General features: G+C 42.5%; 2 protein-coding genes across 2 annotated transcripts; one reads left to right on the top strand and one right to left on the bottom strand.

Moving 5' to 3' along the window:
* Positions 1-99,810: 99,810 nt before the first annotated feature.
* On the top strand, positions 99,811-153,701 carry MKLN1 (muskelin 1). Its single transcript, XM_056573193.1, has 18 exons — positions 99,811-100,459; positions 111,134-111,203; positions 112,324-112,466; positions 114,475-114,563; positions 115,033-115,142; positions 117,403-117,595; positions 121,425-121,502; positions 127,520-127,585; positions 137,048-137,160; positions 138,389-138,601; positions 138,694-138,915; positions 139,126-139,255; positions 142,120-142,267; positions 143,159-143,273; positions 143,483-143,622; positions 143,745-143,847; positions 146,443-146,497; positions 150,695-153,701. Exons 1-18 carry the CDS (start codon positions 100,386-100,388, stop codon positions 150,814-150,816), a joined length of 2,184 nt encoding a protein of 727 aa, XP_056429168.1. The 5' UTR covers positions 99,811-100,385; the 3' UTR covers positions 150,817-153,701.
* Positions 153,702-174,714: 21,013 nt separating this feature from the next.
* On the bottom strand, positions 174,715-253,353 carry PODXL (podocalyxin like). The gene is made up of 8 exons (XM_056573192.1): positions 252,981-253,353; positions 215,850-216,287; positions 207,256-207,527; positions 195,037-195,102; positions 186,122-186,278; positions 184,126-184,175; positions 181,260-181,418; positions 174,715-177,639 (listed from the first exon to the last, which is right to left on the bottom strand). The coding sequence occupies exons 1-8, from the start codon at positions 253,021-253,023 to the stop codon at positions 177,448-177,450; spliced, it is 1,377 nt and encodes a 458-aa protein (XP_056429167.1). The 5' UTR covers positions 253,024-253,353; the 3' UTR covers positions 174,715-177,447.
* Positions 253,354-288,358: the final 35,005 nt, after the last annotated feature.

The following is a 288,358-nucleotide window of genomic DNA, read 5'->3' as shown; positions in this document are numbered from 1 at the left end:
CATAGCAGCAACATTTCTGTCCTGCCATAGGACCATTTTCAAGCTTGAAAATGGTCCTATGGTAGGACAGAAACGTTGCTGCTATGTGAGCCAATAAACCACCACTTTTTTTCACGTATTTGAGGAGTGCTGCGCTTTTCTACATTTATATTACATGGACTTTGATCGGGTCTAGGGCGCTGGCACCCGCTGCTGTATTGGATAAGTAGTGCTGCAGATTTTCTTCATTTATATATATATATATATCGTTTGGATATTCATAAATATGATTACCTTATATGAAGATTTACAATATTCAATTACCAAATTTTCATACTAAGTGCGGAATATAAGGAATGGGGGGGGGGGGGATAGGTATTATTATCCATAATTGTGTGTAAATTGGATTGAGTTTTTTTTTTTTGATCCATAAATAGTTTTTTGGATCCATGACTGGTCGATTCTAATCTTTTCTTCTGTCTTCTTTATAGGTTAATCCTTCACAAGGGATTTCCATGTTTCCTGAATGCCATATTCAACATGTAGGTAAGTTAAATTATTGGTTAGTGCTTAAGGAGTTTCTTTCCAGGGGAGTTGTTTACATAGGTCAAAGGGTCTGTATATCCGTATATATCATAATTTTATGATAATTTTTGTGTTATATTAGTTTTAATTATTATTCCCATTTGCTACAAGAATGATGTAAAATTAAATCCTTCATTGAGGCCATTTGGGGATCTACAGTTTAATTTGTAGATCCATCTTGCCTTTTCTCTTAGTAACAGATTGTCAATATCGCCTCTCCTAGGGCCCAATTTAATTTGTGTAATACCCCAAAATTTTAGGGATTCCAATCTTCCTTCATGATGATTTCTAATATGTCTAGAGATGGGGGGTATCCCCCTGTGTCCTTATCGTGCTAAGGTGTTTACCTATTCGTCTCTTGAGTTGCTGTGTTGTTTTCCCAATATATAGTAGATGGCATTCGCATTCAGCTGCATAGATTATGTTATGGCTACTACAGTTTATAAACTCCCTAATTTGTTGCTTTCTTCCTCAAAATGATTTTCTTGTGAGCAAATCCTTCTAGCTCAAACATATTGCCCTACTGGGATACTCTTTCATAGTGAACTAGGGTGCCAACTATCCCAATGTAGTAGGCTATTAGTAGCCGTGGGTTTTCGGTATATCGTAGTTTGTATCCTGTTGTTTCCATCTATAAAGATGGTGAGATCAAGGAATTCGAAATTTTGCCCCCATGTGGTCCCCATTGCTGTACCTTTAATCTGATGATAAATGGTACTTTGAAAGAGAAAATAGTTGTGGGTCAACAAAAAATCATGTAATTAAAGTACAAATGAATTGTGTTCTGTGAATACTCTACTTTTTGTGTTGAAATAGTTACTTGCGGCATGTAGACCCAAATTGTGTTTAATGTTGCTGTATAACCCCTCAACATCCAAACTCATAAGTGTAGTCTTAGTGGTGTCTGTGAGATCACTAATTTTTTTCGACTGTATCCTTAGTGTCTTTTAAATGTGACGGTAGTGTGGGAACAAAGGGTGCTAAAATTTTATCAACGTAAATACTAATATTCTGTGTGATATTATTACTTTTTTTTTATTTAATCCTCAACATAAGAAGACCTAGTAAATAAGGGAGTTTATAAACTGTAGTAGCCATAACATAATCTATGCAGCTGAATGCAAATGCCATCTACTATCTGTTGGGAAAACAACACAGCAACTCAAGAGACAAATAGGTAAACACCTTAGCATGGTAAGAACACAGGGGGATACCCCCATCTCTAGACATATTAGAAATCATCATGAAGGAAGATTGGAATCCCTAAAATTTGGGGGTATTACACAAATTAAATTGGGCCCTACAAGAGGGGATATCGACCATCTGTTACTAAGAGAAGAGGCAAGATGGATCTACAGATTGAACTGTAGATCCCCAAATGGCCTCAATGAAGAATTAAATTTTACAGCATTCTTGTAGCAAATGGGAATAATAATTAAAACTAATAAGAAAAGGTTTAGTCTAAAGGGGCGACACGCCTTCTTTACCGTGAGGACTGTGAATTTATGGAACGGTCTACCTCAGGAACTGGTCACAGCAGGAACAATTAACAGCTTTAAAACAGGGTTAGATACATTCCTGGAACAAAATAACATTAAAGCTTATGCAGAATTATAAAACTACATCCCTTTCCCTTATCCCCTTACACCCTTCCCTTCAATTCCCTGGTTGGACTTGATGGACGTATGTCTTTTTTCAACCATACTAACTATGTAATATAACACAAAAATTATCATCAAATTTGCATATATACGGATATACAGACCCTTTGACCTATGTAAACAACTCCCCTGGAAAGAAACCCCTTAAGCACTGACCAATAATAGAACTTACCTACATGTTGAATATGGCATCCAGGAAACGTGGAAATCCCTTGTGAAGGATTAACCTATAAAGAAGACAGAAGAAAAGATTAGAATCGACCAGTCATGGATCCAAAAAACTATTTATGGATCCAAAAAAATTCAATCCAATTTACACACAATTATGGATAATAATATCTATCCCCTTACCATATCAACAATCTCAAGGTTACAAGTCCATCTCCAGAGATCTAGATTTGCCTTTGTCCAAATTGTACAACATTATCAAGAAGTTTGCAACCCATGGCACTGTATAATCTCCCTGGGCATGGATGAAAGAGAAAAATTGATGAAAGGTGTCAACGAAGAATAGTCCGGATGGTCGATAAGCAGCCCCAAACAAGTTCCAAAGATATTCAAGCTGTCCTGCAGGCTCAGGGAGCATCAGTGTCAGCGCGAACTATCCGTCAAAATTTAAATGAAATGAAACGCTATGGCAGGAGACCGAGGAGGACCTCACTGCTGACACAGAGACATAAAAAAAAAAATCAAGACTACATTTTACTTGAGTAAGCCAAAATGAGATCAAGATAGAGATTTTTGGTGAGGCCTACAAAGAAAAGAGCACAGTACCTACAGTGAAATATGGTGGAGGTTTAATGACATTTTGGGGTTGTTTTGCTGCCTCTGGCACTGGGTGCCTTGAATGTGTGCAAGGCATCATGATATCTGAGGATTACCAACGGATTTTGGGTCGCATTGTACAGCCCAGTGTCAGAAAGCTGGGTTTGCGTCCGAGATCTTGGGTCTTCCAGCAGGACAATGACCCCAAACATCCGTCAAAAAGCACCCAGAAATGGATGGCAACAAAGGCTGGAGAGTTCTGAAGTGGTCAGCAATGAGTCCAGATCTAAATCCCATTGATAACCTGTGGAGATCTTAAAAATGCTGTTGGGAAAAGGCGCCCTTCCAATAAGAGAGACCTGGAGCAGTTTGCAAAGGAAGAGTGGTCGTACAGAAGCTTATTGATGGTTATAGGAAGCGACGGATTTCAGTTATTTTTTCCAAAGGGTGTACAACCAAATATTAAGTTAAGGGTGCCTATAATACTGTCCAGCCCATTTTTAGAGTTTGGTTTTAGATTATGTCCAATTTGCTTTTTTCCCCTCCCTTTTTAGTTTCAATACAAACAAAGGGAATAAACATGTGTATAGCAAAACATGTGTTACTGGAATCCTTTTCTGTGAGAAATACATTTTCTAGAAAAATTTCAGGGATGCCAACATTTACGGCCATGTCTGATTATATTATAATTGGGACATCATTTCACGTACCACTGACATTAAAGCCTCTCCAGTCATGGCTTATAGAAAAGGTCGTAGTCTTAAAGATAGTCTAGTTAGTTCCGATGTTGGCAGCTTTAGAAAAAAGGAGGAACGTACGTGGTTGGGCCCTAGAAAAGGGAAAATGCATGGAATGTAGTAATTGTAACAGCATGATCAAGGGTGACACCTTCTGTCACCCTTCGACCGGACGTACCTACAAGATTAAGGACAGATATACCTGTAGATCATCATATGTGGTATATATGTTACAATGCCCATGCGGTTTGTATTATATTGGGGAAACCATAAATGAGTGTAGGATCAGTTTGAATGGTCATAAATCATTGATTAGGACAGGCAGGGTTGATCTGCCTATACCGAAACATTTTAAAGAGTTTGGTCACAATATCAGCCAATTGCGTTTTCGGATTATAGATCATGTCCTTGTATTACGTAGAGGAGGGGATCGGGAAAAGTTACTGAAACAAAAAGAGTTAAAGGGGTTCTCCCTTGTTTATACTGTTTTTTGTTATTATGTTTGTGTGTTATGTGTGTATAAGTATGTGTTTTTTTATGTGTCTTATGATTATGTATATATGTATTTTCTTAGCTTTTGTGAAGATCCGGAAGCTGGCCCCTTTTTCTTCCAGCGGCTTGCTGTGTAACCTCGGCCTCCGCCATGTTGTGTTCGGTAAGTGGGATGTCGGGGGGTGTGTTCTTGCTTCTGTCCTTCCTATCTTCTGACGTCTGAGGCGAATCTTTTCTTCCTGTTTCTTCCGTGGCTCAGCGACGAATCTGCGGCCTCTTCTGGCGCATGCGCAGGTATTTTTTTTTTTTTTTACCAATAAAGTTTTTTTTGTCTAATTGACAAACTGTTTGCGCTTGCGCGAAGCTACGCTATTAGCATAAACCTAATGTACGCTATGCTGTTAGCGTAGCACTTGCGTACTCGCGCATGCGCAGACAGTTTGTCAATTAGACAAAAAAAACTTTATTGGTAAAAAAAATAAATAAACTACCTGCGCATGCACTGGAAGAGGCCGCAGATTCGTCGCTGAGCCACGGAAGAAACAGGAAGAAAAGCTCTGCCTCGGACGTCAGAAGATAGGAAGGACAGAAGCAAGAACACACCCCCCGACATCCCACTTACCAAACACAACATGGCGGAGGCCGAGATTACACAGCAAGCCGCTGGAAGAAAAAGGGGCCAGCTTCCGGATCTTCACAAAAGGTAAGAAAATACATATATACATAATCACAACACATATAAAAAAACACTTACTTATACACACATAAAACACAAAGATAATAACAAAAAACAGTATAAACAAGGGAGAACCCCTTTAAATGGATTTATCTATTAAATACATTACTACCTGGTGGCCTGAATATTGACTTTAGTTTGAAGCCTTACATGTGAATTATATTTTCTTTGTTTCTTTTTACTTTTTTTTTCTTCTTTTTTTCTTTTTTCCCCCCTTTTCTTTCTTTACTTTACTTTTCTCATCCCTTTGTTATTTGTCTTTTGGTTTTGGCCTGCTTTTCTTTTCTGTTTCCTTTTTTCTTTTTGTTCTTCTTTTTTCTCCACTTGGTTTTGCTTGTTCTCCCTTTTCTCCTTTTTTTTCTTCCCTTCCCCTCTTTCCTTTCCCCCTTCTCCCCTTCCTTCCCCCTCTTTTACCCTTCCCCTTCCCCTACTTATTTTCTTTTTTCTTTTTTACATCCTGCACCGTAAATTTCTCTTCTTTATACATCAGATATGTGCTAGGATCGGCTATTAGTGTTTTTAATTCTATTTCTCCCTTTTATATTTTTATATTCTAGATCATTCACAAGATGTTACAACTATATTATGTAAGAAGAGGAGGGAATGATCTACATGGCATCATCTTAATTGAGATATTCTTTACATATGCTCCATGATATTTATAAACATATTTTTGTCAATATTGTTTTTTTGTACTTTTATATTATATTGTATCTTTGTACTTTCATATTACATCATATGTCGCTATGTTATTTATATATTATTGTCCCCCGTACTCCATTAGGTCCGATCAGTGTTGATAACCTGGAGCCCTATGCGCTACGCCGGAAATTGGCACATGCGCGTTGAGCTGGGAACACACGATCCTGTTTTGTACTGGGAGTAGAGAGCGTATCGCTCCAAAGTTTTGGCGCAGGTGCAATAGAAAGCGTCTGTGGTTACCATAGCGTCCTGGTGTCGTGGTTCCACGCAAGCGTACAGTGGCGGCGGAACTCACGACACGGGAACGGTGGGAGGTGCGATTTTGCGCAGCCGCAGTACATTTGTATACAAACATATAGATGCATGGTGGGACAGAACGATCGTAAGTACCTGTATAACAGTTAACGACAATCAACAGAGCTTGATATGATTATGATGCCATTTACGCTCCCTCCTGTTCATTTAGTATCTACTATATGGTCACATTAGTGGGAATATGCACTTTATTATAGAAGACATTGTTTGTTGTGATGATGTCATATATGGGAACTAATCACCGTTTAGGGGTTGGATGCAATCATTAAGCACAATGTATCACAGATGATTGTGAACCTATCATAAGTTTTGAATTTTGTATGATATGTATGCTTGACAAAGGCAGTTTGCCGAAACGTTGCACCGCTATCACTTTTTTGGTGTGAATAAACTTGGAAGCCTTTTACGTTATCCTAGACCTCAGATTTTTTGTGCTGTGGTTGGAATTGCATATATATATATATATATATATATATATATATATATATCTTGTAAATTTGAGTAGCTGTTTTTTGCAGTATCTTGTTACATAGTTACATAGTTAGTACGGTCGAAAAAAGACATATGTCCATCAAGTTCAACCAGGGAATTAAGGGGTAGGGGTGTGGCGCGATATTGGGGAAGGGATGGGATTTTATATTTCTTCAAAAGCATTAATGTTATTTTGTTCCAGGAATGTATCTAATCCTGTTTTAAAGCTGTTAATTGTTCCTGCTGTGACCAGTTCCTGAGGTAGACCATTCCATAAATTCACAGTCCTCACGGTAAAGAAGGCGTGTCGCCCCTTGAGACTAAACTTTTTCTTCTCCATACGGAGGGAGTGCCCCCTCGTCCTTTGGGGGGGGTTTAACCTGGAACAGTTTTTCTCCATATTTTTTGTATGGGCCATTAATATACTTATATACGTTTATCATATCCCCCCTTAAACGTCTCTTCTCAAGACTAAACAATTGTAACTCCTTTAATCGCTCCTCATAGCTAAGATGATCCATGCCCTATATTAGTTTAGTCGCGCGTCTCTGCACCCTTTCCAACTTCGCAGTGTCCCTTTTATGGACAGGTGCCCAAAACTGAACAGCATATTCCAGGTGAGGCCGTACCAATGCTTTATAAAGGGGGAGTATTATGTCCCTGTCCCTTGAGTCCATGCCTCTTTTGATACATGACAATATCCTGCCGGCATTGGAAGCTTTGTAATACCTTTTTTATTGGACTAACAGAATTTTGTAGAGACAAGCTTTCGGGATTCCTCCCTTTATCAAGTCCAAAGCAAATCTAAGCTCACAAGCAGAAGACACAGGTTACATCTCACAAATATGCAGGGGTTAAGACAATAGATGTGGAGAATTCACACTAAGATGGGCCATAAATTGTCCTGCTATAGGAACATAGACTAAATAGATAAGGATGAGAAAAAGGGAGAGAGAGGATGGAGCAGGGGAGAGACTGTAATTAAGCAGGAAAAAGTGAGATGCAAAAGAGAATACAGTACAGCACAGGTTATAAGAAATGTTGATAATGAGATAAAAAGCTGAAATCCACATTGAGTTCCCTGTTGTTGGAATAAAAAAACAGTATCATTTTAGCTTCAAATGTCTTTCTCTCTTGTGTGTTCTTGAAATTCCCTTTCAGTATCCTGATTGTAAGGTCATGTATGGAGTGGTCTGTTTGGGTAAAATGATGTTGAACTGGGGTGCAGTAGTCATTTTCTTTATGGCGGTTTATGGAACGTCCGTGTAAATTCATCCATTCATTGAGTTTCCTGGCCGGTTTCACCAATGTAGCATCCGGTGTCACACTTGGTGTATTGTATCATGTAGACCACATTTGGGGATGTGCAGGTGCATAGTCCCCTAATGTTATATGTCTTGTTGTGGTGGGTGGCTTCCATCTTGGTGCAGATATGTTGACAGAGTTTACAGCGAGGTTTGGTGCAGGGTTTTTGTCCCTTTGTCTGTCTGTTTTTTCTGTAGGTAATTTTCGGCTGACCGGCTTTCATTTAAAATTGTGTGGTTGTCTGAAGGCCAAGATGGGAGGTTCAGGGAAGATTTATTTTAGCATCTCATCTTCTGCCAATATCGTCTGCAGGTCCTTGATAATTTTGCATTTTTCTTCAAGGGCCGGATTGTATGTGGCTACCAGTGGTATGGTGGTATCTCTCGGTATTGTAGCTGGTGTTCCTGTGGTGTTTGAAGGGCGGAGTGTAATTTCCTATTGATTATCCTTGGTTTGTATCCTTTTTTATTTCTCACTGTGAATTCTTCACATCTATTGTCTTAACCCCTGCATATTTGTGAGATGTAACCTGTGTCTTCTGCTTGTGAGCTTAGATTTGCTTTGCACTTGATAAAGGGAGGAATCCCGAAAGCTTTTCTCTACAAAATTCTACAATAAAAATGGTATTACAAGATATTGCAACATTTTTTTATTTGCATCAATGTATGTATTTGTCATATATTTTTTTCGCTCACACATCAGACAGATGAATAAAGAACAAGAAATAGGAGGGAAATACCTTAATTAAGTAATGAAACCACGGCCAATTAAGGTCAAACCACTTGACCTACATTCCTTGATGTAGGAGTTTGAACTCCCATCCATGTCTTGCTGCATATGCAGAGACATTGGAATTACAAGAAGAGTTTTGCAGTAATTTGTCATTTAAAACCAGCTCATACTGTATAATTACAATGACATCGTCCTTCACAATTACATTTAATACATACATACATACATAATTGTCGAGGCCATCTGCCTCCGCAAATTACAATTTGAAGTATCTTTGCTTTCTGATAGAACCTCTGTAAATGTATGGATTTTTGGTAATTAGGGAAACTTAGCCTTTTTTTACCTACTCTATTACACATATTACTTATGTCCCTGTCCTCGTCTAGTCTCTGACCCCCGCAATTATTCATGGAAGCACATCTAAATGCCTGAAAAAATATAATAAATGGGTCTAAAAAATAGTAAAGTGAAAATTAAATAAAATGATGATTTATAACAAATACTAGAAAAAAAATTATGAAATGCACTCATTCATATTTAATATTGAGCGCTCCCTGCCCGCTCCCAAAATAATTGAAAGACAAAAATAAAAATGTTAATGTTAATTTTTAAACAGGGATCAATTTATGTGGGTGGGCAGGGACCCTAAAAATGTAGCTGACAATCATAAAAATGTAGAAAGGGGCCATTTAAATGTAAAAATAATATATTTTTTTTATAATAAATGTTTTTCATTTTTACATTATTTAGGTAGTACTACTACTCCCAGCATGGAACAGACTGTTCCATGATGGGAGCTGTAGTACCTGTACTAATACACAGATCCAATGCACCCAATGCAATTGTCCTTTCTATTGAAGAGATGGAGCGGCTTTCTCCTGCGCTCGTATCACTGTACTATACTCTGGCTGGCCAGTGATGTGAATAGAATTCACATTACTTATTCATATTTCCAGCAGAGAGCTGTGATTCGCCAGATGGTTCCAGCGAATCCCAGCTCTCTGCGGGAAATATTAATAATAGGTGTATATACAGCATATACTCATATTACAGTGGGACCAGAGAAAATTGGCCATCTGCCCGCATCTATACAGGATGATCGCATTGGGTGTCAAAAGTGACACTCGCTGTGATCTTTCCTTACCTGCAGGTACTACTGCTCCAAACATGGAGCACACTCTGCTCCATTCTGGGAGCTGTAGTACCTGCATTAATAGACAATTCGAAACAGGTGTCAGAAGTAACACCAACTGCGATCTGTCTATTAATGAAGGTACTACAGCTCCCAGCATAGAGCAGAGTGTGCTCCATGTTGGGAGCAGTAGTACCTGCTGTTAAAGACAGATAACAGCGGGGGTTACTTCTGACACCCGCTGCGATCATCCTATCTATTGCAGAGATGTGAGTGCAGGTGAAAGCTGCTCGCATCTATACATTATACTAGATGGGTGTCGCTAAGGAAGAAATTCGTTATTTCGAGTCGAAGTTCGGATTCAGTCCGAATCAAATTTTTCATGAAATTCGAAATGAATTCGACTTCGTCCGATTCGATATGCTCATCTCTAATCTGTATCTCACATACAAATACATACTACAACTAAATTGATGAAGGGAGTAAACTGCAGTACCTGAGGACTGTCTTGAAGACGCATTTGGTAATTTTCTGGATCAGGCTTTGTTTGCGCATTGTATTGTTTTTGTGGTATTTTTTATGCATGATTAAAAAAAATTGTGGTATAGGCACAAATGGGGGAGATTTATCCAAACAAAGAAGAAAAGTTGACCAGCTGCCCATAGCAACCAATCAGGTTGCTTATTTTATTTTTTAGAGGCCGTTTCAAAAATCACAGAAGCAATCTGATTGGTTGCTATTGGCAACTGGTAAGCTTTTCCTCTGCACAGGTTTTGATAAATCTCCCCCAAAGTTTTTGCTGGTATGGTGGCACATACAGATGGGCCGCATATGTCATCAGGGGGCTGGCTTGTCAGATGAGATGATTAGAGGCCAAGCAGTTATGATTAGCTGATTTGCGAGACATTGTTTCAAGCCACACAGAAAGCCAGGAAAGGTTCAAGACTACAGATGAATGCTGAACCTCTGGGGCGTGAAAATACAATAAAAAAATAAATAAAAAAATAAAAAAAGGAATGTTACACCCCTTACACAAGTACATTTACAATATTATAACATGGCATCAGGGGCACATTACTTAAAAAGTGAAAAAACCTGGAATACCCTTTTAACATCAACTACGCTCTCTACAGCTGAGGAATGACTGTATGATTTTAAATAATCAGAGAATAGAAAATAAAAAGCAAATTTTGATAGTATTGTAACACCGGCGGTTGGTAGCTGCCAGCGTGCAGCGCATTCTGTGGCTTACTTCCACCAAACTGAATGCATGGCTCCTCCTCTTCGCTGCAGGTCCCGGACTTTTTCCTCTGCACTGTCTCAGGCGGCGATAGTGTCTGGTACACCCAGTAAGGGTTGCAGGAGGACTCTTTATAAGGGTCCATGTGCATCCCTGATTCTGCTTCCCCTCCAATCACTGACTGGTATCACCTATATAAGGGATCTCTGCCCTCCTTTCAGTGTTTGAGCAACATTGCAGCTTGTCTATTCATGAAGGTTCTGCTGCTGTTTTCATCTGCTTTTCAGCAATGCATTCAGCAGTGGGCTGACCTCAGACTGTGACCTCCTGTCCCCTGCATTACTGTGTTTAGTTGGTACACTAAAAAATCCAAACCAGCAGTTTCACTACAGAACAAGTCCATAAAAGCTATCCCATTATGAGCTGAGAAAAGGCAGTGGACTGGCCTCGAACATTGACTTTCTATCACCTGTATTACTGTGCCCAGTTGGTGCACTACAAATCCCAGCACTCTGACTGCAGAACAAGCTAAGACCAGCTTCTGCATCCTGGAGCGGGATAAAGGATGAAAACCAGAGGAACACTTCGATTCGGCTCCCAAGTTTGGCCCAAAGCCAAACCGATAAGTGGCACAGCGGGTACACACCCGTTGGGGCAATCCAAGTATAAACATAAATTAATTAATCAAAATTGTATATAATCTGTTTATTAAAAAATCTTAGTTTAAAATGTTTCCTTTGTGCTTTCATCCAAGACACATAATTACAGGTATAGTTGAAAAATCCATTCATCTGCTGCCACCTAAAGTATATAAAGTATAACTACTACTGTTTACCTTTTATCCTGTATGTACAAAGACCTACATGTATTAAGGCTTTAGGTACATTGTGAGTATAGTGGAATTAACTCACTGTACTTAAGCCTCAAAACATGTGTAAAGCAATGCCTAAGAGCTCTAAAAGTTCGGTATAACACTGGTAGGGTCACCTAGAAATGTATTTAAGTAGTTTTAAGGCTAACAGTGCCTCAGAACAGTGAAGAAATAATAGCTTTTATTACAATTAAAAAGTTGAAAAAAATAAAACAAAACAAAAATACTCCCTTCTGGGAGTTGCCACAGGATTGATGTCTCAAAATGGTGAAGAAGAACTAGCTTTTGTATGAAAAGAAAAAAAAAAACATAAAAAAATAAATAAAAGTAATTCCATTTTTATGGGGTCAGGGGTTGTCTAAAAATTCTTCCCTTTAAGGGAGTTACAACAGGATTGGTGTTCAAAATAGTGAAGAAGGTAGCTTTTTGGATCACGACTTGTGTTTGTGTAGACCTGACTGTTAGTAGCAGCAACAGCAAGTGTAGTGGACTGGTGGTAGCTTAGTAACCATCAGAAATCAGGAAGTAATGGACTACTGCTAGTGGTAGCCAGTGGACAGCAGGCAGTGGTGTACTAATGATACTTGTAGTCAGGCCTTGTAATGCCGCTCTATGTACTTATGCACAGCTGTAATACCTAAACTCGGACCTTGGCTATGTCTTATCTTTTTGCAAAGAAGGTGCTGTGCCTGGTTTTCTGCATCTGGTAACATATAAAAGAATTTTCACATGGCAGGATACCGTAAGAGATAAGTACACTAACATCCGTCTGTGTCCCTTCTCCGGAAGGCTTTTTTCTTTAGCATGCAGATGCAGCAGCGTCGCCGTTACCTACTCCTTTGCTGATCAGACCAACAGGTCTGCTGACATCATTCTCATCATCAAACTCATCATCGTCCCCACCACTCCTCTCAGTATAAATTTTTGATGTCTGATCATGGGCTCCTTGTTCCCCCTCAGCATAGCCACCATGATGCCTTACAATCTCACCACCGTCATCCCACTAGTGTTCGGCAACTGCTTCCACCACCTCTGCAACACACTTGAAAGGCTGACTGTTCACACACACCTTGTCCAGAAGAAGCGTCCGCTGGCGAAGCAAAACTAGTTGCTTTCAGAGGTGTGCCCCGCGTCTGGGAGCGGCTGCGCTCGCTCCCCGCTTTGGAATAATTTTCCGTTTGTCACTTCACTTCTTTGGAATAAAGATCTAATTGGGATTTGAAGAAAGCTCGGGTGAGTGCAACTTATTTATTCTTTAATTTGCTACGAGTTCACACTGATTGCCTCTTTTGGTCTGAACCTACGAGCATATCCCAAACAGCTAAATCCAGTGTTACAGTTCACTCTGCTGGGAACAGCGTTTATATAGTAGTGCCTGATTAGCCTTTGCTACTACTCTATTGCATCTACATAGATGTATTCACTGTACCCCACTGACAGCGGCTCCGTGTACAAGGTAGGGCTGGCACATAAGCCTGGTTTTTCCCTATTGGAAGTGTTTTGTGCACTACTGGGAGTGTTTTTTTCCCCTATTGGGAGTGTTTTGTCCCCTAGTGTGTCTACATCCAATATTGGGAGTGTCTCCTATTCGGTGGGTGCAAATATATTAAGTCTCATGGGACTCTGCCGGAGAATAAAAAACCATCCACTATTGGGAGGTGTCCGCTAAGGGAGATTTCACTGTATTATTATTTTTACTTCCTAAACTAGTTCAATAGAAATCCCCATTTCCAGTAGAAGCTTCAAAGTAACTTTTAAAATGAGGAAAATAACTGTAGTTCAAATTTTTTACTGTTTTTTATAATAAAAAAAAAAAATAATAACTTCTTCATGAATACAATAGCTGAAAACAATGGAAGTAATCTTATTTGTAGTTCCGATGATCATTAATCACTATACTATGTAAACATTTATGATGTAAGACTCTTTTCTTCATTGCTCTTGCTTTGAAAGGTGTGCAATTTTTCAGGCTGTAAGCCCAGAATATTGTGACATTAGGAACAGCAAAGCATTGTTTACCAGAAACAGTCAGATGAGGAATACTACTTGTGTCCAATAGATTTTCATAACCATAGGTTCGTGTCACAACTTGCCGATGTCCGCTGCTATCAGCAGGTGACTTATGACGGACATGTAATTTAAATGGTTAAATGCCATGATCAATAGGGATCACAGCATTTAAAAATCAAATACCGGTAATCCCTTGTATCTAGGGGACCCATCGCAAACTCTGCAATGTTATCACATGCTGTTGATGGGTTGTTGTGGAAGAACAAGGACTTACCCATTCTTCCCGGCGCTCTGCAGATCAGCGATTGCTTGTGCAATAGCTTTACATTGATCTATGTAAGCCATCTACAAATAGCTTATGATAGGCCCCCTGGAGGGCAAAAAAAATTGGAAAAAAAAAAGCTAAAAACATGTTTTTAAAAATATTAACCCCACCCCCACACCAATAAAACATTTAATCACCCTCCTATTTCTATATAAAACACTGTAAAACAAAATTATAAATAAAAAAAAAGATGGCAAAATAAAGTTATAGGAGTCAGAACATAGCACTGAACAAACTTTTATTTTTCCTTTTTTAGGTTCTTTTTTTTTTCATTTTTTTTTACCATAAAACGAAACAAACATTATCCAAATTTGGTATAATTGGAAATGTAGTGCCCCGTCTAATAAAGATAGCATGTCCGATTCATTGTATTGTGAATTCCGAAAAAAATATTTCCCCACAAAATTGTGCAATTCCATATTTTTTTCAATTTTGCCTTACATATATATTTTTTCTGACTATGTACAGTGACCCCCCGACCTACGATGGCCCCGACATATGATCAGATCGACATACGACACTTTTTTATGTCGGGGCCATCGCATTAAGTGCTATCTGGCAGCGCCAAATGCTTAAGCTGTTTCCGGATAGCAGCTTAATGTTTCCCGTGTGGTGCGGTAAATATTACTTACCCCTCCACGATGCTCCGGGGTGCCCTCCGGGTCCAGCGCTGGTCTTCCGGTGTCTTCTCGGCCCTCTCCGACGTCAATACGCTGCTGCGCACGTCATCCAATAGGAATGGCGTATGCAGCGGCGTAATGACGTCGCTACACAGGCCCAGTAAGGCCTTGCGGAAGAAAGCAGAGGACCGGAGAAGACAGCAGAGGACCGGAGAAGACAGCGGAGGACCGGAGAAGACAGCGGAGAGCCCAGTGGAGGCCCGGGGACACCATCTCGAGCGGCGGTGACAGGTGAGTACAGCTTCCTATACTTTACATTGCACGAATCCCTCAACATACGATGGATTCGAAAAACGATGGCTCGTTTGGAACGAATTACCATCGTATGTTGAGGGACCACTGTAATACATTATATGATAAAATGCAGTGGGGATCAAAAGTTTGGGCACCCCAGGTAAAAAATGTTATTAATGTGCATAAAGAAGCCAAGGAAAGATGGAAAAATCTCCAAAAGGCATCAAATTACAGGTTACACATTCTTATAATATGTCAACAAAAGTTCGATTTTATTTCCCTCATTTACACTTTCAAAATAACAGAAAACAAAAAAATGGCGTCTGCAAAAGTTTGGGCACCCTGCAGAATTTATAACATGCACTGCCCTCTTTGCAAAGCTGAGACCTGCCAGTGTCATGGATTGTTCTCAATCATCATCTGGGAAGACCAGGTGATGTCAGTCTCAAAGGTTTTAAATGCCCAGACTCATCTGACCTTGCCCCAACAATCAGCACCATGGGTTCTTCTTAGCAGTTGTCTAGAAATCTGAAACTGAAAATAGTTGACACTCACAAAGCTGGAGAAGGCTATAAGAAGATAGCAAAACATTTTCAGATGTCAATATCCTCTGTTCGGAATGTAATTAAGAAATGACAGTCATCAGGAACAGTGGAAGTTAAAGGGGTTCTCTGGTGCTTACACATCTTTTCCCCTATCCAAAGGATAGGGGATAAGATGCCTGATCGCGGGAGTCCCGCCGCTGGGGACCCCTGGGATCATACACAGGGCACCCCATTTGTAATCAGTCCCCAGAGCGTGTTCTCTCCGGGACTGATTACAGGCGACCGCCGGGCCGGTGGCGTGTGATGTCACGCCTCCGCCCTGTGTGACGTCACGCTCCGCCCCTCAATGCAAGCCTACGGGGCGGGACAGCTATCACGCCCCCTCCCGTAGGCTTGCATTGAGGGGCGGAGCATGACGTCACACGGGGGCGGAGCATGACGTCACACGGGGGCGGAGGCGTGACGTCACACGCCGCTGGCCCGGTGGTCACCTGTAATCAGTCCCGGAGTGAACACACTCCGGGGACTGATTACAAACGGGGTGCCGCATGCATGATCACGGGGGTCCCCATCCTTTGGATAGGGGAAAAGATGTGTAAGCACCGGAGAACCCCTTTTAAAGCAAGATCTGGAAGACCAATAAAAATATCAGACAGAACAGCTTGCAGGATTGTGAGAAAAACAATTCAAAACCCACGTTTGACTGCACAATCCCTCCAGAAAGATCTGGCAGACACTGGAGTTGTGGTACAATATTCCACTATAAAGAGATACTTGTACAAATATGGTCTTCATGGAAGAGTCATCAGAAGAAAACCTTTTCTACATCCTCACAACAAAAATCAGCGTTTGAACTTTGCAAATGAACTTATAAACAAGCCTGATGCATTTTGGAAACAAGTTCTGTGGACCGATGAGGTTAAAATTGAACATAATTGAAAATCTATGGATAGACCTTAAAAGAGCAGTGCATGACAGACAGCCCAGAAATCTCAAAGAACTGGAAGACTTTTGTAAGGAAGAATTGGCAAAGATAACTCAAACAAGAATTAAAAGACTCTTGGCTGGCTACAAAAAGCATTTACAAGCTGTGATACTTGCCAAAGGGGGCAGTACAAAATATTAACTTTGCAGGGTGCCCAAACTTTTGCAGACACCATTTTTTTGTTTTCTGTTATTTTGAAAGTGTAAATGATGGAAATAAAATTGAACTTTTGTTGACATATAAGAATGTCTAATCTGTAATTTGATGCCTTTTGGAGATTTTTCCATCTTTCCTTGTCTTCTTTATGCACATTAATACAAATGTTTACCTGGGGTGCCCAAACTTTTGATCCCCACTGTAAAGTGTGCAAATGAAAAGTACAACACAAAAAAGGAGCACCAATACATCTTTGTCAGTGGAAAAGAAAAAATGGCTCTTAGAATGTGAGGAGGAAAAAAAAGTAAGACAAAAATAACTGATAAATAGCACTGACTGGTAGCCTATTAGGACATGCCTCTGGTATAGCCTAATAGGCAGACTACAATAGCAGAAATTGAGGCCTTTGGTAAGCCACCGGCTGCCATGATAACCATCGGCACTCTACTGACAAACACTTTAGAAGCTGCGGTCCCACTGTCAGTCACTAATTGATAAATGCATCTAAAAAGGGATAAACTGCCAGGACTGGGGTTAGCTTTGATCCTGGCATTTGCTGAGCTCTTGTCATGATTTTGTCTTTCAAACATCTGCTGCTGCAAATTAAATACAGAGCAGCAGTGGTGACATCCTGCTCCCCAGGATTGTCCTATACAAGAAAATCAGAATCATGAATGATAAAAAAAAAAAAAAAAACAATCAAATCAAATTAATTTGAAATTATATATCTCTATCTATCTATACATACACAGTCACAGAAAAATGAAGTATTTCTCACAGAAAAGGAATGCAGTAACACATGTTTTGCTATACACATGTTTACACACTAAACTGTCACACTAAACTCCAAAAATGTCCTGGACAAAATTATTGGCACCCTTAACTTAATATTTGGTTGCACACCTTTTAGAAAAAATAACTGAAATCAGTCGCTTCCTATAACCATCAATAAGCTTCTTACACCTCTCAGCCGGAATGTTGGACCACTCTTCCTTTGCAAACTGCTCCAGGTCTCTCTTATTGGAAGGGCGCCTTTTCCCAACAGCAATTTTAAGATCTCTCCACAGGTGTTCAATGGGATTTAGATCTGGACTCATTGCTGGCCACTTCAGAACTCTCCAACACTTTGGGGGACATTTACTAATCTAGTCTATTCTGGGTATGCTGATAGACCAGCGTATGTGGTAGTCTCCTGTCTATTGTGCTCCTAATTTATCAAAGGTCTCACAGCCCTTGATAAATTCTGTGCTCAGACTTCAGGGTCTACAGCTTAAACTGCATTTAGACCTGCTCCAACATGGTCTGACATTTCAGCGTATTTTGGGCAGATGCGACTTGTCGCACAAAAGTTGCACTTGATAAATTCAGCACCAATGCATTTTCCAATGCATTTCCGTCTAAAATAGACTTGCATGCATCATGTTCTAAAAATCCTCTACAGCAAAAGTCGCAGAAAAGTCGCACATATTTAGACTGCGACTTTCTCTGCGACAAATTTAGACAGGAAAAACCAGTCTAAATTGTTTGATAAATCTCCCCCTTTGTCTTTATTATGGTGCAGGCATATTCTCCTATGGCCAGACGCCAAGGGAAACGGCAAGGTGCGTGAACAGCTGCTTTTGCGCCAGGAACCAGCGCTTCTTCAGACCACGCTCCCACGTCACCTGAGGGCAGGTAAGTACAGCTTCTCCATCACGTGACGGCGGGTGGGCGTTTACAAAAACAGGGAATAAAAACAATTTAAATCTAGTACAAAAGACACCATAAATGGATTGTTAAAACTTTGCTGTGCAAGAATATAAATTTACATGTATTAAATCAGAGAAAGTTTGTTAAACAAATACACTCATATCTAGCCTGTCATTCAATCCCAGGCTTCACTGGGCATTAGTTCTGAGAATCCATCTGCCTTCTTTTTGCAGGAGAGTTCTTTTAATATCCCTGCCATTCGTTGCGATAATCCTTTCTATGCCTAGAAATTTCATGGATTTTGGATCCCCATCGTGCTCCTCTCGTATATGAGAAATGAGCCTTGGGGAACCTTTGCCAGTTTTTATAGAATTTACGTGCTCCCTGAATCTAATATTGACCGCACGCGTAGTGCAAGCAATATAGAATCGGTGGCAATCGCAAAGAATGGCATACACCACATTTCTGGTAAGACAGCAGATGAATTCTCTACAGATTGTATCTATACCCCCCAGAGTGACCATTTTATATGTGCAGCAAAAGCCGCACCAGTAACAGTGGCCACATTTAAAGGTACCTTTCGGTGTTTTCTTTTTTAACCAATTGGTGCCGGGGGAAGAATCAGAAAAGGAACTCTTTACTAGTATATTTTACAGAAATAGGATCAATTCCCGGGAGATAGACTTCCAAGTGCAGGCTAGGGACCTATACAAACAGCTACAGCAAAGAGGTTACCCCGACTCCATTCTGGATGTAGCATTAATGAAAGCAAATAAAGTGCAAAGAAAACAATTGTTAGGCTTGGGAAAAAAGCCCCCTAAAAGCCACACCAACAATAACAATAAAAAACGTAATAACATCTCTTTTTCCTTTAACTTCAGCCCCATGGCCCAAAAAATCAAAAAAGCCATTTTCAGCAATTGGTCACTGTTACAAAGTGACCCAGACCTTCAAGATGTGACAAGTAACAGACCCTTCGTGACTTTCAAGAAATGTAAAAATCTGCAAAATATACTAGTAAAGAGTTCCTTTTCTGATTCTTCCCCCGGCACCAATTGGTTAAAAAAGGAAACACCGAAAGGTACTTTTAAATGTGGCCACTGTAACTGGTGCGGCTTTTGCTGCACATATAAAATGGTCACTCTGGGGGGTATAGATTCAATCTGTAGAGAATTCATCTGCTGTCCTACCAGAAATGTGGTGTATGCCATTCTTTGCGATTGCCACCGATTCTATATTGCTTGCACTACGCGTGCGGTCAATATTAGATTCAGGGAGCACATCAATTCTATAAAAACTGGCAAAGGTTCCCCAAGGCTCATTTCTCATATACGAGAGGAGCACGATGGGGATCCAAAATCCATGAAATTTCTAGGCATAGAAAGGATTATCGCAACGAATGGCAGGGATATTAAAAGAACTCTCCTGCAAAAAGAAGGCAGATGGATTCTCAGAACTAATGCCCAGTGAAGCCTGGGATTGAATGACAGGCTAGATATGAGTGTATTTGTTTAACAAACTTTCTCTGATTTAATACATGTAAATTTATATTCTTGCACAGCAAAGTTTTATCAATCCATTTATGGTGTCTTTTGTACTAGATTTAAATAGTTATTATTCCCTGTTTTTGTAAACGCTCACGCGCCGTCACGTGATGGAGAAGGTGTACTTACCTGCCCTCAAGTGACGTGGGGGGCGTGGTCTGAAGAAGCGCTGGTTCCCGGCGCAAAAGCAGCTGTTCATGCACCTTGCCGTTCCCCTTAGTGTCTGGCCATAGGAGAATATGCCTGTACCATAATAAAGACAAAGTCTTCACCTGCATGAGACTCCGACTCGTAAGTGCTCCCTCATTTTCTATTTCTCTTTTGGCTTGCATCTTTTTTTACGTATGTTTGGGGTCATTGTCCTGCAGGAAGACCCAAGATCTCAGACACAAACCCAGCTTTCTGACACTGGGCTATACAGTGCGACCCAAAATCCATTGGTAATCCCCAGATTTCATGATGCCTTGCAGACATTCAAGGCACCCAGTGCGAGAGGCAGCAAAACAACCCCAAAACATCATTGAACCGCCACCATATTGCACTGTAGGTACTGTGTTCTTTTCTTTGTAGGCTTCATTCCATTTTCAGTAAACAGTAGAATGATGTGCTTTACCAAAAAAGCTCTCCCGGTCTCATCTGTCCACAAGACGTTTTCCCAGAAGGATTTTGGCTTACTCAAGTTCATTTTGGCAAAGTGTAGTCTTGCTTTTTTATGTCTGTGTGTCAGCAGTGGGGTCCTCCTGGGTCTCCTGCCATAGTGTTACATTTCATTTAAATGTCTACGGATACTTCGCACTGACACTGATGCTTCCTGAGCCTGCAGGACAGCTTGAATATCTTCGGAACTTGTTTGGGGCTGCTTATCCACCACCTGGACTATCCTGGATTGACACCTTTCATCAATTTTTCTCTTCAGTCCAGTCCACTCCCAGGGAGATTAGCTACAGTGTCATAGGATGCAAACTTCTTGATAATGTTGCGCACTGTGGACAAAGGCAAACCTAGATCTCTGGAGATGGACTAGTAACCTTGAGATTGTTGATATTTTTCCACAATTTTGGTTCTCAAGTCCTCAGACAGTTCTCTTCTCCTCTTTCTGTTGTCCATGCTTAATGTGGCACACACAGACACACAATGAAAAGACTAAGTGAACTTCTCTCCTTTTTTCTGCTTTCAGGTGTGATTTTTATATTGCCCACACCTGTTACTTGCCCCAGGTGAGTTTAAAGGAGTATCACATGCTTGAAACAATCTTATTTTTCCACAATTTTGAAAGGGTGCCAATAATTTTGTCCAGCCCATTTTTGGAGTTTGGTGTGACATTATGTCCAAATTGCTTTTTCTCCTTCCTTATTTGGTTTAGTTCCAATACACACAAAGGGAATAAACATGTGTATAGCAACATGTGTGTTACTGCAATCCTTTTGTGTGAGAAATACTTCATTTTCTTGAAAAATTTCTGGAGTGCCAACATTTACGGCCAGGACTGTACATATATACATACACACACACAAACACACACACATACAGTATGTACAGTGACCCCCGACTTATGATGGCCCCGACATATGATCATTTCAACATATGATGGCCTCTCAGAGCCCATCGTATGTTGAAGGCAGCATCGACATATGATGCTGCTGTGTGTCGGGGCCATCGTACAAACAGCTATCTGACAGCGCTGACAACTTCAGCAACTGACAGATAGTTGTTTAATGTCCCCGTGTGTCCCGTTCTGCCTCCTGTTACTCACATGCTGTCCTGCTAACATGCTGTCCAGGCTTCCACTGTGAGCTCCGTGTAAGCCCCGCCCCCCCAGTGCAGCCATAGCCAATAGCCTGCAGCATCTTGCTGCAGGCATCCAATGAGCTGCTGGCTGTCCTCCCCTTCATTTCCTATAGAGCTGTAGTCGGCAGGATCGTAATGGAGGACATTCTGTCCCTCCTGAAGGTATTTAAAGAACTGTACAGTACTGTATGCGATGTCACACATCACGTACAATACATATACACACTATACACCCCATACATCAATGTTTCCCTATCAGTGTGCCTCCAGCTGTTGCAAAACTATAACTCCCAGCATGCCCAGACAGTCAGTGGCTGTACATGCATGCTGGGAGTTGTAGTTGTGCAACAGCTGGAGGCACCCTGGTTTGTTAAACACTCCCCATACACTCCACATACAATGGTCATCCCAGAACCAATTAGCAGTTTCCCATAGAGATATGTATTCAACATACAATGGTTTCAAGGCCCCAGAACCAATTACCATTTTTACATAGACATATGTACTCGACATATGATGGTTTCAACATATGATGGTTCTCCTGGAACCAATTAATATCATATGTTGAGGGACCACTGTATATGGCTCAGGCTAGGATATTACTCAAAGTTTTACATTCCCCTTTGTTTGGTAATGAGTATTTGGTTCAATCAACAGCCATGCAGTTAGGAGCAATGGTTTAGTCCTCTGCAATATTTATTTTACTGAATGGAGGACACATCCCATTAAAAGGTTTTGTTTCCATTCTTTTCTACATTTCTGTTTTAATGCCTTAGTTTGACTGGCGAGTTTTATTCAAGTTACAAAAACAACTTTGCTATAGCAACACCCTGGGCTCAGTATAATATCTATTTTTATTTTATGTCTTTCGGAAGATTTTTAGACATACATGTTTTTCTTCTTTGAATTAGATCATGTTATGATATGCATTTATACCTTACGGTCCCACCCTATTGATCCAGCAGAGACACTGGAGAGAGTATGTGCAAAGGTTAAAGCCACCAGACTTCTGGGTACCTGTTGCTAGTCCCAGCAAGTTGCGAAATTAACCCTTTTGTAAATATGTTCTACTCAAGCCTCCTTTAGAAAGGTGAGCTCATATTTATGGATCAAAGACCAGAGTGGAATTAATTAAACATTTAGTCTGAAAAAAGGTGCTAAGTACAAAAATACAGAAACAAATGACATACAAGTTACAAAAAGATAAGAAGAGCAAGAAGACTGTTCAGGAAACAGTCTTGTTGAAGTCTTCATGTGCTGTGCTACACCTGTCTGTTGCGTCAAGCAGCAAGGGTGAGCTGATGTGAACTCTGTTTGTATAGGTTATAAATAGATAATAAGGAGTACAACATGACAGTTCGGGAAACTAACGAATAAACACAAAAAAGTCCTTACATATGAGTATCGGTGCATAGAAGTCCCTGTGAGAGATCTTTGACCAGTTGGTAAAAAGAGATTTCTTGTTGTTGTTTCCAAAATGTAAGATGTAACAGAGTTATAACCAAGTTATAATAAAATATATTATATAGCTTAATTCAGAGGGTCCAACTTTCAGGCCTTGGGCATAACACCTTTCTTTTAAAATTTAAGTTACAAAATTTAGAAAAACATTTGGGTAAATAATCACCTTCAAGCCAGAATTTCTTCCATGTCTACATAGTGAAACAGTAGCTTTTTACCTCATAAAACCTCACTGATTTATTTTCATGGAATTTACACTTAGATGCTCTCTAGTTCCCATGCCAACACAGAGAAGTTTATTGAGAAAAGTCATAAGAACCATGCATTTTTATTGGTCACACAGAAAAGGAAAAAAGAAGGACAAAAATTCAACAAAAAATGTACTAATGCTATTTTTCATATACTCAGGTAGAATACCTTTTCTACGACTAGAAGACAATTGGCAGGAAATAGGAGTAGCAGAACTGAAGTCGTAGAAGTACAGAACTGAATATGTAGAAGTACCTGAGTGGTAGAACACTGGAATAAGGAGATGAAAAGTCAGAATACAACAGCCAATGTCAGACAGAAAACAAACCAGAATTGGAGTCAAGCATCAAACCAAAAGATGGTCATCTAAGCTAAGCTAAGAGTTGTCATTTAAAGACACAGAAACTGAACAGACCTAAAGTATAAACCAGAATCAGTATCAGTATATTAAATGTGTAAGGGACAAGGTGTAAGGGTGTATTTTTTTAGTGCAGCAACAATTAATCAAAGTTATCGATAAAAATCAATAACAGAAAGCGTAGTCGATTTCCATTATTGATTAATCATGCTCCAATTGTTGAGCAAAAAGTGAGTTAGAAATGATAGAATGCCAGCTCATGATCCTTTATAGCAGTCCACAAGTATGGCTTGGGAAGAAGACAGCACCGGAAGCAGACCGCAATAACTAGATACCTCTGGCACACAACAGAAGCCAGGTCACGTGGACATACAGACTCCATAAGGAAGCCAGAGACCATGACACATGCAGAATACAAGCTGACACATGCCGTAGGAATCCTGCAGGACCTGTCCATCTGTCCTCCTCTTCACTGCTGTTAGAGCTGCACTTAAAGGGTTACTCCGCCCCTAGAAATCTTACCCCTAACCAGCAGCTAGACCCCCGCGATCTCCGTGCGTGACAGCTGTGGACACGTAAATGTTCAGAACACCAGGGATCGCGGGGAGTCCCAGCGGCTTGACCCTTTGTGATTAGACATCTTTTCCCCTATCCTTTGGATAGGGGAAAAGATGTCTAGGAGCGGAGTACCCCTGTAATGGTATGAGGGAATCAGAAGTGAGAGATAAGAGATGATAATGCAGTAGGTCAGGAGAGTCCACTCTAGGCTGTATCACAGTGCGCACCACACTTAGTATTACATTACATTGAATATACAATAGGTGCTGCTGCTTTTTTATAGGTCTGCCCGGTTTTCCTACCTAATCCTTGTGGGGGAGGAAAAGCAAGGAGGAAGCTTTTGTCCTCATATGCTGTCCTCAAATCATGACCTCATATCCCATCCTCATATTCTGACCTCACATCCCGTCCTAATATCTCGAACTCATATCCCGTCCTCATATCCAGACCTCATATCCCATTCTGATATCTGTCCCCATATCCCAACCTCATATCCCATCTTTATATCCTGTCCCCATATCAGACCTACTCCCAGTATTGCCAGACAGCCACTGAGTGTCCAGGCATGCTGGGAGTTTTACAACAGCTGGAGGCACCCTGTTTGGGAATCACTGGCGTAGAATACCCCTATGTCCACCCCTATGCAAGTCCCTAATTTAGGCCTCAAATGCGCATGGCGCTCTCACTTTGGAGCCCTGTCGTATTTCAAGGCAACAGTTTAGGGTCACATATGGGGTATCGCCGTACTCGGAAGAAATTGTGTTACAAATTTTGGGGGGTATTTTCTACTATTACCCTTTTTCTAAATTTAAAATTTTTGGGAAACCAAGCATTTTAAGTAAAATTATTATTATTTTTTTTACATATGCAAAAGTCGTGAAACACCTGTGGGAAATTAAGGTTCACATTACCCCTTGTTACGTTCCCCGAGGGGTCTAGTTTCCAAAATGGTATGCCATGTGTTTGTTTTTTTGCTGTTCTGGCACCATAGGGGCTTCCTAAATGTGGCATGCCCCCAGAGCAAAATTTGCTTTAAAAAAGCCAAATGTGACTACTCCTCTTCTGAGACCTGTAGTGCGCCAGCAGAGCACTTTTCACCCCCCATATGGGGTGTTTTCTGAATCGGGAGAAATCGAGCTTCAAATTTTGGGGGGTATTTTCTGCTATTACCCTTTTTAAAAATGTTAATTTTTTTGGGAAAACAAGCATTTTAGGAAAACAAATTTTTTTTTTTTACATATGCAAAAGTCGTGAAACACCTGTAGGGTATTAAGGTTCACTTTACCACTTTTTACATTCCCCGAGGGGTCTAGTTTCCAAAATGGTATGCCATGTGTTTTTTTTTTTTTTTTTTTGCTGTTCTGGCACCATAGGGGCTTCCTAAATGTGGCATGCCCCCAGAGCAAAATTTGCTTCCAAAAAGCCAAATGGGACTCCTTCTCTTCTGAGACCTGTAGTACGCCAGCAGAGCACTTTTCACCCCCATATGGGGTGTTTTCTGAATCGGGAGAAATTGGGCTTCAAATTTTGGGAGTTATTTTCTGCTATTACCCTTTTTAAAAATGTAAAATTTTGGGAAACCAAGCATTTTAGGTAAAAAAAATTTTAATTTTTTTTACATATGCAAAAGTCGTGAATCACCTGTGGGGTATTAAGGTTCACTTTACCCCTTGTTATGTTCCCTGAGGGGTCTAGTTTCCAAAATGGTATGCCCTGTGTTTTTTTTTTGCTGTTCTGGCACCATAGGGGCTTCCTAAAGGTGACAGGCCCCCCAAAAACCATTTGTCGCTTCTTCCCTTCTGAGCCCTCTACTGCGCCCGCCGAACAATTAACATAGACATATGAGGTATGTGCTTACTCGAGAGAAATTAGGTTTCAAATACAAGTTAGAATTTTCTCTTTTTTTACCCCTTGCAAAAATGCAAAAATTGGGTCTACAAGAACATGCGAGTGTAAAAAATGAAGATTTAGAATTTTCTCCTTCACTTTGCTGCTATTCCTGTGAAACACCTAAAGGGTTAAAACACTTACTGAATATCATGTTGAATACTTTGGGGGTGCAGTTTTTATAATGGGGTAATTTGTGGGGTATTTCTAATATGAAGACCCTTCAAATCCACTTCAAAACTGAACTGGTCACTGAAAAATTGTGAGTTTGAAAATTTTGTGAAAAATTTGAAAATTGCTGCTGAACTTTGAAGCCCTCTGGTGTTTTCCAAAAGTAAAAACTCCTAAATTTTATGATGCAAACATAAAGTAGATATATTGTATTTGTGAATAAAAATAAAATGTATTTGGAATATCCATTTTCCTTACAAGGAGAGAGTTTCAAAGTTAGAAAAATGCAAACTTTCAATTTTTTCATCAAATTTTGGAATTTTTCACCAAGAAAGGATGCAATTTATTCAAAAAATTAAGAACTTTGTTAAAGTAAAATATGTCACGAAAAAACTATCTCAAAATCAGAATGGTAAGTAAAAGCATTCCAGAGTTATTAATGTTTAAAGTGACAGTGGTCAGATGTTCAAAAAAAACGCTCTGGTCCTAAGGTGTAAAATGGCTGGGTCCTTAAGGGGTTAAACTATTCAGCGTCATACCAATTTCAGAAATCTAATTTAGTCCAGTTACATTAATCTGTTACTCATATGCTGTCATTCATTCGCTTATCACCCAGATGACACTCACACTATTTCCAGTAACTTGAGACTGTGATTTTTATAAGAACTGTGTTGCTCATAGCTTCATATGAATTATGGGAACTCACAAATATATTGTCTGACTTAGTGTGTGTTTAGCAGGTTAACAGTTTAATCAATCTTAAGTATTAAGCCTAGTACTAAGGCTGGAGCTTCAGCTTCAATTTTTACTTTACATTATTGCATTTCTGAATAGTTGTGAGAAACTCAAATCTTCTTGTTTCCATTTACTTGGTGCATATTTTCATTTCCAATAAATTTAGGTTGGTTCAATTTAGCAACTGTAACCAGACTCCCCTGCAATTGTCTCGACTCCCCAGACTGTATAACTTACAGCTGTACTCTGTTGCCAAAAGCAAAGCTAATATTGCAGTGATTTACGGTCATTGTACAAAGCTAAGTATCATGTACGTCATTAGCTTCATTCCCAAAGGGCAAGGAAATCACAAATATGCTACTTCCTATGAAGGCTATTTAAAATATATTTGACACAGATGCTACAACAATGCTGACACATGAAAGAAACTAGTATTTCAAGCAAAGAGAAAAAAAATGAAAGACAAACAACAACAACAACGTCAGTATATAATAATAACGGACTGTTTCACAAGTCAGCAATTTTAAAGTAACACATACAAATAATACTTTGTCCTTTTTCTAAGTAAAACAAATCTAGCAAACTAGTTTTTATTTTACTGACAAGGGAGCTTTTGGAATAGCTGAAGATCAAAGAACAAGAGAATGTTAAAACAAAAAAATGTGATGTTACTCAGTACCTAATCCTGATCATGCACATATATTTTTATGTGTCTAGGACCTATATACCCAGAGAAAAAAGCATTTATCTGCTGCTGAGTAACTTTTTCATTTTGCTGGCTGAAGGGGGCGTGTCTATCCCTCACAGTGATGACTCATCTGCTCCGAGTCTTGGGAGGGAGCATGGGCAGTCAGCCAATCACTCCTCTCTACTCTTTAACCCTTTACTTTCTGGGTGTATGTGCATTCCTATACAGGTATGGGTATGTGCAGAGCATTGCACCCTTGTCAGTAGTACAGACTAGGGTGCAATGCTCTGCACATAACCCCCCCCCCCCCCCCCCCCCCACAATGTGAATAGCAGTGTGTGTGTATGAACATTCCTATACAGGTGGAGGTATGTGCAGACTGCAGAGCACTGCACCCCAGTGTCTGTAAAAGACCCTAGGGTGCAATGCTCTGCTGTCTGCACATAACCCTCATGTGTGTATGTAAATTCTTACACAGGTGGGGGTATGAGCAGACTGCAGAGCATTGCACCCTAGGGTCTGTGGAAGACATTATGGTGCAATGCTCTGCAGTGCACTTAGCCCCATGTGCAGAGGTCCTGGCTGGGAGGATTGCTGAGATGCAGACACTTACAGACCCAGTCGGGGCCGCAGCACGAGCAGTACATGTACAATCACAATCCTCCAGGGCAGCCTACCCGGGCTCCACAAAATGGCAAGGGGGGGGGGCGATGGCAGGGTGAGGAGACCTAGGAGGGGCACAATCTGTGATTATGACAATTTTACACACAAAAAAGGGGTAAAGACCATGATAAATGTTCCTCTCAGTCCCTGAATAGACATGGCTTTGCAGTGGTGGTGCAGTTGATGGATAGTAAGGAGTAGGAGCCAGGTTGGGATAGTGACAGAAAGGAGCTGGATACAATAGGTAATGGGAGAATCCCAGGCTGTGGACATCTCTTTTATACGATATTTATGTATATTCTGCTATTAAAGAAGGGGACACCTACACCTAGCTATATTGTACCCCAAATATCATTTACCCACCACCACATTTTGCACCAGAAACCAGTTTCTGCAATCAACATTGAACTTCCATTTCATGCGGACAGCACTGACTCCCGTTACCATCATTGGCCGCAGACTTTACCTAACAGGACAGATATCAAGTACACTCCAACGGAGGGAGCAAGCGGACTGTCTCAGTATACACATCTACACATCAGGTTAGTGGTGCACAGCAGAGAGTAACTATACTGTGCTTATTCATAACTTAATACAGGATAGACAGACATTGAATAAGGATCATCTGCGGCGCACATCGCCTAAACTATTTCCTTTGTGGTTGGTGCTCAATCGTATAGCGAGCCTACCTAACTGAACCTCTTACTAAACACCTACTACATCCTGTAACCTATCTATGCATTTAGAGTTATGCCATATACTGCCGAGTAGGAGTACACCTGAAAAATAGAGGGCATACCCTGATGTGTAATGATAGTCATGGAGTGAAAATGATATTGAGGGAGGGTTGGGTGGGACGTGACAAACCCGCGGCGTCTGAGGGAGGTACTGCCGCGGGTTCTTATAGGGAATCCGCTCCCCTCCCACAAACACAGGATAATTAAAGGGGTATTCCAGGCAAAACCTTTTTTATATATATATATATCAACTGGCTCCGGAAAGTTAAACAGATTTGTAAATTACTTCTATTAAAAAATCTTAATCCTTCCAATATTTATTAGCTTCTGAATTTTCTGTCTAAATGCTCAATGATGATGTCACGTCCCGGGAGCTGTGCATGATGGGAGAATATCCCCATAGGAACTGCACAGCTCCCTGGACGTGAGTCATCAGAGAGCAGTTAGACAGAAAACAACAACTCAACTTCAGAGGCTAATAACTATTGGAAGGATTAAGATTTTTTTATAGAAGTAATTTACAAATCTGTTTAACTTTCTGGAGCCAGTTGATATATACAAAAAAAGGTTTTGGCCTGGAATTCCCCTTTAATTAGTCTTCATACTTGTGATCGGTGCTCATTCGTATAGCGAGCCTACCTAACTGAACCTCTTACTAAACTCCTATTCCCTACTACATCCTATAATCTATCTATGCAATTAGAGTTATGCCATATACTGCAGCGTAGAAGTACACCTGAAAAATAGAGGACAAAACTCATAATCAGAACAAAGCGCTATTAACACGTGTAACAACCACGTCACCAATGACTGAAATGCATCAGAACAGTGCACGTAGCACTAACTTCCCAGCACCCCAATTTCCTAACCATGTATGCTGGCACACCATGTAGGTAGGGGGATAAAGAGGGGATATGGAGCGATACCAGGGGCCGGAATGACTGGGAGAAACGGGGAAAACAAGCAGACTATGTGGAATTTAAATAACGAATCGCAATGAGAATAAAAGAAAGAATGATAAGGAAAAATCCGGTAAAAGTTTAACTTTTGATGAAAAATAAGCTCAAGGAATAATATTATTACAGAAAAAGAGAGGAAAATTATGAGGGAAAATAAGAATAGGAAAAGGAAAAAGAATTATGAGGAAAAATAAGATTTTAAGAATATATGAAAGGAAAAATGACAAATTAATTAATTAAATAACTAACCAATTAAATAATCAATGGAAACAAATAATAAAGAAATTGAAATACATTTTTTGTGAGAGAAAAATACTGTACTTATCTAATCACTCTGCTGAGCAGCAAAGAAGGGAGATACCTGTGTGTTGGACACCTTTATCATCTGTGCAGTCTGATTGGCTAATGTCACGGGACTTAATACTAGGTTGCACCCTAGGTTGCATAGTCATATACCCTTTGTTATGTTATAAAAAAGTATTTTTTCTGTTAATACTTCCAATACATACTAGCTGCTGAGTTTCAGTAAAGAAGTTAATTAGTATAAAATGAAGCATCTTGTCTTGCCATAAAATTAAGAAATATTTCTGCCTTTCTCTCCGGGGCCTGGCTGTCTGTTAGCTAGGCTCTCTCTCTGTGGCTGTACAATCCTCTGTGCACCCACTCTTTTGCAGTGGTATAGAAGCACAGCACTTCAGAAGGGGTCCTGTGAACCATTGACTGAAAAAAAAATTATAGTGATTGAGTAGTGGAAAAGTGTACTGTCTGCACTTATCAGTGATGGTTTGCCATAGTTGGGAATAAGGCCCCTTATGTTTTTATGTGGTAAAGTTTCCCCTCCCTCTTGCCAAAAAGCCTCCAGATCCAGAAAAATGTTTTGGCCTAGCAAATGTTACATAAACAAGACTGACATTTCAGAAGAAGTGAGGAGCACATGTTTGTAGTCATGTGCTTTTATCGAGCCATTTTTGTCAGGAAGTTCATGATTTTACCTACTTGACAAATTAAATTTCTTTTCAATGACAGCAGGGACTATTTGGCTAGGTGGACACTAAAACCTATGGGTATGATAAAGGCCCCCAAAATACTCTTGCACATGATTTTGGCAGCAGCTCAAAAAAACAATCCTTCAAAAAATGGATAGACCCCATTGTTCCCTCGTGTAAACTCTTTCTAGACAAATTGTATTTTCTGTTTTGTATTGATTACGTCAAATTCAGCCTCCACAAAGAAAAGTAAGTGGAATAATTTAGAATATGGACAATCTACATTTCTACTTTACCTTCTAGCACACAATTGCCCATTATAGTAGGGTCACACAAAGTGTATACGCAACGTATTTCATGCAGAGCAAAATCCCCTGTACAGCAGGAAATATGTTGTCACGATGCCGGCTGGCGGGTAGTGGATCCTCTGTGCCAGAGAGGGATTGGCGTGGACCGTGCTAGTGGATCGGTTCTAAGTCACTACTGGTTTTCACCAGAGCCCGCCGCAAAGCGGGATGGTCTTGCTGCGGCGGTAGTGACCAGGTCGTATCCACTAGCAACGGCTCAACCTCTCTGGCTGCTGAAGCTAGGCGCGGTACAAGGGAGTAGACAGAAGCAAGGTCGGACGTAGCAGAAGGTCGGGGCAGGCAGCAAGGATCGTAGTCAGGGGCAACGGCAGGAGGTCTGGAACACAGGCTAGGAACATACAAGGAACGCTTTCACTGGCACAATGGCAACAAGATCCGGCAGGGAAGTGCAGGGGAAGTGAGGTGATATAGGGAAGTGCACAGGTGAAGACACTAATTGGAATCACTGCGCCAATCAGCGGCGCAGTGGCCCTTTAAATCGCAAAGACCCGGCGCGCGCGCGCCCTAGGGAGCGGGGCCGCGCGCGCCGGGACAGGACCGAGGGAGAGCGAGTCAGGTACGGGAGCCGGGGTGCGCATCGCGAGCGGGCGCTACCCGCATCGCGAATCGCATCCCGGCTGGAAGCAGAATCGCAGCGCCCCGGGTCAGTGGATCTGACCGGAGCGCTGCAGCGGAGAGAGTGTAGCGAGCGCTCCGGGGAGGAGCGGGGACCCGGAGCGCTCGGCGTAACAGTACCCCCCCCCTTGGGTCTCCCCCTCTTTTTAGGGCCTGAGAACCTGAGGAGCAGACTTTTATCTAGGATGTTGTCCTCAGGTTCCCAGGATCTCTCTTCAGGACCACAACCCTCCCAGTCCACTAGAAAAAAAGTTTTCCCTCTGACCTTTTTAGAGGCTAAGATCTCTTTGACAGAGAAGATGTCCGAGGAGCCGGAAACAGGAGTGGGAGGAACAGATTTGGGAGAAAAACGGTTGAGGATGAGTGGTTTAAGAAGAGAGACGTGAAAGGCATTAGGGATACGAAGAGAAGGAGGAAGAAGAAGTTTGTAAGAGACAGGATTAATTTGACACAAAATTTTGAAAGGACCAAGATAGCGTGGGCCCAACTTGTAGCTAGGGACACGGAAGCGGACATATTTAGCGGAGAGCCATACCTTGTCTCCAGGGGAAAAAACGGGAGGAGCTCTTCTTTTCTTATCCGCGAACCTCTTCATGCGTGATGAAGCCTGTAGGAGAGAATTTTGGGTCTCCCTCCATATAATGGAAAGGTCACGAGAAATTTCATCCACAGCGGGCAGACCAGAGGGCAAGGGGGTAGGGAGGGGGGGAAGAGGGTGACGGCCGTACACCACGAAAAATGGGGATTTGGAGGAAGATTCAGAGACTCTGAAGTTATACGAGAATTCGGCCCATGGAAGGAGATCTGCCCAGTCATCCTGGCGGGAGGAAACAAAATGTCGCAAATAATCACCCAAGACTTGGTTAATTCTTTCTACTTGTCCATTGGACTGGGGATGATATGCAGAAGAAAAATTTAATTTAATCTTGAGTTGTTTACAGAGAGCCCTCCAGAATTTAGACACGAATTGGACGCCTCTATCCGAGACGATCTGCGTAGGCAATCCGTGAAGACGAAAAATGTGTACAAAAAATTGTTTAGCCAACTGAGGCGCTGAAGGAAGACCAGGAAGAGGGATGAAATGTGCCATTTTGGAGAATCGATCAACGACCACCCAAATAACAGTGTTGCCACGGGAAGGGGGTAAATCAGTAATAAAATCCATACCAATCAGAGACCAAGGCTGTTCGGGGACAGGCAGGGGATGAAGAAAACCAGCGGGCTTCTGGCGAGGAGTCTTATCCCGGGCACAGATAGTGCAGGCTCGCACAAAGTCCACAACATCCGTCTCCAGAGTCGGCCACCAATAGAAGCGGGAGATGAGTTGCACAGATTTCTTGATGCCCACATGACCAGCGAGATGGGAGGAGTGACCCCATTTGAGGATTCCGAGGCGTTGGCGTGGAGAAACAAAGGTCTTTCCTGGAGGAGTTTGCCTGATGGAGGCTGGAGAAGTGGAGATCAGGCAGTCAGGTGGAATGATGTGTTGCGGAGAGAGTTCAACTTCTGAGGCATCCGAGGAACGAGAGAGAGCATCGGCCCTAATGTTCTTATCGGCAGGACGAAAGTGAATCTCAAAATTAAATCGGGCAAAGAACAGAGACCACCGGGCCTGGCGAGGATTCAGCCGTTGGGCAGACTGGAGGTAGGAGAGGTTCTTGTGGTCGGTGTAAATAATAACTGGAAATCTTGATCCCTCCAGCAGATGCCTCCATTCCTCAAGTGCTAATTTAATGGCTAGAAGCTCTCGATCCCCGATGGAGTAGTTCCTCTCCGCCGGAGAGAAGGTCCTAGAAAAAAAACCACAAGTGACAGCATGCCCGGAAGAATTTTTTTGTAAAAGAACAGCTCCAGCTCCCACTGAGGAGGCATCAACCTCCAATAGGAAGGGTTTGGAAGGGTCAGGTCTGGAGAGCACGGGAGCCGAAGAAAAGGCAGACTTGAGTCGTTTAAAGGCGTCTTCCGCTTGAGGAGGCCACGACTTGGGATCGGCATTTTTTTTGGTTAAAGCCACGATAGGAGCCACAACGGTAGAAAAATGTGGAATAAATTGCCTGTAATAATTGGCGAACCCCAAAAAGCGTTGGATAGCACGGAGTCCGGAGGGGCGTGGCCAATCTAAGACGGCAGAGAGTTTGTCTGGATCCATTTGTAGTCCCTGGCCAGAGACCAAATATCCTAGAAAAGGAAGAGATTGGCATTCAAACAGACATTTCTCAATTTTGGCATAGAGTTGATTGTCACGAAGTCTCTGAAGAACCATACGGACATGCTGGCGGTGTTCTTCTAGATTGGCAGAGAAAATTAGGATATCGTCCAGATATACAACAACACAGGAGTATAGCAGATCACGAAAAATTTCATTGACAAAGTCTTGGAAGACAGCAGGGGCGTTGCACAGGCCAAAGGGCATGACCAGATACTCAAAGTGTCCATCTCTGGTGTTAAACGCCGTTTTCCACTCATCCCCCTCTCTGATGCGGATGAGGTTATAGGCGCCTCTTAAGTCCAATTTAGTAAAGATGTGGGCACCTTGGAGGCGATCAAAGAGTTCAGAGATGAGGGGTAGGGGGTAGCGGTTCTTAACCGTGATTTTATTAAGACCGCGGTAGTCAATGCAAGGACGTAGGGAGCCATCTTTTTTGGACACAAAGAAAAATCCAGCTCCGGCAGGAGAGGAGGATTTACGGATAAAGCCCTTTTTTAAATTTTCCTGGACATACTCAGACATGGCAAGAGTCTCTGGGGCAGAGAGAGGATAAATTCTGCCCCGGGGTGGAGTAGTACCCGGGAGGAGGTCGATAGGGCAATCATAAGGCCTGTGAGGAGGTAGAGTCTCAGCTTGTTTTTTGCAGAAAACATCCGCGAAGTCCATATAGGCCTTAGGGAGACCGGTTACTGAGGGAACCACAGAGTCACGGCAAGGGTTACTGGGAACCGGTCTTAGACAGTCCTTGGAACAAGAGGGCCCCCAACTCTTGATCTCCCCAGTGGACCAATCCAGGGTTGGGGAATGGAGTTGAAGCCAGGGAAGTCCAAGGAGAATTTCCGAGGTGCAATTGGGGAGGACCAAAAGTTCAATCCTCTCGTGATGAGATCCGATGCTCATTAGAAGGGGCTCCGTGCGGAAGCGTATGGTACAGTCCAATCTTTCATTGTTTACACAATTGATGTAAAGGGGTCTGGCGAGACTGGTCACTGGGATGTTGAACCTGTTGACGAGAGAGGCCAAAATAAAATTTCCTGCAGATCCAGAGTCCAAGAAGGCCACGGTAGAGAAGGAGAAGGCAGAGGCAGACATCCGCACAGGCACAGTAAGACGTGGAGAAGCAGAGTAGACATCAAGGACTGTCTCACCTTTGTGCGGAGTCAGCGTACGTCTTTCCAGGCGGGGAGGACGGATAGGACAATCCCTCAGGAAGTGTTCGGTACTAGCACAGTACAGGCAGAGGTTCTCCATGCGGCGTCGTGTCCTCTCTTGAGGTGTCAGGCGAGACCGGTCGACCTGCATAGCCTCCACGGCGGGAGGCACAGGAACAGATTGCAGGGGACCAGAGGAGAGAGGAGCCGAGGAGAAGAAACGCCTCGTGCGAACAGAGTCCATATCTTGGCGGAGCTCCTGACGCCTTTCGGAAAAACGCATGTCAATGCGAGTGGCTAGGTGAATAAGTTCATGTAGATTAGCAGGAATTTCTCGTGCGGCCAGAACATCTTTAATGTTGCTGGATAGGCCTTTTTTAAAGGTCGCGCAGAGGGCCTCATTATTCCAGGACAATTCTGAAGCAAGAGTACGGAATTGTACGGCATACTCGCCAACGGAAGAATTACCCTGGACCAGGTTCAACAGGGCAGTCTCAGCAGAAGAGGCTCGGGCAGGTTCCTCAAAGACACTTCGGATTTCCGAGAAGAAGGAGTGTACAGAGGCAGTGACGGGGTCATTGCGGTCCCAGAGCGGTGTGGCCCATGACAGGGCTTTTCCGGACAGAAGGCTGACTACGAAAGCCACCTTAGACCTTTCAGTGGGAAGCAGGTCCGACATCATCTCCAGATGCAGGGAACATTGGGAAAGAAAGCCACGGCAAAACTTAGAGTCCCCATCAAATTTATCCGGCAAGGATAGGCGTAGCCCAGGAGCGGCCACTCGCTGCGGAGGAGGTGCAGGAGCTGGCGGAGGAGATGACTGCTGAAGCTGTGGTAGTAACTGTTGTAGCATAACGGTCAGTTGAGACAGCTGTTGGCCTTGTTGCGCTATCTGTTGTGACTGCTGGGCGACCACCGTGGTGAGGTCAGCGACAACTGGCAGAGGAACTTCAGCGGGATCCATGGCCGGATCTACTGTCACGATGCCGGCTGGCGGGTAGTGGATCCTCTGTGCCAGAGAGGGATTGGCGTGGACCGTGCTAGTGGATCGGTTCTAAGTCACTACTGGTTTTCACCAGAGCCCGCCGCAAAGCGGGATGGTCTTGCTGCGGCGGTAGTGACCAGGTCGTATCCACTAGCAACGGCTCAACCTCTCTGGCTGCTGAAGCTAGGCGCGGTACAAGGGAGTAGACAGAAGCAAGGTCGGACGTAGCAGAAGGTCGGGGCAGGCAGCAAGGATCGTAGTCAGGGGCAACGGCAGGAGGTCTGGAACACAGGCTAGGAACATACAAGGAACGCTTTCACTGGCACAATGGCAACAAGATCCGGCAGGGAAGTGCAGGGGAAGTGAGGTGATATAGGGAAGTGCACAGGTGAAGACACTAATTGGAATCACTGCGCCAATCAGCGGCGCAGTGGCCCTTTAAATCGCAAAGACCCGGCGCGCGCGCGCCCTAGGGAGCGGGGCCGCGCGCGCCGGGACAGGACCGAGGGAGAGCGAGTCAGGTACGGGAGCCGGGGTGCGCATCGCGAGCGGGCGCTACCCGCATCGCGAATCGCATCCCGGCTGGAAGCAGAATCGCAGCGCCCCGGGTCAGTGGATCTGACCGGAGCGCTGCAGCGGAGAGAGTGTAGCGAGCGCTCCGGGGAGGAGCGGGGACCCGGAGCGCTCGGCGTAACATATGTTGTGTATTCTATGAGATGGCGGCAGCCCTGTGAGCGCAGTGAGGTTTGAAGACAGGCCCGCATGCCACAGTCATGTTGGTAAGCTGGGCCCGCCTCCGAACCTCGCTGCATACACAGGACTGTCACCAGTAGCCCTGTGTGTCTGCTCATAGGAGAATACGCAGCTTGTATTCTGCAGTGCACCAGACTTTGCACAGCATGAAATACACTGCGTATACACTATGGGGGAGATGAAAAGCTGCCCAGAGGAAAAGTTGCTGAGTTGCCAATAGCAACCAGATTACTTCTTTCATTTTTGAAAAGGCCTCTGAAAAATTAAAGAAGCAATCAGATTGGTTGCTATGGGCAACTCAGCAACTTTTTCTCTGGACAGGTTTAATTAAATATCCCCCTATGTGTAACCCTACACTTAAGGTACATACCTCCTTTTCTTGACTTTCCCCCTCTTTCCTTCCCCTTTTATGAGTTGTATATTCCCAGGTCACGTCAAAAAACATACCTATTTTTGGATAGCATTCTGACTATTATGTACAGCATTAGAAATTTTTCCGTGTTTTGCTGATTTATGTACTTTATTTTCTTTTCTAGTATGTCTACCGAAAAGCCAGATATCTGGCTTTCCTTTCTTCGTTTATCACACTGCCTGGGAATTATTCTCCCTTTCACTTACTGTGTTAGGATTTATTGTTTACCAAAAATGTTCACTTAAAACAACATACAAAATAAAAAGGTGTATGGCATAAAACCTGTCCATTTCCTGCATGCACAGTGCAAATTGTGATAAAGAGCTGAAGTTAGTAGTTAGCCATGTGAAAAGCTGTGAGACAGTGTGAAGTCAACACTGTCTGTAAGCTGGTTTGGAGACAACGCTAGCCTTTATGTTGCCCATAGCAAACCACTCAGAGTTCAGCTTTCATTTTACCAGAGCGATTCGAGGAATGAAAACTGATCTGATTAGTTGCAGTAGCTGGTTGAGTTTTTTTTTTTTTTTTTTTATCTCATACAGTTTTGATAAATCTGATTATATTGTAAAGACTATTTGAGAGTGTTCTGGAACATCCAAGAAACAGCTCCTATTTGATTTACCTCCATGACTTTTTTTGAGAGTTGTAACCCCCAAGTGTATTGTTAAACGATAACCGTTTGTCTTAAAATGCAACAAAAAGCTTAGGGTGCTATGATTAACCCCTTAAGGACCCAGCCATTTTACACCTTAGGACCCGGCCATTTTTTGCACATCTGACCACTGTCATTTTAAACATTAATAACTCTGGAATGCTTTTAGTTATCATTCTGGTTCCTAGATTGTTTTTTCGTGACATATTCTACTTTAACATAGTGGTAACATTTTTTGGTAACTTGCATCCTTTCTTGGTGAAAAATCCCAAAATTTGATGAAAAATTTGAAAATTTAGCATTTTTCTAACTTTGAAGCTATCTGCTTGTAAGGAAAATGGATATTCCCCCAAAAAAAATTTTATTCACATATACAATATGTCCACTTTATGTTTGCATCATAAAATTGACAAGTTTTTATATTGGAAGACACCAGAGGGCTTCAAAGTTCAGCAGCAATTTTCCAATTTTTCACAAAATTTCCAAAATCACAATTTTTTCAGGGACCAGTTCAGGTTTGAAGTGGATTTGAAGGGTCTTCATGTTAGAAATACCCCACAAATGACCCCATTATAAAAACTGCACCCCCCAAAGTATTCAAAATGACATTTAGTCAGCATTTTAACCCTTTAGGTGTTTCACAGGAATAGCAGCAAAGTGAAGGAGAAAATTCACAATCTTCATTTTTTACACTCGCATGTTCTTGTAGACCCAATTTTTTAATTTTTATAAGGGGTAAAAGGAGAAAATGTATACTTATATTTGTAGCCCAATTTCTCTCGAGTAAGCACATACCTCATATGTCTATGTTAAGTGTTCGGCGGGTGCAGTAGAGGGCTCAGAAGCGAAGGAGCGACAAGGGGATTTTGGAGAGTACGTTTTTCTGAAATGGTTTTTGGGAGGCATATTGCATTTAGGAAGCCCCTATGGTGCCAGAACAGGAAAAAAAAAAACACATGGCATACCATTTTGGAAACTAGACCCCTTGAGGAACATAACAAGGAATAAAGTGAGCCTTAATACCCCACATGTGTTTCACGACTTTTGCATACGTAAAAAAATATATAAATATATTTATATATAAATATGTAAAAATAAAAAAATAAAAATTCACTAAAATGTGTTTCCCCCCAAATTCACATTTTTGCAAGGGTTAATAGCAGAAAATACCCCCCAAAATTTGTAACCCCATCTCTTCTGAGTATGGAGGTACCCCATAAGTTGACCTGAAGTGCACTACGGCGAACTACAATGCTCAGAAGAGAAGGAGTCATATTTGGCTTGAGAGCAAATTTTGCTTGGGGGCATGCCGCATTTAGGAAGCCCCTATGGTGCCAGGACAGCAAAAAATACCCACATGGCCTACCATTTTGGAAACTAGACCCCTTGAGGAACGTAATAAGGAATAAAGTGAGCCTTAATACCCCACAGGGGTTTCACGACTTTTGCATACGTAAAAAAATATTTTTTCTTCACTAAAATGTGTGTTTCCCCCCAAAATTTCACATTTTTGCAAGGGTTAATAGCAGAAAATACCCCCCCCCCCCAAATTTGTAACCCCTTCTCTTCTGAGTATGGAGGTACCCCATAAGTTGACCTGAAGCGCACTACGGGCAAACTACAATGCTCAGAAGAAAAGGAGTCATGTTTGGCTTTTTGAGAGCAAATTTTGCTCGGGGGGCATGTTGCATTTAGGAAGCCCCTTTGGTGCCAGGACAGCAAAATAACCCCCACATGGCATACCATTTTGGAAACTAGACCCCTTGAGGAACGTAACAAGGGGTACAGTGAGCATTTACCCCCACTGGTGTCTGTCAGATCTTTGGAACAATGGGCTGTACAAAACTTTTAATTTGCACAGCCCACTGTTCCAAAGATCCGTCAGACACCTGTGGGGTGTAAATTCTCACTGCACCCCTCATTATATTCCGTGAGGGGTGTAGTTTCCGAAATGGGGTCACATGTGGTTTTTTTTTTTTTGCGTTTGTCAAAACCGCTGTAACAATCAGCCACCCCTGTGCAAATCACCTCAAATGTACATAGTGCACTCTCCCTTCTGGGCCTTGTTGTGCGCCCCCAGAGCACTTTGCGCCCACATATGGGGTATCTCCGTAGTCGGGAGAAACTGCATTACAAATTTTGGGTGGCTTTTTTCCCCTTTTACCTCTTGTCAAAATGAAAAGTATAGGGCAACACCAGCATGTTGGTGTAAAAAATTTATTTTTTTACACTAACATGCTGGTGTAGACCCCAACTTCACCTTTTCCTAAGGGGTGAAAGGAGAAAAAGCCCCCCAAAATTTGTCAGGCAATTTCTCCCGAGTATGGCAATACCCCATATGTGACCCTAAACTGTTGCCTTGAAATACTACAGGGCTCCAAAGTGAGAGCGCCATGCGCATTTGAGGCCTGAATTAGGGATTTGCATAGGGGTGGACATAGGGATATTCTACGCCAGTGATTCCCAAACAGGTTGCCTCCAGCTGTTGCAAAACTCCCAGCATGCTTGGACCGTCAACGGCTGTCCGGCAATACTGGGAGTTGTTGTTTTGCAACAGCTGGAGGCTCTATTTTGAAAACAGTGGCGTACCAGCAGTTTTTCATTTTTATTGGGGAGGGGAGGGGGGCTGTGTAGGGGTATGTGTATATGTAGTGTTTTTTACTTTTTATTTTATTTTGTGTTAGTGTAGTGTAGTGTTTTTAGGGTACAGTCACACGGGTGGGGGACTACTGCAAGTTTCCCGCTGCGAGTTTGAGCTGCCGCGCAAAATTTACTGCATCGCAAACTTGCAGCCTGATACTCATTGTAAGCCCCTGCCCATGTGAATGTACCCTGTACATTCACAGGGGGGGGAATCTCCAGCTGTTGCAAAACTACAACTCCCAGCATGCACAGTCTATCAGTGCATGCTGGTAGTTATAGTTTTGCAACAGCTGGAGGCACACGGGTTGGGAAACACTGAGTTAGGAAACAGACAATGTTTCCCAACCAGTGTGCCTCCAGTTGTTGCAAAACCACTACTCCCAAACATTCTCAGGCATGCTGGAAGTAGTAGTTCGGCAACATCTTTAGAGCCAGATGTTGCCAAACTACAACTCCCAGCATGCTTGGAGTTGTAGGTTTGCAACATCTGGAGGATTACAGTTTGCAGACCACTAATACAGTGGTTCCCAATCTGTGCCCTTCCAGATGTTGCAAAACTACAACTCCCAGTATGCCAAAACTGTCCAGGCATGCTGGGAGTTGTAGTTCTGCAACATTTGAAGGGCCAGATGTTACAGAACTACAACTCTCAGCATGCCTGCACAGTAAGGGCATGCTGAGGATGTGTAGTTTTGCAACATCTGGAAGGGCACAGTGGTCCCAAAACTGCGGACCTCCAGATGTTGCAAAACTGCAACTCCCAGCATTCACAGACGCCAAGGGCTGTCTGGGCATGCTGGGAGTTGTAGTATACAGGGTCCCAATACAGCAATGCATGTCGCTTTACGGCGACGTGCATTGCTGTAAAGGGCCCGACCGCGGCTGAAGATCCACTCACCTGTCGCCGCCACCGTCTTCATCGCCGGGATACGGGTCTTCAGGGACTAGGTAAGTACCGGGGCCGGGCCCCAGCACTCCCCCGTCCCCCGCCTTATCCTCTGGTCTTCCTCCCGTCCTCTCCGGACTTCCAGGGGCCGGGCAGGGCGGGAGTAATCGCCCCCCCCCCCCCCCTGCGATTGGTCGGTTAGCTAACCGACGGATCGCAGGGGATAGGAGGAGGGGGCAGGTTTGCCACCTCGCTCCTAGCCTCCAGCATGGTCTTGGCTGTCCGTGACAACCGGGATCATGCAAAATTACCGGGCGGTCGGGTCCCAGAGACCCGATCAGCCCGGTATCGCCGCAGATCGCAGGGGCGATTTCCCTCGCGTTTGCCCTGGATCCCTGCTGAAGGATTTCAGCAGGGATCCGCTTCGGATCTCCACTTGGGGAGCGGTGGAGACCAGGAAAAGACCATGACATATGCATGCGTCATGGGTCCTTAAGACCCAGGGTGTGATGACGTATGCATACGTCATGAGTCCTTAAGGGGTTAAACACCTTTTTAGAGTTTCTTGATATGCCTTCCCGTTCCTTAGAGTAACTAGGGCACCCTAAGCTATTTAATCTTAAATGGGTACTCCGGCGCTTAGACATCAGACATATAAAATGCCTGATCGCGACGGTCCCCCCGCTGGGGACAGCCGTGATCTTGCACGCAGCACCCCGCTATAATCAGTCCCCGGAGCATGTTCGCTCCTGGTCCGATTACTGTCGATCACGGGGCCGGAGCATTGTGACGTCAATGCAAGCTTATGGGAGGGGGCGTGACAGCTGTGAATGGGTGGACGGAAAACCCATTGACTTGCATGTACATTTTAGTAAGCAGACATTTTCTGTCTGCAATTTCAAAGAGGGATTGCAGGCTGAAATTCCGTAGTGTGAACCTAGCCTAAGAGATTCTTATGATACATATAGATGTTGACTGGATAAGAAGAACCCTCCAATAGATGTCGCCACTCTTCTAAGGCAAGCTTAACCCCTTAAGGACCAAGCCCATTTTCACCTTAAGGACCAGGCCAATTTTATTTTTGCATTTTCATTTTTTCCTCCTCGCCTTCTAAAATCCATAACTCTTTCCTATTTCCATCTACGGACCCATATAAGGGCTTGTTTTTTGCGTGACCAATTGTACTTTGAAATGATTTTACCATAAAATGTACGGCGAACCCAAAAAAGTTTTTTTTAGGGAGGAAATTTAAATGAGAACCACAATTTTGCACATTTTGGAGGGTTTCATTTTCACACTGTACAATTTACGGTAAAAATGACATGTGTTCTTTATTCTGTGGGTCAATACAATTAAATTGATACCCATGGCTAGATACTTTTATGCTTAAAAAAATCAAAAACTTTTTGTACAAAATCAGTAATATAAAATCGCCCCCTTTTTGACCACCTATAACTTTTTAATTTTTCAGTATATAGGGCAGTGTGAGGGCTCATTTTTTTTGCGCCGTCATCTGAACTTTTTATCGATACCACATTTGCATATATAAAAGTTTTATATCATTTTTCTTAATTTTTTTTTATAAAATGTGACAAAAAAGCAGCATTTTTGGACTTTTAAAAAATATTTTCGTTTATGCCGTTCACCGTACGGGATCATTAACATTATGTTTTGATAGGTCGGACATTTACGCACGTGGCGATACCAAATATTTTTATAAAAATAAATTTTACACTTTTGGGGGGTAAAATGGGAAAAACTGACAACTTTTATTGGGGGAGGGGATTTTTCACTTTTTTTTACTTTTTATTTTTACATTTTTAAACTTTTTTTTTAACACTTTTTATGTCCCCATAGGGGACTATCTATAGCAATCTTTTGATTGCTAATACTGTTCAGTGCTATGCATTGGACATAGCACTGGTCAGTATTATCGGTTATCTCCTGCTCTGGTCTGCACGATCACAGACCAGAGCAGGAGACACCGGGAGACGGATGGAGGCAGGTGAGGGGACCTCCGTCCACCATTACAGATGATCGGATCGCCGCGGCAGCGATGCGGGCGATCCAATCATCTATTTTATTATGTGCATTGCCGCAGATGCCATGATATGTACAGATCACGGCATCTGAGGGGTTAATGGCGGACATCCGTGTGTTGGCGGATGTCGGCCATCCCCGGCTGCTATCAGCCGTGTATGACCTGCCATGTATGACGGGAGCACCGCTCCGATGCTCGCGGTCATACACAGGACGTAATTGTACGTCTTAGTGCGGGAAGTACCGCCAAACCAGGACATACATTTACGTCCGTGGTCGTTAACCCCTTAAGGACCAAGGACGTACCGGTACGTCCTTGGTCCTGCTCTCCTGATATAACGCGGGGTTACACAGTAACCCCGGATCATATCATGGCGGGCCCGGCGTCATAGTGAAGCCGGGACCCGCCTCTAATAGCGCGCAGCGCCGATCGCGGCACCGTGCGCTATTAAACCTTTAGCCGCACGCTCAGCTGAGCCGCGCAGCTAAAAGCGAAAGTGAAAGTTGCCGGCTAGCTCAGTGGGCTGTTCGGGATAGACGCGGCGAAATTGCGGCATCCTGAACAGCTAACAGGACTACCTGCCTCCTCGCTGTCCGATCGCCGAATGACTGCTCAGTGCCTGAGATCCAGGCATGAGCAGTCATGCGGCAGAATTGTCGATCACTGGTTTCCTATGAGAAACCAGTAATCAATGATGAAGATCAGTGTGTGCAGTGTTATAGGTCCCTATGGGACCTATAACACTGCAAAAAAAAGTGGGGGGAAAAAAGTGAATAAAGATCATTTAACTCCTCCCCTATTAAAAGTTTGAGTCACCCCCCTTTTCCAATAAAAAAAAAAAAAACTGTGTAAATAAAAATTAAAACATATATGGTATCACCGCATGCGGAAATGTCCGAATTATAAAAATATATCATTAATTAAACCGCTCGGTCAATGGCGTGCGCGCAAAAAAATTCCAAAGTCCAAAATAGTGCATTTTGGGTCACTTTTTATATAATTTACGTCCTATCAATGCAAAAATGGTACCGTTATAAACTTCAGATCATGGCGCAAAAAATTAGCCCTCATACCGCCCCATACACGGAAAAATAAAAAGTTATAGGGGTCAGAAGATGACAATTTTAAACGTATACATTTTCCTGCATGTAGTTATGATTTTTTCCAGAAGTCTGACAAAATCAAACCTATATAAGTAGGGTATCATTTTAATCATATGGACCTACAGAATAAAGATAAGGTGTCATTTTTGCCGAAAAATTTACTACATAGAAACAGAAGCCCCCAAAATTTACAAAACTGCGTTTTTTTTTTCAATTTTGTCGCACAATGATTTTTTTTTCCGTTTCACTGTAGATTTTTGGCTGTTGTCATTACAAAGTAGAATTGGTGGCACAAAAAATAAACCATCATATGGATTATTAGGTGCAAAATTGAAAGAGTTATGATTTTTTAAAGGCAAGGAGCAAAAAACGAAAATGCAAAAACGGAAACCCCCCCGGTTCTTAAGGGGTTAAAGGGGTACTCCGATGGAAAACTTTTTTTTTTTATTAACTGGTGCCAGAAAGTTTAACAGATTTGTAAATGACTTCTGTATGCTACAGAGGAAATGCTTTTCTTTTTGAATTTCTTTTTTGTCTTGCCACAGTGCTCTCTGCTGACACCTCTGTCTGTGTCAGGAACTGTCCAGAGCAGCATAGGTTTGCTATGGGGATTTTCTTTTGCTCTGGACAATTCCTGATATGGGCATCAGGTGTCAGCAGAGAGCACTGTGGACAAGACAAAAAATAAATTCAAAAAGAAAAGAATTTCCTCTGTAGCATACAGCTGCTAATTAATACTGGAAGGGTAAATATTTTTTTAATAGAAGTCATTTACAAATCTGTTTAACTTTCTGGCACCAGTTGATAAAAAAAAAAAAAGGTTTTCCACCGAAGTACCCCTTTAATAACGAGGGGTTCCCAATCTCCGATAGAGTAGTTCCTTTCTGCAGGCAAAAAAAGTCTTGGAGAAAAAAACACAGGTAACAGTTTTGCCCTTGGAGGTTTTTTTGAGTCAAGATGTCACCAACTCCTATGGATGAAGCATCTACCTCCAAAAAGAGGGTTTCTCAGGAGCAGGTCTTGAGAGGACAGGAGCTGAGGCAAATGCAGATTGGCACAACGTAGACGATCAAAGAGTTCAGAGATCAAAAGATAGAGGATAGCGATTCTTGATCGTGATGTTGTTTAATCGCCAGTAATCTATACAAGGTCGCAGAGAACCATCCCGACAAAGAAGAATCCAACACCAGCAGGATAAAACCCTTTGGTGGGTTCTCTTGGATATATTTAGCCATAGCTTGTGTCTCTGGGACTGACAAAGGATAAATTCTTCCCCGGGGATGGGTATTCCCAGGCGGTAGATCAATAGGACAGTCATAAGAACGATATGGAAGAGACTCGGCCTGCTTTTTGAAGAACACATCTGAATAATCCTGATAAGGAAGAGGCAGGCTCGGCATAGAAGGAGGTGAAGGGAGTCTTAGGCTGGGTAGACTCAAGACAGTGGTTTTGGCAAAAAGGTCCCCAGTGAGTGACCTCACCAGATTTCAAGTCAAGACGCGGAGTGTGACGTTCAAGTCAAGGAAGACAAAGAAGAAGCTCCAAAGTACACTGAGGAAGCACGTAGAACTCAATCCCGTCCTTATATAAGACTCCTACTTGCACGATGAGAGGTTCAGTTTGGAAAAGCACCATACAATTAAAGGTTTTCTCCATTGACAGAAGAGATATACAAAGGCTTAGCAAAAAGGAACCTGAATCCAAAAAGGCTGAGGCGAAGAAAGATGTCTTAGAAGAGGTATACACTTGGACCAGCAAGGTCAAACGAGAAGAAGAGGTAGTATTCACACCCAGGGACGCCTCTCCTACATGCCCTAGGTGCCAGCGTTTCCCGGACGCTGTGGACATAAACTAACAGCCTTTGAGAAAGTGCTCCGGACCGGCACAATAGAGGCATTACCTCTCACTGCGTCAACTGATTTTTTTCTGCTGTGTTCGATCCACCTGCATAGCCTCTTCGGCAGAAGGCAATGGAGACGACAAAGGAGGATGTTGGAAAGCGAATGCCAGATGGGGAAATAGCAGTGTTTTGACAGGTTCCCTCTCCAAACGAAGTTCTTCCTGCCTCTCGGCAAAATGCACATCAATCCGAGTGGCCAAAATGATTAGTTCACTTAGGGTTCTCGTGCAGCTAGAGCGTCCTTGATTCTACTAGAAAGTCCTTTTTTGAATGTAGCACACAATGCCTCGTCATTCCAGGCCAATTTGGAAGCTAAGGTGTGGAATTGAACAGCGTAATCGCCAACTGAAGAGTCCCCTTGGCGGACGATCAGTAAAGCAGTTTCGGCAGCGGAAATCCGTGCAGGTTCTTCAAAAACATTGCAGAATTAAGAGAGAAAGGGCTGCAGGTTAGAAGGCACCAGATCATTATGATCCCAAAGAGAAGTAGCCCAGGCCAGGGCTTTTCCAGACAGCAGACTGAGCACAAACGCCACTTTAGCTCGCTCCGTTGGGAACTGAACCACCATAAGTTCCAAATGCATAGAGCACTGGGTCAACCACTACACAACTTGTGATCTCCTTCATACTTCGTAGACAAGGATAAACAAAGCTTAGATCCGGAAGAAACTGCAAAGAGTGAAGGAGCCTCTGGAAAAGGTTGCGGCGGCTGCTGCTGTTGTTGCTGATGAACGGAAAGAAGCTTTTGCATCATAGCAGACAACTGATTCAGCTGAGCTAACTGTTGCGACTGTTGAGCCATGATGGTGGAAAGATCCGTAACATCAGGCAGAGGCACCCCAGTGGGATCCATGGCCGGATCTTACTGTAACGGCAGTAGAGCAGTGAATCCGCAGAAGATGTGTGGATAACGGTGTGGCCCATACCAGGGAGAGTAATCTAAGGTATCACTGGTTTTCACCAGAGCCCGCCGCAAAGCGGGATGGGCTTGCTGCGGCAGGCGGCACCCATGTTGCTACCCCTGATACGACTTGTCCGACTTGTTACGTGGCACAGGTAAGATGAGGCAAACTCATAGTCCAGACAGGCAAGAGGTCAGGGCAGGTGGCACAGGAGCCTGGTCAGGAGCGAAGCTAGGAGGTCAGAGGGCAGGCGGCACAGGAGAAAGGTCAGGTCACAGAGCAAGAGGTCCGGAACACTGTTAGACAACACACAACTGGAAAGATTTCTCTAAGGCTAGTGAGCACAAAGATCCGGCAAGGACAGAAAGGAAGTGTGGGGTTAAATTGACACAGGAACAGACAAGGACCAATCGATGGTACTGTGGCCCTTTAAATCTGAGGAAGCCGACACACGTGCCCTAGGGGGCCGGGGCACATGCACCGACAGCAGGGAAAAGTGGAGGAGACAGAGATTCGGAGAGGAGAGCCCAGCATTCGCATGCGGGAGTGTCCCACAATGCGAACGGCGGCAGAAGCAGCACAGGAGGACGGGGTCGGAGCGAGATCGCAGCCCGCACATCTGGCTGCAGCGCAACTTGTGACACTGACATTGGCAGAGGTGCCAGCAGAGAGAACTGTGGTGACACAGAAAAGAAATTCAAAAAGAAAAAAGAACTTCCTCTGTAGTATACAGCAGCTGATAAGTACTGGAAGTACTCGCTTTTTCTTTTCCTTGCCTGTGGAGAGGTAAACCACTACTCAAACGTGAGGGAGACTCTCTTTGCAGACCTTTTAGACATATATTTGCCTTAAAGTTAAAACTAAAACAAATAAAGCCAAACACACAGAAACCAGCTCCTCAGAAGCAGGGTGGATGTAATCTGAAAGAGATGGTAGAAAATGATCTGGGTGCAGATCTGCGCAAAATTTATCATGGTCACTGCGAATATGATAAATTTGGAGCAGCACCACAAAAAAAACAAAAAATAAATAAAAATCTAGACAAACAACAAAAATGATCTTGCCATGACCATTATTGATAAATAACCCCCATTGTACTTTATATAAGTGGTGCAAAATTTTTGTTGACACATGAAGCATTTTTTTTTTTTGAGAAACCCCAAAATATTGTGAAAAACTGGAACATTTCTGGCTTTTTTCCCCCTTTTTATTTTTATGGTGTTCACTGTGAGGTAGAAGTGATCCATATTCTATGGATCGGTATGATTATGGCGATATACATTATACTAATTTTTTCGTCCGATGCCATTGAGTGAGGGATCATTTTTTGTACTTTGTGGACAAGCTGTACTTTTTATTGGTATTGTTTTTGCGATACATGCTACCTTTTGATCTTTTTTATTCCGCAATTTGTACCAAAATTGGCAAATTATGTGTTTTTTTTTAATCTCACTGTGCGGGATAATTTACATTATAACTTTATAGTACACGTCATTACGAACATGGCAATACCTAGTATGTATACGATATGTATTTTTTTATATTATAATACAGGGCTTTTATTGGGAAAGGGGTATTTTTATAAAAAAAAAAAATTACACTTCATACTTTTATTGAAGAACCTTTTATTATTTTATTCTTCATTTTTTACAGGTTATACTATGCTGCAATACATTTGTAATGCAGCACAGTATGACCTGATGAGCCGTACACACTAAAGCCTGTGCGATCCCGCCTGTGGCTGGATCTCGCAGGCTTCTGTAGCTAGCAGACAGGAGGCCATCAGCTGGCCTCCTGCTGCCATAGCAACCAACGGCGACCTGTGATTGTATTGCGCCGCTGCCATTTGTGAACACCCTCCCCCTGGTGACACCATAGATACAGTGATCAGAATTGATCACAGCATCTATGGGGTTAACGCAGCCGGGACCAGTACGATTGCGGCCCTGGCAGCTGTGGCGGGACTCCGACTGCGATTGAAAGCTGGGTCCCGCGGCTGATCTCCTGAGCTGCACACGGCAGAGCAGGAAATCAGCAGGATGTATGCATACGTCCCAGCGTGCGAACATGTCGGGTGCTGGGACATATGCATACGTCCTATAGCGGGTAGGGGTTAAGGCTAGGTTTCCACACAGGTTTTTTTACTGGCGTTTTGTGCAAAACTGCCACTGCCGTATTTGAGCCAAAGTCAGAAGTGGATCCAGTAGGAAGGAGGAGTATAAATCCTTCCTTTATATTTCCTATTCCTTTTAAAAGGGATACTCCAATGAAAAAAATAAAAAATAAAAAAAATAAATCAACTGGTGCCAGAAAGTTAAACAAATTTGAAAATTACTTCTATTTAAAAATCTTAATCCTTCCAGTACTTATCAGCTTATCTTTTTCTTTTTAATTTTTTTTTTACCACATTGCTTTCTGCTGACACCTCTGTCCATGTCAGAAACTGTGCAGAGTAGGAACAAATCCTCTTCTGCTCTGGACAGTTCTTATCATGGACAGAGGTGTCAGCAGAGAGCACTGTGGTCAGTCAGAAAATAACTGTACAACTTCCTCTGGAGCATACAGCAGCTGATAAGTACTGGAAGGATTAAGATTTTTAAATAGAAGTAATTTACAAATCTGTAACTTTGTGGCACCAGTTTTTTTTTTTTTTTTATAAATTTTTACCACTGGAGTACCCCTTTAACCTGTTGGGTATGGAGGCCGCCCCCGTGTCCTGGTACTTAACCCCTTAAGGACCCGGGGTTTTTTCGTTTTTGCATTTTCATTTTTTCCTCCTTACCTTTAAAAAATCATAACTCTCAATTTTGGCTTATTTTTTGCACCACCAATTCTACTTTGTAATGAAGTCAGTCATTTTACCCAAATATCTACGGCGAAACAGAAAAACAAATCATTGTGAGACAAAATTGGAAAAAAAAACGCCATTTCGTAATTTTTGGGGGATTCAGTTTCTACACAGTACATTGTTCGGTAAAAATGACACCTTCTCTTTATTCTGTAGGTCCATACGATTAAAACGATACCCTATTTATGTAGGTTTGATTTTGTCGTACTTCTGGAAAAAATCATAACTACATGCAGGAAAAATGTATACGTTTAAAATTGTCATCTTCTGACCCCTATAACTTTTTTTAATAAAATAATGTAATCAAAAATAAACAGAAACATATGTGCTATTGCCATGTGCGTAAATGTCCCACCTTTTTAAATATAAGGTAGTTAAACCGCACGGGCGATGGCATACAGGTATTAAAATACCAAGGTCCAAAATTGTGCATTTTTTGGTCACTTCATATATCATTAAAAAATGTATAAATAGCGATCAAAAAGTCCCTTAAAAAAAAAAATTATACAGATAAAAAGTACAGACCATGGCGCCAAAAAATTGCCCTCATATAGCCTTGTTTGCGGATAGACAAAAAGGTTATAGGGGTCAGAAGATGACAGTTTGAAAAATACTCATTTCTGTGCATTTAGTAAAATAAAATAAAATTACATTAATTGGGTATCCTTATAACTGTAAGGACCTACACAATAAAGATAAGGTAGCCCCCAAAAGTTGAAAAAGTTTCTTTTTTTCTATTTCACCCCACAAATGTTTTTTTTCCCCGCAGATTGTTATAAAATAAGTGATGTCATTACAAAGTACAATTGGTGACGCCCCCTACTGTAGGCTTGCATTGAGGGGCGGAGCGTAACGTCATACGGGGGCGGAGGTGTGACGTCACACGCCGCCGGCCCTGTAGTCGCCCGTAATCAGACCCGGAGCAAACACGCTCCGGGGACTGATTACAAACGGGGTGCCGCATGCATGATCCCGGGGGTCCCCAGCGGCGGGACTCCCGCAATCAGGCATCTTATCCCCTATCCTTTGGATAGGGGATAAGATGTGTAAGCACCGGAGTACCCCTTTAAGGCCAAAATGGGCTTTGGGCTAAGTCCTTAAGGGGTTAAAGGATATATGCAATTCTGTGATAACAAATAACTTCACCTGACTAACATTTCTAAATTAGCCAATTGTGTTTAGAAGGATTGTTTACATTTTTCAAAAATGATTCACAATCTCTTCCTGGGCTATGTAAACTTATGAGCATATAGTATACTATTGATAAATATTATTCAGAGCAAAATTTGGGCAGGCAGTGGAATGTTTTTGTTTATCTTATCATTGTTTATGTAGGTGATATGTATCAAATTAACCTCTACATCGATACTGGGACTCAAGATTTTCCAGCAGAACATTGCTCAGAGCATTATACTGCCCTCACATCTTTGTCTTCTTACTGTAGTATGCCATATATGCCTTATGTGAGTGACACACAAGCCACAGGATTCATCAAATTAATTCCATTGATCTGTAGTCTAGTTGTGATGATCACATGCACATTGTAACTGCCTTTGGTGATCGAAAACTTTGGTATGGGTCCAGTGACCCTCAACTTACAATGGCCTCAACATACAATAGTTTCAACATACAATGGTCTTTTTTGGAACATTGTAACTTGAAACCAGACTCAACATACAATGCTACAGACAGACCAGATCTGTGATATGTGTCAATGGCTGGAAGAACTGACCAATTAGAATGGGCATTCACTGGTAAAACCCCTGTATTACTGAAGTGTATGCACTGACTGGCTGCCTGGTAGCGCCCCCTACAGAACACAGAGGTATTACATGTTCTGTACTACAGCAAACAGAACAGATCCTCCAATGTGGTGACGGGATAGAGAGCGCAAGACACCCAGGTGATGGGAAGTGAGGCTTATTCACCCATGATGAAGCAATCTATCTGTGAAACACGTTGCATCATGGGTGAATAAACCTCACTTCCCATCACCTGGGTGTCTTGCGCTCTCTATCCTGTCGCCACATTGGAGGATCTGTTCTGTTTGCTGTTTGACGTGGAGTAGCTGCAGATGTCCCATCTTCCATGCTTTTATCCATCGTTACACTTGGTCGAGTGTAACTCTATGCGGTAAGCGCTTTTCTGCATTTAGCCCTTACCCTTTACCCACGGTATTACACTACGTCTATCTCTTCATTTTATGTTCTGTACTACATGTTACTTTTTAGGAAATTTTTTAGGACCCTGAAGAAGCTCCTGTCCTCTACATAGACAGTGAACTGTACTTTGTTATGACACTGTTATGGACCACTGTACTTTGTTATGACACTAGTCTGTGGGTCTGATTTTCTGAGGTATTGGACCATGGGGCACAGGCATGTAGCTCTGTGGGAGAGCCAGAGATACCCGAATACTTTATCTCCAGCTCTCCCTTTTAAACTTACCTAACTATGCCTTTAAGGACCTTGCTGTGTGCATAGTCCCGATGGACAAGAAATGTCTAGGTATGCTGAAGCATGAAGATTTATCTTTACAGGAGCTAAAGAGTCTAGACCAGGGGTCTGCAACCTTTAAGACAAAAAGAACCACTTGGACCCGTTTCCGAAGAAAAAAAAACTGGGAGCCGCAAAACCAATGCAACATTTAAAACAAATATAACACTGCATATATTGTTTCTTACCTTAATGCGATATATACAGGATCGTGCAGTCAGCTGTCAATCTGAAGAAAAAAAGGACTTTCAATTAACAATGTAAAATATATTTTTGCTGGGGTGGGCTTTTTTTGGGCCCAGGCCTGGGGTGGGCTTTTTTTGGGCCCAGGCCTGGGGTGGGCTTTTTTGGGGCCCAGGCCTGGGGTGGGCTTTTTTGGGGCCCAGGCCTGGGGAGAGGGGGGTTAATGCATTGGGGAGAGGGGGGTTAATGCTGCCGTGGGGTGAGGGGTTAAGGCTACCGCTGCCATTGGGTGAGGGGTAACTTAACCCCTCACCCCATGGCAGCGGCAGCGTTAACCTCTCACCCCGCGGCAGCGATAATGCTGCCGCTGCCATGGGGTGAGGGGTTAAGTTACCCCTCACCCCATGGCAGCGGCAGTGTTAACCTCTCACCCCACGGCTGCGATAACGCTGCCATGGGATGAGGGGTTAAGTTACCCCTCACCCCATGGCAGCGGTTGCGTTAACCCCTCACCCCGTGGCAGCATTAACACTGCCGCGGGGTGAGGGGTTAACGCCCTGCTGTCAAGTGAGTAATGTACTTTACATACTCACCAGCTCCTCGCGTGGTGTCTTCCTCTCCCGGCGGCGCTCCTCGACTGAGGCGCAGGCCGGCAACGTCACTGTCAAGAAGAGACTCCGCTCCGATGGCACCAGGGCAGGTAAGTAAATAGACGACGCCGTGATGGCAGCTCAAGGGCTCAGATCATTCCGGGACACTGCATTGTCCCGGAATGAGGGTGACCGAGACCCGGGACAGACTCGCGGAGCCGCGGCAAAGGAGTAAAAGAGCCGCAGGTTGCCGACCCCTGGTCTGGACCAACTCCTGAAAAAAAATCCCCAATCCCATTATCCCTACTCCATCAAACTTTACATTTTAATTCAGCCAGGCTGGTACTATTCTTCTGGCATTCACTAAACCCAGACTTATCCATCAGACTGCCATATAGAGGTGTGATCCCATAGAACATAGTCCAGTAGAAGCTTGCTTACTCTATCCAATGATTGCCATTGGGCTCAGTGATTAAAAGCTTGCATGCTGCTGCTCAGGCATTGAAACCCATGTTTCCGGGGCACAATTTTTATCAGGTTTGGAACTCTGAAGTTATTGAGTCATTAGAGTGTTGCCAACTAAGAAAGACTTTTTATGAGCTGACTTGTTCCAGCCATGACATCCAATTAAAGTACTGACATATTCAAAATGACACATTCTTTCACAAATGATCAGCTGCGGATCTAAAGTTGTTAAATCTGCAATTATGGATCCACAGTTGTAGATTTTACAAGGCAATTCTTATGTATTTTTCACTGCTTTGTTAAATCCACAACTGCAGACATGCAACCTGGTGTGTGTGAATACACCCCAAAAGGCTGAATGCGTTGGCAGCTGCTTCCTTTTATTTACCTGTGGTAATGGGAAAGGATGAATTACCTAAATTCAATGATCATAAAAGGTGTATATTTCTGTATGGACAAACATATACCACCCATACACACATCCTTTTTTTTTCAAATAAAAACAGTTTTAACTAAAACCCAGTTGAAAAAAATATATATATATTTATTCATACTGGGTCATTCAAATTAGGTAATCACATAAAACAGATGTTGTAATGCATTTTTTTGTGAAATGTCATGAATGTTTATGTATTGCTGAGCAACGCTTTGTTCCGCTATTTATCTTAAGATTATGCATGATCTACCACGGATTCCTTTTTTTTAGACAACTCTTGTTTCAAAAAATGTATGCAGAATCATGGAGCTCATTATCCCTAAAATGCTAGACATATAAGTCAATAAAAGTTTGTCTGACAGCTATTACTCTCGACACCTCTGCTATGATGGCTTCTATCCAGTTATAATAAAAGGATGAGTAGTGGTTATTTAACATCCTTTGACATCACCTGTTAGGGAAGAGTCAAGAAACCCCCATACATATAAGACAGTTCAACAATAACTAACTTGCTTTATAGCCTGTATGAACAGAGTTTGCAGGAATCTATGACCTGCAAATTACATTTTCTCTGGAGAAAGGACAGCTAATTACAGAAAGTAATTTAATGCATACTATGCTTCAAGTGAGGTGGGGCCTCTCAGGTCAAGATTGGGTTGGGGCCTCTCAGGTCAAGATTGGGGTAGGGCCTCTCAGTTGAAGCTCTGCCCACTCAGGGTTGGATTTTCCAGTGGCGATGATTTGAGGCAATGGCGATCTATTCACTAGAGAGGTTACAGTTTTGAAATGAAAAAGGGACAAAACTATTCTGTACAGTAAGTTAACGTGCTGATGAATGCACTCACTCCTAAAATGTTTAAAAGAGATATCCAGTGGTGAAAAACGTATCCCCTATACTAAAGAGAGGGGATAAGTTTCAGATCGTGGGGGGGGGGGCAGACCGCTGGGGCCCCCACAATCTCCTGTACAGGGCTCCAACAGCCGCGGGAAGGGGGCGTGTTGACCACCGCACGAAGCTGCGGCGGACACGCCCCCTCAATACAACTCTATGGCAGAGCCGGAGCGCTGCCTTCGACAATCTCCGGCTCTGCCATAACGATGTATTGAGGGGGCGTGTTGGCCGCCGCTTCATGCGATGGTAGACACCCGCTATCTGCCCAGTGAGCCGGGGCCCCATACAGGAGATTGCGGAGGGCCCAAGCAGTTGGACCCCATTCGATCTGAAACTTATCCCCTATCTTTAGGATAGTGGCTAAGTTTTCCACCACTGGACTACCCCTTTAAAGATTCTAAAATAAAATGGTGTAACCATATCATGGCATACAGAAATTTACATCTTGACTGTAAAGCATACTAAGCAACCAAAAAAGTGCTCATAATAGCCTCTCAAGCGAAAGAGTCTAGGCTTTATTGTGCCTGCAGTAAAAACTATAAAAGGCAAACACAGCAAAAAGTTGAGCCAGCTCACCCTGCAAAGTAGTTCAGGGACCACTGCACGGATCCCGTATCCTTGATGTGAGGAACTGGAGACACATTAAAGAAAATATGCAACGGATCCAGCAGATGCAGATAAAACTTTTTCCCCTTTATTATAAATCCATACAATACAGACAAATGCTCATTAACCGGAACACTGATGCATTTCTGGCACCTAAGCACCCTTAGGTCATGCCCACCATAAATGGTATATTCTGGGAGCTATTATACTTTTGTATTTCAATACTATTATAATTTTGTACTTATACTATTAACAAGTGGGTTAGAGTGTAGTTCACATTATGCGGATTTAGTATTTTTAATAGTACCCGGGCTGTAAAAACTAAAACAAAAAAAAAACCACACACACACACCTTTAACTCACCTCCCTACGTTCCCCCGTTGTGCCAGTATCAGCTTGCTTCTTAGGCTGGGAACGTCACACTGCAGTCAGCTTATCGCCGTCTGCAGCGATGTCCCGCCTCGGCCGATGATAGGCATGTAAGGAGCCAGCCGGGCACTGTTGGATTTAAAAGTTTAGTGCCGCATTTCTCCTTTAATGCCAAGTGCTTTCTGTGTAATACTTGTTATATGCACTTTTAGGCAGGCCTGAACAGCCTCAAGTGGTATTGTAATGCTATCTCTATTACAACCAGTTACATTTTTGTGAGTACTATACGTTACAAAGGGAATAATTAGGAAGGTCATCGGGACATAATACTGACTGAGCCGTCTGACAAATTTGCTTGTGTACTCATAGGGACAACCATTAAGGTTCTGGGGTAACACCAAATAGGTCAGATAAAACCTTCTTATGTAAAGCCATCTGTATTTGATTATTCACAATGTAAGCCCAATATTAGAAATCTTGTGCAATCTTGGTCAGATTGGGCTGAGATTGAACATCCAGCAACGTGGACTAGGCACTCTCAATTGTCTAGTATACCAGGATAAAATTGTAGATCTCGTATTAGAAAACTTGTGCAATGTTACATTAGTGATGCTCCAATGGTGTCACTGTCTCTGTAACTACAACCTCGTGTGTGATAAAATTGCATGTACTGTTCCATACAGGTTCTTCATTGGGAGCATAAACACTTATTAAAGGGGTTGTCCGCTACCCTGCCTTTCGGAGCTCCGCTCGCAGCGTCCGGAAGTTCATTACTCCCGTGTTCGAGGCCTCCCCCTCGTGACATCATGCCCACCCCCTAGTGACCTCACGCCCGCCCCCTCAACAAAAGTCTATGGGAAGGGGGCGTGACAGCGGTTGCGCCCCCTTCCCATAGACTTTCGTTGAGGGGGAGGGCGTGACGTCACGAGGGGGCGGCCTCAAACACGGAAGCCCGCACACAGCGTTCAGAGTAATGAACTTCCGGATGCTGCGAGCGGAGCTCCAGAAGGCAGGGCAGCGAACAACCCCTTTAATGATTTTATAGCTCCTGTCACACACTTATAATTGAGAAGTTCAGCCTTTCTGACTACAATTATGTGGGGGAGATTCATCAAGACTTGTACAGAGGAAAAGTTAACCAGCTGCCCATAACAACCAGTCAGATTGCTTCTTTTATTTTTCAGAGGCCTTTTCAAAAATAAAAGCAGCGATTGGTTGCTATGGGCAACTGGTTAACTTTTCCTCTGCACAGGTTTTGGGGGAATAATTATTACATTGTCCTTCCAGCAGTAAGAGATAGTACTGGCTCTAGTTACCCATGTGATGCATGACAGGATTGATAGCACTGCACAGTTGGAAAGAAAGAAGGATGAAATCTGAAAGTCAAAAGGGTGGCTGATCTAAAGCAGACAGGAGACTGGACTACAAGGAAGTTAGCGCAATAAACATGGACAAAGTTTAGAATGCAAGAGACAGACAATCAGGTGAGAGGGTGCAAACTAAAAAATACTGGATTACTTCTGGAAAGTGGTTGTCCAGTTTAGAAAAATCTATTGTCATTTAAAGGGGTTCTCCGGTGCTTACACATCTTATCCCCGATCCAAAGGATAGGGGATAAGATGCCTGATCGCGGGAGTCCCGCCGCTGGGGACCCCCGTGATCATGCACGCGGCACCCTGTTTGTAATCAGTCCCCGGAACGTGTTCGCTCCGGGTCTGATTAAGGGCGACCACCAGGCCGGCGGCGTGTGACGTTACGCTCCGCCCCTCAATGCAAGCCCACGGGAGGGGGCATGACAGATATCACGCCCGCTCCGGTAGGCTTGCATTGAGGGGTGGATAGGGGATAAGAAGTGTAAAGCACCGGAGAACCCCTTTAAAAGGAAAACTGGCAGCCTGTTTACCCACACTAGGGGTCACTAGGGGTCCTGGGATATGTCCCCCAATAGATCCTCTACTGAATTCAGTGAATCATAGGGAGCGGGGCTTGGCTGCCTCAATTTATATATCCATTGTCCGTGACTCCACATCCTAATGAGGTTGAGTCAATGAATATGTAAATTGAGCCTGTGAAGTCCCGCCCCATGTGTGCGATTCAATGAATTTAGTAGACGATCTTCTGACACACATATATCAGGACCTACTGGACACAATTTAGTAAGTGACCCCTCGTTGAACTTCTGCTCACCCACACTATAATCCAGTTTATTGGGCTTAGTGTGGGTGAACAGGCTGAAAGTTTTCCTTTAACCTATTTGGGCGTATGATCACTGTGGAATTTCGACCTGGAGAAGTTCCGGTGCGGCAACGTCCTTTTAAAAGTCAAACCAGGAACCTTTTATCAAAGCTGAAGATAGCATTAAAAGAAATCAGAAATAAATTAGAACTGTGCCCTTATGGCACAGTTCTACAATATAGAGTAATGAGGAGGACACTGAACAATAAGATAGCCCGTCATATGGGCATTTGACTTAGAGGCATTAATTAAAAAACAGGCAATAAAATGAAGCAGTGAGTACACAACAGTGTAAGGTAGAAATAAGGAGCAGCAGTATCCTTTTATCTTTAGAGTAGGGTCATGTATTTCATGCAACGCAAAATACACTGCATATTCCCCTATTAGCAGACACACAGGGCTACCAGTAAGCATCCCTGTATGTACTGTGAGGTTTGGAGGCAGGCCCGCACATCACAGTCAAGTCGGCCGGCCTCCATACCTTACTGCACACACACAGGTAGTTCATAAAGAGACTATGCAGCCTATTTTTCGCTATGCAATGGATTTCACTTAGTAAGAAATACGCTGTGTGTGACCATACCCTTAAAAGGGGTACTCCGGCCCTAAAACATCTTATCCCGCAAACTCAATGCAAGTCTATGGGAGGGGTCGTGACAGCCGTCACGCCCCCTCCCATAGATTTGCATTGAGGGGGCTGGGTGTGATGTTACACAGGGGCGGAGTCGTGACGTCACAATAGTACGGCCCCATGGTCGTCACGCTTCACACTTGGAGCCTTCAGCACTGCTCACAAAGGTGGGTGCGGAATGACAGATTGCAGGGGTCCCCCGCGATCATACATTTTATCCATTATCCTTTGTATTCTGGCCAGGGAACTCCTTTAATGGGATTAGGCTGCACTTTGCCAAATTCTGGTAAAAACAGGCAGTGTCCTTAAGGGGTTAAAAAGTACAATGTAACACCCTTATTGTTCTTCTTGAACAACATCAATATTCCCATTTGCAGTGCAACTACCATTCCTTTGATAAGAACGCCATCACAGTACTCAAATTTGCAGTTCAAACATTAAGGCTAGGTTCAGACTACAAAATCTCCGGGCAGAAAATTTCCGCCTGGAGATTCCGAGTGCGGCCAGCGCTGACTGAATCAGTTGGCGCTAGGACCGCGCGGACACTGCAGTCTCCAATAGACTGCAATGTGTTCCGCGCGGATTTCCACCTGAAGAAAGAGCACCGCCATTCTTCATGCGGAAATTTCCAAGCAGATTTTCCGTTCACAAATTCCGCTTCACAAATTCCGAAGTGTGAATTTGTGAACGGAAACCCATTCACTACACAGTACATTTTAGCAAGCGGAATTTGCGCCTGCAATTTCAAAGCAGAATTGCAGGCGGAAATTCCGTAGTCTGAACCTAGCCTAATACCACCAAAGTGTCCTCATTTACAGTGCTTTCAAAATTCCCTACTTACAATGTCAATTTAGATTTCCTATTGCCAGTCAACCATACATAAATATGGTTATTGTAGGTCCTCTACGTGGGAGATTCCTCCTCTGCCTTCTTGGACTTCAGCAGGATCAGGAGATGGATAGAAATCTGCAGTTTTGCAGAGACCTTGATTAATGTATGAATGTGTGAACCCTGCCTCTGCCCGAGCTCCCTGCAGTGGGCTGAAGTTGCACTTTTCTATTTGACATCAATACAGCTAAATAATGTTCAGTTGGAAGCTTCACTTGTGCCTTACACTGGGTTGTGGGACTCTTCAGGATTCTTCTCACAGTTTGGAATGGTCTTTATTACTTTAGCTTGTAATATATGAGATTTAGCCGCATCTTTCTCACTGTACGATACATAGGCAAGATGTCACAGGCCATGTACTAACCAGAGCAACTGCCTGCAAAAATAGTGATTCCTACAATTAAGACCATTAAAACCAAATATGGGAAAATAGAAGGATAAACAAGCAGTTAGTTAGTAAACTGATCACCAATTATTATTCTCTCATCAGCGTTCAAGATCTCATTAGCAGATAATATGGAACAAGTTTCTACACAGTAGGACTTGTAATGAGAATATGTCTAAAAATAGCAACTTCAATAGATCTATGAGGACTGTAATCAAAAAGAAATATTATCTAGCTGTAATAACATAAGTACGCAAGTGTCCATTTCAGTATATGGAATTTCAAAGCTCCTTATGGATCTAGATACTCTCAACAGAGGCCCAGATTTAGGAAGAGTGGAGTGTAGTTTTCTTAGTGGGTTTTGATTTCAGACAGGTATTTTTCCCTACGTTTTGCACTATTCCTAGGTTTTGCTTTTTTTTTTTTACAACTGCTCTAAGCTGTGGGGTTTTCCGGAGCTCAAATCCACATTTTCTAAGAAACATTAGTAAATAGATTAGGATTTTTTTTTAAAATGTGGGCGACACGCCTCTTTTTGGTGGTCACCCCCCCTTTCCAGATGAGCACAACCCTTTTCCAGGTTTTGTAAGTAAAAAGAGAGTTGGACAGGTTTTTTTTGGTCGCAGATTCTGACACAGACACAATTTGTGGCGCAATGTGCCAAATTCTGGCAAACTGCACCACATTTTGTTGCACAACCCGACAAAACAAGTCGGGTTTACAATAGTAAATCCAGGCCAGTAAGCTTTAGGTTCAAATAAGGTTGTTTTAGCCACCAGAGTGTGGAGATGTTTTTGCAATTAGAAAACTAATTTTGCATGTTCAAATTTGGTTTTATTGCAAAATCTTTTTTATCTTTGTTTAAAACTGAAAAGTACAATGATTTATTGGAGCTGTAAGTTCACCCGCAATACGCCAATATCCCGTAACTGATGTCATGCTTAAAATATATTTGATTTATTTGAACAGGGATGACCACTATTTCATTTGTGATTTTAGAAGAAAATGGCACTTGCTTAAAAGGGAATCTGCCCACTCTATTGTATGCTCATAGCTGCAGACATGGGCAGATAACTGATAGAGAGATAAACCAAATTATACCAGTCTCTTAGCTGATGGCTCTTTGCAAACATATAAAAATGAAGTTTTCCTTCGAAGGTCAGAGGTCGCAGAGACTGTGCTGAGCGGCTCCCTCATGCCCCTCCCTGCCCGATTGATGTACAGTTGGGGCTCCAGCAATGAGGCTTGTGCCTCAATTATACATGGCAGAGAGGGGTGGGGTAGGGAGGAAGTGTGCATCATGTAGCTCAGCATGGCCTCGTAGACTCCATATCTTAAAAGGAAAACATTATTTTATAACATTACAAAACAGCCACCAACTTAGGTATTATGGCCGGCATTTATCATTGTAGGTGTAATTGAAGCATTTTTCTACACCTTTTTTTTGTGTGCTGGTAATGTGTAGGAGCACCAGATTTATTAAATGGTAACAGAGCATTTGATCAATTTTGTGCAGATCACATTTTCTAAAATTTCTCTCTTCGCATACACCAAAAAGATAAGCTAAGTCTGGGCTGGTGTAGTTTTAGCGACTTTTGAGTGGCTTTGCACCTTTTTTGCGCCTTTTCACAAAAAGTTGTAGTTCATAAAACCCTTGCCAAAATCAGTGGATTGTAACTCAAAATCAATGAAGAAATGTGTAACCCAAAAGGCGCAATTAAACCCTGTTTGCGCCTTTTCTAGACACAAAAAACTGTCTAAAGACAATGATAAATGTCAGCAAACATGTTTTATTTGCTCATATCTGCAGCTCTGAGCATAATATAAAGCTAAAAAAATTTCTTTAACTTACAACAGTCTTATACTTTATCAAGGTGCAACTTCTCCCAGTGTGCACAGCCACCAGATTATCTCTAAGGCTGGGTTCATGCCACGTTTTTGCAATATAGTTCCCGTATACGTTTTCAATTTTAATACCGTACGGAACTGTATTGAAAATTGTATGCATTGACTCTCCATTGAAAACCGTATGCCAAATGATGTATCTGGTTGTGGCTGTTTTGCATCTTGTACGGTTTTGTCCGTTTTTTTTTTCCTGTACCCAAAACCGTAGCCTATTACTGTCACGATGCCGGCTGGCAGGAGGTGGATCCTCTGTGCCAGAGAGGGATTGGCGTGGACCGTGCTAGTGGACCGGTTCTAAGTCACTACTGGTGTTCACCAGAGCCCGCCGCAAAGCGGGATGGTCTTGCTGCGGCGGTAGTGACCAGGTCGTTTCCACTAGCAACGGCTCAACCTCTCTGACTGCTGAAGATAGGCGCGATACAAGGGAGTAGACAGAAGCAAGGTCGGACGTAGCAGAAGGTCGGGGCAGGCAGCAAGGATCGTAGTCAGGGGCAACGGCAGGAGGTCTGGAACACAGGCTAGGAACACACAAGGGAACGCTTTCACTAGGCACAAGGGCAACAAGATCCGGCGAGGGAGTGCAGGGGAAGTGAGGTATATATATGGAGTGCACAGGTGAACACACTAATTAGAACCACTGCGCCAATCAGCGGCGCAGTGGCCCTTTAAATCGCAGAGACCCGGCGCGCGCGCGCCCTAGGGAGCGGGGCCGCGCGCGCCGGGACAGGACCGACGGAGAGCGAGTCAGGTACGGGAGCCGGGGTGCGCATCGCGAGCGGGCGCCACCCGCATCGCGAATCGCATCCCGGCTGGAGGCGGTACCGCAGCGCACCCGGTCAGTGGATCTGACCGGGGCGCTGCAGCAACGAGGATGAGGCGAGCGCTCCGGGGAGGAACGGGGACCCGGAGCGCTCGGCGTAACAGTACCCCCCCCCTTGGGTCTCCCCCTCTTCTTGGGGCCAAAGAACCTGAGGACCAAAAACTCAATTTTTCCGTGATGAGGTCCGATGCACATTAGGAGGGGTTCCGTGCGGTAACGCACGGCACAGTCCAATCTTTCATTGTTAACACAATTGATGTAGAGGGGTCTGGCGAGACTGGTCACAGGGACGTTGAACCTGTTGATAAGAGAGGCCAAAAAAAAATTTCCTGCAGATCCGGAATCCAAGAAGGCCATAGTAGAGAAGGAGAAGGTAGAGGCAGATATCCGCACAGGCACAGTAAGGCGTGGAGAAGCAGAGTTGACATCAAGAACTGTGTCACCTTTGTGCGGAGTCAGCGTACGTCTTTCCAGGCGGGGAGGACGGATAGGACAATCCTTCAGGAAATGTTCGGTACCGGCATAGTACAGGCAAAGATTCTCCATGCGGCGTCGTGTCCTCTCTTGAGGTGTCAAGCGAGACCGGTCAACTTGCATAGCCTCCACGGCGGGAGGCACAGGAACGGATTGCAGAGGACCAGAGGAGAGAGGAGCCGGGGGGAAAAAACGCCTCGTGCGAACAAAGTCCATATCCAGGCGGAGCTCCAGACGCCATCCGGAAGAACGCATGTCAATGCGAGTGGCAAGATGAATGAGTTCATGTAGGTTAGCAGGAGTTTCTCGTGCGGCCAGAACATCTTTAATGTTGCTGGATAGGCCTTTTTTAAAGGTCGCGCAGAGGACCTCACTATTCCAGGACAACTCGGAAGCAAGAGCACGGAACTGAATGGCGTACTCGCCAACGGAAGAAACACCCTGGGCCAGGTTCAGCAGGGCAGTCTCGGCAGAAGAAGCTCGGGCAGGCTCCTCGAAGACACCACGGACCTCAGCGAAGAAGGACTGGACTGTGGCTGTGGCAGGATCATTGCGGTCCCAGAGCGGTGTGGCCCAAGACAAGGCCTTTCCAGAAAGGAGACCACGGCAGAGTCTAGAGTCCCCATCAAATTTGTCCGGCAGGGACAAGCAGGGGTTAGGAGCGGACGGACGCTGGGGAGGAGTTGCAGGAGCCGGCGGAGGAGATGGTTGTTCCAGTTGCAGCTGCTGTGTCAGTGACAGCAGCTGCTGTAACTGTGACTTCAGTTGCTGTGTCACGGTGGTCAAGCATGCCAGCTGGTGATTTCGTTGGGTGATCATCGTGGAAATGTCGGCAAGACTTGACAGCGGCACCTCAGCGGAATCCATGGCCGGATCTACTGTCACGATGCCGGCTGGCAGGAGGTGGATCCTCTGTGCCAGAGAGGGATTGGCGTGGACCGTGCTAGTGGACCGGTTCTAAGTCACTACTGGTGTTCACCAGAGCCCGCCGCAAAGCGGGATGGTCTTGCTGCGGCGGTAGTGACCAGGTCGTTTCCACTAGCAACGGCTCAACCTCTCTGACTGCTGAAGATAGGCGCGATACAAGGGAGTAGACAGAAGCAAGGTCGGACGTAGCAGAAGGTCGGGGCAGGCAGCAAGGATCGTGGTCAGGGGCAACGGCAGGAGGTCTGGAACACAGGCTAGGAACACACAAGGGAACGCTTTCACTAGGCACAAGGGCAACAAGATCCGGCGAGGGAGTGCAGGGGAAGTGAGGTATATATATGGAGTGCACAGGTGAACACACTAATTAGAACCACTGCGCCAATCAGCGGCGCAGTGGCTCTTTAAATCGCAGAGACCCGGCGCGCGCGCGCCCTAGGGAGCGGGGCCGCGCGCGCCGGGACAGGACCGACGGAGAGCGAGTCAGGTACGGGAGCCGGGGTGCGCATCGCGAGCGGGCGCCACCCGCATCGCGAATCGCATCCCGGCTGGAGGCGGTACCGCAGCGCACCCGGTCAGTGGATCTGACCGGGGCGCTGCAGCAACGAGGATGAGGCGAGCGCTCTGGGGAGGAACGGGGACCCGGAGCGCTCGGCGTAACAGTTACGGTTTTTGGTCCGGGTGAAAAACCTGTATTGAAACCGTATACGTTTTTTTAACATGGGAGTTAATTGTAATGTTAAAGAACCGTATGTGAGTACGGTTCTATCCGGTTTGCACCATCCGGTTTTTGACTTTGCACATGAGCACTGCACACCGAAATTTTTCTTGGAATTTCAATCAAACAAGTGAAACGTTAAAAAACGTATACAGTTTTTTTCTTAAAAAATGGATGCAATTGGACATAATTTTTCAAACCATATAAGGGTTAAAATTTGAACACACGTTATGATACAGTTTAGTCCGGTTTTGAGGAATCTGTTTTTCATCAAAAACCTCATAGGGGAACTGGATTGCAAAAACGTGGTGTTAACCAAGCCTAACTTACGTCACCTAGTCCCTGCTGTTTCTGGCCCTGTCTTCAGGATGTGTGTGTGTGTGCTCCCTAGTGGTGTCTTATAGTAAGGGCGCACACTTATACGGTGTCCATTTTAGGACATTGTCAGTCGTCAGCCGCAACTCCGTCCTCAGTCATGTGAAACGGCGTCCCGCCTCCTCCCTCACACCAATCGCCGTCCTCCTTCACACCAATCGCCGTCCTCCTTCAGCCACAACTCTATCCTCCCTCTTCCAAAACTCCGTCGTCCAAAACGCCATCATGCCTCAGACGATTCTCCCTCAGACACAACTTCCTGTCACATAGCAGAGCCGACGCTGCACAGCATTGTATAGCAAAGTCGAAACTGTGAAACTTGCACATGTACTACAGACACTACATGTGTTACAGAGTCTGTATAGCAGAGCCTCTGGCGTGACCAAGCGGTGCGTTTGACCGCGAAACGGAGCCAACGCCGCTCCTTCCTCAGCTCCCGCTGTCTTTCCGTTCCCCCTGTGTGATGCACTGCACTTTTTTCTTCTAATGAATCCCTCCACGTTTGCTGACATCAAATGGTGAGTGCGTCTCTATTATTTCTCTGCACTATTCACATTGCTTTATGTACTAACCCCTTTTTTTCTTTTCTTATCATTTCAGATATGTGTAAAGCGGAGGACTCCTTCGGATTCAGTGGACGTTGATGACCAGTGTTTTTATTTTCATTTAAATAAAATGGTTAACAAGTGCTTGTAGAGGAGCGTTATTTCTAATACATTTTTCTTTCCCATGTGTTTTTATTTATTTATTTATTTAATTTTACAGGTTTAATAGTGGAAATCTCTTATAGACGGAGTCCATTACTAAATCGGGAATTAGCGTTACCACCAAAACCAGCTAGCACCAACCTCCAATTACACTGTTCTACAGGTAAAAAGTTGCAAGCATGAAAACAGATGTTCTTACATAATTTTGGGGTGCTAAAAACAAAAACAACATAAAAAATGTATATTGGCTCTAGTTTCCATGATATAAGCAACCAACTAATGAAGTAAGGTTTATAAAATGCATGATGCAACTTACACCATAGATTACATAGTCAGTATTGGTGACCAATAGAAAACCGGCAAGGGTACCAAAATAATGCAATTTTAGTTAATATTACGTCACCAAATTCTATAAAAGTCACAGTATCTGTTACTTAGCGTTCACGGTGCGCTTACTAACTACGGGAACCGGATCTGGCTGGCGGGAGTGAAAAACGGGCACTCCCGTATCCCAGCCGGCCCCCTTCTAATTCATTTGAGTGAGCCGACCGGAGTCACAGTGACTCCGGTCAGCTTATTTTTGCCTCATATCCAGTTTTCTGACCGGACTGAAAAAAAGAGGCATTAACCCCCGAAACACGTTTATTTTTTATCTTTTATTTTATTCATTTATTTCAAACATATCTGACGATATTTATTTTGTGGTTGCGCCTCATAGCAGTCACCTTCTTGCTTCAATTCATTTGAGATTATTCTGTCTATATAAGGTCTCATAGCTGACCATGACTATCAAAGCAAAAGCTAACCTATCTTTACAGTCTAGCATGGTATCAGCATCATGCTGTTAGGGTGTGTTACGCCGAGCGCTCCGGGTCCCCGCTCCTCCCCGGAGCGCTCGCTTCACTCTCTCCGCTGCAGCGCTCCGGTCACGTCCTCTGACCCGGGGCGCTGCGATCCCGCTGCCAGCCGGGATGCGATTCGCGATGCGGGTAGCGCCCGCTCGCGATGCGCACCCCGGCTCCCCTACCTGACTCGCTCCCCGTCTGTTCTGTCCCGGCGCGCGCGGCCCCGCTCCCTAGGGCGCGCGCGCGCCGGGTCTCTGCGATTTAAAGGGCCACTGCGCCGCTGATTGGCGCAGTGGTTCCAATTAGGGTAATCACCTGTGCACTTCCCTATATTACCTCACTTCCCTTGCACTCCCTTGCCGGATCTTGTTGCCTTAGTGCCAGTGAAAGCGTTCCTTGTGTGTTCCTTGCCTGTGTTTCCAGACCTTCTGCCGTTGCCCCTGACTACGATCCTTGCTGCCTGCCCCGACCTTCTGCTACGTCCGACCTTGCTTCTGCCTACTCCCTTGTACCGCGCCTATCTTCAGCAGCCAGAGAGGTGAGCCGTTGCTAGTGGATACGACCTGGTCACTACCGTCGCAGCAAGACCATCCCGCTTTGCGGCGGGCTCTGGTGAAAACCAGTAGTGGCTTAGAACCGGTCCACTAGCACGGTCCACGCCAATCCCTCTCTGGCACAGAGGATCCACTACCTGCCAGCCGGCATCGTGACAGTAGATCCGGCCATGGATCCCGCTGAAGTTCCTCTGCCAGTTGTCGCTGACCTCACCACGGTGGTCGCCCAGCAGTCACAACAGATAGCGCAACAAGGCCAACAGCTGTCTCAACTGACCGTTATGCTACAACAGTTACTACCACAGCTTCAGCAGTCATCTCCGCCGCCAGCTCCTGCACCTCCTCCGCAGCGAGTGGCCGCTCCTGGGCTACGCCTATCCTTGCCGGATAAATTTGATGGGGACTCTAAGTTTTGCCGTGGCTTTCTTTCCCAATGTTCCTTGCATCTGGAGATGATGTCGGACCTGTTTCCCACTGAAAGGTCTAAGGTGGCTTTCGTAGTCAGCCTTCTGTCCGGAAAAGCCCTGTCATGGGCCACACCGCTCTGGGACCGCAATGACCCCGTCACTGCCTCTGTACACTCCTTCTTCTCTGAAATCCGAAGTGTCTTTGAGGAACCTGCCCGAGCCTCTTCTGCTGAGACTGCCCTGTTGAACCTGGTCCAGGGTAATTCTTCCGTTGGCGAGTATGCCGTACAATTCCGTACTCTTGCTTCAGAATTGTCCTGGAATAATGAGGCCCTCTGCGCGACCTTCAAAAAAGGCCTATCCAGCAACATTAAAGATGTTCTGGCCGCACGAGAAATTCCTGCTAATCTACATGAACTTATTCACCTAGCCACTCGCATTGACATGCGTTTTTCCGAAAGGCGTCAGGAACTCCGCCAAGATATGGACTCTGTTCGCACGAGGCGTTTCTCCTCCTCGGCTCCTCTCTCCTCTGGTCCCCTGCAATCTGTTCTTGTGCCTTCCGCCGTGGAGGCTATGCAGGTCGACCGGTCTCGCCTGACACCTCAAGAGAGGACACGACGCCGTATGGAGAACCTCTGCCTGTACTGTGCTAGTACCGAACACTTCCTGAGGGATTGTCCTATCCGTCCTCCCCGCCTGGAAAGACGTACGCTGACTCCGCACAAAGGTGAGACAGTCCTTGATGTCTACTCTGCTTCTCCACGTCTTACAGTGCCTGTGCGGATGTCTGCCTCTGCCTTCTCCTTCCCTGCTGTGGCCTTCTTGGACTCTGGATCTGCAGGAAATTTTATTTTGGCCTCTCTCGTCAACAGGTTCAACATCCCGGTGACCAGTCTCGCCAGACCCCTCTACATCAATTGTGTAAATAATGAAAGATTGGACTGTACCATACGTTTCCGCACGGAGCCCCTTCTTATGAGCATCGGATCTCATCATGAGAGGATTGAACTTTTGGTCCTCCCCAATTGCACCTCAGAAATTCTCCTTGGACTTCCCTGGCTTCAACTTCATTCCCCAACCCTGGATTGGTCCACTGGGGAGATCAAGAGTTGGGGGTCCTCTTGTTCCAAGAACTGTCTAAAACCGGTTCCCAGTAACCCTTGCCGTAACTCTGTGGTTCCTCCAGTAACCGGTCTCCCTAAGGCCTATATGGACTTCGCGGATGTTTTCTGCAAAAAACAAGCTGAGACTCTACCTCCTCACAGGCCTTATGATTGCCCTATCGACCTCCTCCCGGGCACTACTCCACCCCGGGGCAGAATTTATCCTCTCTCTGCCCCAGAGACTCTTGCCATGTCCGAATACGTCCAGGAGAATCTAAAAAAGGGCTTTATCCGTAAATCCTCCTCTCCTGCCGGAGCCGGATTTTTCTTTGTGTCCAAAAAAGATGGCTCCCTACGTCCTTGCATTGACTACCGCGGTCTTAATAAAATCACGGTTAAGAACCGCTACCCCTTACCCCTCATCTCTGAACTCTTTGATCGCCTCCAAGGTGCCCACATCTTCACTAAATTGGACTTAAGAGGCGCTTATAACCTCATCCGCATCAGAGAGGGGGACGAGTGGAAAACGGCATTTAACACCAGAGATGGACACTTTGAGTATCTGGTCATGCCCTTTGGACTGTGCAATGCCCCTGCCGTCTTCCAAGACTTTGTCAATGAAATTTTTCGTGATCTGTTATACTCCTGTGTTGTTGTATATTTGGACGATATCCTAATTTTTTCTGCCAATCTAGAAGAACACCGCCAGCATGTCCGTATGGTTCTTCAGAGACTTCGTGACAACCAACTCTATGCCAAAATTGAGAAATGTCTGTTTGAATGCCAATCTCTTCCTTTTCTAGGATATTTGGTCTCTGGCCAGGGACTACAGATGGATCCAGACAAACTCTCTGCCGTCTTAGATTGGCCACGCCCCTCCGGACTCCGTGCTATCCAACGCTTTTTGGGGTTCGCCAATTATTACAGGCAATTTATTCCACATTTTTCTACCATTGTGGCTCCTATCGTGGCTTTAACCAAAAAAAATGCTGATCCCAAGTCCTGGCCTCCTCAAGCAGAAGACGCCTTTAAACGACTCAAGTCTGCCTTTTCTTCGGCTCCCGTGCTCTCCAGACCTGACCCTTCCAAACCCTTCCTATTGGAGGTTGATGCCTCCTCAGTGGGAGCTGGAGCTGTTCTTCTACAAAAAAATTCTTCCGGGCATGCTGTCACTTGTGGTTTTTTCTCTAGGACCTTCTCTCCAGCGGAGAGGAACTACTCCATCGGGGATCGAGAGCTTCTAGCCATTAAATTAGCACTTGAGGAATGGAGGCATCTGCTGGAGGGTTCAAGATTTCCTGTTATTATCTACACCGACCACAAGAACCTCTCCTACCTCCAGTCTGCCCAACGGCTGAATCCTCGCCAGGCCCGGTGGTCTCTGTTCTTTGCCCGATTTAATTTTGAGATTCACTTTCGTCCTGCCGATAAGAACATTAGGGCCGATGCTCTCTCTCGTTCCTCGGAAGCCTCTGAAGTTGATCTCCCTCCGCAACACATCATTCCACCTGACTGCCTGATCTCCACTTCTCCTGCCTCCATCAGGCAGATTCCTCCAGGAAAGACCTTTGTTTCTCCACGCCAACGCCTCGGAATCCTCAAATGGGGTCACTCCTCCCATCTCGCAGGTCATGCGGGCATCAAGAAATCTGTGCAACTCATCTCCCGCTTCTATTGGTGGCCGACTCTGGAGACGGATGTTGGGGACTTTGTGCGAGCCTGCACTATCTGTGCCCGGGATAAGACTCCTCGCCAGAAGCCCGCTGGTTTTCTTCATCCTCTGCCTGTCCCCGAACAGCCTTGGTCTCTGATTGGTATGGATTTTATTACTGATTTACCCCCTTCCCGTGGCAACACTGTTATTTGGGTGGTCGTTGATCGATTCTCCAAAATGGCACATTTCATCCCTCTTCCTGGTCTTCCTTCTGCGCCTCAGTTGGCTAAACAATTTTTTGTACACATTTTTCGTCTTCACGGGTTGCCTACGCAGATTGTCTCGGATAGAGGTGTCCAATTCGTGTCTAAATTCTGGAGGGCTCTCTGTAAACAACTCAAGATTAAATTAAATTTTTCCTCTGCATATCATCCCCAGTCCAATGGACAAGTAGAAAGAATTAACCAGATCTTGGGTGATTATTTGCGACATTTTGTTTCCTCCCGCCAGGATGACTGGGCAGATCTCCTTCCATGGGCCGAATTCTCGTATAACTTCAGGGTCTCTGAATCTTCCTCCAAATCCCCATTTTTCGTGGTGTACGGCCGTCACCCTCTTCCCCCCCTCCCTACCCCCTTGCCCTCTGGTCTGCCCGCTGTGGATGAAATTTCTCGTGACCTTTCCATTATATGGAGAGAGACCCAAAATTCTCTCTTACAGGCTTCTTCACGCATGAAGAGGTTCGCGGATAAGAAAAGAAGAGCTCCCCCCGTTTTTTCCCCTGGAGACAAGGTATGGCTCTCCGCTAAATATGTCCGCTTCCGTGTCCCTAGCTACAAGTTGGGACCACGCTATCTTGGTCCTTTCAAAATTTTGTGTCAAATTAATCCTGTCTCTTATAAACTTCTTCTTCCTCCTTCTCTTCGTATCCCTAATGCCTTTCACGTCTCTCTTCTCAAACCACTCATCCTCAACCGTTTTTCTCCCAAATCTGTTCCTCCCACTCCTGTTTCCGGCTCCTCGGACGTCTTCTCGGTCAAGGAAATTTTGGCTGCCAAAAAGGTCAGAGGGAAAAAATTTTTTTTAGTGGACTGGGAGGGTTGTGGTCCTGAAGAGAGATCCTGGGAACCTGAGGACAACATCCTTGACAAAAGTCTGCTCCTCAGGTTCTCAGGCTCCAAGAAGAGGGGGAGACCCAAGGGGGGGGGTACTGTTACGCCGAGCGCTCCGGGTCCCCGCTCCTCCCCGGAGCGCTCGCTTCACTCTCTCCGCTGCAGCGCTCCGGTCACGTCCTCTGACCCGGGGCGCTGCGATCCCGCTGCCAGCCGGGATGCGATTCGCGATGCGGGTAGCGCCCGCTCGCGATGCGCACCCCGGCTCCCCTACCTGACTCGCTCCCCGTCTGTTCTGTCCCGGCGCGCGCGGCCCCGCTCCCTAGGGCGCGCGCGCGCCGGGTCTCTGCGATTTAAAGGGCCACTGCGCCGCTGATTGGCGCAGTGGTTCCAATTAGGGTAATCACCTGTGCACTTCCCTATATTACCTCACTTCCCTTGCACTCCCTTGCCGGATCTTGTTGCCTTAGTGCCAGTGAAAGCGTTCCTTGTGTGTTCCTTGCCTGTGTTTCCAGACCTTCTGCCGTTGCCCCTGACTACGATCCTTGCTGCCTGCCCCGACCTTCTGCTACGTCCGACCTTGCTTCTGCCTACTCCCTTGTACCGCGCCTATCTTCAGCAGCCAGAGAGGTGAGCCGTTGCTAGTGGATACGACCTGGTCACTACCGCCGCAGCAAGACCATCCCGCTTTGCGGCGGGCTCTGGTGAAAACCAGTAGTGGCTTAGAACCGGTCCACTAGCACGGTCCACGCCAATCCCTCTCTGGCACAGAGGATCCACTACCTGCCAGCCGGCATCGTGACAGTGTGTTTTTCTTTTTAAGTGGTGTGGACAGGGAGACTGGTCAGGGTTTAAGGAAAGCTCAATGAAGCAAAGTACAGATATTACCTTAATGAAAACCTGATCTAGAGTGCTCTGGACCTCAAACTGGCCAAAGGTTCACCTTCAAACAAGACAATGATCCTAGGCACACAGCCAAGGAAGCACAGGAAGAGCGGAGGGACAACTCTATGAATGTCATTGAGTGGCCCAGCCAGAGCCCTGACTTGCACTCAATCAAATATTTCTGAAAAAAACTAAAAATGGCTGTCCACTCACAGCCCTCACCCAACCTGACAGAGCTTGAGGGGATCTGCAGAGGAGAATGGCAGAAAATCCCCAAATTCAGGTGTGCAAATCTTGTGGTATCATACCCAAGAAAACTGAAGACTGTAAATGCTGCCAAAGGTGCTTCATCAAGTATAGAGGGTCTCAATACTTATGTCAATACAATATTTTTTTTTCTTTTAATAAATTAGCAAGGATTTCTAACCTTCTGTTTTCACTTGTTTTTGTTTGCCTTAAAAACAGGCATTTATTGAAGTGTTTTGAATGTGTTTTTTTTATTTGTTTTTGGAAAAAATAAAAAATGTAAGGTTCCCCCTTATTTAATTCTTGGCCATATACCAACAAAGCAACAGCAGCCTGATGTTACCAGGGTGAGGTGTTACTGGCCCTTCACAGGCTAAATATTATGAGCTTGTTACCACCTAGGCCTGTTGATACCAGCTCTTCCCAGAACTCCTGAGGTGGTGGGTACTGGGGTAATAATTCACTGTTCTACAAATTTTTAGTTTAAGAAATAAAATGTGCTGTCACGATCACACCCTATCGGTCCAGCTACGGCGCTAGAGAGAGTGTGATGGTGCAAGGGTTAAAGCCGCCAGACCTCTGGGTATCCACTACTAGTCCCAGCAAGTCACCAAATTAACCCTTAGATAAATGTGTTTCCACCAGAGCTGCCTTCAGAAAGGTGAGCTCATATATTTAGAGATCAAAGACCAGAGCTGATTAATTAAACATTTAATCCGATAAAAGGTATCACAGTGCTGACTATATAAAAATACAGAAACAAATGACATACAGTTACAAAAATATATAAAAGATTTTTGCAAGACAAGTTCAGAAAATAAAAGATGAAGTTCTTACAGCATGATGGTATCAGTCCATGAGAGCGAGAGTCCAGCTGTTCTTAGGATGGTCTTGTCAGCTTTGGGCACAGCATTGAACACCCTGAGTCTAGCATTGTTAAATATTATATATCTGCCTTTTTGGAAGGGAGACTCCATTCCCCCCTCCCCTCTGATCCCACCAGGAAGTCTTTTCTCTTCCTGGCCCCTTATCTGTTTGATTATATGATGGGACCAGAGTGCATGACTTCAAAAAAGCCTTTGACTTCAAAGGAGATGTAAACAAACAGCCAGACCCCCAATGAAATGCAATACACAAACCCACAGTCTGAATGACCTCTCACCCATGTCTTGGATGATCCATCACACACAGTTATAATTTATAATACAAATATAGGATTTTAATAATCAGGCCTTCGGCCTGACATGTGCCATTTCTTAATAAATTTCACATGCTGAATTCAAATATAATAATGACATTTGTTAGTTGGCTCTAGTTTTCATGCAACAGACACTTTACATTTTCCAACTACAGTAATAGGCAAATAATGCACCAAAACTTAATATGTATATTGTAAGGAACTGTCCTCTGGGATAGCTCTGGGATCGTCCTGGTCACTTGCCACGAGACCCGTTTCCTCGCAATAACTCACCAGACAAAAGTTCAGCATACAAGTCTGACTCCTCGCCAGCTTTATTTACACAGGTTGCAGGTAAAACAAAACATAAACCAGGAACAAAATAAAGTCCTAGACCGTCTGGTAACTGACTACAACTCTCAGCATGCGCTTTCTACTAACTGGTGAGCTCCTCTCATCCAGTTAACACATGTGCCACCTGCAACCTGATTACTCACAGATCACACTGTTACTTGGGCCACTCACAGCCCCTGCTGTGTGCTTCCAACAGGGTTCGCTGTCTCCCCCTTACAGCGACCTGCTTTTTCCCAGGGAGAGCCCAGCTCAGACTGAATCTCTCCCTTATAAACGCCTGCCTTCTCTGCTGCCTCATTCATTAGGCCACAGGTGAGGGTTGCTCCAGAGTTGGCGAAGGAAACCCACCCTTTCCTTGCCACTTTATCACAATTCCCCCCCCTTGCTCAGACCACTGGGATAGAGCATCTGTGCATGAAAGGCAGAGTCCATCTGCCTTTCCTTCTTGTTGGACAACTCTTGTCCCACAGACACTGAAGACCTTGACACTTTTATTTCTCACTCACCAGCCACCATGTACACGTCTCAGTTTCAGAGGATTCCCCACCAGGTTTCACCTTAGAGGATTTCCCACCTGGCTTCAGCTCAGTCTAAGCTTCAGGGGACTTCTCATACAGCTTCACCTCAACCTTAGCTTCAGAGGACTTTTTACCGAGTTTCACCTCAATCTTAGCTTCAGAGTTTTTTTTTGTTTTTTTTACATTCAGGGAAATCATCCCTGTATCCAGTAACTTCTTCCCCAGAAGCCTTTCTTGAGCCAACATATTCCAACATAACTTGTTCTCTGCTCTCTTTTAGGACTTTCTGGTCCTCTATCAAGCAACTCTGTCAAGTCCCAAATAGTGTCTTCCGAAGACAGCAATTGTTTCCTCAACTGCTCATTGTCCACCAGAACAGTCTCTTGCTCTTAGAGTTGCGCTCCCAGCAAAACCAAGACAGCTACATGGGACCTTGTGCGCTAACAGCACTTTCTCTCGCTTCAGTTCCTCTATGGCAACCAGCCTAGCCTTGTAGTCACACCATATAGCATGATATGCACTATGCAGAAGACTCACTTCTTCGGTCAGAAAGTTAACCTGCTTGGCCAGACTCTCTACTATATTCTTCTGGCAGGTCACCAGACTCTGGGAGAGGGACAGTTCATCCTGCAGAGCCACAATGTCACTTTTGTGCAGCTCCGTGACTTTTTCCAGTTGACGCTTCTGTTCCTGCTCATTCTGGAAGTCTGCAAGCACTTTGTCCCTTTCTTCTGTCATACACTGTACCTTTTCTTCTGTTTCTGACAGCTTCATAGAAACCAACTGCAGGGTTTCTTCCAAAACCTGGATCTCCTCCAGTTTCTTCCCCAAGCCAGCTCGTCATTTCCAAGACCTTTTACTAACAGCAGTCTCCTCACTCTCGCCATCGGGCCCTGACTGATTCTCTTGTCCTCTATCAGACACTCGAGGCGACACTTCTCCATCTCGTTTACTTAGGTCTCCATCTGTGACGGTAAACCCAGCATCCAGCTCCACTAGACCTTTCTTCCACAACTTTGGCTTTTCCATAGCCCTCTCTGTAGCTTGACTTCAGGAGTGCTCTTCAGCTCCCCTAGTGGTCTGGCACACTCCCACCTGACATACACCTAGGATTTGCTTACACTCCCCATCCTCAGCATCTGCCGAGTTACTTTCCCCCGCTGTATAATGTAAGTCAAGTGTTGTTAGCCTATCAGGTGTTCCTGCTCTAGTCACCTGACTATCTTCCCCCAACTGTCTGAAAAATGGAAAATCCTTCCCCAGTACTACTTCATACTCCATGGAAGGATCTATTGCAACCTCACACAGGTTTTATTTTGTCCTGCTAGAGGTGGGAATAGACCTTTTTACCTCTAGACACATCATCATAAATTTTTCTACAAAAACCTTATTATCCCGCATGTGAATTTATGACACCATTCACATAGTCCCAAAAAGATACCTCAGTCTTTACTATTTCCAGAACCCTTGGGTGCAAAATTACTGGCACACTCTCAGCCTCCCACAACTCCCAAAAGTATTTAAAGTCTCTGCCCAGAACAATTTTCACCGTAAGTCCCGCACAAACCTCCAACACATGGTTCACTGTCCCAAAAGAGGTATCAAAAGTAACTTGAACAGTCTTACCAGTCTCTGGTCGGGACCTCACACACTGAATTACCTCCGGCCTTATCCGAGACACAGTCTTCCGACCATCCAAGTCCACCCACAGTGGGATTCCACCCACCAACAACTCACGGGACCTCGGCTTCATCCCGGCGACCACCGGAAACATGGGTTTCCCCGAGCAACGGCCTGTCGATGTCCCTTTTCCAAAAAAAAAAAAAAAAATCTTGATCCGTTGCACCTAGCAACGTTCCTCCACAGACTCAGTCCTGTGCTTGTACTCCTCTGCTGGGCTCATCTGACTTGCAATCTTGAAGGGGGTTGCTCCTAGCAACGACTCCTTTCCAACTCCCCCGTTGGTTGCCCTTGGCCATGGGTTGCCCTTGTCAACGTAATGCCCACACCCTCCACCAAATGTGAGGAATAGCTCTGGGATCGTCCTGGTCCCTTGCTACGGGACATGTTTCCTCGCAATAACTCGCCAGACAACAGTTCAGCATACAAGCCTGGCACCTTGCCAGCTTTATTTAGACAGGTTGCAGGTAAAACAGGAACAAAATAAAGTCCTAGACCGTCTGGTCACTGACTACAACTCTCAGCATGTCCTGTCTACTAACTGGTGAGTTCCTCTCATCCAGTTAAAACATGTGCCACCTGCAACCTGATTACTCAAAGTTCACACTGTCACTTGGGCCACCCACAGCTCCTGCTGTGTGCTTCCAACAGGGCCTGCTGTCTCCCCCTTACAGCGACCTGCTGTTTCCCAGGGAGAGCCTAGATCAGACTGAATCTCTCCCTTATAAACGCCTTCCTTCTCTGGTGCCTCATTCATTAGGCCACAGGTGAGGGTTGCTCCAGGGTGAGCGAAGGAAACCCACCCTTTCCTTGCCACTTTATCACAATACATAAACCCTTATATGAATACATGAAATAATCTATTGTATATGTTTATCAAGAGAAACTAAATAAACAAGTTTGATTGGTTGCTATGGGCAACTCAGCAACTTTTCCTCTGGGGAGGTTTTGATAAATCTCCCACAATGTTTAACCTCTTGGGACTGTGTGAATGGTGTCATAAATTCACATGCAGGATAATAAGGTTTTGTATGATGATCTGTCCAGAGGTAAAAAGGTCTATTCCCACCTCTAGCAGGACAAAAGAAAACCTGTGTGAGGTTGCAATAGATCCTTCCATGGAGTATGAAGTAGTACTGGGGAAGGATTTTTCTCCCATAGGGAGCTATGACACTGCACACACTGATCTTTTACATTGTTCAATGATTTCTCATAGGAAACCATTGATCAATGATTCTGCCGCTTGACAGCTCATGCCTGGATCTCAGGCACTGAGCAGTTATTCGGCGATCGGACAGCGAGGAGGCAGGTAGGGACCATTCGGCTGTCCTGTAAGCTGTTCGGTATGCCGCGATTTCATCGTGGCGATCCCGAACAGCTCCCTGAGCTAACCGGCATTAGTTTACTTTTACTTTAGATGCGGCGTTCAACTTTGAACGGCACGTCTAAAGGGTTAATAGCACGCGGCACCGCGATCAGGGGCCCCGCATTGTAAAACGGGAGTGGACTCATGACGTACCAGTACCTCATGGGTCCTTAAGGTGTGAAAGACACTGTCTAAGGGTGGGTTCATACTGCGTTTACTACATACAAGACCCGGTCCCCTTCTCATTCATTTGAATGAGCCGGTCGCCTCATTTTTGCCCCGTATCCAGTTTTCTGACTGGACTGAAAACCGAGGTATGCTGCGGGTTTGTCCGGTCAGAAAACCGGATATGGGGCAAAAATTAGGCTCATTCAAATGAATGAGTAGGGGGCCGGGTCCCATATGTAGTAAACGCAGTGTGAACCCACCCTTAGACAGCCTTGTTAAAGGGGTACTCCGGTGGAAAACTTTTTTTTTTACCTCTTCAGGACACAGGGCGTATGGATACGCCCTGCATTCCGAGTCCTTAAGGACCGAGGGCGTATCCATACGCCCGTGGGAAATCCGGTCCCCACCGCTAGCCGGTTGGGGACCCGAGCCGGATGTCTGACCCGATCACCCAGAAAATAGGGCTGATCGGAGCTGTCAGCAACAGCCCCGATCAGCCTAAGGGATAGGAGTGAGGTCGCAAAGCTACGATCTCCTCCTATCCCGTGCCATTAGCAGAACGGAGTTCTGACCAATGGCAGCGCAGGACAGGGGGTTGCCATGGCAACCCCCGGTTCTACCCGCCCCTGGATGTCGAGGGGATCTGGGAAGAAGATGGAGGCCGTACCTGCAGGAGAAGATGCCTGGGGACCTGGGATCTTCGCTGGAGCCTGCTGGATCCTTGCTCAGGTAGGGAATCGACGGTGGGGGGGGGGGGGGGGGGAATTGAAAGTGAAAGCAAAAGTATCTTTACTGTGGCAACCACTAGGAAGGCCAAACTGCAACTCCCAGCATGCCCAGACAGTCTGGGCATCCTGGGAGTTGTAGTTTTGCAACATCTGGAGGGTCACAGTTTGGAGACCACTGTTACTGTTACACTGGTAGCCATCCAGATGTTGCCAAACTACAACTCTCAGCATGCCTCGACTGCCCAGGCATGCTGGGAGTTGTAGTTCTGTAACATCTGTCCCTTCAGATTTAGCAATTTTCATGACATTTTTGAAAATTGCTGCTCTACTTTGAAGCCCTCTAATTTTTTCAAAAAGCAAAAATATGTCCATTTTATGATGCCAACATGAAGTGGACATATTGTATTTGTGAAGAAAAATAAAATGTATCTGGAATATCCATTTTCCTTACAAGTAGAGAGCTTCAAAGTTAGAAAAATGCTAAATTTTCTAAATTTTCATGAAATTTTGGGATTTTTCACCAAAAAAGGATGCAATTAACGCCGAAAATTTACCACCAAAATAAAGTAGAATATGTCACGAAAAAACAATCTCAGAAACAGAATATTCGGTAAAAGCGCTTTTGCGTTATTAATTTGTAAATTGACGGTGGTCAGAATTGCGAAAAAGGGCTCAGTCCTTAAGGTGAAAAATGGCTGCATCCTTAAGGGGTTAATCAACTGGTGCCAGAACATATTTGTAAATTATTGGGAATGGAGAGGCTCCTGTGAGAAGGTATGCAAAGGTGACCCGAACTACTTAATCTGGCACCTGTACCCAAGGTGTCTACAAAAGGTTACTAAATGATAAAAAATATTGAGGCTCAGGGTCAGTAGATAATGTACATACTTGTTTTATTAGATAATAGATAATAAATATCAATCTGATTTACCTGGGATCACAGGGCCCTCGTGAATCCACAGGTTCAGAGTGATTTAGTAGTAAAATAAAGTTAAAAGGTAATAATTAAATGAAAAAAATAAATATAAGATATATATATATATAACAATGTATATAGCAAGACAACTGTAATAAATAATGCACAGCTTAATGGTACAATTGTAGCAGCTAATCTCTGTCAAGCTGTCAAATAACCGATCTTTAGAGCGTTCTTCTGACTGCCACAGCGCTCTAAAGATCGGTTATTTGACAGCTTGACTGAGATTAGCTGCTACAATTGTACCATTAAGCTGTGCATTATTTATTACAGTTGTCATGCTATTTACATTGTTATATATATATATATCTTATATTTATTTTTTTCATTTAATTATTACCTTTTAACTTTATTTTACTACTAAATCACTCTGAACCTGTGGATTCACAAGGGCCCTGTGATCCCAGGTATATCAGATTGATATTTATTATCTATTATCTAATAAAACAAGTATGTACATTATCTACTGACCCTGAGCTTCAATATTTTTTTATCATATTTGTAAATTACTTCTATTAAAAAATCTTTACCCTTCAAGTACTTTTTAGCAGCTGTATGCTACAAAGAAAATTCTATACTTTTTGAATTTCTTTTGTGTGTTGTCCACAGTGCTCTCTGCTGATACCTGCTGCCCGTGTCAGGAACTGTCCAGAGCAGCATAGGTTTGAAATGGGGATTTTCTCCTGCTCTGGACAGTTCCTGACACAGGCCACAGGTGTCAGCAAAGAGGACTGTGGACAACACAAAAAAGAAATTCAAAAAGTAGAGAATTTTCTTTGTAGCATACCGCTGCTAAAAAGTACTGGAAGGGTAAAGATTTTTTATAGAAGTCATTTACAAATCTGCTTAACTTTCTGGCACCAGTTGATTTAAAAAAAAAAAATTCCATTGTCGTACTCCTTTAAACATTGGGGGGAGATTTATTAAAACCTGTCCAGAGGAAAAGTTGCTCAGTTGCCCAAAGCAACCAAACTTGTTTATTAATTTAGTTTTTCTTGATAAACACATACAATAAAATATAAGGCTTTATATATACATATTAAGTTTTGGTGCATTATTTGCTAATAACCTGTAGTTGGAAAATGTAGGTGTCGGTTGCATGAAAACTAGACATTTCAATGAATGCCTGTTTTGAGACAAACAAAATCAAGTGAAAACAGAAGAAATCCTTGCTAAATTTATTAAAAGAAAAAAACTAAATATTGCATTGACATAAGTATTGAGACCCTCTATACTTGATGAAGCACCTTTGGCAGCATTTACAGTCTTCAGTTTTCTTGGGTATGATACCACAACATTTGCACACCTGAATTTGGGGATTTTCTGCCATTCTCCTCAGCAGATCCCCTCAAGCTCTGTAAGGTTGGGTGAGGGCTGTGAGTGGACAGCCATTTTTAGTTTTTTTTCAGAAATATTCGATTGAGTGCAAGTCAGGGCTCTGGCTGGGCCACTCAATGACATTCATAGAGTTGTCCCTCCGCTCTTCCTGTGCTTCCTTGGCTGTGTGCCTAGGATCATTGTCTTGTTTGAAGGTGAACCTTTGGCCAGTTTGAGGTCCAGAGAACTATGAGACCTTATGTAGACAGAATAATCCCAAATGAATTGAAGCAAGAAGGTGACTGCTATGACGCGCAACCACAAACAGATTCAATATCGTCAGATATGTTTAAATAAATTGTTTATTGCTAATGATGCATAAAATAAAACAAAATAAAAGATAAAAAGCAAGATGCGGGTTAATTCTGGGGTTCATTCCTTTTTTTTCAATTGCATACAGGAATAAAAGGCTTACCGTATTTTTCGCCGTATAAGACGCACTTTTCATCCCCAAAACTAGGGGGGGGGGGGAAGTTGGTGCGTCTTATACGGCAAATACACATTAAAACCGGCGGTCCCTGCGGCCACCAACGGCTGGGACCCGCGGATAATACAGGACATGACCGCTGCGTCTGAAGCAAAAATGACACTAACCCAGCTGATCAGTCGGGCTGTTCAGGACCGCCGCGGTGAAATCGCACCGTCCCGAACAGCTTACAGGACACCGGGAGGGACCTTACCTGCCTCCTCGGTGTCTGCTCCGTGCCGGGATCCCCTGCATGGCCGGCACTTTCTGTCGTCATCACATCGCGACGGAGAGCGAGGATACCGGGCAGCAGAGACTATCTGGAGCGACGGGGACACCACGGGGACGTGGCGACAGCGATGGAGGGCGACATCCAGGGCAGCGGTGACGAGCGATGACTGGTACGGTGCGGCAGGGACACGTGAGTATTACCTCCTATACCAGTGGTCTTCAACCTGCGGACCTCTGGATGTTGCAAAACTACAACTCCCAACATGCCAGGACAGCCAACGGCTGTCCGGTCATGCTGGGAGTTGAAGTTTTGCAACATCTGAAGATCCGCAGATTGAAGATCACTGTCCTATACTTTACATTGTATTTGGTTCAGAATCTTTATTTTCTAGATTTTTATGCTTTAAAATTGGGTGCGTCTTATATGCCGGAGCGTCTTATATGACGAAAAATACGGTACATAGAAAGGCTGTGTTTTTCAAAATAGTGTTCAGTCACCACAGGAGACTCGAATCAAGGTGTAGAAACATCAGAGCTGATCAAAAGAAATAGGAGGTACCCAGAGTTCAATATTACATGTCATAGCAAAGTGTCTAAATCAGTATGTCCATGCAAAATTTTAGTTTTCCCTTTTTAATTAATTAGCAAAAAAGGCTAACATTCTGTTTTCCCATTTATATTATGAGCTAGTGAGTACAGACTGACGTTGGAAAACGAACCATATCAAAGTGTGGAAAATAAACTATTTAATTTTATATGACGTGAAGCCCTTGTTGAGTCAACAAGACAAAAAGGCAAACTGAGCATATGTTGATTCTGAGAAAAATAATTCAAGGAATATAATACATTTTTAAACCTATTCTACTAACAGAGCTGGACCCATACAGTGCATTAAACAGCTGAGTCATAATAACACACTTTACATTTTTTCATGCCAGCTTTAGAAAGCTTCTTACAGAACCAACATTATTGGCTACACTTGAAGTTTGTGTGAGTTTATGTCACTTAGGATACATTAACAGCAGGAAAAATATAAAAGTAAGTTCAGTTAGGGATATATGACACATCAAGACTGTATAAAGTACGCACCAAAACTTTAAAACAAACCACAGAAGGATGATTTTGCATTCAAACATAAAAGGGAGCATAAAACAAGCATAAAAGCAGTGGAAAGATACTAAACCAAAGGTCTCTTATGTGTATTCATCATTTACTGGCAGGATAGGGGACAACATGTCTGATCGCAGGGGTACCACCACTGGGACCCCCCCACAATCTCCATGCAGTACCCGGCATTCTGTGCTGGGTGCTGCTCCAGAGACAGAGACGTGACGCCACTAACTGACTACGATCGGGTCCGCAGCCCTATAGAAGTTAATGGGTCCGTACCTGTCGGTGCACAGATACGATTTCCGCCAATTTGAGTTTCGAAATCGTATCTGTGCATTGGAGGCTCAAATTGTGATGTGAACTCGGCCTTAGTGATTTACTGATTGTGGAATCCTTTCACCAGGCACCCACTGCAGTGATGAGTGAAAACTGCAAAATAAAAGGCAGGAGGCAAACAGACCTTATTGCTCGGGCCCAGAGTGATGGACAAAGTGCTAGTTGTCCTTTAGGATATCAATAGTTCTTGCATGTGCATGACCCACAACAGAGTGCTGTCATGTCAAACAATGTATTTCTGCTTGATTACTAACTAGGATAGTTACCAGTATTTTAATACATTTTTGTAGGTGTCAGAAATTAGGCTTCGTCATTAAATATAAATAAATATTATAAAACATTAAAAAAGGGGTTATAGCGAAGACTAGAGATGAGCGAAGTTACAGTGATTCGATTCTTCATGAACTTCTCGGCTCGGCAGTTGCTGACTCTATCCTGCATAAATGAGTTCAGCTTTCAGGTGCTCCGGTGGGCTGAAAAAGGTGGATACCGTCCTAGGAGAGAGTCTCCAGCCCACCGGAGCACCTGAAAGCTGAACTCATTTATGCAGGATAGTGTCAGCAAATGCCGAGCCGCGAGGTCTTAAGTGATGCATTGTGCGAAATTAAACATATTTTCTGAAAATGTACTGTTTGAAAGGTATATATACTCACTGGCCACTTTATTTATTATTAGGTATACCTGTTCAACTGTTTGTTAACACAAATTGCTTGTCAGCCAGTCACATGGTAGCAACTTGAAGGGGCACTCCGGTGGAATTTTTTTTTTTTAAATCAACTGGTTCAAGAAAGATAAAACAGATTTGTAGATTACTTCTATTTAAAATCTTTATCTTTCCAGTACTTATCAGCTGCTTTTTACTACAGAGGAAATTCTTTTTCTTTTTTAATTTATTTTCTGTCTGACCACAGTGCTTTCTGCCGACACCTCTGTCCATGTTAGGAACTGTCCAGAGCAGAATAGGTTTTCTATGGGAATTTGTTCCTGCTCTGTACAGTTCCTGATACAGACAGAGGTGTCATCAGAGAGCACTGTGGTCAGACAGAAAGGAAATTCAAAAAGAAAAAGAACTTCCTGTGGAGCATACAGCAGCTGATAAGTACTGAAAAGATTAAGATTTTTAAATAGAAGTAATTTACAAATCTGTTAAATCGTACCTGTCATAGTGCAAAAAAAAAAAAAAAAAAGATAGGTTACTCAGTACCTAATCCTAATCATGTGCATATCATTTTTATGTGTCTCGGACCTGTATATCCCGAGATATAAGCATTTATCTGCTGCTGAGTAACTTTTTCATTGTGCAGGCTGGAGGGGGCGTGTCAGTCTGTCTCACAGTGATGACTCATCTGCGAGCCTGAGCTGTCAGCCAATCACCGCACTCTACTCTGTAACCCTTTTCTCTCTGGTTTCATGCTGTACATGTTACGCAGAGGAAGATGCTTGGAGCTTGCCTGCAGTATTTCTAAAACATTATGGCGAGTTCATAACCAGATAAAATGTATAAATATAATATTAGATCTTTATAAAATTATTGAAAGGATTTTTTAGATATAATGTACAACATTTTTATGAATACATTTTCTATCTGTTTTATCTTTTTCTAGTAAAGCTATGGGGACCGAGATGTCTCCGTGGTCCTAGTGCAGACTTATTCACTCAGTGCTGCATGCACTCAGAGGGGGACATGTATCATTATTTGTGTATGGTAGAAGCATTTTACCCCTTTTCCTGAATTCTAAATTATGCGCAGAAGAGCTAAATTTATCAATCAAGCGCAATGAGCTTCATAAATTGCGGGTAAATATAGTAATCTCCTCAATCCACTCTTTGGAAAATAGAATAGATGATTTAGAGCATCTTGCTACGTTAAGTCCAAGATGGCTTATATTTGCGCAAAAAAACAGCTCTTGCGACCTTTTGGTGTAAAGGAAAAGTACGCAGTTAATAAATCCATGCGTACTATAGATGTCACTCTAAGGTACCCCATATCACCACATCTCTACCAAAAAGTGCACAAAAAAAAGGTCTTGCGCAAAATTTTGCGCAAAAAAATACACACAAAACAGGGGTAAAATCTTTGATACATGTCCCCCACAGTCTCTGATCGGATTTATTCTGGATGGAGATTCCGCATTGTGAACCTGGCCTTACAAGATCTGATGGTCTCATACAGCTTTTCTAGGCTCCTGAATAGCACATATGCTTAGTTCAGCAACCACATGGCAGCCATTCTAGGGATTATTGCATGCTTTCTGAAATTAGCCTGGTCATAAAGTAATATAGCTATAAGCAGAAATGCAATTCTGGAGCATAGAAAAGCTAGGTGAGAATATCTGACATTGCTTTTCCATGCTCCTGAATGGCATATCTGCTTATAGCTATATTACTTTATGCACTGGCAAAAAATCAGAAATCATATATTAATCCAGGCAATGGTGGCCATGCAGTTGATGTGCAGTTGAGCTTTCCCAAGCTCCTGGCACATTCAGGAGCTTGGGAAAGCTGGGAGATAGTGTGGAAGGGGTTTTGCAACCAAAGGTTATTTTTTTTTTTTTTATTGGATAAATGTTAGTGGGAGTGGGTAGGAATGTATGCACATGTGGTAGTGGGCAGGAGTGAAACACATACATTGGGGAAGCGGGCAGGGATTGTCAGAAACCTTGGACCCTCCAGCTAGTGCTAAACTACAACTCTTGTAATGCCCATGCAGTCTGTAGATGCATGATGGGCGTTGTAGTTCTGCAGCTGCTGGAGTGCCCAAAGTAGGGGAGACAATACCTACAGCCCCTGGAGGTCTAACCTGTAATCTAATTGCTGGCAATCTGTACTGTACAAAGAAGAGCCCTGCGTGGGACTGTTTTTTTAATCCCACTCCCACCCGTTCCCAATGATAACATAGGAATGTACAGACAGTAGGGTGCAATGCTCTGCACATATTCCCCATGTATAACAGTGTGTGTAGTGTATGTATGTGTAGTACACATGGGGTTATGTGCAGAGCATTTCACTCTAGTGTATGTACAGATGTGAATAGCAGGGACTGTACAGACTCAGAGGCCCTGGGTCACTGACCGATGCAATGCTCTGCACATACCTGGCCTACGGGGGATATATGTTTTTTGCGCCGTGGTCTATAGTTCTTATTGGTACCATTTTTTGTTTTAATGGGACTTTTTGATAGCTTTTCATTGTTTTTTTTATGGCATATGAAGTGACCAAAAATGCGCTATTTTGGAATTTAGTATTTTTTTTTTTATGTGTACGTCATCGACAGGGCAATTTATTTACCATTATTTTTAATAGTTCAGACATTTATGCACGCAGTGATACCACATACTTTTTATTATTATTTTTTTTACATTCTGTTATTTTAAAAAATGGCACAGGTGGTGGGGGAGATTCAATCTTTTATTTAGGGAAGGGGTTAATGGGAAGGGCTTCATTTTCTTTTTGATTGTTACATTTTTTACTTTTTGTTATAGCTCCCATAGGGTATGTGCAGACTGCAGAGCATTGCATCCTAGTCTGTAGAATACCATAGGGTGCAAAGCTCTGCAGTCTGCACATACCCCACCATGTGTATAACAGTGTGTGTATAAACATTCTTATACAGGTGGGGGAATGTGCAAAACATTGCACCCTTGTCTGTAGTACATTTGTGTATAAATTATATATATTTTTTTACATAATTTTATTTAAAAAATGGGAAATGCGGGGGGGGGGGGGGGAATCATTCTTTTATTTTGGGAAGGAGTTGTTTTTTTTAAATACTTTTTGTTATAGCTCCCATAGGGTATGTGCAGACTGCAGAACATTGCACCTGTCTGTAGAAGGACCCTAGGGTGCAATGCTCTGCAGTCTGCACATACACCCCCCCATGTGTGTATCAGTGTGTGTGCGTATGTACATTCCTATACAGGTGGGGGTATGTGCAGAGCATTGCACCCTTGTCTGTACTACAGACAAGGGTGCAATGCTCTGCACATACCCCACCTTTATAGAAATGTACATACACAAACTGCTATACACTTGTGGGGATTGGGTATGTGCAGTCTGCAGTGCATTGCACCCCAGTGTCTGTAGAAGACCATAGGGTGCAATGCTCTGCAGTCTGCACAGACCCCCCCCCATGTGTATAGCAGTGTGTGTGTATGTACATTCCTATACAGGTGGGTGTATGTGCAGACTGCAGAGCATTGCACCCTAGGGTCTTCTACAGACACTGGGGTGCAATGCTCTGCAGACTGCACATACCCCATCCCCACATGTGTATAGCATTGTGTGTATGAATATTCCTATACAGGTGGGGGTATGTGCAGACTGCAGAGCATTGCACCCGTGTCTGTAGAAGACCCTAGGGTGCAATGCTCTGCAGTCTGCACATACCCCCACCTGTATAGGAATGTTCATACACACACTGCTATACACATGGGGGGATATGTGCAGACTGCAGAGCATTACACCCTATTGTCTTCCACAGATCCAAGGGTGCAATACTCTGCAGTCTGCGCATACCCCCCCATGTATATAGCAGTGTGTGTATGTACATTTCTATACAGGTGGGGCTTTGTGCAGACTGCAGAGCATTGCACCCTTGGATCTGTGGAAGACACGAGGATGGAATGTTCTGCAGTGTACATAGCCCCATGTGCAGAGGCCCTGGCTGGGAGGATAGCTAAGACGCAGTCACTTATAGACCAACAAAATCCGAGGAGACATAGGCGAGTTTACACAGTGGAGGCTGCTGCAGTATTTTGCAGCACTCTCGGGACCCGCAGGTATAGCGCCTGACCACCGACGCCCGCCCGCAGCAGCCATAGCGCCTGACCACCGATGCCCGCCCGCAGCAGCCTCCTGACTGCCCACATATCTTGAATTGTGCCTGCCCGTCAGCTCGCTTGCCCACCCGGATTGTGCCTCCGCAAGATGCGAGGCAAGGCCTCTCTGCAGGGGCTGAATTAGCTACTAACCTTGGTGCTGTCTGGATGCAGTGGGGGGCGCAGTGACTGACTGCCTGTGTGTGCGCATTCACTGTATCTGATACTGCAAGGATCTCCTATACACTTTACGGCTGGTATCCAGTATGCTGCAAAATCTAGACTAGTCTGTCTGGGTTAAAGACAGGCGACCCCTAGTGGCAGCTATTTTGAGCTTTAATTTCGGGTGAAAATGTAAAAAAAAATAAACAGTTGTATATTGTGAAATGACATATTATAATGAGTCCTGCAATGTATGAAAAGTTTTCAACAATGACAGTGCCTCTTTAAACTTTCTGGCACCTGTTGATAAAAAAAAAAAATGTTTTCTACCGGAGTACCCCTTTAATGCACTTTGGTAGGTGTGGTCAACACTTCAGAGAAAACAGACATAGCACTGATTCCACAACCAAATCCATGTAATGCTGACCTGTTAGAGTAGCTGGAATGAAGACTAGAGGGGTCTGACTACCGTACATTAATGCCATCCCACCCCATAATTTTGGGAGTAGGAATGGTGTGATATTTCCTCAGACCAATTTCCTTGCTGAGAAAGATATTCAAGCCTCCATTGTAATCCTTCTATGCAATATGATAGCCTTTGAAAGTAGTGGCACATGGACAATGGAACACCTGCAGCTGGATGTCTCGCTTGTAATCCAATGTTGTACAAACTTCTTTTGAAGGTATGTGTGGCCCCTTTTTGACTGTTTGTATGCTACGTCACAGTACAGAATTAATCACTATGCACCATTCTTTTAATCTGACAATCCATCTCGTTGGTCTCCAAACCACTAGAACATGCAACATTGAACTGTTACATATTGCCTATAATGCTGCTTGGCATCCGTCGGTGTGTAGTGTGTCCAGGCCCTCACTGCTACCGGTCCGCATTCTCTGCTCTACCTGCCAGTCTGCTGCTTCCTCCATGGACACAATTCCTGGACTGCAGTCTAGGAGCTGCGGGCATGTACTGGCTGCACCTTAAATGGCCAGTGTGCACTTCTCTGTGTCCTTCAACTAATTCTGTACTCATTTTATAATGTCACAGTTGATAAATCACTGACCACTGCAAAAAGTTAACCATGCCCCATTACACTCAAGTTGTTTTCTTGAAGTAGTGTAAATGAATTAAGACCTTTCAATAAAAAAAAACAAAGTGGTACTCCCTTGGAAAACTTTTTATTTTATCAACTGGTGCCAGAAAGTTAAACAGATTTGTAAATTACTTCTATTAAAAAATCTTTATCCTTCCAGTACTTTTTAGGGGCTGTATACTACAGAGGAAATGTTTTTCTTTTTGGATTACTAATGTCACGACCATGGTGCTCTCTGCTGACCTCTGCTGTCCATTTTAGGTACTGTCCAGAGCAGCATATGTTTGCTATGGGGAAATTCCTCCTGCTCTGGACAGTTCCTAAAATGGACAGAGAGCACCGTGGTTGTGACATCAGAGAAATCCAAAAAGAAAACATTTCCTCTGTAGTATACAGCCCCTAAAAAGTACTGGAGGGATAAAGATTTTTTAATAGAAGTAATTTACAAATCTTGTAAGCACAAAGAGGATGTGGAAAGTATAAGACGGAACTCACCGGGATTTTCAGGCTTGCAAAAACTTTCTTAATTGCATAAGCAAAAGGTGCATAGCGGTGCGGTGTGAAGGCAGGTATCCGGCAAGGACGCCGGGGAACGAATGCAGCGTGATGGTTACAGCTGTGTCGTGCTTCCGCACTTCCTCAGACCATGAGGATGGTTTGAGGAAGTGCGGAAGCACGACACAGCTGCAACCATCACGCTGCATTCGTTCCCCAGCGTTCTGGCCGGATACCTGCCTTCACACCGCACCGCTATGCACCTTTTGCTTATGCAATAAAGAAAGTTTTTGAAAGCCTGAAAATCCCGGTGAGTGCCGTCTTATACTTTTCACATCTTCTTTTTGCTTACAATTATTGTGTTTTTGGACTGAGCACCTAGTTGGATTGGCTTGTGTCAGTATCCACCTGTGTCCTCGTGGTTTACCGCAGTGATCACCATTGCAGTGCTGGACTCTGTATCTAGTATACTTAATTTACAAATCTGTTTAACTTTCTAGCACCAGTTGATCTAAAAAAAAAAAAAAAAAATAGTTTTCCACGGGAGTACCCCTTTAACACACAAAAAAACCAAAACCTGTTTCATAACCTGTTTATTCATCTACTTCACCTTGACATAAATCTCTACAGGACAATATAGTTATTGAAACCAACTACCGCCCACATCAGCCTTCAGTGCTTCTCTTGTCCAGGGACCTACTGCAATGAGGAGTGGGGGGGTGGGGGGGGGCAAAGAACCAGGGGCCTATAACAAATTGTACTATATGGAGGCATATACTTTGGAGAGGGGGCCTGCAACTGCCACTTACAACTATATGGGAGGCACAGAGCCACCCGTGGGCCTATTAATTATATATGCATAGTATATAATTATATAAAATATGTGGTAGCACAGAGCAAAGGGCCCATAACTAGATAAAAATCTAGTTAAAGGCCCTCAGCTTTGTACCCACATATAATGTAAATAAATATACAATAGATTAGTGATGTACCGAAAGGGAAATTTTGGTCCAAAACCGAAAATTTAGGCTGTGCTTGGCCGAAAACTGAAACCGAAAATGCATTGCCCTGCCCACTTTATTTTTTTATATAGTTTTTGTAAAATTGTTTAATCAGAATTTTTTAGTTAAAGGACAACTGTAGTGCAAGACTTTTATATATTGCTGCAAAAATAAAATAAACTTTAACATACCTTCCTACGTTCCCCCGTTGGTCCAGTTCCAGCGGTGCTAACCTCATTAATTTCCTGGGGACACAGACATCACAGATCCATCGGCGTATCACCAGCCGCAGTGATGTCCTGCCCCGGCCGGTGATAGGCTGAGAGCACTGTCATGTAAGAAGCCGGCCAGAGCTCCTTACATGACAGTGCGCTCAGCCTATCACCAACCGGGGTGGGACATCGCTGTGGCCGGTGATATGCCGATGGCTCTGTGAATTTAAGTAATCTGAAATTAAAAACTCCATGCTAATAATAAAATAAACATCACACACTAAACCGGCCCTGGCCCCACTATAAACTAATGGCCAATGTGGGAAAAATGCAGCAAGCATTATATACTGGCCCAGCTTCAGATGTGCTGATCCTTGGGGAGATGTGGTGATCCTGCTGTTACTTGGTGCCAACTGTTCTGCTGGACTTGCCTAAGTAAATTCCAAGACAGAACCCACTTTAACCCCCTCAAGGACACAGCCCATTTTGTCCTTGGGAACAGGAAAACTCCAATTTTGCATTTTCGCTTTTTCTTCCTCGCTTTCTAAGAGCCATTACTTTTTTTTAAAGGGGTACTCCGGCGCTAAGACATCTTATCCCCTATCCGCCGCTGGGGACCCCCGTGATCTTGCACGCAGTGAACTTTATAGTAAAAATATTAGGTTGTTATCTTCTGTATGTCAATGCGATTAAAACGACTATACAATATCCTTATAATTTTTTTTATTCAATTTTTTAGATACACAAACCTATAATACTACTGAGTGTTTGTTCGATTCAAATTCTATATGAATATGATACATTGTTTTGTAATGTTCTTTTGGCTGTGTTTTGTTATCTTTGGCCAACATTTCTTGTTCTAAAAATTTTCTCAAAAACCAATAAAAATCATTTAAACCAAAAGGATACTAAATGTAAATAGTTTTTCTAATTTTGCTCTACTGTTATAAGAAGTCAAACTTTATTGAAAAAATTAGTGTATTTAAAATTGTCCTCTTCTGACCCCTATAACTTTTATTTTTCCATATACGGGGATGTAGGAGGGCTCTTTATTCGCGACATGATCTGTAGTTTTTATCAGTACAATTCTTGTTTAGAAGTCTTTTTCAAATTGCTTTTAATCAATTTATTTCTGATATATGATGTGATTAAAACAATCAATATTTCTGGACTTGATTTTTTTTAATGTTTACGCCGTTCACCATACAGGATCATTAACATAATGTTTTTATGTACCAGACATTAACGCACCTAGCCATACCAAATATGTTAATAAAAAATGCTTACACTTTTTTTTTTAAATAGGAAATTAGGGGATTTTTTTTTTATGGGGGAGGGGCTTATTCACTTTTATTAAAACTTTTGTTTGTTACATACCTGCCTCTGGTCCTATTAGCTAGTTGTTGGCCATCAGGCTGGCCACTATAATTTGCTGATGTCTGTAGGGCACTAATTCTTAGAATGTTTCATTAGTTAAAAGGGGTATGCCACTGGAAAACATTTTTTTTTAATTAACTGGTTCCAGAAAGTTAAACAGATTTGTAGATTACTTTTATTTAAAAATATTAATCCCTCCAGTACTTATCAGCAGCTGCATGTTTCGGAGAAAGTTCTTTTCTTTTTGGATTTCCTTTATGTCTGACAACAGTGCTCTCTGCTGACACCTCTGTCCATTTTTGGAAATGTTCAGAGTAGGAGCAAATCCCTATAACAAACCTCTCCTGCTCCGGACAGTTCCAAAAATGGACAGAGGTGTCAGCAGAGAGCACTGTAGTCAGACAGGAAGGAAATTCAAAAAGAACGTCCTGTAGCGCATACAGCAGCTGATAAGTACTGTAAGGATTAAAATGTTTCCCCAGGGGAGTACTCCTTTAAGTTTTAATCAGGTGTGTTCCCTTTGGGTCTATTTTTGACAGCCTGTATTTGGGGCACGTTTCTACAATTTTTTGTATCTTGATTTATATACATCTGTATATGTATATTTCATTACCTGTCCTATTTTTGTCTCATGGAAATATGGTCAGCCATAATATGTGCAAACAAAATACTATGTGCAGGATGTTTGTTTGCTTTCTTGTTGCACCTGTACCAGCCAATTTATTTCACTTTGCCAGGAAGTGCTGACTAAGTTCAGGATACTGTCAGACTGTTCTTGGATACACATCATTAGCAAATCCCATGACTCCCCTCAGTATTATAGGGAAGCAGGTTTTCCTTTCACTTCAGCAGAGAGTGGTGAAAATCTGGGGAGTCCTTTTACTTCAGTGGGAGGTACCAAAGTGAGATGGAGTTCATTCTATACAGCATCCGAATGGCAAGGAGGAGGCCTAAACCCTTTTTAGGCCAGGATTCATTTATTAATTCATCCATGGCAAATCACAAACCAGTTGACTCAATTCACCAGTGTATCCCAGTGGGCAACAAATCAGGAAAAGAAACTCAGGCGAATCTTCCGCTAGTGTGTCCTGCCGCCTGCACGCCAAATTGGAGTGGCGGACATGAACACAAGAGGAACTTCTGGTGCAGCCCTTGTGACATCACATCTGTGCAAAAGCGCTGCAACACCAGACTGCCCAGGGGAAACATAAGCATACGCCTGAGGAACTGTAGCATGGATACTGGCTAAGTCATGGACTGGTGGGCAACCAGAGAACATGACCCAAAGTGGCCACAGGGGAAAGGAACTCAGAAGGCCAGATCTATGTCATTATTCACCTACTGACAGAACAGCAGGTACTTCTCGGTGCACATCTTCATTCTGCTAGAAAGAAACCACTTATGGCAGAAATTTTGCAGTTAATTTCACAGAAATTAATTGCCCATTTATTTTAATGGAATTCCTGCAGCAGAAATTCTGCTCTGTGAACGGGACAGCGGAATCCAATTGAAGTGCACTGCCTATAAATTCATGCAGAAATTCTGCTCTGTGAACGGGACAGCGGAATCCAATTGAAGTGCACTGCCTATAAATTCATGCAGAAATTCTGCTCTGTGAACGGGACAGCGGAATCCAATTGAAGTGCACTGCCTATAAATTCATGCAGAAATTCTGCTCTGTGAACGGGACAGCGGAATCCAATTGAAGTGCACTGCCTATAAATTCATGCAGAAATTCTGCTCTGTGAACGGGACAGCGGAATCCAATTGAAGTGCACTGCCTATAAATTCATGCAGAAATTCTGCTCTGTGAACGGGACAGCGGAATCCAATTGAAGTGCACTGCCTATAAATTCATGCAGAAATTCTGCTCTGTGAACGGGACAGCGGAATCCAATTGAAGTGCACTGCCTATAAATTCATGCAGAAATTCTGCTCTGTGAACGGGACAGCAGAATCCAATTGAAGTGCACTGTCTATAAATTCATGCAGAAATTCTGCTCTGTGAACGGGACAGCAGAATCCAATTGAAGTGCACTGCCTATAAATTCATGCAGAAATTCTGCTCTGTGAACGGGACAGCGGAATCCAATTGAAGTGCACTGCCTATAAATTCATGCAGAAATTCTGCTCTGTGAACGGGACAGCGGAATCCAATTGAAGTGCACTGCCTATAAATTCATGCAGAAATTCTGCTCTGTGAACGGGACAGCGGAATCCAATTGAAGTGCACTGCCTATAAATTCATGCAGAAATTCCAAAACGGAATGTTCACACTGAAAATCTTTGTGCGGGCATTCTGCACAGTGAGGGCGCCAAAAGAATCTGCCGGTGCTAGGACCACACAGCATGCGCCCTCTCACAGGCGGCTATGCATTTTGTACGCAATCCACACAAAGAATGAACGGGTTAATTTTTTGTGTGGACACGGAAAAAGGAATTTCTGTGCCGGAAATATCTGGCACAGAAATTCCACCATGTGCCCAGAGCAGAAGAGTCCCATTGAATTCAACAGGACACTGCTGCAGTGGAAATTCCAAGCGGAAGCCTGCACGGAATATTCGCCGTGTGAACACGGCCTTAGGTCGGGTTCAAACAGCAGAATTTCTGCACTGAATTCTGCATGAACTTATAGCCAATTCACTCCGCTAGCATTCCTGCAGCAGAAATTCTAATGTGTGAAGGGTATTGGCTATAAATTCATGCAGAATTCAGTGCAGAAATTCTACCGTGTGAACCCGGCCTTAGGAATTGAAAGGAGCTGTCTATTAAAGGGGTTATCCAGGAATAGAAAAACTGGGCCGATTTCTTTCAAAAAACGGTCCCCGTCTGTATCCAGGTTGGGTGTGGTTTAGAGATGAGCGAATTTACAGTAAATTCGATTTGTCACAAACTTCTCGGCTCGGCAGTTGATGACTTATCCTGCATAAATGAGTTCAGCTTTCAGGTGCTCCGGTGGGCTGGAAAAGGTGGATACAGTCCTAGGAAAGAGTCTCTTAGGACTGTATCCACCTTTTCCAGCCCACGGGAGCACCTGAAAGCTGAACTAATTTACGCAGGATAAGTCATCAACTGCCGAGACGAGAAGTTTGTGACGAATCGAATTTACTGTAAGTTCGCTCATCTCTAGTGTGGTTCTGCAGCTCAGTTCCATTGAAGTGAATGGAGCCAAGTTGTAATACCATACTACCAAAAAGTTTCCCCTTGGGGGTCTCCGGGAACTTAATAATCACAACAAAATTCCTTGGGGAAATAAATCCCCTCAGGGATAACCCTGACTAGAGGCACCCAAAAAAAATTTTTTTTTAATATAACAACTTTTATTGTAACAAAATTAATAAAGATTTATTAATTTTGTTAGAATAAAAGTTAAGTTTTATTAAAAAATGTTTTTGGGTGCCTCTAGTCAGGGTTATCCCTGAGGGGATTTATTTCCCCAAGATTTTGTAATACCACACACAAACTGGAGACAGATGGGGAGCGGTTTTTGAAAGAAATTAGCTAATTTTTCTATTCCTGGATAACCCCTTTAATCGAGTGCAGATCCTGTGCTCGCTTTGACTGTCCATGCTGCAGATTTAAATGTACATCCTGGTGCGATAAGTACCAAGCAGCCAGGGCGTACATTTCCTGCGTCCTCTAGGGCAGTGATTCCCATGGGATTTTGCCGTCAAATTTATTATTTATTTTAAATTTCCCGCCCCGGCCTACCGCGCCTGTGACTCACGGCGCTGCAGGAGGGGGAAGGGAAGTATGTGTGCGCTTTGCTGTGCGTGCACACACAGCATCCCCCAGCGTACCTCTGCGGCGCTCTCCCCCCTGCGGCCCAGTGAGAGTACCCTGGTGGTGTAGTGACCCGTGCCCCGGCGGTGTAGTGACCCATTCCCCAGAGTCCCCCCTCTCCCTGTGGCGCAATGAATGAGTGCTCTGGCGGTGCTCTGCCGGATTCCCATGCGATGTAATGACCCGTGCCCCAGCGTCCCCCTCCTCCCAGCGGCGCAGTGAATGTGTGCCCTGCCGGAGCAGGGACAAATGTGGAAGCTGTGCCAGATTCCAGAAAAAAGGCTTGCTTAAGGTACTGTACTCTCTCCACCCCTCTGTTACCCCTTCTTAACCCTGTCCACCCCCCTCCTGTCACCCATGTGCACCCCCCCCCATGTCCACTCCTGTCATCCTTGGCCACCCCTGTCCATTCCCCTGTAACACGTTAACCCCCCCCCTCGTCCACACCCCAGTCTACACCGGTCACCCACATTCACCCCTTTTTCACTCCTGTCCACCCTCCTGTCATCCATGTCCACCCCTCTGACCCCGTCTCCCATGTCCACCCCCTATCCACCCCTCTCTCATCCCCGTGTCACCCATGTTCACCCCCATTGTTCACCCCTCTGACCACATCCTTGTCACCCATGTTCACCCCTCTGTCCCTTTGTCACCCCTGTTACCACCTTTTCACTCCTGTCCACCCGTCACCCATGTACACTCTTCTACACCCGACACCCATGTGCACCCCTGTCTCCCATGTACACTCTTCTACACCTGTCTCCCATGTACACTCTTCTACACCCCTCTGTCTCCCATGTATACCTGTCACCCATGTACACTACTCTACACCACCGTCTCCCATGTACACCCTTCTACACCCGTCACCCATGTACACTCTACACCCGTCACCCATGTACACCCCTCTACACTCCTTTCACCTATGTACACTCCTGTCCACCACCAACACCCCTTTGTCACCAATGTACACCCCTCTGCCACCCATGTACTCTTCTACACCCATCTGTCACCCATGTACACTCCTCTACACCCCTCTGTCACCCATGTACACTCCTCTACACCCCTGTCACCCATGTATACCCCTCTGTCACCCATGTACACCCCTCTGCGGAGCCTAATAGGTTTGTTTTGCAGGTTTAACGGTGAAGAATTGTGGCTGGAAGAAACAGTCATGGTGGGGCCAGATGGAGAAGAAAAGGGAATGACGCTGATTAGAGAAGACGTCATTTGTGAGTCGGTGTCCTAAAGTGTCTGCGATGCTTTTCCCTTTCTTTTGTTCAGGAGGGGTGCCCCGTGCCAAAAAAAGTTGGGAAACACTGCTCTAGGGGGTAAAAGGACACTTAGCAAATGATGCCACCATAAAATAGCCACATGGTCATTTTTATTTAATGTAGCGACTATCAGTCTTACAAGCAGAACATTTTTAATAATTAAAAAGCTATATTTTTTTGTTTTATTTGGAGATTCTCACAAATCTGTTAATAATAATAATAATAAATAAAAAAAAAAAAAAAAAGAGAATGAATCATTTTTTTTCTTTTTTGCTGTATAAAATGGTGTAGTTGACTATGTCTTTGCAGACAACAAAGTTAACAATCCTGTTAAAGGGGTAGTCCAGTGGTGAACAACTTATCCCCTATCTTAAGGATAGGGGATAAGTTTGAGATCGCGGGGGTCCGACCGCTGGGGCCCCCTGCGATCTCTCTGCACGGGGCCCCAGCTCTCGGCCCAGATAGCGGGTGACGACCCCCGCACGAAGCGGTGACTGACACGCCCCCTCAATACATCTCTATGGCAGAGCTGGAGATTGCCGAAGGCAGCACTCCGGCTCTGCCATAGAGTTGTATTGAGGGGGCGTGTCGGCCGCCGCTTCGTGCGGAGGTCGACATGCCCCCTTCCCGCGGGCTGTCGGGGCTCCATATAGGAGATCGCAGGGGGCCCCAGCGGTCGGACCCCCGTGATCTGCAACTTATCCCCTATCCTTAAGATAGGGGATAAGTTGTTCACCACTGGACTACCCCTTTAAGGAAACAGTGAAATGTAAACCAAGCCTAAGAGGAAAAAAATGGTCTGGTTGTGCCCATAACCAATCACTCAACTCAGCTTTTATATCTTTCCGAGCTCTGGTAAAATGAAAGCTGAGCTGTGATTGGTTGTTATAAGTAAGTCACTAGTTTGTGGTCTCCGATTGATAAATCTAGGCCATTAGGCTAAGCTCACATCTGTGTCAGAGCGGAGCTGGACTGTCCCTTGCAAAACAGACACCACCGGATCCCATAGAGTTTAAAGAAAATATATTTATTTTTTTTTAATCAACTGGTGCCAGAAAATTAAACAGATTTTTTAATTACTTCTATTTAAAAATCGTAATCCTTCCAGTACTTAGCTGCTGAATACTACAGAGGAAGCTCTCTGCTGACAACTCTGTCCATTTTAGGAACTGTCCAAACATATGCTGCTCTGGACAGTTCCTAAAATGGACAGAGATGTCAGCAGAGAGCACTGTGTTCTAAAAAGAAAAGAATTTCCTCTGTAGTATTTAGCAGCTAATAAGTATTGGAAGGATTAAGATTTTTTTTAACAGAAGTAATTTACAAATCTGTGTAACTTTCTGGAACCAGTTGATTTAAAAGAAAAAACATGTTTTTCCAGCGGAGTACCCCTTTAAATTGAGTTTTCCCAGTTATATGTGGTACTTGAGCTTTCCGTATTTAGTTTTTTTTGTCGAATGTAACGCTGACGCAGATGTGAACCTAGCGCTCATACACAATCTAAAGCAGTGTTTCCCAACCCGGGCTCCTCCAGCTGTTGCAAAACTCCCAGCATGCCCAGACAGCCGAAGGCTGGAGGCGCCTGGGTTGGGAAACAATAAGCTGTCCGGGCATGCTGGGAGTTCTAGTTTTGCAACAGCTGGAGGCGCCCTGGTTGGGAAACAATAATGATGCCGAAGGCTGTCTGGGCATGCTGGGAGTTGTAGTTTTGCAACAGCTGGAGGTGCCCCGGTTGGGAAACAGTAATGATGCCGAAGGCTGTCCGGGCATGCTGGGAGTTGTAGTTTTGCAACAGCTGGAGGCGCCTGGGTTGGGAAACACTGGTCTAGAGGTAAAGTCATTATTGCATCCCTAAAATGAATTGTAATGGAACAGCAGGAGCCTGTTCAGATGAAGCGGTTAGCCGAATACAGGTATGGGCACACAGTGTACCCTTCCTCAGGTTATGGCATTGTTCTAATGTGTGCAGGAAACATCCCTTCATAGGCCAATGGGCAGACACAAGCTCCCTGCACAGTTCACCGCCATGCCTGAGCCCCGTACACGGCGGGTAAACAACCGGCGCCGTTCCAGCCGTCCTCCTCATGCTCACCTCGTGTGTGTTCCCTGTCACACATCCCGCCCACCCGGTATCTGTGTCTTTAAGAGCTGAGCCCCGCCCCCTGTCTTCCTGCTGACAAGATGGCGGCGGGGAGCAGAGTGCTGTCTTATACCGTGTACAAGTGGAGCTCGTTCTCTTCCAGTTATCTCCCGGAGTGAGTAGTCGGGGTTCTGGGCGCGGCGGATTGGTTGCCTGTGCCCGGTGGCGGTGTCCTCTGGCCGGCGTGTTGTGGTGGGCGGGAAAGGCAGGCCTGCTGGGGGTGCAGTGCTGACACTTATGACACCGGGGCTGCTCCCGGCCGGTGTGTTTGTGAGGGCCGGGTTGTCTTGTAGTCTGATACACCAGGGCATATGTATGAACGGTGATCTGCAGTACCCGCCCTGCCGCTGGGGGCGATAAGTGTAGTCCCTCCTGGTCATGTGGGGGGCAGTGTCAGCGATGTAATGGCCTGCTGACTGGCTCCTGTAAAGTTTACCTCTATTAACCCCTAACACTAACATCTAGGGGGAGATTTACCAGAACCTGTCCAGAGAAAAAGTTGCCCATAGCAACCAATCAGATCGCTTCTTTCACTTTTAACAAGGCCTCTGCAAAATGAAAGAAGCGAGCTGAGTGGTTGCTATGGGAAACAGGGCAACTTTTCCTTTGCACAGGTTTTGATAAATCTCCCTCTATGGCTCAGATGTCAATCTACCCCAATCTAAATCTGTCTGTTGTTGCCCATAATGGACTACAGTTCAGCTTTTATATCTTAATGATCTAGTAAAGTGAAAGCTGAACTCCGATTGGTTATGGGCAACTCCAGACAGATTTGGTTTTGGGCAGACTGATAAATGCAGGTTTAGGTGTTTCTTAGGGTAGGAAGGAAAACACTGGCCCTCATTTACTATTGCAAACCTGACATGTTTTGTCGGATTGTACGCCACATTGCGCCAGAAATTCTGTCTGCAACAGAATTTGCACCAGAATTGAAAAAACCCAGACTAATTCTCCATTTCGCTAAGAAAACCCAAAAAAGGGGAGTGGTCGTCTGAAAAAAAAAGGGGTGCGCTCCTGACATTTTCACAAAAACCCAACATATTTACTAAGTGTGAATGTGGTGGATTTCAGCTGAGGAAAACCTGGAAGATCAGCGTGTATGTTTAAAAAATAAATAAACAAATGTAGGGAAAGCTTAGTAAATACTGTGAGAATTATATTGTAGGGAATTAAAACCCACAAAGAAACAAACACTCCACTCTTGGTAAATAAGGGCCACTACATTCTGGTCCCCATTAATTTTATATGCCGGTATCCCTTCTGCTGCCGAACTGTCACCCCTAGTGACATATGCGCTATTTTAAGCGCACTCATGACAGGGGCTGTTGCGCTTTAGAAATAGCGCATACGTCACAAAAGTTGACACCTTTTCAGCCATAGAATTGAATGGGGTCCGCTGCGCCTGTTAACAGTATACGTCAGCATCCTGTTTTTGGCGGGATGCCGACGCATACGATTAACGGGGGCCAAAACATAGTGTGTTCTTACCCTTGGTAGCACAGGCCCTTTAGGGTGGCATCCATTGAACATATAGGTATGCGAATGTTTCCTTAGTGTAGAAGGAGTTAGGGCTGGGTGGTATACCAGTTCATACCGAAATTTTTGTGCTGCACGATATGAATTTTAACCCATACCGCAACACTGGTTTGGCCCCTCCCCTTTGGGAATGAATGAATCAGCCCAGCGCTACGCTGTCCCCACATCGGGGAACTAATCCTATGTGACCTGCGAGCGCTGTTCTGCCCCCCCCAAATTAATTATTGGCCCAGTGCTGTCCCCATCAGGGTACTACTCACATGTCACCCGCATGCGCTGCCCTCCTCGTCCTGTTTGTTGCGGCCGCCGGTGCTGACACACTATACCAGTGGTCTCCAACCTGTGGACCTCCAGATGTTGCACAACTACAACTCCCAGCATGCCCGGACAGCCAACAGCTGTAGTTTTGCAACATCTGGAGGTCTGCAGGTTGGAGACCACTGCTCTATACTGTGCGGTATCCCTATGCCCAGGCTGCAAAAAATAAACAAAATAAACTTTAACTCCCCTCCTGTTTGTCCGGTACCGGCCGCCTCACTTGTTTCCTGGGGATGTGAACGTCGGAGAGCCGTCAGCCAATCACCGGCCGCAGCGACGTTCCACCTCGGCCGGTGATAGGCTGAGCCCACTGTCATGTAAGAAGCCGGCTTCTTACATGACAGTGGGCTCAGCCTTTCACCGGCCAAAGGCGGAACATCGCTGTGGCCGGTGATAGGCTGACGGCTCTCCGACGTTCACATCCCCAGCCTAAGGCCGACGTAGGTGAGTTAAAGTTTATTTTGTTTACCTTCTGCAGCCTGGGCATAGGGATACCGCACAGTATAGAGTGTCAGCGCAAGCGGGTGGATGTGGGCTGATAATTAATATGGAGCGGGGGGTAGGAAATAGTTATATACCGTGGAATCGCAAAAAGTTTAAAAAATACCTTGATACACACATTTGGTCATACCGCCCAGCCCTAGAAGGAGTCATAGAATATAACTATTCCTGCACTTTGTGACCTGTGGCTCCGTATAAAATAGACAAGTGTTTTACCTGACCTATGGAGAGTGCCCTCCAGTTTTCTTTGCTCTTGCATTCACCTTTCTCCTGACCTGTAAGGATTGAGCACCCTGGCATCAGCGTCCACTATACACTGAGGTAAGTACGTAGTGGCTTGGAAAAGTGCACGTTGCGGTACGGACTGATTTGTATGTGCCTGTGCCGTACTGTTTTTTGTTTATAGAATACACACTATAGTCCTGTGTATCTGCACTTCAGGTTACTCATAAAGGTCATCTAAGCTAAAAGAAATAAAACGGCAAAACATATTCTAAAACAAAATACAGTGCTCATGTTAAATCTCTCCCCTGCACCATGCTGTGGCTGTATGACAACTGTACTGGCATGTGGGCGCTGCTGCCAGCCATTGGCCAATATGACATATCATCACTTATGGACAATGAACCAGCAGGGTTGTATAAAATTCTCTGCGAATAGATGTAGCTATACCTCCTGAACAACATGATTAAGTGTTATACTTATATTGGTATGTCCTATCTATTTTATTAAGATGAGAGAGCAATCTAAAATAAGATGTCCCCAGAACAGGTTGGATTTAATCTTCCCGATATAGTCTTGTCAGCTGGGCACACTGGTAGTCCTCTGTGGGGGTTTGTTGCCTGTTAGCAATACAATACTTTATGGCTTTAAAATCTTCGTTGCAGTACGTACCCATTCACTGGAATTTCTACATGTCAATTGGTACAAAAAAAATCACGACTACTGTACAATACATATTGGAGAGATTTTAGCAAGTCTCTAACATTTGATGGAAGCTTTCAGTGTGAAAGAGAAAAAAAATTATTCAATCCAATGGTTGGAGATTTTGCTGCAGATCCACAACAAATGTACGACATATAAAAAGTTTTTGTATCTGATAGTTCCCATTTAAAAAAACCAACATAAATGTACCGTGGCATGGTTGCCTTTTAGCATTGGTCAGGAATTTATTACTCTGCAGCTCCACATCACCCCAGACCAAACTTGGAAACTTGTCTACATCTAAGCTACTTTGCTATTTATAAAGAACATGCACCACTTTGATAAATGTGAGGAAAGTACACAACGTACAGACAGACAATGGTAAAAAGTAGGGATGTCCCAATACCATTTAAGACCATGGAAGAGTACTGATCCTCTTAAGTACTTGCTGATACCAATTTTTATTTATGTAAAAGAAAATCTCCCCCCCCCCCCCCCAGATCTTCTCCCCCCCCCCCAAAAAAAAAAATTATATAAGCTATGTTGGTAGCCCCCCTATTAGGGTGCGTTGACGCGGAGTACTCGAGAAATTCTTCTTGAATTCTCCGCACATCTCCTCTGCCCATTGACTTTAATGTTTCTTCCGCTGTCCTGTTGACGCTGTAGAAATTCCTCTCATGGAATTCCAACGCTGAATTCCTTTCTGCTTGAAGAAAAAACATGTTAATTCTGCGGGCAATAGAAGTCAATGGTAAAAAAAAAATTCCGCCCAACATCGTTTTCACACGGAATTCAAGCGTAATCCAGAAAAGTAGAACTGAATAGCCTCCTCCTTCATTCCTCTTTATTTCCACATGGAAATTCTGCTTGAATTCTGCTTGATGGATAAAGTGACAGAAGGCAACAATTTCCTAACAGAAATGATTCCTCGTGAATTCCTCAGTGTGAACGCAACCTTAGTCTCCATAATAGCTTGTTGGTAGCCTCCCATATTAGCTAGACAGGAATGTATTAGCCCCTGCACCTCATTAGGTAGGCAGCGGAAGCCTCATAGTAGACAACAATTCCCCCATAGTAGGCAGCAGATGTCCCCATAGTAGGCAGCAGATGTCCCCCACATTAGGTAGCAAACAGTTCACCCTCCCCTCCCGCGTACTTACCTCCTGCTGGTCTTCTTCCCTGTTGGCTCCTGTGACTCCCTCAGCACGGCCTCTTCTGTTCTCAGCCTCTTGTGTTTGCTGGCTAAATGCAGCTGGCGGGCACGAGTAATTGACAGGGCGAGAAGCCAATGGCTCTTCACCTTGTAAAACTTCTCACCGAGCACCACATTTAACTGTAGATGCCTCATTAGTATCGCTGACATTAGCAAATGACTGGTATCGGGACCTACCTAGTAAAAACAACTTTATTTACACAGACAATTATAATTTTTTCCCAATTACGTTTCAGGTCAACAAGAAGGTTATGAATACGTTTATGGTCATGGTCAGGATTCTCTGTTGATTTTCAGCAGGTCACTTCCTATGGACTAGATTCACACTAAAAATTCTGATATAGCAGTATTTTTTTGCTGTCAATGGGATTCTGCTGCACAGTGCAAACTACAGAATTTCAGGGAGGGGGGGGGGTCTTCCACCGCTGACAATCCACCATCGAAAGAATAGTCTTGCTAATTTTTTTTTGTCTTATTCTATGTGGAATATGTTACAGTCTATGGTCAATTGGTGCCAGCTGCCTGACAGAAGTTCCGGCTCACAGAATCAGCAAAGTGGTGGAGATTTCTAAACTCTAAACCGCATGCTGTGGAAAAATCCATAGATCTTCCTCATTTAATTCAATAGAGAAGTTGTAGAAATACATTAGGCATACTGTAAAAATGTTCTGGGCATTTACCTAAACTAATTCTTAGGTGGTGCACACTTAGCTATCTCGGTACTTGTCAGACAAGCCTTCGTCACTTGAAGCTCCATTCCCAGCTAAAGTTAAAGTCCAGTGGTAACAAACTGTCTATCCTGCGGATAGGGGATAAATGCCTGATCGTGGGGCGTCCGACCATTGGGATCCCCCGCGATCTCTTGTAAGGGGCCCCGACTTAGCCCCGGGTGAGCTGCTGTGGGTGATGTGTTGCACACAGCAGGTCCGCTAGTACAAGCATGCCCCCCCCCCCCCCAATTCATCACTATGGGAGAGGTGGAGACACAGGAATAGGGATCGACCGATTATTGGTTTGGCTGATATTCACGATATTGCACATTACCGGTATCGGCAATTACCTTGCCGACTGCTGCTGCCCCATTGCCTCCCCCATCCCCGGTTTTATAATTACCTGTTCCCGGGGTCTGCGCTACTTCTGGCTCCTGCGACGTCCTGCGCTGCGTAGCGCAGTGCAAGGACGAGTGACGTCCTCAACATGACGTCACTGTCGGTGTGCACAGTCACTGCTCAGGATGCCGCTGGAGCCAGAAGTAGCGTGGACCCCGGGAACAGGTAATTATAAAACTGTGGGGGAGGCAATGGGGCAGCAGTGGTGGTTGGACCCCAGGACAGGCAAGGGGAGAGAAGTGGGCGGCGGTCTCTGGCCCCGCAAAAGCCACTGCAGTTCATTGATTTAGGGTGCGTTCCCACATGACGTATAGGCAGCATATTTCATGCTGCGCAAAATTTACAGCAGCAGCGGGAAATACACTGCGTATTCCTTGCACACTATACACACAGGGCTTTCCGGCTTCAGCCCTATGCGTGTAGTGAGTTTTGGAGGCGGGGCTGTGTGCTGGCGTGACTGACACGCGGCTCCGCCTCCAAAACTCACTGAACACATAGGGCTGCCGCCGGAAAACCCTGTGTGTATAGTGAGCAAGGAATACGCAGCGTATTTCCCACTGCTGCTGTAAATACGCTGCATATAAGCCGTGTGGGAACGCACCCTTAAAGTGCCCGCTTTAAATCATTGATCTGCAGTGGCTTCTGCGGGGCCGGGTGGGGGGAAATAGCCGATAACTTATACCGATATTCCGGTATGTTATCGGCTATTGGCCTGAAAGGTCACAAATTATCGGTATCTGCCCTAAAAAAAAAAAATCTATCGGTCGATCCCTACACAGGAACGCTGTGTCTCCACCTCTCCCATAGAGATGAATGGAGGGGGCATGTTTGTACAAGCGGACCTGCTGGGTTACGAAACATGCATTATGATAAGGGAGCAGGTCCCTGGTTCATGTTCTTTTACAAATATTAACATATTTCAGCTCAAATCTGTTGTGACAAATCCACATCAAAGTCTTCATGATTTACTACCCTTAGGGTATGTTCACACGTGTAGATTTGAAGCGCAGGATTTTCTGCTGCAGATTTCAATGTAAACTAAATGACTGAGCACAGCTTAGAACAGGATGTTTTCCTAGCGTATATATACTAAGGCTAGGTTCACACACAGTAACTTGGTCTGTATTTCTAGCCAAAACCAGGAGTGGTTGAAAATCTTTCCATTGCAGGTTTTTGTTGCGTCTGTTAAACTACTAAAAATACTGGCCTGGATTTATCAATTTGTCTGGGAGAAAATCTGTATGGTTTTGCCCATAACAACCAATCAGAGCTCAGCTTCATTTTACCTGCGTTCGTTTTTTGTTTTTATTCAAAAAGTCATTTCATAACTTTGTTAACTTGAACGTACCAGTTGTTCTGGGAAAAATTGTGTAATGTGGAAATGGTGACAAAGTGACGTATGCAAATTTATGAATGATATGCACCATTATAAAGGGGTACTCCACTGCTCAGCGTAGGCCGGTGCCGGGAGCTCTTGACATCATGCCCCGCCACCTCTATGCAAGTCTATGGGAGGGGGCGTGACATCAATCACACCTCCTTCCATAGACTTGTATTGAGGGGGCGGGGCTATGACAAAACAAGCTCCCTGCTCCAGTGTTCGGAACAGTTTGTTCCAAACGCTGTGCAGTGGAGTACCCCTTTAACCCTAGATGACGACAAAAAAGCATATTTTTACATACCAGCCAGAGATGCCCAGTGCAGCTGGATGGTAAATCTGCATGGGAATGTCAAGATGTGAAAAAAAATATTATGCAGCACGCGCCATTCTGATAAATATGAAGGCTTTTGCGGTTGGTTCTTATACTAGGGATCGACCGATATCGTTTTTTTAGGGCCGATACTGATAATCGGTGGAGGTTAGGGCTGATAGCCGATAACTTATACCGATATTCTGGTATAAGTTATCGGCTATTTATCCCCCCTCGACACCGCTGCAGGTCATTGATTTAAAGCGGGCGCTTTAAATCAATGCACTGCAGTGGCTTTTGCGGTGCCATAGGCCGCCACCACCCGCTTCTCTCCCCTACCTGTCAGGGTGGTCCGGGCCATCCTTCCGTCCTGTAGTGTCCGGCGCCATTCTGGGTGGAGGGTGAACCGGTCCGGGCTGTCCTTCTTCTCCGGGGGTCATCTTCTCCACTCCGGGCAGGCTCCGGCCTAATACGCTGCATAGACGCCGCTGCGCAGTGACGCTCGTGCGCAGCGACGCACCTGACGTCACAGCGTAGCGGCGTCTATGCAGCGTACTAGGCCGGAGCCTGCCCGGAGTGGAGAAGAGGACCCCCGGAGAAGGACAGCCCGTACCGGTTCACCCGGAATGGCGCCGGACACTACAGGACGGAAGGATGGATGGCCCGGACCACCCCCATTACGGGTAAGTTTTTCTTATTTATTTTTTTATTGACTCTGAGGGTGGGGGAGGGGCCCGACTGGTATAGCGGTATGGGCAAAAATCCATACCGGTATACCGCCCAGCACTACGGTGGGGGGTGCATCGCGGTGGGTCGGGGGGGCGGTCGCGGTGCGTGGGGCATTATCGGCTTATCGGCAAGGTAATTGCCGATACTGATAATGCCCAAAATCGTGATTATCGGCCGATAATATCGGCCATACTGATAATCGGTCGATCCCTATCTTATACTATTGATAAACTGACCTCAGGACTAGTGGGTACTGTTAAAATCAATTAACATCCTTCCCCCCCCCCCCCCCCCCCAAAAAAAAAAAAAATTGTGTTTAGGGAGTAGTGGGGTTACATATGAATCTATTCTGATAGCCCACGTAACCATACCTTTGGGTGGAATGTAATTGTTTGGTGGGTAATGCCATAATATGTCTGTCTGTATGCTGAAGTTCTAAACCTACGCATCACCCCTTACAATGCACAACTTTATTTATTTTAAGCCCGCTTTTTATATAAAAGTTCCAACACCAAAAAGCCAATTTATTTACAGAAAATCTTTCCCAACACATAATCTATGTATCCTTTTATACAAGTATGGCATTTTAATGACAAATGTGCTTTAACAAAACTGCCAGTAACTCAGACTTGACCTTGTCTGAAAGAACCGCTTTGCCTTTCCAGGTAAATAAGCTTTGCAAACAGGAAAGATTCCAAAGTTTCTTTGCAGGCGGTGCTTGCTTTTGGCTTTATTTCCCCTCATCACGTTTTGTCAGTGTGATGATAAAACTAGTCTACTAGAAATAGCTGGAGTGCGTTGCCCATATACTGTAGTAATGTTTTGTACAGCTCTAGCTCCATATATTTTCATGTAGCTTCCAGCATGTACATGACCTGGAATTAGAGCTGGGCGATATACCAGTTCACGCCGAAATTTTTGTCCTGCACTATATGAAATTTTCCCCATACTGCAATACCAGTTGAGCCCCTCGGGAATGAATGAATCAGCCCAGCGCTGCGCTGTCCCCACATCAGGGAACTAATCATACGTGACCCGCGAGCACTGTTTTTCCTCCAGCTGTGAGCCCTGCGCTCACAGCTGTCAATCAAGCAAGTGGGTCCATGACATAAGTGATGATGCATGGACACAGCAGGACTAGTATGTGTCCAAGCAGGCGGGGGAGGGGGGTGCAGGTGTTTGACTAGCTTTTTCAGTATGAAATACTGAACATTTTCTAATGAAAGCAATTGCAAAACCTATTGGTTATACATGCTTTACAACATATCAAAAGTTTTTGTATCTGACAGTGCCCATTTAATGCACAGCTGCTATTGCCAGGAACAAATGCATAGTAACTAATGCAGTTTATAATAGAAATGCAATGTTTTAAAAAATGTATTTTTTGTATCCTTTCAAATATAAATTTTTTTCCCGATATAATGCAGCATTGGTTTTTAGAGATTAACCCCTTAAGGACCCAGGGTTTTTCCGTTTTTGCACTTTCGTTTTTTCCTCATCACCTTTTAAACATCATGACTTTCAATTTTGCACATACAGACCCATATGAGGGCTTTTTGTGTTTTTTTTTATTTTTTTTTTATTTTTTTTTTTTTGCGCCACCAATTGTACTTTATAAAGACATCAATCATTTTACCACTAAATTTATGGCGAAACCAGAAAAAAAATATTTGTGGGTCAAAATTTGGAAAAACAAACAAACATTTTGTAACTTTTGGGGGCTTCCGATACTTGTCGGTAGAAATGACTCCATATCTTTATTCTGTAGGTTCTGTAGCGTTGATTTCCCTGCGGTGATGGAGCTGTACACTGCACTAACCAGCGGTACTGGCTGATAGTTCGGGGGACGCTGATCAGTTTGATGCCTACTGTGCTCGGATCCACCCAGATGTTTTTCATCGTTTTTTCCCTATATGCTAATTAAGTGCTAACTGGCACAGGCGGCATTAACTGGCACTCTGACATCACCGCCGCCGGCCACTGCGCCGCCCAGCTAATCAATATTCTTCCCCTCCCTCCACCTCTCCCTCTTCTCTGTAATGGAGAGGTGGACGGAGGGGAGGAATATTGATGAGCTGGGCGGTGGTGATGTCAGAGTGCTAGTTACCCTGCCTGTGCCAGTTAGCACTTAATTAACATATAGGGAAAAAATGAAGATATCGGCCGGGCGGCTCCAGGCACAGTAGATATCAAACTGATCAGCATCCCCTGCGCTATCAGCCAGTACTGCTGGTTAGTGCGGGTGGGGGGGGGGGGGGGCGCGGCGGGGAAGCTGACACTTTTCCTTAAGGCCAGTGCCCCTTAATAAACCTGCTGGAATGTATGGCAGAAAGTTTACTTAAGATCGACTTAAGATAAGTCGGTCATAGTAAATTCCCCCCCTGTATCTTTATGCATTAAATCTGTTAACACACATTCTATACTAAACAAAAGGGAATTGCATCAGACATCTGGATTGCGTTGTATTAAAATATAGCAAATTGTAGAACTATATAAAACAAAGTTTTTCCAGCTGGTGCAGAGAACAATGTGATCAGTTCACCTGGTACGGTTTCTGCCGGTGATGATCACTACCGAAAAGCCAATGTGTCAGATCACGAAGTGTGGGAATATTATGAGGCTCAGTTTCAATAGTGTAACAGGAAAACAGGATTTCAGGGTTAATATAGATAATGACAGAAAATGTAAAATATAGTAAAAATTCGCAAATGTTTAACACAATAGTTCATTTAAAAAATGGGCCAATGTAATTTATTTTTATTTTATAGGAATATTTTAGTTGACAAACCCAATGATCAGTCTTCACGGTGGTCTTCAGAGAGCAACTACCCTCCTCAGGTAAGGGTTTAAAGTAAGAAAAGCATTGAGACTATTTAGTGCTCAGTAATGTAACAATCTCTCCTGGGGTATGACTCTATAGGAATCATCCTATAGATTTAATTTGGGCTTTTATATCAATATGCAGGAATCGATAATTTGGCATGCTGCAAATCACAGGTTCAACCCATGCAAGAAGCAAAATGAGTTGAATTAGAAAGCTGTAAAACAGATGCGTATTTTTTGCCATATAAGACGCACTTTTTCTTCCCCAAAACTGGGGTGAAAAAGTCGGTGCGTCTTATACGGCGAATACACCCCTATCGCGACGGTCCCTGCGGCCATCAACGGCCGGGACCCGCTGCTAATACAGGACATCACCGATCGCGGTGATGCCCTGTATTAACCCTTCAGACGCGGCGATCAAAGCTGACCGCCGCGTCTGAAGGGAAAGTGAAACTAACCCGGCTGTTCAGTCGGGCTGTTCGGGACCGCCGCGATTTCACCGCGGCGGTCCCGAACAGCCCGACTGAATAGCCGGGTTAGTGCTTACAGGACACCGGGAGGGACCTTGCCTGCCTCCTCGGTGTCTTCTCCGTTCAGGGATCCCCTGTGTTGCCGGCGCTCTCCTTCCTCGTCATCACGTCGTCGCCTACGTGCATCGGCGTGCGTAACGACGTGATGGCGGCGACTGAGAGCGAGGATACCCGGCCAGCAGCAGAGACGTTCAGCAGCAGGCCGGCAGCAGAGCGATGGGGACACGGCGACAGCGATGGAGCGACATCCAGGGCAGCGGTGACGGGTCCAGAGCGGCGGGGACACGTGAGTATTACCTCCTATGCAGTGGTCTTCAATCTGCAGACCTCCAGATATTGCAAAACTACAACTCCCATCATGCCCGGACAGCCAAAGGCAGTCCGGGCATGCTGGGAGTTGTAGTTTTGCAACATCTGGAGGTCCGCAGGTTGAAGACCACTATTGGGTTCAAAATCTTAAATTTTTTAGATTTTGCACCTAAAAATAGGGTGCGTCTTATACGCCGATGCGTCCTATAGGGCTAAACATACGGTAAATGACACAGTTTAATGTATACACTGACATGTCTATACATTTCTAACTGTTTTATTGCTTCTACTCTCAGTTTCTGATACTTAAAGTTGAGAGGCCAGCCATTGTACAAAGCATCACGTTTGGAAAATATGAGAAGACTCACGTCTGTAATTTGAAAAAGTTTAAAGTCTTTGGGGGGATGAATGAAGAAAACATGACTGAGCTTCTGTCTAGGTAAGTAAGATGATATAAAAGGTCTGTACAGCAAAGCGGATGAATAAGCTACAGAAAACTAGAAGTGTCAACCTATTGTGACTGTTCTAATAGCCAGTGTGAAAATTGGAACTTAAGATTTTGATTGTGTTTATATTTATACAAATATTAAGTGTTTATACTAGAAACCTTTAACACCTTAAGGACTCAGCGTTTTTTCCATTTTTGCATTTTCATTTTTTCCTCATCACCTTCTAAAAATAATGCTTTAAAGGGGTTGTGCGCTGCCCTGGCTTTTGGGGCTCCGCTCACAGCGTCCGGAAGTTCATTACTCCGAACGCTGTGTGCGGGCTTCAGTGTTCGCGGCCGCCCCCTCGTGACGTCTCGCCCACCCCCTCGTGACGTCACGCCCCCTCTACCAAAGTCTATGGGAAGGGGGCGTGACAGCGGTCGCGCCCCCTTCCCATAGACTTTCGTTGAGGGGTTGGGCGAGAATTCGCGAGGGGCCGGGCGTGACGTCACGCCCGGCAGCTGCGAACACGGAAGCCCGCACACAGTAATGAAGCTCCGAAAGTCAGGTCAGCGCACAACCCCTTTAAATTTTGCACCTAGAAATTCATATTATGGCTTATTTTTTGCGCCACCAATTCTACTTTGTGGTGAAATTTGTCATTTTACCAAAATAGCCACGGTGAAACGGAGAAAAAATTAATTGTGCGACAAAATTGAAGAAAAAATGTCAGTTTGTAACTTTTGGGGGCTTCCGTTTCTACGTAGTAAATTTTTCGGTAAAAATGACACCTTCACTTTATTCTGTAGGTCCATACGATTAAAATGATACCCTACTTATATAGGTTTGATTTTGTCGTACTTCTGAACAAAATCATAACTACATGCAGGAAAATGTATATGTTCAAAATTCTCATCTTCTGACCCCTATAACTTTTTTTTATTTTTCCGTGTACGGGCCGGTATGAGGACTCATTTTTTGCGCCGTGATCTGCAGTTTTTAGCGGTACCATTTTTGTATTGCTCTGACTTTTTGATTGCTTTTTATTCATTTTTTCATGATATAAAAAGTGACCAAAAATACGCTATTTTGGACGTTGGAATTTTTTTTGCGCGTACGCAATTGACCGTGCGGTTTAATTAATGATATATTCTTATAGTTTGGACATTTTACCCACGTAGCGATACCACATTTGTTTATTTTTATTTACAGTTTTTTTTTTATGGGAAAAGGGGGGTGATTCAAACTTTTATTAGGGAAGGGGTTAAATGACCTTTTTATTATCATTTTTTTTTTTCCCTTTTTTTTCTTGCAGTGTTGTAGCTCCCATAGGGGGCTAGAACACTGCACACACTGATCTTTTACATCGATCCCTGCCAAGCCATAGCTTTGCCTAGATCAGCGTTCTAGGGGCTCGATTGCTCAAGCCTGTAGCTCAGGCTTGGAGCAATCAAACGCCGATCGGATGCGACGGAGCAAGGTAAGGGGGCCTCCGCTCGTGTCCTAGCTGATGGGGACATTGCGATTTTATCGCGATAGTCCCGATCAGCCCGACTGAGCTGCCGAGAAGCTTTTACTTTCGTTTTGGACACGGCGATCAACTTTGATCGCCGCGTCTGAAGGGTTAATAGCGCGTGGCACAACGATCTGTGCGCGCGCTATTAGCCTAGGGTCCCGGCTATAATTAGCAGCCAGGACCGATCCGGTATGATGCGGGGTCTCGGCGTGACCCCGTTTTAAATACCGGGACCGGGCGCAGGGTGTCCGTAAGAGGTTAAAGTTAAATAAATATACTATTTTGAATATACATTCCTATTACTGGTTAAAGGGGTTGGCAGCCTCTCTTGTTCCCCTATAGCCACGTGTATGGCTGCTCCCAGTCTCTAATGTGGTTCCCTTCCTGTTGCTGAGGCCCAATATGTAGAGTGCTGCTACCCAATGACTGGCTGAGGTAGGACACTGCTATGATAAGTTTATTCTTTCTCACTAACCATTGTATACAAATGTTTCCTATTTTAGCGGCCTGAAGAATGATTACAACAAGGAGACTTTCACATTGAAGCATAAAATTGATGAACAGATGTTCCCTTGTCGTTTCATTAAAATAGGTATATTTCATTATTGAGGCCTTCTGTCTGATATTGGTTTTAAAATTTGCATTACTTTGTTGGTAGGCATAGGAAGGATTGCTGACAGGGATTACAGATTTATTTTATCTTTTTATTTAAAGCTGTCTATTTTTTGTGTGTGTGTGTGTGTGTGTGTATGTATAGATAGAGAGATAGATAGATAGGACTGTATGTAATATAGGTCATGGGTGCCAGGTCACCATGGTGACTAGAAAGCATGGCTGAGGAATGGTGCTCATAGACTGAATGATAAAAATGTAGCCAAGTATAGCTGCCACTAGAGGATACATGCTGCATATGTTATTATATTGCTACTATTTAAGCTGCATAAATGTGTGTGTTGCGCTCCACTTTTTGGGTAGGATTGTTAAATGTTTTTTGAACTGTAGCTTTCAATTTCAGCATGTCAGAATGCTTTGATATTAATGTAATATTTGTATTGTTCTAGTGCCTCTGTTGTCGTGGGGTCCAAGTTTTAATTTTAGTATTTGGTATGTTGAAATCAATGGCATTGACAATCCAGATGTTGTACAACCCTGTCTTCATTGGTACAGCAAGGTAGGTGTGCATTTGAGCATTTGCGTGTATGACAGTGTATCTGGCAGTGCTTGCTTTGTTTACATTATGGGACATTACAGTGGCAATGATATAGCTAGCACACAGCCCACGTACAATGTAGGATTACACTGGAAAGTATGTTGTGCACATCTGTGAAACAATAAATTCATAAGGCTTTTTATGTGGCCCCTATTCATCTGAACACACTAGACATGCAGTTTTCATGTTGGAGAAAAATAGCACATAGTGTTGGAGCCCATGTTTTCAGGTAGGCAGGAGAAAAATCAAACAAGAAAAGGGGGTTTGGAATAAGCGCTACTGCTGTTTGGGAAAGAATTCATGACTCCACGGTAGCACAGGACAGTTTATTGAATTTCAAGTAAAAGGACTACACGTTTCGGCACTAGCAGGTGCCTTCCTCGGATCCACAAAACAATTGATACATAGCATCCTGTAGCCTGTGTAGTGCTAGGGTGGCATCCTGGACCCCCTTTTTCTTCGATTTTCTCCTGCCTCCATTGTTTCCATACCCTTGCGGATAAGGATAGGGCATTCGAGCTGCACAACTGCCCTTACCCTGCACCCTTCCCAAGTGAGGTGCTGTCATTGCTGATAACCCCAGCGAGACATCACATTACTTTGGGTGCAGTGGGTGTTTTATCATCCAACTGCTTCCCTACTACACACTAGAAAACGCCCCTCCTTTTTTACTTCTTTCTCACATGTTTTCAGGTACTAATAGTCCACTTTGTCACCCTAATAAGAGAATTAAGTCACCTGACTTCTGCATAAATGAAGCACTACCTTTGCAGGAAAATCCATGTGGATATTGGGCCTGTACTGTTGCTGACATACTGCAGATGTCACACTTTACGAGGTAACAAATGTGCGACAAAATCTGTCGCTGTAAGTCTCTTACATCTGTATATACCCTAGGACGGGGGTGGTGGCGTTGGGACGGAAAGGGGTCACAAACAGCTTCTTTTTGTTATAGCTTTTCATTGGTTTTGGAGCCAAAGCCAGAAGTGGGGAAATATAGACGAGGAACTTATAAATCTCCTTACTGCTGGATCCGCTTCTGGCTTTGGCTTCAAATACTGAAGGAAAAGCTACTACAAAAAGCTGTGTGTGAGACCCCCATCATGTAGTGTCAATTTCCACATGAAAAACCACAAGTTATTACATTGAAAAATCTCTTCCATTGTCGTCAATAAAAGACTGGGAACCGTAACAAAAAGTAAAATGTCACTACTTTCCGCCCCTTTGAAGTCACGACCCCAAAACTCCCTGCTGCTGCTCATGGCTCAGCAATGCACATGGGAATGTCTTTCTTATTTCCTCTCTATTTTCTATAAATATCTATACATATCTAGACATTATAGATAATTTGGAGTAGCCATATTAGTCCAGTGATGCAAAATCACAGAATGTTGCAGAATCTTGTAATACCTTTTCATTGGACTAACTGTATTATGTAGAGACGAGCTTTCAGGAATCCTCCCTTTAGCAAAAAAATCTGCACATGCTAGATCTCACAAATATGCAACGGATGTGGAGAATTCACACTAAGTTGAGTCATGAATTGTCTATCTATAGAACCGTAGTCTACGTAGAAAAGGATGAGAAGGGGGGGGGGGGAATCATAAAAAAATAATTTTCGCAGAAATTACTTTTTCTTTTACGTTTTTGAAGTTTCCTTTCAGTATCTTTATTTTATGGTCATGTATGGAGTGACCTGTTTGGGTAAAATGGTGCCCAAATGGGGTGCAATGAAGCGATCTGATTGGTTGCTATAGGCAACTTTTCCTCTGGACAGGTTTTGATAAATCTCCCCCTATATCTATATATCAATCTATCTTGTCCTATATGGGTGTGATTCCTTACAGATCAAAGGGTCATAATGTGGAATAGTTTCTCTAAAGCCATAAAAGACAACACGCAGACATCACCTACTTGTTTTCTTTATCCCATTTTTTATTTTAGTTGCATTACCAACTCAGATCGCACTGGTATCATAGCTAAAATGAATATTGAAATGGGGTACTTTAGGGCTCCAATATTTACCGCAAAAATAGATCTACTGACGTGTTTTTGCAATCAAAAATACTGTAAAGACTGACTGACTAAAACCCAGGAGGAGTCTCTGGATGCAAATGTGAACAGAGCATACTTTTAATATTGATGCACTTACTGGTCTTGTCAAGTTGCAGTTGTTTTTGTTTTATAGTAAGTATGCTCATTCTTCTCCTTGTTCCAGTAGTACCGTGAACAAGAAGCCATTCGCCTTTGTCTAAAGCACTTCCGTCAGCACAACTACACAGAAGCATTTGAATCCTTACAGAAGAAGACGAAAATAGCTTTAGAGCACCCAATGTTAACAGAGTTGCATGACAAGCTAGTACTGAAAGGAGACTTTGATGGCAGTGAGGAGCTAATTGAAAAAGCCGTAAATGGTAATACCATGTTTTTGTCTTTTTTTACTCTGCTAGACGTGATGTTTTAAAAACGCTTAATATTCGAGCAGATTTATCACGCTGTCTTATAGTAAGATTTTTTTTGTTAAAACCAATCACAGCTCATCTTTCATTTAACCAAAGTGAAATGAAGGCTAAGCTGGGATTGCTTGCTGTGGGCAACAGAGAGCGATAAATCTCTCCCAATATTTTTATAGCACCAACATGTTCCGCAGCACTTTACATATACAGTACACTAATCTTCAAATGAAATAAAGAATTGAGGAACCTGCTTGCAAAAGCTAACAGCATATGTGGGACTGAGACAAAAGGCTGAGAGGACTTTTTCTACAATGGTTAAAGGGGTACTCCGGTGAAAAACTTTAATTATTTTAAATGAACTGGTGCCAGAAAGTTAAAAAGATTTGTAAATTTCTTCTATTAAAAAAATCTTAATCCTTTCAGTACTTTTTAACAGCTGTTTGCTACAGAGGGAAAATCGTTATTTTTGGAATTTATTTTGTGTTGTCCACGGTGCTCTCTGCTGACACCTGATGCCCGTATCAGGAACTGTCAAGAGCAGGAGAAAATCCCCATAGCAAACCTATGCTGCTCTGGACAGTTCCGGACATGGACAGAGGTGTCAGCAAAGAGCACTGTGGACAACACACAAAATAAATTAAAGAATTTCCTCTGTAACATACAGCTGCTAAAAAGTACTAAAAGGATTAATATTTTTTAATAGAAGTAATTTACAAATCTGTTTAACTTTCTGCCACCTGTTAATTTAAAAACATTTTTTTTTCCACCGGAGTACCCCTTTAAGCCCTCTTTTATAAAATGGGGTAATGCAAATGAATATAGTTGAAATGGTCACTAGCCATTATCTTTGTGAGCAGGTTTAAGTGCATGTAGTGTAGGGGCACATTCTAAATGAAATGTGGGGTATTAGTGATAGTTGGGTTAACTGGTAAGGGAATCTAAAAGCCTGTCTAAATAGTAAGGGTACTTTCACACAAACTTATTTTGTTACAGATTTTCTGCTGCACGTTTTATTGTTGACATACAATTAAATATGCAGTATAAAATCTACAGCACAATACGCACGTGACCGTACCCTAAGGGTTCGTTCACATGTGCGGGTTACTCACAGTGGAAAATCCGCCGCAGACTCCCATTGAGGTCAATATAATTTGCTGCAGAAATTCCACTGTGGTAAATCCTACAGCGGGTAAACCGCGCCTGTGAGAACATACCCGTAGCTGATCTTCCGAGATAGCGGAAATATCTGGTGTAGCACGAATAGTCTTGGAAGGCAAGGTTCCGGTTTTGGAGGAAGTTAGAATAAAAAAAAAAAGTAATTGGTAAAATGTAGTATGGTGCTGGCACAGAGCTTTGTGTCTAAAAATAAGTTTGATTTGTATTGATCTGGATGGGCAACCAGTACAGTGACAGGCACAGGGAGGACGCATCAGCAATGCAGCTAGACGTGCAGGTTCAAACTACTGTACATTTGTGTTTATATTTAACTATGTTTTATATGGCTGCTGCATGCCGTACAATCCATTCCTCTTTGAGTCACATATTTACTAAATGAAATAACAGTTTTGATGCATACTTTGAGTGTAATGAAACACAGTAAAAGGTAAACACAAAACAGTGTGAACATAGCCATAGGATGGTCAGGGCTTGTAGACTTGTTTCCATGGGCTTTACCTGCACTAACCACTTGTCCAAATACTGTAGTAAAACAGCATGCTTTTATTGGTGCATGGCACAAATGGCAGCATGCACTCACATCCTAAAACAAATGTATTAAAGGTAAACCGTCAGCAAGTTCACACAGACTATACACAATACACTGGGTTATAGTGTGGGGGAACAGGAGTCCATACAGGGGTCACTTACAATTTTTTGTTGGACTGCCGAGTTTTGGGGGGCAGGCTTAGGCACCTTCCTCCGGGACCCAAAGTATGACTGCCGGCAGGGGGGGGGGGGGGGAATGCCTGCAGAGCGCATCTCATGGGGGTGAAGTACGGGACTTTACAAGACAAAAACTCTGCAACCCAACAAAAAATTTAAGTGACCCCTGTATGGACTTCTGTTCACCCACACTATAACCCAGTGTGTTGGTTTTAGTGTGGGTGAACTTGCTGACAGTTTTCCTTTTAAAGGGGTACTCCACTGGAGAACATTTTTCTTTAATTCAACTGGTGCCAAAAAGTTAAACAGATTTGTAAAAATCTTAATCCTTCCAGTATTTATCAGCTGCTATTTGCTCCACAGGAAGTTTTTCTTTTTGGATGACCACAATGTTCTCTGCTGACACCTCTGTCCAAGTCAGGGACTGTCCAGGGCAGGAACAAATCCCCCATAACAAACCTCTCCTGCTGACTTGGACAGAAGTGTCAGCAGAGAGCACTGGTCAGACAGAAAGGAAATCAAAAAAGGAAAGAACTTCCTGTGGAGCAGATAGCAGCTAAGTACTGGAAGGATTGAGATTTTTAAATAGAATGAACTTACAAATCTGTAACTTCTTGGCTAGTTAAAGAAAAATGTTTTCCAGCAGATTACCCCTTTAAGATGACACATGCATCTGACAATTGAGGTCTACCAGTACTGCATAGAATGCTTCTTCAACATACTGGAAAGTTTAGTTTTCTTCTAATATAGGAAATAATGCCCCCTTTCTAGTGAGTCAGTGGACGGGAAGGTATACTGGAAACTTTAGGTGTTAGAAAGATCTTTGTCTATGGCTGCAATATTTTTAGTATCAAAATAGAATACTATTAAAGCAGAACGCTGCAGTCTATTGGGACTGTTATCATGAAGAATGTTACTGATAAGACAAGGAGATAATACCAAGTGTTACTTTTCCTGACCTAGTTTTTCCAATCTAATCTGTCAAAGTAACTGAATGTTAGACTGTATTCACATCATTTTTATGTTTAAAGCAAAAAGAGCCACTTAATTTTACCCTAAGGAAACTGCTCTAGGAGACCATTAACATTGAGAACTGGATATGTTCAAATCCTGGGTACAGAACGCTAACATACAGCTACACTACTTGTGTAGGAATTTATTATTTATATATATATATATATATATATATATATATATATATATATATATATATATATATATATTATATAATATATAATATATATATAATATAATTTTTTTTTTATGGACAGCAGCCTTGTTGTAATAGTATATTCAGGGAGCCTAGGGTCTTTGAAATATAAGCAAGGTTTACTTTTTCAAGGACAATGGGTAGAAATATTAAATGCTATATACAGGGAAGAGTGGTGCAGTTGCCCAGTAGCAATTAGACTGCTTCTTACATTTCTAAAAGGCCCAACAAATTGTAGCTGTGCTACTATAAAGGGGTCCACTGTCCATAGGCTGCTATTCCTCTTCTACTGAAACTTTTATCATGTTATATACTTCTAGACAAGCCTTTTAAAGACCACAGCCACTAATAATTAAAATACAATATTTAACATTAAAGTCAGCCGAACTTGCCAATCTTGACAGGCCCGTCTGACTTTTTAGTATGTATGGAGGGTGTCCCAACTGCCAACAGATGTCAGGGGTGAAGAATAAAGAAGATTTCAGTATGCCTGATATTTTGTTTCCGAGGCTGTCTAGCTAGTGCCAGATATTCCCTAAAAAAAAAACCTCATTGCTGACTTTCCCTTCACTATTTTGCATACAGGCTTACTCAAATAAGTTATCATTTATGTATGGGCAGGTCAATAGTATTATGTGCTTTCTTCTTCCTTGGTTCTATATGATGCAATACTTATTTATTTATTTTTTTTCTCAGATGGACTTTTCAGCCAGTACATCAGTCAGCAAGAATACAAACCACAATGGAACCAAATAATTCCAAAAAGCATTAAAGGTAACAATAACTTGGTTGTGTACATAGGTGATACTAACTGTACATAGTTCAAAGGAGTGCAGCACCCACTGTAGGTGCACATTAATAGAGATTCTTTGTCTGTTATTTTTACTGTTTTAGGATGGAGTGCAGCATAAACCTAAGCTAAAAAATTTGGAGAAATAAAATCACCTTTTTTGTCTGTAATATATTGTACACGTCCCTAGAGATCTAGGGAGAATTTGTTACTTAAAAGAAAGAACTTAGAGTACCTCTTATGATCTTGTTAAATGTTATAATCCTCCCAGTTCACTGCCCCCATCATGATAAACCACCCCCGGCCTTTATTTTTATTATTTATTATTTTTCTACCTTGATATTGCTACATTTTCTGCTCAGTCTGTCAGATTCACGGACTAGGAAGCGGCGTTACCCAGCAGGCGTGACATAATCTGAAGCCATGCAGGGGAGCACTTCCTCTCCACTCTGCTACACACAGCCCATAGCAGTTCAGTGTGAGATGAGCTATGATTGGCTAAGGCTGCACACACCCCCTTCAGCATTTCCTGATTTTGGACTTCTGCCAGGCCAGCAGGAGTCCAAATTCTGTGCAAGAGATGGGGGGAAATGTGCTCTGGACAAGTAGGGAGGCGCCTAGTGGCAGTTTTTTTTTTTTTAAACACAAATAAAACATAGAAAACAAACAGACAGACAAAAAAACAGATTTTTTATTTACCATAAGGAGTGCAATAGCAAAAAATTTTTTGAGTGCCCATTTAAGTAAAATAAACAACCAGGATCATGGTACAGAGATGTGTACTAGTTAGTACTAAAGTACGTAAATGCAGTTCTTCACATAAGCAATAGCAGGCATTAGATAAAGGTATAATATAACAGTGGCCACCCGCAACTGTGTGCATAAAGTTTAACCTTACAGGAAGTGTTCTAGGATGTGTGGTGAGGAGATCAAAGGCGGCCACACATGGCTGCAGGATTTCTCAGTCCCTTCTAGGTAAGCAGTAGCTCTCATATATGAATAGGCTAGAGAGAAATCAACTCCGGCAGTGGAAAAGAGATTGTGGATTCACGAGTCACCAGGAGTTTAGCAATAACTTAGATTTTACATACTAATGGCCTATTATATGGAGGAATATATTGTATACCCACTAATAGCAAAGCCAATTTGGATATAAATACCGGGAATGTTGGACATAAATCACGAAGAAGAGACTCCCAAAATGTAAAAAGGATAGGGTAAAGTACAGTGGGACAAAAAAGTATTTAGTCAGCCACCAATTGTGCAAGTTCTCTCACTTAAAAAGATGAGGCCTGTAATTTTCATCATAGGTATACCTCAACTATGAGAGACATAATGATAAAAAAAATCCATAAAATCACATTGTCTGATTTTTAAAGAATTTATTTGCAAATTATGGTGGAAAATAAGTATTTGGTCAATAAGAAAAGTTCATCTAAATGCTTTGTTATATACCCTTTGTTGGCAATGACAGAGGTCAAACATTTTCTGTAAGTCTTCACAAGGTTTTCACACACTGTTGCTGGTATTTTGGCCCATTCCTCAGTGCAGATCTCCTCTAGAGCAGTGATGTTTTGGGGCTGTCGCTGGGCAACACAGACTTTCAGCTGCCTCCAAAGGTTTTCTATGGGGTTGAGATCTGGAGACTGGCTATCCATTCCAGGACCTTGAAATGCTTCTTACGAAGCCACTCCTTCGTGGCCCGGGCGGTGTGTTTGGGATCATGGTCATGCTGAAAGACCCAGCCACGTTTCATCTTCAATGCCCTTGCTGATGGAAGGAGGTTTTCACTCAAAATCCCACGATACGTGGCCCCACTCATATTTTTTTTTTCCCCTTTACACTGATCAGTAATCCTGGTCCCTTAGCAGAAAAACAGCCCCAAAGCATGATGTTTCCACCCCCATGCTTCACAGTAGGTATGGTGTTCTTTGGATGCAACTCAGCATTCTTACTCCTCCAAACACGATGAGTTGAGTTTTTACCAAAAAGTTCCACTTTGGTTTCATCTGACCATATGACATTCTCCCATTACACTTCTGGATCATCCAAATGCTCTCTTGCAAATTTCAGACGGGCCGCCCGGACATGTACTGGCTTAAGCAGGGGGACACGACTGGCACTGCATGATTTTGAGTCCCTGGCTGCGTAGTGTGTTACTGATGGTAGCTTTTGTTACTTTGGTCCCGGCTCTCTGCAGGTCATTCATTAGGTCGTCGTGCCCAACCCGCCCCACCCCCCCGTGTGGTTCTGGGATTTTTGCTCACCATTCTTGTGATGATTTTGATATCACGGGGTGAGCCCCAGATCGAGGGAGATTATCAGTGGTCTTGTATGTCTTCCATTTTCTAATAATTGCTCCCACAGTTGATTTCTTCACGCCAAGCTGCTTGCCTATTGCAGATTCAGTCTTCCCAGCCTGGTGCAGGTCTACAATTCTGTTTCTGGTGTCCTTTGACAGCTCTTTGGTCTTGGCCATAGTGGAGTTTGGAGTGTGTCTGTTTGAACGTGTTATCAGTATAAAAGACACCTGTCCACAACCTCAAACAGGTGCTATTAAAGGGGTACTCCGGTGGAAAACTTTTTATTTTATTTTTGCCGGAGATCGCTAGGACGTATGCATACGTCCAAATGCGCGAACGTGTCGGATGCTTGGACGTATGCATATGTCCTATAGCGGGAAGGGGTTAAGAGTCTCCTCTGTCCTCCACTTGTTACCTGTATTAACTCCTGTGGAAATTATTATTATTTTAATTTTTTTTTAATCAACTGGTGCCAGAAAGTTAAACAGATTTGTAAATTACTTCTATTAAAATATCTTAATCCTTCCAGTACTTATTAGCTGCTGAATACTACAGAGGAAATTTTTATTTTTTTTGGAACACAGATCTTTGCTGACATCACGAGCACAGTGCTCTCTGCTGACCCCTCTGTCCATTTTAAGAACTGTCCAGAGTAGGAGAAAATCCCATTGCAAACATATGCTGCTCTGGACAGTTCCTAAAATGGACAGAGGTGTCAGCAGAGAGCACTGTGGTCGTGATGTCAGCAGAGAGCACGGTGTTACAAAAAGAAAAGAATTTCCCCTGCAGTATTCAGCAGCTAAGTACTGGAAGGATTAAGATTTTTTAATCGAAGTAATTTACAAATCTGGTGCCAGAAAGCTAAACAGTTGATTTAAAATTTTTTTTAAAATAATCATAATTTCCACAGGAGTTAATACAGGTAACAAGTGGAGGACAGAGGAGACTCTTAACCCCTTCCCGCTATAGGACATATGCATACATCCAAGCATCCGACACGTTCGCGCATTTGGACGTATGCATACGTCCTAGCGATCTCCGGCACTGCCGCGGGCAGCGTAGGAGATTGGCGACGGGACCTGGCCGGAGTCCCGCCGCAGCTGCCGGTGCCACGATCGCGCCGGTCCTGGCAGCATTAACCCCCTAGATGCCGTGATCAATCCTGATCACGGCATCTATGGTGTTGACAGGGGGAGCGCTCTCCCCTGTTAACCAACGGCGGCGCCGTGAAACGATTGCGGGTCGCCATTGGTTGCTATGGCAGCAGGAGGTCAGATCAGAGGCTGGATCGCACAGGCTGTAGTGTGTGCAGCTCATCAGGTCATACTGTGCTGCAGTACAAATGTATTGCAGCATAGTATAATCTGTAAAAAATAAAATGTTCTTCAATAAAAGTATGAACTTAGAAAGCCATATAAAATGGGTATCGCCATGATCGTACTGAGCCACAGAATAAATATAACATCACTTTTACCGCACAGTGTACATCATAATAAAAAAAAAATTTAAACGCCAGAAATTTTCCAGTTTTTCACAATGTTTTGAAGTTTTTCAAAAAAAATGCTGCATGTGTCAACAAAAATGCACCACTTATATAAAGTACAATATGTCACGAAAAACTCTCAGAATCGCTCTGCTCAGAAAAAGCGTTCTAAAGTTATTACCATTTAAAGAAAGACAATGTGATTTTATGGATTTTTTTTTCTCATTATGTCTCATAGTTGAGGTATACCTATGATGAAAATTACAGGCCTCTCATCTTTTTAAGTGGGAGAACTTGCACAATTGGTGGCTGACTAAATACTTTTTTGCCCCACTGTATATGTCACAGTGTCCCCCTCTGGCCACACTGCCTCCAGCACAGCGGGAAAGAGTCTGGGTTGGATAGTTTGAAGGTGAGATGGGGTAAGGTACCAATGTCATCAGCACTGCTTCTATATAGTTTCCAGGAGAAACAGATTTTTTTAAATTCTTTTGGTTCTTCCCAGTCTGTGTGTGACAGGAGGTAGAGGACTGTGTGAAGGGGAATAGGCACTAGGCTAAGTTTACATCTGCACTATTTGCGCTTTTTTTTTGTTCTTTCATAGAACAAGCAAACCAAAAATAACAGCAGTGCTGGCCCTGTTACATGGTGGACAAGAATGGTGCCTTACAGACCTTATTGGCTATAATGAGGTCTTTTTGGGTTTCCACATGCTGTCTGTCATTTTACTGGAATAAATAGCACTTCATCACTATTCTTGGCTTTGATGGAATTAGCATTTAAGGCTGGGTTCACATACAAAACCAGGAGTGGAATAGGCACAAAGAAAAAAAACTAATGTAAATGTTTGAACCCTGTCCTGGATTTAACTATAAACATACTGACCAAGATGAGCTCCGAAGTGAGGACCAAATACTGACCAACCCAAACTAATGGCATCTCCTATACCAATATGAACTTGGCCTTAGACTGACTTGTTCCTAATTGCAGATAGGACAATGTTGGAAGGCCTATGTTGCAGCAAGTTGTCTGCTATCCAAGGATAAAATCCCAAATCTCTTTACGTGCTCCAAGCCTTGTAGGGGGGAATGTGTATATTTTGGGGTGGGTGAGTGGGGGATGTCAAAGGTAAATGCTTGTAGCATATGTAAGTATCTTTTTATCTATTACAATGTAAAAACCAAGGGATGTTTCTGTGGAAAATGTTGTATTTTTTGTTTGATAAGCAAATAAACGAATGTAGAATTTGGCTTTGTGTTCTATTTAGAAAGGGTTGTCTTGGTCTAACAAATAGTTTGTTGAAGTAAGTACACTATGTGCTCACAATGTGTAAGCATTTGATTTAGTGATATACTCCCTTTTTTTCTTAGTTTAAAACATTCTAACCATAAAGTCTATAAGGATAATAGGAAGATAATAGGAAGGGTGAAATTATTTGTTCATCTAACAGTGCTCAGTAAAGTCATACTAGTGAAAAATAGAGCTTTTATTTGACTTCTAAGGGGGTCTGTCTTAATTTTGTTATTGTGTTCATGATAGCTCTATGTGAAGTTACAGCTTTGTTTTTTACTTTATTTACTTATACAAACCTTTAAGTTAAATGACAACTCTGAGTATACAGAATGTTACTCTGCCCCTAGACATCTTATCTCCTATCCAAAGATGCCTGATCGTGGGAGGTCCCGCCACTGGGGACCCCTGCGATCTCTGCTGCGGCACCCCAGACGTCCGGTGCACGGAGCTTACTTTGCGTTGCGGGGCAGAGGCTCGTGACCTCACGGTCACGCCTCGCTCGTGACGTTACAGCCATGTCCCCTTGAATGCAGGTCAATGGGTGTGGCCGTGATATCACGAGCCTCTGTGGCTGCACCCGACACTCAAAATAAATAAAAAATGGCGGGTGCAGCAGGAAGATCGCGAAGGTCCCTGGCGGCAGGACCCCCACGATCAGACATCTAAATGGGAAGTTGTTTTTTCTTGCACTCTGCAGAACAGAGAGATGCTTTAACTCTGTATATGCATGGAATTTAGAATGATTGGGAAAAACATAGTCTAGCAACAAAAAAAATCTTTATTGGTATATTGCTGTAATGCTTTATATTTCAGAGGGCACGTTTACAGAATAAGAAACTGAGGAATGGGGGCCCTGCTAACAATTACTAAGGAAGTTGTTTTGTTTTTGTTAATGCTAAATACTCTTTACATCTTATTTTAGGAGATGGAGAGGACAGCCGCCCAGGAATGAGAGGAGGACATCAGATGGTCATTGATGTTCAATCTGGTTAGTAAAATTTAGTATTAGAGGTTATCCCTGCTCAAGAAATTGTGAGATTTTCCTATGGCTTGAGTCTTACATTAGATTTAACTCCACAATCTCTATCCTTTGGCGTCCTTAGCAACAGAACAGCCAATGATGCATATTTATTTCTAAGCTGTTTAAAGGTCTATTCGAAAATAAAAATGCCTTTTAATTTTCTTATTAAAATAAAATGTTACATTTTAATAGAGCTGTGTGTTTTCACACAAACTGAAAACAAAAATAAAATGTTTTATTTCTAAAAGTGTATATTATAAGACTGCTTGAATAAATGATTATATCTGATCAGTGAATACATTGTGCATACACAGTAATGATACAGAGACATAAAAGATGACCTACTACAACCGACTCTCTACTCTAAATTTTCCTTCTTTGTCAAGGCACCTTAAAGCAATGTAGATGTATTTTGGAGAGGTTATCTTTCTAGGTCAAAATAATGAATATATATCCCATCTGAATCTGCGTGTCTTGGGAATCAACAGTATTTTTTTTTTCTTAGTCTAAATAGAAGCATAATGGACAGTATTTGTCCAGGTATGCCAATCCCTTTCAGATTTAACCCAGTAAAACATAACGACCTTCATAGTTCAATTGTTAAAATAGGATGTGTTTTTTTTTTTTTAGTTACTGTTACAGGTTGATTCAAAAAGATGCAAAATTATATCCTGCATTTATAACATAACGGTCCAACATTCTGGTAAAGTTTCATTCAGGTATGGGCAAATATCCCAAAGAAAATGTGGCATTGTTCCGTAATGCTGATAGAGGAAGCTCTGCCAAATATAGTTTATATGTGACAAGCTATTCCTTTAACATGTCCAGGTAGGATTGGCCAGTGACAGTATCCTTGAGCACCAGCTCATTGCACGGAACACATTTATATTGAGTGCGGCACATGATTTTTCTACCCTCGTATTTTAATGTTGTGGTGATTGACCTTTCCACTGGTGAAAGAGAGCCTAATCGCCGAACACCAGCCTGTCAGTGAATTCATTCTCTTCCAAAAAGTCCTGAAAGTCAATGCAAACAGTCATAGGTGGGAACTTATCGGGTTTAGAGCTTTTTTTGGTCTAGAAAAGTCGCAGAAAATCTGTTGTGCAAAATATGTGTGACTTTTGTGCTCCTGATATTGTTTAAAATGACTTTGGTATACACTTTAGCTTTTTCACTTTGCAATGGTAGCGGATTTATGAAGTGCGACTTTTCTAAACAAAAAGTATCAGATTTGTCACAATGCCCTCAGTTACACTACAAACATACACCAGCCTAGACCTGGCTTACAAAACTGTCCGTAGACAGCATTTTTTTAAAAGTTGCAATGGGGGAAATGCTAGCACCATGTTTATTACCTTCCATTTAATAAATGTGGTGCATGTACACTCCAGCCATACCATCGAAACCTGTGTATTAAATCAGTGCACCTACACTGACTTTGATAAATGTCCCCCACAGCGTTTTTCTTTTCTCCTGAAGACGTAATCTGTATGGCTTACAACAGACTTTCTCATAAGATACGCCATACTGTGGATTGTAGCACCTCTAGTTCTATACTAGTCAGCCTGGCAGACTTTCTAGAACTATGCTTGTACATAGCCTTTTCCAAAGTCTTTGCGTGGCCTGGACATAACCCAGTAGTTCCGAATGGTTTTAACAAACATAAAATGCAGTTTTATTGCGGAACACACTCACCAAATTTTAATTCTGAAAGTTTTGCTGTATTATCACAGCAGACCACATTCTTGCACATTCCAGCACACAAAAGACTTTTCGTGCTTTAATGTCACCATCCTATGTCACACTATGTAAGAACACTTCAAATCTGGCTCTTGAAAATGTAAGCTTTGCTGTGATTGGTTACTATGATTTTCATCACTGACCATTTACCACTGACGTTAGTTTAACTACAAGACTTTACTTTTGTACCATCGTTTTAGAACCACCCTGTATTTGTTGTTTCGGCCATATCTTTGCCAGTGGTGACTAATAATTTCCAGTTGCAAAATATACCTCTCTATATGAAATGGATCACACCTTATCCCCTTTAACTTACTTTCTGGAAAAAATGGCATTTGTGCCCATTCTTCTATTGTAGAATTGTGATCTATCAAAACCCTTGGCATAACTTCTGCTGGTATTTTGGCTGCCAGCCCATCGGAAGCGCTTTCTGTTCCAGATTTCCCTCATTTGAATGAAGCTGTTGTGATGGTCAGAGGGTTTGAGCTGTGAGAACGATGTACACAATGGGGCCTTCTTACTGTGAAGAAAAAGGCTAGAGTTGAGGCAATCAGAATGCATAATTAGTTATTGAGCCTGAATAACCATGTAAGTGCAGATCCCTTCTCTCCCATTCTGTCACAATTTGTTTACTCGATCATGCACTGACTTTCACTCATAAAGTTCGTTCACCTGCCATTTCAGTGTTTGAGGCTTCATTAGATGGCTTAAATACTTCTCAATACACTTGGATGGCGGTCATCATGAACAATATCACACGCAGTAAGCCCCAACAAGCTATATAAATAGAATGTTAGGACTGCATCATTGTGCACATTTCTCTGCTACACTGTCACCTAGGCCCAGTCTTTTACTGGAGGGCTTTGAATTCCTTTCTTCCCACTAGTTCATTGTTTTGGCTGCTACCCATCTACAAGTGGATCCTGATAGGGCTGTAGCCTTTGCAAATTACATGACATTTCTGTCTTGGCAAAAACAGAAGTAAATCTGAAAGACTGCTTGTTGGTTAACAACTTAGGGGAGCAAACGATCAAACATGTTGAATAGGGATGAGCGAATCGTATATGATGAATCCGAATTTATGAATTTCAGGAAAAATCCGCTTTGCCATGAATCCGAATATCTCCGCGATTCGATCGCACAAATCACTTCATTAGACTCCATTTAGTGCTCTCCAGGCTCCAGGGCATCTTAAGATGGCAGTACCACATGTCAGGAATTGGGGCAAGGAACTCTGGGAAGGCGGCAAGCAGGGATGACCCTGAATCACATGCAGCCTATCAGCAGCCTGCCACCCCTGTGATGTCACAGCCCTATATAATCGGCAGCCAGCTTGCGGCCAGTCACTTTAGCATTGTATTGCTGAGAGAGAGGGATAGAGCGCGGTGTGTTGCACAGAAAAGCATTTTTACAGCAGCGATTCACCTCAAGCCCAAATCCAGCCTAGGATCACTGATAGGGAAGGGAAAGAGATTGAGAGTGCAATCTTGGGTGTACTACACAGAGACTGTGTGCTGCAGCACTGGTGTGAAAAGCTAATAGTAGCCAGCCAGTTAGGTTGAGCAGAGCAGTAAAATCCATAATCACCTATTAGTGCCTAATACAGGTTGTGTAGCGGAGCGTATTGTCCTCTATTAAGTGTAACCTGTGCGTACATAGGTGGTGCACGATTTTGTTCCTGTTTAAAGTCTTACAGGCCTAGTTACTGTGAAAGGCCAGCCAAAAGTACACACCTGCTGCTGTTGTTTTAAGCATAGTGGAGTGTATTGTACTCTCCTCATAAGTGCATACCATGTAAGTACATCTACGTGGTGGTCTCCTCATGCTGATGCCAGCTCCAGGCTGTCTCATTCTACCACCATATGTTTTCCTCATGCTGATGCCAGCTCCAGGCTGTCTCATTCTGCCACCATATGTTCTCCTCATGCTGATGCCACCTACAGGCTGTGTCACTGTGCCTCCATGTGGTCTCCTTATGCTGCTGGCACATTAAATAAAGCTTTTAAAGAGCACCTGTCATCAACAAAAACTTTTAATATGATGTTCATAATCATTAATGAAGAGATATTGTAATATATCTTCATTAAAAAATATTAATATTTATACCAGTTTTTTCATTTTATACTTTTGGCCACTAGGGGTCACTCTTCTATGCCTGGTCTGCAAGCAGCATCCTATGCTTTTCATAGTAAGTGTACAGCTTTTAGGACTAATGCTGAAAGGGCTCTGGTGCTTCCACCGGAAGTTCAGCGCTCTCAGCTCAGGACTCTCTCCCAGCCTGTGAGCTACAAGCCTGCACATGCCTCTCATATAACAGCCAGTCACCTCCCCCTCCCCCCTGCCCCTCACCACACGTTATCTTATACATTGTATCATCTCACTGCACTCCCTGCTCGGTGCCCCCCCCCTGACATTCATCTTAATCACTGCCTCTATAATTGCTCCCACTGCCCCTGGTTCTCAGCATTGACTTTTTAGTGCAGAGAGACACAGGAGAGAGACAGGCTGCTGTCCCAACCCTGTACTTAGTCTGTATGCACACTGCAGAGCAGTGTTTCCCAACCTGGGTGCCTCCAGCTGTTGCAAAACTACAACTCCCAGCATGTCTGGACAGCTGTTGGCTGTCTGGGCATGCTGGGAGTTGTAGTTTTGCAACAGCTGGAGGTGCCCTGGTTGGGAAACACTGCTGCAGAGGGAGAGCAGCATACAGGAAGACTGGCAAAAGCAGAATCCCAGCCAGGCTTCATGTGACATCATGCCTGCTGGGACCCGCCTCCTTCCACCCCTCAGAAAGTCAGTGTTCGTGAGCTAATGAAGAGGGATAAAAAAAGGTATTTCCACAGCGTTTTAAACCTCAATAAACACAGGGATAGGCATAGTTAGAGAAGGGGACAGATAGGAAGGGGGATCAGGGAAAGTTTAGATGATGACAGGTACTCTTTAAGGTTCATCTATTTGCTATCTTTAATTTAATTGTTAAAAAAATATCTTTAAACTTTTTAACCCCTTAAGGACTCGGGGTTTTTCCGTTTTTGCACTTTCGTTTTTTCCTCCTTACCTTTTAAAAATCATAACCCTTTCAATTTTCCACCTAAAAATCCATATTATGGCTTATTTTTTGCGTCACCAATTCTACTTTGCAGTGACAGTCATTTTACCCAAAAATGCATGGGGAAATGGAAAAAAAAATCATTGTGCGACAAAATTGAAGAAAAAACGCCATTTTGTAACTTTTGGGGGCTTCCGTTTCTACGCAGTGCATATTTCGGTAAAAATTACACCTTGTCATTATTCTGTAGGTCCATACGGTTAAAATGATGCCCTACTTATATAGGTTTGATTTTGTCGCACTTATGGAAAAAATCATAACTACATGCAGGAAAATGTATACGTTTAAAAATGTCATCTTCTGACCCCCTATAACTTTTTTATTTTTCCACATACAGGGCAGTATGAGTACTCATTTTTTGCGCCGTGATCTGAAGTTTTGATCGCAATGATTTTTGTTTTGATCGGACTTTTTGATCACTTTTTATTCATTTTTTTTTTAATGGTATAAAAAGTGACCAAAATACGCTTTTTTGGACTTTGGAATTTTTTTGCGCGTACGCCATTGACCATGCGGTTTAATTAATGATATATTTTTATAGTTCGAACATTTACGCACGCGGCAATACCACATATGTTTATTTTTTTTACACTGTTTTATTTTTTTTATGGGAAAAGGGAGGTGATTCAAACTTTTTTTAGGGAAGGGGTTAAATGACCTTTATTAACAATTTTTTTAACATTTTTTTTGCAGTGTTATAGGTCCCATAGGGACCTATAACACTGCACACACTGATCTTTTACACAGATCACAGGCGTGTATTAACACGCCTGTGATCAGTGTTATCGGCACTTGACTGCTCCTGCCTGGATCTCAGGCACGGAGCAGTCATTCGCCGATCGGACACCGAGGAGGCAGGTAGGGGCCCTCCCGGTGTCCTGTCAGCTGTTCGAGACGCCGCGATTTCACCGCGGCGGTCCCGAACATCCCGACTGAGCAGCCGGGTCACTTTCCCTTTAGAAGCGACCGTCAGCTTTGACCGCCACTTCTAAAGAGTTAATACCGCACATCGCCGCAATCGGCGATGTGTGGTATTAGCCGCGGGTCCCGGCCGTTGATGAGTGCCAGGACCGACGCGATATGATGCGGGATCACGACGCGATCCCGCATCATATCTCGGGAGCCGGCGCAGGACGTAAATATACGTCCTGCGTCGTTAAGGGGTTAATTGTGAGGCCCTATGGTCTCGTAAGGCTGTTGCCATCTCCAGGCTGGGTCATTCAGCCCCTATATGGTCTCATCATACTGATGCCACCTTCAGGCTCTGTCATTGTGCCGCTCTGTGACAGTGATTCGAATAGCGTCGCCTCTAATCTGCATGTCATACTGAATAACAGTATTATTTCACTAGCACAGCACACTCCCTATGCGTGTTACGGCATAGGCTCTCTGTAGGCCAGAAATAGCAGTTTTTAACCCCTTAAGGACTCGGCCCATTTGGGCTTTAAGGACCCAGACAATTTTTATTTTTACATTTTAGTTTTTTGCACCTCACCTGCAAAAAATCATAACTCATTTATATTTTCATCCACAGACTAGTATGAGGGCTTGTTTTTTGCGCAACCAGTTGTCTGTTGTGATGCCATCACTCACTTTACCATAAAATGTATGGCGCAACCAAAAGAAATACTGTGTGGGGAAATTAAAAAGAAAACCGCAATTTTGCAAATTTTGGAAGGTTTCGTTTTCACGCCGTACAATTTATGGTAAAAATGACGTGTTTTCTTTATTCTTTGGGTCAATACGATTAAAATGATACCCATGATTACATTTCTATTACTGTTGCACTTAAAAAAAAAAAAAAAAAAAAAAAAAAAATTTTCAACCAACTTAGTATGTTTACAATCCCCCTATTTTGAAGACTTAGAACTTTTTCATTTTTCTGTATAAGCTGCGGTATGATGGCTCATTTTTTGCGCCGTGATCTGTACTTTTTATTGATGCCATATTTAGGGGACCCATAGGGGACTATTTATAGCAATTATTCGATTGCTAATACTGTTCAGTGCTATGCATAGGGCATAGCACCGATCAGTGTTACCGGCAATCCTCTGCTCAATCAAAGACCAGAGCAGAAGACCCGTGGAAGGCAGTGGAGGCAGGTGAAGGGACCTCCATCTGCCGTTCTGGATCGTGAGCAATCCGATCATCCATTTTAGTGACCGCAATGCTGCAGATGCCGTGATCTGTATTGATCACGGCATCTGGGGGGTTAATGGCGGACATCCGTATGATCGCGGATGTTGGCAATTACCGCTGAGTCCCTGGCTGCTATCAGCAGCCGGGACCTGCCGTGCATGATCTGGGCATAGCTCCGATGCTCGCGATCATGTTTAGGTCGTAAATGTATGTCCTGGTGCGTTAAGTACCACCTCACAAGGATGTAAATTTACGTCCTGCTTTGTTAAGGGGTTAATAGTGATTCGCCGCAAATAAATTTGGACCGAACCAAATTATTTCCGAAAATGTGGCGAATCGGCCACATCAAATTTATTTAGCTCATCTCTAATGTTGAATATAAACCTGTCTGATCCTTTATGTTCTAGAGAGAAATGCTTCCACAATTTAGCAGCTGCCTATCTACTATCTCCTTGTGACAGTAAGGCCATGTTTACACTGTAAACTTGTCTAGACGCTCCGCAGATCGAATTCCTCAAAATTCTATTTCTATTCTTTGTGGGGACCATAGGATCGGGCTTTCCGTGGCAGAAACATCTGTCATGGAAATTCTACTGTGTAAACAGAAGTAGAGCAGAATCCCATTGAATTGGGCAGAATATGAACATGTGAACATACCCTAAAAGTAAACACCCTGCCTGTTTAGCTCTATTACCTAAAGATTCCTTTTATATTGCATGAAATTTAGCAGGTTTCTAAAATTATGGTTTCCCTTCAAATGTTGTGGTAGAAAATTAACTATATTGTAATAAAAAGATTCTCTTGGTTAGTTTCGTTTACAAAGTATTTTTGCCTTTTTTATTTCCATAACAGTTGCCCCATAAAACAGTAGTTTAAAATCATCCAACTTCATTGTAACAGTGTTCCATTGTAGTCAATGGAAAATTGTCCATAGTGCACGCATGATATAAAATATCAGCTGTTATCAACTGGCATGTAATTTATTGCAACATATTTGCTAAAATGTTGCTATATATATATATATATATATATATATATATATATATATATATATATATATATATATATATATATATATAAATATATATATAAAATATATTATTAATTTATTTATTTTTTATTTTATTTTTTTTACCCAGTATTTTTTAGGCTTTCTTTTTTTTTTCTTTTTTTTTCTTTTTCCTTTATAGGGCAATTTTTATGCAAAAACAAATCATTCCTTTTTCCAGCTGATTGCCTTTTAAAATCAGTCTTTATATCAGAAAATAACCTAAAGCTGTGTGTGAAAATGGCCTGAGTGCAACAAATTAGTGTCAGGTAGAGATTAAAGGGGTACTCCAGTAAAAAACTATTATCATTATTTTTTTTCTGGTGCCAGAACATTGAACAGATTTGTAAATTACTTCTATTTAAAATGTTTAATCCTTCCAGTACTTATCAGCTGCTGTATACTACAGAGGAAGTTCTTTGCTTTTTAGAATTTCTTTTCTGTCTGACCAGTGTTCTCTGCTGACACCTCTGTCTCAGGAACTCCTGCTTTGGACAGTTCCTGAGACAGACTTAGATGGCAGCAGAGAGCACTGTGGTCAGACAGAAAATACATTTAAAAAGAAAAGAACGTCCTGTGGAGCATAGAACAGCTGATTAGTACTGCAAGGTTTAGGATTTTTAAATAGGAGTCCTTTACAAATCTGTATAACTTTTTGGCACCAGTTGATTTAAATTTTTTTTATTTTATTTTTTAAAGTTCACCAGAGTACCCCTTTTAAATACAACTTCAAATGAATCAGGAATACCCCTTCATAGGGTAGGGTCACACTGGGCAGATACCCAGCGCATTTGATGCCGCGAGAAATCTGCCAAGCAGCGGAAAATACGCTGTGTAATGCTCTAGCCCTGTGTCTGTAATAAGGTTCGGGAGCCTTATAAAGTATGGAGGCCGGCCACACGGCAGGCCTCCGTACATTATTGCAGACACAGGGCTGTAGCAGGGAAAGCCCTATTTCTGCACCTAGTGCATACACAGTTTATTTCCCGCTGCTAGTCAGATTTCTCACGGCGTCAAATACGCTGCGTATCTGCCCATTGTGACCCTACCCTTAAGTTGTTTGTCTTCAATTGTACAAAAGGGGGAAGGTCTACTAAGAACTAAAGAGGCACAGGAAACTGTTATTCTACATGTTTAAAGGATTACATTGAAAATGTTATTTATATACACATTTTTTATAATTTACAGACAGATTCTCGTATTTTCATCTAGTCTTAAAAACAAATATTCTGTGAACAGAACCTAACAAATTATTCATGTGTTAAATTAATGTTGAAATGAAGTAAAACGATAACATTTGTGTTGGCTAATGCAATTATGCTGTTTTCTTCTATTCCTTTTCTTTAGCATTTGGCTAATGTATTTTAAACAATTTTTGTTTCTCATTGGGTAGAGACAGTATACTTATTCGGAGGCTGGGATGGCACACAGGATCTAGCAGACTTCTGGGCGTACAGTGTGAGAGAAAATCAATGGATTTGTATATCCAGAGACACAGAGAAAGAGGCAAGTGGCAGTTTTTTAGGTTCTATAAACAGTGAAAATACAAACTATAGACTTATGAAAAGTAACAATACATGCAGAGCCAACTACATGCCTATAACAGGTGAACTGGTCAGCTCCATTGTCAGCATATGTGGGGGTTCCAATGGCTAAGACACCCTAATAAGAAGTTACAGCATATCAAATTAACATGCATTGATATTGTGAAAAATAGCTTTGAAAACTTTTCCAATACTTACATTTGCCATGAAATGTGTTTGCCAGTAGCCACGATGTTCTGGACTAATTCTGCATGTTTTTTTTAAAAAGGGTTGTCTGGGAACTTGTCTGCTGTCACACCCCCTTCCATAGACTTGCATTCTGGGGGCGGGGCATGACTTAACATCGTAACGTCATGATACTCCGGCCCTGTAGTCGTGACCTCGCAGAATCGGAGGCTGCAGCACTGCATGCAGCTCCCACAGGCAGGTGCTGCATGCTAGATTGCGGGGGTCCCCATTGGCGGGACCCCCGCGATCAGACATCTTATCCTCTATCCTTTAAAGCTTATGTGCCGGAACGTAGTCACATGCCGCTCTTATGTGAAATATCACCTAGGTATATTGCACTGGAATATTGAGATGTGGACACCACTAACTAAATCCAGCGCATCTGAGGCTGCCAGTGTTGGTGTATATTTTAACATTTTATGCCTGTTTGCAGCACTAAATTTTAATAAATTTGGTGCATGTGGAGGACATGCTTCCTATGTGCTAAGCCATGACCCTTTTTGTCCACATAGTGAGCGCAGAGTGGAAAAAAATTGACTTTTTGGTTCCCCGCACCAGATGCAGCCCTTGGCCCTTGATAAATCCTCCCGACCCCCAGAATACATTTGGTCTATGCAAATCAAGAAGTCCGGAAACTGTACTCTTTGGGATATCTTTCCGCTTCTATACCACAACTGTAAGACCATTTTTAGATGTGAATGTAGCCTTATTGGTGGAATCCTCAAGCACCCCCTTGAACTTTCACTAAATGTTTTTAAATAAGTAGCAATCATTGTCTATTCTTGATTTGTTGACACTGACAATTCATTGCAGTATATGCTGTTTCTCTGTTTAGCCTGTTCACAATCTTATATACAGTGGTTAATAAATATACAGAAGTCCATCAGTTTGGCAGGCCAATATTCAGAAACAAAAATGGGAATGGTGTCTAAACATGACTTTTTGTGATTTTGACCCTTTAGAATGGTCCAAGTGCCAGATCTTGTCACAAGATGTGCATTGACACTCATCGGAGGCAAATCTATACTTTAGGCAGATATCTGGACTCATCTGTGCGAAACAGCAAGTCTTTGAAAAGTGACTTTTATAGATACGACATTGACACCAACACCTGGTCTTTACTAAGTGAGGATACTGCTGCTGATGGTGGGCCAAAGCTGGTATTCGATCACCAGGTACATAGTGTGTAAATTTAAGTGACATATTAAATCTACCTAAAGAATGTGTTCTTCTCAATAGCTGTAATAAATGATTCTTCTATCTGTAGATGTGCATGGATTCAGAAAAGCACATGATCTACACTTTCGGAGGACGTATACTTACCTGTAATGGTAATGTGGATGACAGCCGGGCCAGTGAACCCCAGTTTAGTGGACTTTTTGCTTTTGACTGTCATACTCAAACATGGAAACTTCTGCGAGAAGACTCTTGCAATGCTGGACCTGAAGATATACAGTCCCGGATAGGGCACTGCATGCTTTTCCACTCTGTAAGTTTATTTTTTTTCTGTGTTTTTTGATTTGGGTAGTTGGCATACTTGCACATATATGCACTGCTAGAGTAGAATTACTGACTTTAACAATGAGAATTGAAAGGGTAGAATTAAAATGGGCTCCTGACTCCTTTCATATTCTGAATAGTAAATGATTTTGAATAACTTTTTACTGCTACAGTATCCTTATCTTTTATTATTTTGTAGAAAAACCGCTGCTTATATGTGTTTGGTGGGCAAAGATCAAAGACTTATTTGAATGACTTCTTTAGCTACGATGTAGACAGTGACCATGTGGAAATTATATCAGATGGCACGAAGAAAGATTCTGGTATGGGTAAGTGAATTCACTGTTGACCAAAACAATGTAAGGTATGTTGTCATGCTTAATGCATTCCCACGAGGCGCTGTGTTGTCAGCAAGTATTTATCGCCATCTGCAGTTCAAAAGAAGAATAAACGGTCACCAGTATTCTGTTAGGTTCCCTAATGTAGCTAAAGAAAATAGTTCCCAAACTGGTATGTAGTTTGTCACCTGGTCTCCCATGCTCTCAAGTTTTATGCAGAAACGTTGTGATTTCTTGTTGATCTGCTTTTAAGCCTGTTAGCTTTCCTAGAAGTAAATTCTATCGCTATTTAGAGCATGTCCTTGTGCCTACAAGTGGTGTTTGATAGGACCACCTTTTACCCTAATTTAAATTAAGCTTATTTAACAAATTTACAACTGTGAAATTTGAATCAAATGATATATGCATCTTCTATTTTCCTAAGATGCTATATTGTTTTATCATGGTTTCTGTTTGAAGTCATTTAGCCCATAATGTACCCTGACATCAAGCATTAAGAGACTGTTGAGACACGACAGATCCTGTTGCATCTGTTACAACTCTTAGTGTTATGCACAACTTTTGCTAGGTGCTGGACAGTTCCCCAGATGTCCAATCTAGGGGGCAGCATTTCTCAATGCCTGATGTCAGATCAGATGTATAGGATCAGATCAGAGTCCTTCAGAAGAAATGAAATGTATACTCGCTGGACCAGACTTTCCCTTGAAAAGGAAGAGTTTATAATTGGTAGGCAATGGTTTCCAGTGTAGAGATGAGCGAACTTACAGTAAATTCGATTAGTCACGAACTTCTCAGCTCAGCAGTTGGACTTATCCTGCATAAATGAGTTCAGCTTTAAGGTGCTCCGGTGGGCTGGAGACTCTTTCCTAGGACTGTATCCACCTTTTCCAGCCCACCGGAGCACCTGAAAGCTGAACTAATTTATGCAGGATAAGTAATCAACTGCCGAGCCGAGAAGTTTGTGACGAATCAAATTTACTGTAAGTTCGCTCCTCTCTATTCCAGTGTTTTACAGTGCTCAATGGGGAAAAAGTATGCAACTTTGCTCTCCTTCAGAAGGTAGAAAACTGGTTCATATCAGTCAAACCAATCCTGGGACATATGGGCACCATGGGCCTTTAGACTAGTCAGCCAGCTTCTAGTTAGGCGGTCACAGGTAAGCTACTACACTTAATCTAAAGGCAGTGAATTGACAGAGGTATTCTGAGCATACATAATGGGGGAGATTTATCAAAACCTGTGCAAAAGAAAAATTGATCAGTTGCCCATAACAACCAGTCAGATTGCTTCTTTCATTTCTTAGAGGCCTTTTCAAAACTGAAAGAAGCGAGCTGATTGGTTGCTATGGGCAACTGGTCAACTATTCCTCTACACAGGTTTTGATAAATCTGCCCCAATTTCTTTTAATGAAGTAGGGGTGCTTTGTCCAGTGATAACATTCCTGCACAAAATGACTGCTCAACATGTCAGCAGGGACCAGTGCAGGATTGAATTTAGTGCCACACTTAATATGCTTCTGGAATACCCCTTAAAGGGGTACTCCGGTGAAAACCTTTTTTCTTTTAAAGGGGTATTCCAGGCAAAAACTTTTTTTTTTTTATATATCAACTGGCTCCGGAAAGAAACAGATTTGTAAATTACTTTTATAAAAAAAAAACCTTAATCCTTCCAATAGTTATTAGCTTCTGAAGATTTCTGTCTAACTGCTAAATGATGATGTCACGTCCCGGGAGCTGTGCATGATGGGAAAATATCCCCATAGGAACTGCACAGCTCCCGGGACTTGAGTCATCAGAGAGCAGTTAGACAGAAAACAGCAACTCAACTTCAGAAGCTAATAACTATTGGAAGCATTAAGATTTTTTTAATAGAAGTAATTTACAAATCTGTTTCTTTCCGGAGCCAGTTGATATATAAAAAATAAGTTTTGGCCTGGAATACCCCTTTAAATCAACTGGTGGCAGAAAGTTAAACATATTTGTAAATTACTTCTATTAAAAAATCTTAATCCTTCCAGTACTTATTAGCTGCTGAATGCTACAGAGGAAATTCCTTTCTTTTTGGAACACTGATGACATCACGAGCACAGTGCTCTCTGCTGACATCTCTGTCCATTTTAGCAACCATATATAGATGCATATCAGATGTATGCTAAGGGCAGCATGGTGGCTCAGTGGTTAGCACTGCTGCCTTGCAGTGCTGGGGACTTTGGTTCAAATCCCACTAAGGACAACAATAAATAAAGCATTATTATAATAACGTCAGCAGAGAGAACTGTGCTCGTGATGTCATCAGAGAGCATTCCAAAAAGAAAAGAATTTCCTCTGTAGAATTCAGCAGCTAATAAGTACAGGAAGGATTAAGATTTTTTTAATAGAAGTAATTTACAAATATGTTTTAACTTTCTGCCACCAGTTGATTTAAAATAAAAAAAAGTTTTCACCGGAGTACCCCTTTAACCACAGCATTGCTTGAAAAGTTAGTCTCCATATTAACATTGACCTAAAACAGCTGTCTACTGGTAGGTGACTTTTCCTTTTGGCTAGTATAAGAGAGTTTTTTTTCTATCTTGGGATGTAAATTTACATACTTTTTTTTTTTTTTTGAGTATTGCCTTAAAATATTGCTTTGTTCACATAGTGTTTTGGTCCATATTTTAAGCCAAAACTAGGAGTTGAACTGACGGTGTATTTTGGAGCCACTCCAGGATGAAGCAAATACTGAAAAAAATGACTCAAATCCTCTGTGATCCCAGCCTTTGTTTCCATGCAACTGAGCTCACCAGTGAGCATCAAGTACCCCTTTTCCATAAAAGATTTACTTTAAATACATGATTTATTGTTCTACCTTTACAGTGCCAATGACGGGCTTCACTCAAAGAGCTACCATAGACCCAGAGTTAAATGAAATCCATGTTTTGTCAGGACTAAGTAAAGATAAAGAAAAGCGTGAAGAGAATGTCAGAAATTCCTTCTGGATTTATGATATAGTAAGAAATAGCTGGTAGGTGACACATCCTGCTCCTTAGATCTGTTAGATATTCACTTACAAAGGTTGTTTTTGTTAGCTTTTTGTTTTATTGCGCTAAAATACTGTGGCCAGCAGAATCTACTGTATTATCAAAACCAAATATGTACTTAACCATGGGACAAAGAAACGACCTTCTGAGGTTAAGTAACTATCCACATGTAGTTGTAGCTTAAATATAGACTTCTATAAGCATATAAAACACAGAAGAATGGAGCGATTACGGAAATTATTCACAAAAATATAACAAACTTTATGTGAAAATCAACTAAACATGATGAGAAAAAATGTAAAAAGTGGGCACAAAAAGCAGCAATACTAGGACCCATTCACACATGCAGATGTATGTTACAACCACAAACTGCATATAACAAAAAAGCAAGTATGGCAGATAGTTGAGACACTATAAAGGATCATAAAATAGTGAGCAGCCACAAGGCGTGACCAATAGGGACACTAAAGTGCTAAGTGCAATGGCCACATAAACAAGTACTATGCTACACAAACACAGCTTAGCTGCTAACGTATTATTGATAAAGTGCTTGAGGTCTTGTCGGTCACAGAATGCCGCCACCCAACAAACAACTAACTCAGATGTTTTAAGTCCTTTCCATATCTGCTTGTTCTCAAAATATCACTAAACCCTAAGGCATAAAGTAGCCAGTTTATTGTATAATATTGCTATTATAAATTCATATAACCATATATCCGGTATAGTTGAATAAAATTTAGTAGAAAAGTTTTTTTTTTTAAACTGGGTCTTAAAAAAAACAAAAACATTAAATTGTTGCAACCATACTTCGATTTTTTTTTTTTTTTTTTTAAGTAATCATTATGAATTATTATCATAGTTATTATTCTTATTAGGTCCTGTGTGTATAAAAATGATCAAGCATCAAAAGAAAATCCAAACAAAAGTCTTCAAGAGGAGGAACCTTGCCCAAGATTTGCACATCAGTTGGTTTATGATGAGTTGCATAAGGTACAAATCTCCTTATTAAATTGTTTCTTGATAAAGTAATTTTATTTCCCCCCCCCCCCATTCTTTTACTTATAAAACAATGAGTGTTTACAAAAACATTAAAATTATAGCTATTTTAGCACTTCCCGAATAATAGTATGTGAAGATTGAATGATCTGAGCAACAGATGTATTGTTAATAGGTTTTTTTCTGTTTTTAATCTATTGTAGGTTCATTATCTTTTTGGAGGAAATCCAGGAAAATCCTGCTCTCCCAAAATGAGATTAGATGATTTCTGGTCTTTGAAGTTATGTCGGCCTTCCAAAGAGTACTTGTTGAGACACTGTAAATACCTCATTAGAAAACACAGGTACTAAAAAATGTTACAAGATCATCTGAACTGCTGACGTCCATTTTATAAGTCAATTAATTAATGTATTTACTAAAACTTATTAACAGTTATGTTGTAATAAAATAATATAATTGTTACAGGTTTGAAGAACGTGCTCAGACAGAGCCTCTTAGTGCACTGAAGTACCTGCAGAATGATTTATTTGTCACTGTGGATCATTCAGACCCCGATGAGACTAAAGAGGTGGGGAAATATTTGCTTATCTTTTATCTCTTTCCAAGAAAGTGTCTTCTGAGCACTAAATATATGGTAAAGTAGGGCCATTGTAATGTGTACTAAAGGGAATATGTGCATATGATGTGCATGGCTATACAAGGAATAAGACATATTCGTAGCATCTAGAGTCCTGCAATTATTTTATCATTAGGGGACATGGATACTTCGCATCAATGAAACCGCTTTTCAGTTAAACTACATAAGATGTTACCAGTGGAGAAGTTTAACTGGCCATTGTAGCCACTTTAGGAAATATGTGTGATTGTATTGATGGACCAGGTCTATGAGAGCTGCTGTTTATCAACTCTGTGTTTTGGTTAGTAAAAGGGGGTGGGGTCCAATTGGGCTAACTTCTATGATATCCATATGTTGTAATACAGGGCTTCTCATTTTTTCCCCTCTAGGTCTACCAGCCAATTCATAGTAATGCTGAGCAGTCATTGGCAAACAGATACTATCATTCAGTGCAGCACAATATACTTCTCCAGCAGTGCCAACAAATCTGATAGTGTGGCATTATTGAAAGCAGTACAGTCCCAATTTAATCTCTTCCCTGACTTTCAGCTTAAAGGGGTATTCCAGGAAATAACTTTTTTTTTATATATCAACTCGCTCCAGAAAGTTAAACAGATTTGTAAATTACTTCTATTAAAAAAATCTTAATCCTTCCAATAGTTATTAGCTTCTGAAGTTTTCTGTCTAACTGCTCAATGATAATGTCACGTACCGGGAGTTGTGCATGATGGGAAAATATCCCCATAGGAACTGCACAGCTCCCGGGACGTGACATCATCATTGAGCAGTTAGACAGAAACAACAACTCAACTTCAGAAGCTAATAACTATTGGACGGATTAAGATTTTTTTAATAGAAGTAATTTACAAATCTGTTTAAAGGGTACCTCTCATCAAATAAACTTTTGATATATTTTAGATTAATGAATGTTGAATAACTTTCCAATAGCATGTTAATGAAAAATATGCTTCTTTCTATTGTATTTTTCCCGATCAGTCCTGTCAGCAAGCATTTCTGACTCATGCTGGAGTCCTAAACACTCAGAGCTGCCAGCCTGCTTTGTTCACAGCCAAACAGGCTGTGAACAAAGCAGGCTGGCAGCTCTGAGTGTTCTCCTTTGAGAACAAAGCAGACTGGCAGCTCGTAGTGTTTAGGACTCCAGCAGGAGTCTGAAATGCTTGCTGCCAGGACTGGTAGGGAGACCCCTAGTGGTCATTTCTTCTAAGTGGAAAATTAAATAAAAAGAAGCATATTTTTTAATAACATGCAATTGTAAAGTTATTCTGCATACATTAATCTATAATATATCAAACGTTTTTTTGATGAGAGGTACCCTTTAACTTTCTGGAGCCAGTTGATATATAAAAAAAAGTTTTTGCTTGGAATACCCCTTTAACTATCCCCACTCCTGCCTCCCACTGGTAGCACTTCTATTCCCACTCCCACCCCTTACCCACTGCTATTACTTTTTGTCCCTAGAACAGGATATTCTTGAAAGGAAAAAAATAATGGAGAACACTACTGCTGCTTCCAAGTAGGCTGCTGTAGTCTCCAGATTCTTACATGGCTCTAGGTGTATGTGACCTCATGGTCACGTCATCATGATGTAATTGCAGGTTCTTTACCCATTCCAATCTGGGAAACTACACTGGTAATGCAGGGTTGGCATTGTGGAGCTGGTTCTGCTTTGCAGTCCCTGCTTTGTGCCAATGTCATGCCACCGAGAAAGACCCCACACCTCAGCTTGAAGTTATCTCACAATTTGAGAAGTGCTGCTCTAATTGATATCAAAAGGTTTTAAAAAAATAATCTTTTTAAGTTTTTATAAATAAAATGTCAACGTCTTTAAGGCACAGCGGTCACATGCTATCGGCATATAGAACTGTCCACGCTGTTTCCATGTGTAGTGCAGCCATACCTTTTGGTTGTTTATTCAGTGTTTATTAGACTTACTAATACTGAGTGACAGGGCATATGCTGCAGATCGGTTACTCATACAGTTCCGCTGGAGTGACATAGGCCATACCTACCTCTCCGACTCTTTATTACTGCTGAATAAAGTCCTTTTTTTTTTTTTATGGAGATAAAGCCACTGAATATACACCATAAAGTATGGCTGCATTGTACATGGAAACAGCATTTAGTCAGTGTGGACAGTTATATATGCTGATTTCATGTGAATGTCTCACTATTAAACGCTAGGTAAAATAGCACATTTGTAAATGCTTGCTTTACTCTTTTGCCGCTGCATTATGGAATCTGTATGTGCAGACTTCTGTTTGACTTCACAGCTTACCTATGTATAGTAGCCATTTTATCTCCTACAATGCCCTGGTGCATTTGGTTATGGGAATTGTACTAAATTCACATTTGTAGTGCTATGTGTTTACTACTAAAATAAAACATAATTTAAAAATCAGAATAAGAGAAGTGTATAAAAGATGTTTTAACAGTTTATATAGCTGCAGACGGGGGAATGATGCAAATTTATGACCTGGCTGCACTTTATCTACATGCTTATAGTGAATAATTTTTTTGTGTGTTCAGTTTCAGCTTCTTCCATCTGCACTTTTTAAATCTAACAAAGATTTCACCTCTCTGGGTAAGTTCAATAAATATCAACCTCCAACCCTGAAAATGTTTTCATTCTTTTGCTTCAATGTACATTGTACATTATGTTAAAATGAAAGGTGTCCCTGCAAAATACTGTTGATCCTACCAAAAAAGCCCTAATATGGCTCTCTGGAAAATAAGTATCAAGCTTTTCTTTGAGCCTCAGAAATGGTCCTTTTTATTCATTTTAGTTCTTTTAACCCCTTAAGGACTCAGGGTTTTTCCGTTTTTGCACTTTTCCTCCTCACCTTTTAAAAATCATAATCTTTTCCATTTTGAACCCACAGACTCATATGATGGCTTTTTTTTTTTTTGCGCCACCAATTATACTTTGTAATAACATCAGTCATTTAACCCAAAAATCTATGTCGAATCCAAAAGAAAAATCATTGTGCGACAAATTGAAAAAAACGCCATTTTGTAACTTTTGGGGGCTTCAGTTTCAACGCAGTGCATTTTTTGTTAAAAATTACACCTTTTTATTCTGTAGGTCCATATGATTAAAATGATACCCTACTTATATAGGTTTGATTTTGTCTGACTTCTGGAAAAAATCAAACAACATGCAGGAAAATGTATACGTTTAAAAACGTCATCTTCTGACCCCTATAACTTTATTTTTCCGCTGATGTAGGAGGGCTCATTTTTTGCGTCGTGATCTGAAGTTATTGGTATCATTTTTGCTTTGATGGGACTTTTTGATCACATTTTATTCATTTTTATTATTTTGGACTTTTGGAATTTTTTTTACTTGTGTGCCATTGATCATGCGATTTAAATTCATAGATTTTTATAGTTTGGACACACCACATGTTTATTAAATTTTTTATTTTTAATGGGAAAGGGGAGGTGGTTCAAACATTAGGGAAGGGGTTAAATCACATTTATGAACTTTTTTCATCTCAGGCACGGAGCAGTCATTCGGCGATCAGACTACGAGGAGGAAGGTAGGGACCCTCCTCGTGTCCATACAGTTGATCGGGACACCGCGGTTGTCCCGATCAGCCCGATTGAGCTGCTGGGAATGCTTTTGTTTTTAACTTTAGATGCGGCGATCAACTTTGATCGCAGCGTCTGAAGGGTTAATACCGTCCATCACCGCGATCAGTGATGTCCGGTATTAGCCGCGGGTCCTGGCATCTGAAGGGTTAATACCGGGCATCACCGCCATCAGTGATGTCCGGTATTAGCCGCTGGGACAGACCCGATATGACGTGTGATGCACTGTTATGTCGCAGGAGCCGGCGCAGGAAGTAAATATACGTCCTGCATCATTAAGTGGTTAAGGACTATCGCTTGGCGTACAGTACATATATAATTCAATATGGAAATCGTATAGACATTAACAACACCTTAAGGACAATGGACATATATTTATATGTTGCCCTCTCCAGTTATGTGATGCGCACTCAGGAGCTGAGCGCGCTTCTTACCCAGTGGGTCCTGGTTGCTATCAGCAACCAGGACCTGTGGCTAATACCGGACATCGCCGATCGGGCTGATGTCCGGTATTAACCCTTTAGAAGGTGTGATCAAAGTTGATCGCGGTGTCTAAAATGGAAGAAAACACATCCCGCCTAGCTCAGCAGACTGTTCAGGACCGCCGTGGTGAAATCACCGTGTCCCGAACAGCTGAGAGGACGACAGGAGGGCCCCTTTCCTGCCTTCTCGTTGTCTGATCTGTGCCTCGGTGCTCCGGCCAGGCTCTGCAGGCTGGAGCAATTGAGCACAGATCACACTGAACAATGCTATGCCATAGCTTAGATCAGAGTATGCAATCAAAGGATTGCATTTAATAATAATAATAATCCAGAAACAACAAAGATTACTTGGTGAGTTGCAGACTGCATTTTTTCTTACAGATGTACATTGCTTTGAACCTGGATTAGTTAGAGCACCACCTGAATTCATGTAGCAGATTTCCAGTTAATCCCATCCATATTCCTAATGGCGGTCAGATTTGTAACAATGTCGAACGGATCATTTTGCAGTCGTAAAAATAAACATATGTGGTACAGTCGTGTGCGTAAATGTCTGAACTATAAAAATATAACGTTCATAAATTTTGCATATTTTTGGTCACTTTGTATACCCTAAAAAATGTATAAATAGAGATCAAAAATAGAGACCAAAAACAAAATGGTACAGATAAAAACTTCAGATCACAGCGCAAAAAATTAACCCTCATACAGCCCAGTATTCGGAAAAATGAAAAAGTTATAGGGGTCAGAAGAGGACATTTTTAAACATGCAAATTTTCATACAAATAGTAATTTTTTTTAAAGTAAAACAAAATCTATATAAGGTATCATTTTAATCGTATTGACCTACAGACAGAATAAAGATATGGTGTTATTTTACAAAAAAGTGCACTGTGTAGAATCTGAAGCCCCAAAAGTTACAAAATGGCATATATTTTTTTCAATTTTGCGCCATAAAGATTTTTTTTGTTTCACCGTAGATTTTGTTGTGAAATGATTGATGTCATTACAAAGTACAATTGGTGGAGCTAAAAAAGCCTATATATATATGTATATGTGTATATGTATATATGTGTGTGTGTGTATATGTATATATGTGTGTGTGTATATGTATATATGTGTGTGTGTGTGTATATGTGTATATATATATATATATATATATATATAATATGTGTGTGTGTGTGTGTATATATATATATTCACTCTCACACACACTCACTCACACACACTCTCACTCACTCTCTCACACACACACACACACTCTCTCTCTCACTCACTCACTCACTCACACTCACACACACACACTCTCTGTATTTTCTGGCGTATAAGACTACATTTTAACCCAGGAAAATGTTCTCAAAAGTCGGGGGTCGTCTTATACTCCGGGTGTTGTCTTAAAGGGCGGGTGCTGCAGTCGGAAGGGACGCCCGGGGTATGGATAGAGAGAGAGCGGTGCTGTGCCCAGAAAAACACGCATCTTTAAACCATCCGGCCCACCCTTGTATGTATCCTATTACCGTACCTCATGTTGTAATTTCTTAAAAATCCTCTATAAAAATAATTTAACCCTATAACCTTACCTCTTTCTCTGCCTCTCAGATCTCGCTCCTGAGGACTGCAGTGAAGCGGTGCGCATGTGCGAGATCTGAGGTGGCGCAGGTGTGAATATGCAAGATCTGAGAGGCTGCGCAGGTGCGCATGTGCACAAACTGACAGGCTGCACTGGTGTGCATTTGCGAGATCAGAGAGGCAGAGAAGGAGGTACATTAATGGGATACAAGGGCGGGCCAGACAGATGAAAGAGGCATGTACCGCTTTGATAGTCTTGGAGACAGGGAGGTCTGGGCAGACAGGGAGAGCTGACCAATCCAAGCAGGCTTTGTATACAACAACCAGCCAATCACTGGGAAGGTACCGTACATTGCGGTAGAGGGGTAGTCTTATACGGTGAGTATATCCCAAACTCTATATTTTAACTGTAAAAGTTGGGGGTCGTCTTATACGCCCAGTTGTCTTATACGCTGGAAAATACGGTGCATATATATAATGTAGTTGCAAAATTTTAAGCGTTCTGAATATTAGAAGGTGAGGTGGAAAATCCGAAAGTGCGAATATGAAAAAAACAGTGTTCCTTAAGGAGGTTAAAGAGGTATTCCAGTAAAAAAAAAAAATTTTTTTTTCATATCAACTGGCTCCTGAAAGTTAAACAGATTTGTAAATTACTTCTATTTAAAAAAAAAATCTTAATCCTTCCAGTACTTATCAGCTGCTGAAGTTAAGTTATTTCTGTCTGACCACAGTGCTTTCTGCCATACCTCTGTCTGTCTCAGGAACTATCCAGAGCATGAGAGGTTTGCTATGGGGACTTGCTCCAACTCTGGACAGTTCCCGAGACAGACAGAGGTGTCAGCAGAGCACTGTTGTCAGACAGAATAGAACTAAACTTAAGCAGCTAAGTACTGAAAGGATTAAGATTTTTTTTTTATAGAAGTAATTTGCAAATCTGTTTCTGGAGCCAGTTGATATGGAAAATGTTGTTTGTAACTGGAGTACCTCTCTAATTTTAAGCTTTCTGTGTGATGTAAACACTAGTATAAATGATTGCCATCTCATAATATTTAAGCCTGTGCAGTCATAACTGTGGGTTCCCTTACTTATAGTGTGCTGTAATATTGGCTTTTTTTTCTTTTTTTTTAAATATACAGGATTCTCCGATGTGGATCACACATATGCTCAGAGGACACAGCTCTTTGATACACTTGTCAACTTCTTCCCAGACAGTATGACACCACCTAAAGGAAATTTGGTTGATCTGATAACACTGTGAAGAACTCTCTGAACATGGAGATGAACAAATACTGTTAATTGTTCTGTATAAATAATTGGAACTGAAGCTGAAACGCAACATGTGCACATCAGAGTGAACGATATGTAATGGAAAATGCTTATTTCTATAGGGCTAAGGGTCTCTTTGCTGCTTAAGGTTTAATTCGCAGCAATGGTTGCAATTTGGTTTCCGCTGCCTGTTTTGAGATGCCTAAATATAAGGTAGTTGCTTACTTTTCTACCCTTATTTAAATATTGTTTTCTCCTTAAAGGTTTCCTCTGTTAAGGCATTAGCCTTTGTTATTTTTTTTTAACAATAAGAGGATAGCCCCGTATTATTATATATATTTTTTTGAAGGTTTACTAAGGTAACACATGGAAATGAAGCAAAAGCGGATTGCCAGAAGGAAGACCTCCTGTACAGCTACTGTATTATCTGTATAAAGAATGTGAATATAAATATACTTTTCTTTTTTATTTTGAGTTTTCACAGCCTTTACTTTGAATATAAAATTGTAGGTTGTAAGAAACTGAGTTCTAAGCCAAATGTAACAATAGTCAATGTGTAATACTTTGAGTTGCAGGTCATAGTTCTTAGTTATTCATAGTCTATGTATATTGAGCAGATAACCTTCCGGTACTTGACTTGGGACAAGGAGTAGAAGGGCAAGCTGTTGTAATCGCCAGTACAAGGCTTGTAGTCTGCACCGTTTACTCAGAAGTCCCTATTTTTAAATGCATGAAAAGTATTAAAGCGAAATACTTCCATGGCACGTTCCATTTTACGGAAGTTTGGCCTATGGAAGTGTAATAGCAATGAGAAATGGGTTCTTTGTGATGGTGTGAGATGGTTGGTAATGATCACTGAAGAAAATGAAATGTTCAGGATTCTTGTAAGGCTGCTCCACAGAACACCATGCACAAATGGAAATGCTGTATCCTGTATGTTCAGCTTCAGAATGCTACTTCTCTCTGACCTGATGAGTTACTCAGGTGGTATGAGAGAAATATTAACAAGACCTGATGTTTTAGAAATGTCTTATAGAAATCCTGTTTTTTGTGTCACAGCAACCAACCATAATTCATTCATATTTTTTACAAGACTGGAAAAAAAACTAAGTTTGTTTGTGGATGTGAAGGCCATGCTTTGTATATTGAGTTGTTTTAACACATTTGCTTATTTGTCTTCAATCTCAGCAATTCAAGATCTTCTGGCCTCATTTAAAAAAAAAAAGTATTTTTGTGTCTGAAAGAAGGAATTATATTTTAAGATGTTAATCTTCAGACTGGGTCATTTTTGGTGATTAATATATAGGGAGTGGCTTAAAGGGGTTGTCCAGGATTGTAGAAAATAAAGAGCAGAAGATGCGATAAAAATAACCATTACCATTATTTGTTATGCACCAGTGTTCCCCATGGTGTTGCTATCATGTATGGCACAAGACCAATGACGCCAGTGATTTGCTACAGTGGTCACATGGGGACTTTTGGATTGTTGACACTAAAGTGGCAGGGGATTAAATCACTGAGGGGTTTTTATTGTTCTATCGCTTGCTGTTAGGCTGTTTTTAAACCCATGGACAAGCATCTTAATACTTTTTTTTTATTTTTTTTTATGAAACTTCTTAGTCCCTTGTAGGTTTATAAAAACAATTACTGTAGCTTTGAAGAAAAGGTACCTCCTTCCTAATTTCTTTTTGCATTCACTAGTTAATGTGTGCCATGTAAAGTGGACATGAAAGCAGTCAGGAGATTTATTTTGAACCCTTTACGCTATTGTGTTTCTTCTTTCTGTTAGGGTCTATTCACACGTACAGTATTTTGCTCAGATTTGATGCACAGGATTTGAATTAGTTTACATTGAGATCTGCAGCATAAAATCCTGCACCTCAAATCTGCGCAGAATACTGTACATGTGAATAGACCATTAAAGGGGTTTACCCACATCGCAAACTGCATTGCCCAGTCCCACTCCACTCCCTGGTTTGGGCTTGAAGCAAGACGTTTAAATCACATACTCGGCTTCCTGCATCACTTCTCAGTGAACAATCTCGGTAGTGCGCTCCTCTGCCTGGCCACCTTCTATGTGTGACAAGTTAATCGCAGACAGCTCCAGGCACAGTACACAGGCCCTGGAGCTGTTGGTGGTAGGCTTATTAAACAAAGAAGGTTGCTGGGCAAGGGATGCACATCCAAGATCCTGGCCCTTTCTGCAATGTAGGGAGGGCATGATGTCAGCAGCCAGGCTTTTAATGGTGGAACAGTGGTTGGTAACCTAGACTACTTCCACATGGCAATATATTGCATCAACATTTGTAAGCCAAGACTTGGAACCATATACAGAGAAAAGCCATAATGGAAATATTAGTATCTTTTTCCTGGTTTGAAAGAGATACTACCTCTTCTCCTGGCCTTGGCTTACAAATACTGATTCAAAGCACTACTTTGTGAAAGTAGTCTTAATGTAGAGAATACGTTGCAGAATAGGCAGCTAGTTGCCAATGTCTTTGCATAGATATCCATATTTTAAGACTAATCTTACTATAGTATTAGATCTGTATGTGGATCTGCAACCTAGTAGACACAAAAGGGTTACAGTGACACATATGGACAAAAGAAACATACATGAATATACAGCAACTGATGAACAAATCAACCAATTTTCAACAATAGTGTGACTAAGCTTTTAGGTAGACTGCTCTACATTTGGAAGCAGAGGGCCAAGTCTTATAGGAGCTGGCACACTTTTATTGAAATATTTTTGTTCGTTCAGTTTAAAGGAAATGTCAGGTGCGGGCAGCAAAAAAAGGGAGAACAAACTTTCACTTACCTTCCTACGTTCCCCTGGAGCTCCACAATAGCTGATCAGTCGACCGGGCTGTCTGCTTCCTACTTCCCTTAGCCCGACACGGCGCTATCAGTCTATCACCGGCCGAGGCGTGACATCACTGCGGCCGGTGATAGGCTTGAAGCGCCGTGTGACGTCCCGGGCTAAGGGAAGTAGAAAGCAGACAGCCCGTTCGACCGATCAGCTGTTGCGGAGCTCCGGGGGAACGTGGGAAGGTAAGTGAAAGTTTTTCTCTTTTTTTTTTTTTTTGCAGCCCGAGCAGGATCAAATAGGAATAGTCCGCACCGAACATCTCCTTTTTAACCTTGTATACAGATCATGACTAAGCTTGTAATATTTTGATGTGCACCAACGAAGGTTTACTTTTAATAATTCTCAATCTGCCTAAAACCAGAACTGTCTTGTTTTGTCCATAAATAGAGATGAGCGAACTTACAGTAAATTCGATTCGTCACAAACTTCTCGGCTCGACAGTTGACTTTTCCTGCATAAATTAGTTCAGCTTTCAGGTGCTCCGGTGGGCTGGAAAAGGTGGATACAGTCCTTGGAGACTCTTTCCTAAGAATGTATTCACCTTTTCCAGCCCACCGGAGCACCTGAAAGCTGAACTAATTTACGCAGGATAAGTCATCAACTGCCAAGCCGAGAAGTTCGTGACGAATCGAATTTACTGTAAGTTTGCTCATCTCTATCCATAACCAATCACAGCTCAGATGTTATATCTAAACACGCTCTGGTAAAACGAAAGCTGAGCTGTGATTGGTTGTTATGGACAAAACCAGACAGTTCTGGTTTCAGGCAGATCGATAAAGCCAATATGTAAATCTTTCCATACATTCACCATATTTCTTATCTATTAAATGTTTAAGCTGAATGAGACAATATTATAAACTGGTTTGAATTACTGTTGGAATAAATCAGACCTGTAGAGATCAGGCTTGAATTGTCAGACAATGGATTTGGTGGACAAGTTGCTAGGTAATGGCACACAAATGAGTGCTGCTATTTCAGTTGCCTTCACTATACCACTCTATCTTACCATTGGGCTACACAAGTAGAGGAAGAGCAGTACATCAGAAACGAGGTTCAGTGTAGGGTGCCAGCTATGAAAGGCTTTAGGCCACAAGCCTGTAATACATCCACAACAAAAGATCATAGTAAAGACCACGAGAGATGGTCGAAACGTCGCTACTATGGCACTGTTACATTGGGCTAGTTATATCAGAATATTTATCTGCAATGGTCAGTCTATTAACATTGTTCAATATTAAATATACCAATAGAACCTAGATATGCCAAGCTATAGATACATGTCTACCATTGGCTAGCGGACTGTGAGATTAATAACCGTGGAGCCAAGTGCACATATACAGATGTAGCAGAGCTTAAGTTGTTATAGGGCAGAAAAGTAACAGAATACTTCTAGTGTGGCTTGTCTGAAGCTGCAGGTTTACATATGGGAAACCACAAAATATTATTATGTAATGATGCATGGCACAGATCCACTAAAAAGAACAGTTGTTTTTTTTTTGTTTTTTTTTTTTTTTAAAGAATCTCAAACTGATCACTTTTGTTTGCAAATATAAACATGCATAAGGTGATGGATCCTCACTTGCTTTTTTTTTTTTTTTTGTAAAATATGGGTCTTCCTATAATAGCACTAAGCTGTCTGGGAATAGGAATTTTTCTTTTTGTAAGAAAAAAAAAACTATTTTATGAATAGTTAATGAATTATTTATGAATAAATGTGCACAGATTTGAATCAAATATGCATGTAAAAATATACTTTGCTTGTTTAGAGGAAGCCTTTTTTATTGGAGGGAAGGATAATCCCAATGAACAAAGGTTTGGATCCCAGTATGGTGGGGGTAGTAATATAGCACCAAAGTACACTCTTCTAAACCACCATGAAGATGGGCTTCTCTCCAGACTTTTCTAGCATCTTTCTTAAATCCCTGCCTGGATTTAGAAGTGTTTAAATCCGCTACCAACCTCCTTTATAAATATAGCACACAGTCTTGTATGCTGTGCACTCACACCTACCAGGGAGACCTCAGAGTAATAAGTTATGTACAGGTAGGCCTGTATTGGTTGCTACATTTTGATGAACCTTATTACCCTGTAACTACGAATGGAGCCACTGTAATTCTCATTCTGCATATGGGACAAAATAATTATTACTATGAAGCATTCAAGATATTGGGAATAAGCCGACTCATTTAGGGATTATTTGTATGTTTTACTATCCTTCAATAGGCTGGTAAAGCTGTTCATTGTCTGCACTTTGATTCAAAACTGTAAACTAAGTTTGCAGTTTCACAATTGCAGTTTCATATAGATTCAATCTACATACAGTTGATACTTATCTCAGACTATCTTACTAATGAGTAACTTTGTATTTTATGTAAGTTGTTAAGGATATGGGATTTTAAAAAATTTCCAATGAATTGTTAATGCTATATTGTAATACAGACTGCATTACTGTTGCACTGATCCTTCTTTATGATAATAATAAAAAAAAAAAAATATATATATATATATATATATATATATATATATATATATATATATATATATATATATATATATAATCTTAGGGGAAAAAACACAATCAGGATACATTGCAGTTTCCAATACTTAGATGAAATAATTCTATTAATACTATTGGAAACTGACATGATACAGTTACAAACATCAGTGTACCTGGTTGTGTGAATTTATCTATAGAGTAAATGGTGCTCAAAGCAGACATAAACCCTGATATGTATGGAAACATTTACATATGCTAATTTTCTATAAACCTTAAAGTGCAGTCATCTTCACCATTCAGTGGAGGTAAACATTCTGCAAGTTGTGCTGTTCATGAACTTTTGCAAAATCACTTAGTTCCACATTTTCCAGTGATGTTCGGTTTCTGCAAATTATATCAATCATCCTAATTAATACTTACCTGGCTGCCGGGAAAATGATACACTTTTATAAATATATCTTACTTTAAATCATAGAAATGAAGCAGCTTTTAAGAAAGTAAAGTACCAGTTCATGTGGTTTCTGATCCTGTTTGAAGATGAACCGGTGCTGATTGCCAATTATATAAATCATTGCTGTTCCATCTGCCATCAATCCTGATGCTTCTACGCTTGTCATGTACATCAGTTGTGTTTCACCACAAATTGCTTGGGATTGTACCTTGAAAAAAATTCATAAATCACCATATTATTTCCTTTCAGCGTGTACCAAACCTGTGTGCAAAATAAATGATGTATATAATTTTCAGAATTTCTCCAGTGCATTTTTTTATTTAAAAAAAAAAGTCTTGCTGTTCAGGGTGTATACCAATTTCTTCTCCTTGGCTGTATCACAAGAATACTAGTGTTCAATTACCATTGATACTGTTTTATTTTGTGTTAAGACTATGGTGGTTGAATCCAGTATATTATGAGCATTTTAACCCCTTAAGGACCCAGCCAATTTTCACTGTAGGACCCGGCCATTTTTTGAACATCTGACCACTTTCACTTTAAACATTAATAACTCTGGGATGCTTTTACCTTTCATTCTGATTCCAAGATTGTTTTTTCGTGACGTATTCTACTCTATATTAGTGGTAAAATTTTGTTGATGCTTGCATCGTTTCTTGGTGAAAAATGCAAAAATTTGATGAAAAAATTGTACATTTTGCATTTTTTTTACTTTGAAGCTCTCTGCTTATAAGAAAAATTAATATTCCAAATAAATTATATATTGATTCACATATACAACATGTCTACTTTATGATTGCATCATAAAGTAGACATTTTTTTTACTTTTGGAAGACACCAGAGGGCTTCAAAGTATAGCAGCAATTTTTCACAAAATTTTCAAAATCGAAATTTTTCAGGGACCAGTTCTGTTTTAAAGTGGATTTGAAGGGCTTTTCTATTCGAAATGCCCCACAAATGACCCCATTATAAAAACTGCACCCCTCAAAGTATTCAAAATGACATTCAAAAGGTTTGTTAACTCTTTAGGTGTTTCACAGGAATAGCAGCAAATTGAAGGAGAAAATTCAAAATCTTCATTTTTTACACTCGCATGTTCTTGTAGACCCATTTTTTGAATTTTTACAAGGGGTAAAAGGAGAGAAATCTTCCTAAAATGTGTAACCCAATTTCTCTAGAGTAAGGAAATGCCTCATATGTGTATGTCAAGTGTTCGGCGGGTGCACTAGAGGGCTCAGAAGGGAAGGTGCGACAGAGGGATTTTGGAGAGTGAGTTTTTCTGAAATGGTTTTTGGGGGCATGTTGCATTTAGGAAGCCCCTATGGTGTCACGACAGCAAAAAAAAAAAACACATGGCATACTATTTTGGAAACTACACCCCTAAAGGAACGTAACAAGGGGTCCAGTGAGCCTTAACACCCCACAGGGGTTTCACGACTTTTCGTTAAAGTTGGATGTGTAAATGATTTTCTTTTTTTTTTCAACTAAAATTCTAGTTTTCCCCCAAATTTTAAATTTTTAAAAGGGTTAATAGGAGAAAATGCCCCCCAAAATGTGTAACCCCATCTCTTGAGTATGGAAACACCACATATGTGGAGGTCAAGTGCACTGCGGGCGCACTACAATGCTCAGAAGAGAAGGAGTCATATTTGGCTTTTGCAAATCTAATTTTGCTGAAATGGTTTTGGGGGGGCATGTCCCATTTAGGAAGCCCCTATGGTGCCAGGACAGCAAAAAAAAAACATGGCATACTATTTTGAAAACTACACCCCTCAAGGAACGTAACAAGGGGTACAGTGAGCCTTAACACCCCACAGGTGTTTCACGACTTTTCGTTAAAGTTGGATGTGTAAATTATTTAAAAAAAAAATTTTTCACTAAAATGCTAGTTTCCCCCCAAATTTTACATTTTTACAAGCAGTAATAGGAGAAAATGCCCACCAAAATTTGTAACCCCATCTCTTCTGAGTATGGAAACACCACAAATGTGGATGTCAAGCACTCTGTTGGCGCACTACAATGCTCAGAAGAAAAGGAGTCCTATTTGGCTTTTTGCAAATCTAATTTTGCTGAAATGGTTTTGGGGGGGGCATGTCCCATTTAGGAAGCCCCTATGGTGCCAGGACAGCAAAAAAAAAAAAAAACACATTGCATACTATTTTGGAAACTACACCCCTCAAGGAACGTAACAAGGGGTACCGTGAGCCTTAACACCCCACAGGTGTTTGACGACTTTGGATGTGTAAATTAATTATTTTATTTTTTTTACTAAAATGCTGTTTTTCTCAAAACTTTACATTCTTACAAGGTGTAATAGAAGAAAATGTCCCCCAAAATGTGTAACCCCATCTCTTCTGAGTATGGAAGTACCCCATGTAAGGATGTAAAGGGCTCTGCTGGCGCACTACAATGCTCAGAAGAGGAGGAGTCACATTTTGCTGAAATGGGGGGGGCATGTCACATTTAGTGCCAGAACAGCAAAAAAAAAAAAAAAAAAAATTGTAAATACATTTGTTTGGAGTAAGGACATACCTCATATCTGGGCGTAGATCGGTTCTGCTCACTGGTCACGGAGGAACAGGAGGGCAGTCAGGGGTCTGGAGCTTCTAGACAGCTGCCTATGGAGCCAGAACAGTGGGACCCCCCCTCAAGGGGCATTATATGGGGTACACTAATAACTAACAAGGGGTACAGTGGGACATAAAATTATAAAACAGGATATGTTCCCAGAAAGATGACCCAGAGCATAGCCAAAACTAAAAAAAATATGCACACCCCAAACCCTATGCTCCGAATCATCATTCTGGGAATGTGACGTGTGTGGCCGTCCCTAACCTGTTGCCTCAAATGCGCACCCCGCTCAGGTGGAGAGAGAGCGCTGCGCATTTGAGGCAACATAAGTCCCCAATGATAGTGACTCAGTGACCCATGACCCATTTTTGGGAAAAATACCCCCTGAGGTCTTATCAGTTATTTTTTTTTTTTTTTTTTTATGAAATAGTTTTTTTGGGCAATTTAGTGGTTTTATGGGGTTAAAATTTGGAATGTACTCTGGACTTGGTACATTGGGGTCATATTATGGAAAATTTAAATGAAGAGTGAAAATTTAGTACTCCATGGAAGTGTGATACTCCCTGAAGCAGTCCTTAATGCAGAGGCCCGGATGATCGGGGCAAGTGTCACACTGAGTGGTGGTGTCCTTCCGTATCCCCCTCCTGTTACACACTCTGCATTTTTTCTGGGATCGTCCCTTCTTTCCAGTGTGGGGGACCTCACCTGGAAAGTGTTGGCCTGGGACGATCCTGGTACCTATTACTCCAGTTCCTTGGGAAGTCCGGCCTGCTCTTTCCCGGTCAGCAAAGATCAGGACCTTTAGGACTTCTTCTTGGAACTGGAGGTATGTCCCTGGGTTGTCAGCGTTCCGGTACAGTACAAAAGAGTTGTACATGGCAACCTGCACCAAGTAGACCGCTACTTTTTTGTACCATACACGTGTTTTCCGCATGGCCATGTATGGCTTGAGGACTTGATCTGAGAGATCAACTCCCCCCATATACTGATTGTAGTCCAGAATACAATCAGGCTTGAGGACCGTTGTTGTGGTACCTCGCACAGGGACAGGTGAGCTGCCGTTACCATGAATAGTGGTCAGCATAAGGACATCCCTCTTATCCTTATACTTGACCAGCAACAGGTTTTCATAGGTAAGGGCACGGGACTCACCCTTGGGAATAGGTGTCTGGATCAAATTTAGAGGGAGGCCTCTCTGGTTTCTCCGCACGGTCCCACAAGCGGACGTCGATCTGGCGGCAAGGGATGTGAAGAGAGGGATGCTGGTATAAAAGTTGTCCACGTACACGTGGTAACCCTTATCCAGCAATGGGTATATAAGGTCCCAAATGATTTTCCCGCTAAAACCCAGAGTGGGGGAACAATCTGGGGGTTCAATACGGGAATCTCGTCCCTCATACACCCTAAACTTGAGTGTACCCGGAGGTACTCTCACAAAGTTTATATAGCTTCACGCCATACCGTGCCCGCTTCGAGGGAATATACTGGCGGAAGATGATTCTCCCCTTAAAACTGATAAGAGACTCATCAACCGAAAGCTCCCTAAGTGGTACGTAGGCCTCCAAAAATTTGGCCCCAAAGTGATCGATGACCGGCCTCACTTTGTAAATCCGGTCATTGGCGGGATCACCTCGGGGTGGACATGCCTCATTATCTGCATGAGTGTGTAGTGAGTGCTTGGTGTAACTATGTATAACTGTGTGTGATTAGTAATCACACACCGTTATGTGAGCAAAAAACAAACAAACGCTGCGGCCCAAAAAAAAAAGGGGGGGCAAATCGCAGCGCCCTGAACCCCTAATAGGGCCCGGGTCACGCTAAAAAAAGATGAGGTGTACTCTTGAGCCCTATTAGGGGGTCAGGGGGGGGGGGGGGGGTTATTTTTTTTTTAACTTTATTTACATGTATTTCCCTACCTTTCCCTCTGTTGATTCTGTCCCTGATCTAGGGAATCTTCAGGTCTCCTGAGGCGATCCGATGGGGCAGAGGGGGGGTCCCTGGCTCCTCTTGCAGCTCTGACCGCTGACTGAACCCAGCTAACGGTCAGCGCTGCAGAGGATGCCGTTTAACCCCTCCCCTGCCGGCTGCTATTGGCTGGACGATCCAGCCAATAGCAGCTCTCTTGAGGGGGTGGCGAAATCGCCACCTCCCCATAGATACAGTAGGTGATAAGGGGTGTATTCTACACCCCCGATCACCTTGTATCTCCGGGTCATCGGGTCACACGTGACCCGTAAGACCCGGAATTGCGCAAATCACAAGTGCGATTTCACTTGCGATTTGCGCCGATTGCCGACATGGGGTGGTCTGATGACCCCCCTCGGCATTTGCGCGGGGTGCCTGCTGATTGATATCAGCAGTCACCCCAGTCCGATCCCTGCCCGGCGCGCGGCAGGGACCGGAATTCCCACGGGCGTACCTGTACGCCCAGGGTCCTTAAGACCCAGGTACAGAAGGCGTATGCATACGCCCTAGGTCCTGTACGGGTTAATAAGGATCAATTAACACAACAGATCTATTTGCATTTCTGTAATTCCAGCAGTGATCTAAATGAAATTTGAAGAAATTCATGCACTTTATGCAAAACCAACCGAATTCAGATAAAAAGCGGTTTGTTTTTTTTCTTCCCCACTTTAATGGGAGCTGAGTTGCAGCAACCCAGTGTGGCCACTAAACATTATACAGAGCTATGTGCTTCTGGCTCTGTTCCCAGTATATGCCAGCTCCATGGCTCTGTAAGGTATCGACACAATGCACATAAATGTTGCTACTTAGTCAATACTGTTCCTAAGCAGCTGTCTGTAGCATTTAAAGGAGTTATTCAACATAAAGTAAATTTCAGAAAGAAGCCTCATATAGTCAGCAACATGCCCACGTGGTCTCAGACTGCACAGGCCTGAGACCACACCAATCTTGTATACCGCACAATTATGAACTTCTGAGGACAACACTAAAGTATAAAATGGATGATCCACCAAACAAAAGTAAACAAGTGTATTGCTATCTTAAAAAAAACTTTGCAACTGGGGCTCAAAAGTTCTGAATTCTAAAACATGCGCAGGATACTGTACATGTAAATACACTCTTAAAACTCTTGGAAGAAAGGTAGAGATTTCCTCCTCTCCATGACAGCACCATTTGAGAGAGGGACTCTGCCCCCACGGAGAGGAAACCTTGGAGAATAAAAGGAAGGCCCCTCCTCTCCTGGTTGCGGCTCCCTGCCAGCTCACTAATCCCTCAGTTCAAAATTCACGCCCCTACACCCCTCCCACTCCCTAAATGGCGTGTCTCCTGCATACCTTTTAATGGCCGGAGCAGTTGCAGTGAGCACTAGAATGTTTGCAGGGGCCGGCGCAGCATTGACGAGTCCCAGAGTCTGATCGCGGTTGTGCGGACGCCGTATGATGAAAAATCATGTAAATCCTGCATTAACAAATGTATTTCTACTGAAGTCCCAACCCTAGTACTGTCAATACTGGCGCATGTGCAGGACCCTATTAGGAAGGAAATTCAAGCCTCTATCCAAAATATCTCAGCTGTGGCTAATCTGTAAGCTACTGAAATTGTTTCTCCTGTTACTGCTGATATTGACAATAATCCAGTGATTCGGAGGAGGAGGGGATTATTGTGCCAGGTGTGCCGGAATCAGGGGAGGAGTAAGAAGAGGATACTTCAGGGAAGGCTGTATTCCCATTTGAAGATACTGACCAATTGATAAAAGCTGTACAGTCCGCTATGGACATAGAGGAACCAAGGGAACCTAAGTCCATCCAGGACATTTATGTTTGAAGGCCTGGACACTAAAAAATGTAGAGTTTTCCTTATTCATAAGACCAACTCAAAAGTTGGGAAAACCCTGATAAAAAAAAATTATGTTCTAGAAGCTATTAAAAGTAAGTATTCCTTCGCTGACTCGGACACAAAAAATTGGTATCACCCCCCAAAAAATGATGTGGCTATTTCCAGAATAAAAAAAAAAAAAAAAGTTTATTCCCATTTGAGGATCCCTTGGATAAGAAAATGTTATATTTTTCTTGAGAACTTGGGAAGCCTCGGGTGCTGCTCTAAAATTTAACATTGCTGGCACCTCAGTGGCTAGGTCCGTTATTCTCTGGCTGGATCAATTAACATCTAACATCCAAAATAAAGTCCCTAGAGATCAGCTTTTAGCATCCATGTCTACTATACGTAAAGGAGTGGCCTTTCTAGCATCCTACATCTAAAAGTAAATTTATGTGAACATTTGTTTGGTTCCAACCTGTCTGACCTTCTTGAAAAAGCTAGTGATAGGAAAAAAAGGTTTTCCTTTCTCATTTGAACCCAAGCGTAACCAGTCCTTTCGGTCCAGAGGTAGGGGTCAGTCAGGCTCCAAGAAAAACAGAGACCTTATGTTTAACCAGCCCTCGACCTCCACCTAAGTCTCAATGACTGCAAGTGGGTGGCAGACAGCAAATTTTCTTCCCGGCTTGGAAGGAGATAGCAGGCAGTTCCCAAGTTCTGGACATTGTTCAGAACGGATTAAAGTGGGAATTTTGCAGCCTCCCACCCACTTACTTTGTCATCGCAAAATATCCCCTAGGTTCAGTGGGCCAGATTTCCCTTCAACAGGAGATTTTTTTTGTTAATAAAAAAAAAGGGGGATCCTAGTTTCAGTTCCTCCAAGTCAGGAAAGACAGGGTTTCGATTCCATTCAACACTTCAACAACACTTTTTGGGTAATAATAAATCTAAAGCCCCTAAACAAATATATAAAATACCAAAAATTTTACATTGAGACTGTGAAACTTGCTAACAAAGGATTGCTTTATGGCTTCACTTTCATGTGCCAATACACCCGGACTTTCAAAAATTCCTAAGGATAGTGGTTCATCTAAACGCTCAGCTCATTCAACTGCAATTTTGTGCCCTTCCTTTCGGGATCTCGGTAGCGCCAAGAATCTTCACGAATGTGTTGTCAGAGATGGCGGCCCACATCTGGGAAGGAGCAAGATTATTCATTCCATACCTGGACGATTTTCTTCTGGTTTCAGACTGAACTATAAAGGTACAATCTTTTGTGTCTCACACTCTCCTCAAAAGCTAGGATGGATTCTTAATTTTGAAAATCTTCTTCTCCAACCCAGCAAAAAACTTTTCTGGGTATCATCCTGGACTCTGCAAGAAAAATCTTTTCTTCCCCAAGAGAAAATTGACAAGATAATACATTTTGTAAAAGATGTTTTGAGGTCTCCCCATATTTCTATTAGAAGAGGTATGTCCTTGCTTGGTTTATTTACAGCCTCCATTCCTGCCGTCCCTTGGGCACAGTTCCACTCCCCTGGTGATCTAGACAGAAAACATTTTCTATCTCCTAATACCTTAGAATCTCTTATATGGTGGCAAAATTCAGAGAACTTGTCTAGGGGGTTGGAGTGGCGTTTTAAAAATCCTACAATTCTCACTACGGACACTAGTCCCTGGAGTTGGGGAGCCCACGTGGGTAGTGAACATTTTAACGGACTCTGGGAAGCTTCCCTTAGTGTTGAGTCCTCCAACTATACAGAGCTGATGGTGGTCGTTTGTGCTTTGCAGACTATAGGACAGCCATTATATGGGAATAATGTTAGAGTTCTTTCTGATAACTCTACTGTTGTGGCCCTAATAAATAGATAGGGCACAACCAGAAACTCACGGTTAATGTCTTTCTTCCCAGGTCCTTTCCTATGCAGAAACTCACCTAGCCTCAATCTCTGCAGTTCACCTGAAGGGCACTCTAAACACAAAGGCAGACTACCTCAGCAGACCTCTTCTACATCATGGGGAATGGGGCTTAAATTGGAACATTTGGGGGGATCCCTATATAGATCAGAAAACCGACCGCAGTAGATGCTCTGTTCCAGTCCTGGGAATGGGGAATTAATTATGCTTTTCCAAAAAAACAATGAACTTTAGGAAGGCAAAGTTCGATCAACTCAGAGAAGCCCTTAACAATATAAAATGGGATAATGTCCTCAAAAATATGAATACTGACACTAAATGGGAGACTTCTTAAAATATCTTAAACTTTCACTGTAAGATGTGTATACCTTATGGGAATAAAAGAGTCAGAAATTAAAGAAAACCAATATGGATGAATAAAAATGTTAAGGGGGCAATAAATGACAAAAATAAAGCATTTAAACTACTAAAACAGGATGGCAGTGAAGAAGCATTAAAAAGCTATAGATAAAAGCAGCAAAAATAGAGACAGAAAGACTAATTGCCAAAGAGAGTAAAACTAACCCCAACATGTTCTTTAACTATATAAATAGCAAAAAGGTCAAAAATGAAAGTGTTGGCCCTTTAAAAAAATGATGAGGAAGAAATTATAAACGGGGATCAGGAAAAAGCAAATATATTAAACAAATTCTTCTCCACTGTATTCACCGAGGAAAATGAAATGCCAGGTGAAATACAGTGTGATAAGGTAAACTCCTCAGTACAGGTCACCTGTCTAACCCAGGAAGAAGTACAGTGCCCCCTACTATTTTGAAATACATTGATAAAAATAAATGTATGACTCCATATCAGCATGGCTTTATGAGGGATCGGTCCTGTCAAACTAACCTGATCAGCTTTTATGAGGAGGTGAGCTCCAGACTGGACCAGGGGCAATCGCTGGATGTCGTATATCTGGATTTTTTCAAAGCATTTGATACGGTTCCACATAAAAGATTGGTGCATAAAATGAGAAGGAACGGGCTGGGGGAGAATGTGTGTAAGTGGGTAAGTAACTGGCTCAGCGATAGGAAACAGAGGGTGGTTATTAATGGTACTTATTCTGATTGGATGACTGTTACTAGTGGGGTACCAAAGGGGTCAGTCTTGGGTCCTGTTCTATTTAATATATTTATTAATGACCTTGTAGAGAGGTTGAATAGTAAAGTAGCAATCTTTGCAGATGATACTAAACTCTGTAAAGCGGTAAACACAATAGAGGACAGTGCACTGTTACAAATGGATCTGGATAGGTTTGAGGTTTGGGCTGAGAAAAAAATCTGGGACGGGTTATATATTAAATGGGAGCACACTTGGGACGACTGACTTGGAAAAGGACTTAGGGGTCTTAGTTAATAGTAAACTTAACTGTAGTGACCAGTGTCGGGCAGCCGCTGCCAAGGCAAATAAAATCATGGGGTGCATCAATAAAAAACAAGGAAATAATTCTACCGCTGTACAAATCACTAGTCAGACCACACATAGAATACTGTGTACAGTACTGGGCACCGGTGTACAAGAAAGATATAGTGGAGCTGGAGAGGGTTCAAAAATGGGGAATGGGAGGACTACAGTACCCAGAAAGATTATCAGAATTGGGGTTATTTAGTTTAGAAAAAAGAAGGCTTAGGGGAGACCTAATAACTATGTATAAATATATCAGGGGACCTAACAGAGATGTCTCCCATGATCTATTTATACCCAGGACTGTATCTATAACAAGGGGGCATCCTCTACATTTAGAGGAAAGAAGGTTTCTACACCACCACAGACGGGGGTTCATTACTGTAAGAGCAGTGAGACTGTGGAATTCTCTCCCCGAGGAGGTGGTCATGGTGAACTCTGTAAAAAAAAAGTTCAAAAGGGGTCTGGATGCTTTTTTGGAGAATAATAACATTGATGGTTATGTATACTAGATATTTAGGGACAGCATGTTGATCCAGAGATTTATTCTGACTGCCATATTTGGAGTCGGGAAGGAATTTTTTTACCTCTGTGAAGTTTTTTTTTCCTTCCCCTGGATCAACTCGGTAGGGACACATTAGGGATATAGGTTGAACTAGATAGACTCTGGTCTTTTTTCAATCTTACGAACTATGTTACATATGCTGGACGTTAGGTGCGTCCTAAATTACTTAGACTTCCTGAATTCTCTGGTTCTTTCTAACAGATTATTTGTGCAGTTCTCAGGTCCAAATAGGGGTAATAGTGTTAGGGGTGACACCATTGCAAGATGGGTTAAACAGGCCATTTGATTTTCTTATGTCTCCTCTGGCCTTTCTCCTCCTGTCGGTCTCAAGGCCCACTCTACATGTGCAATTGCATCCTTTTGGGCCGAGAGGAGAGGGCCTTGATAGACCAAATCTGTAAGGTGGCCAGCTGGTTGTCTCCTCACACTTTTCTTCTGCCACTATAGGTTGGACGTTTGGGAGCTGTTCAGATTCATCCTTTGGTCGCAAGGTTCCCCAAACTATCATCCCACACTAATCTTTATCTTTGGTACTCTCTCAGGTGGTGCTGTCATGGCGAGAAGGAAAGCCGGTAATTTCTCAGCGATAATTCTGTTTCCGTGAGCCATGGCAGTACCACTACATTCCCACCCTTTTTCTAATTAGCTCACTGTGTATATATATAATTTGGATGTAGAAAAAAAATAAAAAGAAACCCTCTCTTAGGTGGTGCTGTCATGGCTCATGGAAACAGAATTACCGGTGAGTAATTACCGGCTTTCTTTTACTGGTAGCTAAGCACGTAGTGGAGAGTTATGGAAAACAAATATTCTGTCAAAAATGGATAGATTGCACCTGAACTTTTAAAAGATAACTGACTGATGGATCAACCCACTAACCTGAATATACGGGCGGTTAGTGTGTGTGATCCGGAGTATAGTGATTTCTTCCTTAGCCCAGTCCATCAAGCTGTTCCCGAGATATAGCACAATCTTGCAATATACAGATGAATTCTTAGCCTTCAAACCTGTCTCCTGCTGCAGTTATCTGCCCCTCTGATGCCTCCTCCTTGGACCCGTTCACAAAGCCCCATTTAAGATGAAAATGAATATTGATAAGCAGAGAAAACCTGAACCAAGTGCATGGCGACAGAGGTGCGAATAATCTTCGAACCTGTCTCCAGGTGCAGTTATCAGTTAATTTGCATATTGCAAGACTTTGCTGTATCTTTGAAATGGCTGAACGGATTGGATGATCTTTACTTCAACCACACTAACCACCTGAATATTCAGGATCAGAGTTGAGCGAACTTACAGTAAATTGGTTAGTAATGAACCTAGCAGCTCGGCCGTTGATGACTTTAGTCTGCATAAATTAGTTCAGCTTTCCAAGTGATCCAGTTGCCTGGAAAAGTCCGGGATGACAGTCTTAGGTCTCCTAGGACTGTATCCACCTTTTCCAGGCAATTGGAGTACTTGGAAAGCTGAACTAATTTATACAGACTGAAGTAATCAATGGCCGAGCAACGTGCTTTGTTACTAACCAGTTTACTGTAAGTTCGCTCAACTCTATTCAAGATAGTGGAATTGATCCATCTGCCAGTTTTCATTTTTTAAACATATTTTCTTATTTGTCTTTACACAGCTGTGCCTCTCAATTCCTGCTTTCAGTGGGGAGGACTTCTTGCTCTGTGATTTGACATTTCAGAAACACTGGTTGTGTGCTAGCCACTAACGCTTTTCATGACTCAATGACACAGTAAAGTTCTTACACAAGCAGCAGAGCCTGTGTGTCTGAAGTGTTAGTAATTTTGCTTACATAAAGATAAGGTGCACGTCCGCCTAAGCAAATTTTTGCATGACTTTCGTGGGTAAGCAAAAAATACCAATCTGCCCTAACTAAGCAATTTTCAGTTTTTACTTTGCAGTGGTCCAGGATTTATCATTGCGAAAGCCGCACATAAGCAAATAAAAGTCGCACACCCCCTTCAAAAAGTCATAAGTGTAAGCAAGGTCAGACCTGGCTTACAAACTTGCTTATGACAGCATTCTCATAAAGTGAGACTTTTTGTGCGACTTTTTTTACTTTCATTTTCACAGGCATGGTGGGACGAGTGGGTAGGAGATGTACAGAAGGGTGACAAGCTTGTCACCCGCCCGCACATCTCCTCCCCACGCCACACTACTACAACTCCCAGCATGTCCTTACTGTAAGGACATACTGGGTATTGTAGTTGTGCGGCACGGGGGGAGTGTGTTAGATGGGCGGGCTTATGATGAGCTTGTCACCAAGCGTATGATGAGCGTGCCGCAGGACTACAACTCTCAGCATATCCTTACTGTAAGGGCATGTTGGGAGTTGTAGTCATCCAGTGGGGGCAGGTGGCAAACTTGTCACCCGCTTGCACATCTCCCCAAGCCCTGCTGCATGACTATAACTAGTTGTAGTCATGCGGTGCGGGTGGGTTACCTGCGGACTACCACAATGACCATCGTTTTTTTAAATTATTTGTTTAATGTTAATAAAATGGTTAACCAGGGCTTGTGAGGGAGTGTTTTTTTGGAATAAAAGTTTATTTTTTTTATTTACTTTATAGGCTTAGTAGTGGAAGCTGTCTTATAGATAGAGTTCATTACTAAGCCCATTAGCACCAAAAACAGCTAGCGCTAACCCCCAATTATTACCCGGTACTCACCACCACAGGGCTGCCAGGAAGAGCTGCTACCAACAGTCCCGGATCGTCAAATATGGCGCTCCTGGGCCTAGGCGGTAACAGGCTGGCGTTATTTAGGCTGAGGAGGGCCAGTAACAATGGTCCTCACCCACCCTGGTAACATCAGGCTGTTGCTGCTTGGTTGGTATTTGGCTGAGAATGAAAATATGGAGAACCCTATGCATTTTTTCCCCCATAAATAATAAAAGAAAAATGCATAGCGTTCCTTGTATTTTTATTCTCAGCCAGATACCAACCAAACAGCGACAGCCTGACGTTACCAGGGTGGGCGAGGACCATTGTTACTGGCCCTCCCCAGCCTAAATAACACCAGCCTGTTACCACCTAGGCTCAGGAGCGCCATTTTTGATGCTCCGGCCCTGTTGGTACCGGCTCTTCCCGGCACCCCTGTGGCGATGGGTATCGGAGTAATAATCCGGGGTTAGCGCTAGCTGTTTTTGGGGCTAACACTAAGCCCCGACTTAGTAATGGACTTCATCTATAAGACAGCTTCCACTACTAAGCCTGTAAAGTAAATAAAAAACACATTTAAAAAACTTTTATTACAAAAAACACTCCCCCATAAGCCCTCGTTACAAAATGTTGTTAATATTGAACAAAAAACTTTGGTCATCGTAGTTCACCAAATCTGAAGTAGCTGGCAGGACACACTGATCTGAAATGTAAAGAAAAACCAAAACAAAACATGGGAGTACATTTAGGGGGAAGAAAGTGTTTTTAAAATTTTTTTTATAAACACACATACATTTTTTTTTTGCTTATGTTTGCTTAAAAAAAAATGGTATTCCAAAGTGATTTTATTGGTTTTTGCTTATGTGAGCCACATTTATCAACCCCCTGTAATAGTATGATAAATATGTCTAACATAACAAAACCAAAGGAAAAAAAATGCCTGCAGAACTCTCTTACCAAAGCAAACAATGATAAATGTCCCCCAAGGTTCCCAGCAGATAACATCCCTCTTCTGCTCTGTGCAGAGTGTGTGTGTGAAGTCAGCAGCAGCCAGTCCACTGCTTCCAGAGTAAAGAAAGGTGGTTTGTTACCTAGATAATGATCAGTAAACAAGAGGTAGAGAAAAGCAGCTGTAACATAAAAAGTAGGCAAGTTTGGAAATGGCATGGTTTTGCACGTAATACTGCAATTACTACTACATGTGTCAATATGGCTATTTTGGTTACAAAAAATAATATACATCAATAGACCTAATTTGAAAAACTAAAGCTTTTACTGACTTATCTAAAGTAAGCTCTTGGTTTAAAGGGGTACTCTGCCCCCCCCCCCCCCCCCCCCGTGATCTCTCCTGCAGCACCCCCTGTCATCTGGTGCATGGAGCGAGCTTCACTCCGTGCCCTATGACTGGTGATGCAGGGGCTGGAGGGTCGTGACATCACGACCCCGCCTCCTTAATGCAAGTCTATTGGAGGGGACCTCCGGCCATTGCATAGCCAATCATCAGGCACGGAGTGAAGCTCGCTCCATGCACCAGATGACAGGGTGTGCTGCAGGAGAGATAGCGGGGGTTCCCAGCGGCGAGACACCTTGTGATCAGACATCTCATCCCCTGTCCTTTGGACAGGGGATAAGATGTCTAAGGGTGGAGTACCCCTTTAAATTCCATTACACTCACAATGTTCCAAAAGCTGTGTAGTTCCTATTGTGAAATGCCCAAACACCTTCAATAGTTGCTGACCAAATGTTTGTTTGGTAAATAGCGATTTTTCCTCCCCACATTAATGTTTAGTAAGGCTGAGCATTTCTGTGTCCTGAATGTGGAAAGTGGGTGTAGTCTACAGACATCTGTAATGGCAGCTTATCTCCTTAAAATCAAAAGGGTAGGTCGGTGGAAACATAATTTGCCCGATTCTTCTCTCCCCCCAATATAATCGGTCTTGGGAGAGTTTGGAGGCTTTCATACACATTAGACAGGTGGCCAATCTACTTTTTACTAATGTGTATCAGAGTCTTTAGCCTTTAGTCTTGCTGTACTCTGTGAACTGCTCTCCTTTCTCCTTTCTCAGGCCCCATTTAGCACCTTGAAAAGTGATATGAAGCCATAAGTGGAGGGGTAGAGGCTGACACTAGAAACTAGTTTCCATCACACTGCGTGAGCGCAATAGTATCTAAGACAAGCACTGCATTTATGTAACAGTTTGTGCTTATTTTTAGCTGCAAGAATACCACTTTATACAATCCATAGTTAATGAGAAATTTCTGTTTTGCATACCACTTTACCTTTTGTACAAAAGGAATTTCTACTTCTGTAGATTTCCCTTTTTATAGAGTCTTAAATGCTCCAGGTGGCTGCTTAGCAACTGTATTGACCGTGAAGCTGCCTTTAAAGGCTTTGTGTTTGATACTGGGCACACCCTCTGCTCATTCATAGGCTATGTGACTTGTGACATATTAAAGGGGGTATCCAGACAGCAAGAAAAAAGTTATGTTGTGGTGAGTGGCATAAAAAAATGACATTCCCATACATTGGTCCCCTACAGCTCCTGCTTTGACCTATCCTGGCCCCCCACTTTAGATATTGACCAATTATCGGGTTGGCCGATATTCACAATTTTGGACATTATCGGTATCGGCAATTACCATGCCAATAATGCCCGCCTCCCCGGCCAGAGACCACCGCCACCACTGCCCCTGCCCCATTGCCTCCTCCATCCCCGGTTTTATAATTACCTGTTCCCGGGGTACGCGCTACTTCTGGCTCCTGCGGCCTCCTGCGCACTGTGCTGTGCAGCGCAATGACAGCTCAGAACGCCGCCGGAGCCAGAAGTAGCACGGACCCCGGGAACAGGTAATTATAAAACCGGGCATGGGGGAGGCAATGGGGCAGCGGCGGTGATGGTTGGACTAGAGAGGACCCCAGGATCGGCAGGGGGAGAGAAGCGTGTGGCGGTCTCTGGCCCTGCAAAAGCCGCTGCAGTTCATTGATTTAAAGCGCCCGCTTTAAATAATTGATCTGCAGCGGCTACTGCAGGGCCGGGTGGGGGGAAATAGCCGATAACTTATACCGGAATATCGGTATAAGATATCGGCTATCGGCCTGAAAGGTCACAGATTATCAGTATCGGCCCTAAAAAAACGATATCGGTCGATCCCTACCCCACTTGTTACGCTTCTGCCCATTGACTAATCCTGTCAGTGACAGCCCGACAGCCAATCAGAGGGTATTCACTGCTGAAAAGAGTCTGTCTTGGAAGTAGAAAGAAGAGGGACAAGTGAAGGACTGGAAAACATCAAAGCTGGAACTGCAGAAATTTTTTTTTTATTTTTTTATTATTTTTTTTTTATATTCAAGCTGCCCTAAGCAACAAATTAACCTTGTTTTTTTTTTTTGTTTTTTTTGTTGCCTGAATAAACCATTTAACCGTGTATAATGATGACAACACAAGACAACACTCTGGATCAGAAGTTTATTATACATATTCATAGCTTTCAATATATAAATTTAGAGGAAACTAGTATAACAATCCAGTTCTGTCCTTTCCAGTGTGTAACAGACCCCTGTTCCTATTAAGAAAACATTCATTAACTAACAAAAATAGATGAAAAGTCATCAACATTCTAATCGTGGAGCAATTCATGCCTCTGAGCAAATATTGTACTGGTAAATCTATGTTCACAAGGTGGAAATTCTGCTATTCCGCTCAAATTCTGTTCTGCTAAGCTTACAGTGGAATTTTTCAGTTTTGCAAAATTTGAGCAGAATTTTTCTGTGTACTCAAAACACCGAATTCTGCTGCAATTAAACGTGAAAGTTAAATTGGATTTTCCCCAGAATTCTGCAAAATTTTAAGATAATCTTTTATTTTAACCAAATCAGGAAAGCATAAACTTTAAATGGGACAGCGGAATCCCCATTTAATTTAATGTGCAGTAAATTTTGCGAAATTTCCAAGCTGAATTTTCAGTCGGTATTCCGCCCAGAAATTCAGATGTGTGAACATAGTCTAATGCTGACGGTGCAAAGTCAATTTCTTTCACACAGATATTGCCATGCCTTGTGATAGATACAATTTTCAGCTTTCTGTTTTAAATATTTGGCAACAAATTTGTACAAAGAAAAAAATAATAATAATAATATTCCATGAAGAAGTTTGTCGCTTCTTATTTTACATATAAAACTCATTCTTCAAATAATAAGCAAATCTATAAAGAGTGCCTCTAAAGTTGCTATTACCCAAACATATACTCTTTATCAGTATTTCCCAACTAGTTTTCCTTCAGCTGTTGCTAAACTATGACTCCCAGAATGCCCAGACAGCCTTTGGCTGTCTGGGCATGCTGGGAGTCATAGTTTAGAAACAGCTGGAGGGACACTGGTTGGGAAACATTGCTCTATACAGTCCCTGTTGGTCACAAAAGAAAGAAAAATTTAGTGCATTTTTAGAATGTCTGTTTTAGCCTAATGCCACTATCCCTTTTATTTTTAATAAAAAAAATGTGGTCTTTTGTGACCTGCTGGTCAGAGAAGGGAGTGCAATAAATCCTTAATATGATTTCGCTAGTAGGATCGCTCCTCTAGTAAGTAGAAGTAATGGCGAACCACAGAACGAAGTTGTTGGGAAATCGAATTTCCTAGGTTTGCTCTTGGCACTATACTATACTCTGCCTATAGAGTGCAGCAGGGTATTGGATTTTCTTGTGGCTGTGCTGCTTTAGCTTACACTCACTTGCCTTACTTTTAGCACAAGCGATTATATTCTTAAGAGTACATTATGGAATAGCATATATCTGCCTTAAAGGGGTATTCCAGGAAAAAACTTTTTTTATATATCAACTGGCTCCAGAAAGTTAAACAGATTTGTAAATTACTTCTATTAAAAAAAAAAAATCTTAATCCTTCCAGTACTTATCAACTGCTGAAGTTCAGTTGTTCTTGTCTGTCTAACTGCTCTCTGATGACACCTGTCTCGGGAGCTGTCCAAAGTAGGAGCGAATCCCCTTGGCATTTGCTATGGGGATTCGCTCCTACTCTGGACAGCTCCCGAGACAGGTGTCTTCAGAGAGCAGTTAGACAGAAAAGAACAACTCAACTTCAGCAGCTGATAATTATTGGAAGAATTAGGATTTTTTAATGAAAGTTTTTAGAAATCTGTTTAACTTTCTGGAGTCAGTTGATCTAAAAAAAAAAAAAAAAAAATAGGTTTTCCCTGGAATACCCCTTTAACTGCTCGTCTTCTTCTTGGAAAGAAAAACAAAAAAACAAAAGTATACCTTAGGCTTATATTTAAGAAGTAAAAAGTCATTATTTACAGTGCACGTCCAGTCAGTCAAGCCTTACTAACCTTGACCCCCTGCTTCCATAGTCAAGGTTGGCTTTAAAAGAGTAACTATCCCATAAAAAAAGAGAATTATTTTAGAAAAATGACCCCAGAAGCTGAGCTCTGTGAGCTGATATAGTCTGCATATATCATTGTCGGCTTGTTATCAAGTTTTAAAAATGAAGAAAAGTTATATAAAAAAAAAATGATCTCAAATATCCAGCTGAGAATATACAGAATGAATTTTACATAAATATCTCATTATGGTCAATGTAAGGTTTCTTCTACTGCTGTCATTGTCTAAGTGGTTCTGTCTGTACAAGCTAAAATATGCTAAAATAAAATAAAAAAATGTAAAAAAAATACCCTTCACAAACATATTGTTGGACTAGGAAGCATGTGTGGTCCATGGTTACAATCCTGGGGAAACGCCACTGTTATATACTGTGCTCATTAGGATGCCTGAAAAAAATATTAACTTGTAACCTAGAAAATGAATACACATTGCCCTGCATTACCGTATTTACTCGAGTATAAGCCGAGTTTTTCAGTACGATTTTTCGTGCTGAAAACGCCCCCCTCGGCTTATACTCGAGTGAACTCTCCGCCTGTCAATCCCTTCTCAGTGGTTTTCAACATGCGGACCTCCAGATGTTGCAAAACTACAAGTCCCTTTGTGTCGTCGTCAAGGCAACGTCACTAGTCCGGGGCCGGCCCGGAGCGGAGAAGAGGGCCTCCCAGTGAAAATGGACAGCCTGGAATGACTAACCCTCCCCACCGGAAGGTCCCTGCAGCATAGATGGCCCGGACCAGCTCACCCTTCCTTCCCACTGAGGGAAGGTGTGTAGAAAACTAAAGGGGGATCTGGATGATGATGATGATGATGATGATGAAGGCCGCAGTGGTCTTCAACCTGCGGACCTCCAGATGTTTCAAAACTACAACTCCCAGCATGCCCGGACAGCTGATGGCTGTCCGGGCATGCTGGGAGTTGAAGTTTTGCAACATCTGGAGGTTGAAGACCACTGGGTGATGATGATGACGGGGGGATGATGGCAGGGTGATGATGACGGATGATAATGACGGGGGTATGGATGATGACATGGGGGGATGATGTATTTCCCACCCTAGGCTTATAGTTGAGTCAATAACTTTTCCTGGGTTTTTGGGGTGAAATTAGGGGCCTCGGCTTATATTCGGGTCGGCTTATACTTGAGTATATACAGTAGTTATGTTTCTAGCGTAATGCAAACACTGCAATGTCTATGTATGATTCATGGGGTCTCCGAAATATCCGCCACCATAATATAGACTTGATCCAGGTAAAATAGAAATTTCATTGACTTAGAATAAATAGATGCATATGAAGTATCACAACACATATAAAAGGAACCTTATTGTATTGGACGGATGCAGGAGGAGATCTAAACGTATGAACTATGCTGCATTTTTATCCTGATCCAGTGTGATAAAATGTGCCCATAAAGGATGCTCCTGTAGCCTCCTTTTATCAGAGGTACTTCTAACCTATTTTGCTTTTCCTCATCCCTCTGGATAGGGGTAAGTGCTGGGGAATGCACTGTATCTGGGATTGGAGCTACCTCAGGTGAAGTTCACACCTCATGACAATTGCCTTGCCTATATTAAAGAGAATTCTGTTCTTGCCACTTTGAGTCAATTTTATCCCGTCAGGATCTCATTTCGCTGCTACCTCAATTACTACCCATTCCAAAATTGAGGATGTCCTGAACAGACAAGTTACATAATACACATCCTCTAGTCAAAAACTTTATTTTTTTTCTTTGTTTAAAGTTTGGATAATCAAGCGGGAAGATAAGAGGTAAAGTTTTGTATAAAGGGGTTCTTGTAAAACATGAAGTAAAGCTCTTTAAGGCAGATTATGCCTCAGTTCTTAGCCTGCCTACATATCTTCACCCATTAGCAATTTCTATAAGAAACACTTAAAAGCTATTCATGTATTTGAGTAGTCTGTTATGGTTGCCTTGTTTACCTGCTAAGTATAGTTAGTAATGCCTTATGGGGCGATTGACTTGAGACACTTTTTATCACTGTTCTTGTGGATAATCCCATAAAGAAAATGAAATACTATACAGTATACTCTACCGAAATCCTGGACAATATATTGAGAAATGTGGATACATTCAACTGAAAATAGTTTATGGAATACAATAACATATTGACCCCTATTTAAGAATGCAGGAAATACCGTTATTGCTTTAACGTAAGTTCAAAACCTCATATCTGTAAAGTATTTGCTGTCAGCAGTAACATCATGCAGTTCTTATCTTCTGTAGTCTGTGTCAGGCATCAAAGGCTGCAAACATCACATTTGTTTTCTACACTTTTCAATGAATGGAGTTGACCCAACCTTTGGTAATGTGCGGGACAGAGCTGGAGGGAGTAAATGCTGTTCCATGTGACACCTCCAACAAATGCGTTGCTCATACTTCTTTTTTTGACCAACTATTTAATGCACTTTGTATTGGTATTTTTTCAATAAGTCTTATTGGTGTTCATTTGCTTTATAAGTGGGTGTCCTCCTCTTCATCAAAATCTTCTCTTGTAAGGTTGTCAAGGGGAACAATCCAGCTGTCCCCAAGTTCTCCATTAGGACCACCTTTTTTCTCCTGCATCTCAGGGGAGGTCTCCATGACTTCAAGGGTTGGATTGTCATGATAACCATTTTCCATGGTCTGAAGCTCTTCAGTAAGTCTCTGGGGAAAAAAAATCACAAATGAAGATAAAAATAAATAATTTTTGTTTATTTATTCATTAAAGGGGAACTCCAGAACGTTACACTGTGCTCAGCTAATCGTCAGCAACAGCGAAACATGTGCAGACATTCCACAGGTTTGGCTGATCTGGCAGGTGCTAAGACTGCTCGTAAATGTGCAGTTTCATAGATGGCAATGCATTTCCTTGTGGACTCCACAGAAATAATAGATTTGTCTATTCTTTCTGCGGATGCCGGAATCAGAATTTCCACAGCAGAAACATCTGGTGCAGAAATTCTGCAGTGTAAATCAATGGCCATGCAGACATTCCGCAAAAGTTCCGCCCTTTTGAACCTGGCCTTAAAGGGATTGTCAAGGATTAGGAAAACAGAGCTGATTTCTTCAAAGAAAAAAAATTAACCACCTTTCCTCATGATGTGTGAGGTGTTGCAGTTCAGGTCCATTGAAGTGAATGGAGCCAAGTTGTAATACCACACAAAATCTGAAGAAAGGGGTGGTGCTGTTTTGGAAGAAATCAGCTCTGTTTTTCTGTTCCTAGATAATCCCTTTAAATTGCAGGTGACAACTCATTTCTCTCCTCCAGTACTTTGGTAAAAGAAGGTGAAGCTAGCTGAGCATGGATTTCTGTCTTCCCCACAGCAAAACAGTACTGCAGCACAGCAGGTAGGTGGAAGGGGAAAGGATTCGACAGCAGTGGTTAATATATGATTTTCATCAAAAAATGTGTGTGCGTCACGTTACATCAACCCTTGTTGTATCCCATGGCAACTATGATATCTCAATAAAGCAGTTCCTTGATTAAGAGTCAGCGCTGGACATTCCTTTTCTTCTGATACTTGTGTGGATTTGTCCAAATCCAGTCCGGGCGCATTCCACAGGAGTGAATATATATATATATATATATATATATATATATATATATATACATATTCTCAATAATCATTAGCTCTCACAAAAAGTTTACTCAATGTAACTAATTTAAAAATTGCTTGCAATTTTAGGGTAAGTTTACACAGGCAAAAGAAGGTGCCCATGAAAAACACTGCAGCTCTCACTGATCCACAGGCAATGTGGGGTAGGGGGCAGCTCTAAAGGTGTGGCATGTCACTTCTTTTCAGCACATTTCTTCTGCTCCCATTGTCAGTGGGGTATTTCCTGGGATTTAATGGATGCTAAACTGCTTTTTATTTATTTTTATTTTTTTAAAGATACTTAGAACAGCAAACTGAATATTTCTCTATAACAAAGGGGAGGGGTAGATTGGTAACAGGTGTGTAAATCTTCGTTTGGGACTCAGTTCTGAGCATACTCTGTCTGAGTGTTGCTTTGGAAGAGAGGCAGTTGAAAGAGAGTAGTAAAACAGGAGTTTGAAAGCAGGAGTTTGAGATCGCTGTGAGTGTCACTTTGTGAAATCCCCATAACTAGATGGCCTCCATGTTGGAAAATGCAGTCTTGTGCGATGTATGCAATCCTTGAACAGCAGTTTGAGGGTGCATATTGTTGTGCAAGATGTGTGCGAGTTGTTTATTTGGAAGGCCAGATCCTGTATCTAGAGGAGCGACTGGCAACACTGAGAAGCATTGACAACTTGGAGAGGAGTTTTCTGCTCACTGAGCAAGTACTCTCTGGGGTAGAGGTGGAGGAGGATAGTGGGACGGAGGTTCAGGGCAGCTAGCTGGGTTACAGTTAGAAAACGGGGTAGAGGGAAAAGTGTCAGGGAGGCTAGTCCTGATCTGGCACATCCCAACAAGTTTGCCCGGTTGGCAGATGAGGAGGATGTCATTTCAGAGCTAGCAGTACTCTGCCTCTGACCACCAGGGTCAGTGCTCCAGGAAGGAGAAGTGCAGGGCAGGCCAGACAGGTACTGGTAGTGGGAGACTCAATTATTAGGGGGACAGACAGGGTGATCTGTAACAAAGACCGGGATCGCTGAACAGTGTGTCTACCTGGTGCTCGAGTTTGGCGGATCGGGTTGACAGGTTGCTGGGTGGGGCTGAAGAGGACCCAGCAGTCATGGTACATATTGGCACCAATGACAAAGTAAGAGGTAGGTGGAGTGTCCTTAAAAATGATTTCAAGGACTTAAGTGGCAGATGAGGTTCAACACTGATAAATCTAAGGTAATGCACATGGGGAAGAAAAATACAGGCAGGGATTATGTATTAAATGGGAGCACACTTGGGACGACTGACGTGGAAAAGGACTTGGGAGTCTTAGTTTAAGGGTACCTCTCATCAAATAAACATTTGATATATTTTAGATTAATGAATGTTGAATAACTTTCCAATAGCATGTTAATGAAAAATATGCTTCTTTCTATTGTATTTTTCCCGATCAGTCCTGTCAGCAAGCATCTCTGACTCATGCTGGAGTCCTAAACACTCAGAGCTGCCAGCCTGCTTTGTTCACAGCCGCACAAAGCAGACTGGCAGCTCGTAGTGTTTAGGACTCCAGCATGAGTCTGAAATGCTTGCTGCCAGGACTGGTAAGTAGACCCCTAGTGGTCATTTCTTCAAAGTGGAAAATGAAATAGAAAGAAGCATATTTTTTTATAACATGCAATTGTAAAGTTATTCTGCATACATTAATCTATAATATATCAAAAGTTTTTTTGATGAGAGGTACCCTTTAACAGTAAATTTAGCTGTATCGACCAGTGTCGGCCAGCTTCTGCCGATGCAAATAAAATCATGGGGTGCATCAATAGGGGCATAGATGCCCATGACAAGGAAATAATTCTACCTCTGTACAAATCACTAGTCAGACCACACATAGAATACTGTGAACAGTACTGGTCACCAGTGTACAAGAAAGATACAGAGGAGCTGGAGAGGGTTCAAAGACGGACAACTAGAGTAATACGGGGAATGGGAGGACTACAGTACCCAGAAAGTTTATCAGGGTTAATTAGGGTTATTTAGTTTAGAAAAAAGAAAGCTTAGGGGAGACCAAATAACTATGACTAAGGCTGTGTACTAACAGCCGAAACGCGTCACCTACCTGTACCTGTATGTTTTGTTACGAATAAACTCCTCATAATTCAACCGACTATACAACCCTGGACTACTTCATTCTTTCTATGTATAAATATATCAGAGGACTTTACAGAGATCTCTCCCATGACCTATTTATACCCAGGACTGTATCTATAACAAGGGGGTATCCTCTACGTTTAGAGGAAAGAATGTTTCTACACCAGCACAGACGGGGTTTCTTTACTGTAAGAGCAGTGAGACTGTGGAATTCTCTGCCTGAGGAGGTGGTCATGGGGAACTCTGTAAAAGAATTTAAAAGGGGTCTGGATGCATTTTTTGGAGAGTAAGAACATTGCTGGTTATGTATACTAGATTTATAGGGACAGAACGTTGATCCAGGGATTTATTCTGACTGCCATATTTGGGGTCGGGAAGGAATTTTTACCTCTAGTATGAGTTTTTTTTGCCTTCTTCTGGATTAACTCAGCAGGGACTCATTAGAGATATAGGTTGAACTTGATGGACTCTTTTTTCAACTATGTTAAGTGCAATTGTTAAGCACTGTACCAGGGTTGCACACATTCAGTCCATTAAGTACACTTATCGTAAATTATCTAGACTTACCTGCTCTCGCTTACGTGCTTGTCTTTGATGGCAACACCCATAAATAGCTGCAGTGATCAGAAGAGCCACTGCCATGGAGACTATAACACTGATGAGAGGAATGCTCACCAAATCTTCTTCTTCATATTTTGCCCCATAATTAAACAGAAAGGAACCATCCTGAACATTTAGAAAAAAAAGAATTCATATTATTAATCAAAGATGATAACACAAAGTATCTAAAGTTTTCAACCTGAATTGTGTTGTACTGTACCACAAATGGATTTATTATCTACTGGTGCATATGATACTATTTTTTTTCTGTCTACATACCGTTAACCACACGCACATACAGTTTATTTTATTTGGAAGCCAATTAACTGCTTGACACTATCACTAAGATCTTTTTGGTTAGCCATTCTTTCTGCTTTCAGCACATCATAACATAAAGATTTTTCAAAAACCTGACTGGTTATGTTAGAGCAGGGGTCTCAAACTGGTGGCCCCAGCATTCCCGACATCCGTTAGCTGCAGCAAATAGCTGTCTGGGCATGTCCAGGCATGATAGGAGTTGAAGTTTTGCAACACCTGGAGGGCCATCAGTTTGAGACCCCTGTGTTAGAGTAATTCTTCAGAGCGGTAACAAAGTGATTTTATTACACCCCTCCATTGTGTATGTTTTTTCTCGTTCTCTCCATTTCAGGGGATAAGACCAGGGCTGAACTGTAGTACACACAGGCACTTCCTTTCTTACTTGACAGTTAACCAATGTTATTCAGTTTACCTGTTAGTGTTTGTAATGTTATGACTGATTAGTATATAGACTCCATATAGATGTTGGCCAAAGTCATATTCTGTTTTCTTCAATCAGCAAGCCGACAACGCTAACCCTTTAAACGGGTACTCCGCTGAAAATATCATATCCCCTCTCCAAAGGATCCAAACTCCGTACCTGATGACTGGCGAACACAGCCACCATGCCCCCTCCATTCATGTTTATGGGAGGAGGCATGATGGCCACGCCCCCTACCATAGACATGAATGGAGGAGGCATGGCCCGACATCACGAATGCAGAAGCTCCAAGCTGTTTCAGACGCTGCTGCTTCCTGGCCTGGATAGGGTTCACAGGTCCTTTGGATAGGGGATAAGATGTTTTCATCAAAGTACCCCCTTAAAGGGGTTCTCCGGTGCTTAGACATCTTATCCCCTATCCAAAGGATAGGGGATAAGATGCCTGATCGCGGGAGTCCCGCCGCTTGGGACCCCCGGGATCATGCACGCGGCACCCTGTTTGTAATCAGTCCCCGGAGCGTGTTCGCTCCGGGTCTGATTACGGACGACCACAAGGCCGGCGGCGTGTGACGTCCCGCTCCGCCCCTCAATGCAAGCCCACAGGAGGGGGCGTGACAGCTATCACGCCCCCTCCCGTAGGCTTGCATTGAGGGGCGGAGCGTGACGTCACACAACGCCGGCCTTGTGGTCGTCCGTAATCAGACCCGGAGCGAACACGCTCCGGGGACTGATTACAAACGGGGTGCCGCGTGCATGATCCCGGGGGTCCCCAGCAGCGGGACTCCCGCGATCAGGCATCTTATCCCCTATCCTTTGGATAGGGGATAAGATGTCTAAGCACCGGAGAACCCCTTTCAGGAAACAGCCCAATTGCCCTTAGAAAACTGAAAATGCGAAAATGTAAATTCTTTGTGTCCTTTCTGCTCTTTTAAGAGGCATAACTATTTATTTTTCCAGGTCAATGTACAGAGAACTAGCAGGTGTGGGCACTGCATATTACTTGACCGAGATACACGCTTATTCAAACAGGCTTCTCTCCAGGGTGAATCCAGGGTGGGTAAAGACAAACCGCATGGGGTTCACTTGATCTGACAAGTCCAACATCCAAAGTTTGAGATATAAAGCTGTAATGACACTCACCATCTCCCCAACTCACACCTCTTTTATTCACATCTGGTCTGTTATGCTACTCTGCTGTCAATCCAGAATAAAAGATGTCTTGGGGTTTACAACATCTATGGTAAGTGCTGTTATTTCTTTACACCTCATATGCTGGATCTTATTTTTCGATCCACCGAGCCATATGAGGGCGTGTTTTTACATAGTGCACTTTATAGTAAAACTGATGTTATCTTTATTCCGTGGGTCAATACGAATAAAAAATAAAACATAACCGTTCTTTACATGCTTTTTCATTATTGTACTTTTATTATTAAGAAATCGTCAAACATTTTTGGCCAATATAACTATGCTTACAACTGCCCTATTCTGACCCCAATAACTTTCTTATTTTTCCGTATGTGGGACTATATGAGGTCTTTTTTTTATGCTGTGATCTGTAGTTTTTATCAGTATCATATTTGCGTACGTCCCTTTTTAATCACTTTTTGTTCCACTTCTTTCTGTGATATGACCAAAAATCTGTAATTTTGGACTTTGGTAATTTTTTATGCATATTGCATTCACAGTAAAGAATAATTTACATTATAGTTTAATTTTATAGTTGTAAAATGGAAAAAGGAGTGTGATTTTAAAACTATATTGGTGGAGGGGTACTGATATACTGTATATTTTTTTGAACTTTTTTTTATTTTTTTTATTTTAACCCCATGTATGCACCACTGGAACCTGCCATGTATAAAATTAGTGCAACTCCTACGCTCATTTCATGTGCATTTCATAAACATAGGTCATAGTGGGCAAAGTACCATGGCACAGGGACGAAGATTTGTCAGAAGAGTAAAATATTAGAGGATTCACAATAATACTAATGTAAGGGAATCCAAAGGGAAGAAAAGTTGGATTTCACTAAAGCTCCCATCTCCACACAAGCATTTCTATTTTACACCTGTGCAGGTTTGAGAAATGGCTTACCTTTTTTATGTGTTTTAGTGATGCATACAAGTCTTCTGTACTTAAGGAACCTAAAAAGGAAAACAAGTTGAAGGTTTAAGAGAGTGATATACTGTATGTTGTGACAGATTTCTGAAATAGGACACATTCAATTATAAACTTGAAACGTATGTCAGTACATTATGCTAGCTTTCACTTAGAAACTGACTAAATGATGTCACTTTTGATACGCATGGTCTTATATGTATTATTATTATTTATCTAAACATTTTGGTCATGGTTTATTACCTGTGACAATGCTGCAGGTACACTAAAGTCTTTGTTGGAATACCTTTTTAATGGCCAAAAATGATATGTAAATTAGCTGCTTTAGTGCATTCCCTAGCCCAGAGGTGCACTAGTACAGTTTGCAGAAAGAAAACAAAGGTGATCCAGTGCTTGGGAAAACAGCTCAGGCTTTGTTGTAAACGGACATCTAAATGCATACAGGTGAATGCACCATTCATCAGTGATGTCACCATTCCCACACCTGCCAACTTTAACACCCGAAAGCGGGAGGCGTGGAGTAACAAGTTGTGCACTGGCTGGGTGCAGGATCCAGGTGCAGGATCTGTGGTGGAGGTGAGCTGGATTGTCTTTGCATATATTCAAGTGCACTAGTACGGCTGCCTGGCTAGTCCCTGGATAACACCCCTTAAAGGGGTACTTCACTGGCCAGGGTTCAGAACATTTGGTTCTGAACGCGATGCATGTGCTGTTGGAGTCGGCCATGCCCCCTCATGACATCACACCCCGCCCCCTCAATGCAAGTCTATAACGCGGGGCCACAGCGGGTCGGGCCCAGCCTCTAACAACGGTCAGGAACTGTGGCTAATAGCGCGCAGCACTGATCGTGATGCCGTGTGCTATTAATCCTTAAGAACAGCTGTAGGACAGCATGAGGGTCCCCTACTTTCCTCCTCACTGTCCGATCGCCGAATGAATGCCCAGTGCTTGAGATCCAGGCATGAGCAGTTAAGCGGCAGAATCATTGATCAATGGTTTCCTATGTAAAAGCTCAGTGTGTGCAGTGTTTATAGTCCCCTATGGGATAACAATGATCAATGTAAAAGATCAGTGTGTGCAGCGTTATAGCCCCCTATGGAAGCTATAACAGTGAAAAAAAAGTTAATAAAGATAATTTAACCCCTTCCCTAATAAAAGCTTGAATCACCCCCCCCCCCTTTTCCCATTTAAAAAAAAAACTGCATAAATAAAAATAAACATATATGGTATCACCGTGTGTAAATGTCTGAATTATAAAAATATATTGTTAATTAAACCGCACGGTCAATGGTGTACGTGCAAAAAAATTCCAAAGTCCAAAATAGCTTATTTTTGGTCACTTTTTATATCATGAAAAAATGAATAGAAAGCAATCAAAAAGTCTGATCAAAACAAAAATTGTATTGATAAAAACTTCATATCACAGCTCAAAAAGTTAGCTCTCATACCGGCCCACACGCGGCAAATAAAAAAGTTATATGGGTCAGAAGAAGACAATTTTAAACGTATACATTTTCCTGCATGTAGTTATGATTTTTTCCAGAAGTACGTCAAAATCAAACCTATATAAGTAGGGTATCGTTTTAATCGTATGGAACTAAAGAATAAAGATAATTTGTTATTTTTACCGAAAAATGTACTTCTTAGAAACTGAAGCCCCCAAAATTTAAAAAATTTAGTTTTTTTCTTCAATTTGGTCGCACAATGATATTTTTTTCCATTTTGCCATATATTTTTGGGCAAAATGACAGATGTCATTACAAAGTAGAATTGGTGGCGCAAAAAATAAGTCATCATATGGATTTTTAGGTGAAAAATTGAAAGGGTTATGATTTTTAAAAGGTAAGGAGGAGAAAACAAAAGAGCAAAAACGTAAAAACCCTCCGTCCCCAAGCACCAGTAGCAACAATTTTGTCCACATCTGTAAAGCAACTTTAACATTCAATAACATGGAACTATTTGTAGTACATACTTTGCACATAGGCATTTACTATCACCAGCTCATTTGGTCCACGGCCAAGATCTATATGGCATTTCTCCTGGTCTGGCTTGTATCCAGGCTTAATAGCTGAGCAGATATGCTTCAATATTTCTTTTGCTTCATCTTCATTCTTACTGTCATATTCTCCCTAGAAAAACACAGTGGGAAAGATAATCAAAGGATTTAGCAACATTGTTTTGGTGTCACCAAAAGTGTAGTATGCTGTTTACACCACAATCTAAAATATATTACCCTCCTACTGTGCTTTGTTTGCACTTTGCTTGCCATTCAGCACCATATTTTCAAAGATTATTTGTCTCTTTTATTCTGCACAAAGGTGTTCCATTTTATTCCACAGTACAGGTTGTGTAAACAGTGCCAACTTACAAAATGCCCTGTGGCATGACCACTATTTTTGTTTTGAAGGGGCTTAAATGAAAGGAACCTCTCCTTGTCAAATTGTTGTTAATAAAATGAATACTTAATAAACAAATACATATTAGTAGAGGAGATCTGCAGCGCTGGTAACTAAAAAAAAATGTTAACTTATGTAATAGGAATTGGAAAGACCTATAAACAATGGTCCAAATCGGTCCAGCCATTCTCCTGTTATTGCCACCCGATACATCATAGAAACTACATTTCCCATGATTCCCTGCACTTACTTCCTGTCAGGGCTGAGCGCATAATGAACACATAAATAAAGATTAGGTGGGACGGCGTGAGTCACGGCAGGGGAGTGCTGACAATCTCCCTCTGCATCATGGGTAAGAATGACGTGCCGTTGACAAAATGGCAGCTCCATAGACTAATCGACGATACAAGCATATCAGGCACAACAACACTGCTCCCTTGCATGCTCAGGCTGCTAAAGTGTTGCATGAAAAAGTTTTCAAGCATCCCAGCCATGTGGGTTAGAACAGATTTATTTAGGCCACTTTACTCCACTGCTCCATGTTGCTGCACATCATAGCTCTGTGAGGTGAAATCTGACCTGTTTGGCGCCAGACAAGTGAAGGGGCTTGTGATTTTGGCATTACTTGGTAATTGCAATTCATGCATATTTAGATACATACAAAATACTGTATTTGGAAATGCTTTATAACTGGGAAAGTAACAAAATGATCAAAACAAATGAACACAATATAAAGTAAGGCCATTCCGATCTAGGACATTGATGGCATATTCACAGGACCCTCTAGGACTGACGTCTACCTAAAGACCAATGGCCCTTCAGCCCCCTTCAGTCAGGTTGAAGCCATGGTGGTAATGGAGCTAAAAACAGCCATATGGGCTGCTTTACACAGTTTATGTAATTCCCATAGCGTGCTACACTGTTTACGCAACAGCCATCCATGTCAATTGGAGTTACAAAATTTGCATAAACAGTTGGCTTGGCTGTTTTTTTTTTGCCTCCTAGGTGAAGGAATCCAGGGGGCCCTCCATCATGGTAGAATGTAATGGAATATGTAAATATTCTATAAGTGACTATATGGTAATACCCCTTCAAAGCTGTAAAAAATAAAATAATGAATAAAAAACAACAACATTGTTTTTAAATGTTAAATAGATCATACACAAAGATGGAAAATGAATAAATATTACATGAACTGAATGAAATGTAATTATTAAAGGAAACTGCAGATGGCAGTGTTGGAATGCATGTGTTTAAAACCAATTATTGACCGCAATGTTGAATTTCACAGCCATGATATATTCTCTCTCTGTGTCTCTCCCTCCCTCCCTCTCTGTCTCTCTCTCTCTCTCTCTCTGTCTCTCCCTCTCTCTCTCTCCCCCTCTCTCTCTCTCTCTCTCTCTCTCTCTCCCCTCTCCCTCCTTTTTTTTCTGCTTTTCTTAATCGATCACGAAGGGTTAAAATATCCATGTAGCAAACATTTTTTTTACCAAACGAACAAAGATACTGTAAATGGTATGAAATGGATCCGTTGTTTAGTAATTTATCATAATGCAAAGGGCCAAACAGCACAGCATACTTAGAATTACTTTTAGTGTAAAACCAAAAATATGCTTACTTCCTAAGACAAATGTTACAGATTTATCACAGATTCTCAGCCTTTGCGAATAATCACATGATCTACAGATGTGTTAAAGTCTGCACTGTCAAGTTTAAATTGGTGTACTTTAAACAAAGGGTAATGCCCCATTTTTCCATTTTTAAGGAATTTGGACCATAGCTGGGTTGACGCCAGTAGTACACACATGGCTTTCTTTCCCTTACTTGTCTGTCCAAAAACAGGGCAGTACTTTGGGCCCTATTACAAGGGTCAATTGGCATATGGAGGTAAAGTGTCTATGTCTATTTTGTGGCATTTTTTCATTCAGACTTTTTGAATAAAGGCCACGAGTAAATCCACTAGGAACAAAAATTATGTGTCCTTTATATGCCTTTGGGCTTCTGACTCTGGCGAAAAAAAGAAATTAACCCCTTAAGGACCAGGCACATTTTGGCCTTAAAGGAAAACTCTCAGCTTGCTCCCCCCACACTAACCAGCGGTACTGGCTGGTAGTGCGGGGGACGCTGATCAGTTTGATGCATACCATGCCCGGATCCGCCACGCCGTTCGCCCATCATCTTCTTTCATCTTGATATGCAAATTAGCTGTTAACTGGCACGGGCGGCGTTTCTGACTTCATCTGGCACTGCCTGGCTTATGAATATTCATGTTCTCCCTCCACTGCGCATGTGCTGGCTTCCTGTCTACACCCGGAAGCTGCTTCAGTGCAGAAGATAACAGGCAAACAGTGTGGCGGATCCGGGCATCAAACTGATCAGCATCCCCTGCACTACCAGCAAGCTGACAGTTTTCCTTTAAGGACCAGGCCAATTTTATTTTTGCATTTTTGTTTTTTCCTCCTCGCATTCTAAAAATCATAACTCTTTTATATTTCCATCCACAGACTAGTATGAGGACTTGTTTTTTGTGTCACCAATTTTACTTTGTAATGACATCACTTATTTTACCATGAAATGTACGGCGCAACCCAAAAATATTATTTATGTAGGAAACTTGAAAACAAAACAGCAATTTAGCAAATTTTGGAAGGTTTTGTTTTCACGCTGTACACTTTATGGTAAAAATGACATGTTTTCTTTATTCTGTGGGCTAATATGATTAAAATGATACCCATGTTATATGCTTTTCTATAATTGTACCGCTTAAAAAAATCTCAAACTATTTTAACAAAATGAGTATGATTGAATTAGCCATAGTTTGACCACCTATAACTTTCTCATTTTTCCGTATATGGGGCGGTATTAGGGCTCAGCTTTTGCGCCATGATCTGTAGTTTTTATCGGTACCACTTTGGTTAGATTTCACTTTTTATTATTTTTTGGGGAATAAAATGTGACAAAAATGTAGAAATTTTGGAATAAATTTTTTTTATGATTACGCTTTTCATTGTACGGGATAATTAACAATTTATATTATGCTTTTTTTGGGGGGGGGGGTAAAATGAAAAATACGTTTTTATTGGGGGAGGGGATTTTTCAAATTTTTTTTATATTTTATTTTTTAAATGTTTTAACTTTTTTTTACACTTTAATAGACTACATAGGGGACTATTTATAGAATACTGTTCAGTGCTATGCATAGGACCTAGCACTGATCGGTGTTATCGGTGATCTTCTTCTCTGGTCTGCTCGGTCTCAGACCAGAGCAGAAGACCCCTGGAGATGGACAGAGGCAGGTGAGGGGACCTCTGTCCACCATTATGGATGATCGGATCCCCACGGCAGCCCTGCGGCGATCCGATCATCCATTTAAATTACTGCACTGCCGCAGATGCCATGATCTGTATGGATCACGGCATATGAGGGGTTAATGGCGGACATTCGCACGATCGCGGATGTCCACCATTACCGGTGGGTCCCTGGCTGCTGATAGCAGCTGGGACCTCCCGCGTATGACATACATTTACGTCCATTGCCATTAAGGGGTAAAATACTGCCACAAAAATGTAGCTGTGTTAAACTCACTTATGGTATAGGGCATGTTCACAAGTTATAAAACCATACATAAAAAACACCTGGCAAAACAGGTAAAAATATATATGTGCTTTTTGTATGGGAGTTTTTATTAACATTTTTTTGGCATTTTTTATATATTTTTTTTCAAGCTACTTCGCCATAAAGCCCAGATTGGTGTAGTGCTGCAGTGATTGCTGACTTTTGGAGCTTAGCCAGAGTGACCATTAGGTTTTTGGTCACCTCTCTTACCAAGGTCCTATTCCCCCGATTATTTAAAGGGGTTATCCAGGAATACAAAACAGTGCTAATTTATTTCAAAAACAGCTCCATGTCTGTCCCCAGGTTGTGCGTGGTATCACAACTTGGCTCCTTTCAGTTCAGTCGAACTGAACTGCAAAACCAAGCCCAACCTGGAGACAGACAGGGAGAAATTAGCTCTGTTTTTCAATTCATGGACAACCCCTTTAATGTGGTGGGACAACCAGCTCAGGGAAGAGTCAAAGTTGTTCCAAACTTCTTCCATTTAAAAGGCTGCTGTGCTTTTGGGAACTTTCAATGCAGCAGAAAGGTCTCTGAGCTCTACAGGCAGTTCTTTCCATCTCATGGCTTGGTTTTTGCTCTGATAAGCATTTTCAGCTGTGATACCTTATATAGACAGGGCTGTGTCTTTCAAAATCATGTACAATCAACTAAATTTACCACAGGTAACTCCGAGCAAAGTATAGAAACATCTCATAGATGAGGCATAGAAAAAGGTCTGAATAAGTAATGCCCATGTGAAATTTTAGTTTTTATGTGCCTTAACCAATATGTACTTTGCTACTCCTACAGCACACCACCTGGCTATGGTAATTACTTTAATATCTTTCACATTTTATTAATACATATATATATATATTGAGAGAGAGAGAGAGAGAGAGAGACTTACTTGGACTACACATGTTGGGAAAGATTTATCAAGAGGAAAAGTTGCTGAGTTGCCCATAACCAACCAATCAGATCGCTTCTTTCATTTTTCAGAGGTGCGTTGTGATTGGTTGCTATGGGCAACTCAGCAACTTTTCCTCTGCACAGGTTTTCATAAATTTCCCCCATTGTTTTTTGCCACTAAGGAAGTCACACTCTGTGACATAACACGTGAGGCCTCTTCCCTCCTAGACTTTGTGCTGACTTTTGTGCAGTTTGACCGGGCTTTCATATTGGTTCCGACTTAAGCATCTAATATACAGTGGTCCCTCAAGTAACAATATTAATCGGTTCCAGGACGACCATTGTATGTTGAAACCATTGTATGTCGAGACCAGAACTCTATGGAAACCTGCTAATTGGTTCTGAAGCCACCAAAATGTCATCCAAAAATAGGAAAAAGTGAGGATTAAAGAAAAAATAAGTAGATAACTAATACAGATAAAGCAAGTTCTTACATATAAAAGTAAGAAAGATCTGCTGGGAGCTGTAAATCACGGTCTATGTCAGTGTTTCCCAAGCAGGGAGCCTCCAGCTGTTGCAAAACTACAACTCCCAGCATGCCCGGACAGCCAGAGGCTGTCCGGGCATGCTGGGAGTTGTAGTTTTGCAACAACTGGAGGCACCCTGGTTGGGAAACAATGGTTTATGTAGAGGACAGGAGCTTCTTCAGGGTCCTATACAGTACACACAGTGGGGGAGATTTATCAAAACCTGTGCAGAGGAAGAGTGGTGCAGTTGCCCATAGCAACCAATCAGATTGCTTCTTTCATTTTCCACAGGCCTCTAAAGAGGCCTGTGGAAAATGAAAGAAGCAATCTGATTGGTTGCTATGGGCAACTGCACCACTCTTCCTCTGCACAGGTTTTGATAAATCTCCCCCAGTGTCCCAAATGGAGCCGCCCTTACTTGGTGTCCAAAAGGAGCAGCTAACCCTGGCACAGGTAAGGAATAGTACAGAACATGTAGTACCTCCCTGTACTGTAGGGGGCACTACCAGACACCAGTCCGTGCATGTGCTTCAGTAATAGAGGTGATTTACCAGTGAATGCCCATTCTCATTGGTCAGTTCCTCCAGTTGTGACAAGTTTCACAGATCTGGACTGTATGTTGAGTAGCATTGTATGTTGAGTCTGGTTTCAAGTTACGATGGTCCAGAAAAGACCACTGTATGTTGAAACTATTGTATGTTGAGGCCATTGTAAGTTGAGGGATCACTGTATGGGATTGTTTCTATCTCTGTAATATAAAGGTTATTTAGCTCTCTTACTACCTGGCACTTTATTAGCAGTGATCAATGTCACTACTTATACCTATGATCTACCTAGTATCTATACTGTGTGCGATGAACTGACTCACTGACTATTATTAGGATATTTATTATATTTACATTTTTGCCCATTCACTATAGCCCTGCAGTTATTGTGGTTTCTAGGAGGGTGTGATATAGCATATACTTACCATATCAATGTGCTGGTGTGTGTGTGTGTGTTTTGTTTATTTTTGTATGCTCTTTTGTATTTGTAATATAGACTTTCATATTTTTTACATGTATACTTGCAGTTGTGCATTTTTTCCATGTCGTCTTTCTCTTTTTACGATGATTAAACTGTGGTTGCAAGAATTTTTAGTATTTTTTTTGGTGATTTTAATTATTTGTTGGTTTATAGAAGTGCTGTTTATATTTACCTAGCCTGGCAAAATATGGGATAAAAAGTCACAAACTGCAGTGCACCACGAAAAAAAAAAGTCCTGGCGCAGCTCTGTCAATGTAAAAATAAAAACTACAGCTTTCAGAATATGGCGACCTAACAAAATATCAAAGGGTGATTTGTTGCAAAAAGTAGTAATACATTAACCTCTTAAGGACTCAGCCAATTTTGGCCTTAAGGACTCAGACAATTAAATTTTTACGTTTTCCTTTTTTCCTCCTCGCCTTCTAAAAATCATAACTCTTTTATATTTTCATCGCCAGACTAGTATGAGGGCTTATTTTTTGCGCGACCAGTTTTCCTTTGTAATGACATAACTCATTATATCATAAAATGTATGGCGCAACCAAAAAACACTATTTTTGTGGGGAAATTAAAAAGAAAAACGCAATTTTGGTAATTTTGGAAGGTTTCATTTTCACGGCGTACAATTTACGGTAAAAATGACGTGTGTTCTTTATTCTGAGGGTCAATACGATTAAAATGATACCCATTATTACATACTTTTCTATTATTGTTGTGCTTAAAAAAATCACAAACTTTTTAACCAAATTAGTACGTTTATAATTCCTTTATTTTAATGACCTCTAACTTTTTTATTTTTCCGTATAAGCGGTGGTATGAGGGCTCATTTTTTGCGCCATGATCTGCACTTTTTTTTGATACCACATTTGCATATAAAAAACTTTTAATACATTTTTTATAATTTATTTTTTTATAAAATGTATTAAAAAAAGTAGCAATTTTGGACTTTTTTTTTACGTTCACGCCGTTCACCGTACGAGATCATTAACATTTTATTTTAATAGTTCGGACATTTACGCACGCGGCAATACCAAATATGTCTATTAAATTTATTTTTTACGCTTTTTGGGGGTAAAATAGGAAAAAACGGACGTCTTACTTTTTTATTGGGGGAGGGGATTTTTCACTTTTTTTTAACTTTTACTTTTAGATTTTTTTTACATTTTTTTTTACACTTGAATAGTCCCCATAGGGGACTATTCATAGCAATACCATGATTGCTAATACTGATCTGTTCTATGTATAGGACATAGAACAGATCAGTGTTATCGGTCATCTTCTGTTCTGGTCTGCTCGATCTCAGACCAGAGCAGAAGACGCGGGGAGCCGGAAGGTGAGGGGACCTCCATGCGGTGTTCTGAATGATCGGATCCCCGCAGCAGCGCTGCGGGCGATCCGATCATTCATTGAAATCGCGCACTGCCGCAGATGCCGGGATCTGTATTGATCCCGGCACCTGAGGGGTTAATGGCGGACGCCCGCGAGATCAGCAGCGGGGATCAGCCGCGCATGACACGGGCATCGCTCCGATGCCCGCGGTTATGCACAGGACATAAATGTACGTCCTGGTGCGTTAAGTACCACCGCACCAGGACGTACATTTACGTCCTGCATCCTTAAGGGGTTAAAAAAATTATAATAATATATATATATATATATATATATATTTGCAATGCCAAAAGAGTTTCCAAAATTTAGTCACTTCTGGGAACGCCTATAAAACAACCTATTAAAAAGAAGGCAAATCCACAACAAGGTGTTCCTTCATTTCTAAAGCCTAGGTTAGAGTCATGTTGCACATTAACGATAGATATGGGATATTTCTAAAAACTGCACAATTGGAGTAAAAAATATTGAATTAGATTTTTCTGGTAATACCTGCTATTAGTCACTGAGGCTGCAGTGGGTACAGAACGTCATCATCAGGGGAAGAAAACAGAGGCTCTGGGGTGGACTTCACTACTAGAGATGAGTGAACTTACAGTTAATTTGATTCGTCGCCAACTTCTCGGCTCGGCAGTTGATGACTTATCCTGCATAAATTAGTTCAGCCTTCAGGTGCTCCGGTGGGCTGGAAAAGGTGGATACAGTCCTAGGAAAGAGTCTCCTAGGACTGTGTCCACCTTTTCCAGCCCACGGGAGCACCTGAAAGCTGAACTAATTTATGCAGGAAAAGTCATCAACTGCCGAACCGAGAAGTTTGTGACGAATCGAATTTACTGTAAATTCGTTTGTCTCTATTCACTACCATCACTTGACCAAGTGAGATGAGAATTGTGTATTTCATTATTTTAAACACATAGCAGACCATTATTTGTTTTTAATTTAAATCAGAGAAACCTTATAATATTTAGAGAATCATTTCATAGAAGTAACGTCTTCAGAAAAACATTAATGAAACACAGAATTCTATGTTTCTGTATAATACTTACACAAATACTTGAGGGATTTATATTAATCTTTACCAAAGATCCTCCAATTTCTGTTGTGCAATTGATCTACAGAAGAAAAAAGGGAAAACCGTCTTACAACTTTTGCACTGAATATTATTTCTTATCATGTAACAGAAAAAGCAGACTCAGAGCATACATGCTATTTTTACATACAGAATAACAAAAAAAAAAAAAGCTCTTTGCCAGTTATCACCATCCATAAACAACTCCACCCCACAGACTTAGGGTCGGAAATAGACTACAACCCCAATGGACATCACTTTGGGGTGAACATACTATTTATTTATACTTTCATACTATTTACAATTATTTATCCTCTTACGGATTGTTTCTGCATTCTTAATGTTTCCTCCTCACCTTTTAGTAGCCTAATAGCCATAACTCTATTATTTTTAAATCCACAGATCCATATGGGGTCTTCTTTTTTTTTTTGCAGGACCAATGTTACTTTGTAATACCCTCAAAGAGGTACTCCAAAGGACAGAAAATGTTTTCAAACCCAATGGTGCCAGAAAGTTAAACAGATTTGTAAATTACTTCTATTTAAAAATCTTAATCCTTCCAGTACTTACCAGCTTCTGTATATTATAGAGGAAGTTGTGTAGTTCTTTCCAGCCTGACCACAGCAATTTAGAAATGTGTAACAGAAATGTGATTTGGAGTACCCCTTTAATTTTTTCATAAAATATTCTGTGTAAGGAAAAGTTGACCAGATCAGATTACTTCTTTAGTTTTTTAAAAGAGCTTTGAAAAATAAAAGAAGCAATCTGATGCTGTTGCTATGGGCAACTGGTCAACTTTTCCTCTGCACAGGGTTTGATAAATCTCCCCTCACTAATTGTATTCTTCAGGTCAGTATGATCCCAATGATATCCGTTTCATGTAGCATTTTTTTCATTTATTCCTTTAAAAAAAGTTTAAGACTTTTTTTTAAATTTTTTTTAAAGCAATGTGCTTATAATTGCTCTATTCTGACCCCTATTACTTTTTTATCTTTCTGTCTATGAGGTTGTATGAGGGCTAATTTGCACCGTGCTCTTTAGTTTTTATTGCTATTATTTCTATTTATGTAGAAATTATAAATATAAAATATTTATGTGAACCAGTCCTCAAAAGCACAGGGGAGAGAAAAAGGAAAAGACTAGTGGAGATGGGATCTAAGAAATGGTCTTTATTACGTAAAAAGGATATATATGACCAATCGCCTAGCAGGGCCCTTGCTAAAGGCGAATGGCATATACTGGGTAAAAAAATAGATATAATAAAAAATACAGAATATAGTAGGATTAAAATGAAATAAATATGATGGGTAAGTAGCACCAAAGAAAATTCATTAATTAAATATCTGCTGCATATATCAGGAGAAAACGTTCTCAGTCCATATAATTCATAGGGATATTTCAATGAAAAATCCACAAGAAATGTCCAGAATGAAAAGTCACAATTAGTTTGGGTGTATCCGGAGTAACGGTATATGGTAGTGAATGTAGCGACAATAGCTACAATAGGAAATTCATGGACAAGTAATGCAGACAATGTGGCAAACACTGTCAGCGATGAAGATGTCAAGTTTCGGTGCACAGCACCACTCACCCTCCTTTGGAGTCCTCAGGTCCGGGCTGGCACGGCTGAGTCCGGCACTCTGGATATCAATGCCCGCCTGGGTGGTATGTTGGGTGAGTGGCTGAAGTAACGGTATATGGTAGTGAGTGTAGCGACAATAGCTACAATAGGAAATTCATGGACCGGTAATGCAGACAATGTGGCAGACTCTGTCTTAAAAAATATTTTATCAAACAACCCATAACTAACCCTACCACTCCCACCACCATCTATACCCGCACTAATTGCACTTTAAAATCCAAGTTCTACCCAAAACAAGAAGCAGGTCCAGATATCCTCACTTTCTAAAAAGCTGTAGAGACGGACATCAAAAGATTAAACCTAAAATCCTATTCAAAAAACAATATCTCTTTTAAAGAAAAAAGAGCTATTTTAGAATTACAAAACAACAACAACATCACGATCCGCCCGGCAGATAAAGGGGGCGGTATCGTGATATTGGATACAGAAAAATATACAAATGAATGCATAAGACAATTATCAGATACCAAAACATATACCAAATTGAAGTCAGACCCCACAACTGAATTTAGTAAAGAATTGAAAACGTTATGCGATAATGCACTACAATCTGACATAATCTCATCAAAAGAAAATGATTTTATTCTAGGGACACAAGAAAGACTACCTGTCTTTTACTGTCTCCCCAAAATCCACAAAGACTCCACCAACCCCCCTGGCCGCCCCATTGTATCAGGGATAAATTCATTAACATCCAACTTGTCCCAACTCATTGACCGTTTGCTTCAGCCTATCGTCCAAACTACAGAATACTATCTTAAAGACACTACTCAAGCCATACAGATATTAGAAAACATCAAATGGGAACCTGAATACACTCTAGTCTCTTTGGATGTGAGCTCCCTGTATACGATTATCAAACACACTGATGGCCTAAAAGCAGTCCAACATTTTTTAACTAAAGATGACATTTTACCAGAACAGATAGATTTTATCCTTCAAGCCATTAATTTCATTTTAACCCACAATTATTTTTATTTTGAAAACTAATTTTAGCTACAGGCCACCGGCACCGCCATGGGTACGAGATTCGCGCCCAGTTACGCAAACATGTTTATGGCAGCCTGGGAGGAACGATATATTACTCCCAGAATCGGCGCGGATCTCGTACTATGGCGGTGCTACATTGATGACATTGTTTTTATTTGGAAAGGCCCTAAATGTTTGTTGGAAGATTTTATCCAAGAAATTAACATTAACAATTTGAACCTAAATTTTACCCCCATATAAGCACAGGCACTTTAGAATTCCTTGATCTTTTAATCACTATAGATATACCTAAATTAACCTGCAGTACGTACCATAAGCCTGTAGCCAAAAATAGTTTTATTCTTTTTAATAGTTGCCACCTACCCAGGTGGCTTTTAAACGTTCCAATGGGCCAGTACCGCAGGATTAAAAGAAACTGCACTTCACAGACTAAATTCGAAGAAGAAGCACAAACCCTTACTTACAAATTCTTGGAGAAAAACTATCCAAAAAACATTTTAGACAAATCTTTTAACCAAATTCGTATTTTAGACAGATCATCAATTTTTATTCCTAAAGAAAGAGATCCACTATCACAAACCGATGATCCAAAAATAATTTTACCATTTAACAAAGATTATAAAAAAATTGAGAGGATCATCAAAAACAACTGGCATTTTTTAATGAAGGATAAAATCATCGGTCAAAATATCCCCTTACACCCACCTATAGTTTACACCAAAGCCCCAAATTTGGGCATCCAAGTCGCCCCCACTGTCAGACAACCAACCAATCCCAAAACATCATCCACATGGCTACAAACTAAAGGATTCCACAGATGTGGAACTTGCTCAACTTGTAAAATCACCAACTTTCCCAAAAAAATCACTGAAATAACTTCTACATCCAACAACTATACACACAAAATATCTGAATGTCTTACCTGCCACAGCAAGGGAGTAATTTACCTAATCCAGTGTACATGCGGAAAACAATACATAGGCCGCACAAAGAGACAATTAAAAATACGCATTTCAGAACACATCTACAATATAAAAAAAGGGTTAAAAACACATCCATTATCCCTCCACTTCATTGAACATCATAATCAAAATCCATCAGATCTCTTTTTTCTAGCCATTCAAAATGTTGGCGAGGTGGTGACTACATTATGAAGATGTCCAAAGCAGAATCAAGAAAGATTTTTGATTTTGACACCATAATTCCAAGAGGATTGAACGCAGAGCTTGAAGTCTTTGGGTTCCTTTGATCTTATCTTGTGGCGTGGCTCTCCCTCACGACCTGTCACTGGCTGGCCGTTTATCGACCTAGTGACGGCCCTTGGGGGTGAGCCTCCCCAAGACTATCCACAGAACATGTCTATGGACCTCTCCTTTGAAGTGCCCTCCTCCTGCTTTTTTACATTTTTATATTTTTTTATATCATATTCATCCATTTTCATATTTTTTATTAATTAATTTCTATCTTTTATCAATTAATTTTTATATACATTTTTACAAAATTTCATCAATTAATCCATTCCCACTGTGGCTTAACTTTATATAATTTTAATTTCTATACACACCATAAACTACATATGTACCATTTACATCATTATCAATACATTATCATATCTTGCATTGCAGTTGTTCACTTTTTTATCAACATTTTTTTTCCACACACCTTTTAAGAATTTTACTATCCATATTTTTTCTCATGATTTCCACTATAATCTTGATCTATAGTGCATCTCTACACATACCCAATGACCATTATTTTATTCTTTCTTTTTTTTTTTTTCTCCTGTCTCACACTCATATATCTAATTCACCATCTTTATCCCTATGTTTTCTTTTCTTTCTTCTCTTTCCTATTCCCATTTTCTATCTGGATCCATTACCCATTTTACAACATACCTGAAACTTCCAGTCTCCACTTTTTCCTTTTTTCCAATTAGTATTACATCATCACTGTATGGAGACTATATAAAACCAGCATTTCCACCCTTTATCCACACCTATAGCTACTGAAGAAAAGGCCCGCGGCCTTGAAACGCGTCTAGCCCATTATCTGCACCTTATCCATAAGTGTATATCACTTCAAATAGACTGTATCTGCCATATTCCAATTGCAACAGCTGGATGCCCGCGATTCCGGGACCACTGCTGCACGCGCGCTGTTAGCACCTTATTCATACGTGCAATCCGCACCACCTGTTACCTGCATCCACTCACAGCCCCGGTCGGCAGAGTTACTCCTGGACATCATCCTCCCCAAGGCCGGACGCCTCCCGTGCCAGCCCAGGACACTCGGACCCCCGGAGATTCAGCCATTCACCCAGCATACCACCCAGGCGGGCATTGATATCCAGAGTGCCGGACTCAGCCGTGCCAGCCCGGACCTGAGGACTCCAAAGGAGGGTGAGTGGTGCTGTGCACCGAGACTTGACATCTTCATCGCTGACAGTGTTTGCCACATTGTCTGCATTACTTGTCCATGAATTTCCTATTGTAGCTATTGTCGCTACACTCACTACCATATACCGTTACTCCGGACACACCCAAACTAATTGTGACTTTTCATTCTGGACATTTCTTGTGGATTTTTCATTGAAATATCCCTATGAATTATATGGACTGAGAACGTTTTCTCCTGATATATGCAGCAGATATTTAATTAATGAATTTTCTTTGGTGCTACTTACCCATCATATTTATTTCATTTTAATCCTACTATATTCTGTATTTTTTATTATATCTATTTTTTTACCCAGTATATGCCATTCGCCTTTAGCAAGGGCCCTGCTAGGCGATTGGTCATATATATCCTTTTTATGTAATAAAGACCATTTCTTGGATCCCATCTCCACTAGTCTTTTCCTTTTTCTCTCCCCTGTGCTTTTGAGGACTGGTTCACATAAATATTTTATATTTATAATTTCTACATATTACATTAGGCCTTTTGGGTGAAGGCAACACCTTTAACCTCAAGCACATTATTTCTTTTATCCTAAGTGAGCTACACATATTTTACATTTCTTATTTCTATTTAGATTGGACCTTTTTAATGCTTAATAGCTTTTTAATGTTTTTCTCATACACTACTTAACCCCTTAAGGTCGCAGGATTTTTCCGTTTTTGCATTTTCATTTTTTCCTCATCACCTTCTAAAAATCATAACGCTTTGAATTTTGCATATAAAATTCCATATGATGGCTTATTTCTTGCACCACCAATTCTACTTTGCAGTGACATTAGTCATTTCACCCAAAAATCCACGGCGAAATGGAAAAAAAATTCATTGTGCGACAAAATTGAAGAAAAAAATGTCATTTTGTAAATTTGGGGGCTTCCATTTTTACGCAGTTCATTTTTTGGTAAAAAATAACACCTTATCTTTATTTTGTAGGTCCATATGGTTAAAATGATACCCTACTTATATAGGTTGGATATTGTCATACTTGGGAAAAAAATCATAACTACATGCAGGAAAATTTATATGTTAAAAATTCTCCTCTTCTAACCCCTATAACTTTTTTATTTTTCTGCGTACGGGCTGGTATGAGGGCTCATTTTTTGTGCCGTGTTCTGAAGTTTTTATTGGTACCATTGTATTGATTTGACTTTTTGATAACTTTTTATTCATTTTTTCATGATATAAAGAGGGACCAAAAATACACTATTTTGGACTTTGGAATTTTTTTGCGCGCACGCCATTGACCGTGCGATTTAATGAATGATATATTTTTATAGTTCGGACATTTCCGCACACGGCGATACCACATATGTTTATTTTTATTTACACAGTTTTTTTTTTTATGGGAAAAGGGGGGTGATTCAAACTTTTATTAGGGAAGGGGTTAAATGACCTTTGTTAACTTTTTTTTCCACTTTTTTTTGCAGTGTTATAGCTCCCATAGGGACCTATAACACTGCACACACTGATCTCCTTTGCTGATCCCTGCAAAGCCATAGCTTTGCACGGATCAGTGAGATAGGGGCTTGATTGCTCAAGCCTGTAGCTCAGGCTTGGAGCAATCAATCGACGATAGGACGCCGTGGAGACAGGTAAGAAGAACTCCACCTGCGTCCCAGCTGATCGGAACATCGCGATTTTATCGCGATGTCCCGATCAGCCTGACTGAGCTGCCGGGAAGCGTTTACTTTCACTTTCCGATGCGGTGGTCAACTTTGATCGCCGAGTCTGAAGGGTTAACAGCGCGCGGCACAACGATTGATGCCGTGCGCTGTTAGCCCAAGGTCCCCGCTATGATAAGCAGCTGGGACCGACCCGGTGTGATGCGGGGTCACGGCGTGACCCTGTTTTAAACACCGGGACCGGGCGTAGGGCGTACAGGTATGCCCTACGTCCTTAAGGAGTTAAAATCTGACATTTTTTATTTAGTATTTTTTTTCCCATTTGATGCCGTTCATCATGCGAGATTACATTTAATAGTTTGAATAATTCCACATGTGACCATGCCAAATATGTTTATTTATTTGCATTTTTTTCATGGAAAAATGGGTTCTTTTATCAGGGGAATTTTGATATATTTAAAAACATGTTTCAACTTATTTATTCTATACTTAAAAAAAAAAAATTCTAGCAGACTTGTACGCTATGGAGTGAGTAGAGATAAGCAAATCGAATCTGACGAATGCAAATTTGTTACGAATTTCATGAAAAATTTGATTGCCAACTAATGCGAATATCGCTGCGATTCTATCGCGTGAATGGCTTCATTAAACTCTAGCTAGTGCGGTCCAGGCTCCAGGGCATCTAAAATGGCATATGCACATGGGAGGACATGGGATAAGGAATCCTGGGAAGGCAGGAACAAGGGTAGGTGGGATGACCCTGAATCATATGCAGGATGCAGCCTATCAGCAGCCAGTCACCCCTGTCATGTCACAGCTTTATATAATCGGCAGCCATTCACTTCATCCTTACACTGCAGAAAAATAGGACAGACAGCGTTGTGTGTTGCACATACAAGCTTTTTCCAGCAGTGTTTCACCTCCTAGTCAAGTCAGCGTTCTTGTGGACAAAGAGCAGTGTGTTTTTCACAGAAAATAATTGTTAATGCAGCGATTAACCTCCTGGTCACTTTCTACCGCATTGCATTACAGATGGGGAAGAGAGCTGTGTGTTGCCTCATACGTTTGAACAAGCTGGCTCAGCTGGAGAAACATTAGGAGAGGAGGGAGGAATACATTTTTAGCGCAACTCTGTGTCTTTGTTCCACAACAAATGGTCTGCTGGTTATATTGGTCTGTAGACGGTATAATACATACCCAGCAGTCCATTCCTAATAATCTTTGGGAGAGAGTGCAATTTTGGGTTTTGTATACAGAGACTGTGTGCTGTAGCACTGTTGTGTACTGCTGGTGTTGTACTCAAATACTTTTTTTAAGCGTACTGTAGCGCATTTTTCTGCCCTCATAAGTGCATACCTCATCCTACATCTAAGTGGTGTACCATTTTGTATCTGTTAAACTCTCAAGGACCTAGATATTGTGAAAGGACAGCCAAAAGTAATCACTGGCTGGTGTTGTACTCAAATACTTTTTTAAAGAGGTATTCCAGGATTTTTTTTTATTTAACTATGCTACAGGGTCTGTAAAGTTAGTGTAGTTCATAATATAGTGTCTGTACCTGTGTGTGACGGTTTTCTCACAATTCTTCTGTGATTTTCACCCTAATATTTATTTTTAACAGCATACAAAATGACTGTTGTCTCAGATTTTTCCCAGGTTGCAATGTGGCCGAGACCTGACCTCACTAGTCAGCTAATGACAGGGAGCCTGTCTGCTTCAATGGGTGGAGCGATCGCTTGGTGGGAGGGAGATCAATCTGCAACTAATGCAACAGCTGTAGGCACCCTGATTGAAAACCACAGGTCTTTTGAATGGATGCAGCTCACTTATGTTTCAATGGGTGGGGTGGCTGATGTGTGGGAGAGAGGAAAATGGAATTATGGGATTTGTAGTCAAAAAAAGAAAACTGAAACAGGAAATACCAGTTCACAAAAAGCTAGCCACAGTATTATGGTAATCTCACAACATAGCCCTCATAAGTGCATACCACATACCTACATCTAAGTAGTGTACTATTTTGTACCTTTTAATCTGTCAAGGACCTAGATACTGTGAAAGGACAGCCAAAAGTACACAGCTGCTGCTGTTCTAGACAAGTACTGTTAAGCTTAGTGGAGCACATTCTACTGCCCTCATAAGTGCATACCACATATGTACATTTAAGTGTTGTACCATTTTGTTCCTGATAAAGTCTTAAGGGCCTAGTTACTGTAAAAGGCCAGCCAAAAGTACACACCTGCTGCTGTTCTAGACAAATACTGTTCTAAGCGTAGTGAAGCGTATTGTATTCCCCTCATGTATGCACTAAGTATATCAGGCAGAGAAGTGCCAGGACGTGCACAGAGGAGTGGCAGAGGCCTAAATTCATCAGGCGCAGGCAGAGGTCACAGCAGAGTAGGAGCGTGTGGCAGCAGGAGTCACAGCGAGAGGTCTGAGTTCCCGGCGTCAGCTAGCAGTCCTGTCTCGACCAGCAACCCAGGTTCACTCGGTCAGCCACTTCATCCCAAGTGACATCCGACACCCCCAGTCAACAGTCGGTGGGTTCATCAGACTCAACCCTCAGTTGGCATGGCCCTCATGCTTCCGCCACCCCCAGGCTGTGTCATTCAGCCACTATATGGTCTCCTCATGCTTCCACCACCTGCAGGCAGTGCCATTCAGCCACTATATGTTCTCATGCTGCCGCCAACTCCAGGCTGTGCCATTCAGCCACTATATTTTCTACTAATTCTGCTGCAACCTCCACGCTGTGTCATTCAGCCACTATATGTTGTACTCATGCTGTCGCCAACTCCAGGCTGTGCCATTCAGCCACTATATGTTCTGGTCATGTTGCTGCCAACTCCAGGCTGTGCCATTAAGACACTATATGGTCTCCTCATGCTTCCGCCACCTCCAGGCTGTGTCATTCAGCCACTATATGGTCTCCTCATGCTTCCGCCACCTCCAGGCTGTGTCATTCAGCCACTATATGGCCTCCTCTTGCTGCTGCCAATTTCCAGGCTGTGTCATTCTGCCAGATTTTGGTCTCCTAATGCTGCTGCCACCTCTAGGCTGTGTCATTCAGCCACTATATGGTTTACTCATGCTGTTGGGCCAGGAACATTACCTAAAAAATGCTATGGTAGCACTAGCAAACATAAATCTTCAATTCAATTTAAATTTGAAAATTCATCTTTTAATCTTAGGGATTGTGAAGCCCTTTTGTCTCCTCATGCTGCTGCAAGCTCCAGGCTGTGTCATTCAGCCACTATATGGTTTACTGATGCTGCTGGGCCTGGGACATTACCTAAAACATTTTATGGTAGCACTAGCAACCATAAATCTTCAATTTAAATTCGAAAATTCATCTTGTAATCTTAGGGATTGTGAAGCCCTATTGTCTCCTCATGCTGCCGAGAGCTCCAGGCTGTGTCATTCAGCCAATATATGGTTTACTGATGGTGTACCTAAAAAAAATTTTATGGTAACACTAGCTACCATAAATCTTCAATTTAAATTTTAAAATTCATTTTTTAATCTTAGGGATTGTGAGGCCCTATGGTCTCCCCATACTGAGTCAACTCCAGGCTGTGTGATTCAGCCACTATATGGTCTTCTCTTGCTGCCACCAATTCCAAACTGTGTTATTCTGCCAGAATATGGTCTCCTCATGCTGCTGCCACCTCTAGGCTCTGTCATTGTGCCGCCATGTGACTCCTTGTTAGATTGGATTTTGTGGTCATACAGTATTAGTTCAAAGTAAACACTGGGACATTAAACTTGGGAATCTAATATAAATCTTAAATTTAAAAAAATCGATGTAATCTTTTCAAGACTGAGGCCCTATGGCCGTCGACGTCATATTACCTGTGGAATTATCACAAGAATCCAATAAAACAGCTTGGAGAGATAACAATGAACCATAACTGATTAAATGTAACATTCACACTTTCACAGTCAGGGGGGCACTGAGAGACAAGGGCTGGAACAGGTGGTATCTCGTCTGGCGGAAGACTGCCAGCTCGATGCTCACCAGAATGGATAATCAAAAAATTAAAATAAATTAAAATTAAATTAAAAATTACATAAAAAATCTGCCACATTCAGACGCTCTGTGGCAGTGATTCTAACAGAGATGCCTGTAATGTGCATGTCATACTGAATAACAGTATAATTTCACTAACACAGCACACTCCCTAAGTGTTTTAGGACAAGGCAAAGTGTTCTACACCCCTATTGAGCCTCTCTGTAGGCCAGAAATAGAGGTTTTTAATAGTGATTCACCGTGAATGAATTTGGTCCGAATCTAACTTTTAGTTTCACAAAGAGTAACCTTTATTTGCTAAAACTGTAATATAACTTTAAAGATCTGTGCAGTTGATAGCGATTTATATGGCCCATATCTTGCAGTTTAGTTAGTTGTTTAAATTTTTACTCATTTAATTAGATAAAAATGTACCATAATAAGTTGTATGGCTCTTTTTACTTATTAATGAATTGGCCATATTACATATCTATGCAGGGATCTTCTCCCTTTGGCTGTGCTTCTGCTCCTGTCACTGCCTATCTGGCTCTGCCCTTGGGATGTGCGGATGTGAATTCTTCCTGCCTCTTAAAAGGCTAGCCCCCTCTCCAATCACCAGCAGACAGTTCCTCTTAGCTCATGCTGCCTAAAAAATAAGATTACTTAGTGTTCCAGTAAAGGTTTTTCTTTGCCGGTGTGTTCATTAGAGTGCCTAACCATGGCTTTCCTTACTGACCCCGTCTTTCCTTTCTACCTCCTATTGTTCTGAATCTCCTGTGTATGACCTTGGTCTGTTTTTTTATGAAATAGTGCTGTTTACCCTGACCTATAGGCCTGTCTTCTGAGCACGCACATACACTACCTTCTTAACACCTCTGTTAGTATCCAGACTCTTTTCTGCCCATTCCCCTTGTGCCTTAAACTGGTGTCACCTTGCCTGCCTTGCAAGCTGCTACCTACATCAGGACCACTCCCAGAGGTAGTGTTTGGGTAGTCCCCAGCAGCAAGGACCATACCTCATAGGAGATTACAAAAGGTAAAGACAAAGTGGCACACAGCCAAACTGGTTAGGTGGCACAGATGGTTACCCATTTCCTGTACAATAGCCATTAAACTTCACAAATATAAATGCAATCTGCCCCCATAGCTGAACGATAATAAAGAAGGAATCACTTTTAAAGTAGATAACTTGGTATCATTATTAGTAGATGAGATTGAATTAGGTTAAGCTGGAGAGAAAAAAATCTAAAAATCCATCACATTTAAACATCAATGCAGTTAGTTTAAATGCATAAAAATAACTTTAAAACCATAATGCAGTCCTGGCAGACACTGCTGTATCTATCAAGACCATCGCTTATGTTTCATCATTCAGAGTCAATGCACTGAAATAGCTGCTGTAAACATGCACCTGATATATATTTACATCTTTTTTTTTTATATATGAGAGCATATAATTTTCACAACTTAGACAGTATTTACCTCAATTTTCTCTAAATTCTTTTGTATAGGGTTTACAAGTGCTGTTGTCATTGGTATAGTTTCTTTTGGCAAGCTTGTGGTGGAATCTATGATTGCAGCTTTAGCAGTTGTCACTGGAGATGGTGATACAGTTGATGTTGACGCCACAGTGCCACTGTCGATTGTTACATTTTTTCCTGTGCTTGGCTCTGATGTTCTTGAGTAGGTAGGTGATGTCGCAGTAAGCTGTGTTGTAAATTGTTCTACATTTTCTGTGATGTCTGGTGGTATCACTGAGGGATGGCATAAAAGAAATATACTGTAGCTTCTTTCTGTTGATTTACTAATATTCAACATGTATCATTATTAAATATGAAGAAACATAATTGTATCAGGTGATTCTATGTACCTTCTTAAAGGGGTACTCCACTGGAAAACATTTTTTTTTAAATCAACTAATGCCAGAAAGTTAAACAGATTTGTAAATTTCTACTATAAAAAAATCTTAATTCTTCCAGTATTTATCAGCTGCTGTTATGATCAACAGGAAGTTCTTTTTGGATTTCCTTTCTGCCTGACCACAGTGCTCTCTGCTGACACCTTTGTCCATTTTAGGAACTGTTCAGAGCAGGAGAGGTTTTCTATAGGGATTTGCTCCTAATCCGGACAGTTGCTAAAATGGACAGAGGTATCAGCAGAGAGCTGTCACAGCGAGCGCTCCGGTCTCCACCTCCGGACCGGAGCGCCCGCTGCCTGTGTCCTCCGTGCTGGGGTCCCGGCGTCTCCCGGTCAAACACACTGACCGGGAGCACGGGTCTCACTGTGGCAGGGACGCGGCTAGCGTGGCGGCTGGTACCCGCTCACGCACCGCGTCCCCGTTCATCTCACCTGCTCCTTGCTCCTGGGTCCCGGCGTGCACGGCCCCGTTCTCTAGGGCGCGCGCACGTCGGCTTCAGTAAATTTAAAGGGCCAGTGCAACGTTAATTGGTGCGCTGGTTCCACACCTCCCATTGTGATTTCCCAATAAAAGGCACCTGCCCCTTCCTTCCCCTGCCGGATCTTTGTGCCTTGTGCCTCTGAGAAAGCGTTCCCTACAGTGATTATTGCCTTGCTAGTTGCCGTACCCATTGCTACCGTATACTCGCCTGTAAACCCTTGCTGCCTTCCCTGACCTCTGCTACGTCCGACTACGCTCTTGCCTGCTCCCTGTGTACCTGTCAGGATTCGAACCCGTGACCAGCCACATCCCAGGCAGTAGCCCTGCTTACTAGGCTACCGTCTTCTCTGGACATTTCTTCCTGAAACCTATTATGTAACCTTAGTCTTGCCAAGTCTTGCTCATCACCCTTGATTCCCCACACCTGGTACTTCCCTATATAAGTCCAGCCCCTTGCACTCTAGCTTGCTGATTATTGAGCTCCTGAGCCTTGATCAAGCTTCTCCTCATCTGCTGCTCTTGCTACTACTGAAGTCCACTGCTGACCAGGAATTGCCTACCGACTACTCTTCTGCTTTGTCCCTACTTACTGAACTGCTACCACCGTTGCCATCTGGATTGTCTGACCACGCTTATTGCTGCCTGCCCTGACCCACCGCCTGCCTACTGACTACGCCTCTGCCAGACTTCCTGCACTTACTACCTGCCTGCGGTCCTTGCCACTGGGCTCCACTCCTACCTCCAGCCAGCGGTCCTCTAACTCAGGTGAGCCCGTAGGATTGTTACAGAATAATCAGCCACACTATGGAGTCCGCAATGGCCACTCTGCGTAAGCAGGTCTCCGAACTTCAAGAATTTGGCACTACATTTCAGGAGAAATTTGCCCAGCTCCAAGGCGTAGTCCAAAGCCAACAGAGGGAGATTATTGAACTACAGAGGCAACTCCTGGACGTCCGCGGCGCGTCCGCAGACACCCGCATGCCACTCCCATCAAGATTCAGCGGCGACAGATGCCAGTATCGGGGGTTTCTAAACCAATGCCGCATCTTTTTTCAAATGCACCCGGCCCCCTTCACCACCGAGAAAAAGAAGGTGCTATTTGTGGTCAATCTCCTGACGGATGAAGCATTAGCATGGGCATCACCATACGTTGAGACTAACAGTCACCTCCTGGACAACCTTAACAACTTCATCACCGCCATGAGTCAAGTCTTCGATGACCCCAACCGCTGTGCGACAGCCGAGGCGCGACTACATGGTCTGCGACAAGGGAGACGCTCCGTCGCCGAATACACCGCCGAGTTTCGCCGTTGGGTCACGGACACCACCTGGAACCCAGCAGCACAGAGAAGCCAATTCCGGCGAGGCCTGTCCGAATTTATAAAGGACGAACTCGCCAGAGTTGAGGCCCCGGACGATCTGGATGACTTCATTCAGTTATGCATCCGGATAGATCAAAGACTCTCCGAGAGGAAAAAAGAAAGACTCTGGTCCTCGGACCACAGACCCACTTACTCCTTCTCTTCCACCACCCAGCGCGACCCCCAGTCAATAACTGAACCTATGCAGGTCGACGCTCTACGTAGGTCTCTATCCACAGCTGAGAAGGAGAGAAGGCTGGCCGAAAACCTCTGCCTCTACTGTGGGGAGCCAGGTCATTTTGCCATCAAATGTCCTCATAAGATCCGAAAGACTATTGCCGTCACGGAGCTAAAGGAGCGATTACAGACTCCAACTCCGCCTGCAGCCCCGAAAATAACAACACGGCGGCTCATGGATCCCACTTCATCGTCCCCATCCTCATCGACATTGAGGGGCGACAACTTTCCTGTTCAGCGATGTTAGACTCCGGGGCGGGAGGCAACTTCATGGATTTAACCTTCGCCCGCGAAAAAAAACATTCCACTGACAATCAAGGCAGCCCCCGTTGACCTGGAAACCGTTGACGGATCCCCACTCTCCTCGGGGCCGGCCACTCACGAGACCACTGAACTACAACTCCTCATAGAACCAGATCACTGTGAAAAGATCCACTTCTCTCTGATCGCCTCCCCGAAGTTCCCAGTGATCTTGGGCATCCCATGGTTGGCCACCCACAACCCCTCGGTGGACTGGGAAACCCGCTGCATACGATTCCCGTCCGAGTTCTGCTCGCTAAATTGCTCCCACAAACCCGTCCTTCCACCCGAAGACACCAACATCTCAAAACTATCGGTCAAGGATCTGCTACCCCCTCAATACCGCGAGTTCCAGGATGTCTGCGAAAAGAAAAACGCAGACAAGCTGCCACCACACCGACCCTACGACTGCCCTATAGAACTGTTGCCCGGGGCCGAAATACCCTTTTGCAGTATCTACTCCCTCTCAGAGCCTGAACTCAAGGCTCTGAAAGAGTACCTGGACGAGGACCTGAGGAAGGGGTTCATCCGGCCCTCCACCTCCCCTGCGGGAGCCCCCTTTTTCTTCGTAGAGAAAAAAGACTCCTCCCTGCGTCCCTGCATAGACTACAGAAAGCTTAACGACATAACCATAAAAAATCGGTACCCGCTCCCACTGATTTCAGAACTCCTTGAGAGACTCCGGGCAGCGAAGATCTTCACTAAACTCGACCTTCGAGGGGCCTACAACCTTGTCCGAATCCGCCCTGGGGACGAATGGAAGACAGCTTTCCGGACACGCTATGGTCATTTCGAGTACCTGGTCATGCCTTTCGGACTCTGCAATGCTCCCGCCACATTCCAGCACTTCATTAACGACGTCCTCAGGGACATGCTGGATCTGTTTGTAGTCGTTTACCTGGACGACATCTTGATCTTCTCTGAAGACCTCGAGCAGCACCGCGAACACGTCTGCAGGGTACTGCAGAGACTCCGACAGAACTCTCTCTACATCAAGCTAGAGAAATGCGAGTTTGAGCGAACCACCACTCAGTTCCTCGGATACATCATCTCCCCAGAGGGCATAAGTATGGACCCTGGGAAGGTCCAAGCTGTAATGAACTGGCCCGTTCCGAAAAACGAGAAGGAGATACAAAGATTCATTGGCTTCGCCAACTTCTATCGGAAGTTTATCCGGAACTTCTCCAAGGTCATAGCACCAATCACCCAACTCACCAAGAAGGCAGTCCCCTTCTCCTGGACACCCGAGGCCCAGGAGGCCTTCACCAAGCTGAAACTCCTCTTCACTTCTGCCCCAATCTTAATCCACCCGAACCCCGAGCTCCCATTTACAGTCGAAGTGGATGCATCAGACTCTGCGGTGGGGGCAGTTTTGTCACAACGGACAGGGGAGAGAATGCTATTACACCCATGTGCATTTTTCTCCCGCCAGATGTCCCCCTCCGAGAAGAACTATGACATTGGGAACAAAGAACTATTGGCGATCAAGGATGCCTTCTCCGAGTGGAGACACCTGCTGGAGGGAGCCACCAACCCCATAATCGTACTAACTGACCACAAGAACCTCGAGTTCATCCGCAGCGCTAAGAGACTCTCGGCCAGACAGGCCAGATGGAGCCTATTCTTTTCCCGCTTCAACTTTCTCATCACCTATCGTACCGGATCAAAAAACGGCAAGGCTGACGCCCTCTCCAGAATTTTTTCCGAGCCCTCACAGAGTAACAAGGGCCAAGATAACATCTTACCCGAGAGAAGGGTCGTAGGGGCCACCTATTCTAAAGAACTCCTGGGCACAATCAAAGAAGGATATGAAAATGACCCCTTCCTCGCCCACCCCACAGGGAATATCAGCCTTACGTTTAAGAACGGCCATTGGTTTCATCAGGACCTACAACTATATGTACCAGAAATCGCACGGCTCGAAGTGCTCAAACTCAACCATGACTCCAAGCTGGCCGGCCATTTTGGCACAAGAAAGACCCAGGAGGGTAACCCTCCCACCCAATTAGGTATTGTAGTCTTCCCCTGTGGATCCTGGAGTCGAGGATCTTTGCGACCACGTATTCTTCTTCACCCTGTACCCTCACGGGTGGTGGAGGGGGCGAGTGGCGGCCTGTGAAGGTGTTCTCCACGTATGGCTTGAGGAGTGAGCAATGGAAGACAGGGTGCACCCTAATGGAGTCCGGAAGGTCAATCCGGAACGTGACCTCGTTGATTTGTGCGGTGATCCGGAAAGGACCCATGTATCTTTGGGCCAACTTTTTGGAGGGGACCTTCAATCTGAGGTTCCTGGTGGACAGCCACACCTTGTCTCTCACATGGAAGCCCGGGGTGGGTTTGCGACGTCTGTCTGCTCCCTGTTTAAAACGCCTCTGGGCGAGCTGGAGGTTGTCTATAATGTTCTTTTGTGCCTCCTGTAGGGTTGTTACGCGTTCGGCCACTGCTGGGAGGGTGGAGGCGACGGGCAGGTGGGGAATGAATACCGGGTGCGAGCCTGTGTTAGCAAAGAAGGGGCTGTGCTTGGTTGAGCTGTGCTCAGCATTGTTGTAGGCGAACTCGGCCGTGGGGAGATGGTCAAGCCAGTCATCCTGCAGGTGGGAGCTGAAACAGCGTAGGTACTGCTCTAGGGTCTGATTAGTTCTCTCAGTCTGCCCGTTTGACTGAGGGTGGAAAGCGGAGGACAGGTTTACTTTAATCCCGAGTGCCAGGCAGAAGTTCTTCCAGAACTTTGAGGCAAATTGTACGCCTCGGTCAGAGACCACTTCGTCCGGGATCCCATGCAGCCTGAAGACCTCTCTGAGAATTAGATCGGCCGTCTGTTTGGCGGTGGGTATGCCTTTGTAGGGAATGAAATGGGCCATCTTGGTGAGACGGTCGACCACGACCAGGATGGTGTTCATCCCTTTTGAAGGAGGAAGGTCTACCACAAAGTCCATGGAGATCGAGCCCAAGGGGCGGGAGGGAATAGGGAGGGGTTGTAACAGACCCACGGGAGAGGAACGAGGAGTCTTATTGCGGGCACAGACCGCGCATGAGGAGATGTACCTCTTGATGTCCTCCTTGTATGTTGGTAACCAGAAGGAGCGGGAGAGAAGCTCCTGAGGATAACTCCTGGGAGCCAGAAGAAAATATCCACGCCCCCAGACTGGTAAAAGAGTTCCACCAACGGCACCCCGGTAAGCCTGCCCCTGCGGTGCCCGGAGGTCACCTTGGAAGTGGGGGAGTACTGTCAGGATTCGAACCCGTGACCAGCCACATCCCAGGCAGTAGCGCTGCTTACTAGGCTACCGTCTTCTCTGGACATTCCTTCCTGAAACCTATTATGTAACCTTAGTCTTGCCAAGTCTTGCTCATCACCCTTGATTCCCCACATCTGGTACTTCCCTATATAAGTCCAGCCCCTTGCACTCTAGCTTGCTGATTATTGAGCTCCTGAGCCTTGATCAAGCTTCTCCTCATCTGCTGCTCTTGCTACTACTGAAGTCCACTGCTGACCAGGAATTGCCTACCGACTACTCTTCTGCTTTGTCCCTACTTACTGAACTGCTACCACCGTTGCCATCTGGATTGTCTGACCACGCTTATTGCTGCCTGCCCTGACCCACCGCCTGCCTACTGACTACGCCTCTGCCAGACTTCCTGCACTTACTACCTGCCTGCGGTCCTTGCCACTGGGCTCCACTCCTACCTCCAGCCAGCGGTCCTCTAACTCAGGTGAGCCCGTAGGATTGTTACAGTACCACGCCATATCAGCCACCAGAGAGGTCGAGTTGCTACTGGAGGATACGACCTGGTGGTTACCGCCGCAGCAAGTCCATCCCGCCTTGCGGTGGGCTCTGGTGAAAACCAGTAACCACTTAGAACCGGTCCTCTGGTACAACCCGCGTCATCACCTCTCTGGTTCAGAGGATCCAATACCAGTCCTGGCGGTACGTGACAAGAGCACTGTGGTCAGGCACAAAGAAAATTCTAAAAGAAAAGAATTTCCTCTGTAGTTGACAGCAGCTGATAAGTACTGGAAGGATTAAGAATTTTTAATAGAAGTAATTTACAAATCTGTTTAATTTTCTGGCACCAGTTGATTTAAAAAACAATAAATGTTTTCCAGGGGAGTACCCCTTTAAGACGATGGTTATATATATGGTATGATTTTTCTTGATTAATTTTTTTTTAAATAGTCTGACATTTCGATTCTATAGAGCAACACTATCATTGCTGGAACACCACGTGTCAAAGCAGTTGTCAAGCAACTTTTATGTAGAAAAAAACCAAAACCCTTAAAGGGAATGTGTCACCATTTTATTTGTTTAATAAATACAATTATTCTATCAAGATAAAGCATTTAATTTATTTATTTAGTTCTAGGATAATGTCGTTTTAATGTTATTTATTAATAAAATGTGTACTGGGGCTGCCATTTCTGTACCATCTTTGTGGTGCGTCACTTCAAAACACCTACACAGTTGCTTTATGGCAGGCACAGGGCATAAGAAAGTTAGTACTGAGAGTGTCTCATAGAAAAGCTTGGGTTGCTTACTGCACATGTGCATAGCACAGGCTAGGTGAAATGAAAGGGGGAGCTAGCACCATTGTCTTGAAGTCCCTGAGGAGCAGTGACTTATGTCTGTTCTTTATCACTCTTCAGAAACCAACAAAATGGTTACAGAAGAATTGAAAAAACTACAAAAACCCCTCCTCCTCTCCTTTGGACATAGACATAGGAAGAAGGTAGACGGGCAAGGTCTAATTTGCAGCAGCCAGACAAGTTGCTTGCTTTCACCAGATTCCTTATGTTAGCTTCCTCTGCTGGTCAACAGTGGGAGATATGACAAGTTATTATATTCTTTTTTCATATTTTGTGACCTATTTGTGACAAGTACATTTTTTAACCTCTAAAAAAAGAAAATCACATTTGGTGACACATTTCCGTTAAGTTACTTAAAGTGGCTGGCCAATTTTTCACTTTTTCTATTAATCATGTAGTACATTTAATTATAGATCACTTACTGTGTTACTAAACTGTTGCCCCTTCTGCTTTGCTCCCTCAATCTCCTATAGAGGAGCATGTGACCATAAAATGTCACTCCACTGTGCCTGCGCTTGTTCCTTGCACACAGTGCATTCCTATGGATGAGGTTGGGAGACGTTATGGTCACATGCTCCTTTGTACGATGCCATGTTATGAGAGAGCCGTCCAGCCGGAACAGCAAGATGGAGTTTTTGACGACTCCTCATTTTGCATAATTGGGCAATGCTGTTAAACTTCACAGGCAGTAAGTTATACTTAAATGGGTTTTACCATGAAGATAACTAGGTATACATTGATGAATTATGTATCATTATACCTATTTCTAATATACAAGAATTTCTGAGAATGGAATGTTTGAGATGTGTACATATCGGCTTTTACAAAACTTGCTCAATCAATTTTGCCCGAAAGAAAACCCCCTTTAAGAAGTGGCCAACCTCTTGTCTAATGCCGTCTTATCAATCATGAACTTATTGTTCAAACTTAATTGGGGAGATTTATAAAAACCTGTCCAGAGGATAAGTTGACTAGTTGCCCAGAGCAACCAATCAGATTGCTTCTTTCATTTTAAAAAGGCCTCTGAAAAATAAAAAAAGAAACCTGGTTGGTTGCTATGGGCAACTGCACTGCTCTTCCTCTACACAGGTTTTAATAAATCCCCTCCCAAAATTATTTTATGTATTCCATCCAAGTATTTTCTTAGATTTTTATAACCACCTGATTATCAATAGTTTATTAATACATGGCTTACCTACTACAGTACTGCTTTTGAGGACTGATGTTGAAGCTTTTGGAAGGTCTGTTGGTTGTGGAGTATTATCACTAGAACTTGTTACATTTGGAATATTGCCATTTAAAGGTCCAAGGCTGGGTCCACTACTTGTTGCTGCCACAGATTTAGTTTCAGTCCTGACAATTGTTGGCTGTATGTCAGTTTGTGAAGCTTTGCTTTCTGTGGTTAGTAACTTATTAGTTACTGCAGTCACTGAGGGTGATTGCGTTGTAGGAGGTTTGGTAGTTGCAGGAGTAGTAGCTGCAGAAGTGGGCATTGTTGGACTGGGTTGGCCAACAGTATGTTCAACTGTGGGTACAGCTGATGCCGCTTGTGTTGTAACTGAACTTGCAGATGTAGTAGTCATAATAGCAGTAGTTGGTGGTGGTATGGTAGTCGTTACAGTTGTTCCACATACTGGAAAAGAAAATCAACATGAGTTTTAAAATTAAGATGCACCTACTGACCTGAATAAAGAAAACTTTTTTTGTCTGGAGCTAGTTGAAAGCAAGCAGAAAACCCTCTTTAGATTCACAGGGCTTCTGACAACCTGCATGTTGACTCTCCAAACAGAATAATACCTATACATGCAAAGATGGTGATAATTGTAGGAAAAAAAGATAGTAGGTAGGTTCATTGATGTTTTTTCAAAGTCACATTAAGTTAGCTTTTTTTTTATATAATGCTTTATTAAAATTAAAACATTAGTTACATGAAAAAACTGTCAGGACTCCCCTTAAAGGGGTTCACCGGCCCAAGACCTCTTATCCCCTATCCGAAGGATAGGGGATAAGATGTCTGATCACGGTGGTCCCGCCGCTGGGGATCCCCGCAATCTAGCATGCAACACCCACCTGTAAGCACTGCAGGAAGCGCTGGAGGCTCTCATTGTTATGCCTCCCCACCACGGGGATGGAGTATCGTGATGTCACGACTCCGCCCCCTCAATGCAAGTCCTTTGGATTGGGGATAAGATGTCTTGGGGCAGGAGTACCCCTTTAAATAATTCAAGACCCTCAGGAAATGATAAGAAAACAACAGTCATTGTCTAAACAACAACTACATTGATCAATATAGAATAAATAAGCAACTCTTCTTATATGTCTTGCAACTTCTTGTTGCAACTTTAAGTTGTTTATATAAGTCAAGTCTATAAATAGTGGAAGGGGAAATGAGAATAATATTCTAGGAAATTATGTGAACACACCCCATTTAGACAGGCAGGCAGACACATTTTCATGCACAATGCTGGCAAACATTTCACTTACTCCTAGGGTCTGACATGGGAAAATTATAAATGGCGAGGCTAAGCTTCCCAATGAAAGCAGTCAGCTGTGTACTGACAACACACTTCACTGTAAAGAGGTTACTGACTGAAACAAGCAGGTTTGCTCCATGTGATAGCCTATGTGACCTTTAACATATTTGTAAATTACTTAATTTACCAAAAATGACTCGCCCATGAAGTGTCTCAGGCTTGGCAAAACTGTTGCCAACTGTACCAAAGAGACTAAAACAGACCACATGAATTGGGGCAGAGCTTAACTATCAAGGCTCTCTCCTGTACTTAACACTGCATGCTTGCAAAATGAGCCTAAAAAACAAATCAAGGCTTCCCTATTAACTCTCACCACCCATATTTTGCTAGGTAACGGTCCCTTATTAAAATACTATTGTTCCTACCATTTGCACAGTGCTGCCTCCTAAATATAAGTTCCTCTCCCTTTAGTCTGGAAACTTGTCATCATCATTATTAGCAGGTTACTGCTTAGTCCAGAGCTGCTTTTGTGATGAAATCTCCTCTCTCTTTGTCCCCTTTCAGCTCATATACCACCTTTTAAACCAAGAACATTAATAACCCCCTTTTCCCCTTATTTGCAATCTATAGTACATAACCTCAAACAAACTGTTTACATACTCTCTTTTGTGTGTCAGAGCAATACAAGCATGGTGGAGAGGAGGGGGGACTTGCAGGGTGCTGTCCCTGTCATTGGCAAGAGCAGTAAGAGAAAGGAAGTCAAAGTCTAAATACTGCAGGCAAATGGCTTAGCACTTGTCCATCTCCTGAAATGGAGATAATGAAAAAGAGTGGTGCACAATGGAGGACACCTTTTTAGTTGATAAATTACAGCAATAAGAGACAAAAATTACTTCGCCAACACTGAAGATTTAAAGTAACTAAACCTTGCAGGTTCCTAAAATTCTTTTGACAGACTTCTGACAGACTGCACTTTTCTGGCAGATTCCGATGGAGGATTGAACATGCTCAATCTTCCACCAGAGACTAATTCCTAATCAAAAAATCCATATATGAACTTCCGACATGAACTATGCAGCACAATCCCATTGAAAACAATTGGAAGCTGCTGCAAACTGAATGTCCATAGTGTGAGCAAGGCCTAAAATTGTGAAACTCTACCAAAAAATATTGTGACAGTTGATAATTTGACTGTATTGATGGGTTTCTTTGTAAGGAGCTGCCTGCATCTGCCCATGGCCAGGATCCTGGGACAGCCTGGGACTGAAGACTTGTGCAGTAGACCTTATACAAAGTCCTTTTGCATAAAGTCTTCAATCCTTTGTAAACAGGGTCCACCTCTAGGATCTCTGGTAAGTGGTTCAATACTGACCTGGAATAAGGTCAGTGTTGCAGTCAGAGTTGAATACATATTAGATAAATAGATTTTTATTAGTCACTATAAGAGCAGACAATAGTGTAGAAGTGTTGTCATTTCATTATTTTATGGTAAATTATACATTGCATATAGTTACAATATATTCTGTAACCCCTGTGTTAGCAATCAGGTCTAAATATGCATAACAAGGACATGTACTGTTACCTGTCAGCATACAGACTAGAGAGATAAAGTCCACAAGTTATAGTTTACAAAGATCGCTGTCACTTGTTGAATGGAACTGCCTTATCACCCTAGCACACATTTACTAACAAACACTTCTCTGTTGTCCTAGACACCCCCTCAAAATAACTGATTGATTTGTGAGAATTTAACAAGATCAATGTATCTTTATGCAGAATGTAATAAAATTGCACCAAATCTAGAAGGAAAAAAAAAAAACAACTAATCCAAATATCAATAGGGAGGAGGAAGATACAGTGTCACTTATATTTAGCTGTCTGTATGAAGCATTCATTCACGCTTGTCTGTAGAACACCCCAGAAAATGCATAGCTCTGTACTCTGAAAAAAAATGATGAAATTTTTTTCAATATTCAAAGGTGATAATATATTTTCTTTGTTTTTAGCAAAAAACCATAGCTGTATTCCTTAAGAATGTGTTTATATGTTTAGCTTTCGTGGAACATGATGAATGTTTTCCTGAAACTCTTACAATTGTTCTCGATAGGATTACAATTTCATGTTAGGAATTCAAGGTCACTTCTGTTAAACACACTAACAAACATCAGGGATTAGAATAGCAACTTATTGTTTAAGCATCTTTGTCTCATTTTTTTTAACCTTAGGCAATTTTCACATGATGGTGTATCTGAGCGGAATCAGGCAGAAAAATTCAACTTGGAAATACAGTTGCAGTAGTGTCCCATTGCTCTCAATGAGATTCTGCGGCACCATGCACACTGTGAATTCTGGCTGATTCCAGCCTCTGCCTAAATAATTGACATGACAATTCTTTCAATGGCATTGCCATCTAAGGAGACTGCACATTCCGAGTGGTCCTACTGCTGGTATGTTCTGCCGCTATTTACAGTATGTCCATCCTTGTTTTCCAGGCAGACATCTGGCAAATATTTGCTGTAAAGCATATGCCCATTATTGAACATCTTATCACAGTTATATACAGATAAAAGCTGATATAAAAAGTTGAGTGACTTTGAAAATACATTATTTCATTTTTTCTGGTCCTGAATGACAGCAGGTATTACAGCCTGCGGTTTCATATACATTTTTATAGACTTCTGAGCTTAAATCTCCCAGTGTTCTTGCTGGCTGAACATATGTACATCCTCCTTTTTAGTATTCTAATGATCACATTTTGGTAATGCACTGTAGCAAAGAAAATTTTAGGAGCTGAGATAAAACATTATATTTTTGTAAAAAGATCCTGCCAATAATGAAGGGAACCACCGACAACCTCATGTCTTTGGGAACTTCTATCTTCCTTGTCGTCTACAGTGATTCGCAAAACTGATACTGGATTTTTTTACCAGTTCTGTTTTTTAGTTTACCCAACTCAAACAGCATCTAAAGCACCACTCCTTAATCAAACCTTTATACTCGTTTAACCATGCCACATTGGCATGGTAACCTAATAGTAGACTAAAAGTCAATTACTTCATCTAAATAAAGTTCTTGACCAAATCAATGGACCATGGAAATTTGGACATACTAAGCTTCATGTAAAAAGACTAGCATACCTCTCAGACAGTAAGTCAGTCTTATGAAAATGTGGCCATGTCCAAAGAATTTCAAGCATATGGCTTTGTGCTGAACACCATTAAATCCATAGCTTCATTACAAGATCACAGGTGTAATTGCTGTGATGTATGACCCTAAATAATGCTTTTAACTGTAATGGAAAAAGAAAAACACTAGCAAAAGCTTAAATTGATACTAACACATAAGACAGGAACATTCCATGTGAAAATCCTAAACTTTGTAGGTATACTTGAAACCAAATTGTTAAAAAAATGAGAATCACTTAGTTTTCCATGTCCCTCTCTTGCAGTCAATCACATATAACTATATATATATATATATATATATATATATATATATATATATATATATAAAAATATATATATATATTAGGGATCGACCGATATCGATTTTTTTAGGGTCGATACCGATATTCTGTGGAGGTTAGGGCCGATAGCCAATAACTTATGCCGATAGTTATCAGCTATTTATCTCCCCCCCCCCCCCCACGGCGACACCGCTGCAGATCATTGATTTAAAGCGCGTGCTTTAAGTCAATGAACTGCAGCGGCTTTTAGCGGTGTCAGAGACTGCCGCCGCCACCCGCTTCTCTCCCCCTGCCTGTCCTGGGGTCCTCCTGAGTCCTATCACCGCCACCTCACCAACCAGAGACCGCCGCCGCCGCTGCCCCATTGCCTCCCCCATTCCCGGTTTTATAATTACCTGTTCCCGGGGCCCGGTGTCCGTGCTACTTCTGGCTCCTGCAGCGTCCTCCTGAGCTGTCACTGTGCGCACTGAAGGTGACGTCGCATTGAGGATGTCATTCGTCATTGCGCAGCGCACAGCGTAACACAGGATGCTGCAGGAGCCAAAAGTAGCACGGACCCCAGGCCCCGGGAACAGGTAATTATAAAACCGGGGATGGGGGAGGCAATTAGGGATGTCCCGATACCGATACTAGTATCGGTATCAGGGCCGATACTAGCCATTTACATGATATCGGGGACTCATTTAATGTCCCCGATACCATGTCCGATACCTGCCGCCGCTCCGCTGCCCCGTTCTCCGGTTCTCCCGTCCGCTTCATAGTCTTCCATGGAGGAGCATGTGACACAACGTCACTCCGCCTCCTCCCCGGCGTAACGCTACGGAGGAAGCGGAGTGACATGTATGTCACATGTTCCTGCATAGGACGCCATGATGCCGATCGGGAGGACGGAAGAACAGGGCAGTGGAGCGGTAGCACCCGAGGGAGGACAGCCGCAGCTGAGCTGTGTGCTGCTCCTAATGTCTAAAGGTGGGCCCTGCTGCTGCTAATCTCTAAAGGGGGGCCCTGCTGCTCCTAATGTCTAAAGGGGGCCCTGCTGCTGCTAATGTCTAAAGGGGGGCCCTGCTGCTGCTAATGTCTAAAGGGGGCCCTGCTGCTGCTAATGTCTAAAGGGGGCCCTGCTGCTGTTAATGTCTAAAGGGGGACCCTGCTGCTGCTAATGTCTAAAGGGGGGCCCTGCTGCTCCTAATGTCTAAAGGGGGCCCTGCTGCTGCTAATGTCTAAAGGGGGGCCCTGCTGCTGCTAATGTCTAAAGGGGGGCCCTGCTGCTGCTAATGTCTAAAGGGGGGCCCTGCTGCTGCTAATGTCTAAAGGGGGGCCCTGCTGCTGCTAATGTCTAAAGGGGGGCCCTGCTGCTGCTAATGTCTAAAGGGGGGCCCTGCTGCTGCTAATGTCTAAAGGGGGCCCTGCTGCCGCTGATGTCTAAAGGGGGGCCCTGCTGCCGCTAATGTCTAAAGGGGGGCCCTGCTGCCGCTAATGTCTAAAGGGGGGCCCTGCTGCTGCTAATGTCTAAAGGGGGCCCTGCTGCTGCTAATGTCTAAAGGGAGGCCCTGCTGCTGCTAATGTCTAAAGGGGGGCCCTGCTGCTGCTAATGTCTAAAGGGGGGCCCTGCTGCTGCTAATGTCTAAAGGGGGGCCCTGCTGCTGCTAATGTCTAAAGGGGGGCCCTGCTGCTGCTAATGTCTAAAGGGGGCCCTGCTGCTCCTAATGTCTAAAGGGGGCCCTGCTGCTGCTAATGTCTAAAGGGGGGCCCTGCTGCTGCTAATGTCTAAAGGGGGGCCCTGCTGCTGCTAATGTCTAAAGGGGGGCCCTGCTGCTGCTAATGTCTAAAGGGGGGCCCTGCTGCTGCTAATGTCTAAAGGGGGGCCCTGCTGCTGCTAATGTCTAAAGGGGGGCCCTGCTGCTGCTAATGTCTAAAGGGGGGCCCTGCTGCTGCTAATGTCTAAAGGGAGGCCCTGCTGCTGCTAATGTCTAAAGGGGGGCCCTGCTGCTGCTAATGTCTAAAGGGGGGCCCTGCTGCTGCTAATGTCTAAAGGGGGGCCCTGCTGCTGCTAATGTCTAAAGGGGGGCCCTGCTGCTCCTAATGTCTAAAGGGGGCCCTGCTGCTCCTAATGTCTAAAGGGGGCCCTGCTGCTGCTAATGTCTAAAGGGGGGCCCTGCTGCTGCTAATGTCTAAAGGGGGGCCCTGCTGCTGCTAATGTCTAAAGGGGGGCCCTGCTGCTGCTAATGTCTAAAGGGGGGCCCTGCTGCTGCTAATGTCTAAAGGGGGGCCCTGCTGCCGCTGATGTCTAAAGGGGGGCCCTGCTGCCGCTAATGTCTAAAGGGGGGCCCTGCTGCTGCTAATGTCTAAAGGGGGCCCTGCTGCTGCTAATGTCTAAAGGGGGCCCTGCTGCTGTTAATGTCTAAAGGGGGACCCTGCTGCTGCTAATGTCTAAAGGGGGGCCCTGCTGCTCCTAATGTCTAAAGGGGGCCCTGCTGCTGCTAATGTCTAAAGGGGGGCCCTGCTGCTGCTAATGTCTAAAGGGGGGCCCTGCTGCTGCTAATGTCTAAAGGGGGGCCCTGCTGCTGCTAATGTCTAAAGGGGGGCCCTGCTGCTGCTAATGTCTAAAGGGGGGCCCTGCTGCTGCTAATGTCTAAAGGGGGGCCCTGCTGCCGCTAATGTCTAAAGGGGGGCCCTGCTGCCGCTAATGTCTAAAGGGGGGCCCTGCTGCTGCTAATGTCTAAAGGGGGCCCTGCTGCTGCTAATGTCTAAAGGGAGGCCCTGCTGCTGCTAATGTCTAAAGGGGGGCCCTGCTGCTGCTAATGTCTAAAGGGGGGCCCTGCTGCTGCTAATGTCTAAAGGGGGGCCCTGCTGCTGCTATCGTCTAAGGGGGGCCCTGCTGCTGCTAATGTCTAAGGGGGGCCCTGCTGCTGCTAATGTCTAAACGGGAAGCCCCTGTCTATAGGGGGGCTGCTGTCTATAGGGGGGGGGGGCTGCTGCTGCTGCTAATGTCTGTAAGGGGATACTACCTACTATTAAAGGCAATCTTACAGCAGAGTCACCAGTACTAACTTGAATTTATATGTAGATAGTGCAGGTGACCCGGTTTCTACAGCTGCTCACTATGTGGTCATCGGTCTCGCTACCAATGCAAATTCCCTGTTCTGCCCAATGGAGAAGAGCGAAATCTTGGCTCATACTACAGCAGCCGCCTCCATTGTACACAACAAGGAACCCACATATCATACGGTAAGCAGCGCCAGAAAGATTCCCTTTAAAATATAAGTACTCGTACTTTGTATCGGTGAGTACTAGAATTAAAGTGTCGGTACTCGTACTCGGTCTTAAAAAAAATTGTATCGGGACATCCCTAGAGGCAATGGAGCAGCGGCAGCGGTGTCTGGCCGGGGCGGTGTGGTGATGGTGGGGGTGGGGGGGGTGTGGTGGTGGGGGCGATCGCGGTGATAGGACTCAGGAGGACCCCAGGACAGGCAGGGGGAGAGAAGCGGCTGGCGACGGCGGTCTCTGGCCAGGGCGGTGCGGTGGGGGGGGGGGGGGGGGGGTGCGGTGGTGCGGTGGGGTGGTGGGGGCGATGTGGGGGGCAGGGCATTATTGGATTATCGGCAAGGTAATTGCCGATACCGATAACATCCAAAATCAAGAATATTGGCCGATAATATCGGCCAAACCGATAATCGGTCGATCCCTAATATATATATATATCTCGAAGGACATAATTAGTATAAATGATGTATTAGTATATCTAGACAGATATAGGATTTTACCACATATTTGAGTACATTGTCTTGCATGTGCCCACGGGTCATTTAGCATTAAAAAAAGTATATTTTCTCCTTAGAATTTCTCATCTACAAGGGTTGTGAGTTCAATAACACTGATAGTCAGTGATATGCTGAAACTTATTGTTATACTAGAGTCATGGGTTTTTCAGTGAACTGTTCACCGCACATATAAGTGTGATAATGCATGGTACTTCATTTTAGAAAGTTCCATGACTCTCACAGATGTTTGTTTAAGTGAGGATATCCGCATCCCTTGAAATGAACTGGCAAAAGCCCAGGTCTCAAGCAAAATGTATTGTGACTGAGACTCTAAATATTTACACAAGCCATTCTCACATTCCATAGTTTGATAGTTTTGCTACCATAATGTGGAAATAAAGGAGAGAGGACTAAATGAAAATTTGAGTTCTAGAAATATAACCAGAAAACAATAAGCAGCTAAAAAATGCTACTAACTGAAAACAGCACTCTAATACATTGCAGTAGTTCAAGCTTAAACTAACCTAAAAATGTACGCCTATTAGCATGAATAGATGTAAATTTGCCCCTGGTCAGAACTGAACACTGATGTTCATGTAAGGTTCTGACCTTCTCAGCCAGGTATAAACTATTGTGTCACTTTTCTATCCATAATTCCATAGAAATGAATTTATATTTGACATGAGGAATATTTCAAGAACATTTCAAAAGTCTAAATTAATTTTTCCTAATGATAAAATAAGAATAAATACTGTGATAAGTATAGCTCTATATAATTTGTGCTCTAAATGTCCTTAGCTAAAGTCTGGTTGGAAGGTCCAAGTTGCAGCCAAAGCAAAGTATCTAATTCTATTTCCATCCAATTTCCCATTCCATTAAAATTTCCAATATTTTTGTTTGTGTTGCTGCACTATATTAAGAGTTGCATTTTATTTAATACTATTTATTATGTTCTAGTCTTTATTCAAATTATTTCACTGGAAGTATTAGATGGAACCAATACAGGAAGACACCGCTTATTGTTTCATCATGGATTAAGCTGGTGCCAGCTTGAGTCACAAGATTTCAATAACTTCATGGTCAAACAAGTTATTTTCTGTACTAGTTTAGGGGAATGGGTGTAACATCTAAAGATAATCCTTGTAACTGGCTTAAGCCATTTTTCAATCTGCAGCTCTCTTTAACTGTTGTGCCTCCTTTGTTGCTAAGCAGTCCATGCAAAGGAGAAATTAAGGAAAAACTGCAAATAATTCAACTATAAATTATTCACTCAATGTATACACTGAGAAAATCTCTTGGCAAACATGTCATATATTTTAATGGACAAATGCATGCCAAAAAGGTGTTCCTCTTGCATATGTCTGGCAGGGATACATTGACTGGTCTTGGGGTGGGGGTGGGGGTGGAGGGGGTGATTGTGTGCCCCTAAAAATCTGAAATGGGTGGCAATGGGTACAATGTATTGTACTCAGTATTGTACAGGAACGGGCTGTCGAGCTGTAAACAGGACTTCCCACTTATGTGCTGTAGAACAATGGCGCAGGGTTCTGCTGCCAGCCACATGTAATGATGTAATTTTATAGCATTCAGCCTACAGAAGAAGGCATTGCACTGCTCCAGGAGCACAGAGCATCAGAGAAAGAGGGCCTAGAGTGGGAGTGGAGGGATGGTGAATTTTTATCATTTTTTGGAGGGGACCTATTGTGGAAAACTACCTTTCCTACTAGGTGCATCTTCTTAATAGGGAGATTACCTATCTACTGGGGGCTTCTATCCAATAGGAAAATTTTATACCTAACTACTGTGGTCATCTACATAATTGGGGGGGGGGGGGTTACTTACCTACTTGGAGCTTCTATATAAAAGGGGGATTACCTACCTACTGGAGCATTTACCTAATGGTACCTCAATCGATAGTACCTCTGTCTAATGGGGCATCTACTGAATAGAGTTTATCTACCAACCAGGGGCTTCTACCTAATAACTGGGGAATTATGTGCCTTCTAGTGGGGAGGGGGGGGGGGGGAGTTATGTACCTACTGGCAAGTTCTACCTAATCGATGGAGGAAATTATCTACCTACTGGCTGCATCTACCTAATGGGGAGAGTTATATACCTAATGGGTTATGTCCCTAATGGGGACTTTTGCCTAATAGTTGGCCAACATGCCCCCTCCAGGTATCTCTATGGGAGAGGCGGAGAAGCAGCGTTCGTGCTGGCGACCTTGGCAACAAAAGTGAGTACACCACTAAGTGGAAATGTCCAAATTGGGCCCAAAGTGTCAATATTTTGTGTGGCCACCATTATTTCCCAGAACTGCCTTAAAGGAGAAATGCGGCAAAAAACTTTTAACTCTCCCTGTGCTGCAAAAACTAAAAAAACTAACTTTAACTCACCTTCCGACGTTCCCCCGTTGTGCCGGTATCGGCGTCCCGTTCCTCTGGCGCTGCGTGGCTCTCTACTTCTTATCCTTGGAACATCACACTGCAGTCAGCATATAGCCGGCCGCAACGATGTTCCGCCTCGGTCGGTCTTGTAAGGAGCCGGCCAGAGCTCCTTACATAACAGTGCGCTCATCCTATCACTGTCCAAGGCGGGAAATCGTTGTGGCTGGCAATACACTGACCGCAATGTCACATTCCGAGCCTAAGAGGCAGGGACCTGAGCAGTGCCGGAGGAACGGGATGCTGATACCGGCACAATGGGGGAACGTAGGAAGGTGAGTTAAAGTTGTTGTTTTTTTTTTGTTTTTGCAGCCTGGGCACAAGGGAAGGTAAAAGTTTTCCACCGCGTTTCTCTTTTAAGCATGAAGCTTACCAGAGCTCCACAAGTTGCCTCTGGAGTCCTCTTCCACTGCTCCATGACAACATCATGGAGCTGGTAGATTTTAGAGACCTTATGCTCCACCACCTTTGTTTAAAGATATCCCACAGAAGCTCAATACCGTTTAGGTCTGGAGACATGCTCGGACTACAAACTTTATCCTCTCTATGCTCTGCTTCCGTATGTCACAGTACATGTTGGCATTCATGGTTCCCTCAAATGAATTGCAGCTCCCCAATGCCAGCAGCACTCATGCAGCCCCAGACCATGACACTCTCTCCACCATGCTTGACTGTGAGCAAGACACACTTTTCTTTGTACTCCTCACCTGGTTGCTACAACACACACTTGACACATCTGAACCAAATAAGTTTATCTTGGTTTCATCAGACCAAAAGACATGGTGCCAATAATCTATGCCCTTAGTCTGCTTGTCTTCAGTAAACTGTTTTCAGGCTTTCTTGTCCATCTTTAGAAAAGGCTTTCTTCTGGGACAACAGACATGTAGACCAATTTTGTGCAGTGTGTGGCATATGGTCTGAGGACTGACCGGCTGACTCTCCCCTTCAACCTCTGCAGCAATGCGGGCAGCACTCATACGTCTATTTTCCAAAGACATGGTCGACATGCTCAGAGTCATATCCAGAATATGACTCTGAGCATGTCGACCAAGGCGAGGCCTATTCTGAGAATGATAACACTAAATTTAGGATATCTGCTCTCCATTTATGCCTGAGACCTTGTAACACTAACGAGTCACTTGACATCAGGGAGGGAAAATGGCTAATTGGGCCCAATTTGGACATTTCGACCTCCGGGTGTACTCAGTTTTGTTGCCAATGTTTAAACATTTATGGAGCTGTGTTGAATTATTTTGTGGGGACACAATATTGTAGCAGTTTGCCATTTCTTCAGTGTTGTCACATGAAAATATAAACTGTTTACACAGTTGTCAGTTACCGATAATTTACACAAAAAAATTTCACTGACTTATAGGCCATCAGGTTAGTAAATAAAATGAATAAAAAGGCCATTCTGGCTGACTTAACTGATATACAGTGGGGGAAAAAAGTATTTAGTCAGCCACCAATTGTGCAAGTTCTCCCACTTAAAAAGATGAGAGAGGCCTGTAATTTCCATCATAGGTATACCTCAACTATGAGAGACATAATGAGAAACAAAACCCATAAAATCACATTGTCTGATTTTTAAAAGATTTATTTGGAAATTATGGTGGAAAATAAGTTTTTGTTCAATAACAAAAGTTCATCTCAATGCTTTGTTATATACCCTTTGTTGGCAATGACAGAGGTGAAATGTTTTCTGTAAGTCACCAGCACTCACCAGCTTTCAAGGTGCAAACAGTGCTGTTTCTTTATTTCAGAGGTGCATGAAATCACATCAGATAGCAAGACAGTTCAGAAGTTCCTCTGCATCAGAATGGGTGACAGCTGTTGCGCGTGTGCATGCACGCTTCATCAGACCCTGCCCTCCTCCGTGTACCTCACCTTAAATACTCTCACCTGGTGACATGCACAGAGGAGGGACAAAAAGGTTTACAAAATAGTTTAGGTTAAAATAAACACAATTTAAAAACATAATTAACTATTATGCAATGCAAAGTTACAGTACTTACAAGAAAAAACTAAAATCCAGTCTCTCGTTTAAACCTAGGTTCCCTTGTGCATTGGTTTTGATTATCCAGCGGGCTTCAGATTGCAGGAGAGTTTTTCTTAGATCACAACCTTCTCTTTTGAAGACCCGTTCAATACCTTGAAACACTATATTCCTGCAGTCTCCATCGTGCACTGTATTGATGTGCTCAATGAATCCGGGTGATCCTTTCTTCGAGCCCATGTTTTCTGTAAGTCTTCACAAGGTTTTCACACACTGTTGTTGCTATTTTGGCCCATTCCTCCATGCTGATCTCCTCAGTGATGTTTTGGGGCTGTCACTGGGCAGCACGGACTTTCAACTCCCTCCAAAGGTTTTCTATGGGGTTGAGATCTGGAGACTGGCTAGGCCACTCCAGGACCTTGAAATGCTTCCTATAAAGCCATCCCTTCGTTGCCCAGGCGGTGTGTTTGGGATCATTGTCATGCTGAAAAACCCAGCCACATTTCATCTTCAATGCCCTTGCTGATGGAAGGAGGTTTTCACTAAAAATCTCACAATACATGGCCCCATTCATTCTTTCCTTTACACGGATCAGTCATCCTGGTTCCTTTGCTGAAAAAACAGCCCCAAAGCATGATGTTTCCAGCCCTATGCTTCACAGTAGGTATGGTGTTCTTTGGATGCAACTCAGCATCCTTTCTCCTCCAAACACGACAAGTTGAGTTTTTACCAAAAAGTTCTACTTTGATTTCATCTGACCATATGACATTCTCCAAATCCTCTTCTGGGTCATCCAAATGCTCGCTAGCAAACTTCAGACGGGCCCGGACATGTACTGGCTTAAGCAGGGGGACAAATCTGGCACTGCATGATGTGAGTCCCTGGTGGCTTAGTGTGTTACTGATGGTAGCCTTTGTTACTTTGGTCCCAGCTCTCTGCAGGTCATTCATTAGGTCCCCCAGTGTGGTTCTGGGATTTTTGATCACCGTTTTTGTGATCATTTTGACACCATGGGGTGAGATCTTGCGTAAAGCCCCAGATCGAGGGAGATTATCAGTAGACTTGTATGTCTTCCATTTTCTAATAATTACTCCCACAGTTGATTTCTTCACACCAAGCTGCTTGCCCATTGCAGATTCAGTCTTTCCAGCTTGGTGCAGGTCCACAATTTTGTTTCTGGTGTCCTTCGACAGATCTTTGGTCTTGGCTATAGTGGAGTTTGGAGTGTGACTGTTTGAGGTTGTGGACAGGTGTCTTTTATACAGATAACAAGTTCAAACAGGTGCCATTAATACAGGTAATGAGTGGAGGACAGCGTAGACTCTTAAAGAAGAAGTTACAGGTCTGTGAGAGCCAGATCTTGCTTGTTTGTAGGTGACCAAATACTTATTTAACCAAGGAATTTACCAGTTAATTCACGTATTCTTTCCCCCATTCAGTCTCTCATCGTTGAGGTATACCTATGATGAAAATTACAGGCCTCTCTCATCTTTTAAAGCGGGAGAACTTGCACAATTGGTGGCTGACTAAATACTTTTTTGCCCCACTGTATGTGGTCAGTGTATGTCTACAGAAATGCTGTCTGATAACTTGGTTGTATTGTCACATATACTTGAGCTCACATCTATCATGCTGGTGATCTTCTTCTAAAGTAAAACAGGCGAGGCTTTCCTCTTCACGGTGTCTAATGAGCTTTGGGATGATTCAGTCTTGTCCCCTTTATGCAGCACACACAGTTTCATAAATCCTAAGGAAGAAAAATCCCCTTACCCAGAAATGGTGCTAGTTGCTAAATCCTTTCATTCTCCATATGACTCACAAGCTTTGACAGAGCCTTTGTTGCTTCTGCTAACAGCACTGTGTCAGTGAACAGAAGAATAAAACCATTGATAAACATATAGAAAAAGGGGATAGGAAAAGGGATTTTATTTGAAATTAAAAACAAAACTACTGTAGATATCAATAAACTGTATAAAATCCCTTTAACTGTGTTCTACCACCAATATGTCTATAACGGACTAGTCTTATTAGAAAGGAAGCTGACCTCATATACCATAGTGTCTTGCTTAATGTTTTTGTGAAAATTGTGATCACAGTGCCACATAGAAAACATCAAATGTTTATTTGTATCTTTTTCAAAATTGGCTTTGTAGTTTGAAAGGAAAATAAAAAAACGCCAAGCCTAAAAAAATATGGTTTCTCCATGCAAACAAAGAATGATATTATTTACAGATTTTGCTTTCATTTGGCCCCTCCAGGATGAATGGCGTATGGGTACACCCTTGCGTCCTGGTACTTAAGGACCAAGGGTGTACCTGTATGCCCTGGTCCTGTTACCGGGTTTAAAGCATTCTCAGGAGCAGAAAATGCTTCAAACCCAGTGGGTCCTGATTGTTATGAGTAGCCAGGACCCATGGTTAACGCATTAACACTTTAGATGCCGCAATCAAAGTTGGCCAGCGATGGCAGGCTAGAGCATAACACTGATTAATGCTATGCTATGGAAAAGCATTGAACAGTGTATGCAATCTAAAGATTGCATGGTAAAGCCCCCTATGGGGACTAAAATAAAAAATGTTAAAATAAAAAAGTCAAAAGTGAATTAACCCCTTCCCTAATAAAAGTTTGAATCACCCCCCTTTTCCCATATTTTAAATAAAATAATGTAAAGATAAAGAAACATAATATGTGGTATCGCCGCGTGCATAAATGTCCGAACTATTAAAATACAAGGTTAGTTAAACCACACGGTTGATGGCGTACACGTAAGGAAACACCAACACCAAAGAGTTTTTGATCACTTCATATACCATAAAAAAAAAAAAGTGATAAAAAAGTCCCATCAAAATAAAAATAGTACCGATAAAAACTACAGATCATGGCGCAAAAAGCCTCATATGAGCTCTCATATAGCCCCGTATGCGGAAAAATAAAAATTTATAGGGGTCAGAAGATGACGAATTTTAACATACTAATTTTGGTACATGTAGTTATAATTTTTTTTAAAGTATTAAAATAAAATAAAACCTACATAAATTGGGTATACTTGTAATCGTATAGACCCACAGAATAAAGATAAGGTGTTATTTTAACTGAAAATTGCACTGTGTAGAAACGGAATCCCCCAAAATTTACAAAATGGTGTTTTTCTTTTTCAATTTCACCACACAAATATACATTTTTTGGTTTTGCTGTAAATTGTGTTACCAAATTATTGATATCTTTACAAAGTACAATTGGTGACGCAAAAAACAAGCTCTTATGTGAGTCTGTAGGGAAAAAAAAGTCCTTAAGGAGTTAAACAACATCTGGATGGTGCAGTTTTTCATTAGGACACAGCAAAGTGTGAATGTGGTGATAGAGCTTCTAATCTTAGCATATTTCAATGTATTCCTGTCATGTAGCAAGACCATATATAAAGATGTATAATGTTAACACTGTAAGTGAACTAAAAATATACAGCGTTTTATCTATGCCCTATTGTTTCACAGGAAAGGTTAACTTTTCATGCTGGATGGTCAGTGATGTCAGGACAGAAACATCTATAAATTAGTTACTGTATATTAATGGGAAGCTGGGTGTGTATTATCTGAGAGGATATTGTTTCACTAAAAAAAAGGTAACATGTCCCATAGAAATCAACTCCCTCAAGTCCCCATTTTGCTTCCTGACTCAGAGAGGAAGGGAATTCCAATGGGCCTCAGCAAAACAAAAGCTATTCACTAGTAGAAAAATATTAGGCTTATCAATTGAACTTAAAGAGGCACTGTCATCATGAAAAACTTTTTATATTTTGTAGTACTGCAAAATGAGATAAGATGACTTTTTAAAATATACATTTATTTAAAAATTTTTTTTTATAAAAAGTCTTTTTGCAGACAGACTACTCTGTACTTTGCAGCATAATAGATACCGGCCGTAAAGTGTGTTGGTATCCATTATATGAGATCACCATTGCACCACTACAGCCTTCAGCTATTCCTAAACTACAACTCCCATGATGGAAGTTGTAGTTTTGCTACAGCTGGAGGTACAATCTTTGTAAAACTCTCTTTTAGAGCTGTGTATTCTCCAACTGTGTGCCTTCAGCTCTTGAAAAACTACAGACAAAGGATGTGTGGGCATGCTGGGAGTTGTAGTTTTGCAACAGCTAAAGGCAACACTGCTCTAACACAGTGCTTTACAAACACTGCAGCTCCAGCTGTTGCAAAACTACAACTCCCAGCATGCTTGAACAGCCAAAGCCTTCTCGAACTCCTGAATGACAAAGAAATTGATCAGACATTCAGGAGTCTGTGAAAGCTGAATGACACACATAGTGACAGCCATGTTGATTAGCATCCAGGTTTACTAGGAACAGATAGAAAATGTATGCATAAAAACTACTGTGCAATGATATGCAGACTGCCAGGCTGCTCCCAGACTCAGAGCAGATGAATCATCACAGTGAGGGAGAGAGATGGACGCGCCCCCTTCCACAAGGCAAGAAGATAAAGCAAGTGAGCAACATAAAAATGCTATTTGTTAGGGCTATATAGGTCCTAGACACATAAAAATTATATGTACATGATCAGGATTAGGTACTGAGTAACATATCACTTTTTTCACTATGACAGGTACTCTTTAAGTTGGGAATAGTTTATGTATTTGCTACAAATTATTCTCACTAACTCAAAATAATAAAGCCACAAGCAAAAAAAGAGGGTATATGTATAGAAACTGTAATCCAACCACAGTGGGTGTAATAAACTATAACCCTATTAATAGTTAGGTGCACTTAGATGACCTCCCAATAATATACCATTATAAAACAACTGGAGTCATTTGTGATAAAATATTAAATATACTTTATTAGAAAATCACAATGTCTGAAAAGACTGAAATACAGGTATATGATGTATATAGAGGAATATATCAGCAAGAAAAAACAAGTCGGGTGAACCCCGATAACATGTATGGCAATTGCTAATAGCAGCAGAGGAGTATTGCACATGTAATTATGATTGTAATAGTGCAGTATATCGCCAGAAGGCCTACATTATATTGTATATATCCATAATAAGATGGATGGCAACACCACACGCTATACAGACCAGTAATTAAAAAGTTGCCTACAGCAGTAAAACGTATGGGTGGGGGGGAAACTCCAACGTCCGTTTCGGCACAAATGCCTTCTTCAGGGAGTGGCCACCAACTCAAAAGTATAAATATTAAACACAAAGGTTAGTATTATTGGCATGACAAAACAATTAAACAATGATCAGGCCCCAGAATGGTCACATCATGCATTACATGCTGCATTGTATTTTAAGTTATGCCTTCTATTTAAACAACTGTACTAACTATATAACTATATAGTATCATACCTACTACCCTTAATCCACCCATACCCCTTTCCTTCTTGGTTGAACTTGACAATCTGTGGCCATGTCTCTTTTCAAGTTTGCTATGTTACATAGGAAAATGATATATAAATCCTGTAGCCACTTTCTTCATTAACTCCTGGGCTTATAACCCTGAACAATGAAACTACTTTTCGCTAAAGTAGTTACTATGTGTCATCAAGAAGAGGCCTCTTCAGAAAACGGCATCTTTAACCTCTTGGTGATGCAGGGCGTATGCATACGCCCTGCATCCCCGATCCTTAAGGATCCCGTTTACCGGGTTTAAACCGTTCTCACCAGCAGAGAACAGGTTAAACCCGGTGGGTTCCGGTGGCTATGGGCAGCCAGGACCCGCGGCTAATGGCGGGCATGGCCGATCGGGCCAATGCTCGGCATTAACCCTTTAGACGCCGCAATCAAAGTTGATCGCGGAAAACTAAAGTAAAAGAATCCCGACAGCTCAGCGGAGCTGATCGGGACTATTGCGACAGAATGTCGATGCCCCGATCAGCTTACTGGATGACGAGAGGGCCCTCACCTGCCTCTCCATTGTCCGATCGGCGATCTACAGCTCCATGCCAGTTACACTTATCAGTGATTTGCAATGGCAGAGCACTGATCAGTATATGCAATCAGAAGATTGCATGTTTTAGCCCCCTATGGGGGGGGAAAAAAAGTGTTACATTTTTTTTTAAATAAAAGTTCATTAACCCCCTTCCCTATTAAAAGTTTAAATCAGCCCCCTTTTCCCAATTTTTAAATAAAATAATGTAATAAAGAATAAAAATAATCCTAAATATATGGTACCACCGTGTGCATAAATGTCCGAACTATTAAAATATTAGGTTAGCTAAACCACACGGTCGATGGCGTACACATAAAAAAATAGTGCATTTTTGGTAACTTCATATACCATAAAAATATTAAGAAAAAGCCATCAAAAAGTCACATCAAAACAAAAATGGTGCCTGTAAAAACTACAGATGACGGCGCAAACAATGAGCCCTCATACCACCCTGTACACGGAAAAATTAAAAGTTATAGGGTCATAAGATGCCAATTTTAAACATACTAATTTTGGTGCATGTAGTTTATAATTTTTTGAAGTATTAAAATAAAATGAAATCTACATAAATTGGGCATCCTTGTAGCCGTATGGACCTACAAAATAAAGATAAGGTGTAATTTTTACCAAATATTGCACTGCATAGAAACGGGAGCCCCCAAAAGTTACAAAATGTTTTTTTTATTTATTTTTTTATTTCACCCAACAAATAATTGTTCTTTTGGTTTCGTCGCAGGCTATATTCTAAAATAAGTGATGTCATTGCAAAGTACAATTGGTGACGCAAAAAACAAGCCCTTGTATGGGTCTGTAGCGTTATGATTTTTGGAAAAGAAGGAGGAAAAAGCGATAATGCAAAAATGAAAATTTGCTCAGTCCTTAAGGTGAAAATAAGCTGAGTCCCTAAGGGGTTAATAGTCATGTGCTTGTTTTGTTTTTTCTTAATGCCCACAAACTGCCAAAGGGCAGTCACCACTGCTCTCAGGAGGGGGGGGGGGGGGGTACGATCCTGAGGTTATCCCTTTAGGTTCCCCTAGAGTCATGAAGATATGAATAGCATAAAATTCAAGTCGAAGTTGAAATCCAGGTTGCGGAACTACAAATCTATATATTTATATTGTATATTAGCTATATTGGTCAGAAGTAACATTTTGGACTTCATATAGAGATTATGACTAACACATCAAAATTAAATCCCAGCCTGAAAATTTCCTGCTTCCACCTAAGACTTCAATGGTTTTGATGACTCAAAATATCCATGAAGAATTACTTAAAGAGTTATATTGTAATAAAAATTAAACATTATTATATGCAACCAGTAGCTCATTGTCAATAAGGATGCTTAAAATATTTACCATATGTAAAAAAAAAAAAAAGGAGCAACACCCAAGCCCAATAGTGCTCACTCGTGTTTATATCCCAATTTTTTATTTTTTATTTTTATTAAATAAAATGTTTACATTGTTTCTGTACATTCTAAATGATGTTGAAATTTCCCTTTAGCTTTTAGGTGACTAATGAGGTTAAAAGGTGCTGTCCAGGATAGAGGGATCTGTTTGTTCATGGTAGGAAGGTCCTTAGTCTTTTTTTGTACATGGTTGACCCTTTGTACAATTGAAAAGAGTCTGCCAAAGGGAGGTAACTAACTGAAATCATTTCCTGAATGTGTTGTAAAAATAATCTTTTAAAAAGGGAAGGGGCAAAAGGTGAATAAAGGCATAGGACTAGTAACTGGAGAGTACAGTGGAATTCACTGGAGTCTACACTTTACTAAAGAAATACGTAACCAAAGCCCAAATATGGAGCACAACTTACTCCACAGACCCATTCCAGCTGGAATGTAGAAACACAAAAGAAGCAAAGTCATTAGAACTTTTGAGAAGAGCAAATATTCTCTTCAAAGCTTTGACTTGAGATGTGTAAACTACCTACACAGTGGTCCAGAACAGACAGACTCTATAGCAGGGATAAGTCAGGAAAGAGCCAGGATGGGTGTGGATGGCTAGTGAGACAACAATGAGGAAAGTATAGACATTCACTATTGGGGTACAAACTTCAAGATAGTTTAACAGATAACACAATCATAGTATTCAGACAATGCACTTGATAAAATGTTATCCTTACCCCTTGAGACCTGCATGTTTCCTGTTCACATTGCAGTTGAACCTTTCCATTAAAATGTCCTACTTATATTATCCCTCAGAAAGAGGGCATATAGTGGCATTTATCCTCCACATACTGCTTTGTTTAAAGAAAAAATATATTATACACTAGAAGATTTTTTTAAAGATGCCTTTACATTGGAAAACACATTTAATCAGATTTTTATTTTATTCAGTTAAACAAAGTTTTACAGCAAAGTATACCAGTATACCAGCCCAATAGATGCCGAAACGACACTCTTTTGGCTTCTGTCTAGTCTGCCTATGTTTATGTTTGGCAATCAATGCTGTAGTCCTAGTACACCCCCTCAGGTTGGTTTTGGTATAGCAGGGTCCAGTATATCCGTAAACACTGCATAGATTACTCTGAGGTTCAGAGTGCTTATTAAATCACAAATAAACAATTGTAACACCTTCACAGCTGTATTAGTGGACCACAAAGCATTATAAAGTACACTATTGACATGTAACTTGTGTCATGACTCAAGCTGGCCATGGCTTGTTGCGCATATCAATCTTTGCAGCATCTCGTAATAATATCTGTATGTTTAGGTTTCCCCATTATCTGCTTTCTATCCTTCCAGTAATTTTTTTTTAATCCAGAACTGCCTGGAAGCCACTTTCCCTCTTACTTCTCTAAAACAAATAGGCAACTCACAGTTTTCTCTGTTTAAAGGAGATCTGAAGCTCTAGACACTTATTCCCTATCGGCAGGATAGGGGATAAGTGTCTTATTCTGGGGACTCCTGCATGATGCTGCAGCCGACACCCCCCCCCCTATATTTCTCTATGGGAGAGGCGGAGATGAAGCATTCGTGCATCCCTACCTCTCTCTTAAAGCTGTATGGAGGGGAGGTTGACGACATGCTCAATAGCCGTGCATGGCCACGGCATTGCCAGGTCCCTGTACAGGAGGTCACGGGGGTCCCAGCAGTCGGACCCCCCGCGATGAGACACCTATTATCCATGCATAGGACTGCTCTACTATCATTCATCCACTCCTTATTCCTTCCTCACTTTCTTTGGAAAAATAGCTATATATTTAGGAAACATAAATGACAGTGGCTTTTCTCCTGGCAGAACAAAAAGTTTGGCATGTTGAAAGCATCCATATGCACTAAAGTATAGGTATATTCAGCCTAGATTTAAAGGGGTATTCTGGCCCTAGACATCTTATCCCCTATCCAAAGGATAGGGGATAAGATATCTGATCATGTGGGTCCCATTGCAGGGAACCCCCGTGATCTCCCTGCTGCACCCACTTGCCATCAGCCTCACGGACAAAGACGTCACAAGGGGCAGAGCCATGACATCACGATACTCTGGCCCGGTGATCATGAGTCATCAGACACATAGCAATATTCGCTCCGTGAGGCTGATGATAGGGGATGCTGCATCAGAAATTGCATGGGTTGCCCAACCCCCGTGATCAGATATCTTATCCTCTATCCTTTGGATAGGCGATAAGATGTCTAAGGCAGGAGTACTCCTTTAAGGCATCTACCAATATTTTTCTAATGTATATGTGAAGGTCAAAGATTGTGCAGCATGAGAAACAATATTGCAAATTGTCTGGAAAAGTGTACAGAAAAGTGCAGCCTGCTATGCTTGTGACCCACCAAAAAACCTGGAAGTCAATGGAACAATGGAAGTCAATGGCAACAGCAGATGCTGTTAGCCTCTTTTTTTAAGCTATATATATATATATATATATATATATATATATATATATATATCTTTTTAATGTATCTCAACTATAGGTCAAAAATGTGGTGTAAACATGTAGCATGTAAAACAAGTCATATACACCATTCATCCATCAAAGAAGTGAATAACTTAAAAGTGTCCACCTTTCACTTTCCTTTCCTTTCACTTTATCAATAACAGATTAAAAGCCTGAAACTGATGTGCAAGCGAGTCGGATATTGATGATCTATAGGGAAAAGTTTCGGATAATGTGGGCTATAGTAGATAATGGTATGTGGTTGCGTCTGTTTGCTTGTTATCGGCTCCTAGACAACGCATCTAACATTCCACACTAGCACACATTTTACACTGAAAGCCCAGCCAAAATACTTGACTGGTGTCAGGCTGTACCAGGAAAGATACCGCTATATATATTACTGCTGGCTTTATACTCATAAAACAACCTGTGAACTATCTAATAAAATCCAGTTTCATTTTTTCTTTATTTTCAGAAACATTTCATTTGTCAAACTGGACATATCTGTGCCTGACAGTGCACCAGACGTATCTGTGATAGCACAGGCATGTTTTTTTATTATTATTCCCACCATTATTCATAGATAATGACTTACATTTTCCAGTCTCTATTTCCAAAGTGCTTTAGTTCAAAAGGCTATGGGGATTATCCAGAGCAAAATGCTCAGTGGGTGCCAGTCTCACTTGTTACCATATTGACCCTTTCCTTGCAGCACTGATAATAGGCATTATAGTTTTATTTTCCGAAGAAAGCAACATGGTTCTTCCCACAATATCTCTTGTACATTTAAGACACTGGGTCTGCTGTATTTTAATGCTTTATTAAGTTGCATCTATAACTGTATAAATTGGCTATTAGGCACCTTCACATCTCAGGGGGCTTCATCAGTCTCCTCAACACTTTGATGCAGAGAGGGGCATGTAACATAGCATTGGTATACAAATACACAGATTAGCCATAACATTAGAGGCACCTGCCTAATATTGTGTAGGTCCCCCAGGTGCCACCCAAGCAGCTCTGTCCTATTAAATCATGAACTCCACTCTGGAGGTGTCCTGTGGTATCTGGCTTCAAGACATTATGAATAGATCCTTTAAAGGGGTACTCCGGCGCTTAGACATCTTTGGATAGGGGATAAGATGCCTGATCGCAGGGGGTCCTGCGGCTGGGGACCCAAAAGGGCCGGCGGCGTGTGACGTCACGCTCCGCCCCTCAATGCAAGCCTATGGGAGGGGGCGTGACAGCTGTCATGCCCCCTCCCATAGGCTTGCATTGAGGGGCGGAGCGTGACATCACACGGGGGCGGAGGCGTGACGTCATATGCCGCCGGCCCCGTGGTCGCCGGTAATCAGACCCGGAGCGAACATGCTCCGGGGATGGATTTTAACTGGGGTGCTGCGTGCAAGATCACGGGGGTCCCCAGCGGCGGGACCCCTGTGATCAGGCATCTTATCCCCTAACCTTTGGATAGGGGAGAAGATGTCTAAGCGCCGGAATACCCCTTTAAGTCCTGTTATTTGTGTGGTGAAGTCTCTATGGATCAGCCTTGTTTTTCAAGCACATCCCTCTAATGTGTAGTTGGCATTAGCCATGTCATTGACCTCTTTGCCATGTGTCTCATACCATTGCTAAATATGTTTTTCAGTGTGGCAGGACACATTAACTTTCTTTAATTGCATAACTCACGCGCTTTGACTGTTTTTCCCTTTTTTAGCATCTCATGTGGCCACCAATAAGGCTGAACCTTGTCTGGGAACCCTAAGGGTACGTCCACACATACAGGATCCTGTGCAGATTTGATGCTGTGCTCAGTCATTTAGTTTACATTGAAATCTGCAGCAGAAAATCCTGTGCATCAAATCTGTGTACGTGTGAACGTACCCTTAATCTCAACATAGGTGGGAGTGCAAGAGGTGAGACCCACATCTAGGGGACATTTATGGCATATTCTGTGGATACACCATAAATGTCCTACATGGGAATACCCTCTGAAGTTAGCTAGAGGCCAGACCCAATAGCACCTGCTACTCTGTTACTTTCATGAAAACAACTCATTTGTAAGCCATAATGGATAATAAATGCAATAGTCCCTTGTTCAGGAGACTTTAATAGGGTTCATTGTGTTTCTGATATGAAGTCCGGCATTTTACTGGACAAAATACTGCAGCATAGACCCTCCATTGTCAATGTGAACAGAGCCTAACATGGCTTTCTATTTTAAGCTCCGTTTGTCCTTATCCTTTTCTTCCGAGCGGTTTTACAATGCTATGAGGTGATATCCGTATTTCTGAGCACAGGCATCCTGTCAAGACAGGATGCTTTATTTGATCTTAGGTTTGGCTCCAATACATATTGAAGTGGTAGAGACAATAGTGTTTGGACACCAATTTGCTACTTTAGTCCACATTTTTAGTATTAAGATGTGACACTTTGAGAATTTATTACTCTTATTAATAACCCAGTTATTAATCATTAATGTTTTTTATTCAGGAGAAAAATTGCATGAAAGTATTATATACCATGTTATAAAATTGTGATTGGTGGGGATCTGACTATCCTCGAATCCCTAAATGGGCTAGTTTACCCTCCTGACCAGCGAGGCAGTTATACAAGTGAGGTCGCTTTCCATTAAGATAAAAAAGAGCCGTAGTTAAAGGGTTATAAATATTTTTAAATCAACTGATGCCAGAAAATTATACAGATTTGTAAATTACTTCTATTTCATAATATCTTAATCCTTTCAGGACTTATCAGCTGCTGTATGCTTCAGAGTAATTTTTGTAGTTCTTTCCTGTCTGACCATAGTGCTCTCTGCTGCCACCTCTTTCCAAGTTAGGAACTGTCTGGAGCAGGAGAGGTTTGCTATGCTCCTGCTCTGGACAATTCCTGGCTTTGCTTAAAAATACAGATTTAAATACTATGGTAGTGATTTACTGTGACCAGCGTTTCACATGCCAGTATTAGCATTTGGCCAATTTTTTAATCAGGCATTGCTGCCGCTGTCTCACATGCCACAGTTTGAAATCTACACCAGCACTGCACATACTGAATATTGTAATATACCGTATATACTCGAGTATAAGCCCAGTTTTTCAGCACGATTTTTCGTGCTGAAAACACCCCCCTCGGCTTATACTCGAGTGAACTCTCCACCCGCAGTGGTCTTCAACCTGCGGACCTCCAGAGGTTTCAAAACTACAACTCCCAGCAAGCCCAGGCAGCCATCGGCTGTCCGGGCTTGCTGGGAGTTGTAGTTTTGAAACCTCCGGAGGTCCGCAGGTTGAAGACCACTGCGGCCTTCGACATCATCCAGCCCCCTCTCACCCCCTTTAGTTCTGTACAGTACTCGCCTCCGCTCGGCGCTGGTCCTGTGCTGCAGGACTGTCCGGAGAGGAGGTGGTCCGGTGGGATAGTGGTTCCGGGCTGCTATCTTCAACGGGGAGGCCTCTTCTAAGCGCTTCGGGCCCGGCCCCAGAATAGTCACGTTGCCTTGACAACGACGCAGAGGTACGTTCATTGCCAACCTACTTCTGCGTCATTGTCAAGGCAATACCTCTATTCTGGGCCCGAAGCGCGGAGAAGAGGCGCCCCCGGTGAAGATAGCAGCCCGGAACCACTATCCCACCGGACGACCTACTCACCGGACAGCCCTGCAGCACCGGACCAGCGCCGAGCGGAGGCGAGTACTGTACAGAACTAAAGGGGGGTGAGAGGGGGCTGGATGATGTCGAAGGCTGCAGTGGTCTTCAACCTGCGGACCTCCGGAGGTTTCAAAACTACAACTCCCAGCAAGCCCGGTGGCTGCCCGGGCTTGCTGGGAGTTGTAGTTTTGAAACCTCTGGAGGTCCGCAGGTTGAAGACCACTGAGGGCGGATGATGACAACAGGATGATGAAGGGGGGGTGTGGGATGATGACAAGAGGATGATGAAGGGGGGGTGTGGGATGATGAAGGGGGGTGGGGATGATGACAAGGGGATGATGAAGGGGGGTGTGGGATGATTACAAGGGGATGATGAAGGGGGGTGGGGATGATGACAAGGGGATGATGAAGGGGGGATGTGTGGGATGATGACAAGGGGATGATGACAGGTGATGATGATGAGGGTCTGGATGATGACAGGCGGTGATGATGATGAGGATGTTAATGACGGGTCTGGATGATGACAGGGGGGGATGATGTATTTCCCACCCTAGGCTTATACTCGAGTCAATAACTTTTTCCTGGGATTTTGGGTTGAAATTAGGGGTCTCGGCTTATACGTGGGTCGGCTTATACTCGAGAATATACGGTAACTACAACTAAGGAGACATATAGTTCTGCATAGGAGCTTTACATATAGAACTGTAGGAATTATTTAATTAAGATGATTTACAATTTATTTTTATTTTATATACCTTTATGAAATAAGAATAAATGGTTGGGTTACATAGGTGTACCTTGAATTTAAAAACATCAAAGGTAACTCATGGTTTCTTTGTCCTGCTTATGGGAGCTGGAATAGATTAATGCTGGCAGACTAAACCAGGGTGTAAACTCAAGACAAAAAAAGTGAGTCAAATTGGTACAAAAAGCAGCAGTGTTTTTTTAAGGTAACAATGTGCTCCATTAAAGGGGTACTCCGCTGAAAACATTTTTATCCCCTTTCCGTGCACCGAATGACATGGGTGCTGCAGTAGAGATCACGGGAGTCCCAAGCGGCGGGACCCCCAAGATCTAACATCATGTTTTCAGCGGAGTACCCCTTTAAAATATATGTAAAAGTGTCTCAGTACACACATTGTATAAAGAAACTGCAGTAATTTACAACATTGGAATTACTACCATATTTTAAAACAATGGCCCTCATTTACTATTGCAAACCTGACATGTTTTTTTTGGGTTTTGCACCAGATTCTGTTGCATTGCGCCAGAAATTCAGTCTGCACCAGATTTTGCGCCAGATTTTGTGCCAGAATTGAAAAAACCCCAGCTAACTCTCCATTTTGTCAAAAAAAAAAAAAAAAATACATATTTACTAAGGTTTCCACATAAAATGTGGTGGATTTCAGCTGAGGAAAACCCGACAGATCAGAGCATGTGTAAAAAAAAAAGCAAAATGTAGGGAAACCTTAGTAAATACCGCGGAAAATAAATTGTAGGTAATTAAAACACACAAAGAAACCTACACAACACTCTTAGTAAAAAGGGCCAATGTGTGCACTGCCAAACACTTTTCCATAGATGGAACACATTGTTAGAGAAAAAAATATTGCTGCCTTTTACACCTATTTTACTGTATTTTTTTTAAATCTTTTTTATTTTACACTGTGTGAACCCAGCCTAAAACTGAACCAAGACAAACATGAAGTTTTCTTAGGGTGCATTCACACCACGATTCATTAATACGATCTGCATCTTATTCATTTGAATGAGTCGGCCCTAGTCAGATAGTGACTCCAGTCGGCTCATTTTTGCCCCGTATCCGGTTTTGTGACCAGACTGAAAACTCGGGTATACCTTGACATGCCCACCATTCCTTATTTCACTGTACTGGCTGCCCATGAAATGGATATTTTTTTTTACAATCTTTTTGTTCACCTTTATAGCCTTAAACAACTTAAGTCTGAGATAATTGTGCGAACTACTAAAGCTGCTATTCTCTCAGATTAACAGGCAAATTGTCTATAACCAGGACCTACCATAAAACATTTGGCTTCAGAAACTTGTGTCACAAGCGGGGGGGTTGGGGGGCATGTGACACAAGTGCATCTCCTAGCTGAGTGTTATGGCTCCCACCTTCTGAGACAAACTAGCCTCAGCAGTGACGGGCCACTCAGCCAAACACCGACTAGGACAGGACAATTTTGCAGATGGTGATAGATTGAGCGGCCCATCTCTGACAAAAATAGTATGTGGAGGCCGGTGGAGGCCAGAGCACAGAGATCAGATGAGGGGATCCCAGCGATCGGACCCCACATGATCAGACACTCATCCCTTATTCCTTTAACCAAATGAATGTCCAGTTCCCTTTTTTATCCCAACATGACTCTGGGCAGGCTGTAGTGTGTAATTGAAGTGGCAGTTCTGGGTAATAGAAAGGACTAGATCTGGTAGATGAGGTCTAATGGTGTCCCTCTGAGTGGTACAAGAGGAAACACTCAGAACTTTAACATCAATGAATCAGTCCATCCAGATAGCTGTTCATTAACATTCTTTCTAAAACATTACATTGTTGAAGGAAGGGGAAAGGGGAGGGAGGTTAGAAGGGAAAGAGGACATGAAGACCAAATCCATCACCCTGTGGTGTAGATCAGGATGGAATGTGGGGGTTAGCCAGTCAATAGGATTATGTCCTGCAATTGTTTTGTTCTAAAAAACATATTGTTGCTTGAAAGCACCTTCTAATTCATGTCCAAATTCATGGAGGGAGAAGTCATATGATTGGTGACCAAATGTCAGGATTTTTTTGCTTCTACCATTCTAAGCAAGAATGTTGGTATTTTAAAAACAGAAGGCACAGGGTAGGTCTGTTTGGTGCCAACTAAGTTTTTAGTATGGTTTTCCTGGCTAAGGCTGAAATAAAGAATAAAAGTTATTTAAAGTTAAAACTCTTTCTTGAACCATGTATTGGGAAAGCTTGACCACTAGAGCAGGAGCCACTCGTATGGATACTGTCATTGACATACACATGTATACACAGACAGCGGCTGCCATTGGGAGACTATCCCCACATCTACCAGTGACATTTCTCCTCTATTATTCATCCTTCACTTTAACATTTCCACATCCTCTTCTGGAAATGATTTAATGTTGAATAGTATATATCTGTTTAAGGAAAGCTTCCAGCTGGACGAGTCTAGTAACAATACACATAGTGTAATAATGACTATTATACAGCAAAAAAGCATTGTGGCACAGTCAGTATGATAAACATAGCACAAGACAATGGGAAAGGAAATCCCTGCCCTCAATTTTTTACAACACACATGGGAAATAGGGACACGTACACATAGCAGGTGAATGAATACAACGGCTGGCAAATGCAGTTGGAGACTCTCACTTAATAAATGATTGCTGCCAAAAAATGTAGCGTTAAAATGTCTTAATAGAACAGATAAAGGAAAAACAAACTAAACGAAGCTAAACAAATCTGTGTAAAAGGGTGTGCTGATTTTTCTCACTTTTTCATCTAACAATAGTGAGGATACATAGAAAGATATAATATACTGAATGTTAGCACCAGAAAAGTGCTTTCCACAGTAGACACATAAACGTAGACAAAGGAATCCATTTAGTACTGGCCTTATAAGTTCTTTGATGTCTGATACAGCAAGTATTTTAAAGCTTTTTAGTCGTTTGGCTCAAGCTATATGACTGACTTTATTGTTAATTCTGAGATGATCCGTGGAGTCATTCCCCATTATTTTCTGTGAAAAGCATCAAACAGATGAAATGTGATGTTGCACAATTAAAACATTTTATGAAACCTTCTGAAAACGTGGCCAGCAGTAAAGTAGGTTCATGTTGCCGTCAAATGATAAGGCTCATAGTTTAGTTTAGGCTTTATGGGGGCTCAACGACAATAACAGCAACTACAACAGTGACTTTCCTCATCAATTGTTAGTTGGACTCATAACAATTGATATTACAACACTATGTGAAAGCTAAAGTGATTAGAATAACAAAGAAGTAACGTCCATGGTAATAGCTGGTGGTTACAATGGTAACTGAAAACACTTTCAAGTCTGCACAACATATTGCCCTGTAAATTATCTTCTAGTCTGTGGGTGTAGAGAATATGTGGTGCAAGATGTAGTGGATGGGACCTTACATGTATACAATAGGACTGCAAAGAAAAAGTACAGCAGTTTCCAACACTCCTTAAAAAATGAGAGACATCATCTATGGTACAGTCATCCCTCAACTTACAATGGCCTCAAAATACAATAGTTTCAACATACAATGGTCTTTCCTGGACCATTGTAAGTTGAAACCAGACTCAACATACAATGCTATGGACAGTCCAGATCTGTGAAACGTGTCAATAAACTGACCAACCAGAATGGGCATTCACTGGTAAAACTCCTGTATTACTGAAGCGTATGCACTGACTGGTGTCTGGTAGCGCCCCCTACAGTACAGGGTGGTACTACATGTTCTGTACTATTCTTTGGGCCAGGGTTAGCTGCTCCTTTGGACACCATGTTACTTTTTTTAGGACATTGCGTGCACTGTACAGGACCCCGAAGAAGATCCTGTCCTCTACATAGACCAGTGCTTCCCAAGAAGGGTGCCCCCAGCTGTTGCAAATCTACAACTCCCAGCATGCCCGGACAGCCTTTGGCTGTCCGGGCATGCTGGGAGTTGTAGTTTTGCAACAGCTGGAGGCTCCCTGCTTGGGAAACACTGACATAGACAGTGATTTACAGCTCCTAGCAGCTCTCTTACTTTTATATGTAAGGACTTGCTATATCTTTATTAGTTCTCTACTTATTTTTCTTTAATTCTCACTTTTTCCTATTTTTGGATGACATTTTGGGGCTTCAGAACCAATTACCAGGTTTCCATAGAGTTATGGTCTCAACATACAATGGTTTCAACATACGATGGTCATCCTGGAACCGCTTAATATTGTAACTTGAGGGACCACTGTAATTCTTATCCGTAGTCCCCAGTAAATAATTACCATATTCACACCAGACTATCTAGTGTGAGGAAGGGGTCACCCACTATGACCTACTCTCAGAGTGTTTCTTGTAATACATGTATCAGTAATGATGTCGTTACTCTTTGTTGTTGTAGATTTAGGTGGCACAGAACACCTGCCGCTACAATACACTAACTGTGGAATCAAACTCATGATGCTGCAAACAAGCAACAGTAACAATTGCACCAAGTTACCACTAAGATGAACATAAAGTTAACAACCACGGACAAAAATGTACGTCCTCGTGTGGAGATACTTAGCGCACCGGGACGTACATTTATGTTCTGTGTATGACTGCTAGCATCGGAGCGGTGTTCGCGTCATACACTGCAGCCGGTAATGGCCGACATCCATGATCACGTGGATGTCTGCCATTAACCCCTCAGATGCCGTGATCAATACAGATCACGGGATCTGCGGCCATGCGCATGTTAAAATAGATGATCGGATCGCTCGCAGCGCTGCCGCGGGGATCCGATCATCTGTAATGGCGGCCGGAGGTCCCCTCACCTGCCTCCGGTCATCTCCTCGGGTCTTCTGCTCTGGTCTGAGATCGAGCAGACCAGAGCAGAAGATAGCCGATAACACTGATCAGTGCTATGTCCTATACATAGCACTAAACAGTATTAGCAATCAAATGATTGCTATTGATAGTCCCTTATTGGGACATAAAAAGTGTAAAAAAAAAAGATGAAAAATTTAAAAATAAAAAGTAAAATAAGTGAAAAATCCCCTCTCCCAATAAAAATGAAAATCATCCCTTTTTCCCCCAAAAAAGTGCAATTTTTTTTTAATAAACATACTTGGTATTGCCGCATGCGTAAATGTCCGAACTATCAAAATATAATGTTAATGATCCCGTACGGTTAACGGCAAAAACATAAAAAATAATAATTCCAAAAAAAATTCATAAAAAGTGATCTAAAAGTTTTATATATGCAAATGTAGTATCAATAAAAAGTACAGATGACAGCACAAAAAAATTAGCCCTCATACCGCCCTATATACGGAAACATTTAAAAGTTATTAAATGTTCCATTCATTCCTATAGGAGCGCAAGAAATTCCCGATACAGCACTTGCTCCTCTCAGAGAGTTGGGGCCCATGAAGAAGATCACCAGCAGTCGGACCCCCGCAATAAGACACTTATCTCCTATTCTGTGTATAAGGGATTAGTTCCATTTCAGGTGGTAATAAATGCACAACCCCTTTAAGGTGGTCATAAATGTAAATGATGATAGTTAACAATAATCGTTACATCCACTGAACTAAAACAATCAAAAAGTCTCCTAAAATGTTACTGAAAGAAAAAACTTTTATCCCTTTCCAGTAATCATTACATGCATTATAATACCAGGTCATGGTTATTATGGAACAATACTGCATTGTTTTTTTTTTTATTGTATCTTATAAATCCCATTTGTTACTGTAACTGACTTATATAGTCACAAAATTCAGCCAAGGCATTATCCTATGAGAGTCTCTGTTAAATCCATCTTTTTCTACACAATCTTTACAACAGAAATTATAGGATGTAACAAATATGATAGAAATAAAAAAAAACTCTAAATTTGTGTCATATTTAGCAATTAATTGCAACATTTTCCCCAATGTACCTGAAAACTCCAAAATCTAAGGCTGGGCTAACATACAGTATTTCGGTCAGTATTTGGGTCAATATTTTTTGGTAAATGCAGAAGCGGGTACATAATACAAAAAAAGGTACAGATTGTTTCGATGTAGTTTTTTTTTGTCTTTGTGTCGGATTAATTCCTGGTTATGGCCAAAAATACTAAGCAAACTACTGACCAAAAACTCACCGCAATACTTGATGTAAACCCAGCTAATAAAGACCAATAACAGCAAAAGTTGGCGGCTCATCTCAGCCTGACTTTCCCATCCGCTTCCGGATTAACTGGCTGTGCCACCGGTCCAATAGACAGAACTAAGAGAAGAAATGTCCAGCGCAGGATAAGGTCAAACAGGAACTTTATTGGCGATCACATGGAGCACACAGAAACACAAACGCGTTTCGGGTCAAGCTGGACCCTTAATCATGGCATGATGATTGCCATGATTAAGGGTCCAGCTTGACCCGAAACACGTTGGTGTTTCTGTGTGCTTCATGTGATCGCCAATAAAGTTCCTGTTTGACCTTATCCTGCGCTGAACATTTCTTCTCTTAGTTCCAGCTAATACAGAGTGACTGCCATAATTGGGAACCTCCCCCTTTTACTACCTAGAGCAATAAGCCCCCTTCCCCCTTAGATCCAATAATGCCAATTGACTAATGTTTAAGTAAGTGTTTCCCAACCAGGGTGCCTCCAGCTGTTGCAAAACTACAACTCCCAGCATGCTTAGACAGCCTTTGGCTGTCTGGGCATGCTGGGAGTAGTAGTTTTGCAACAGCTGGAGGCACCCTGGTTGGGAAACAATGGTTTAAAGGGGTACTCCGGTGGAAAACTTTTTTTTTTTAATCAACTTTTGCCAGAAAGTTAAACAGATTTATCATTTTTTTCTATTAAAAAATCTTAATCCTTCCATCACTTATTAGATGCTGAATACTACAGAGGAAATTCTTTTCTTTTTGGAACACATTGTTCTCTACTTAATCACGAGCACAGTGCTCTCTGCTGACATCTCTGTCCATTTTAAGAACTGTCCAGAGTAGGAGAAAATCCCCATAACAAACATATGCTGCTCTGGACTGTTCCTAAAATGGACAGAGATGTCAGCAGAGAGCACTGTGCTCGTGATTAAGTAGAGAACAATGTGTTCCAAAAAGAAAATAATTTCCTCTGTAGTATTCAACAGCTAATAAGTACTGGAAGGATTAAGAAGTTGTTTAAAGAAAAAAAGTTTTTCACTGGAGTACACCTTTAAGTAATAAAATCACTTGCTTTTAGATCATCATTGGGGAGACATTTTCTGGATAACCCATTTAGGATAGGGTATGCCTAAAAATGAAATGACACTATGAGCTATCACCCCCAACGTATATGATGACAGGAGAGAAGCAATGACTGAACACTAAGGTCAATAAACCCCACTTCTAATAATGATGCCTATAATCTTTTCTCTTGCCTTCGGTATCTATGTTTTTCGACTTTGTTTCTTCGATAATGAGTGATGGAGCAGAATGTTAGCGCAGCATGTGGTACAGTGTATACTGTAGGGAACCTGTGCTGTATATTGTGCTGTCATGGTAGGCATGATTGTAATTTATCATATGATTTGTAATGAGGACTGAACGGTTACCCAAGCTCTTTTCAATAAACTTTGGTATCTTACGTGATTACAACTTTTAAGGAACTACAAATTCCAGCATGAACAGCTGGACACCTTGTCTATCTCTCTGGAGGGCCTGACATTTACATTCTCAAGGTCAGTGTATACAGGAATACTTATTTTTTCCTGTGGTGGAATTACAGGAAAACAGAACACTTGACCAGCTTTTTCCACAGTCAGCTCCCATCTAGACTCTTGTACCAAAAAGGAATTGAACAAAGAGGACAACCCTATTATAGGGGTAATCCCATCTTGCACAGTGGCTATGTCATCATTTTATTAACAGTAGGTGTCCAACATCTGTGACCCACACAATTCAGAAAATGAATGAGTTACAGTGCTGCTTTAGCACTATGGGAGGGATTCATCAATCTATATAGAGTCATTTTAGGTGTATTTCCTGCGTTCATTTTGTGCATCTTTTTTGGTGGAACTTTTTCTAAAGATGTCACTCTTCAGGTGTACCGTAGAGCCGTTTTTCCTGTAGATATGAATTTATTAACTGCGTCTTTTTTTTTTTGCGCAAAAAAAGGACGCACGTGTCATTTTCTTGCACAAATATACACCAGCTCAGAGCATACGTACAAGTCTGCCTTATGTTTTTTTTCAAGAGCTGAAATGGGCTGGATTCTATTACTGCACATGATTCACAGAGACCCATGCGCAAGTTTAGTAAATTTTGCGCAGCTACATGACAAATACACAGAGCCGAAATGGGTAAAAAAAGCTCTACTATACACTGATGTGGATGAATCCCCCCCTATGTGTATTCCACAGCCCCCCATTCACCCATTATGCTGGGAATTACAGTGCAAGTTTCAACTAACGATGGTTCATTTAGAACGAATTACCATCATATGTTGAGGGATCACTGTATATGAGATAGGCTGGGTTCACACCACGTTTTTGCAATACAGTTCCCGTATACGTTTTCAATTTGAAAACCGTATGCATTGACTCTTCACTGAAAACGGTATGCCAAAAGATGCATCAGGTTGTGTCCGTTTTGCATCCTGTATGGTTATGTCATTTTTTTCCTGTACCCAGAACCATAGCCTACCACGGTTTTTGGTCCGGGTGAAAACCGTTTTGAAACATATACATTTTTTTTTTTTTACATGGAGTCAATGGGAACCGCACAGAACCATATGTGCGTACGGTTTCATCCGGTTTTCACCTTATGGTTTTTGACTGCACAATTTTTTTTCTTGGAATTTCAATCAAACAAGTGAAACTTTATTCATAATGGAGTGAAAAGTAAAAAATGTATACATTTTTTTCTTAAAAAACTGATGCAACCGGAAATAATTTTTCAAGCCGTATAAAGATTAAAATTTGTACACACGTACAGTTTAGTCCGCTTTTGAGGAATCCATTTTTCATTCAAAAACCTGATACGGGAACTGTATTGCAAAAACGTGGTGTGAACCCACCCATACAGATATACAGTAAAACCTTTCCAAAATACTACCTCTATGAGAAGACCACCCTCATATACTGAGCACTGTTCCATGCAATGTTGGGTGGTCTTCTCATAGAACTGTATAACAAACATTTACATGATATATTCTGATATTTTGAAAATAAACACATATAAAAATGACATGTATTATGAGGCACATCTTTTCTATGCATTTGAGACTTTTGTGTACTTAGGAATGCCTGAAAGTGTTTCATGTACTGTATATGTCCCAGGAGGAGAAGATTTATAAAGACTAGTATATCAGCTTTATGGCACTGCAATATATCCTCACAGGTGCCCGCCGATATGAATGGGGCAGACCACTGGGCAGCACATGTTCCTGACTAAACAGAAAAAAATGTAATAAAATGGTCTTTTTTTAAAAGCTTATTAAATATCACACATCAAATAATTTTTTTAATGCCCCGAAATCTCTTCAGTAAAACAATAAGTCTCTGTCAATGATGGATGTGTCTTCACATCTGCAGCTTCTTCTATCACTGAGCCCTATCGGTTGTTGGACCCCAGTGACTTATAATGGGGTCTCCATCATTTTGATGCCAAGAATAGAGGTAGACTGGGATATTCTTACTGCTCTGTTCCAAAGTGACACAACTTTGGATCTGCTTGCAGATGTGAAGAAGGTTGTAACACACTTCTGACTGGGACTATATGAAATTTCCCATCATGGACACTTGTTAGGTGAAGAGCTCCACAATGTGAGTATATAGGGTTATGTATAAGATGTATAGGCAGACATTGGGAGCCCCCCTCCCCACACCCATTCCATTGTCAGTCAGCCTCTGCCTTCTAGGACCGTGTGACTGATCTGCCTCATCTGGAGGGGAGGGGAGGGAATGGCTCCATCCAAGCGGGAAGTTTTAATGAATTCAAGGGACATAAGTGCACTTACCCAGAGCCCAGAGGAATGGCAGCAGATAGCCCACCCTGGTCATGTCTGCTGTCCTGTTCTTCACAGCGCTGCTTATCAGGGAACTCCTCACACTGACAATGTCCAGACTCTGAGGCTGCCCCCTCGTCCTAACACTTCTCCCCCAGCTGCAGCCTCTGTAGTCTCTGGGATTCCCTCTATGTCCAGTGATGCTCCTGCACTTGCTGCCTCTGATCCAACCCCCCACTGACTGACTGACTGACTGGGGAGGAATCAGGGGGGATCTGACAAGTACAAATCCACTGTGCTCTCTCCAATAGGAAAGTTGGGTGGACCTGCCCCAAAAACAATAACATAGGAAACTCCTCCTTTAACAGAGCACACCAAGATATGTGCAGGATGCTAGTTCAATGGAAATGACTCCATGAAAGGAATGGCTGAGGAAGTCCTGTGCTAAAACAATCATTGGATGTAGCTGCCTGCCTGCAGAAAGTGCAGGGTGGAGAACAATAAGGAGCCTTTTCTGCCCTTCTGTTACCATGGCGTCTATGAGGGATGGCTATCCTTTATAATCTGCACCAGACAGCTGGATCCTCCTAGTTCTAGGGACAGGGATTAGCTACAGCCCATTTGTCTACTAATTCCTCTAGAGTAGTCACCACTGACCTTACAAAACACACTGCGCTCTGCTCCATACCCTGTCTGATACATGGATAGATTGATAGATATGGGATAGATAAGAAATGGATAGATAGATATGGGATAGATAGATATGGGATAGATTGGAATTGGATAGATAGATAGATATGGGATAGATAGGAAATGGATAGATAGATAGATATGGGATAGATTGGAATTGGATAGATAGATAGATTTGGGATAGATAGGAAATGGATAGATAGATAGATAGATATGGGATAGATAGATATGGGATAGATTGGAATTGGATAGATAGATAGATATGGGATAGATAGGAAATGGATAGATAGATAGATAGATATGGGATAGATAGGAAATGGATAGATAGATAGATATCCACTCCAAGAAACAAAAGCCGCATCACTCCAAATTACGAGGTGAATAAGATTTATTGACCCAACATCAGGAACAATGTTTCAACTGCCCAACTGAGGTTGTGCTGCTCTTCTTACTTCTTACCTGTTTGCCTAGATAGATAGATATGGGATAGATAGGAAATGGAAAGATAGATAGATACAGCAAAATGGTAGACGCAGCAGCACTCCGGAGTAGTGAAAAATAGTGACTTTTGTTTATCACCAAAATGTACAGTCCATAGATAGATAGATAGATAGATATGGGATAGATAGGAAATGGATAGATATATATGGGATAGATAGGAAATGGATAGATAGATAGATAGATAGATAGATATGAGATAGATATGAGATAAATAGATAGATATATTGCCATCAGGGAGAGCACCACATCAGGATAACATGGCAGGTGGTGCAAGCAGCAATAGAAAGCTCAGGTCTGTAGCCCATGTGGATATATCCAAAAACAAGGTGACTGCAGCACTCAGGAGTAATGAAAGCAAAAATGTAGCTTTATTCCATTCCAGATCTTAAAGTGAGCACAAAAGAATCTTACCCATCTTTCTGCAGTCCACATTTTCAGATCTCTCAATATCGTGGTGGATTGTCTACTTAGTTAAGGGTACTCTACCCCAGGGGAGTGGTTGATACACTCTAATGTTTTTCATTACATGGATCTCATGGCTACCATGTTCAGAGACAGACTGGGGACATTCTGATCCCTTTGTTGGGAAGATTATCCTTTGACAGTGGGTGCTCTGTCCATTCCTTAAAGGTTGAGGATAGCCTTCTTATTGCACCAGTTTCTATAATACCATGGGGATTGATGAAACTCTCTCAAAGAGCCATTTCGATAGTTCTATGGGGCCGGGTTGGACTGCCGTGTGATAACTTCTAAATCTGGTCTATGCCACATTTCTGCGACATTTCACAAAAAGTGATAAATCATTAACCACTGCACAAAGTGCTCTAAATAAGAACACTTCATGGTAAGGAAATTTAAATGTTCTAAATGAAATGTCACAGAAAATGTTGCATGGGGGCAGCCTGGACCTTTTTATGCAACATATTTAGATGAAAAAAGCTGTGTAAATGGTTTGATAAATCGCCCTCTATGTGCCCATTTATTTTAGTTTTAACAATGTGTGATGGGACGAGCAGCTTGAATAAAATGCAGTGTGACCTAGAAATCACTTGGCTGGATGCCAGTTTACAAATAATACTCAATACATTAAAGCTATTACCAGAACAAAACATAAAAACTGCAATCTTGTAACACAGATCAGAGTCTTTCACACGTGTGAAATTTACAGCGCTGTCATTGATCTGTTGTTTCCTCCTCTGTTTGCCTCTTGGATGCCCTTTGTGAAATTTTTCAGGGTATATTTTGCCATCTTGTTGGTATACTAAGAGCTTGATTTGAAAATAATCCCACCAAATGCAAATGACTGAAGACAAAGGACACTTGCCCTCTTGAATCCAGCCTCCAGCCCATCCAGAACTTGTCTAGAACAGCTTTCTTATTGCCATGGCAACAGTTTAAATCCTCCCCAAGTGGATCATTGTGTAATTGTTTAATTCCTGCAGCAGTCCTGAGGAATTCTCTATTTGTTTTAAGGATAAAAGCCGTAAGCGTCCACACATTCTTCTCCAATTTCACTCTCTATTAACTGCCTTGCCACGCCGTGACAGAAGGCATTGCTGTGCTCCTTAATAGAAGGAAAGTATACATTTTATGACTGTTTTATTGCAGCCATATTTCCCAATGCAGGGGTCACAAATACTGTATTCTTACTTTCCCCCTAGGATGCCAAAAATCAGCACTAGTTTGTATTAGGGGGAATATTCTCTTGCTTATAATCTACTATTATTATCACAAGATAATTTATATATTTTATTGTCTACATCATTTAAAATGCAGATCAATTACCCTGGATATCACTATACATTAAGAGATGGAGATTCCCTTGATTATTTGAACCACACATAAAAAGACAACACTGTAAAAGATGGCGCACACCAAGATGCATAGTAATAAAAAGTTAGCTTATTGGACACAAAAAAGTGGAGCTTCCCATAATGTCTCCATAGCACCCGTCTCCAGTACAAGACCTAGCGTAATGGTATTTAACAGCTCTGGGTCTTACACTGGAGACGGGCGCTATAGAGATGAAGTTCTGTCTTATAAAGCAGACAGGTAGAACAGACACTTGATGCATAACATTTAAATCAAAGTGATTTAGAAAAATGCCCATTTTTCAGGAAATTGAAGAAACCATTGAAGGTACACTTTAGTTATTGTGAATGTGCTCACTTTATGACAAACAACCTTATGTGACTGTGATGTGGTAGTTGTAAAAATCTAAAACTGCTGAATCATTAGTCACAACTTTATATGTTGCATGGGACATGGCAGTGTCATAGCTGTAGGTCTTTGAAGGCATATAGAGACACAGTGTTGCCCTTAAAGGAGTACTCTGGTGCAGAGTATTCCTGCTCTGTCCTGCCCGGGCTGCAAAAAAAATGAAAATAAACCATCTCTCACTTTCCTGGGTTCCCGCTGAGAACGGTCCTCCGGTCCATCTTCTTCATACTTCCGTGTGAACGAAGCGTTACATGACGGTCAGTCTATTATGGGCTGAGGCAGAACATTGCTGTGACCGGCGATAGGCTGAGCGCCATGTGACGCTTCGTTACACCCAGAAGTATGAAGAAGATGGACCGGAGGAACGATCAGCTGTAGTGGCGCTCCGCGGGAACCCAGGAAGGTGAGGGATGGTTTCTTTTCTTTTTTTTTTTTGCAGCCCGGGCATGATGGAGCAAGAGTACTCTACACCAGAGTACTCCTTTAACAAATCTATGGGTGCCATATTATGGCCCTGTATAGCCCAGAGGTCATGAGAATGAGACCTTAAAGGGGTACTCCACCCCCGGACATTATATCCCCTATCCAAAGGATAGATGATAAGATGTCTGATCGTGGGGGTCCCGTTGCTGGGGACCCCCACGATCTCAGCTGAGGAACCCCAGACATCCGGTGCATGGATTGAACTTCGGATGACTTGCTATGCGGGGCGGAGGCTCGTGACGTCACGGTCACGTCCCGCTCGCGGTCACGTCCCGCTCGTGATGTCGCTCTAAACGAATGCCGGGTGCAGCAGGAAGATCGTGGGGGTCCCCAGCGGCCAGGCATCTTATGCCCTATCCTTTGGTCTAGGGGTGGAGTACACCTTTTAATAGTTCTGGTTAGAAAAAAATCTGCCCCCTTACTGGAGTACTCAGCATGACCAAGGTGTGTCTTATTCATATTTACATGTTGCATTATGCTGACAGGACTGCAGAATGATCCCCAACAAATGCTGCCAAAAAGGCAGGATCTATAAAAATGTTTTGATCAGTCAGGGTGTTTTTTTTCCGAGGAACGTGCTCTCGAATCACCCAAGGTACAAGAAAAGTGCAAAACATGTTACACTAAAAAACATGCACAGAGGATGCGGTCTATCACAAGCCCTTCTCCATCAGGAGAGAGGCCTCCCAACAAACCTTATCCTTCACCTCCGGACCAAAAGGTACCTGCGAGGTTCCACGTTCCATGTCTCTTTTTGCCACAGCTACTATGGGACCACAAATGCTCCCGGTATCCCCCTTAGACATTAGGGAAGGTATCTGCCCGCAGAGCCTATAACGGTCGGTACCCTGCCTATGCAGGTGTACCCTGGGTTTTTGGCGGGAGGTGCGTAACCTGATGGCCCCACACACCTCTCCTAGACCACCAAGAGGGACACCCAGTAGGGCTACCGCATCCTGACAAATCCTGTGGACAAACAACATGCAAAAAGTGACAACATTCTGACAAATCCTGTCGACACACAACATGCAAAAAGTGACACAGTGAACAAACATAAATAAATAAGTGAATGTGTGCAGATATACTGCCCGGACATCCAGCCGGATCTATAAAAATGTCTCTGATCCTAGCCAGAAGGCTGGAAATCAAGAGGTGAGTGCCACAAGGTGTAGAGATATGGTGCAAGTGCTTCCACTCAGTGAGCCTATCCTCTCAGTGAGTTTCAGCACCTCAGGGTCACTACTCCCCAAGGCACAAAAGTACATTGGCTCCAGACCCTCTAAGCCTCATGGCAAGACCCAAAGGAAGCAGGTCACGTCAGGGCAGCCGTTGAGCTGATTCCGTCAAAAACCAGCCCCGGAACGCCCCAGAACACCTGCCCCCTCCATACAGCACCCGTCCTCACCAGTCATACATCGATGGTGCCTGATCCACCAGTAAAACTGATCAGAACAGATGCTACACTCGATCTTAGCCAAAAGGCCGAGTGCTGAGATCCAGACTTATGGCTAGATAGAGTCGAGTGAAGAATTTGGCTGAGCACTTTTTACCCCGACTCGCTGCTTTTGTTTTATTACATTATTTTGACGTACTTCCATCTCTACCTAGTAATACAATGTTTTAGTAACACAGAGCCTTTTGGTAGGAGAGCAAATAGGATAAGAAATGTGATGGTGTAATCCCACAATGTTATAGCGTTATTCACAATTTAAATGTTATTATTATTTTAATAATCTGTACAACAGTATATATTTTGTTTGTTCCCACATAGTCCTCAGGTAAAATCTGCAGCATATAATCAGCAAATTTATCTGCATAAAATCTGTATCCAATGCTGTGAATGTGATGCCGAGGAGTTCAATGAAGACTTTATGCTGTGGTTTTTTATGCTTTGTCCAATGATTGAAAGAAGAATAATGTATCAATGCTTGATATTTATTTGCATGAAACCTGCATACACAACATGCAAACATACCCTTGAAGAGAATATTTCACTAACATCTTCCCATATACTCTTTAAAAAAAATATGGATCATATTATGCTCTAAGCACCAGTGGTTCTACTTTCCCTGGTGATTTTAGCTTATCACAGGAGGTTTTAGAATCTAGACCCATGAAGATCTGCTGACAGTAACCAGCTTGAAATAAAAAGTGGTTGTCCTGATGAGAAAATCCCTTACAATACTTTTGCCACAGCACAACTCATTGAGACTCGGTGTAGCAATATATTAATGATGGATACTTTATATTGAGTAGCGGTAAACAAATTGTTATATTAATACATCATTAACATTTCAGAAAAAAATGGTTTAAAGGGGTATTCCAGGCAAAAGCTTTTTTTTATATATCATCTGGCTCCGGAAAGTTAAACAGATTTGTAAATTACTTCTATTAAAAAATCTTAATCCTTCCAATAGTTATTAGCTTCTGAAGTTTTCTGTCTAACTGCTCAATGATGATGTCACATCACGGGAGCTGTGCATGATGGGAGAATATCCCTTGCATGATGGGAGAATATCCCCATAGGAGCTGGACAGCTCCCGGGACGCGAGTCATCAGAGAGCAGTTAGACAGAAAACAGCAACTCAACTTCAGAAGCTAATAACTATTGGAAGGATTAAGATTTTTTAATAGAAGTAATTTACAAATCTGTTTAACTTTCCGGAGTCAGTTGATATATGAAAAAAAGTTTTTGCCTGGAATACCCCTTTAATGTGTCCTAAGAGAAGATGCCATTTATAGAATGGAAAGATAGGTCAACGTTCTTATTGCGACTGGAGGAGTAGCATTGTAAGAGGGCACAGGTCAAATGCACCATTAGTTCTTTGACACTCCAGCATCTGTTTTCTTTTACTATCAGTCACTTAAAATAACTTTAGACAGTCTATTGTTCTATATTCCATTGGCCAGAAATGACAAAACAGATTTTTTTTTTAATATGTGCATTTTAATGTATTTCTGGTGCATTGCCCAGTTTGTTTATGCTGACTTTATACTGTGTTTGTCAGTCTACATCATGTAGGGGGCATTTTTGACATACACCTCCAATATCAGGTTGTATCATATTCTATTGTAAAGGCATGCAGAGTCCTCAGCTGCCTAACTGTTAAAGGAGAGGAAAGAGAACCTCCTCCCCAGCCACTAAACACATAGCTACACACACATAGCTGGATAGTCCAACCTGTGCAGGTCAGTTTCGCTAAAAAACTTCTCACAGAAAGCAAACACAGGGGGTTATATGTGTTCAGTAATTGGTGCTGCCCTTGATATTGGAGGACTGTGCGCTCATACTAAAAGTGTGCCCCACTAAAAGTGTAGCCTGTTGCAGGATTTGGGATTCCCCCCAAAAAAATTTTAAATCAACTGGTGCCAGAAAGTTAAAGTTAAACTGGTGCCAGAAAGTTAAACAGATTTGTAAATAAAAAATCTTAATCCTTCTAGTACTTATAAGCTTCTGCATGCTCCACAGGAATTTCTTTTCTGTTTGAATTTCCATTCTGTCTGACCACAGTGCTCTCTGCTAACACCTTTGTCCATTTTAGGAACTGTCCAGAGTAGAAGCAAATGCCCATAGCAAACCTCTCCTGCTCTGGACAGTTCCTGACATGGACAGAGGTGTCAGCAGAGAGCACTGTGGTCAGACAGAAAGGAAATTCCAAAAGAAAAGAACTTCCTGTGGAGCATACAGAAGCTGATAAGTACTGGAAGGATTAAGATTTTTTAATCAAAGTAATTTACAAATCTGCTTAACTTTCTGTCATCAGTTGATTTAAAACAACATTTTTTCCAGTGGAGTACTCCTTTAATCTCTCAGTCCTTTAAAAGCATAAATAATTCCATACAGGGCCATAGAAATTTAGACGACTATGGTTCAAAGGTGTACGCCGAATTTTGTCAAGAGAGGGGGTTAAAATAATGTAAAAATACTCTCACTGGCTATACATAACCCAATATTACCACCATACTTGTACACAAGTGCTCTGTATACTGTAAGTAATTATAGTGCAGTTACATGCAGAGTTTCCTGTGTAGGCATCTTTGCCCCCCTGCTTCTCCAGCACCCTTCTCACTTATTCACAATCCTCTACAAAAACACCTAATTTCTGCTGCCCATTTAACAATACTAAACAGTGTTTCCTGCTGCCCCTAGTGCCCTTAAAACTATAGCTATCTCCAATGAAACAGTGGCCAATATGGTAATAGTGCCCCACACAATAATAGAGCCTTTCTTGATACCCCACATAGTAAAAGGGCTCTGTAGTGGCATCAACACAGTAATTGTTCCCCTCATTCCCTCCCCTCAGACAGTATTTGGACCATACATATAAATCCCCCCCCCTCTTAGTGCCCATATTCTCCCATATAGTACTCGAATAGTGGCTGTTACCTTACTTGCCATACACTGTATTAATTAATTAATAAATAAATATTAATAATCATTTAATAGCCATTCTTATACTAAAATGTTATTTTTCATGTTGTTCTTGCAATCTGTTTCTTACAGTCATGGCCGTAAATGTTGGTACCCCTGAAATTTTTCAAGAGAATTAAGTATTTCTCACAGAAAAGGATTGCAGTAGCACATGTTTTGCTGTACATATGTTTATTCCCTTTGTGTGTATTGGAACTAAACCAAAAAAGGGAGGAAAAAAGCTAATCGGACATAATGTCACGCCAAACTCCAGAAATGAGCTGGACAAAATTATTTGCACCCTTAACTTAATATTTGGTTGCACACCCTTTGGAAAAAATAACTGAAATCAGTGGCTTCCTATAACCATCAATGAGCTTCTTACACCTCTCAGCCGGAATGTTGGACCACTCTTCCTTTGCAAACTGCTCCGGGTCTCTCTTATTGGAAGGGCGCCTTTTCCCAGCAGCAATTTTAAGATCTCTCCACAGGTGTTCAATGGGATTTATATCTGGACTCATTGCTGGCCACCAGAACTCTCCAGCGCTTAGTTGCCATCCATTTCTGGGTGCTTTTTGACGTATGTTTGGGGTCATTGTCCTGCTGGAAGACCCGAGATCTCGGACACAAACCCAGCTTTCTGACACTGGGCTGTACAGTGTGACCCAAAATCCGTTGGTAATTGTCAGATTTCATGATGCCTTGCACACATTCAAGGCACCCAATGCCAGAGGCAGCAAAACAACCCCAAAACATCATTGAAGCTCCACCATATTTCACTGTAGGTACTGTGTTCTTTTCTTAGTAGAATGATATGCTTTACCAAAAAGCTCTATCTTGGTCTCATCTGTCCACAAGATGTTTTCCCAGAAGGATTTTGGCTTACTCAAGTTCATTTTGGCAAAATGTAGTCTTACTTTTTTATGTCTCTGTATCAGCAGTGGGGTCCTCCTGGGTCTCCTGCCATAGCGTTTCATTTCATTTAAATGTCGAAGGATAGTTCATTCTGACACTGATGCTCCCTGAGCCTGTAGGACAGCTTGAATATCTTTGGAACTTGTTTGGGGCTGCTTATCCACCACACGGACTATCATTCATTGACACCTTTCAGCAATTTTTCCCTTCCGTCCATGCTCAGGGAGATTAGCTACAGTGCCATGAGTTGCAAACTTCTTGATAATGTTGCACACTGTGGACAAAGGCAAATCTAGATCTCTGGAGATGGACTTTTAACCTTGAGATTGTTGATATTTTTCCACAATTTTGGTAACTCAAGTCCTCAGACAGTTCTCTTCTCCTCTTTCTGTTGACAATGCTCAGACACACAATGCAAAGACTAACTGAACTTCTCTCCTTTTTATCTGCGTTCAGGTGTGATTTTTATATTTCCCACTCCTGTTACTTGCCCAAGGTGAGTTTAAAGGAGCATCACATGCTTGAAACAATCTTATTTTCCCATAATTTTGAAAGGGTGCCAATAATTTTGTCCAGCCCATTTTTGGAGTTTGGTGTGACATTATGTCCAATTTGCTTTTTTCCTCCCTTTTTTTGCTTTAGTTCCAATACACACAAAGGAAACAAACATGTGTATAGCAAAACATGCAATCCTTTTCTGTGAGAAATACTTAATTTTATTGAAAAATGTCAGGGATGCCAACATTTACTGCCATGACTGTATATGCCTCTATATCCTCCAGATAACCCACCATCAATTCAGAATTCTCTTAGCTGCTGTACAATGATACATACAGTAACATACCGTGCTATTATCATTGGTGAAGGTCTAAATATGAAAGAGACCTGCAGTGATTTTTTCATGACCTCTTATGAATACTAGAATAATTCACTGGATACTTAGGTGTTCCACAGAAATAACGTGAATGCCACTTTAAGCCAAGATATTTGTGGAATTTATAAAGTGTTGCCCAGATTGCTTCATGTTCTGTGACCAGGAATACTAATATGGAATCACTTTGTCCTAATCCCAGGCTGCAGACATGGCCCTGCTGTTAATGAAGTAAAGACAAATGGAGAAATGCTGACATGACTTTCTCAATTATTCTCTCAGGTTTCGAATACATCTGTACCTTTTAATTCTATCTATAATGTATCTATCTAATCTTTTTAGCTTCTATCTAGAGGGCTGCCAAAAGATATTTCTGGGCCCTATCCATAAAAAATGTGAGGTTCCTCAGAAGCCTTTGATATATTTCAGATTTCTAGCCCTAAAATCTGTATATTTTATGGAAATAAATTTGTGAGCTGCACTGCGATAGGAATCGATTATAGTGAAATAGAATTTTACAACTCTTTTAATGGTCCCCTTACAGTAAACTATATGCACACAGCTGGGGTTTGGCTCCCTTATAGTAAAAGCTGTATGAGTGTGTGCTGCAATACGCATTCTACCCATATAATGCAATGAATTTACCAAACTTTTTATTAACTGTCAATTACAAATGTATTTAACATTTAGCATTTGGTACATTAAAGAGTACCTGTCCCCAAAGTAAACTTTTAATATATTGTTCCTTATGTAATTATAAGACACTTTGCTATTAAATTGCTGTTAAAATTTGCAAACTTAATATGTTTTTAACCCCTTAAGGATCAAGGACGTACCGGTACGTCCTGAGTCCTCTCCCTTACTATAACGCAGGGGCCACGGTGTGGCCCTGCATCATAGCGGGTCGGGCCCGGCCCCTAGCAACAGCCGGTACCCGTGGCTAATAGCACACGTCACTCATCGCGGTGCCGCACGCTATTAACATGTGGTGTCCCACTACAGGCACATAATCCTGTACTACCTGTAGGCCCTGTCATGTAGAGTTCCTCAGTGACCTGGGGGCTCCCCTGCAGGGACTCCCTGTGTTATCTTGGTGAATTATTAAATGTGGTGTATGTTACCTTAAGACCATAGATAGGATTCTAAAGTATAAATAGTATACAGGACCTTTGGAGGACTCCAAGACCTGTGTGAGTCAGCCTGATCACATGTTATGTTATACTGTTATATGATATGTTGCAACATGTACTCCCAGAGATCACCAGATTTAACCTATGACCCAGCTCTGTGTTATTTAGCCAGTTGAGGATCTCTGCTAGCTCATCTAGGAGACAGGACTGAGAAAAACACCCTTTCTTTACCTGCAACCCTGTCTGAGTGCCAATATATATGTGTATATATATATATATATATATATATATATATATATATATATATATATATATATAGTAAATTTGAGTAGCCGTATTAGTCCAGTGGTGCAGATGCAAATCATAAAATGTTGCAGTCTCTTGTAATACCTTTTTTATTGGACTAACAGCATTTTGTAGAGACAAGCTTTCATCCCTTTATCAAGTCCAAAGCAAATCTTGGACTTGATAAAGGGAGGAATCCCGAAACCTTGTCTCTACAAAATGCTGTTAGTCCAATAAAAAAGGTATTACAAGATACTGCAACATTTTATGATTTGCATCTATACGTATATATATATATATATATATATATATATATATATATATATATCTCCATCCAAAAGATGCAGAACTCCAGAAATCCGCAAACGTGAATTTATTCCATCATATCAAGTCAGCAAGCAACGTTACTGCTCTCTATGTAGCCATTTTCAAGCTTGAAAATGGCTCCATATAGAGCAGAAACGTTGCTTGCTGACTTGATATGATGAAATAAATACATGTTTGCTGATTCCTGGAGTGCTCCGTGTTTTGGTTGGATATCCGGGAGAAACCTTGATCTGGTTTTCTGGACGCTGGCACCAACTGCACCCTTATATTTGTATATATGTATGTATGTATTTATTTTCAACTTGTGTAACCTTGATTTTAAGTAAAAAGTTGACAAGAGATGGATGCGCTAATAGAGGTCCTGTTTATTAAAAATGACGAATCCCTTCCTTGGGCTCGCAGGGGTAAGGGGTGAAGCTCCTTCAGAGGCATACATTTCTAACAGATTCTTCAAGTCCAGAGGGCCTCTGGGGGAAGTCTTCCTATTGGAGGGCTATTTTAAAATTTTTGGTCCAAAATAAAATGTATATATACTAATATATTATATATTATATTATATTTATTTGTATATTTTAATTCCTGTTCCTGTATTTTTCAAGTGTTTTTAATCATGGAATGGATTATGCCTCTGTAGGAACAATGACGTTTTGTTTTAAAAATAGCTATATGGTAGTGTGTATCTTTACTTACAGCATGTCATCTTTTCTTGGTATATGATTGTGCATCTATAATACCCATTATTCAATATTGGTCGATCAGAGCTTATTTCTCTCTGCTAATGCAGTTGAGTCAAGGACTATTCTACAATTCTGACTTCTCCCCCCAATTCTGGACATCTAAATGTGCCCCAGTCTTTACAGGCTAAATCTGACAGCCTGGAGGTTGACAGGATTGTGTTATGACCCCAGGGATTATCTGAAGCTCTCTTTAGGAATTTGAGCCAGTCCAGAGGCTCTGCTACTAACATGACATACTCCAGAGTCAGTTCTATCTTCACAAATGTGTGTGGACCTTGAAGAGTTCCTACTTACTCCCCATCGGTGTCTGCAGTTGTAGAGGTCCTCCAGCAGGGGTATGAAACAGGTTTCTGCATTATCTGTATTTTCCTGGGATCAGCCTTTGTCCAAGAGAGACTGTGTCAGCCTCTGTTAGCGCCTTTAGAAGGTTATGCTCCTTCTAGCAATTACATCTGCTAAGAGAGTAATTCAGCTTCAGGCTCTTGCATCTATGGCTCCATATAGAGATGAGCGAATCGAATCATTCCAAATTTCATGAAAAATTTGATTCGGACCGAATCCAAACTTTGACTCCATTCTAAATAATGAATTTCTTCATTAGGGACACCCCTGCGATCGTCCTGTATAATGTATAGATGCGACGATTTCTCCTGCGCACGCATATCTGCAATAGGACAATCGCAGCGGGTGTCAGAAGTGACGCTTGCTGTGATCTGTCCTCAACTTCAGATACTACTGCTCCCAACATGGAGCACACTCTGCTCCATGCTGGGAGCTGTAGTACCTGCATTAATAGATAGATCACAGCGAGTGTCCCTTTTGGCACCCGATGTGATCGTCCTGTATAATGTATAGATACGGGCAGGCGGCCGCTCTTCTCTGGTCCCACTGTAGTATGAGTATATGCCGTAAATATGAATAGGTGTACGTACACGGTAGTGCAGGGGACCATAGAAGAGCGTCCGGCTGCATCTATACATTATACAGGAGGATCGCAACGGGTGTCAGAAGTGACACCGGCGATTTGTAAATTAGTACAGGTACTACTACTCCCATCATGGAACAGTGTGTTCCATGCTGGAAGTAGTAGTACTACCTAAACAATGTAAAAAAAAGTGAAACACACACACACACTACATTTTTTTATTATTGTTGGCTACGTTTTTAGTGCCCTGCTTGCCCATATAAATGTATTCCTGTTTAAAAATTTATAAAAATTTCATTATAATAAAGATACATTTACTTAAATACAATTTTTTCCATCACTACTGTATCTTTTTTAATATTTTTTTAATGGTACCCTACGAAATTTTATTAAAAAAGGTATCTCCATCACTTTTTTGGATGATTATAGTTCATATTTTCTCCTTTATTGCCTCCAAAATGGACCATTCTAATAACAGATGCAAACTGATGCAAAGGGATGCCATCAGTTTTTCATCCGTTAGCACAGCCGTCATCAGACTCCCGCAGCCGGGACTACTACTACTCCCATCATGGAACAGACTTCTTTCCATGATGGGAGTAGTAGTTCCCTGGCTGCGGGAGTCTACCAGAGGCTGGGGAGGGGCTACATTAGTGTTTGTACTATTACCCCCATCATGGAACAGACGCTGTTCCATGATGGGGGTTGTAGTACAGGGGCTAAGGGATTGATCGCACCGGGTTTAACTTCTGAGACCCGTTGCGATCAGAAGTTATTAAACAGGGGAGTGGACAGCATGCTCCACTTCCCTGCGATGTACAATGTATTTTTACTTTCATTTTTAAATTCCCTGCTGGGAGCCCTGAACACACACACACTAGATTTTTATTATTGTCGGCTACATTTTTAGGTCCCTGCCGCCCACATAAATTGATCCCTGTTTAAAAATTAACATTAACATTTCAATTTTCAGAAGCGGGCAGGGACCAGAAAATTCAACGCCCAATATTAAAAATGAACGAGGAGTGGATTTTTTCTAGTTTTGGTTCTAAATCATAATTTTTTAAACTTTTCACTTTACTTTTTTAGCCCCATTTTTTTTATATTGAGCATGGAATTTTCTGGTCCTTGCCTGCTCCCGAAAATTGAAAGACAAAAAAAAAAAAAAAAATAGAAAAAAAAAATGTTAATGTTAATTTTTAAATAGGGATCAATTTATGTGGGCGGGCAGGGACCTAGAAAGGTAATTTTTTATTAGTAATGTATTTTAATATTCCATTTAATAAAGTGTGTGTGTATGTGTGTTTGACTTTTTTTCTCTATTTTTTTTAAATTTTTTAGGTAGTACCTGTACTAATAGACATCTCACAGCAGGTATCACTCCTGACACCAGATGCGATCGTCCTATCTATTGCAGAGATGGAGCGGCTTTCTCCTGCGCTCGCATCCCTGCACTATACTCTGGTTGGCCAGTGATATGAATAGAATTCACATGACTTATTCATATTTCCCGCAGAGAGCTGTGATTGGCCAGATGGTTCCAGCCACTCACAGCTCTCTGCAAGAAACATGAATAATAGTTATATATAAGGCATATACTCATACTACAGTGGGACCAGAGAAGAGCGGCCGGCCACCCACATCTATACATTATACAGGACGATCGCATCAGGTATCAGAAGTGACACTCGCTGCAATCTGTCTATTAATGCAGGTACTAAAGCTCTCAGCCCATTACTCAATACACTAGTCTCAGCTTCACTGAAGATAGATTAAATAACTTTACTGTCTGCTCTTCTTTGTGGAGGGACCTAGCTGTCTGGTTCCTCTTCTGTCTGACACCTGCACGTTTGCCTCTTCTAATTTTCTTTTTACAGGCTTTTTTCCAATTTATTGTTGGAGTGAGATATTCTGTGATATGATTCTTCTGAACTGGTTCTTGTGTATGATAAACTGCGACAGAGGGGCGGGGAGTGAGTGTTAATGGTTCTAGTGGTAATATAGGTGGAAGGTCTAAAAAAGAAATGGAGGTCGATGGCAATGAGTGATCATTGTCTGCCAATATATGATCAATAACGGGAGATATAGGTGCTGTAGGAGTATTATAAATCGTGATCAGGGAATCATCTAAATCAGTAGAGGATTCGGAAGTGGTAGAACCACAATCCGAATGTATGGAAATGTTTAAAAAGGATGGTGTGTTATTTTCTATAGATGAAGGTACTACACAATAAGGACCAGATGAAGGTACTATACAAGGAAGACCAGACTCATATAGAATAGACTTATTAACGCAACTAGTTTAAGTGTTAAATTCAAGAGGCGTAGCTGAAATAAGTATATTACTAGATGAAGTGATAGTAATCCCTTGTTTATATGCCTCAGATCTAAAACTGGTATTTATTCCATTATTACCATTTTTATAGTCCATACGTTCTCTGACCAGTTTTTTTAAATCTAGGATATCACATTCAAACATTGATATTCTAGTAGATAAAAGTCGTTTAGACTAAAAAATTGAGGCAAGGTATGATGTGTCTCAACAATCTGATGAAGTTTAGTAATCTGTATATTATTATCTTCTGCAAGTTTTTTTTGCATTTTTCACACAAACGTGTTAGCACATTCATGTAATTGTAATAATTGTAATAATAATTGTAATAATTGTTCCAATCCTCTGTAAACTTCGAATCATTAGAAAAGGAGGACCCACTACTAATACGCAACCCCCTGGGTATAATATCTTCATTAATATAAATATACAAAAACTTAAAATCTAAGTAATTCAATATTTCATTTTTCATCAATTTCTCCAACTCAAAGAAGTTCTTAGCAATCACCTCCTTCGGGATTGCTATGCTATTGTCCTTATCAATTTCCGAATCCACTGGACAAATATCAGCAGTACGAGTATACTGGGAAACAAGTTTATCTCGCTTAGATAAGCGATTCCACAGTTGATCCATCATATTAGAAGTCAATGTTACCAAAATGAGCAGCTGACACGTGTAGTGGCTCACTACTAATGCAATACTGGTAGCCACTTAATCTCTGGGAAACAGATGCTTCCAACAAAAACTTGAATCCTTTAGGAAGAACCAGTCAAACTCAGGGTCCCAAGTGATGGAACATATTCACCGTCTCAATACATGTAAGAAAAGAACTAAAAACACCACGGAGCGTTTCATAGGGTAGTACGTTTGAAGGGCAGATGGAAATTGATAGCAACAGGGTGCTCACCTGAATAGGTTGTTGGATAGCCAAAACACTATGATGTATAAATCAATCCAACTCTGGGGAGACCATATGGATCCAGGACATGCAGCGAAGGAGTAAGGTGCTTGCCTAATCCATAAATCAGGACCGTATAAGGTGCAGGAAATAAAAAGTAAAATCTCCAATCTTGCAAAAATCCAACCAGTTTCAAGAAGAAGTATAAAGAACCTATATAGATGTCCTATTGCAGAACCACATAACCACACTAGAATATTACCTCAAAGACACCCCGACTTTGAAATTTTGAAAAATTGAGCGAATAGAAGTTGACGAACCCGAATTCATTACGAATTTCATGAAAAATTCGATTCGCAACGAATACGAATATCGCCGCGATTCCATCGCGCAAATTGCTTCATTAAACTCCATTTTACAGCGTTCCAGGCTATTGGAGACCTAAGATGGCGGATCCCCATGTGAGTACATAGGGCAGGGGATTATGGGAGGGCGGGAAACAGCGGTGGGAATGAAGGTAGGCGGGCTGACCCTGAATCACATGTGAGATGCAGCCTATTAGTGTTCACTGACCCCTGTGATGTCACAGGCCCTATATAATCGGCGGCCATCTTGCCTATCTTCATTTCATCTATGCACTCAGATGGAGAGGACGGGACTGTGTGTGTGTGAATAGCTCATACCAAAGCGTTACACTGCAACTGCTAGTCACATCAGCATTAGGGAAAGGCAGGAGTGCAGAGTGCTGTGCTGTTACTCTGAGAAGGATCATTGATAGCTAAACCTCCTATTCACGTTATTGAGCATTGCAGCAGAGAGGGGCAGATAGCTGTCAGCTGCCTCATACAGGTCTCCAAGCTGCATGAACTTTCTGAAGCATCTTATCTCCTCATTTTTCAGCCCAATTGAGTTTATTTTTATTTGCTCCACAAATCTTGTGCTGCTCAGAATTGTGTGACAGAGTGCAATTTAGGGTTTAATCCCTGGATTTTTTTTTGTGGTGCTGCATTGTTGGGTCCTGCTGCTGTTCAGAAATAAGTCATATTAGTGTGGACTTTAGTGCCTTTTTACCATTTTTCACCTGTTACTCTGTCTCTGTGCTAAATTCAGTGTTATACCACACGTTATACACCTGCCGGTGTATGAGAGAAAAAAAAAAGGTTTTCCTGCATACAAATACGCTTAAAGGGGTATTCCCCGCTGCGGCACCACGCTATCATTACAGTTCGCTCTGTGCGTAATGACGGGCGATACGGGGGACGGAGCAGCGTGACATCATGGCGCCGCCCCTCGTGACATCACGGCCCGTCCCCTTAATACAAGTCTATGGGAGGGGGCGTGATGACCGCCACACCCCCTCCCATAGACTTGTATTGAAAGGGGCGGGCCGTGACATCACGAGGGGCGGAGCCGTAACGTAACGATGCTCCGGCCCCTGTACCGCCCATCATTACGTTCAGAACGAACTCGCTCTGTGCTGTAATGAGAGCGCGGTGCCGCAGCGGGGATCCCGTGGCTCCCCAGCAGCGGGACCGCGGCGATCTGACATCTTATCCCCTATCCTTTGGATAGGGAATAAGATGTCTAGGGGCGTAATACCCCTTTAACAGTGCCCTTATCATTGCAAAGGGCCTACATACAAGCAAATAGTGTGCCATATACTACCTTTTTTTCTGTCTCTGTGCTAAATTCAGTGTTATACTATACGTTAGACACCTGCCGGTGTATGAAAGAAAAAAAAAAGTATTTCCTGCATACAAATACGCTTAACAGTGCCCATATCATTGCAAAGGGCCTACATACAAGCAAATAGCGTACATATACCACCTTTTTTTCCGTCTCTGTGCTAAATTCAGTGTTAAACCACACGTTATACACCTGCTGGTGTATTAAAGAAAAAAAAAGTTTTTTTCTGCGTACAAATACGCTTAACAGTGGCCTTATCATTCCAAAGGGCCTACATACAAGCAAATAGTGTGCCATATGCTACCTTTTTTTCTGTCTCTGTGCTAAATTCAGTGTTATACCACATGTTATACACCTGCCGGTGTATTAAAGAAAAAAAAAGAGTTTTTTTCTGCGTATAAATACGCTTAACAGTGCGCTCGTCATTGCAAAGGGCATACATACAACAAAGGAGTGTACTATTTAGTAACTGTTATTCTGTCTAGGGCCTATATACTTTGAAAGGACAGCCGTAAGTAATCGCCTGCTGCTGTTCTATACCCTAATAAACGCACTAAGTATGTCAGGCAGGGAAGTGCCAGGACGTGCACAGAGAAGGGGCAGAGGCCTACATACGTCAGGCAGAGTTGGCAGCAGACTTGGGGCAAGTGGCAGCAGGAGTCGCAGCAATAGGCCTGAGATCCCGTTAACAACCAGCGGTTGTGTCATCGACCCATATCTCCTCGTCAATTGGTTTGCACACTCATCCCCATCATCACAAGTGAAATCTCACAACCCCAGTCAAGAGTGGGTGGGTTGCTCAGACACAACCCTCAGTTGGCAGGGCCCGGGAGCAGTCGCCGTAATCCCATTGCCTTTGTCCTATGCTGTTCCCTCTCCCAAAGAAGTATATCATGCTTTGGGTTCAGCTCCACTATTTACTGAGGACGATCCAATAGAGGACAGTCAGCAGCTAATGGGCAGCCAAGAAAGTGAGGAGACATGCGTCGCTTGCTCCGCAAGGCGGGCAAGTAGTGATGCGGAGAGTGACGTGGGAGGCGGTGTTTCAATTGTTCAGGGTCCTGAGGCAGACACTGTTGTGGAACACGAGGAGGACATCAGTGACGTGCACACATCTTTTGATGATGCTGAAGCCGATCGCAATTGGGAGCTGGGTGCCGAATCCGGGGCTTCATCATCATCAGGAGAAGAGATTTGCTCTTTGTCTATGAGGCAGCAAGGCGGTAGCATGGTTGGCAATCAGCGTGTTGGTGGCAGTAGTGGTAATTCAGGAGCCAAACGTGCCATGGGGAGACCACCTGCTTCGCAGCAAGCTACCATTCAGGGAGGTAGTGGAAACGGGGTTCCTGGAGACGGCGCCAATAGCAGTGAAATAGTGCGGACTGCGGGTGGGAAAATCAGCTACTCTGCGGTGTGGTTGTTCTTCATAAAGAATCCGGAGGACCTTAGCGTAGTCACATGCAAAATCTGTCGGCAGAAAGTGAAGCGTGGCCAGGGTCCCAATCTCGGCACCACTGCCCTGCGTCAACACATGCTTCGCCACCATAAAGTGGCCTGGGATAACCGTGGCTCCGATGTAGTGGTCCAGCCTGCCGCATCACCCAGTGGCCATCCGCTCCCTCCGTCATCCAGCCAAGGCTCCACCACCTCAGCCGAAGGGAGCATTGTGTCAAACCCTCCTTCTGGCGCTCCTGCTTCTTCTGCTTTTTGTCAGCCATTACGCCAACAATTGATCGGCAAAGCCATGTCCAAGAGACAACAGTATGCGCCCACTCATCCAACGGCACAGAAGTTGAATGTGCTCTTGTCCAAGTTGCTGGTGTTGCAGTCCCTCCCTTTCCAACTGGTGGACTCTGCAGCTTTCGGGGAATTGATGGCTTGTGCCGAGCCGAGGTGGAGAGTCACAAGCCGTCATTTATTTGCGAAGAAGGCCGTACCAGCCCTGCATAAGTTTGTACAAGAGAAAGTGGGCCAGTCCTTGAGCCTGTCGGTGTGTTCAAAAGTGCATGGCAGCGCCGAGGTGTGGAGCTGTAACTACGGGCAGGGACAATACATGTCTTTTACGGCCCACTGGGTAAATGTTGTTCCTGCACAGCCACAACAGCAACTTGGACAGGTCACACCGCTTCCTCCACGCTCTCGCTCCCAGGCAGTTGGTCCTTTTACAGTGTGCGCCTCCTCCTCCTCCCCCGTGTCCTCGGCCTCCACTGCATGTCCAAATCTCGGTGGCCCTTCATCGTACCACGTGTGTAGGGCACAGCGGTGTCAAGCCGTCCTTCACATGGTTTGCCTTGGCAAACGGAGTCACATAGGGGAGGAACTGCTGAAGTTCATTAGGGGAGAAATCCGAGTATGGCTTACTCCACGAAATCTGGAAATGGGAACCATGGTGACCGACAATAGGAAGAACATTGTGGCCGCGCTGCGACAAGGAAGTGTGAACCATTCGCCCTGCATGGCACAAGTGTTGAATCTGGTTGTCAAGAAGTTCATCAAGTCTTCACCCCATTTGCAAGACGTCCTGACAATGGCAAGGAAACTGTGCATGCACTTCAGCCACTTGTACACCGCCAAGCACACTTTGCTTGAGCTGCAGCATCAGAATGGTATCACACAACATAGTCTCATTTGTGACGTTGCCACACGTTGGAATTCCACCCTCCATATGTTGGACAGACTATATGAACAAAGAAAAGCCATCACAGATTTTTTGATGATACAAGCAGATAGGAGTACTCCCCTGTGTAACTTCAATGTGGCAGCTCATACGTGACACCTGCCGTTTGCTGAGGCCCTTTGAGGAAGCCACATTTTTTGTTAGTCGCTCGAATTACGCCATGAACAACGTAATTCCACTCTACATTCACTCCAAAAAATGATTGAAAACATGGCTCGTCACGGCAATGGAGACGTTGCGCCTACATCCAGTTCATCCCCTGTGGGGGATGAACTGGAGGAGGAGGATGAGGGGCAGAGCAGAGCACAGTTTACGGTGGATGAGATGGCCGGGGTTTCTAGACAGGAGAGAAGGAGCAGGAGCAGCCAGAGGAGCTGGAGGGTTATTACGAGGGAGGCGAGAAAGAGGACCCAGACACACCGTGGCAGTATGCAGTGGAGATGGAGGCAGGTAGTCCCAGCGAGTCACAAATGGCACGATGCATGCTGAGTTGCGTGCGTAGTGAACCCCGAATTGTCAAAATTCGTCAGCGAGATGACTTCTGGATCTCCACCTTATTAGACCCTCGCTACCGGCCCAGAATTGGGGCCTTTTTTACACCCACTGAGAGGGAGGACAAACTGACCTACTCCAGGGAGCTTCTACGTTGTTGGTTGGCCGATGCCTATCGGCCACATAGTCCATCCACTCGCAGGTCTGACTCGGGGGGCCCTCTGCGCTCACCTTCCACTGCCGCGGCTGCTGGGGAGGGGAGGGGTGGCAGGAGCAGTACCAGCTCAATCAGCAGCAGCGTGAGTCTACAGTCGCTGATGAGTAGCTTCCTTCAGCCGCATAGTGAAGCTACTCCTCAGCAGCAAGTTGACATGGAGCAGGACCTGAACCAGCAGGAGGTGGCTTACCTGGACATGACCCTGCCAACAACCGTTGAAGATCCGCTGGACTTCTGGGCAGCCAAACTCGATTTATGGCCGCAACTAGCGGAGTTTGCCCTGGAAAAGCTGTCCTGCCCGGCCAGTAGTGTGACATCAGAGGGGGTGTTTAGTGCGGCCGGGGCCATAGTCACCCCAAGGCGAACTCGTCTATCCACTAAAAATGTGGAGAGACTGACGTTTGTCAAGATGAATCAGGGATGGATCATCCAGGATTTCCAGCCAACAATGACAGATGGGTCTGAGTAGATTGACCATGCTCCTACAACAAAATTTTCTCTATTGTGGTTGGTTATGAAACCCTCTGGGGCAGACCTGGGCATTGTACGGCCCGCTTGCCACATACGGCCCTTTGATTGGCTCTGATCGGAGGGGGGACAACTATGCTGCCTAATCTGGGGAACAAATATGCTCCTAATCTGGGGGACATCTATGCTGCCTAATCTGGGGGACATCTATGCTGCTTATCTGGGTGACATCTATGCTGCCTAATCTGGGGGACAACTGTGCTCCTAATCTGGGGGACAACTAAGCTCCTAATCTGGTGGACATCTATGCTGCCTAATCTGGGGGACAAGTATGCTCCTAATCTGGGGGACATCTATGCTGCCTACTCTGGGGGACAAGTATGCTCCTAATCTGGGGGACATCTATGCTGCCTAATCTGGGTGACATCCATGCTGCTTAATCTGGGGGACATCTATGCTGCCTAATCAGGGTGACATCCATGCTGCCTAATCTGGGTGACATCTATGCTGCCTAATCTGGGGGACAACTATGCTCCTAATCTGGGGGACATCTATGCTGCGTAATCTGGGGGACATCTATGCTGCCTAATCTGGGTGACATCTATGCTGCCTAATCCGGGGGACATCTATGCTGCCTACTCTGGGGGACAAGTATGCTCCTAATCTGGGGGACATCTATGCTGCCTAATCTGGTTGACAACTATGCTCCTTATCTGGGGGACAACTATGCTCCTAATCTGGGGGACATGTATGCTGCCTAATCTGGGTGACATCTATGCTGCCTAATCTGGGGGACAACTATGCTCCTAATATGGGGAAAACTGATGCTTCTAGCCTTGGGCCTATAATTTTTTTAAGTTTAGCAGTAGCTAAATACATGCTTAATGCAAATGTCAACATTGATCTTTAAATGTAAGGGGTTATGAAACCCTCTTGGGTATTGCAAATGACTGCTCCAGACTCATTCTGTGTCTTTCACAAACTACTTGCCTCCCTGGTGCATCAGGCCTTGGGCCTATAATTTTTTGAAGTTTAGCAGTAGCTAAATACATGCTTAATGCAAATGTAAACATTGATCTTTAAATGTAAGGGGTTATGAAAACCTCCTGGGTACTGCAAATGCATGATCCAGACTCATTCTGTGTCTTTCAGGAACTACTTGCCTCCCTGGTGCCTCTGGCCTTGGGCCTTACATTTTTGGATGTTTAGCAGTAGCTAAATACATGCTTAATGCAAATTTCAACAATGATCGTTAAATTCTCTGCCAGGGCCTTCTCCTACCCCGCCTTGGCCGATCCGAGGACCTCACTAACCAACTCACTAACTAATCCAATCGCTTATAGCGACGGGCGGTGTGTACAAAGGGCAGGGACTTAATCAATGGCAGCTTATGACCCTCACTTACTGGTAATTCCTCGTTTTAAGGTTAAATAATTGCAATCCCAGATCCCTATCACGAACTGGTTTCAGCGTGCAACACGCACCTGTCCTTGAAAGATAGAGACACGCTCAGTGGAGCGCTCCTGCGGCCCCGGAAATCTGAGGGCATAACACACCTTGTATTGCTCGATCTCGCAATTGATCGTGCAAAGGTAGGGGGTTATTAAAGCCTCTTGGGTACAGCTGAGGCCTACTCCTGACTGCTCCTGGTGTAAAGTATGGGGTAATTAAACACTCTTGGGTAGTGTTTTTTTTTTAATTTATTGATAATTTTATCGGTAATAAAATTGAATTTTCCAGAATGCTAATCGTTACACAACGGAACGCTTGTTGCGTGTGATTTTTTAATGACAAAAATAAAAAATACGGACAGGGATTAGCTCTGCTTCATCATTTTGGGCGAAAAAAGTCCTTTGGTGATCTGATCTTTTGGAGACAGATGCGCTTACACACATATTGAATTAGTTTTTGTAAAAAAAATTAAAACATTGTGTGGTTTATTATTTTTGAGAAGAATGTCTTTGGGTGGTCCACCGTCCTGCATTATAGAGTCTTGTGAACTGTTGGATATGCGCTTGTTCTTACACAAAGGTATTTCTTTAAAAAAATTCTAAAATGTTGTTGTTTTTTGGAGGGGATTGTGAAGCCCGGGTGTGTACTGGTGCATCAGCCAACTCCAGGCTGTGTCCTTCAGGCAATATATGGGTTCCTGATGCCACAGAGGTTTAATATATTTGAAAATTTAATATATTGTGTTGTTTTTTTGGGGGGGGGGGATTGTGAAGCCCTGGTGTGTAGTGTACTAGTGCATCAGCCAGCTCCACGCTGTACCATTCAGCCACTAAATGGTCTCCTCTTGCTGCCAACATGTCCACGCTGTGTCATTCAGCCACTATATGGTGTCCTCATGCTGCCAACACCTCCACGCTGTGCCGTTCAGCCACTATATGGTGTCCTCATGCTGCCAACACCTCCACGCTGTGCCATTCAGCCACTATATGGTGTCCTCATGCTGCCAACACCTCCACGCTGTGCCATTCAGCCACTATATGGTGTCCTCATGCTGCCAACACCTCCATGCTGTGCCATTCAGCCACTATATGGTGTCCTCATGCTGCCAACACCTCCATGCTGTGCCATTCATCCACTATATGGTGTCCTCATGCTGCCAACACCTCCATGCTATGTCATTCAGTCACTATATGGTCTCCTGACACTGATGCCACCACCAGGCTCTATCATTGTGCTGCTGTGCGGCAGTGATTCTAAGCGATGCCGGTAATCTGCATGCTATTCTGAATAACAGTATTATTTCACTACCCCAGCACACTCCATATGCATTTTAGGACACAGCAAAGTGTTCTATACCCCTATAGAGGCTGTATGTAGGCTAGAAATAGCCTTTTTTAATATCAAATCACCGCAAACAAATTCGGATCAAAACAAATTTTTCGGGAAAATTCGGCGAATCGGCCGAATCGAATTTTTGAAATGTTCGCTCATCTCTACTGACTACCTCTGGGCAACTCTTGATGTTGCAGCACTTTATTCTAACATTCCTCATAAAAAAAGTTTTGGACGTGATCGAAAAGGTATTGGAGTATGACAAACCCATGCCTGAGGCACAGAAAAAGCTTGTTTCTGATTGCATAGATTTTATCCTTTATTTCAGATTTGAGAACAAGGTGTACCTACAGACCCGTGGCACCACGATGGGCATGAGTTTCGTGCCGGCTTTTGCCAACCTTTACATGGGTTCCTTTAAACATAATTACATCTATAACAACCATCAATGGAAAAATAACATCAAGCTGTATAAAAGATATATTGATGACTTGCTGTTCATTTGGCACGGACACCAGAAGACTTCGGGGATTTCACTAACTACCTGAACAACAATAGTTACAATATCACACTAATGGGCAAGTGCGAGACAACCATGGAATACCTAGATCTCGAACTTTCAAACGAAGACAAGAAAATCATCACCAGGACTTTCTTCAAAAAAGAAGACTGCAATAGTCTACTCTCCTACAGCAGCGGCCATTTCAGAAAATGGAAGCTCAACCTTCCTTACAGCCAATTTCATCACCTTCATCATCAACTGCACAAAGGAGAAGGACTATGTCACACAGAGCAATATCATATCTGGGAGGCTTAGTGAGAAAGGCTATCCCAAAAAAGTAGTGACGTCCGCATATCAACAAGCCCTAAAAAATGAAGAATGCATGAAAACGGATGCTAAAGATAAGAAGAAAGAGCAGCAACCAGATTTCAAGCATAATTTTATCACCACATACTCCACCAAACACAATATAGTGAGAAAAATCCTGGAAAGACACTGGAGAATATTACTACAAGACTCAATGCTGCATTAACACATTCCAAATAAACCATAACTATCAGAAGAGCAGCAACTTAAAAAAATCAATTATCCCTCAGTAGGCTACAACACAGTAAACCTATTGAAGAAAAGGATATGGAATCTGCACCAGGCACCTTAAAATTTTACAGCAGCACCTGCAAGTGTTGCCAGAATATTAAAAATGGCACCAATACGTTCATGAGTAACGTCACAGGTGAATCGTTCAAAATTAAGAACAGAATAAACTGTTCCACTACATATGTGGTATACCTGTTGGAATGTAAATGCAATTTACAGTAAGTCGGTCGCACAATTCAACATTTGAGATCTCGGAAGAACAAACATAGGTCCAACGTTCAGAAAGGATTCTTCCTCCATAGCATATCCTGACATGTGAAAGAGGTACACAATAAGGACTTCCCTTCCTTTAGTCTTACAGCTATAGAGAGTATCCCAAAAGATTCAAACAATAGAATGGAGTGCTTGAAACAACGTGAATCCTTCTGGATATTGTCAATGGGAAACACGTTGTCCCCCAGAGACCTCAATGAAGGCATGGATTTTATCTGTTAGTACCCCATAATTATCTTTCTACACACTGAATATCATGCCCATCCATACTCATTTTTACTCATTTTATATCTATTTATTATTCATTCATTCATCACCACCACCACCAAAAAACCCCATTTTTTTACTTGTGTATGTCACAAATAGCATTAGCATACGTTTTATTACGCAACTTTTTATTCCCTTTGAAGATGCCTTCTCAAGTCTTAAACCTACCATTCCACATTTTTACATGGAATTGCCATTCAATTTTCCTCTAGCAAACCATACCCCTGGGGCTGCATTTTAGCCTTCATTTTTAGTCCATCACCACATATATTCGCACAACCATGCTTTTCCTTCATGTAATGCAACTACCATTTACCTGGTATCTATTCCTTCCTTTATCCAGCTTCCACCATTTATTCCCAGGGTTTTTCATATCCACATCCCCCATAGCACACATACCAGTGTGCCACCCATGTCATTTTAGCCCCCTTTTTCCTTCTCCATAACAGTTCCAAGAAGCGTCACACTCCTCATTCTCAATTGTTTTATTCCATTTTATTCCAAATACTACAGTGGGGATCAAAAGTTTGGGCACCCCAGGTAAACATTTGTATTAATGTGCATAAAGAAGCCAAGAAAAGATGGAAAAATCTCCAAAAAGGCATCAAATTACAGATTAGACATTCTTGTAATATGTCAACAAAAGTTTTTATTTCCATCATTTAAAAGATTTTATTTCCATCATTTACACTTTCAATATAACAGAAAACAAAAAAATGGTGTCTGCTAAAATTTGGGCACCCTGCAGAGTTAATATCTTGTACTGTCCCCTTTGGCAAGCATCACAGCTTGTAAACGCTTTTTGTAGCCAGCCAAGAGTCTTTCAATTCTTGTTTGAGGTATCTTTGCCCATTCTTCCTTACAAAAGTCTTCCAGTTCTTTGAGATTTCTGGGCTGTGTGTCACGAACTGCTCCTTTAAGGTCTATTCATAGATTTTCAATTATGTTAACGTCAGGAGATTGTGAAGGCCATGGCAAAACCTTCAGTTTACGCCTCTTAATGTAATCCTCCGTGGATTTTGAGGTGTGTTTAGTATCATTATCCATTTGTAGAAGCCATCCACTCTTTAGCTTCAGCTTTTTCACAGATGGCATCAAGTTAGCATCCAAAATTTGCTGAACTTTTATTGAATCCATTTTTCATTCTACCCTGTCAGATGTTCCCTGTGCCACAGGCTGCAACACAACCCCAAAGCATGATTGATCCACCCCCATGCTTAACAGTTGGACAGATGTTCTTTTCATTAAATTCTGTTCCCCTTCTTCTCCAAACATATCTTTTCTCATTCCGGCCAAAAAGTTAAATTTTAACCTCATTGGTCCACAGAACTTGTTTCCAAAATGCATCAGGCTTGTCTATATGTTGATTTGCAAAGTTCAAACGCTGATTTTTCTGCAGGAGCCCCGCTCTCCGCATCAGCACTCAAGGGAGTGCCATTTTTACATAGTATTCCAGCAAGTTTTAATCATTACATTTAATAATTGTCCTTATTATTAATCATTGTCTAGTTGTTTTTTGTGTTCCTTTGTGGATTTTATCAGTGTCTTCTCCCTGCATGATGTAGTTCCCGCCCGCCCAGTGGGCGGGTCTGACTTTGTTACACAACTTGGCACCAATATCACTTTATATAAAAACCAAGCTTGCTCCAATGTTTGTACACAAGCCTTTTTCCTGATGAAGAGGCACTGTTGCCTCGAAACGCATTGTTGTTTGTCTTAAATAAAGAAACCATTTCACTTAACCAGCAGATGTCCATGTGGTTTGCGTTATTCACCATATACAGATTGGCTGAGGATGCCCTGACGCCGACTCTGGGAAGAAGCACCACTCTTCTATCCATGCGCACATAGCAGTTGTGTCTCACACAACTCCACCAGGTGAGCAAACCTGTACAACAAATTGTCATCCAGACGCTTTATCACCCCCTACACAAACAATATTATGCCATAGGAAGCTCTGCCTTTGTGTTTCTTTCAGGATACAGTATTACCAGTTAGTGACACATATGCAGTAGTACATCAATAAATTAAATCAAATTCAGATATACTCACACATATATCTTAATATTCCAAGTTCTTATCTGCATATCTCACTGCCCATCACAAACACACTGAACGCCACTGCCGGTTACCAGCGCTAGCTCTTCGTGTCACAGGGCCCGAAGCGTTCCACTACAGAATCACATGGCCGGACGCCGGGCATCGCACATGCGCATAACCACTAGCTCTGCATATGACATGTTCTGCATATCAACGTGATCATATGACCGAGACCACGCAACTCAAACAACAGGTCACATGATAAGGGTCACCTGACCAGTGGAAAGCAACTGAGATCACCATGAAACGCATCTAGCCCAGTAAACTATTGCAGACATAAAGTGCAAATGGCATAATATTAAATAAAAGCAATTTTTTTCACATAAAATAAACCACCATTCATCACCATTCATGCTCGGCTGTCCGGGCATGCTGGGAGTTGTAGTTTTGAAACATCTGGAGGTCTGCAGGTTGAAGACCACTGCCCGGGCCTTCATTATCATCCAGACCCCCTCCCCCCCTCCCCCCTTTAGTTTTGTACTCACCTCCACTTGGCGGACGTTAGGGTGAGCTGGTACGGGCCATCTGTGCTGCAGGGATCGTCCGGTGGGGAGGGATAATCCTTCCGGGCTGTCCATCTTCACCGGGGGTGCCTCTTCTCCGCGCTTTGGGCCCGGCCCCGGAATAATGACGTTGCCTTGACGACGAAGCACAGGGACGTTGCTCATGAACGTCCCTGTGCATCGTCGTCAAGGCAACGTCATTATTCCGGGGCCGGGCGTGAAGCGTGGAGAAGAGGCCCCCCCGGTGAAGATGGACAGCTTGGAACGACAATCCCTCGCGACCAGACGGTCCCTGCAGCACAGATTGCCCGGACCAGCTCACCCTAACGTCCCGCCGAGCGGAGGTGAGTACAAAACTAAAGGGGGGAGAGGGGGGGAGGATGCCCGGGCAGTGGTCTTCAACCTGCGGACTAGAGATGAGCGAACTTACAGTAAATTCAATTTGTCACGAACTTCTCGGCTCGGCAGTTGATGACATCCTGCATAAATTAGTTCAGCTTTCAGGTGCTCCGGTGGGCTGGAAAAGGTGGATACAGTCCTAGGAAAGAGTCTCCGGGAGCACCTGAAAGCTGAACTAATTTATGCAGGATAAGTCATCAACTGCCGAGCCGAGAAGTTTGTGACAAATCAAATTTACTGTAAGTTCGGTCATCTCTACTGCGGACCTCCAGATGTTTCAAAACTACAACTCCCAGCATGCCCGGACAGCCGATGGCTGTCCGGGCATGCTGGGAGTTGTAGTTTTGGAACATCTGGAGGTCCGCAGGTTGAAGACCACTGTTAAATCAGACATTGACAAATGGTGATGATAAAGGGGGTGGTGTGGGATGATGACAGGGTAATGATGACAGGCGGTGATGATGAAGGGTGGGTGGGATGATGATGACAGGGGAATAATGATGACAGGGGGATGATGACAGGGTAATGATGAAGGGGGGATGATGACAGGGTAATGATGAAGGGGGGATGATGACAGGCGGTGATGATGAAGGGGGGATGATGACAGGGTGATGATGATGAGGGTGTTAATGACGGGGTCTGGATGATGACAGGGGTATGATGTATTTCCCACCCTAGGCTTATAGTCGAGTCAATAACTTTTTTTTTTTTTTTTTTTTTTATTTATTTATTTATTTATTTATTTTTAATTTTTTTTATTTATTCATTTATTTTTTTCTTGGTTTTTGGGGTGAAATTAGGGGCCTCTGCTTATATTCAGGTCGGCTTATACTCGAGTATATACGGTAAATAAGTAAATCAAAAATAACACATAATTGATTAGGAATAGACTCTATAAAAATGTATTCATTAAGGCCCCCAGGAGATAGAATATTTAATTTAAAAATCCAATAGTTTTCTCGTGTCGTGAATCTAATTTGTTAGCTCTAGTAGCAGGAATAGTTTCAATAGGGGTAATTCTAAAATCTGAAAAACTATTATTATGACAAAGATTTGCATGTCGCGATACACTATGTAGAATGTAACTCCTTTGTGCATTGGAACGATGTTGGTTAACTCTTACTCTTTAATTTGAAGGGGGTACTCCAGTGGTGCCAGAAAGTTAAACAGATTTGTAAATTACTTCTATTAAAAAATCTTAATCCTTCCAGTACTTATTAGCTGCTAAACACTTACAAGGAAATTCTTTTCTTTTTGGAACACAGTGCTCTCTTCTGACATCTCTGTCCATTTTAAGAACTGTCCAGAGTAGGAGAAAATCCCCATAGCAAACATATGTTGCTCTCAACAGTTCCTAAAATGGACAGAGATGTCAGCAGAGAGCACTGTGCTCGTGATGTCAGCAGAGAGCACTGTGTTCCAAAAAGAAAATAATTTCCACTGTAGTATTCAGCAGCTAATAAATCCTCGAAGGATTAAGATTTTTTAATAGAAGTAATTTACAAATCTGTTTAACTTTCTGGCACCAGTTGATTTGAAAAAAAAAAAAAAAGTTTTCCACTGGAGTACCCCTTTAATGTAGTTCGTCCTATGTATTGGAGTTGACAACTACATTAGATTACATAGGACGTCCCACAAAAACTGCTTAATAGGAAAAGTCTCACCGGTATTATTGCTACGAACCATATTCCTCACATGTAAAATATTGGGACAGCACTGATATTAAGTTGAACCACATCTAAAAACCACACTTTTCATTGGGTGTAGGATGCCATTGTGGCACATGTAGTCTGCTACAGGCATCCCCCATTGTATGCATTTTATGCTGGGGATCGCCCTTAGCAACGGACCACAAGTGCAGGATCTGCTCCCCCAGTATAAATGCACAACGACATTTGGGGTTGAGGTTTTTTTGCCATTTAAAACCACATTTTTTTCTTGTTGTTCAAATCTTATACTTAGAGGTGTATAAACTCCAAATCTAATGCACCTTAATCACTATTATAGGCAGCATTTTGGTGCATCTGTGAGGCCGGCAACATATCAGCCTACTTGGGTGGGGCTCATAGCCTTCCTTCCTCCTCCCACTGTATGTGGGCTTAGCCACACTGGAGATAACTGGGATCAGGCTGTAAGTCGGACCTAATGCTGCTGTAATTGCCCACTGGCCCCTGGTATTGCCCATACGGCACAGGTAGGTTGAGTGTTAGGTCCCGTACCACTTGAGAAACCTTGGCGTTGGTGTGCGGCTCAGGTATGTCCTTCAAATAAGGATATACTGGCTAATATCTCAATTTTAACATAATTTTGAGGGTTAGCCATATGTCGCTGTCTACATCTACCACAGTAGTGCACCTATATTTATGTACATCTAAAGGATCCTATCAAAGATCCAGAAGGACCCATTGTTTCAACTGTGGGTAGCACTCTTAAACGATTTGGGGCCACTATACTTTTGATGGTTTTCACCCTCCTATAAATAATTTTAGGGTTGGATGGTATAATGTCTTTCAAATATGGATCACTGCGTAATACATTCCAATGTCTGGTAAGGACATTTTGGATCGATCAAAATGCAGCTTTGTATGTAGTAATAAAACAAGAACTGAAATCCCCTTCAGGTGATACTTTCTTTTCTCTAGGTGCAATACATTCTAACTGGGCAAAGTTTCATGGATTCTAGAGTGCCTCAAAAGCATTATTCTTTATTTATAGCTTGACCCGAAGGGTAACCCTGAAGACAAAACACTTTAACTTTAGATATGTGTAAATCACTCTGTTACTGTTCAGCTCTACTCTGTAGCTTATATGAAGTGTTAGCATTTCAAGATAGCTTTTTCATAGCTGTTGTTATTGTTATTCCCAATCGGTTAGACATACATTGAGAGCAAAACATAATCTAAGACTCTGGGTTTTCTGCCAAATTACATGAGCTCAGTTCAATGTGTTTCCTCACTAAGCAGATAAAGCAGCTCATGCTACTCAATAGTGATATTCCCATTTGTAGGTTTCATGTCTTGAAGCACGGCATAAAGCCTCTCAAAACTGTAAAGAGGAGAAAGCGAGGATGTTTTCATTCCACACATTAGAAACATAAATCTGAAGCTTGATAGTTTATTATTTACTGTATTATTACTGCTTTCCTCTATTGTTTATTTTCAGTTAAGGGTAGGTCCCTGGTTACCCATGGGGTTGTATGCTGGGACTAGTAGTGCTACTAATATGTCCACAGTGCTGCAAGTGGTGTGACAGTCCCATGTAATCAAGTATTAGGTGGACACAACGTTTGTTAAAGGAGAGGCTGCACATGGTGGTACTGTAACTGGATTCTCGGGCACGTCACTGCATACTGTGTACTGGTGACTTTGTCTATATCCTGGAGGCTCTTGAATGTTATGGACAGTGCATAATTAACACCCTGTCAGTGTAAAAGAGGCTATGTGTTAAACTTGGTCTCTCTCTTAAAGGAGTACTCTGCCCCTAGACATCTTATCCCCTATCCAAAGGATAGGGGATATGATGTCTGATTGCGGGGGTCCCGCAGATGGGAACCCCAACGATCTCTCCTGCAGCACCAGCTTGTCATTAGCTGCAGGGAGCGAAGATCGACTCACGATACAGGGACTGGAGTATCGTCACGGCCCTGCCCCCTCAATGCAAGTCTATGTGAGGGGGCGTGGTGGCCATCATGCCCTCTCCCATAGGCTTGCATTGAGGAGGTGGGGCATGACATCATGAGGGGGGGGGCGTGACATCACGATACTCCGGCCCCTGTATTGTGAGTCATCAGCACAAAATTATCTTCGCTCTGTGCAGCTAATGATACGGGGTGCTGCAGAAGAGATCGCAGGGGTTCCCAGCAGCGGGACCCCTGTGATCAGACATCTCATCCCCTATCCTTTGGATATGGGATAAGATGTCTAGAGGCAGAGTACCCCTTTAATTCATACTCAAGTCACGTTGACTTTGGTACAGGTGAGCGGGACTTTCCCCCACTACACCTGACATGTGATTTTGGCCCTTAAAAAGAACCTAACTCTAGCGTAAATTCTGCATAATGTGTTGTATAGTGATTTAACCCTTGTTACAGCTTGCAGTGTCGGCTACACTGGCCAGAATGTATAGAATCATACATACACAATAAAATAAATTTTTCCTAACATAACACCACATTTATCCACCACCCAGGGCTACTACTCGTTGTGGGACATTACATCCAGATGTGCAAATGTTGTGGATTTCCAACAGCAGAATGTTTTTTTTAAGTTTTTACCCAGCTCCCACATCATCAGGACGTCACGTCCAGATGACGTGGGAGCTAGGTAAAAACTTTAGCGCATGCGCATTGAAGACAGAGCGCTGCTCAGGGGGCGTATGACTCCACATAACCAGGACGTGGATTAGCACAAAATGAATATGCAACAAGTGCGGCGGGTTTCGCCGCCTTCCTCCAGAATCTGAAGTAAGACTGCCGGCGGGGAACCAGCCTGCAGAGCGCAACACAGGAGGTGAAGTCGGACATTTCAGAGGACGCTAACTTGGAAAAACAAAACTTTGCAAACTAAATGAACCTGTTAGAGACTCCTGTTCCCCCACACTATATTGAGTTTAGTGTGGGGGAACTTGCTGACAGTTTTCCTTTAAGCTCTCCACCTGTGCCCTCTGACTTACTGAGTAACAAAAGTTGTGCTCTAGAGGAGCATAGGGTGGCTCTCATCCATCTGACCGTATTGGCATCTTGGATTTGTCTGTGACCTTCTCATCGTCTTTTTACTGTTCCCAACTGCTGACGTGGTGATTTTAGACTCAGTGGTAGTGTGGCCAACACACTTGACTTCTTCCACCTTTGCTGTCCATGCCATGCAACTTACCACATGCAGACATCACACAGTGCAATGACATATAAACAAAACAGACAGTACATTCACCAGACTAGGTACACTTGTACCTGAAATGGTGAAAGTAAGTGAGTGGTGATGCATACAGTATTGTATGCATCATCTCACAGTAGTTTACAGGAGTAGAATGACTGGAAATAAATAGGAGTCCTGTTTGCCCCATAAAAGGAGAAGAATTTCTTCCTGATATGGCAATCAGGTTAAATACCTGGATCCCCTGTCTTCGGAAATCTAGTATTGATATCTTGTAATATTTGTAGTACACATAACTTGAACTTGTTTATTGAATCAGCCATCACAACATCATATGGCAGGGAATCCCTCAGTCAAGTGGATAATCCCCAATAAATCTCCAGCAGCTCTGCACAGCTTCAATCGTCCCTGATCCTGTGGGACTGTCACGCATTTCAGGGACTGCCCTGTTGTCCTAGGAGGGCTGCCTTGGTCCTGTAATGCTGATTTTCACACAACACAGATGTGCCCATTAGGCACCAAACCCTTATATAACCCATATCTCATAAAACGTAACTTTTATTGTGACAATATTAAAATATTACAGTATTAAAATATTAAAATTACAGCCCTTATGACTTGTTCTTTAAACTAAACTAGAATATACTGTATGCTTACCCGAACTGAGCAGCTCCATACCCTTCTAATCTTTTATAGCATTTCGATACACTTCCACTCCCTCTTAAAGTAATTAGTGTTGGTACCTATTTACATTGTGGATTAGTTTGCACACGTAAATGGGTACCAACACTAATTTTACACAGAATTGCAGGAGAGCTCAAGTGAAGC

Source organism: Hyla sarda, chromosome 4 (assembly GCF_029499605.1).
Source record: "Hyla sarda isolate aHylSar1 chromosome 4, aHylSar1.hap1, whole genome shotgun sequence".
Taxonomy (NCBI): domain Eukaryota; kingdom Metazoa; phylum Chordata; class Amphibia; order Anura; family Hylidae; genus Hyla; species Hyla sarda.
Note: the sequence above shows the minus strand (reverse complement) of the source record. Positions and strands in the feature narration are given on the sequence as shown.

Coding starts and splice junctions, on each gene's coding strand:
- MKLN1 (XM_056573193.1), top strand. CDS start 100,386: ATGGCGGCGGGGAGCAGAGTGCTGTCTTATACCGTGTACAAGTGGAGC. Junction 117,596..121,424: donor AATTGAAAAAGCCGTAAATG/GTAATACCATGT, acceptor TTTTTTTCTCAG/ATGGACTTTTCAGCCAGTAC. Junction 146,498..150,694: donor CAAAGATTTCACCTCTCTGG/GTAAGTTCAATA, acceptor TTAAATATACAG/GATTCTCCGATGTGGATCAC.
- PODXL (XM_056573192.1), bottom strand. CDS start 253,023: ATGACCAGGGTGGGCTATCTGCTGCCATTCCTCTGGGCTCTGG. Junction 186,279..195,036: donor TAAATCCCTCAAGTATTTGT/GTAAGTATTATA, acceptor GTGTTTTTCTAG/GGAGAATATGACAGTAAGAA. Junction 177,640..181,259: donor AAGCACGTAAGCGAGAGCAG/GTAAGTCTAGAT, acceptor TTTTTTCCCCAG/AGACTTACTGAAGAGCTTCA.